Source organism: Lepidochelys kempii, chromosome 1, assembly GCF_965140265.1.
Source record: "Lepidochelys kempii isolate rLepKem1 chromosome 1, rLepKem1.hap2, whole genome shotgun sequence".
Taxonomy (NCBI): domain Eukaryota; kingdom Metazoa; phylum Chordata; order Testudines; family Cheloniidae; genus Lepidochelys; species Lepidochelys kempii.
The window spans coordinates 93,479,675-93,768,032 of record NC_133256.1 but is presented as its reverse complement, the minus strand read 5'-3'; the positions used below and the strand labels follow the sequence as shown (position 1 = coordinate 93,768,032).

At 41.2% G+C, this 288,358-nt stretch overlaps 1 protein-coding gene across 1 annotated transcript; it reads left to right on the top strand.

Moving 5' to 3' along the window:
* The first annotated feature begins 271,446 nt into the window (after positions 1–271,446).
* On the top strand, positions 271,447–271,983 carry LOC140916037 (ribonuclease H-like). The gene has a single exon (XM_073357367.1). The coding sequence runs from the start codon at positions 271,447–271,449 to the stop codon at positions 271,981–271,983; it is 537 nt and encodes a 178-aa protein (XP_073213468.1).
* The last annotated feature ends 16,375 nt before the right edge of the window (positions 271,984–288,358 follow it).

The window sequence follows — 288,358 nt, the reverse complement described above, 5'->3', positions numbered from 1 at the left end:
CCCACTGACATCTGTGTAACTGAGAATTAAATCGGGCCCAAAATGCTTCTGCAGTATCATAACCAGCAACTATTTAACTCAATGAGACTTAAACACACGTGTAAGTCTGTGGCTGAATAGGGATGGTCAAGTATTTGTTTAAAATTAAGCATGTGCATGAATCCCTTCTTGAATCAGTGTTTGCAGGATCGCCTAAGAATGGCATAAAGATTTTTCTGCATAGAACAAGATTACACAGTCTGTAACTGTACAAAGAAATTCTGCTGCTAGGTGGAGTACAGTTAGCATTCATTAACTCATGGGACAGAGTGGTACATCAGTAGGGCTGCATCTTGAATATGAACTTGAATGATTGTATAATTAAAATATTTTCTGAGTTATATAAGGTGGTACTTTGCTCCTCTTCCTCATTCCTCATCCCTCCTTTGGATCTGTGACACATCCACCAATGCATCATCCGTAAAACCTGTGACACAGATTAATTTGTGTTTGATGAAAGCTGATGCTGCATAACCTGTCGACTTTTATGCAGTCTCTCTCTAAGCAGGTCACAGTATTTCAAAGCACTAATCACTCAAAGCTAGGGCAATGACAGTCGAATCCACATTTAAACATGCAAGGAGGCAACCCATTGTAGTGACCATGTCAAATCTAAGAGTATTATTTACTACATAATATATAGTGGGGATGGGGCACTCAGGCTTATTTAGGGTATATTTTGTAGAAAATATAACTAGATAGCATAATTAGTGGGTGGAAGTGATAGGATAACATTTAAAATGTGTGAAACAAGGATTTAACTAGAAACTTGGGAGTGAAAACAACTTTTTTTGAAAAGGAACTATTCTGCCTCAGGACAGTTAATGGAAGGAGATAATAGATTTTAAAGTGTATTACAGTGTGCAGCAAGGCTCTTACTGGTTATGATACTGCAAAATGCAGCAGCATAGTTATTACACGAAATGGGCAGAGGGGATTCTCTCTACCTGCTGCTTCACTCTCTGCTGTGCCTGTCAGATGGCACATAAATCAAATGTAAGCTTTTAAATTGTAGTTTGTTAAAATCCTATGTGGATTATGCTCCATGTACTGTATCCCACAGAGATTCTGATAGACAATGTACAGCCTTCCCATCTTGCATTGGGAGAAGTAAGTGGGAGTTCAGATTTAGAAGAGATTACAGAGGGGAAAGACAAACAGGTGCTGCTCATATTTTTGCATCTGTTGCCCTCTGACTTTTCAAATTCCCCTTCTGCCACCTAGTAAAGAAATTAGCCATTTTAAAAAGGTCCCATAAAAAGCTATCCATTTTCCAAAGTTTTGAGCGTATTTTAATATTATGTTTAATTTTATGTTGTGGCACTTACAATTCTTCAAGTGATTGCACATGTCCATTCCACTGTAGGTGTGTGTGTACCTCTTGCACAGTTATTGGAGATTTTCCCCTCAGCAGTACCTCTCGAGGAGACACGAGCACCTTCTGCTACCTCATGCCACTGCAGCTGACCTCCCTCAGTTCCTTCCTATTGCTGCTGATGGCTGTTGAAGCTGCTATCCTTGCATTTGCAAGTCTGACCCTCTTTACTGTATATTGTTAGTTTTAGTAGAGGTTTGAATTTTTGTACAGATATATGAGCAAGTTTAGATTAGTATATATTAGCGTGGAGTCACCAGTTCCCTTTTGGTGCCGGTACCAGATTCATGTCTCATTCTCCTCACCTCAAATCGTGTCATTCATGTAACAAGTCTATGCTAAAAGAAAAGGAGGACTTGTGGCACCTTAGAGACTAACCAATTTATTTGAGCATGAGCTTTCGTGAGCTACAGCTCACTTCATCGATGAAGTGAGCTGTAGCTCACGAAAGCTCATGCTCAAATAAATTGGTTAGTCTCTAAGGTGCCACAAGTCCTCCTTTTCTTTTTGCGAATACAGACTAACACGGCTGTTACTCTGAAACAAGTCTATGCTAGTGAGTGACTCAACGCCTAGCTGCTTTAAGTGACTGGGGGAGGTCCATGTGAGTGACAAATGCCACATTTGTAGGGGGTTCAAACTCTAATTAAAGAAGGACAGGAAAGCCAGACTCAAGTATCTGCTCAGGAAGTCTGCACTTTCCCCACCACTGAGAGGCTACCTAGTCTTAAAGATTCAAGGGTGACTCTTAAGTCTCTGGGGATTTGTACAACGGCAACAAAAAGAAAGCCATTCCACCCACAGCGGTCCCAACAGTTTCTGCTTTTTGTGCTAGGACCAGTCCAGGAAACTGGGCAAAAGTTAGAAGATTCATCCTTCTCCCCTCACTTCTGCAGCTGCTTTCGTCATGTAGGCAAACTGGGTCCTCTAAGCAAGCACTTTAATCCATTTGTAAAGATCTGTCTACAACTTCCCAGAGCAAGCCTTTTTCTCCCTTGGTGGGTATGGCCTTTTCACATAGCTCCCAATGCAAACCAGTGCCTTAAAATAGCATTTGCCCCTCATCATTGCACTGCAATGATAGAAGGCTTAAATCTTGCAGTGCCACAAAAGAATATGAAACACACTGTGGGGCCAACAATCCTGCAAGGAAACAGTTATTTAAAATAGCACGTGAGGACATAGTATATGACATGGCATTCAGAGTAAGTACTGTGTGCACTACATTAAAAATGGAGTTTATAAACTATATTAGATTCAAACCAGTGAGCAACACATAATTGGTAAGGATCAAATTTATTTATAAACGTGTAGATTAAAAAATCAGAGTGCATAATTAAGGTTGCGTGTCTGTCATGGAGGTCATGGAAGTCGCGCTTACCTAGGGGGAGTGCCCCAGAAGTGGCTGGCATGTCCCAGCAGCTCCTACAGGGAGGGGCCAGGTGGCTCTGCGTGCTGACCCTGCCTGCAGTCACCGCCCCCACAGCTCTCATTGGCTTCGGTTCCTGGCCAATGGGAACTGTGGAGCCAGCACTCGGGGTGGAAGCAGCACTCGGAGACCCATGGCCTTCTCCCCTGCCATAGGAGCTGCAGGGACATGCTGGCTGCTTCCGGCGAGCCGTGAAGAACCGGGTAGAGAGCCTGCCAGCTCCACCAACTGCCCCTCACCACCAGGCCATGTGCTGCCGCCCGCCCGTGCAGCGCCCGCCCCTGCCCCCCTCCGTCCCCCGCCAGCACCTGTGGTGCCCTGGCCCAAGTTTTAGTTAGGGGTATATAGAACACGTCATGGACAGGTCATGGGCCATGAATTTTTGTTTACTACCCGTGACCTGTCCATGACTTTTACTAAAAATATCCATGAGTAAAACGTAGCCTTATACATAGTGCATGCAAGCTATATACTCTGTACATTTCCTTGTCAGTATGTGGTGGCGGCATCCACACCAGACTATTTATGGAAAAACTCCCACTGTTCACTACTGCTGCACTAGTGATAGTGAAAGAGTTGAAATTTTCCAATAAAGTGTAATGTTGATAAGGCCCTTCAGTCTTGCATTAAAGATAATTTAAACAGCTGTGCCTGCTGAGAACTGTGATTTACTGCATACATATACAGTGCATTATTGTGTACATGATCACTCCTTAAATAGCAGTGCTGAAATATTTACTAAGCCAAGACATGTATATAAAAGGGTGTATAGAGTCAAAGAAGAGGAGGCCCTAAACAAAAAACTCATGTCCCCTTTACGAAGACCGCCAAACCAATCTCAGCCAGCAGAATTTCTGGTTCTCTTATTGTTATATGAGGCAGGCAGGCTTTCTCCCTTTCCCTTACATATCAGGTCAGGGAAGGAGCAGCTTAACCAAGATTATAAGGCCCTTATCTCACTCAGAATCTTGAGTTAGAGCAACCAAACATAGGCCTTGTCTACACTACAAAATTAAGACGACCTAAGCTATGTAGACGTATAGCCACTGCATTAGTTAAATTGCTGTTGCATGTCCACACTACACCCCTTGTGTTGGTGAACCATGTCCATACTAGCACCGCTTGCATCAACACAGAGAGCAGTGCACTGTGGGTAGCTATCCCACTGTGCAGCTTGCCACCATTAAGCACTGGGTGTTGTGGGAAGGGTTTGCAATGGCTCATGGGGGAAAATGAGTCATGCAGGGGTGACTGGAAACATGGATTCAGCATCCTATGATGCAGTTTTTTCCATCTCATCATTCCATGGGTATCCTATTATGTTTCGCGTAATTTTTCAAAATCCCAGCTACCCTGTGTGCCCGCCATGTCTGTGAGAAACCTGGATCCTCCACTGCTCTTCAGTATTGTGCTAAGCATTACAAACACAATGCATCTGATCCTGCAATATTCCCTGAGCTGTGAGTCTGGTGATGATGCCTTCGTGGCTGCCTTGCAGTGCGCCATGGGAAAAAACAATTCAAGATTGCTGTTGGCATTCACAGAGCAGTTGCACACAGTGAACTGCTGGTTCTGGGCCTGAGAAACAAGAATTGACTGGCAAAATCACATTATTATGCAGGTATGGGATGATGAGCAGTGGCTGGAGAGCTTTCAGATGCACAGGGCCATGTTTCTGGAACTGTGTGCGGAGCTCGCTCCAGACCTCCGGTGCAGTTACACCAAAATGAGAGCTGCACTAACAGTTGAGAAATGAATGGTGACTGCAGGGTGGAAGCTGGCCATGCCAGATTGTTACTGATCAGTCGTGAATCAATTTGGAATTGGGAAATTCACTTTGGGTGTTGCTGTGGTGCAAGTGTGCAGGGCCATTGGTTAATGGCGTCTTGTTACAAAGGACTGCGACTTTGGGAAATGTATGGGAAATACTGGATGGTTTTGCAGCAGTGGGGTTCCATAACTGTGGTGGGGTGATAGGTGGCACGCATATCCTATTTTTGCAACAGACCACCTTGCCACAGAGAACATCAACAGAAAGAGTTACTTGTCTATTATATTACAAGCACCAGTAGATCATCAGGGACATTTCACCAACATCAGTGTGGAATGGTCAGCGAAGATGCATGACACACACATCTTTAGGAACACATGCCTGTACAGAAAACTGCAAGTAGGAACTTTCTTTCTAAACCAGAGGATTACCACTGGGGACATGGAAATGCTAATAGTGATCCTAGGAGTCCCAGCCTATTCCTTTCTCCCATTCACCTTGGCAGCAGGACAGACTACTTACAATAGACCCAGGAGGTGCAGAATGACTATTGAATATATCTTAGGAAGTTTGAAGGGCTGCTGGTACTGTCTACTCAGGAGATTAGACTTCAGTGAAGACAACCCCATGTTCATAGCTACCTGCTGTGCACTTCATAACATATGTTAAGCAAAGGGGCAGAAGTTTCCACAGGAGTGGAGCCTGGAGGTGCATCAGCTGTCAGCTGATTTTCAGCAACCAGACATCAGGGCAATAAGAAGAGCTCAGTGGGGGACTATTTGGCTCAGGCAGGCTTTGAAGGTGTATTTTACTAATGAGCCACAACAATGTGTGTTGCTGTGGTGTGCTGTGCTGTGCCTGGCATTTTTTTTTACATAGTGCTATGAACCTTGTAATGAGTGCTGTGTGTGTGCTAATATAAACATGCAAATGCACCTATTGCAGCAGCCACCGATGTGTTGGAGACCAATAAAGATTAATTAAGTTTCCATAAGTAGTCTTTTATTCACCACCCTGCACACATACCTATTTAAAGCTTCATATGTACAGGGGAAAGTATCTTTAAAGGGGAAGAAATAGGGAATTCACAAGCACACCCAGCTGTGAGAGCCTTGATGGTGTATGTTTGTGCAGCTCTCACTGTGTGTAATCTTCTGAGGAGTGGAGTGCCTTGGGTATTGCTGCAGCCCTTGAACATACATCGAATGTTGGGGGGTGGAAGGAGTGGAGGGAGGGCCCAGAATGCAGTTGTGTATGGACTGCAGGGGGAGGCGAGCACAGATCTGTTTAGCCTGAAGTTCAATCAGAGACTGCAGCATGTCTCTTTGCTCCCTGAGCAGTGTTATCATCTCCTGCTGCCCGTTCCTCCTCTCCTTGCTATCCTTCTGCATTTTGTCATTGATTGTCAACCTCCAAGACTTTTGCTTGCAATCTGAAGCACCAGAGGCTTGCAGGACATCCTGAAACACATCTTCCATTGTCCTCTTCTTTTTCTTCCTTGTCTGACTGAGCCTGTCCACCTGTGTGGATGGAGAGGCCATATTTGAAGCTGCTAAAGCAATAATGGACAGATGTACTATTGTCAGTGCGTTTGCTCCCTTTGAACCACAAAAGTTACAAGCACAACATTCTCACTTCCCCTTGGAGTTCATAGGCCAAGTGGCAGCCACAGCCATGGTGAGTTTGGGCCCGGAGGGGAGAAGATGGGATAATAATGGGAGGGGGAGAGCACTTGGGCATCAGTACAAGTGGATAAGGCAGTTGAACTGAATAGAGGAACTGTTTTCCACAGGTGGTACTGATTGTAGCCAATATCTCATTCCTGAGAGTAACCAAGGCTGAAAGGAACAGCTCCTACACAGGTCCGGCTGCGGAGCGGGTCCGCATGCTGCTAGCCTATGGGCTGCAATGGTGCCTGCTGAAGTAATTGCTGAATGGCATGGACAAATGTCCTACTGAAGTGGAAGAAACAAGGTGGCCAAGAAACCTTCTACAGAGGATTGCATACTACCTGCAGGAAAATTTCCTAGATATCTCTCCGAAGGGCATCCTGGTGCACATAAACAAACTATTCTGTGGGACTCCCTCTGCCCAGCTCTACAGGGGAATGAGAAGCAGATAGCCACTGTACCTCTGTTGGTTATTTCATTACCTCCTTGATTTTTACTTGGCACTGCTGTGTGTCCCTGCCATAGTCCTTCTCCACCATGTCCCAAGCGTGGCCATAGATGTCAAAGTTCCTAGGGCTGGATTGGAGCTGTGCCTGAACAGCCTCCTCTCCTCACAGATCCAGGAGATCCAGCACCTCCCATGTACTCCTGGAAGGAACATGTTTGCTGCGTGGAGCCAGTATGGTCAGCTGGTATGGTCAGCCAGTATGGTCAGTTGCTATTTAGCTGTCCAGGCTGAGCAAACAGGAAAGGCAATTTCAAAAATTCCTGGGGCTTTAAAAGGGGAAAGGTGTGAACCTCTGTACCTGCCCGTCAGGTGGCGAAGTTCAAAATAGTAAACAGAGTGGTCATGGTGGGTGTGACATTCCTCTGGTGTTGTCTGGACCAGTGATCTGATAGGCCACTCCAGTCCTTGGCTCTGGGAGCCAGCCTTACCCTGCTTTGCTGTGAGAACCCCCCTCTAGGGCTGTTCACGCACAGCCTCTGGAATGTAAGCTGCTCCCAGCTACTTGTAAGTGAATGACACTAGCCAATATCTCCAGTCCCAGACACAACCCTAGGAACCTCCATCTTGCAGTGTCCAGTTATGCCCACTGGATGCTGCAAGCTTATATGAGTTCATCAATTTAACAAAGACATTGATATGTACCAGGCTTGTTATCCCAAAGGGAGCCTCTGACACCCTGCAAACCAAATGCATTGCCTCAGGTAGAATAAACAAACACATTTATTAACTGTAAAGATAGATTTTAAGTGATTATACGTCAAAGCATAACAAGTCAGAGGTTACGAAAATAAAATAAAATATAAGCACGCAGTCTAAACTCTCAACCCTGTACTGGGCAGCAACTGGACTGGGCAGCAACTAGATTAAACAGTTTTTCTCACCCCACTGGATATTGCAGTCCTTAGTATACAGGTTTGTTCTTTAAACCTGGGCTAATCTCCTCTATTGGAGTCTTGTCTTCTTCTCAGTGTCTTGGTTGCTTGCAGCATAGGTGGGGGCAGGAGAAGGGCCCAGTATGTGTCCACTCTGTCTGTTTTATACTCTCAGTCCATGTGCTTGTAGAACACAAGTCCAGGTGTGTCTGTGTGGCATTCCTGAATCTCTCCCAGCAAGGTTGAGCAATTCCCCTGGTGGGGCCTCATGCAGGTGAGTCATTGCGTTGTAGCTCCCTTGCTGGACAATGGCTGTTGATCGGCTGTTTCACACCCTGCCGGGTGTTGGTTACTTTCTTTGCCGTTGCCTCTGGGGATCTAATGTCTGGCTGATTTCTCCAACTTACAGCATGTTTTAGTGACAACCATACTATACAAGTCTCATAACTTCATATGCACTAATGATATACATATATGGATAGAGAAATGACTTTCAGCAGATCATAACCTTTCCCCTGATACCTTAAAAGTCATGCTTTATATATAAGACCACGATTATATGAAAATGAGGAATATGGGGGTTACAGCATACTCCCCCAAGGTATAGAATGTCACAGTGGGGCATTGTGGGATACCTTCTGGAGGCCACTAAAGTTGACATAAGTAATGCACTGTCTACATTGACATTGCATTGCCCTATCTATGTCGACCTAAGAGCTATACCTCTCACAGAGGTGGATTTATTAGGTCAGCATTGCAGGCAAATTAAAGCAGAGGGAGGAACATTGTAGTGTAGACACTTACATAATTAGCTCTATGTAACCTGCCTTCGTCAACCTCACTCTGTAGTGTAGACCAAGCCATAGTTAAAAACACAGTCTGTAAGACCCAGGACAGGCTAGTGTCCTGGGGTCTGTAAACCATAGCAGCCAGTACAAATTCCAATCCAACTCAACCCCTTCCCCTTCCCCCTTCCCACTCTATTTCCTTTTCCTGTATATATAGCCCAGCCCCAGAGCAGGGCAGGATTTTCTTTGATTGCTCGCATCCTTTAAGCTCCTGTCCCTTAAAGGGGGTAGTAGACCTATGCTCACCACATACAGAGATTACCATTAGTTCACAGATGTATACCTAAATGATTTAGTCATGCAGTGGCTTGCTCTGTGGTCCAAAGCTATCAAAAGGGTAAATTCAGAGAACGTAGTAAAACTTTCCAGTATGCTTCTGTTCCCTTTTCAGCATCTCTCTGGAGATCAAGCAAGACATATCTGGAGAGCCTCCTGTTCTTGAAACCCAAAGACCAACAGCCCTGCTGTTGGAATCAAGAATTTCCTGATATTCATTGTTAAGAAACACCTACGTTTCTAATTCTAGTTCAAAACCATGTTTAATCTTGATAGTATTGGAAAGGGCTTTTCATTTACCTGCCTTTCCACAAAATGTACCTTAAAATTAATGGATTTTCTTTTTATTCAAGTTTTCTTGAAGGCTAATATACTGTAGAATACATTGTAACACACTGTCAGGCAGGCAAAAGAGAGGTTTCCTTTCACCTTTAATGATGACTACAGAAAAGGAGAGAGAAATAGGAGATTTTTGTGTGTTGACAGTGATTTAAAAGTGCTTTGTTCTTACAGAAGCTGAGAGGGCTCCTGATCTTTTAGGGAGCTTTAATAAAGGAGAACTTTACAACGTTAAAGCAATGATCAATACAGGCAGTCAAGCGCTTCTGAGATATGGCCCCAGCTCATACAGATATGACATCTATGGTTACTAGATCTTGTAGACCAGAAATTTGAGCTTGCAAATCAAGTTTCCTGTTTCTCCCTCTTTGTTTTCACTATAAATACTTAGAGCAATTGGAATGCTTATTCCAGTCAGAAATACTTACTGCCTGGATTCAGCCTCTATACTCACTGTCTGCAATTGTGAGTCAGATGAAGGGGAGACTTGAACCAGGGGGAGATTCCCCACATGCTAACAGAGTACCCTACTCAAAGTGCTGACAATTATGAGGGAGGTTGAGCTCCTCCATTCCCCTGCCCTCCAGCCATTGTGAGTAAAATCATCTATAGGGGCCAGATCTCAAAGGCGAGCTCTGAGAACACTTACCTGATTGGGCCCCACAAGAGAGTTTGCATGTCTTGTGTAGGACTGCAGTGCACATTTTCAGAGCCAGAAACATAGGTGTTTAAGGAACTTTTACTGCAAAATTTAGGTACTGAGCAAGTTTAGGCATTTACAGGTTTCAGGGGGCAGCTGAGTGTGGGCGTTGTAAAGTCCACTGAGGCCTGATTCTGTGATTTAGGTGCCTAACATGACAGGTAGGTGCCTGGGTCATTTTGTGAAGCTAGCCCTAAGTGTTTTGTGGGATCAGGGCAAGAGTGCTCAGTCCCTTGCAGGATCAAGCCCTGAAAGACTAGGGATCCAGGTATCAGTTCACTAGATTGGAATTTATCTATACCTTCTAATATCAGCTGTATGCTCCCAGCATCCAATATCCACTCCCAGTGTAGCAGGATGGCTGAAATAGACATATGCAACAGGGCGGAACTGATATATCTATATTCAGGAGGACACTCCATTAAAGGAGCAGCTATGAACTAGGCATGCACTAGAGGGCTATGATGGAGAAAGTTTTAAAATGTGGCCTGCTTTAATTTCTCAGTCTTGGGACTGAGGAACCAAGAATAATAGGAACAGTTTCTTAGCTTATAGCCCACAAGCCTCTTTAGCCAATAGACCTAAAAGCCCTCTCAAGATTTTTTCCAGGGTCACATTGTACTTACACATTCCTGCTTGGCTTACTTGCTTCTCCTTCTTCTTCTCTTGTTGTCTGTTCTCAGTGTGGTCTCTCACACACATACACACACAGTCACAATACACAGTTGAACCATCCTGTTACATGGTGCTAGTTTCTGGGCTGATTCTATAGACCTTATTTTAGGTGTGGCCCCTTAACTGTCTCTTATAGCAGTCTTAAAATGGACTCATTCATACAGGTAGTGGCACAGACAGCTGCAGCGTCACAGGAACCAGCAAACAGAGCTGTCAACAGGGGAGTTTGAGTGGGAGTTTGCAAGGGGAGTTTGCGGGGAAGACTAAGAGAGGCAGGCAGAGGAACAGACAGGTTAGTGAAGGGAGTGTGTGGTGTTCTGGCAGTGTTTTGGTGCTCGTTGGGGGTTTGCTTTGCTGTAGGTGGTGGTGTTTTGGTTTGGTTTTTGTTTCCTGGACTAACAGGACTTAGGTGAGAAGGCTATGACAGATACAGAGGCAGCAGTGGTAGTGACCCAAGTCATGGAAGACACAATGAAGATGACTGGATATGGAAGCTGCGGCATGTACGTGATCCTGGAGGGGGTACCTGAAAATAGTTTTGTCTGCATGAAGTGCCTCCTGATAGAGCTGATGAAAGAAAAGATCTGAGGACTGGAGATGCAGGTGGAAACTCTGGTTGATTTTATAAGGGGATTCGAGTAGACCATGGAGCAAAGACATGAAGAGGCTGAAGGGAAAAGCTCAGACTTGCAGACGGAAGCAGGACCAAAGAACTCCTAGGGGAGACTGCTGGGTGAGGAAAGTGGACAGTGGCAGCATGTGACTAAGAGAACCAGGCAGAGGAAAAGATGGGCTAGTGAAGGAGAAACAGCTCAGGAACAGGTTTGCAGAGTTGGAAAATGAAGAAGGGGCACAGCAGGCGGTCACTGAAGGTGAGAGGGCAAGGAAGAAGAGAAAAGCAGCTAGTCCTATAGGAAGAGGGGACGAGTCAATGGAGATAACAACACCAAATATGAGCCCCAGGAGGATAAGGGATGGGTTGCAGAGGATTGCAAGGGAGAATAGGGATCGAGATGACTTGCAGCCAGAGTAAACAGTGGATAGACTGGAGAATCGCACCATCACCAAGAAAAGGCAGGTCTACATGACTGGGGACCCCTTACTGAGAAGAATAGATAGGCCTGTAACCAGAGCCTATCCAGAGAACAGAATGGTGTGCTGCCTGCCGGGTGCTAAGATATGGGATGTGGACCTGGGGCTGAAGAGGATCCTAACGGGGGAAAGAATCCACTGATTGTCCTTCATGTGGGAACAAATGATAAAGCTAGATTCTCGTCGGAACATATCAAGGGAGACTATGGCAGGCTGGGGAAGACGCTTAAGGAAATCGAGGCTCAGGTGATCTTCAGTGGGATTCTGCCTGTTCCTAGAGAAGGGCAACAAAGGTGTGACAAGATTATGATGATCAACAGATGGCTCAGGCAGTGGTGCTGTAAGGAGGGCTTTGGGATGTATGGCCACTGGGAGACATTCATGGACAGAGGACTGTTCTCTCAGGATGGAATTCACCTGAGCAGGGAGGGAAATAGACTTCTAGGATGGAGACTGGCACAACTGATTAAGAGAGCTTTAAATTAGGAATTCGGGGTAGATGGTTGGGAGATGTCCAGGTAATCTCCATGCCGGATTTTAACATTGAGAGGGAAGAAAATGAAGTAAGAAAGGATACAGCCATGGGTAGGAGAATGGACATAAGGAGGAAGGGCAGTGTACATACCAGTCTAATAGGTAATACTGACGCTAGAATGTCTGTGCCTAATGGGGTAAAGAATGTGAGCAAAGCAAAACAGCAAACATTAAGATGTTTGTACACTAATACAAGGAGCCTAGGTAACAACATGGAGAAACTAGAGCTACTAGTGCAGGAAGTGAAACCAGATATGATAGGGATAACAGAAACATGGTGGAATAGTCGTCATGACTGGACTACAGGTATTGAAGGGTATGTGCTGTTTAGGAAAGACAGAAATAAAGGCAAAGGTGGTGGAGTAGCATTGTATATCAAGGATGAGGTAGACTATAAAGAAATAAGAAGTGATGGAATGGATAAGACAGAGTCTGTCTGGGAAAAAATCACATTAGGGAAGAAAACTATTAGAGCCTCCCCTGGGATAGTACTTGGGGTGTGCTATAGACCGCTGGGATACGATTTGGATATAGATAGAGATCTCTTTAATGTTTTAATGAAGTAAATACTAATGGGAATTGTGTGATGATGGGAGACTTTAACTTCCCAGATATAGAAAGGAGGACAAGTGCTAGTAATAATAATAGGGCTCAGATTTTTCTGGATGCGACAGCTGATGGATTCTGTCACCAAGTAGTTGCTGAACTGACAAGAGGGAATGCCATTTTAGATTTGGTTTTGGTGAGCAGTGAGGACCTCATAGAAGAGATGGTTGTAGGGGACAACCTTTGTTGGAGCAATCATGAGCTAATTTAGTTCAAACTAAATGGAGGGATAAACAAAAATAGATCTGTGACTAGGGTTTTTGATTTCAAAAGGGCTAACTTTAAAAAAATTAAGGAAATTAGTTAGGGAAGTGAATTGGACTGAAGAACTTGTGGATCTAAAGGCAGAGGAAGCCTGGAATTACTTCAAGTCAAAGTTGCAGAAACTATCAGAAGCCTGCACCCCAAGAAAGGGGGAAAAATTCATAGGCAGGAATTGTAGACCAAGCTGGATGAGCAAGCATCTCAGAGAGGTGATTAAGAAAAAGCAGAAAGCCTACAAGGAGTGGAAGATGCGGGGGATCAGCAAGGAAAGCTGCCCTTTTGAGGTCAGAACATGTAGGGATAAAGTGAGAAAGGCCAAAAGCCATGCAGAGTTGGACCTTGCAAAGGGAATTAAAACCAATAGTAAAAGGTTCTATAGCCATATAAATAAAAAGAAAACAAAGAAAGAAGAAGTGGGACCGCTAAACACTGAGGATGGAGTGGAGGTTAAGGATAATCTAGGCATGGCCCAATATCTAAACAAATACTTTGCCTCAGTCTTTAATGAGGCTAATGAGGAGCTTAGGGATAATGGCAGGATGGCAATTGGGAATGAGGATATGGAGATAGATATTACCACATCTGAGGTAGAAGCCAAACTCAAACAACTTAATGGGACTAAATTGGGGGGCCCAGATAATCTTCATCCAAGAATATTGAAGGAACTAGCACATGAAATTGCAAGCCCATTAGCAAGAATTTTTTATTAATCTGAAAACTCAGGGGTTGTACCATATGACTGGAGAATTACTAACATAGTTCCTATTTTTAAGAAAGGAAAAAAAGTGATCTGGGTAACTACAGGACTGTTAGTTTGACATCTGTAGTATGCAAGGTATTGGAAATAAATTTTGAAGGAGAAAGTAGTTAAGGACATTGAGGTCAATGGTAATTGAGCCAAATTACAACATAGTTTTACAAAAGGTAGATCGTGCCAAACCAACCTGATCTCCTTCTTTGAGAAGGTAACAGATTTTTTAGACAAAGGAAACGTAATGGATCTAATTTACCTTGATTTCAGTAAGGCATTTAATATGGTTCCACATGGGGAATTATTAGCTAACTTGGAAAAGATGGGGAACAATATGAAAATCGAAAGGTGGATAAGGAACTGGTTAAAGGGGTGACTGCAACAGGTCATATTGAAAGGTGAACTGTCAGGTTGGAGGGAGGTTACTAGTGGAGTTCATCAGGGATCAGTTTTGGGACCAATCTTATTTAATCTTTTTATTACTGACCTCAGCACAAAAAGTGGGAATGTGCTAATAAAGTTTGTGGATGACACAAAGCTGGGAGGTACTGCCAATACAGAGAAGGACCGGGATATCATACAGGAAGATCTGGATGACCTTGTAAACTGGAGTAATAGTAATAGGATGAAATTTAATAGCAAAAAGTGCAAGGTCATGCATTTAGGGATTAGTAACTAGAATTAGAATTCTATTATAGACTGGGGACTCATTACTTGGAAGTAACTGAGGAGGAGAAGGACCTCGGAGAATTGGTTGATCACAGGATGACTATGAGCCGCCAATATGATATGGCCATGAAAAAAGCGAATGTGGTCTTGGGATGCATCAGGTGAGATACTTCCAGTAGAGATAAGGAGATATTAGTACTGTTAACAAGGCACTGGTGAGACCTCATCTGGAATACTGTGTGCAGCTCCGGTCTCCCATGTTTAAGAAGGATTAATTCAAACTGGAAGAGGTACAGAGAACGGCTACTAGGATGATCCGAGGAATGGAAAACCTGTCTTATGAAAGGAGACTCAAAGAGCTTGGCTTGTTTAGCCTAACCAAAAGAAGGCTGAGGAGAGATATGATTGCTCTCTTTAAATATATCAGAGGGATAAACACCAGGGAGGGAGAGGAATTATTTAAGATCAGTACCAATGTGGACACAAGAACAAATGGATATAAACTAGCCATCAGGAAGTTTAGACTTGAAATTAGACAAAGGTTTCTAACCATCAGAGGAGTGAAGTTCTGGAACAGCCTTCCAAGGAGAGCAATGAGGACAAAAGACATATCTGGCTTCAGGACTAAGCTTGATAAGTTTATGGAGGTGATGGTATGATGGGATAGCCTAATTTTGGCAATTATTTGATCTTTGACTATTAGCGGTAAATATGCCCAATGGCCTGTAATGGGATGTTAGATGGGGTGGGATCTGAGTTACTACAGAGAATTCTTTACTGGGTGTCTGGCTGTTGAGTCTTGCTCACATGCTCAGAGTTTAGCTGATCGCCATATTTGGGGTCGGGAAGGAATTTTCCTCCAGGGCAGATTGACAGAGGCCCTGGGGGTTTTTCGCCTTCCTCTGCAGCATGGGACACAGGTCACTTGCTGGAGGATTCTCTGCTCCTTGAAGTCTTTAAACCACGATTTGAGGACTTCAGTAGCTCAAACATAGGTTAGGGGTTTGTTACAGGACTGGGTGGGTGAGATTCTCTGGCCTGCGTTGTGAAGGAGATCAGACTAGACGATCATAATGGTCCCTTCTGACCTTAAATTCTATGATTCTGTGATTCTACATCAGTTTGAACAAGGTTTTAACTCAACCCATAAGGAGGTTTCACCCAGCTCATATCAATCTTTTTTTTTCTTTTAAAATGGTAATTATTTTCTGCTGCTGCTCTGAAACAATAGAAGGAGAATGGTAAATAGTAACTTGCTTCTGTAATTAATAAAATCCTGATTTATCCTTCAAGCTCACTAAGAAAAAAATGCAGTTTTGTCTGTATTGGACTGTTGAATTGCCAACATAAATGGTACCAATGTAGCTTATATTTATTAGGAACAAACCTCTGAACAATACAATGTGGAAATATGAATAATTTTAATCCCTGTTTGTTTTCAAATTATAAAGTACAGTATGAAATGGAAATGTACTTGTGCCATAGTTTTATTTCACTAAATATACTTTGTTAATCATTTGGTATTTAATATCCTCTACAACTGCCAATGCTTCTTCTGAACAGCCATGTTATATCAGTCTTCAACTCATAATTCCACATCTTAACCATATGCTTAAAATGTCTGCAGTACCCTACCACTGTAAATGACGACATTCTCTTCATTAAAATTTCTTCAAAATACACTTCTTCTGTAAGACTTTGGAATAATAATCCACCAAGGAGATCATATACATATACACATAAAATAAAGAAATATTTTGTATTTTCTGTTGACATGAGCAACTATATGTTGTAATGTTGAAGACCATTATTTCTCTAATTCGTACAATAAATACAGACTTTATTTCCTATCTGAGGACTTGTATAATGAACACTGAGTTTATTTCCTAGCTGGGATCTAGTTAGATAGCTATAAAAGTCTTCTTTAAAAAGAGAATGACAAATTAGGGAACAATTTAAAGCATATTTTACCTATAAAACTGATTTAAGATATTGTCTTATGTTTTGCCTAATTTTTCTTGTCATTTTAGCCAATTATCAAAGTTATTTGACACATTTTGTCTCATCCCAGGCCTATGCTCTCTTCCTAGTTGATCCTGCAGTGAAGTTATCATAATGTGAAAATTTCTAACATCCCACTCAAAGCGTCTGGTTACTAATGCTACTGAATGTGTTATGGTTCTTATTGCTCTTTTTTAAAAAATAGACCAGAGACTCTGGCAGTTGTGTAATGAAACTATAACTCACTTACCGTAGCTGCAATAAAAACACTTTGTAGGAAATACTAATAGGAGCTATGGTTCTGAGTTTAGGCTGATTGTTTAAACAAATGTAACCCATAATGAAATGACCAACAATGCCAGTAACTGATGGGACTAAAATGAACACAAGAGTGTTAACCATTAAAGGCAACTCAAATAATAATACTTCACAATAATGGAACAAATCCTGAGTTGTGCTAAGCACCTGCTATGTAAAGCTTGGAAAATAAAACAGAAAATTGTTGCATAATATTCATTGACATTTTTAAAACAACTTGCTTCAATGGTGTTCCTCCTTCCTATGGCCACCCCAGCCCCCCAAACATCTTTTCATGTGTACTTTCCACAAATGTGCTGGGGAAGACATTTCCTGGCAGGAATGCTTCAGAAACATTAAGATGATACAGGAGAATATTTGTAAAAAGTGAATTTTTAAATGTGAATAAATAAGTCCTGCAAAAAACTTACACACTTAAGTTGAGACAGTGCAAGTATCAAATCTCAGTGAAATGGAGCTATTCAAAGTGTTTAAAGTTAAGCACTTGCATGACATCTTTGCAGAATCAGGACCTTACAATGGAAACTACATTCACAGAGTGATTTGCCTTCAGTCAGAAGAATCAGGGACAGAAAACATGTCATGTGACCTATGGGTCCAATTTAAAAACTAGCTAAGAGAGCTCAAATGCTGACAATGATCTGCTCAAATGCAATGTCCAGGCCAATAGTTACTTACAGAAATTAATCTGAGAAGGATGATACCAGATAATCTTTCCCTTTACTTGAACTACTATTTATAGAGGAAGGTGCTACACTATAAAATCCCTTGTCTCCAGCAACAAATTTCTCTATTGCTTCCAATAAAATGGTTCCCCCTTAAGGTAAATTCCTACTAACTGGTATATTCCGCCTCCCAATAATCAAATCTTGCCTATATTTGAGAATCGTTGAACACATCTTGGATCTCTTATATGGCAATCACTGCCCCTTAGAGTAAATTAACCACATACTCAAAGCAGGGATTAAGAAGGAGGAAACTCCTGTAATGGTGCAATGCTCGTCTGAACTCAATATTGTAGCACAGGTGATTTATAGGCGAGGCTGGGCGCATCAGTTATTATTAAGGTTGACTGACACTCCTCATTAAGAGACCCTGTTTTATTGTCCTTATAACTTTATCAAACTTTAACCATTTGAGCTGAAATTTTCCATGCCAGGTGTCTGCCTCAGACTGACTTTTTTTTTTAAAGAAAAAACACATCTCACCCATCCTGCCTGTCCTCACTCACTACACTGACTCCCTACAGAACATTGCAAGAACTTCAAAATTTCACTAACAAAAGCAGATAGCAGACGCACCATAAAAACACAAAAACACCGTTTATAAATTCCCACAGGGAGAGGAATAGAGAAGGAACTTCTCGTGGCAGTTGTTAGTCACGTCCTCTGTTATGCATTGCTGAAAGGTATTTTGGGCCATGGATGTGTAAGGCTCAGATTGTGTCAGAGATATTTTTAGTAAAAATCACAAACAGGTCACAGGCAATAAACAAAAATTCACAGAAGCCTGTGACCTGTCCCTGATTTTTACTAAAAATATCCCTGACAAAATGGGGAGGAAGGAGGGTCTAGCACCCACAGCGGCTGGGGACTCTGGGGTCCCCTTGCCGCCCATGGTGGCTGAGCCACTGTGGAGTCCCCTCACCATGGCTGGCAGCTGCAAGGAGACCCACTGCCTGCGGCAAGTGGGAGCTGCAGGGACCTCCTGCCATCCTCAGCGGCTGGGAGCTCCGGGGGACCCCCCCACTGCCTATGGGGACTGGGAGTTCCAGGGTCCCCCTGCCACCCAGTGGCTAGGAACTGCTGGGAGCCCGCCACTAGCAGCAGCTGAGAGCTTTGGGGCTGCCTGCTGACAGCTCCACCCCGGTGCAGAAAATGTCATGGAGATGATGGAAATCACAGAATCTGTGACTTCCAGAGACCTCCCTTAGATAATCATGGCTTTAGTTATAGGAACCTGACTAGAACAGAATAGTTGACATTGTGGTTTGGAGTTTTTACTATTTATTTCCAAGTGAGATAGTCTTCCCTCTAGTAGAGTACCCTCTTCTTTCCGAAGCATCTGTTCTGTTAGAAAACACTGAGCTCCCTTCAGGTATGTGGGTGCCATTCCTTTACTTGAAGTATCAAACTGTAGAAGTCCTACTATTCTTCCTTCCTATGAGCCACCAGAGTAATTCTGTCACATGTACTTGGGTTCAAAGAAGTTTCTATTCTTTATATGAAATCCATGATTATTTTTCACCTTCACCTCCCCTCAGGATGCAAGTGGGAATAAAATTTGTTTTCTCTTTATTCTTGCTAAGAAGCAATTAAATGGATTCTACCTTTATCTTGAATCCTGGTTATAGGCAAGATGCTGAATTTATATAGTGCTCTAGTATTCTTGGGGATGCCTTCACCTGCTGCTCTCAGGAAATGGATTAAGTTAAGTGCTATTCCTACTACACAATCACTCCCACTGCAGAAAACTCTCACGTTGCATTACAAACGTATGGTTGTGTCTTAATTGTATGATCAAATGAAATGAGAAGATCCAGTAGGTTGTAAAAGAAAGAAAGCTCTGAAAAGCAGAAGCATCTCTAGCAACAGAAATTGGAATAAAAGGTGGTGCTGGGGACAAACTAGATATTTTAGAGCATAAGCTTTCGTGAGCTACAGCTCACTTCTTCAGATGCTGTAGCTCACGAAAGCTTATGCTCTAATAAATTGGTTAGTCTCTAAGGTGCCACAAGTCCTCCTTTTCTTTTTGCGAATACAGACTAACACGGCTGTTACTCTGAAACCTAGATATTTTATATGACTAAGCAATTTTTACAAGTTTCCTTCACTGTGCAAGTCTCTCTTTAATTGAGCTTTTCTTGGATATTAAAGGGACTGCTCTAGTGACAGTGCACTATATTGGAGTGTTGTGACTGTGATGAGGAATGATAACTGGGCTTTTCACTCCCTTTCATGGCCAGGGAGATGAAATGCTTGATGTTCCATAAATGGGATCAGTAATGTTATCTGGCAGATTCATGGCAGAACGTGGATGGTGCTCTCAAAGGAAGCTTTATGTGTCCTGCCCACCAGCTGCAGGAAGACTGAAATCATCAACAAAGATGAAGATTTAAAAAAGTAGGATGAGGTTTTCAGAGAATAAAGTGGTGCTCAGGCATTCATTCACTCTGGCCCTGGAATTGGTTCAGGCCCTAGAGAAAATGTTTGTTTGGATAACACAAGGAAATAGACCTACATAAATTAAATTCAATGACCTTTCAACAAAATGTCAGTCACCTCTAATACATTAATGCCTTTTTTGTTTTTAGCATTCTATATCCAAAAATATATTTGACTAGCATCAAACAGAAATATTCTTGAAAGGCCTTAAAAATCTCCAGAGGAAGAGTCTAGATCAGTGGTTTTCAAACTGTGGGTCGCGACCCAGTACTGTTAAAAGTCCCGTCGGCGGTGCTGTCCAGCTAAAGCAGGCTAGTTCCTACCTGTTCCAACACTGTGCTGTACCCCAGAAACAGCCAGCAGCAGGTCTGGCTCCTAGGCAGGGGAGCCATGGGGTTCTGTGCGCTGCCCCTTCCCCGAACACTGGCTCTGCACTCCTTTTGGCTGGTTCCCAGCCAATGGGAGCTGGAGGGGGTGTTGCTTGTGGGTGAGAGCCGTACGGAGCTGCTTGCGCGCATCCACCTAGGAACCAGACCTGCTGCTGGCCACTTCCATGGTGCAGCACGGTCCGCAGGGCCAGGATAGGCAGGAAGCCTGCCTTAGTACCCCCACTGCGCCACTGACCAGGAGCCGTGCAAGGTAAGCCCATGCCCCAATCTCCTGCCCCAGGCCTAAGCCTCCCCCCAAACCCAGAGCCCCTTCTTGCACCCCAAACCCCTCATCCCTGGCCCCACCCCAGAGCCTGCACCCCACCCCAGAGCCCTGACCCCCTATCACACCCCAACCCCATACTCCAACCCTGAACCCCTCATTCCTGGCCCCACCTCGCAGTCCTCACCCCCACACCTCAACCTTCTGCCCCATCCCTGAGCCCCTCCCACACCTCAAACTCCTCATTCCCAGCTCTATTGGGTCATGGGCATCAACAATTTTCTTCAACTGGGTCACCAGAAAAAAAGTTTAAAAACCACTGGTCTAGATGATTAGACAGCACAAAGGATTTTATGTATAACACAAGCATTGATGTAGACATTTGTTGCCGAACTGTATTTCCTTGTCAGTAATTATATACAAAAAGAACTTTTTTGTACTATGATTAAACTGTTAGTTCTTTGAGACATTCTTATAGCAACACATAGTCAACAGCTTTTTTAACACATGCAATGCATTGTGGATAGTATTCATGATACTGAGACACATGGTTCTTAACCCAAGCCCCTGATATTCACAGGTGCTAATCACCCACTGTTGCCACTGACTTCAATTGACTTTAAATCTCAGATCTTGAAAATGTGGCTTAACTATGTCAAACCAATCTTAATAATGTGTGACAAAGTCCTAGAAAAAAATCAGAAGAGGAATTCCTTTTTATTTTAACCAGCGCAAATTTTCTGTGATTACAAATTTGAGAATTTACATTTCCATTGTTCTACAGGAAGACATTATGAACTAAAAGTAAGATTGTGTGGGATCCACCAAATTTGTGTTTAAATTGAGTTACATGGCTTGACTTTATTTTGACCTCTAAAGCAGCCGAGACTCCAGGGTGGCCCAAGGTGGCTCAAATGAGGCACAGCAGAGAATCTAGCTCATTATCATAGAATCATAGAATCATAGAATATCAGGGTTGGAAGGGACCTCAGGAGGTCATCTAGTCCAACCCCCTGCTCAAAGCAGGACCAATCCCCAATTAAATCATCCCAGCCAGGGCTTTGTCAAGCCTGAGATTAAAAACTTCTAAGGAAGGAGATTCTACCACCTCCCTAGGTAACGCATTCCAGTGTTTCACCACCCTCCTAGTGAAAAAGTTTTTCCTAATATCCAACCTAAACCTCCCCCACTGCAACTTGAGACCATTACTCCTTGTCCTGTCCTCTTCTACCACTGAGAATGGTCTAGAACCATCCTCTATGGAACCACCTCTCAGGTAGTTGAAAGCAGCTATCAAATCCTCCCTCATTCTTCTCTTCTGCAGACTAAACAATCCCAGTTCCCTCAGCCTCTCCTCATAAGTCATGTTTCCAGACCCCTAATCATTTTTGTTGCCCTTCGCTGGACTCTTTCCAATTTATCCACATCCTTCTTGTAGTGTGGGGCCCAAAACTGGACACAATACTCCAGATGAAGCCTCACCAATGTCGAATAGAGGGGGACGATCAAGTCCCTCGATCTGCTGGCTATGCCCCTACTTATACATCCCAAAATGCCATTGGCCTTCTTGGCAACAAGGGCACACTGCTGACTCATATCCAGCTTCTTGTCCACTGTCACCCCTAGGTCCTTTTCCGCAGAACTGCTGCCTAGCCATTCGGTCCCTAGTCTGTAGCTGTGCATTGGGTTCTTCCATCCTAAGTGCAGGACCCTGCACTTATCCTTATTGAACCTCATCAGATTTCTTTTTGGCCCAATCCTCCAATTTGTCTAGGTCCCTGTGTATCCTATCGCTGCCCTCCAGTGTATCTACCACTCCTCCCAGTTTAGTATCATCCGCAAATTTGCTCAGAGTGCAATCCACACCATCCTCCAGATCATTTATGAAGATATTGAACAAAACCGGCCCCAGGACCGACCCCTGGGGCACTCCACTTGACACCAGCTGCCAACTAGACATGGAGCCATTGATCACTACCCGTTGAGCCCGACAATCTAGCCAACTTTCTACCCACCTTATAGTGCATTCATCCAGCCCATACTTCTTTAACTTGCTGACAAGAATACTGTGGGAGACCGTGTCAAAAGCTTTGCTAAAGTCAAGAAACAATACATCCACTGCTTTCCCTTCATCCACAGAACCAGTAATCTCATCATAGAAGGCGATTAGATTAGTCAGGCATGACCTTCCCTTGGTGAATCCATGCTGACTGTTCCTGATCACTTTCCTCTCGTGTAAGTGCTTCAGGATTGATTCTTTGAGGACCTGCTCCATGATTTTTCCAGGGACTGAGGTGAGGCTGACTGGCCTGTAGTTCCCAGGATCCTCCTTCTTCCCTTTTTTAAAGATTGGCACTACATTAGCCTTTTCCCAGTCATCCGGAACTTCCCCCGTTCGCCACAAGTTTTCAAAGATAATGGCCAATGGCTCTGCAATCACAGCTGCCAATTCCTTTAGCGCTCTCGGATGCAACTCGTCCTTCCCCAAGGACTTGTGCACGTCCAGCTTTTCTAAATAGTCCCTAACCACCTCTTTCTCCACAGAGGGCTGGCCATCTATTCCCCATGTTGTGATGCCCAGCGCAGCAGTCTGGGAGCATTATGTTTTAATCAGCTGAAGAAAGGAGAGAAAAGGTTCTTTGATGGCTAGGGCGCTACATTTGGAGAAGTAGGTTCAATTCCCTGCTCCATGGGCTTCCTAGGTGACCTTGGGAAAGTCGCTTAGGTACTTATATTCCCTTGAACGAAGGAGTTGAACCTAACTCCCACTGATTTTAATGGGAGTTACGTACCTAAATACCTTTGAGGATCTGAGCCTTAGTTTCTTTGTGCCGCAATTCCTCCCCCATAAAACAGGGTTAATAGCATTCTCCTACATCACATGGGTATTGTGAGGATAAATACATGAAATACTGAGGTGCTCATATACTATGGGAAAAGGGGCCATGATCTGAAGTAGGTAGAGGATATCCTTGCAAATCTTTGTTGAGTGACCAATGATGGAGTATGGTTGTGGGAGATCTGTGTCTGCTTTCTGTTCTCTTCCTGCTATTTGATTATAGAGGAAACATTTCAGTCTCTGGGACTAGGAGTCGAACAATTTTCACTTTTATAAAAGAGTGGCAAAATGCAACTTCCCACTCTCCACTAACTCAAAATACATCACCAAATTATTCAGCAGATTGACTTCTCCATGGTATTCGGAAGAGCATTAGCATGGGAACTTTCAGTGAATTAGTTAGATAGATGTCTTGGTATTTTGACCTCCAAGTCCTTGTCAGACTACGTGTGTGTCTACACTGGGGGGCTGGGGGGGGGGATGTTAATCCAAAGCTTTTTGATGCACGTCAGGTAACTAGCAGTACATGAGTCTCACCAATATCATGGAATCTCTGTTCTGTTTTCAATTCACATCATGTGAACACTCTGTGGCAGTTTTCTGTGAACGTAGGATGTAATGTTCTCTGCGGGTATCTCCTGGTCCTTTGAGTTGCTGCTGAGCAGCATGCATCCTGGGATTGTTTTGACTGTGACATGTATGAAGCCAGGCAGGGTCAATTTTTTTAAAAAAATCCCATGTTTCTGTTGTCTCTGCCTCATATTTCCTTCCTGGTCTGGCTCACACCACTTTCAAATTGCTGTTGGCCAGTATGGACCCAACAATGTTCCACACTGCTGTGATGACAAGTGTGAATACCCACAGCCTGTTTGAACTATATTATAGCACACAGAGCCAAACAAATTCTGCATTGGAATTTGCCCATCACATCACCAAATAGGTGATGTAGAAGCAGGAGAATATTCTATAGCAGCACACCAACTCCTCCAGCAGCATGAGGATACTTTGCAGTGGTGGCAGCAGGATGAGGAAGAACAGGAGGGCACTGAGCTGTTGGAAGAGCACCAGCTCCTCAATAACTTACAGAGTTCAGTGCTGTTTTTTGGACCCAGGAAACAAAGATGGCAAATGAAGTTAAAAAATATAATTAGAAAGGTCAAAAAACATTTGAAGAACAGCTAGCCAAAGACTCAAAAAGTAATAGCAAATTTGTTTTAAGTACATCAGAAGCAGGAAGCCTGCTAAAAAACCAATGGGGCCCCTGGATGATCAAGATGCTAAAGGAGGACTCAAGGATGATAAGGCCATCTTGGAAAAACTAAATGAATTCTTTGCATCAGTCTTCATGGCTGAAGATGTGAGAAAGATTCCCAAGCCTGAGCTATTCTTTTTAAGTGACAAATCTGAGGAACTGTCCGAGATTGAGGTACTATTAGAGGAGGTTTTGGAACAAATTGATAAACTAAACCGTAATAAGTCACCAGGACCAGATGGTATTCACCCAAGAGTTCTAAAGGAACTCAAATGTGAAATTGCAGGACTAGTAACTGTAGTCTGTAACCTATTATTTAAATCAGCTTCTGTACCAAATGACTGGAGGATAGCTAACGTGACGCTAATTTTTAAAAAGGGCTCTAGAGGTGATTCCCAGTAATTACAAGCCAGTAAGCCTGACTTCAATACTGGGCAAACTGGTTGAAACTATAGTAAAGAATAAAATTGTCACACACATAATTTGTTGGGGAAGAGTCAGCATGGTTTTTGTAAAGGGAAATCATGCAGTACTGACCCCAGCGACAACATACTGACATTCAGTGCTGTGTACCTGTGGAGAAAGGGGTTGCCATTGCTTTGGAAAATGGCCATTCAGAATGTTACTAGTCTGTAGCCAACCAATTTGGTGTGGGAGATCAACTGTTGGGGCCATTCTCATGTAGGTCTGCTAAGCCATTAATAAGGTGCTCTCTAACTGAGCCACGAAGCTGGGTGATGCTCCAATTTTTGATGACTTTGCATGCATGTGATTCCCAAACTCTATTGGGCCACTTGATGGAACCATATGCCAATCATTTGCCCCACCCGCACCAGGGCCGGGATTTATAAACAGATAGGGGCGTTTCTCCACAGTTCTCAAAGACTATTGGACCACTGTGTCAGGTTTACGGACATAAATGAAGAGTGGTCTGGGAGGTCCACAACACTAGCATCTTTCAGAACTAAGTTCTGTTAATATTAATGGAGAGACCACTAATTCCCCCCGGGAGTACTGTGAACATTAATGGTGTGGAGGCTGGTCTGGTTATTTTGGAAGACCTTGCTTAACCCCGATGCTCTGGCTAATGAAGCCATACACAGGCCACTTGGACAGAAGGAAGGCATATTTTAATATTGGCAATGTGAATAGTTGCAGAAAGGTAGTTGAGTGTGCTTTGGCTGTTTGAAAGGGAGATGGTGCTGCCTATGGAATAGGGTGGAAGCAACAGAAAAAATATTCCAACCTCTATGAATTCATGTTGTGTTTTGTGCAATATTTATGAGAGCTGTAAGGGAAAGCCTTAATGATGGGTTCAGAGTCTTGCTTGGAGATTCGAACAGCTAGCAAGGTGTCCCACAGAGAACACAAAGACATGTGGGATTGCTGTCAGGGATGTCTACTGTTCATATTTTGAGTCACAGACCTGAACACATTAGCCCAAGGAAGGCTGGGGTGAGGAATGCAGACATAGAGATTACTGCGGTATTGTGTGTGGGTAATGGAAATTTAATGTTCCCTCTGTGCTTTTGCAAAACCTTATGAATTATTTCAGCTTTATTTTAAAGAATTTTCTACTTTAAATGCAATGATGACTCATCATGAATGTATTGTAAAATGGTTTTATCATAAAAGAACAATAAAAAACCAATAATAAAGTTTTAATGAAACCAGTGCAAAAATAATGTCTTTGTATCTGGAAACACATTTAACTACCAATCTCCTTAAGAAACCAACTGTGCACAAACGTTTAATTACTGTAACAGTGCAAACAAAACTCAAAGTGCAACGGTAAGAACATTTTAAATGCAACACTTTGTGAGAGGGGGAGGTAACATAAAAACATAAGAACAGCCATACTGGGTCAGATCGAAGGTCCATCTAACCCAGTTTTCTGTCTTCTGACAGTGACTAATACCAGGTGCTTCAGTGGGAATCAACAGAACAGGTAAACAACAAGTGATCCATCCCCTATCACCCATTCCCAGCTTCTGGCAAACAGAGGCTAGGGACACCATCTCTGCCCATCTTGGCTAATAAATTTAAAAGCAAGTATATGCCTTGCCTCTGAGTCTTCTTGTCCGTGAGGGAACTGAAGTCAAGTGCCTCCACTCAAAATTTTCAGGGGGATTGCAGGGCTCAAAAGAGCTGGATTCCCAGCTGCAAGTGTTCTTGTACCCGACAGTTGATTCTGAGAGACAATTGGAAGCTGTTGGGAGCACTACTGCAGGGATGAGGCAATTAGCAGTTGCTGCTGGTCCCAGTAGCCAGCATTGTCCAGAGGCTGAAGGACATTATGGGACTGTAGGGCCTGCTGGCTAGCAGGAACATGTTTTGCAGGAGGGCATTCTGGTTTAGGATTGCATCCATGAACTGTGTCTGCATCTCTTTCTCCATGCTTTCCCTCATCCATTGTGATGCTGTCCTTGACCAACACCATGATTTCCCTGGTGACTGCAAGATTGTATTTGGCTAAATAAAGTTGAGTCATTTCTCAGTCTTAAGTTCTGCTATATCTCCCCTTAAGATATGGAGAAAATGCAGAGTACAATAGATAGGATCCTGCAATGATTGTCAGTTACAATGCATGGTTCAGGACATTTTTAACTCAGTGAGAAGCAGTATTATTTGTACCTTGACCAGGGGTGCAATGTGAACTTATATCTCATGTAAGCTATGAAAACTAACCAAATTTCTTTTCTGGTAAGCATTGTCTCAATAAACTGTTGAACTTTGTACAAATGAATGCTTTTATTAATTGAATCTGCTGTGGGAGAGGGTCTGACCCCAAGCACTCCTGGATTCACACCCCACACACAACTGCATTGATGTTTGTACAAAATATGCCTTGTAAGGTATCATTTGAAAACTAATAACAACACTGGCTATTAATATCACTGTAAAATGCATGTGTTAACCTTATGTGAAGTTATGAATTCCCTCTGTATAATATTACTAGAACATATTTAAGAAGACATTTTAGCCTAGGTAAAGGTGATAAACACGTCTGTGCTAGACAAAAGAATGTGGGTTTTATGTCAGTTTACATATCAGCTGTAAACAAAGTTACTAAGCAAACTAGCTGGGGTTGTCCTGAGCATGAATTTGAGAGTCAGAGAATTAACATGGCTCCTTCACCCCTGAGAGACATAGTAGACTGAATCCCCAGGAGGCCTTCCTAACTTTGAGAACAAAGGCATTTCTCTGGGAATATTAAGGGACAGAATAAGACTCCACCTTTATCTTTCAGCTAAGAAGACGAGAGAAACCAGCACCTAGCAGCTTTCTCAGGGGAATCTCCCTGCGTGTTCAGGAGGGGAACGATGATCCCAAGGCAGTCCCTGAAGCCCAGCATGTCGGGTCCCCAAACCCTCTGCAGGAGACATCCTCAGGTGTCGCCCCAGACATTTTTCCAGACCCATTTCCCCCTTGTAAGGAAAAGAGGAGAGGAAAGGCAACTAGACTGATTCAGAGACAGTAGTGTTTGCACGTTGCTCAAAGCCAGACTCATGTTTTCATTTGTATTTCCTTTTTAAAAAGTTTCACTTTTATGTTCACTTTTAATAAATTTCATTGTTTCCTTGATTTGTTCATGGGCCATCTGTCTTAAGTATGATGAATGGAAATGTTTTTTTCAGGTTCGGGATAGGGCCTCACAGTTTAGAGCAAATGACTTTGATTTGTGTGACTCTGGTTCCATCATGCTGGAAAGAGGGAGAGGTGAGCGGGAACAGGTAGTGGCAAATGTGTGAAGGCAGCAGATAGTACAAAAACACACAGCTAGGCAGTTCCTAGAGTGTTACCTGTAATGCACTCAACCCTGGGATACCGCTCCTAGAGTGACAGTGCGAACATCACATAACAAAAAGAGGCAGTGTGAACACAGCCATACAAGTTTACACAGCGCATACCTGTGTCTAGCACAGGATATGTAGATATTAGGCACGGGTATGGTATGCATGAGTGAGAAAGTAGACAGTCAACCAGCGAGTATGCACTGTAAGCGTAGCCCATCTGTGTTTTAAGCCTGGAATGTATCAGACATTTCTCGAAGGAGCAGTGGCACAGTACAAACTCCTACAGCTCCATGTGAGGTCCTGTCCTTCATGGGCCTCATGTGAAGAGATCATAGAATCATAGAATCATAGAATATCAGGGTTGGAAGGGACCTCAGGAGGTCATCTAGTCCAACCCCCTGCTCAAAGCAGGACCAATCCCCAATTAAATCATCCCAGCCAGGGCTTTGTCAAGCCTGACCTTAAAAATTTCTAAGGAAGGAGATTCTACCACCTCCCTAGGTAATGCATTCCAGTGTTTCACCACCCTCCTAGTGAAGAAATTTTTCCTAATATCCAACCTAAACCTCCCCCACTGCAACTTGATAGGAGGCTGGGTGGTATGAGAGCCCTGTTGTTCTCAGAAGGCGCTCTATGTTCATGTTTGAGAATTAGTACCTCCAAGTGTCATGCAGATACAGTTCCTACTTCTTCTAGAATACAAGCATTTTGACTCTATATGTTACTCAAAATATTGCCAGGTAGAAAGATACAGTGTTAGTCTTTCATAGGGAACATGTTGCTAAGGCCTTCTTTTTATTATCTGTTTCTTGACAGGTATTCCACTGTGCCTGGATGATTATTTATGTTCCTGTTATCAAATAATATACAACTAGAGGAAAAATACTTGAAAAATTTTAAAATAATATCAATTAAGGATAAAAAAGCCCACACAATAAACCTTCAAGACCTATTATGGATTTTGGCTGTCTGAATCCCTGAAGCTCTTCTCTTGTATGATAGATGGTACATTTAATTTTAGCAATAGAGTCTTAAATTCATCCTCACTACTTAAATGGTTTAAATTACAGCTAGTGAGCAAGTTGGGGTACAGAGTTGGGATACGCAACTAAGGATGATGGTAAGTCACATAGGTTAATGATGCAACTTCACTGTCTCCCAACCATATATTCACAGTAAAAGGGAGCTAAAGGGATTTAAAATAAATATTTATATTAATTTTTGATGGACCTAACAAATACACATATAATACACGAGCAGAATCAATTACTAACAAGACATATATATCAATACAAGTAAATGCAGAGATGCAGATTTTAACTACCACATTAGATTCAGTAACACATTTATCAGAACAGATATTACATTAAGATAATTAAAGCAAACACTAAAATGTCAGTAAAATAGCATACCATAAATCTGAGTCTGAGTTCAATGTCTTTTCAGAGAACAGTCATAGACATCTTTTATCAAAAAGTATGAAACCAACAGGGTTTTATAGAAATTTAACAGCGATCTACATAAATTATTCTAAAATACCCTATAGTATATAATATTGTCATCCTTTATGCAGGTGTTTTTGAAGCATGTATACCCAAGACGTAATGCACTATTTAATTACATAGGATGGGTCCAAAAATCTACTGGAAGGTTGTTCAGCGGGATGTTTCATTAAAGATACATTTAAGATGCACTTCCTTAGCACTGTGGTGCATGTTAAAGTCAACATCTGCATCACTTTTAATATAATCCATAAAATTTCCCCAAACTACCTTTTAATGGGGTAATTCATTTTATAGTTTGTAAATTAACCTTTCAAAAGTTGCAGCTTCATCCTACCAAATGATATTCTTTGCATATCATCAATGTCAAATATGAGCCTTCAGGCACTAGAGTTGAAGAACCTCAGGAGGGAAATAGTGATTTTTTTCCCCAATCATGGGTATTCAGTGATAGAAGTAGCTGGAACTATTGCTGAAATGGTTCTCCAACCATGTCTAATGGATATTGAGATGGTCCCACCCTAAACAGTTGATAATAAAGATGTGATAAGAACTAGTAACATCTCACAGCACTTTCCTTAGAGTTCCCCACAAGAGTAAGTAAGGAATGCTGCCTAGAAATGGTTTGACAACCATGCTCCAGACAGAGTGTAAGCAGAGTTGCCTGTTCCCCCCACCCCAAATTGAACTTGATGCCCTCCCTTGGAAATACAATACTACTATGGTGGGTTCTTCCTCTGGAAAATCACAAAGGGCTTCTCTTGATATTGGAGCAATGCAGCAGCATTGAGTGGGAAAAGCACAGTTTTATTCTGGTTAGTAGCTTGTAGTGAATGCCTTGAAAATATGATCCATTAGCTTTTATATATAAAAATATTGTAATAATGGGTCTTTAACTTTTTGTATCCCCTTGCACTGGGGAATGAAGGCTACACTGGCCTGGCTCTGTCCTCCCTTATGGCATCAGTCTCTCTGGCAGCCACACTGCCTCCTTCCTTGCAGCCCTTTTATCCTCCCAGCTGCTGTGGAGTTGCCAGTCAGCTCTGGCTAAGCACGCAGTTTCTTTGTCAACCCTTTGGGCACTGAGCCAGGATGGGGTATGACAAGGATGTTGAGGAGAATTTCAAGAAATGAATTCACTGAGCAATGAAGAATGCTTAATCTAATGTTCGAGATTATTTCTAATATTTGTGAGGGCCCATAACCTCTGGCTGAGTTACTGAAGTCCTCAAGTCATGATTTAAAGACTTCAAGTTACAATTTTGCAATCAGTTAGACCCCGAGTTTGTCAGCAAGATCCTCCAGCCAGACACCTGGAAAAAAATTTACTGTATTAACTCAGGTCTGGTCTACGCTACGAGTTTATGTCGATTTAGCAGCGATAAATCGAATAAACCTTGCACCCATCCAAACAACAAAGCCATTTTTTTCGACATAAAGGGCTCTTAAAACCGTTTTCTGTACTCCGCCCCAACGAGGGGATTAGCGCTGAAATCGACATCGCCATTTCGAATTAGTTAGTGTGGTTAGTGTGGATGCAATTCGAAGATATTGGCCCCCGGGAACTATCCCACAGTGCAACATTGTGACCGCTCTGGACAGCACTCTGAACTCGGATGCACTGTCCAAGTGTACAGGAAAAGCCCTGGCAACTTTTGAATCTCATTTCCTGTTTGGCCAGGCGAGCTCATCAGCACAGGTGACCATGCAATCCCAGAATCGAAAAAGAGCTCCAGCATGGACCGAATGGGAGGTACTGGATCTGATCGCCGTATGGGGAGAGGAATCCGTGCTATCAAAACTCTGTTCCAAAAGACAAAATGCCAAAACATTTCAAAAAATCTCCGAGGCCATGAGGGACAGAGGCGACAGCAGGGACGCAACGCAGTGCCGCGTGAAACTTAAGGAGCTCAGAGAAGCATACCAGAAAACCAAGGAATCAAACGGACGCTCTGGGACAGAGTGCCACACATGCTGCTTCTACGCTGAGCTGCGTGGAATTCTAGGGGGGGCCGTCACCACTACCCCACCCCGTCCGTGGACTCCGAGGATGGGGCACTCTCCTCCATGCCTGAGGATTTTGTGGATGGGGAAGATGAGGAGGAGGAGGACAAGCTTGAGGAGAGCACACAGCACACCGTTCTCCCTGACAGCCAGGATCTTTTTATCACCCTGACTGAAACACCCGCTCAACCCAACGAAGCCCAAGAAGGGCCCTCTGGTGAGTGTACCTTTTTAAATATAATACATGTTATAAAAGCAAACATTTTTAATGATTAAGCAGCCCTGAGGACTTGGGATGCATTCGTGACCAGTACAGCTACAGGAAAAGTCTGTTAACTTGTCTGGGGATGGAGCGGAAATCCTCCAGGGACATCTCCATGAAGCTCTCCTGGAGGTACTCCGAAAGCCTTTGCAGAAGGTTTCTGGGGAGAGCAGTCTTATTCCATCCTCCATGGTAGGACACTTTACCATGCCATGCTAGTAGCAAGTAATCTGGTATCATTGCATGGCAAAGCCTGCCAGTGTATGGTCCCGGTGTTTTGCCGGCATTCAAGCAACATCCGTTCTTTATCTCTCTGTGTTATCCTCAGGAGAGTGATATAATTCACGGTAACCTGGTTGAAATAGGGGAATTTAATTAAGGGGACATTCAGAGGTGGCCGTTCCTACTGGGCTGTTTGCCTGTGGCTGAAAAGAAATCCTCCCCGCAGTTAGCCACACAGTGGGGGGGGGGGGGGCATTGGCACTGAGCTGTTCACATTTGGCTAGCAGGGATCTTCCTGATACCAGCCACACAGTGGGTGGAGGGGTAAAGCAATCATCCCAGAGAATTGGATGCGGGGGGACGGGGGGTTAGTTTGGTTTCTGCTTTTTTGATGCTCAGCGCTTCCTGCTGTACTCTTTTAACCACCCTGGTGTCTGGCTGCGCGTATTCAGCGGCCAGGAGATTTGAATCAACCTCCCACCCTGCCATAAACGTCGCACCCTTACTCTCACAAAAATTGTGGAGCACACAGCAAGCAGCAATAACAATGGGAATATTGGTTTCACTGAGGTCTGAGCGAGTCAGTAAACTGTGTCAGCGATCCTTTAAAAGTCCAAATGCACACTCTACCACCATTCTGCACTTGCTCAGCCTATAGTTGAACAGCTCCTTACTACTGTCCAGGGTGCCAGTGTATGGCTTCATGAGCCAGGGCATTAAGGGGTAGGCTGGGTCCCCAAGGATAACTATAGGCATTTCAACATCCCCAACAGGTATTGTCTGGTCTGGGAAGTAAATCCCTTCCAGCAGCCGTTTAAACACACCAGAGTTCCTGAAGATGCAAGCGTCATGAACCTTTTCCGGCCATCCCACGTTGATGTTGGTGAAATGTCCCTTGTGATCCACCAGTGCTTGCAGCACCATTGAAAAGTACCCCTTGCGGTTTATGTACTGGCTGCCCTGGTGGTCTGGTCCCAAGAAAGGGATATGCGTTCTATCGCCCCACCACAGTTAGGGAATCCCATTGCAGCAAAGCCATCTAGTATGACCTGCATATTTCCCAGAGTCACTACCCTTGATAGCAGCAGCTTAATGATTGCATTGGCTACTTGAATCACAGCAACGCCCTGTCAAGGTTCCTCCCCCACTCTGAACTCTAGGGTACAGATGTGGGGACCTGCATGAAAAACCTCCTAAGCTTATCTTTACCAGCTTAGGTCAAAACTTCCCCAAGGTACAAAATATTCCACCCGTTGTCCTTGGACTGGCCGCTACCACCACCAAACTAATACTGGTTACTGGGGAAGAGCTGTTTGGATGCGTCCTTCCCCCCAAAATACTTCCCAAAACCTTGCACCCCACTTCCTGGACAAGGTTTGGTAAAAAGCCTCACCAATTTGCCTAGGTGACTACAGACCCAGACCCTTGGATCTTAAGAACAATGAACAATCCTCCCAACACTCGCACCCCCCCTTTCCTGGGAAATGTTGGATAAAAAGCCTCACCAATTTGCATAGGTGACCACAGACCCAAACCCTTGGATCTGAGAACAATGAAAAAGCATTCAGTTTTTTACAAGAAGACTTTTAATAAAAAATAGAAGTAAATAGAAATAAAGAAATCCCCCCTGTAAAATCAGGATGGTAGATATCTTACAGGGTAATTAGATTCAAAAACATAGAGAACCCCTCTAGGCAAAACCTTAAGTTACAAAAAAGATACACAGACAGAAATAGTTATTCTATTCAGCACAATTCTTTTCTCAGCCATTTAAAGAAATCATAATCTAACACATATCTAGCTAGATTACTTACTAAAAGTTCTAAGACTCCATTCCTGGTCTATCCCCGGTAAAGACCAGCATATAGACAGACACAGACCCTTTGTTTCTCTCCCTCCTCCCAGCTTTTGAAAGTATCTTGTCTCCTCATTGGTCATTTTGGTCAGGTGCCAGCGAGGTTACCTTTAGCTTCTTAACCCTTTACAGGTGAGAGGAGCTTTCCCCTGGCCAGGAGGGATTTCAAAGGGGTTTACCCTTCCCTTTATATTTATGACACGCCCACAGTAGATTTGCCCACTCCAAATTGATTATCGACTGACCGGTAGCTGTCTGGCATTGCAAGCTTCCACAGGTCTATTGCCACTCGTTTGTGACCTGTGAGGGCTGTTCTCATCTTAGTATTCTTGGTATTCTTGCACTTCAGGGCAGGGGAAAGCAAGTCACAAAGTTCCATGAAAGTGCCCTTACGTATGCAAAAGTTTCGGTGCCACTGGGAATCATCCCAAACCTGCAAAACTATGCGGTCCCACCACTCTGTGCTTGTTTCCTGTGCCCAGAATTGATGTTCCACAGCATGAGCCTGCCCCAGTAACACCATGATCTCTAAATTGCTGGGGACCGCGGTTTTAGAGAAATCTGTGTTCATGTCCCTATCACCGCACTTCCATCGCCTCCTTTCCTGGTTTTTCAGGTGCTGGTTCTGCATAAACTGCACGGTAATGCGCGAGGTGTTTACAATGGTCATAACTGCTGCGGTGAGCTGAATGGGCTCCATGCTTGCTGTGCTATGGCATCTGCTAGGGCAATCCAGGGAAAAGGGCGCAAAATGATTGTCTGCTGTTGCTTTCACGGAGGGAGCGAGGGTTGACTGATGACATTTACCCATAACCACCCACAACAAATTTTTGGTCCCATCAGGCATTGGGAGCTCAGCCCTGAATTCCAGTGGGCAGCAGGGACTGTGGGAACTGTGGGATAGCTACCCACAGTGCACCGCTCAGAATGTCGATGCTTGCCACGGTACTGTGGATGCACACAGTCGAATTAATGTGCTTAGTGTGGATGCATGCACTCGACTTTATACAATCTGTTCCCAAAAATCAACTTCTGTAAAATTGGAGTACTTTCATAGTGTAGACATGGCCTCAGAGCCCTCCCCATCTAGTGTCCCATCTTTAGCTGTGGGAGGTATTTGCTATTAGCAGTTGCAGGCAATCTCATTATACCATCCTTTCCACAAACTTATCAAGCTCAGCCTTGAAACCAGTTATGGTTTTTTTTGTCCCCACTGCTCTTCTTGGGAGACTTCCAGAACTTCACTCCTCTGATTATTAGAAACCTTCATCTAATTTCAAGCCTAAACTTGTTGATGGCCAGTTTATACCCATTTGTTCTTGTGCCAACATTGGCTCTTATTTTAAAAAATCGTCTCCCTCTCTGGTGTTCATCCCTCTGATATATTTACAGAGAGCAATCATATCTCCCCTCAGCCTTCATTTGGGTAGGCTCAAACCAAGCTCCTTTAGTCTCTTGTAAGGTAGGTTCTCCATTCATTTGGCCATCCTTGAGGCCCTTCTCTGCATCTGTTCCAGTGTGAATTCATGCATCTGTTCCAGTTTTAATTAATCTTTCTTTAACATGGGAACCCTGAACTGTTCACAGTATTCCAGGTGAGGCCTCACCAGTGTCTTGTATCACAGTAATAACACTTCTGTATCTCTACTGCAAATACCTTGCCTGATGCATCCTAGGATTTAATTAACCTTTTCACAGCAGTATCACATAGTCATCCTAGAATTGGTCAATACACTCAGGTTTTTCTCCTTCTCTGTCACTTCCAACTGATATGTCCCCAATTTATAGCAAAAATTCTTGTTAGTTCCAAAGTGCATGATCTTGTATTTTGCACTATTAAATTTAATTTCATTTCTATTACTCCAGTTTTCAAGGTCATTCAAATCTTCTTTTAAGATATTTCGGTCCGCCTCCTTATTAGTAATAGCTTCCAACTTTGTGTCATCCACAAATTTTATTAGTACACTTCCACTTTTTGAGCCAAAGTCATTAATGCAAATTTAAATAAGACTGGTCTCAAGACTAATCCCTGAGGAACTCCACTAGTGACCTCCCTCCAGCCTGACAGATCACCTTTCAGTATGACCAGCTATAGTCTCCTCTTTACTCACCCAGTTCCTTACCCACCTTTCAATTCTCATATGACTGCCTATCTTCTCCAATTTAACTAATAATTTCCCATTATCAAAAGCCTTACTGAAATCCAAGTTGATTAGATCTACTGTATTTCCTTTGTCTAGAAATTCAGTTAACTTCTTAAAGAAAGAGACCAGGTTGCTCTGGCATGATTTACCTTTTGCAAAACTATGTTGTATTTTATTCCAATTACCATTTACCTTTATGTCCTTATCTACTTTCTCTTAAAAATAGATACTGTATCAGCAATTCTCCAGTCATAGGGTATCATTCCCAAGTTTATGGATTCATTAAAAATCCTTTCTATTGAGCTTGCAATTTCATGTGCCAATTCCTTTAATATTCTTGGATAGAAATTATCCAGGTCCCCGATTTGGTCCCATTAACCTGTTTCAATTTGACATCTCACCTCAGATGTGGAAATTCCTACTTCCATATCCTTGTTCCTATTAGTCACCCTGCAACTACACCAAGTTCTCCATTACCCTTTTTAAAAATGGAGGCAATGTTTTCATTTAGGTGTTTTTCTCCCTCCATCTCCAAACCTGGGATCTTCTTTTCCAACACATTTATCAGATGGCCCTTCATACAAATGAAGCACCTTTCAGGTAATAATGCACATCCTGCAACTTCCATATCCAGTCATCTTCATTTTCCCTTCCATTCTTTGGGTCACTACCACTGCTGCCTCTGTAAGTGTCATCAGGGCCAGATTAAGACATTTAGAGGCCCTAAGCACTGAAAGGATTATGGTGCCCCCTGTCATAAATATAAAGGGAAGGGTAACCACCTTTCTGTATACAGTGCTATAAAATCCCTCCTGGCCAGAAACAAGGTCTTTTTACCTATAAAAGGTTAAGAAGTTCAGGTAACATGGCTGGCCCCTGACCCAAAATGACCAATGAGGGGACAAGATACTTTCTTGCAAATATGGAGTGGGGGGGGGAGGCTTTTTTCTGTCTGTGTGATACCTTTGCCACGAACAGATCAAGGATACAAGCCCTCCAACTCCTATAAAGTTAGTATGTAATCTAGCTAGAAAATGTGCTAGGTTTTCTTTGTTTTGGCTTGTGAAATTCGCTGTGCTGGAGGAAACGTGTATTCCTGTTTTTGTGTATTTTTTAACTTAAGGTTTTGCCTAGAGGGATTCTCTATGTTTTGAATCTGACTGCCTGTAAGATTATCTTCCATTCTGATCTTACAGAGTTGTTCTCTTATCTTTTTTTGTTCTCCTAATAAAGTTCTGATTTTAAGACTCTGATTGGTTTTTTTGGGTCTTAAAAATCCAAGGCTGGTCTGTGCTCATCTTGTTTATCGTCAAGCCTCCCCAGGAAAGGGGGTGTAAGGGCTTGGGGGGATATTTGGGGGAAATAGGAACTCCAAGTGGTCCTTTCCCTGATTGTTCGTTAAATCACTTGGTGGTGGCAGTGTACCTAATCCAAGGGCAAAAGCTTTGTGCCTTGGGGAAGTTTTAACATAAGCTGGTAAAAATAAGCTTAGGGGGTCTTTCATGCAGATCCCCACATCTGTACCCTAGAGTTCAGAATGGGGAAGGAACCCTGACACACCCGCATATGTAATTAAAAATAAAAACAATACAATACCATAAAATAAAATTTTATTTTTCGAAATGACAGAAAACTTACATGTATGCTGAAATTAAAATAGCTTCTTTCTAGATTTTCTGATTGCAAAATTCTGGATAAGTTCATCAAAGCTGACTCGAGGAAGCATATCCGCTTCCATACACAATAGGGAAAGTGAATCAAGTCTGTCCTGACACATTGTTGTTCTCTGAGGGTTTTTTATTCTTTTCAGCTGAAAAAAAGAGCATTCTGCGAAGTGGTTAGTAATCATCAATGTCAGAAAAATACATAGTACGATCTCTACATTTGGAAATACACATTGTATTCTGTCTTTCAATATTGTGTCATGAAGATCAATGTGACTGAATTTCATTTTTCCTGTTTCATTAAACTTTGCGCGCATATAACAGTGGAACTGCTGTACTTCTCCACAGAGATTCATGTTCAAGTCAACAGTTTATGAGTCAACTAGCTTTTGGGAACCTTGTGAATATTGTTAATCAGATAAGTCCATATCATTTAGAAAAGAATATCTACTTGATACTTCTTTGTACACTTCACCTCTCCTCTTCAGATGAGCTTCAAGTGTATCAATTCTAGAGTAGTAAGTAGATATGCAAAATTTGTCTCTAGGATTTAACGCTGTTTCTGTTGCACTATCATTTGCTTGTTTTTTTCCTGATTCACTTGCGGGACTGGCCTTCTTTGTAGTTATTATCAGGCAACATATCTTTTGATATGCCTTCAAATCTTTCGAAATCATTCCTCAAAGTGTGTAAGTGGTCTGCTAATGATTGACAGAGGTCTGCACATGATTTCAAATCCAATTCTTTTTCTTGGAGAGCTTGACTTGTGTGGTAAAAGTGTTGTAAAATTTCATTCCACATGGTCAACATGAATACAAACTCTAGTTCTTGCATCTTGTTTGCAATGTTTTCTGCCTCTCGTATAATTTCTCCCTTTTGTGATTGGTCTTCAGCTATACATTCTAATGCATCCACAATCTTTGAGTAGGACTCCAGAATTGCACTTGTTGCCACTGCATATGCCTCCCAGTGAGTATTAGAAAGAGATTTCAACACATGATCATTGCCCAAATATGTTTTAAGAACGGCCCATCGGTGTGTTGTGACAGAGAAAAATGTACAAAGTAACTGGACTGTTGAGAAAAAACTTACTGCCACCGAACAACAATCAACAGCTCTGCGGCCAACCAGACTGAGAGAGTGTGCAGCAGCTGGTATGAATATGGCATATTTGTTCTGTTCTAAAAGCTTCTTCTGCACGGTCCTTGATAACGCCCTGACACGTTGGCAGCGTTGTCATAAGATTGACCTCTGCACTTTGAGAAATCTATTTTGCAAACTTGGCACAGATAATGCAGTACCTGATTTGCCATTTCTTCACCAGTGTGGCTTTTCAAATTGAGGAATGTTATAAATCGTTCAACTGGTTTTCCATCTGTGGGAGACACATATCTTAGTACAATACTCATTTGATCAATATGTGAAAGATCAGGTGTAGAGTCAACAGATAAACTGAAGTACCCAGCAGTACTTATTTCATCCACAATAGCTGAATGAATTAGACCAATGAGTTCATCACATATTTTCTTGGATAAGTTTGATGGGTTACCTTTGCCAGCATTCCCATATTTTGAGATATGGCCTGAGAAATGGGTCAAACTGAGCCACAAGCTCCAACAATCCCAAGAAATTTCCATTCTGCAATGATCCAAATGTGTCAGACCATGTTCAGCTAATGTTTGAATAACAGCTACAACACGCTGCAAGACATGTTGCCAGTATTCACGCTCCCCTTTAATTTGTTCTTCCAATTTTGGTGTCAATCCAAAGCCCTGACTTCGATTTAAATACGTCAACATTGAATCTCTGTAAGTAGTGCTATTTTCATGTTGTTCAATTAAAACAATATTCCGGCAGTCAAACCAGGATGTTGAAGGTTTATATGCAAAAAAGTTTGCAAACAAAACAGTACACAGACTCTGTTGATGGTGAATACAGTAGCCATTCTCGAGTGTATTTCTCACCATTTGCTTTCATGCCGAAAAATATTTTTTGTGGACAATATCTTGTTTGTTTGCCATTGGTAAAAGTCTGACGTGATTTCTCAAGTGGGCCAGTGAGGTGTTGATAGTCATTTGGTCCACGATTTATCCAGTAAGCTACATCATCGTACTGAAATCAACCGACATACCAGGATCTTTTCTCCTATTATTTACAGCAGGAGCAGGTTCAGTCTCTGACACATCCACACCTTCTAGAATAATGTCTGTTTTACCACCAGGAGTAGGATGATCAGTTACAGTCTCTAACACGTCCACATGTTCTGGAATGGTGTTTGTTTCACCAATAGAAGAAGGGTCAGTCTCTGAAACCCCTACAGGTTTTGGAACGATGTCTGTGCTACAGAGAAATGATGTTGCTTCTGATGGATTCGCTTTGAAAAATTATGTCAGCTTTGGAAGATTTTGGAAAATTTCACTAGTTTTTTGTTTCTTTTCTTCCACCAGTTTACGTGTCTGTGCTCCACTCAGTTGGTTACATTTCATCCTGCCCCTATCTCAGTTATCTGAACTAAAAAACCCCAAGAAATTACACAATATGCACAATTTTTATGTATATATATATATATAAAAGAAAGAAAAAAATGAATCAAGTACGTATAACTCAGAAGAATATATCAGAAATAAAATATAAATTTATTGCAATACATGACAGGATCTGATTTCCTTGCATTATTTTGATCTATGTTAGCGGGACGCTCCCCTGGTTTAGGTGGGGATAAATAATAAAAAGAGAACAGAAAAACAGGGGAAGACTGTGTAGTGGAGTGTAAGGAAGTCTAACAAAGTTCTGATCTTTCCCATGATGACTACTTTGATGCTTTTTTTGAAATATCAAATATCATTTTATTTTGGTGCCCCCTGCTTTGCTGGTGCCCTAAGCACGTGCTTAGTCTGCCTATTGGGTAATCCAGCCCTGCATGTCATAGCCTTCCCACCTAATCTCCTGTCAACCCGCACTCACAAAACAAAAACAGAACACGACACATTCCCTCCCCAAACTCCCCTTACAAAATCCCATTCAAACTCCCCTGTTTTCAGCTCTATTTGTTGGCTCCTGTGTTGCTGGCTGTGTTGTGGGGCTGCCTTTATAGATTGCCCGAAGCCCCACCCCCTAATCCGGGCTCTACTGTGATTAAAGGCTCTGCTTTCCTACCAGCCTCTGCAAACTGAACCACCAGAAAAAAAATCACCAAGTAAAAACAAACAAGCAAACACTCAAGAACTCACTCATTGACTCTAAGGATCAGGGGCTTGCCTTCTTCTCCAACAGATCTCCACTCTCCTGCAATGTGCATCTAGAGTTATTTAAAAGTTTGATTCATGTGTGCTCCAGCACTAAACAAAGAAACGTGTGTATTTTTGAACAGAGTATTCTTCTACCCCCCAGGTAAATATGCATTTCTCTATTTATCCTCCAACTTTACATATTAAAAGCGGAAGTAACTACAGTCTGAAAGAGAGACAAAGTAAAAGCAAGATGGAGAGACAAAAAATATCATGTTGTGTTGGTGCCAAGTCCCTTAAGTAATATGCAGTCTATTTTATCATGATCTTATGCTTTGCTTATGCTTCTTTTCACTTCTCTTTCATGAATCTCCAGCCCTTTACAGTGCTTATGGCCTCATATGAGTTATAGATTGTTACCTCCACATTCCTAGTACACCAATAGATTGTCCTGATAAGCATTTCATGATACAGTATATTCTAGGAAATGCCTGTTCCCTTGAGCTTTACACATTCTTTCCCTTATAATTAGCAATCTACCATTTAAAGCATAAAAACATTATAGTTGCACTTTCTATTTTGGTTTTTGATCCCAGTCCCACAAGTGATTTGGTGCCATCCATATTGGTGGATTTTTGTGTTCTTAGCAGTTGTTTAACTTTGTTTTCCTTATTTTTCATTATGCAATTTATTATCTTCTGTAACGGCACACATGGTTATAAAGCATCGTAATAGTTGTTGGGGACACTGGGGCATGGCCACTAGGTAACTCGAGGGGATGGAAGACCACGAGTGTCGATGAAGCCCCCTCGCACTAGGCCCAAGTGTCCTTGGCCACCCCTCCCGCCTGGAGGCACTCGCAGCAGCTCTGCGTACTAGGCCCAAGTGTCCTTGGCGCCCCTGCCTGGAGGCACTCACAGCAGTTATGCTGAGGATCTGCAACAATATGTTGCAGTGTCAGACTGCCTGAAACTAAGCAAGGCCAAACAGGGCAGATATGGAAGAACAATGCTGAATAAAGCAGCTTTATGTATGGTTTAAGAAATGATACAGAGCACAAGGGCACTAGCTGGGAACTGGATTGGCTGGCTATATGGATACTTAGGGCAGCTTGATATTGGATAAGTATGCTGGGAAAAAGGATGTAGAAAAGCCTGTGTAACTTCCTGCTCTGTGTGCAGGATTTGAGATCTTATTCTCCCTGTACCTTTTTGCAGCTGCAAATAAACTTTTCTGCTTCTCCACTCCGTTGTGATTATTGGGTGTAGCACACCGGGTAGCGAACCAACTCCAGCTGTTGTTTAGCCTCTCGGCACTGGGTGCCGGCAACATAGTCATGAAATATACCAAGTACTAACAGAGCTCTCACCAAATGGGGATAGAATCTTGGTCTAGAGAGCACAGTCATTAAAAGAAAATCTGAATTATGAAAAAGGAGCCTTTCTTTGATGTCCTTTGTTTGTGCTCGGTATAGCCCTTTGCAAATTATCATTCATTCTGGATGAACTAAGATGTGATATTTTTAAAACCATTACTAAACACAGTAAACATTCGGAAGTGATGCATAAAGTTGTGTAAGTTAGATCCCCTCGACTAATTCAGACTCCTTTAAACTCAGACTCTATTAGACCTACTTGCAGCTACTCTACCAAAGTTTAAGGGAGTCTAAACTTGTCTGGCTTATATGTATAGAAATTGGAAGAAAATGTAAATTAAAGAAAGGGGTGGAGGTTAAATGTTAAAAGATGCTTCACATGTATCTAAGGTTGCATAGAATATATAAGAAAGAAAAGATATAAAGATATACAGTAAGTCACTGAATGAACCGGGGTATCAATGGTGAGGATATGTTTACTTTTTTTCAAAGTTCCTTACCATGTGATGGTCCACAGAATCCTAAATGCCATTTGCTGAATGTAGTGAAGTGATGTGTCCTTCCTCCAAGCCAAGGGGAGATACCATGCTCTGTGCCCAGGTGGGCGGTGTCAGGCAGGGCTTATCCCTTCCAGTGGAAGTTGAGAGGTGGGAGAGTAAGTACAAACGGCAGAGCCTCCAGCTCAGTTGGAGCCTAGCCAGGGAAAGAGGCAGGCGTACCTTGCTTGCTGCAGGACTCTAACTCTGCTGCCAAGCCAGGCAGTTCCCTGGCCCCAGAGGAGACTGAGTCCACAGAGGAGCTGTTGGGATTGCTGCTGGGAATCTACCACAGTGAGACAGAGGACACCCACTGAGCTGAGGCACCAAACAATGGGGTGGTAGGAAGTGGCCCAGAGACCCTAGACTATAGTGTGGTTGTGTTGTTGCCTGAAACCAAGTCAGTGTGTTTTGGGCAGATCCCCACTGACCCAGTGGTGGAACGCTTCACCACTGTTAGGGCCCTGGGCTGGAACCTGGTGGAGTAGGATGGGTGTGGGTCCTCCTACCCCCTGCTGCCAACCCCCCGCCTGCCCCGGGGTAGCAGCCTCCCCACCACAAGCCCAAAGGCCTGCGTTGTCTGCCAGCTGCCAACGGTAAGACGACAGGCTGCTGTTTGCCTGGCCCCTGCCTGAGGGCCTGAGCCCATACACTGGTGCTCCACCCTGCCAAGATGTCAGGCCACTAGCACCTGATTTGCTAATTCCTCCCCGATATTAGGCAGTGACCCTGCTGACGACTCTGGGAGGGAGGCATGACTGCCACCTTACTACACTGATTATGACCTCATATAATACCCACGCATATATATAAATATATAAGCATATAATTAGCCACAGTAGAATTGCAGTGCATCACTCTGTGTGTGTGTGTGCGCGCATGCCCACTTGTATGTAATATTTGGACAAGACAATCAAATGCCAGCTGGGCCTTCCTGTGACATCACTTAGCAAGAAACATGAAGGGACTCTTGACCAAGGTTCTATCATTAGCATATTCCACCTTGCTTTTAATCTTAAATATTTTTTGTTCAAAATTCCTGCTAATTCGTATCTGATTGTTGTAACCAAAGTTTACTTTGTTTCCCTTTTACAAAATTTAAATCAAGAAAATGCAGAATATTTTAGCAGCTCTCAGAGAAAATGGAACCAAGCGTTAAGAAGAAGAAGGTGCTTGTTTCACAGAAAATAGTTGCTTTATGTCAGATGAGATATTGGTAAGCCTGCAGCTGAAGGTTCAGTTCTGAATTCAGGTTTGTCCTGAATTTGTTTTTAATGGCAATCCTTTACTTGAGAAGCCATGTCTCAAACTCTTCTTAACACACTGTTGTTAAAGAGAAACAACTTCAAGCTGTTTTACATCTTTATGTCCAAGGATTGATGACATAACGTTTTTTGCCACAAGTAACATGAACATCTCACCTGTTGTATGAAGTTTCTCTGCAGTCTTTAAGCTTAAATGGTGTGATGCTTCCATAGCCTTCACATTACTGCCACTGAGAGATGTTATTGTTTTAGGTTGTCTTTCAATTAACTCAGCTTTCTCTTTAAAAATCAGGAGGTTTATCTTTTAAAGAGCTGTGCTTTGTATTGAGGTGACCGTGAAAGAGGGAAGGTTTCTCTGAATGATGGGATGGCAATTCATAGCCAATGACATATTGAGACATTGGCTCGCTTTCTTCATCACTCAGACTTAATTAAATACAGATGATATGTAGACAGGATTGTATCTCCTAATGATTCTGTGCTGTTTATTACTTGCAACTGTTTTTTTCACTCAGGCCTTGATTCCTGTTACTGCTTGTTTCATCAACAGGCCTTTGTTGTGTTTCTGAATGTTTTCTTTTGAAGCTACCATTAATTAGTCACTTATCCATAATAGAGATCATAATTATATACAAAATACAAAACAACTTACACAACCACTTAGAAGCTGAAACGACAAAGCACTCAGATGAGAAGGTTGAAGGTGGATGAGGATTTCTGAACATATACAAACTCTTTTTGTTGAATCAAGGTGCAGGCCACATCCATGGAATGTATGTGTGCAGATCCAGTTAAAGATCTGGGTGCCTAGGTGAATTAGAAGAGAAGGGATCTTGGCTGGGAGGCCTAGAGGATGTGAAGTAGGAGAGCAGGGATTCTGGCTGAAGTGTAAGGGGATCTCTGATGTGTGTGTGTGTGTATAAAAAGGCAGGCAGCTCAGAGGGAAGGGCTGGTGAGGTGGGAGAGTCTTTGCTAGAAGCGGGGACCTCAGGCACCTTCAGCTCCAGGAGGCTTCATTCAAATCAGCAGCTCTGATCTTCTCCCAAGCAGGGCCCTCAGATGCCTGCAATGCTGGGCAGACTTTACAGGGAGGAGGCTAAAATTGCAGCCAGCCAGCTGCTCTGCTGCCTGACCACCCTCTGCAACTCCCCTGCAGTGAGAGTAGAGAATTCCCCATGTTCCTCTTGCCTCCTGTCTGTGTAGGCACTGTATGACAGGGAGTGCAGAGGAAAGACTTAGCTGAAAGCATCCAGGAGAGTGCATTTTGCTCCTTGGGTATATTTTGGTGCACAGCAGCACATTCAACAACTGTTTGTTTGAAACAGAAGGGGCTTTTTAGAGGTTTTGGCATACCACTTCCAACAAGTTCATAAACCACCACTGGTACATGTTTGGAAATCTCTGCTCTAGAATATCTGCAGTTTTAATAGCCTGATGAACTGTATTTTGTCTATTGTATTTATGTCTGTCACAGTTTTCCTTAGTCTTATTCTTCACCATGCATTTATCTTATTAATCCATTTCCCTCTAATGAGGTCAGTGTGTCTATAGTCTCAAATATTACATGAAATTTTTTCATTAGTCCTGCCTTGCTGTGTGCCCAATTGAGTTGAAGAGGGATTAGAGGGCAGTGGATCTTCTGGCCTTGAAAAGACATTTACAGTTCTGGTGGAAAAAACAGTTCTTTCACTTTATATTTAGTTTTAGGCACAGTTGCCTTTTCACTTCCACAGAGTTCTCATGAGTTTTCCATCATTTAGCGATGTTGAAAGACATGTCTGAAAGATAAAATGTAATTTAAAAGTGTTCCATCAGGAGCACCAAAAGCACATCATCTTGCCTGACCTTGCCCCTGCCTACTGCTAACCCCATTCTTATTCATGTGACATTTTTTAAGTGCATGAGCCATGTTAAAAGAGAGGTGAGTAATTCTCTCTCAAATTATTTGTCCTATCATCTTCAACTGGTGCCTTTTTGTCTCAGGTTCTGAATGCCCAAACTGAATTTGGTGGAGATCAGAAATTGATTTGAGTTTATTTAAGCCCAAGGAATGACAGGTATTCTAGTTCATCTAACTTTCTTTCCCATTGTATTAGCCTCCTCTACAGAAGGTCTTCAGGATTTTATTCATATCATCTTTTGCTTATTCTCCAGTAACATAAATCAGCTGTTATTCCAGAATGTCAGAACATGGAAGCCCTGGGCCTTTCACACTGTGAAACTCTCTGCATTCATTTTGTGTTATAAAGTCCAGACATCACAGATTCAATAACTTGTAATAATAACTATGTGGATGATTTCAGACCTCTGGCTTTCAGTGAAACTCAGGGCTTTTTTCTGATCTACACTAATGGAATTACGCCTTAGGAGAACAAGTATTTTCTCCTATCTGATTCATACTGAGCCCTACTCTTGAAATGAACCCTTTTGCCACAAGAATAACTAAAAGGTTAAATGGAAGCTTTTGAGAGAGCAGAGATTTCAGACTTTATTGTTGCAGGCCAATTTTTACTCTACCTGAGAAGAGGAGGTATTATTTGAGTTGGTTCACTAATAAAGGGTCCAAAAGTTGTAACATAACTGTAAGTGTGTGTTTGCATTCAGGCAAGCATTGATTTCTATAAATATTTGGAGGGACTTTCCAATTAAGTGTAGAAATCACAAAGGGAAACTGCCTAGAATCTGACTCATGAAATATTTTCCATGGCAAGAAACCTGCTAGAGACCTGTTAAAGAATGGCTACACATTTAACATCTTGTTGTATTACAGTGGTTATAAATCTGTGAGTTTGAAGCTCTGGGATTTCTGGGTCCACATACTTTCCAGACATTTGTGCTGTCATTTCATGGCTCCCTCTTGGAGTTGTCAGGTTTATTAGCTGACACTGATCATCCCACACTATATGTTCCTGAAGTCAGGGAACACAAACAGCACCAGAAAGCAATTTCCAATATTATTTCAGATACCCAACTCAGTTTATAGTCAGGTGCTTCCAGAGTTTGTCCCTTCTAAACTATTTCCCTAATCTACTCCTCCTGAGAAGAGAAATTGTCTGTCTGTGTCTTTTCAAATAACCTTCAGACTTCTGTGTGCGGAAACCCTTGAACCACTGAAGCAAAAAGACTCTGGCAGACTGTAAAGATTTGGGAAGTAATGAGACATCATTTAATTGCAGTTTCACTACGCTTGTTTTTAAACAGCAGACAATGCCAGTATGTACTGTGGATTTTTCTGTAAACTGTCTATGTGCATAGATGAAATCTCTACTGTACAAAAGACTTACTATTTGAATTGTATTGTCTGTTATTAAAACAACTGCAAACAGAAAAGACACAGCTTTTACAAAGAGTACAAACTATGGTGCTTTTACCTACAAGTTCGGAGAGCTCTTGTATTATTTTTATTAGATCTAAAACCACAGGCTGCAACTCCTCAGTTGTGTGCTTCTGTTACTTGAACATCAGACCTGTTATTTATCTAGTTTTGATTTGCTGATCATAAAACAGTACTCATAGATTTGGATGCATTCCCAGCATCGCATTATACTGCAGATAGGGGAGCTCAGCTTTCATATACTTACATGGGCTAAATAGTCCAGTGAGTTGGGGAGAGTTTGGTGGAATGCAACAACTTATGTAAAGGTCATTAAGGTTCCCCCCGCCCTTTCCATTTCACTAATAGCTGGATTGCAGAAAAACTCATTTCAATGTTAATGATACAGCTAAACCTGAGACTGTCTTGTACAGCAGCCAGAAAGATGTTGATTTATAATGAAAAATGAGAATGGGTCTCTGTGGGCCTGTTCCTCCTTCTGACCGGCATAATATTTGAATATTTGGAAGATAAATTCCTGTTTTAATATGTCTTGTATCACTTCCAGAGAGATTTTGTCATACTCTAATCTCATCAAGTTATCCATGTTAGATTTTTTTTTCCTGGTCTCTTACTTGTCTTCCTTATTTTAAAACTTTTTGTCAAATATTTGTTTCTAAAACAAGAATTAATTTTTCATGAGGCAGTTACAAGCCATGTTAATTACCACACATTGCTCCCTAGGTTTCCAACGAATAAGCCCAATTAAAAGTGATTTATAAGTACTTGCTTGCTTTTCATCTTCCTATCTCATCTTTCCAGGCAGAACCTAACAATGCTGAAACAGAAATGTGGACAGCAACAGAGCAAGACAATACTTCACTTCAACATAAACCTTTTCTCTGGACAGGTCTAAAGAAGGACCAGTGAATTTAGCACATCATAGAGAACTTCAGATATTTAGCTGGTTGGATGGCAGACTCTGCACTACTAGGCCCTTTGCATAACATGTACTGCTAAAACTACCTTAGCAGCTGCTAGATTCAGTATACACCAGAGACTACCAATGAAAAGTGAGTATTTAGCAACAGTTACTATACAATGTTATTTAAGATACCCAGGGTTATTTTCTTTCTTATATGCAGAGATTAATAGATTTTATGGCTAGAAGGAAACCTGAAACAATCTAGTCTGACTTTGGGCCCTAGATTTTCACGCAATAATTGCTGCAGAAGAGGGAAGTATTTTCTTTCTTACTACATAAGTGAACAGTAACAAGCACAATAGCTAGGAAATACAAGAAGAAAAACTGCAGTATCTCTGCTGCTGTATGGTAATAGCTGATAAATGTTATCTTTAAAACAGTGACTTCTATACTATGTCAAAACATTTGGAATTGGACATGATTATCTTTCCACCAAGTACACTGCAATAAAATTACTGAATTGTAGGTTTCTTAAAACAAGGCATGTTATCTGGGCAGAAATCTGAAACATCTATATGCTGTTTTTCAAGTGGTGAACTCTTTCAAGTAGGTTTGTGGTATGCATATCATACCCATTGCTGTCATTTAACTCCAAAATGACAGCAGTGGGTATGATATGCATGCCACAAATCTACTTGAAAGAGTTCACCATTTGAAAAACAGTATATAGATGTTTCAGATTTCTGCCCAGATAACATGCCTTGTTTTAAGAAACCTACACTTCAGTAATTCCACATTAAATTTTTTAAACAGTCTCTCCTTATTATCAAGCAGAGACTCTCTGGCCTACAGTTGCTCTTTGCTTTACAGTGTAGATTATCTTCTGCTATTAGTCTCCTTATCTCTATTTTTTATTTTCAGGATGAATTAATTATAACCAGGTGTTTTGAAGAGTTCCGTAGCTCAGACTCCCACTCAATCCTGCACTAAGACTCAAAGGGCCACTTTTCCAGATAAGGAAGCTGAGAAACTGCAAGCTTCTAGGGTTTCAAAGATGGCGATTGTTCAGATATTTCTGTAGTTACTCATTGAAGGTTTGCTTGGGAAATGAGAGAACTGAAAGCACTGGAGATGGAAGGCTTCTATTCAAAGGTTCAGCAATGGCATTTGCAGTGTAATCTTCCTCACTGTTACCTTGCCAAACTACCACAACCCTGGCTTGAGGAGACAAATTCTGTAGGTGAGAGGTGTGATGGGTTCCTCCCGCCCCAGCTCTCGGGGTACCATGTGGAACTGGGGTACCACTGAGCCCACCTGACCCACCAGCCTGGGCTCCCTTTTCAGCCTGTAATGCTGTGACAAGCTGCAGACACGCTCCCACTCTCACGCTTTCACCGTCACACAGGTAGGGACACACCCAGCTGCAGCTACACATGCAGATGCTGAGATCAGCTCTGCATGGGAAGGCTTAGCTAAGGCATGCCAGTTCCTAAAGCACTCACCCCCTCTGGAGGGTAAACCCAAAATTATACCATCTTGTGCTGCACTGGGAACTGTGCAGTATAAGATCATGAAATTCTCCCCCTCCCTCAATGTGGAGAGAGATATGCAACAGCTTTCTGCTCCAAGTTATAATTTCCACACCATAATTTCCATAATTTTGTTTAGACCTAACAAAAACAAGTTTATTAACTACAAAAGGTAGATTTTTACGTGATAATAAGTGATAGCAAACAGATCAAAGCAGTTTACCTTAGTAAATAAACAAAACGGCAAACTGAATTTAACACAGTTACTTAGAGAGGTAAGATATGAATTAGCAAATTCTCACCCTGAGTGATAAAGAGGCTGGCAGATTCTTAAGGCACAAGCTGCCTTGGCTTTCTCAGGTTTTCAGATGCAGGCTAGCAATCTCTTAGCCTGCGATCATCACTTCCCCCTGTTCAGTCTTTTTTCTCAGGTGTTTCCACGTGCGTTGTTATAGGGAGAGTGAGGTCCCCTCATGATGTCATTGTTCCCCTTTTATATCTTCTTTCTACTGGCTGGAAAGCTCTTTGCTGTGACCTGTGTCAAACAGTTCCCATTGTGTAGTGCTATGTCTGAGAGTATTCTATGGTACACAATTCCTGGGATAATTCTTGTTCTTGTGTGCATTTTCTCAATAAGCCATTAACATTGCTTGGCCATTTTACTGTTGTACCTGAAAGGCTGCTTGTGGGTGTTTTCAACCTTACAATATGTTTCAGTAACATATACATAGCCAAACTTCATAACTTTACATACATACATACATACATACAAAGATAGCACATACAATCCAGTGATGGGATAACATGATTTTGGTAATTAATTGATCTTTAAATATTCATGGTAAATAGGTCTAGTGGCCTGTGATGGGATGTTAGACGGGGTGGGATCTGAGTTACTACAGAAAATTCTTTCCTGGGTATCTGGCTGGTGAATCTTGCCCATATGCTCAGGGTTTAGTGGATGGCCATATTTTGGGTCGGGAAGGAATTTTCCTCCAAAGCAGATTGGAAGAGGCCCTGGAGGTTTTTCGCCTTCCTCTGTAGCATGGGCCACGGGTCACTTACTCGAGGATTCTCTGCTCCTTGAAGTCTTTAAACCACGATTTGAGGACTTCAATAGCTCAGACATAGGTGAGAGGTTTTTCGCAGGAGTGGGTGGGTGAGATTCTGTGGCCTGCGTTGTGCAGGAGGTCGGACTAGATGATCATAATGGTCCCTACTGGCCTTAGTATCTATGAATCTATGAATTTGTAAAGTCTAGCAGATCAATACTTTGTACAAAACATATCCTAATTACATGACAGTGGTGAATATTGGGGTGCCAGGGTGTCACAAAAGATAATTCAATTTCCATGTCTATTCAGTCCTTGGCCTTTCTGCTAAGATTGTCATCAAGAGTGCCAATTCTGTTAGGGCTATTATAGTGCAGATATTGGGCTGTGAGGGAAGGGAGGTTATTACTTGGACTGAGACTACTACTCTGGATCAGATAAACTACCAAACAGCCATTGGCATTTTCTGTATTTAATAGATCTGACTCCTACATCCCTGATAACTCACAACTTCTTGTGGTTTTTCAGTTTCCATCCTGGTCAATGCCTGCTGCAGCCCTCTGTGATACACTTTAATGGGACGGTACTCTTTTGTCTATGTCCCATCTGAATGAGATTATGAGTGAGGGATTAGGTGCCAGATCTCCTCACCCTTCAACAGCTCTCTTGTTTCTTTGGAATACTCTTCAAGAAATTACCCAATGCAACAGCACATTGCTGAAAACATGATTTATTAAAAATAGAAAGACAATGGCAGTAAAACAAAATAAATGGTTTGCCTAATATATAGCAACTGAATGTTTTGCAAAGCTGTGGAGTAACCCCTTGGCTTAGTAACAGAGAAAAGAAAATTTTAGCTCTCTAGAAATCAAGTCCCTCTGTGACCATCCCTTGGTCAGCGTGAAAGCCTCTCCTTGGTGTCCAGAGAAATCTCTCTCCCTCATACTTGGCATGCTACTCAAATCCCAGTACATAGAGTTTGTTATCATATCAGAGTGAGATTATATCAACCCTTCCAAAAAGGAGTGTTTATCAGGAGTACCATCTGCAATAAATGCCAGTTTTATCCCCTGTAGTAGGACTGTTGTCCCCTAATCTTCTTGTCCCCAAGCCCAGCATATATATCATTTTGATCTACACCAGTCAAGGTGATTGACTTTTCATTTTTATGTCCATGGCCCTTGGATATAGAACTTAGTTCACATCCTTGTGTTGGAAATATCCAGTTTCTCCCTTAGTGACCAGACAGGTAACATGGACTTATAAAGACAGGTTTCAGAGTAGCAGCCGTGTTAGTCTGTATCCACAAAAAGAAAAGGAGTACTTGTGGCACCTTAGAGACTAACAAATTTATTTGAGCATAAGCTTTTGTGAGCTACAGCTCACTTCATCAGATGCATGCTGTGGAAAATACAGTGGGGAGATTTTATATACACAGAGAACATGAAACAATGGGTGTTACCATACACACTGTAACAAGAGTGATCAGGTAAGATGAGTGAAGAAACAGATTGACAGAGCCAGAAGTTACCTACTATAGGACAGGCCCAACAAAGAAAATAACAGAACGCCACTAGCCATCACCTTCAGCCCCCAACTAAAACCTCTCCATCGCATCATCAAGGACCTACAACCTATCTTGAAGGACGACCCATCACTCTCACAGATCTTGTGAGACAGGCCAGTCCTTGCTTACAGACAGTCCCCCAACCTGAAGCAAATACTCACCAGCAACCACACACCACACAACAGAACCACTAACCCAGGAACCTATCCTTGCAACAAAATCCGTTGCCAACTGTTTCCACATATCTATACAGGGGACACCATCATAGGGCCTAATCACATCAGGCACACTATCAGAGACTCATTCACCTGCACATTTACCAATGTGATAAATGCCATCATGTGCCAGCAGTGCCCCTCTTCCATGTAAATTGGTCAAACTGGACAGTCTCTACGTAAAAGAATAAATGGACACAAATCAGACGTCAAGAATTATAGCATTCAAAAACCAGTCAGAGAATACTTCAATCTCTTTGGTCACTCGATTACAGACCTAAAAATGGCAATACTTCAACAAAAAAAACTTCAAAAACAGACTCCAACGGGAGACTGCCGATTTGGAATTAATTTGCAAACTGGATACAGTTAACTTAGGCTTGAATAAAGACTGGGAGTGGATGTGTCATTACACAAAGTAAAGCTATTTCCCCTTGTTTATTTCCCGCCCTGCTGTTCCTCACACTTTCTTGTCAACTGCTGGAAATGGCCAACCTAGATCACTACAAAAGGTCCTCCCCCCCAGCTCTCCTGCTGGTAATAGCTCACCTTACCTGATCACTCTTGTTACAGTGTGTATGGTAACACCCATTGTTTCATGTTCTCTGTGCATATAAAATCTCCCCACTGTATTTTCCACTGCATGCATCTGATGAAATGAGCTGTAGCTCACGAAAGCTTATGCTCAAATAAATTTGTTAGTCTCTAAGGTGCCACAAGTACTCCTTTTCTTTTTATGGATTTATAAAATTTGCTTTGCCTTGAAATATGAATTATTGACATACTTCAGGTCCTCTGTCACAAACATGGCATCTCTTGCAGTCAAAGCTTTAGTAAGTTTGATGAGACTATGGGTAGGAAGACTAGATCAGGCAGAAATGGGACTATGAGGATGAAGGCTATGTGTGCATGGTGACAAAGCTCAAACAAGAATCAGAATCAGAGGGAGTATATCTATATAGAGGATCACAAACTGGCTTGGAAAATATTAGAGCTCATACAAACCTTTTGTCTAAAATAGAACTGATTTGAGATTGAAAAACACTTGCCACAAATATAGTGAAGGGAAAAATAGCTGAATGTTTTTGAACCTCAAAAAGGTTCAGTTCAAGTTCTGTGTTAAGCTTCAAATCTATTCTTATTTCATCAGACCTCATTTTTTCTATATCTTCAGTTGTTATGTGCCCCTCAAATTCGGTATGATGCTCTGTGAAACTTGTTGAGTAGATGCATGATTCTGTAACTCAGTGGATCAAAGGGGAACCACACCTCAAGACGGAAGTGTGTTATTTATTGTTATAGACACAAACCTATGTGGACTCTTCAAGGAGTAAGCAGTTACAGTGAGATACCAGTTGTTTTCATTCAGTAAACAAAAGTCTGTGCAAAATACACTGTAGGAATAAGAAGTGTTAGATGATTATCAGAGTCTAATTGACATACTGTAGGTTGATTATTCACATATTGCCAGTATACTCTTAGAAAAATTGTATTTGACAGGAAACCACTAGAGTATTCTCTATACAAATTCCCCCTCTTCAGGAAGTGTAAATGCTGTGTGGGACAAATCACCTAATTGGCTATGAAACTTTTAAGGCTTATCCATTATTTTTTATGATTACATATAATAATCAGTTAATTATCATACAGTTTGGTTTGTCCAACCATTTTCCAGAATTACCTCAGATACTAAACAACTTTTATTGAATACCAGCGGTTATTCTTCTCATTATATTTCCTAATCTTCTAAGTCTTTTTAATTAATTCCTCCTCCTCCACACTGATCACAATAGGCACTAGAACTGTAAAAGTTTACTGCTCAGGTGACAGAAAACATGACAAAACACTTTCTATTTCTATAACATTATCCTTTCATAAAGGACAAGCATATGTTCTAATTTTACGTCTTATATCTGCTTCAGAGATTGTCTCTTACTCGTCGATTGCCCTGCATGGCAGATGTTTAAAATGCATATCAAAATTTTCATTTTTAATTGCCCACCAAAAGAACTAGTGTTTCTTTAATGAAACTACTCACAGAAAAGCACAAAGCTCTATTTTGCCAATGCTATGTTATCATAATTCAGATTTTTTAGACATTTCTCAGTGCAGCTCATTACGTTTATTATCACAAATGGTGTGTGAACAGTCCCTGTTTTGAACACTGTGTTGACTTGCACATAATAGACTAAGAAATCTCTGACAGTAGTGTAATCCCCCAGGAAGCATCTTTTTTCTTTTGAAGCAGTGCAGAAAATATTCTGTGTTGAATTAAATTAACTTGAAAATACTAAAGAATTAAGCCTATCTGCAGATCATGCTAAGGGTCACTCCTCTCTGATAGTACTAGCAGCTGAAGCAGCAGTTGCAGAGGGATAAAAACACGCTGCAATAGTCTTTTAAAGAACATTTACAGCTAGCAATTTTCACGTGACACAAAAAGACTGGGAAGTTAGATGTAGCCTAAAATCATCATTTATGTATTCACTTTGATGAAAGAGAATCTTAAATGCATCAGGCCTGCTATCATTAAGCAAAACCCCATTCCCGCTCTTCAGATTTTCCCTGGTTTTTTTCAGCTTTATGTATTTTGTGGTCTGGGTACTTGCCCCTGACACTTTGGGTCTGGGTACTTTGTTCTTCTCAAGAATCTTGTTATTCAATTTTTAAAAAATGTTAGTTAAGATACATTCTGACAGTTTAGAACATTTGTTCTAATAAACAGGGAGGTATGCTGAACTAACATAAGAACATAAGGACGGCCATGCTGGGCCAGACCTTAGGTCCATCTAGTGCAGTATCTAGGGTGACCAGATCGCAAGAGTGAATATCAGGACACATTGGGCGAGCGGGGTGGGCGGGGGTTGGGGTGGGGTGGGAGGAGAAGAGAGCCACAGGTGCACAGCCCCGACCGGAGCCATGAGATGGGGCGCACAGCCCTAGGAAGCTGCAAGAGGGGTGTACGGCCCCTGCTGCAGCCTGCACCACAAGCCACGGGGCAAGAACTCAAGGACTCATGGCTCCAGCTCCAGCCCCTAGCAGAAGCCCTGGGGCCAGAGGCACAGGTTTCTCCTCCCTTCCTCCCTCCCAGTGCCCTTCCCCACAGCCCCACCACCACAACTAAACAATGCTCCACACAGGCCCCCACTGCCCAGTGCCCTGACACACAAAGATCTCCCCCACTGCCCAGCACCCCCCAACAGGCTCCCACTGCCTAGCACCCCAAAACATGCAAACGTCCCCCACTGCCCAGCGCCATCCATACCCTCACAGCCCAGCACCCCACATACACTTCCCAGACACTCACTCCATCACACCCTGCCCCCTTCCCTGGCCACACTCACCAGCCCGACTGGGTAGTCTCTGATTCCTAGGGTCAGAGCAGCGAGGAGGGTCTCCAGACTCTCCACGTGCTGCGCCTGCCACAAGTGTGAGCTCTGTGGCTCCTATTGGCTGGGAAAGGCACCAATGGGAGCTGCCGGAGCTGCGGAGTGGGGCTTGTAGGCGCCAGCAGCATGCAGAGGGCCCCCTACCCCTGGCCCTGCCCCTAAGAGCCAGAGGGACCTGCTGAGGGGCGAGGTGGGGAGTCCCGGCAGTGCTTACCTGGGGCGGCTCTCAGGAAGCATACGGGAGGTCCCTCTGGCTCCTAGCGTCGGGTCGGGGGGTGGGGGGGCTCTCTGCCCGCTGCTGGCATCTGCAAGCCCCGCCCCTGCAGCTCTGATTGAGCAGGACACGTGGAGCATGTGGAGACCCCCCTCTGCCTCTGTGCCTAGGGACCGCACTGCAGGCTCCTGCCCATGGGTGGGCTCTGGGAGCTGCCCCATGAAGCGCTGCCAGCCCGTTACCTCAGGTGCGTGCAGTGAGCGGTCCCCAATAATGGAGCAAAGGGCGTCCCGACCTATATATGGTCAGGACACGGGACAAATCACTTAAAATTGGGACTGTCCTGGGACGTCTGGTCACCCTAGCAGTATCCTATCCTCCGATAGTGGCCAATGCCAGGTGCCCCAGAGAGAATGAACAGAATAGGTAATCATCAAGTGATCCATTCCTTGTCACCCATTCCCAGCTTCTGGCAAACAGAGGCTAGAGACACCATCCCTGCTCATCCTGGCTAATAGCCACTGATGGACCTATTGTCCATTAATTTATCTACTTCTTTTTTGAATCCTGTTATAGTCTTAGCCTTCACAACATCCTCGGTCAAGGAGTTCCCCAGGTTGACTGTGCGTTGTGTGAAAAAATACTTCCTTTTTTTGTTTTAAACCTGCTGCCTATTAACTTCATTTGGTGACCCCTAGTTCTTGTGTTATGAGAAGGAGTAAATAACACTTCCTTATTTACTTTCTCCACACCAGTCATGACTTTATAGACCTCTACCATATCCCCTCCTTAGTTGTCTTTTTTTCCAAGCTAAAAAGTCCCAGTTTTATTAATCTCTCCTCATATAGCAGCTGTTCCATATCCTTATAATTTTGTTGCCCTTTTCTGAATCTTTTCCAATTCCAATGTAACGTTTTTGAGATCGGGCGATCACATCAGCACACAGTATTCAAAATGTGGGCAAACCATGGATTCATATAAAGACAACATGATATTTTCTGTCCTATTATCTATCCCTTTCTTAATGATTCCCAACAATCTGTTCCCTTTTTTGACTGCCACTACACATTGAGTGGATGTTTTCTGAGAACTATCCAGAACAACTCCAAGATCTTTCTTGAGTGGTAACAGCTAATTTAGACCCCCTCATTTTATATGTATATTGGGATTATGTTTTCCAATGTGTATTACTTTGCATGCATCAACATTGAATTTCATGTACCATTTTGTTGCCCAGTCACCCAGTTTTGAGAGACCCATTTGTAGCTCTTCACAGTCTGCCTGTGACTTAACTATCTTGAGTAGTTTTGTATCATCTGCAAATTTTACCACCTCACTGTTTATCCCCTTTTCCAGATAATTTATGAATATATGTTGAATAGGACTGGTCCCAGTACCGACCCTTTTGGGACACCACTATTTACCTCTCTCCATTCTGAAAACTGACCATTTATTCCTTTGTTTCCTATCTTTTAAGCAGTTAGTGATCCATGAGAGAACCTTCCCTCTTATCCCATGACAGCTTTCTTTGCTTAAGAGCCTTGTCAAAGGATTTCTGAAAAGCTAAATACACTATATATACTGGATCCCCCTTGTTCAGATGCTAGTTGACCCGCTCAAGGAATTCTAGTAGATTGGTGGGGCATAATTTCCCTTTACAAAAACCATGCTGACTCTTCCCCAATAAATTATATTCATTTATGTGTCTGACAATTTTGTTCTTTACTATAGTTTTAACCAGTTTGCCCAGTACTGAAGTCAGGCTTACTGACCTGTAATTGCAGGGTCACCTCTGGACCCCTTTTGTAAAAATTGGTGTCACGTTAGCTATCCTCCAGTCACTGGTATAGAAGCTGATTTAAATGATAGGTTACAGACTTCAGTTACTAGTCCTACAATTTCACATTTGAGTTCTTTCAGAACTCTTGGGTGAATACCATCTGCTCCTGGTGACTTATTACTGTCCAGTTTATCAAATTATTCCAAAACTTCCTCTAATGACAACTCAGTCTGGGACAATTCCTCAGATTTGTCACCTAAAAAGAATGGCTCAGGTTTGGGAATCTCCCTCACATCCTCAGTTATGAAAACTGATGCAAAGAATTCATTTAATTTCTCTGCAATGGCCTTATCGTCCTTGAGTGCTCCTTTAGCATCTTGATCATCCACTGGTTGTTTAGCAGGCTTCCTGTTTTTGATGTACTGAAAAAAATGTTGCTATTACTTTTTGAGTCTTTGGCTAGCTGTTCTTCCAGGTTTTTTTTTTTTTGCCTTCCTAATTATGTTTTTACACTTCATTTGCCAGAGTTTATGCTCCTTTCTATTTTCCTCACTAGGATTTAATTTCCACTTTTTAAAGAATACCTTTTTTACCTGTCACTGCTTCTCTTACTTTGTTGTTTAGCTATGGTGGCTCTTTTTTGGTGGCTCTTATTATGTTTTTTAATATTGGGTATACATTTAAGTTGAGCCTCTATTATGGTCTTTAAAAAGTTTTCATGCATCTTGGAGGGATTTTACTTTTGGTGCTCTACCTTTTAATTTCTGTTTCACTAAGCTCCTCATTTGTGTGTAGCTCCCCTTTCTAAAATTAAATGCCATCGTGTTGGGCCACTGTGGTATTTTCCCTGCCACAGGGATGTTAAATTTAATTATATTACGGTCACTATTACAAAGTGGTACAGCTATATTTACCTCTTGGACCTGATCCTGTGCTCCACTTAGGACTAAATCAAGAATTGCCTCTTCTCTTGATGGTTCCAGGACTAGCTGCTCCTAGAAGCCGTCATTTAAGGTGTTAAGAAACTTTATCTCTGCATCCTATCCTGAGGTGATACGTACCCAGTCAATATGGGGACAGTTGAAATCCCCCATTATTATTGAGTTTTCAATTTTAATAGCCTCTCTAATCTCCCTGAGCATTTCACAATACTATCATCATCCTGGTCAGGTGGTTGGCAATTTATCCCTACTGCTATATTCTTATTATTAGAGCATGGAATTACTATCCTTAGCGATTCTATGGTACAGTTTGGTTCATTTAAGATTTTTACTTCATTTGATTCTATGCTTCCTTTCACATATAGTGCCACTCCCCCACCAGCATGACCTGTTCTGTCCTTCCAATATATTTTATACCCTGGTATTACTGTGTCCCATTCATTCTCCTCATTCAACCAAGTTTCTGTGATGTCTATTACAGCAATATCCTCATTTAATATGAGGCACTCTAGTTCACCCATCTTATTATTTAGATTTCTAGCATTGGTATATAAACACTTCAAAAACTTGTCACTTTTTAGCTGCCTACCTTTACATGATGTAATTGAATGAGACTTTTGTTCATTTGACTGTTTCTTATCAGATCCTACCTGTATTTTATTATCTTCCACACTCTCCTCCTTAGCAGGACATAGAGAATCTCCATTAGTAGATCCTCCAGTAATAGATGTCTTTGTCCTAACCACATGGTCCTCCACACCTGTTGGCTTTCCCCCAGCCCTTAGTTTAAGCAACTAAATTTTCCACTCTTAACAAAGGTTCCATAGCTTATCATTCTTAAAGCTTACCAAAGATTTGGTTCACTGAATGGCAGACCTTAACTTAATAACAGGCCCTTCATCCCAATGGTTCACAGTTCTAAGCCTAGCTTTAATTCTTTCTCAACATATGTAATTAATTTGACCCTCACTCAATATTTTGATAATCAACACTTCTCCCAATCTTGAGACTGTATTTATTGAGGGCCTGACAGTCAGGATCCGTAGATAGGGTTATAAAATCCAGCATATGCTTTCTTTCCTGTTTTCTTTGCAAATTCCCCATCATACATGTCATGCAACAGCATATAACCAGCTCTACTACAATAAGTATAACTTGTACCATTAATAATGCCTTAAAGTTAAGCGCAATAATAGGACGATCTTTAATAGTATTTAATTGTTCCACCAACTAATTGATGGGAACTACCTGGTTTCAAAACTTGATTAATTTGCTTAGTAAACTCATGCAATTGCTCATGCATGTATACAAGATGAATTAGGGTTCTTTGCAAGAGACACTGTAGACGCAGGTCTAATTTTGCAATGGGTACGATAAAATTAGGAAGCAACCTCATAGCCTCATTCCCAAATTTAGTTGGCTGTTGACCACTACAGGGTTAACAAATTTAGGGATAGGTATAATTTTAATATTTCCAGTTATGTTTTCAAATTCAGGGATAAAACACCAATAGAGCTGGTCAAAAGAGCATACTTTCCCTCCATAATTATATTTTGTTTGCTATATAACCCTACAATACTCTCCATTTCCCACATAGGTGGCATGAGTCTGGTGTCCATTCCAGGTGCTCCGTTGTACAGGGCAATGGAGATGAGTCTGTTTTGGGAGTCCTGTCTTGTTATTATGATCTATGCCACAGATTGATTGCATGGCCAAGACGGCGTCACATCGGCAAAACCACCTGGCCTGCACCTCCATATAGCAATTTAAAGTGTGTGCCTGCCATCATTTATGCGGGTGTTGCACTGATATCTGAGGCAGCGGGACTTGTTCCTTGAAGTCGGAATTCTCTAAAACTCCCAGTGGGTATACACATACTACTAATTAAAGGTAGGGAGAGCATGAAATAAATCCGCTGGTCCTCCTGAGGAGAACAGTCAGAGGGTAACATTGCCATTACTGCTAAATCACAGCACGCATGATGTTTCTGTTAACACCTGTATTTCATCTCTATACTATTTTAATATTTGTTCATTGATACTTTCCCTACTCTAAAGTCTCTCAAGGTTTGTTTAATTTCTATATAAATACAAATGGGTTTCTCTTGGTTTTGTTTGTACAGTCCAAGACCATAATCCAGTAAACAGACAGCTCCCAACAACAAAACCTATCTGCATAATACAAACAAAAGCATCAGGCTTCTCCTGGAGGGTGATACCCTCTTCTGCAGGGCCACCAAATCAGAATTTAAGTCTTTCCACTGTAACTTCATGGCAGTAATGTGAATTATGCTAAGTTGCATTTCCCATATAAAGGCCTCTGTGGCCATCTCTTTAACTGCCAGGTCAACTTTTTTATTCCGTTCTGCGCCTGGAGATGATTTAGAATGGGCTTTAGCCTTTACCATGGCTAACAGTAATTTCTTGTCCCATTTGCTATCAGCATATAAATATACTCCGGCAAAGCAGTATGCTAGTGTTTTTCCATTCCCCTAAATGAAAACTGTGGTATAACCAATAAGGTAGTAGTTCAGTTAGTGTGTCACATACCCACTGTGAATCAGAAAACATAATCGCAGGCTGATTTCTAGTATTTAGGCCACTGCTGCCAGTTCTGCACACGGCACTTACAGAATGCTATATGAGAGACTCCAAATCTGGGTTTACCAATGTAAACCCTACCGTAGTAGTACCCTTTCTATAGTAAGCAGAACCATTTATGAATATTTTACAGGTTTGATGCTCATTTGCTTGTTGACAGGGTAACACCTGAAGGGGAGATGTCCACTCCTTGTGTCTAGTAAAGGATGTTCTTGTGGTTCTCCAAGAGTTAATAATCCACAGGGTAATGGTGTGGGTTTGTCAGTTTTTAGCAAGGTAATATCCCTATCCTGCAACATTAGTGCCCAGTGAGTTAGTTTCGCATTTGATACACTGTCCTCTCTAATTCGTCCAGATAACAAAAATTGAATTGGGACATGTGGGGTATTAATAATCAAGGGTGTGAGTAAAGCAAAATGTTTTACTGGCCAAAAGGTAGCCAACTTGTGTTTCTCTCTCCATGAAGATTTTTGTTTCACAAGGGTTAAAACCTGAGATGCACAAGTAACTGGCCTTAATTTTGAATTGTGGTGTTGCCGTAAGGCTGCTGCCAGAGCTACCGCAGGAGCAGTCAATTCTAAAATAAATGGCTGTGTAGAAGCAGGCTGGATTAAAACTGGTGCAGAGGTTAGTGTCTGTTTCATTTTACAATCGTTTTTTTTTAAAGTCGGGCAGCATTTCTCAAATGTGGCCACTGTGGCTGCATGAGGCCACCAGGGGCTTTTTTGCAGCCACAGCCCCCTCGGTTGTGATTGCAGGGGAGGGGGAAACATAGCAGCCCTTCCCTCTCCCTGTTGCTCCTGGATGCACAGCCTTGGTGTTGATTGCTGGGGCCACCAGCAGGGTTGGGTCCTGCCCCCCTCTGAAGGGGGCACAATGCAGGAGGAGCAGGCAGCCAGTGAGTTCCCACCTTCCCAGGGTTGGTAGGGCTCAGGCTTTGGGGTTCAGCCCTGGGATTGTGGGGTGGCAGGCTCTGGGTAAGGGCTTCAGGCTCCACCCCCAGGCCCAGCTGTGCGGCGGCAGGCCCTAGGCTCCGGATACAGGGCTTCAGGCTCTGGCCGCAGGGCTGTGGGCTCCAGCCCCCAGCTGCCTCCCCTAATCCTCCATCCAGGACTTAATTTTTCCCCAGGCTTGCCAGGGCTGAGTAAGTCTGCTGTGAAAAGTGATACTTGTATGTTTGTTAATATCACTTTTCACAGCAGACTTACTAGCCAGCAATAAATAAATTACGCTTTGGATTTGTATATGTGCATAGTTATTTGTTTTTCTAAAGCTAATTAAGTATTTTAGGATAAAGTGTGAGAGTAGCCACCAGCAAGAGTTGGTGGCTGCACTCTGAGGCCACCAAAAATTTGTCTTAAGAACCCCTGATTTAGGGCTCCATTCCCAGATCTCCCTTTCTTAAGGAATGCTTTCAAATGGACTGCTATTTCTCCATATTCTGGGATAAGCTCTTGTAGAAAAATCTTGTAGAAACTGTCGTAAGCCCATTTCCAAGGCAACCAATGGCAGAGTTGAAATCATCCTTAACTTTGGATGATCTGGAGATTTGCCACCAGGCTGCAGAATCAGTCCCCCAAAATGCACCTCTTTTTTTCTCAGTTGTGCCTTGGATAGGTTTACCTTTCATCTTCCCTGCATGAAGGTTACCAGCAAGGTTTCCAATACTAGCACATCGTGATCCTTTGTCACAATCAACAAATCATCCACATATTGTATCATATTGTTGGTATTCAAAATTGGCCAACCCTCATATAAGCATAAAAATAGCAGGTGAATTATGGAACTTCTGGGGCAAACAAGTAAAGATATACTGACCTCCTTCAAATTAGAAGGCACATTTATACTGGGAATCTGGATGCAATGGAATTGAGCAAAACCCATTAGAAATGTCCAGTACAGAAAACCATTTGGCACTGCTGTCAATAGCCTTTAATACCTGTGGTTGTGAAGAAACCACTGGAGCACATGCCCTAATGATTGTATTTAAATGCCAGTAATAAGTAGTTAGGTGCCACCTGCCATCTGGGTTCTGCACAGGCCACATTAGGAGATTTATTACTGAGGCAAATTTTCTATAGACCTTTTGTTCTCGGAGTGACTGTATTACTCTTTCAGTACCCTCTAGTGCCTTTCTAGGGAAAGGATGTTGTTTCCATCCTCTGTTACAACACAGGCATTTATTTGACCACAGTTATCTTTGGAGACAGCAAATACTTTTCGCTGTGTGACATATATTTGCTTCACATCCTCCTGTTCTTCCTTCTCAAAAGGAGGGTACTGCACCAGCAAAGGGGTACATCTCTTTCCTATAAACATGATACGTGCCTCTGGTATACCCACTGCCTAAATTCTGTAGCAGGGATTATTTAGAAGCACATATTAGCTAGGTCCGCCATGAGGCCATGCTGGACTATAATGTCAGATCCCATAAGTGATTATGTAGTAGGGAGACCTGCAAGAGCCAGTGTGGCATCTTTTTCCTCGTGACCCAGTCCTTATCAGAATAGGCATAGAAATTATTGCCATCAAAGGCTTGCAGTCTCATTTTCTTGGGGTTCCACAATGGGCACTTCCCAAGTATTTCTCATAAGAGATGGAAACAATGTCTCTGTATCTATTGTGACTGTTTGTTGATTGCCTCCTATCCAATGCTCCATGAGGGGACATCCCCAGTCATTGAGACGAAGAGAAACTAACCATCTCAAGGAGGAGGCTCAGTTTCCCTGGGCTGAAATTTAAGCCAGTGTCCCAGACACTGTTGTAGCTGCTGCTACCAGACAATTCTACTGTGTTGGCAGTTGACCCCTATTTTTTTAAACTGCTGTATCATAGTGACATCCTGCCTTTAAGCTGCTTTCACTTCATCATTTTCTCACTGAGCCTTAGCCCGTGATGTCCACAGCTGCCTGGCTTCCGTACTGAGGCTTTCTGATTTCTAGTTTATACTCTCTGCTTTTATTGCTGCCAGTTGGCCATGGACCACAACCTCTCTGAACTTCCCTTCTAACACCTCTTTTTCCCCCCCTTATAACTCTTTCTTCTGTATTTTTAATTGGCTGCAGGATTTTTGAATCCCCCTTAACTTGTCCTGGAGACACAAGATTCCTTCCATACACCATCCTCTTTTATAGCAATCTTATTATTTTTTATTATTTACAGTATGATGCTCAAAGGTCTTTTGAATCCTATCCCAAGGCTTCCTCTCAGCTAAGACCTTTCTATATATACCTGCCTTCCCCCTACATCTCCATGGGAGATTATGAATTGTTTAATATACTCCTCCAATTTTAAGCAACCAGTTTCTCTGTCTGAGTATTCATATAATAACGTGGACATGTGGCTGTCTACACTCATTTGACCTTCTTAAAATTCTCCTTTCTAAGTTGCTAGCCCCAGGTGGGGATAAAGTGGTAATATACTGCCTGGTCTGTGCCCACTCAGGAATGCCAGTTTGTTGGGTGAAAAACTCAGTCCACACCAATTTAACAAGTTTAATCAATTTCAGAGTATTATTATGACAATTTTAGGACAATATACTACCACCGTAATTAAAACACAATATATAAGTGCATAAGTAAAACAGGTAAAGCAGAAAAGGGAAGTGAGCAGTTACCTTATCCTGGGGTGAAGGTAGGCTGTTTATTTCATCAGCAGGTCCATATTGATTCGACTGTGTGTGAGCGAGGGGGCGATGGGGCCTGTGTTGCTCCTACTATTCTTCGCAGTTCATACCATGCCACCCTCATTTCTGCCCCGCTGCTGGCAGTGGTGCTGCCTTCAGCGCTGGGTGCCCGGCCAGTAGCCACCGCCCTCTGGACCATCCAGGTCTGTGGACAGCACAGCAGTAAGTGTGGCAATCCCGTGTCCCCACTACAATGGCCAGATTTCACAGGAGAGACCAGATTTCACTGTCTGTGATGCATTTTAATGGCCAATGAATTTGGTAAGGCCCTACATATAAAGATATAAAAGTTGATGTACTTAGATCTGCTTACCGCGGTGTCTTGCTGCGGCAAGTCGACAGCTGACGCTCTCCCGTCAACTCCACTTGCGCTCCTCATTCTGGTGGAGTACTGGAGTTGACGGGAGAGCACTCAACTGTTGATTTATTGCATCTATACTAGATACGATAAATTGACCCCGCTGGATCAATCACTGCCCGCCGATACAGTGGGTAGTGTAGACAAGCCCTCAGAGCCCTCCCCAATCTCCATTTAGTCCCATCACTGGCCATTGGAGATATTTGCTAGCAGCAGTTGCAGATTGGCTATATCCCATTGTAGGCAATATCATCACACCTACCCCTCCATAAACTAATCAAGCTTAGTCTTGAAGCCAGTTAGGTTTTTTTTGCCCCCACTACTCCCCTGTTCAGACATTTCCTTTTTTTCTTAACATATCTACTTTGTGGTCTGGCGTACATACCCCTGACATTTTGGATCTAGGGTACTTTGTTCTTCTCAAGACTCCTGTTATTCAATTTTTAACAAACTTTTAGTTAAGACACACTGACAGTTTAGAACATTTGTTCTAATAAACAGCACATTATGTTGACCTTAGTAACTAAATTTTCCATTCTCAATAAAGGTTCCATAGCTTATTATTCTTAAAGCCTGCCAAAGATTTGGTTCACTTAATGACAGGCCTCAACTTAATAACAGATCCTTCATCCTAATGGCTAACATGTTTAGGCCTGGCCTTAGCTCTCACTCAATATATGTAATCAGTCTGACCCTAACTCAATATTTTGATTCTCCAACAGTGGCTCTAGTTTCCATCTGCTTGTTTTAAAATGTATAAACTGTATTTACTTCTTTTCATAATAACAGAAACAGATAAAACATCGGGGAGTCATTACAGAGCATCCACAAAAATCCAAACAATATTTGTGTGGATAGGGCAAAGGGGTTGAAGAGAGTGGAATTTAGCAACATCTAAGGACTCTACTAGCATTAAAACATTTTATAAAATTGTTAAAGTTACTATTTAAAATGTAAAGAAATAACTGAAAACAGGGAAAAATAATGCAACAATTTACTGCTGAAACGGCAAAACATTTTTGGGCACTGGAAAACAATAAACAATATAGTAAAAGAATGAACAGTGTGCTGAATAGTATAAAAAACTTGCTAGTGTATTAATTAAGAAGGATTTTAGTTCATTATGGGTTTTAACTCTAGAAAGAATGAAATGTGGAACTATTTGTCCAATGTATTTTGGTTTCTTTTCAGCTTTTCTTTACAGCCATTTTCTTTACTGTTATGCACAAAAATCTACTCGAAAAGAATATTATTAAAGTTGGGTTTCAGAGTAACAGCCGTGTTAGTCTGTATTCGCAAAAAGAAAAGGAGTACTTGTGGCACCTTAGCGACTAACCAATTTATTTGAGCATGAGCTTTCGTGAGCTACAGCTCACTTCATCGGATGCAGTGAGCTGTAGCTCACGAAAGCTCATGCTCAAATAAATTGGTTAGTCTCTAAGGTGCCACAAGTACTCCTTTTCATTAAAGTTGCAAAGTCAAGCACTCAAAAGTTAGGAAATGCCAGAATTAAGATTGTGTGTGCTACCTTAATTTGCCCCCTTTGTATGTATGCATTATGATAACAGTCTGTTCACATACTAATTTTTCCACAGTGCACAGCATGGACAGTGTTCACTGAATAAGCAGCTATTCACTATGTTGTTTTATCTTCGCTGTTCAATGTGTGACCCTAGCCCTTGTTTACTGCACACTGTTCAAACTGTGCCTTGAAGACAGAATTATTAATTTCTTTATGGGCTTTTGTATAGCACTCATCAGTATAGTATCTGAGCACTTAACAAAGCAGGGTTATAGTTTAATGACCCAATTTAGCCTACTGATTGTAAACTTTTTGGAGCAGGAACTATGTTTTCCTTTGCACAGTGCCAGGTATATGGTCAGTATGTAAATGATCATAGAATCATAGAATATCATGGTTGGAAGGGACCTCAGGAGGTCATCTAGTCCAACCCCCTGCTCAAAGCAGGATCAATCCCCAATTTTTGCACAAGATCCCTAAATGGCCCTCTCAAGGATTGAACTCACAACCCTGGGTTTAGCAGGCCAATGCTCAAACCACTGAGCTATCCCTCCCCCCTTCTATGATAAATAGAAGGTTTTTATATTACATCCTACCTTTGCAAATAAAAGCTGGATACTGTAGAAATCAGAGGTCAAAAAATGTGTGTGTGTATTACACATGTTAAGCTGTATCACTTACAAGTGTGATCAGAATTTAATTTGGCTTTAAGCAGAGTGAAAACTGCTTTGTGTTAAATGAAGCATGCAGCTACATATAGATTAAATGGGGACATCTCAGGCTGCAAGTATATATAAATTGCAAGTTCATCACTCTCTCCAGGCGCTTCCTTTCAGGAGCTCAGAAATTCACTCTCCCACCTGCCCAAAATAATAAAAAGTCACAACAAAGAACACATCATATGGGAGAATTACAGTCTCTAGACAGATATCTACTAAAATAATGGAATGAATTAGAGTTATTTATGAATGGCTAGAAACTATGGATAATTTCTCATCTGCACAGGTCTTATAATATAAAAGCATACCATCTGCTTCGAAAACTGAGTGAACAGCTTGGCGAAGGGTATATCTCATTTATCTCATCTCAGCATTGTTTTGAACAAAATCAATTGAAATGTGTCTTTCTTCCCACATAACTCAAAAGATTTAAAAGTCATGTCTTTTTTCAGTCTCTTCTGCTCATGTAACCTAACAACCATTGAGTTACTTATCATCCATTTATTACTTGTCTGTTTAGACTCAGTCTTCTTTTTACAACAAAATAAAATCTTTTGTTGGTTTAGATCAGATATATGCTATGCACTTGACTGTGTACAGAATAAATAAGTGGTGGCATTTGGTGGCGTCATTCCTCATACCGGAATGAACTGGATGCTTTCCTTAATCAATCAGAATGAATAATGTGGATATGCCTTGCAGTGACTAAAATCAGTACTGCCAGCATGACACCACACGATTTCATCTTCCTAACCAGACTAGCAAAATGCTTCACCTCTCTTACACCTGACAACTTTATTTTCACATGTTCAATTTAGCAAACCTCAAAAGGAATTCTAAAAGCTTGCCTGTCTCATAAAATGTTTACTAGATCTCTCTACAGGAAGAGTGCTCCACTACAGTGCTCCATAATAATGGGAAATAAAGTGGACAAGTAAACCAGAGTGACTAGGGTGAACAGTCATATTCACCAGAGATTGCTTATAGGCATACACGATACAAGGAAGAATGTATTCAGCCACTTTATTTTATATTCAATTTAAAACAAATGATTATTGTTGGAAAAGAACAATAAACTACCTTGTTATCCAGGGCTGGCATTTGTTTAAGTCTGACTTTAAAGTAAAGTATGCTCTGATCAAATATTATATTTTACCTCAGCTTTTATTCTAATTTAACTTCACATGGAACTACTTACTATACTTGGGAGGAGAGATTTTTTCCAGTGGAAAGCTGAAGGACTAATTACCAGCCATAACCATTTAAAGTGTGAGTGAAAATACAGAAAAGTGTAATGTTTTTGTATTAAAGATACATTTATAAATAGGTCATAAAAGGTAAATAAATTACAAGTATATGTTATAAGCATGTAACAGGCATGAGCAGCATATATTATAGATGTTTTAAGGTACATCAGTAAAAGGTGGTACATAAGGTTAAAAACCTGTTTGCAACCTATTAACACTATGACAATTGATTGACCGTTTTATAACACGAATGAATAATTTATTAACTCTTTATAAACAATATAAGGTGATCTAAGTTGTGAGCAATATTGGTAATACTAATACCTACCTATGCCATGCTATTCATTCATAGGGTTCAAAGAGGTCTTAAGTACAGTAGCTGGAAGTACCCAGTGATATTGAGCTGGTACACAAAGTGACTAAGCAATAATTAATAAAGACAGGGTTCTGTTGTAGAGTGGCTGCTCTTAGCTTGTTTATTCCTAAATGCTATTAACATAGTACTTACCACTTAGACAGCATTTCTTCACATTTATAGCCCCACTATTATAATTACCTAAGCACAGTCATGATTTTAAGGTGTGGCCTTTTAAGTTATATGGAGAATCAACTCCTTTGCTTCCCGGTTATTGAGATTACCTCAGTCATAGTTATGGCTACATTACTATAGACGTACACAGCATTTTACAGCACTCAGTACATGCATGAAACCAGGAAAACCAAGTCTCTTTCAGCTGAAGTTCACAAAGTAAGGGCCCAACCCAAAGCCCATTGAAGTTAATGGAAAAGAAAAAGAATTACTCAAGGAAGAATGGTTTCAGAGTCGCAGCCGTGTTAGTCTGTATCAGCAAAATCAACGAGGAGTACTTGTGGCACCTTAGAGACTAACAAATTTATTTGAGCATAAGCTTTCGAGAGCTACAGCTCACTTCATCAGATGCATTCAGTGGAAAATACAGTGGGGAGATTTATATATATATAGAGAACATGAAACAATGGGTGTTACCATACACACTGTAACAAGAGAATGATCACTTAAGGTGAGCTGTTACCAGCAGGAGAGCGGGGGGTAGGGGGGAACCTTTTGTAGTGATAATCAAGGCCATTTCCAACAGTTGACAAGAACATCTGAAGAACAGTGGAGGGTGGAGGGGGGGAATAAACATGGGGAAATAGTTTTACTTTGTGTAATGACACATCCACTCCCTGTCTCTATTCAAGCCTAAGTTAATTGTATCCAGTTTGCAAATTAATTCCAATTCAGCAGTCTCTCGTTGGAGTCTGTTTTTGAAGTTTTTTTGTTGAAGAATTGCAACTTTTAGATCTGTAATCGAGCGACCAAAGAGATTGAAGTGTTCTCCAACTGGTTTTTGAATGTTATAATTCTTGATGTCTGATTTGTGTCCATTTATTCTTTTACGTAGAGACTGTCCAGTTTGACCAATGTACATGGAAGAGGGGCATTGCTGGCACATGATGGCATTTATCACATTGGTAAATGTGCAGGTGAACAAGCCTCTGATAGTGTGGCTGATGTGATTAGGCCCTATGATGGTGTCCCCTGAATAGATATGTGGACAAAGTTGGCAACGGGCTTTGTTGCAAGGATAGGTTCCTGGGTTAGTAGTTCTGTTCTGTTGTGTGGTGTGTGGTTGCTGGTGAGTATTTGCTTCAGGTTGGGGGACTGTCTGTAAGCAAGGACTGGCCTGTCTCCCAAGATCTGTGAGCGTGATGGGTCGTCCTTCAGGATAGGTTGTAGATTCTTGATGATGCGTTGGAGCAGTTTTAGTTGGGGGCTGAAGGTGATGGCTAGTGGCATTCTGTTATTTTCTTTGTTGGGCCTGTCCTGTAGTAGGTGACTGCTGGGTACTCTTCTGGCTCTGTCAATCTGTTTCTTCACTTCAGCTGGTGGGTATTGTAGTTGTAAGAATGCTTGATAGAGGTGTTCTAGGTGTTTGTCTCTGTCTGAGGGGTTGGAGCAAATGCGGTTGTATCATAGAGCTTGGCTCTAGACAATGGATCATGTGGTGTGGTCTGGATGAAAGCTAGAGGTATGTAGGTAGGAATAGTGGTCAGTAGGTTTCCGGTATAGGGTGGTGTTTAGGTGATCATCGCTTATTAGCACCGTAGTGTCCAGGAAGTGGATCTCTTGTGTGGACTGGTCCAGGCTGAGGTTGATGGTGGGATGGAAATTGTTGAAATCATGGTGGAATTCCTCAAGGGCTTCTTTTCCATGGGTCCAGATGATGAAGATGTCATCAATGTAGCGCAAGTAGAATAGGGACATTAGAGAACAAGAGCTGAGGAAGTGTTGTTCTAAGTCAGCCATAAAAATGTTGGCATACTGTGGGGCCATGCGGGTACCCATAGCAGTGCTGCTGGTTTGAAGGTATACATTGTCCCCAACTGTGAAATAGTTATGGGTGAGGACAAAGTCACAAAGTTCAGCCACCAGGTTTGCCGTGACATTATCGGGGATACTGTTCCTGACGGCTTGTAGTCCATCTTTGTGTGGAATGTTGGTGTAGAGGGCTTCTACATCCATAGTGACCAGGATGGTGTTTTCAGGAAGATCACCGATGGATTGTAGTTTCCTCAGGAAGTCCGTGGTGTCTCGAAGATAGCTGGGATTGCTGGTAGCGTAGGGCCTGAGGAGGGAGTCTACATAGCCAGACAATCCTGCTGTCAGGGTGCCAATGCCTGAGATGATGGGGCATCCAGGATTTCCAGGTTTATGGATCTTGGGTACCAGAAAGAATACCCCTGGTTGGGGTTCCAGGGGTGTGTCTGTGCGGATTTGATCTTGTGCTTTTTCAGGGAGTTTCTTGAGCAAATGGTGTAGTTTCTTTTGGTAACCCTCAGTGGGCTCAGAGGGTAATGGCTTGTAGAAAGTGGTGTTGGAGAGCTGCCTATCAGCCTCTTGTTCATATTCCGACCTATTCATGATGACGACAGCACCTCCTTTGTCAGCGTTTTTGATTATGATGTCAGAGTTGTTTCTGAGGCTGTAGATGGCATTGTGCTATTTCCCCATGTTTATTCCCCCCTCCACTGTTCCTCAGACGTTCTTGTCAACTGCTGGAAATGGCCCACCTTGATTATCACTACAAAAGGTTTCCCCCGCTGCCCCCGCTCTCCTGCTGGTAATAGCTCACCTTAAGTGATCACTCTCTTGTTAGAGTGTGTATGGTAACATCCATTGTTTCATGTTCTCTATGTATATAAATCTCCCTACTGTATTTTCCACTGAATGCATCCGATGAAGTGAGCTGTAGCTCACGAAAGCTTATGCTCAAATAAATTTGTTAGTCTCTAAGGTGCCACAAGTCCTCCTTTTCTTCAAGGAAGAATGCTTACCCAAAACCAGATTTAATCATTCATTTTATATTGGAGAGTAAATATTTTGTTCTGCAAATGAACTCATGCGCTAGAATCTGATCTTAATTACAGAATAATATATCTGGAATAATTTATGTCAGTGGAGTTGACCTGGATTTGTCTACCCCCAAAATAAGAGACGACTGGATTGGGTTGTGCTGTCTCCAACAGAAGAATTAAACTCCATGTTGAGTTTGAGGGGTGGGAAGTGGGCTATTTGGTTAGCCGCTGAAGGTTGACTAAACACTGATTGAGGGCACCGGGTCACTGTCTCTTTTCCCAGAAAAAGACAATACATGTATAGTGAGCTGGGGAGCACGTCATCAGAGGCCTGGTAAGAGAATTTGTACAGATTTGAGACTAGAACTAATCAAAAGATGGGAAAAGAAAAAAACACATTTTCTGAAAATTTAAAAATATTTTTTTTCTGCGGGTTTCAACAAGGAATGCTTTTTCTTTCATACACATTTGCTCACATATATATGTTTGTTTTCAATTTTTTTTCAATTTGTTTTTTCTCCCCTCTCCCCACTCTTCTGTTCCTTTTTTCCATCGTTTCCCCCTTTTCCTGTTTGACCTTGAAAAAAGGGAGGGGAGGATGAATGAGAAACAGGGAACAAAAAGCAAATGATTAACCAAATGAAGAAAACTGAAAACAAAAAACAACTACATTTTTTCAATCAGATTTTTTTGACAGGCATTTTATTCAAAAGTGTTTTTTGTTCAAAATTTTCAACCAGCTCTACTTGAAAGTAAGAGCCACTTGGAAGGTGGGGGGCACATATGTGGGTCCTTATGTGTGTGTGTGTGTGTGTAGTAATCGCTGAGTCTCAAATTCTTCAGATACAGTGTAACTTTGGATAATTATCTGAAGCAAACCATTAAAGCTAGAGGTAAAGAGAATTTGAGAGAGTGGTATTAGTGGCAAACAGCTTGAAAATTCAAGTAGAAGAGACAATCACAGCAAAGGGAGTAGCCAGACTATGGAGATTTTCATGTTTGCACTTCAATAACTCTGAAATAACTGTACAGGAATTATACATATTGCTATACTACGGCTGGCTAATAAAGGCTGCGAGCCAGAAATCAGGGAGTCACACAGTGAGAAATAATTGAACAGAGATTATACAAATTAGACACCCAGAGCCAAAGTGTAAAGTATTGCATGAATGAGAAACTATACAAGTATGAATCAGTAACTATATAGGATCCCTGCACACTGACTCCTTGATTCCATTTCAGTATCACTGAAAAATAAACACACTTAGAATTATTTTATAGGTTTGCTTATTTCATGTTATGCATCATCTTTTAATACAGCAAACCATAAAACACAATACATGTTCAGATTTGCTGTTGGTTTCTAATTTGGCAATCGGAATGTAAATTTTCTTCCTACACAATACATGAAGAAGTAAAACACACCCCAAAACACATACCAAGCAAAAAACTATAATTGATTGTCAGTACCACATCTTGTCTTACATTTCGTCTCTGTGTGATCTCATATAGGCAGCTATGTATCAGCAGACAAATATACTTTCTAACATTGAAATTCAATGATGCAGATAATAGAGAACCAGAATCTCTTTGTAGAATATGCACTATCCTCATTGTTAGGCCCAGATGTTTGTAACAACCAGTAAATTGTATTATAACAACAACAACGACCAAAACCGCATGAAGGAAAGGTCTGTTTAGCTAGATTTATTAGGCAAAATCTTTAATATGCCCTATGGCAGGTTAGCTCTTCCCGGAAGCAGAACTATGTGAATTAATGTTCTGAGGTGTGCTGACCAGCACCACCAGAGAAATTGATGCCTTCCAGGGGAAAAAAGTGCTTTCAGCAGAATTTTTCACTAGTGTCACTTGTGATACATTTCCAGGTAGTCCATTATGTCCCAATATGTTTTCAATCGAACCAGCGATCTCCATTTAGCACACTGTTTAGCGGAATTTGTAGGCATTTTGGTTACAAGAAATAGAGGACATTGATAAGATTCTTCATGTTATCTAACAGTTTACTTTTATCACAATACTTCATGCAGGAAATCCAAACAAAAGGATTTACAAAGGTTTTGAGGGCCATTATTCAAGTAAATGGAAACAAGGCACAGAATACATTGTTTAGACAGCTTAGCAGATATTTTTATTCTTCCAGAAAATAACTGTATATGGAAGTCCTTTAACCATTAAAATGTTGTGGCACCGAAGAATAAATGCTTTTATTGGAATGATTTAAATCAGCCTTGTACTTCCTTTTCATTAACTGACTGCAGCATATTATAGTTGTTTTTAAAGGAGTTGGGGAATATGAGCTGTAATACACACACTAAATGCAACCTTGAAAATATAAAATATGGACCCACATTCTCTGTACAAAATGCTAGAACTGATATTGTATTATTTAAATAGCTTTTTTATTATTTCTTTTTTGCTCAGTGGCATATTGCTTGAAAAGTTGCAATAGCACCCAACTAGTGAATGTACAGAGGAAGGAGATGTTTAAAGGATGCCAACACATGGACAATAAGGGCCTGATCCTGAACCTCTGAAGGCAGTGTGAGCAAGATCAGGGTGTAGAACTCTTCCTTAGTAAGACAACAGTGGAACCTTTGATCACCTTTTCCTGTAAAATTCATTAGCTTCAAGTTCAGGGAAACATTTTGTTCACACAGTGCACATTCAGCCTTTGGAATTCATTGTCACATAATATGATTGAAGCCAAGAGTTTAGCAGGCTTCAAAAAGAGGTTTAGATCTTTATATGGATAAGAACATCCAGAGCTGAAGTAGTGAAAAGTTGTTATTAAAAACAAAAACAAAAACAAAAAAAAACCCAAACAGTTTTTGAAAGGATATAAACGCTAGGCTTCAAGGCATAAGCCAACCAATAGCCAATGCAGGGGTAAGGTTGGGAAGAAATTTCCCATTGGGTCAGGTTAACTCCATAATGGCTTCCTTCAGATTTGTTTTGCAACTTCCATTTAGTTACAGTGACATCTAGTACATTGAGGACTTCAATAACACTACACTGATTTCCTCCAGCTGAGGACCTGAGTGTTTTTTTCCTTCATATTGGGTTTGATTTCTGGCTCAGCTTTCCTAAGCTTCAGTTTACACAGAAACATCGGAATAGCCATGCTGGATTAGACTAGAGGTCCATCTAGTCCAGTATGCTGTCTCCAGTGTTTCAGAGGAAGGGGCAAGAAATCCTGCGGTAGGCAAATGTGGGATGACTTCTGCACTAGGATATAACAAATGTGCCATGTTTCTATGGGAATTCTGAACTAAATATTCAAACCAGGGTGCCTAATGTTAGACACCTACATACACGTTTAGACAACATTAACTTTTTTGGCATTTAAGGTGTGAATTTGGGTGCTCAGCTTTTAGGCACCCAAGTCTCAGCATTTTGTTCCTAATTCCAATAAGAAAAAATATTTTTTTCACTTACACTACAAAGCTTGCAAAATGTTTTAAAAGCAAACATTTTTGGAGACTATTCAATTTATTGCAATGGACAACATGGAAAGTCTTCAGTCAGTTTTAAATTATTTTAGCAAGAAAATAAATAAAAATTATTCAATTCAGCCATTATAAAACTTGTCCCATTATAAAAGTTAATTTGTATTTTAGTTATATTCTTGTCTTTTTAATAAGGCCACTTCATCAGTAAAGGCAACAGTGCTTGTTAGAAAACATGGCCCACAAAAACAAATATACCATTTACCCTTTGAGCATTATTAGCAGATATTTGAGTAGCAATATTTGCGGAAAGGCTGTGGTGTTTGCCAGTTGACAGGCCATTAGCTCTTCTTTCCCTTCAGCAACTAAACAACAATTGACTTGGAAATCTTAAAGTTAGATTGCTTATTACCACTGAGCTCCTTTACTGTTTATTGGTTCATTGCCCCAGAAAAAAACAAATCTTTAAAACTCTATATTTTACAAAGGATTAACTTTCATATATTTCAATTATATATAATTAATTGCAAATTATAATAACCATGACACAGAAACACTTCAAATTATGACACATCTTAGCATTTCTTTTTCATAGCAATTGATATTTCCCTAGAAGTAACTCTATTTGGGTTTATGAGTTAATGAATGAAGAAAAATAACTACTAAATTAGAGGTGATATAGACTCACTGTTAGTTTTGCCATTGGCAAACAGTACTTCCAATACTGACAACAGGCTCATGAGCCTATGCATAGCACATCTGTGATAATGAATCATATTCCCAAGGCAAAATGTACATTGTAATCTCGCATTCAAGTAGAAAATTTAGCAACAAAAATATTTTCTTTTTTCCCATTTGTTTTCTGCATTTTGTTAAACAGGGTGAAAATGCAGGTTGTTTAACATGTTTTTCAGATAATTTGCTAATCTTACATATCTGTTCAAACAGTTGAAACGAACAAAGAATTCATTATTCGTTTAAATGGATGGCTAATTTAATATCTACTGTCTTGGAAATCAGGGTTGTGTTTACTAATTTAATCAGTATAAATTTGAAAGATCTGAATTCCCATTGTCCTTCTCCTTCAGATCTGGACTATGTCCATCAACATTATTTGGAAATCACATAAAGGTCTGTCTATATGTTTTACAGCTACTATTATAAATATGAATTAATGTCTGCTCCAATCAAATCCAGCTTGTAAAGATGCTAATTGTTTGAGGCAGGACTGAATTATGAAACTTACTTCTCTCCAAGAGATCTTTACACTTCGCTCCTGATGATCATCAGCTCTCAGAGCATGAGAAAATCTGAAAACCTTTTACCAAATTAATCTCTGCCACCATAACATCTTCTCAATATGCTGTTCTAGCTGTAGGAATGATTTGCAGATGCACATTTCCAAATACATAGTCAGAATTTAAACAATCTAAACCTCAAATATGGGCCAGCCAGTCATGCAGAACTCTTGTGGTTATAGAGGGTTGGTTCTGGTTGGCCCTGGGGAATGTTTTCCTCTCCCAGTCTGTTTCTTCTTGGAATGCATGTCTCTGTAGATGACCTAAAACTCCCCCCTTTGATATTTGCTGGAATGCATGGACAGCCTCTCTCTTTTGGTTTGAGAAGCTTGTTTAATGTTTTGGTGAATAGTTTTCTCCTCCCTACCCATGGAAGTCTTTATTCTGCTTTTGCCTGGGGGTCAGCCTCATAAGCTCATAGTCATATCTGTCTCCTTTCAGACTTTCTTCCTTGAAGGAATGGCTGCCATGAGTTTGTCCCTCCAGATCAGAGCTTCCTGAGAAAGAAAAAACCTGAGATTGTAACATCCAGAGTCAATGCCAAAATATGTAGTTGCCCATTATGAAGGCTATCACTGTGCTTTCTGTAGACATTTTGGGAGAAAGTCCCATCAGCGGGAGTCACTGTTTCCTTGGAACATTACTGCAATAGCTACCTTAAGAAGTGCTACAGGTAGTTTTTGCACATAGGGATACATTAAAAGCTCTATATCTGTCTGTTTAGCAACTTAGATTTACCAGATCTTTCCCACCGTACTTTAATTACCTCTTCCAGTGCAAAGTGTATCAGATGGAAGAATTCCTTCTTACCTCACCATGGGAATTATAATCTGGGAATATTCTTGTCTCATGTTTCCTTTTGTTTAGGAGAGAATACCAGGTGTACTGGTTGCCTCTTTCAACATAGTGTTGGAGAAATTGATAAGGAAAGACATTCTTGTGCTGAGATTCTTCCTGTGACCTGATTCTGAGAGATCTCCTTCCTCAGGAGAGAATGTCCTGACCTGCATGATTTGTTCTGCACTTGCTTTCATTCCCACTTGACCAATTACGCATCTTTGGGTATGGAGATGAGCTGGAAGATTACCTAGGGGAGTTATATCTTTTCCTAATCATCATCATCTTTGTCTTCTTCCTCTTTGGATTTATATCTTAGAATGTGAGGCTTTCCATTACTAGACAATGGGGAGATTGAACTTAATACATTCTTATTAATTTTACTTTTGGTTTGAACTTTGAATATCCATTGTTTCTGATCTTGGAGTTTTCTTTTCTCTCTTCTTAGGTGGAAGAAGTCAGAGACAGCCTTATTTTATCACTTATCTTGACATTTCTTAAGTCTGGCTGTGGATCTCTCCTTTCAATCATAGGCTTCTCTGAGAAAGGCTAAGAGAAAGGGGTTTATTTGAGAGGGCTTTGCTGTTAAGATAGGTAGGGGGATTGAATGAGGTATTGATGTGGGAGGAAGACTGGATACGATATTATCCCTGGGAACATTAAACTAAAACTCACACTACACAGAGATGTGTAGTCCAATGGTATGAGCATAGGTCTGGAAACCAGAAACTCTTGAGGCTGATATTGATCCCCTCTATTACTTTGAGTAAGTTACTTCTAGACTCATTTTCAAATGTGCTGAACAACAGTGAGTTTTATTGATATAAATTGTAGCTAAGGGTGTTCTGAATTTGAAATCAGACACTCATCCAACATGGACTTTTACCAATCTAACCTGCACTCATATAAATGTAAATTTCCATATACTAGTAGAATGAACACTTAGGAAAAAAGAATTTCAGAAGCTTTCAATTCAAAACCAAATATAAAAGTATTTCAGATGAAACAGTATAAATTCTGGGCACTGACATGAGGCCTATTTTCAGTAAAAAACACGCAGTGAAGTCAGGGTCTATGGGCCACAGAGTCAAACACAGTGTCAGCATAGAAACATGGATTGAGTATTTTCAATCTATGAACATCTCTTTGTAGAGAGTGACAACCAAGATTACTTCTTTAGACCAAATCTTATCTAATCACTAAACTCAGTTAGGAAAAATCCTGGTCCCGCATAGAAAGCCTGGCCAAATGGATTTTGCACAGGGATTAATGTTACTGATGTTTCCTGCCTATTATAGGGGCAGGATGCAGGTAATTTGAACAGTTGATTTGCAGCTGCTGCTACAATTGAAAGGCTATAGTCTCCTATGTGGACTTCTGGGATTTTTGCCAGTGGCTCTTTGCAATGTCTAAACTCACTGGTAATTCCTCTCCTATTCCCTCAGGTCACCTACAATGTTATTTCTCTCTCTCTTTCTCTTTCACACACACACACGCACAGTATCACAGAGCCAACTGCTGAGGGCTTCTCCTCTTCACTAAAAATGGTGGTTTTGGAATCCTCTCATATAGCTCAGTTACTGATCCTCCCGACAGCAGACCTGCAGTGGTTGCACTGCAATATGGGAGTTCTGCTAGCCCCAGGTTTTTCACTATTAGTTATTTGAATCTGACTGGAAGAGAAAGAAGAGAGGAATCTTTTCATGTATTTGCTAGGCCTCAAAGACAATGATTGGCCTGGCTAATGGAATTCGTAGTCTACAGTTTCATTTAGAGATACTTAATATTGTGCAGATCTACTCTGAGAATGAAACAAATGAGATATAGCCTGCAGGGAACAAAAATAAAGGGCAGAGATAGATCAGCAAGTAAGAGTTTTGTTTTTAACCTCACAATTTGAGAGAGTACCCAGCACACATACATCTTGTATGTAAGGATCAGAGTTTGATGTAAAGCCATTTCAATACAATGCACTATAGATCAGAAATCTCCAAGAGTATTTTATTGAAATCAGCTAGCTGTGTTTGAGAAATGATAATTACTAGCTTTCATGAAAGTTAGATTTAATTTTGCTTTAGAATTTGATAGCTTTATGGGATTTTTATATAAATCAATTTAGTGCTTGTAAAACTTGTCAGACTGTCACCTCAGGAGTCTGAAATCTTCTATCTAGCCATGGAACAGACAACATAAGCAGTAGGACTGCAGGTTCCCTGACATCACCTTGTCAATGTATTGTACTGCAACCCTGTTCTGGGAGGAATCATGGCTAGGGGTGAGAGTAGTTTAGCCTCTGTTTATTCAATTTTTGTCCTCTCTGCTGAAACTCCCAACTAAAGGTATAAATTGTTATGGCAGGCACTTGACTAAGACCACAGTCTCATTTCATACAGTCTAACAAGAAAAGCCATCATATGGTAATGACTTTCATTCACTACTAATCTGGCTGAAGTTGCACAGGCAGCTTAAAGATGAAACATTTTGTATCCCATTTATTAGTCCCCTGCATGAGCCAGTTCCCTTTGTACCATTAGGCCAATTCACTTGTGGTGTAAAGTGTGGTGTAACATGCATGTAAATCAATCCCTCAAGAGGCTATAGTTTGTAGGCTGTAGGCATTCAGTGCAGTATGTGTCTCCTTGGCCTAGCCGTTGGAGCTGGGGAATAGGGGAGCTCAAAGGAGAAAAGGAAGTATGGTGAAATTCAAATAGGAGCATTCCCTTGGTTACAAACACACCCATATGTGGGGCAGGGGATACCAGGGAGAGTTTAGTCATACCTCGAAATATCTAAATGTATTGCCTCTAAGTCTTTAAATGGCTTAGTGCTCAGGGCAAAACAAAATGGAGCTCCTCAGACTCACCTGCATGAAGCTGCAGGGTCAATATCTACTTTATTGGGGCTTTTGGCATGTGCTAAGGGCAACAGAACAGGCATTTGAGGAGAACCAAAATTTATAAAAGACACACTTCGTTGTGCATATAAATGCTGCCAAGTATGACACAGATGACATCTGTGAACACCATTAGTGATGCAAACTTTTGTCCTAGCAAAGGTTAGGAAGTTACCAACACATATCAAAAGAAATCACTGCCTAACTAATTTTGGGAAACAAAATTTCAATGTTTCTAAGATACCTCAACCAACTTCTGTGGTCTTCCCTCAAACGAATCATTGTTAATTTTATTGAGGTAGGGTTCAAGACCCCAGGCCAGGTCAGGTTCCCATTTTGCTAGCCCCTATACGGACACATAGGAAGAAACAGACATGTTCTAAAGAGAGTATAATCGATTTTGAAACACAGGCCTTGTCTTCACTACCAGGGTAAGTTGACCTAAGTTATGCTACTCCAGCTACATGACTAACATAGCTGGAGTCGATGTAGGTTAGATCGACTTACCCCAGTGTCTTCACTGCACTAAGTCAATGGGAATCTCTAGTCGACTTCCCTTATTCTTCTCGGAGAGCTGGAGTACCAGGGTCGACTGGAGAGTGCTCTGCCATCAATTTAGCGGGTCTTCACTAGACCTGATAAATCGATCCCTGCTGCATTGATTGCAGCAGTGTCGATCTCCCCATAGTGGAGACCAGCCCACAATGCAATAAGCGAGTGTAAGAAACAACAGGAGGAACTGGGAATGCAGTTACATAGGATAGCTACGTACATAACTTTTTGGTACTTAGTCACCTATCTTTCTACCCATCAGTAGACCAATGACTAGTCCCAGGAGGCAGCTATACTGGGGACTAGTTGAGACAAGCTGTAATGTGGGTTTAGGTGCTAACACTGAATGTGGACCAGTATGTTCAGGTGTGGCTAGCACACTTGGTGCTATAAGGGTCATGGATGTAAATAACAGCTGAAATGTTTCTGTTTGCTTCAGAGACATAATTACATTTATGCTTTTAAACTAGGTCTTAATGTTCCAGATAGCGTACAAGATAGCAAGCAGCATGATGGCATGTGTTCTTTCTCACTTAATGTTCCTTGTAGCTCTGCACGTATCTCTATAGTATTTGACAGAATAGTATGGTATGTGTGAAACAGTCACTGAATGTACGTATTTCTTAATCAACGGAGTGCTCATTGGGCATCAACATTCAATGAGAAAATTGTGAGATACTTATGTAACTTTTTTGATTTATTGTGTTTTGTTTTGCTTTGTTTACTGTCATTTGACACTATGCCACAAAACCTTACTTTTTTACACTGATCAGCTCTGATCCAAAATTCTGTTATCTGAAGGGGAAGAAATAATGCTAAATCCAAAATGCAAAAAGAATCACACAGTTTATTGGTGACATTTGCTGGCATATTAACACATGCCTATTCATGCCTGTTTGAACAAGTTCTTGAACATGATTTCTTTTTGTTAGATGGTGTAAATGACATTCATAAACACTATAATTCCAATTGTAACAGAACTAAGCAAAGATGTTAGTCTATAACTATTGCTATGTGAGATAATGGAAAAGTAACAAATTCACCCACCAAATGCTATGTTAAAATAAATGTTTAAATTCCAGAGAAGGTCTATAAAAAGGATGAGCTACATGCTGGGTTATGGGGAATGAGATTAAACACTAGTATGGAAAGGATTAGGGAAGGTGAATATATGTTAAAAAAAGTATATACCTATGACTAGCCAGTTTCTCTAGTTTACCTTTTCTCATACTACAAGAACAAAGGAGACAACTGGTGAAATTAAAAGACCACCAAATTTAAATGGAGACAAGAAAATACCTTTTTATTCAATGTGTAATTTATCTGTGGAACTTACTGCTACAGGATAAAATTAAGTAGACTTGTTTGAAATTCAGCAGTTTCATTTTTGTAGCGGTTCATGCAAGTATTTTTCTCTGATCCCTTGGGGGTGTGAATGAGAGAGTTTGGCTTTGTGCTTTGGGATTAAATGAACCACAAACTTCAAAGAAAACTTCTGATGAAGCTAGTGCATGTCATATGGATTCACCTGCTAAACCACAGCATTTCACATGGTTTGCTTTTTACACCATAATACAGCCAATTAAATTTGAAACAGGACCCAGCATTGCTCAAAAAAGGCAGTAGGCTCCCCAGGAACAGCACCCAACTTTGTGAACCTTAGTAAACCTTTTAAATAACATGGTTTGAGTTTCAAGTCTAATGAAACATGAAGGCAGATGAATTTTGCATGAATTCCAGTTTTGTTGAAAGTATCTCACACAGCTTTGTTACAGGGTGGCTCTGTTTCTTAGCCCAGATCGGTACAGAGCTGTAATTAAAAGGGCTTTTGAGAGCCAAGCCACTATTTGTTATGTGCAGTGTATTTCTATAGATTCATCTTACCCACTTTCCCCATATACACAGATTAAACATCTGGGGTAAACTGTGAATGTTATGGGCTTTTCCTCTCCCTAGGATCTTCTCCTCCTTTCTTCTTTCCATAGATTGGTGTTATTCTCTACCTTCCCTTCATGGTGTCTGTGACAGCTGAGAACCCATAGGTTGATTCTTAGTGCCATAAACTTCTAGGATTAGCTGTATGCAAGCATGTGTGGGGTCCATTACTGTTAGCATGAGTTGCCCTGTAGGGAAAACAACTCAGAAGGCATTCACAGGGATTAATGAATTGTGATATGTACACACCATGAACTGTCCCATATAATAGCTACCATTCGCAGTGGGGGTCAAAGTGGTCATCAGAGTAGAGAACCATGAGAGGAAAGAAGATAGGTGAAGGAATTTGGGTAGGTGAAATTTGGTGGGGATGCATGAAGTTATTTAATCATTTGTGTTGCCTGTAATCACAGAAGAGCTGATCTTTATAACCTGCCCATATGTAATCATCATAAAGTCTTAAGAGATGCAGTTCTTCTTTAAAATAATATTTATAATCTAAAACCAAGACAAACTGAAGAGAAAGCAGCACACTAAGAAAATAACTGGTTTTTGTCTCAATTTCCCAACTGTCAGTCAGACTTTTGTAATGCAGGCAATCATGCCTGGAATATGCATTTTTACATGTAAGAAACAACAAAAGAAAAGCTGAGCATAACAGGTGTCCAGGAAAGGGTATCCTATGGAATAACTGATTCCTCCCAAGACAGAATCTGTTTGTTTTTTTAATCAGCTTGTGCATTTGCTTCAATTTCCTATGGACTCTATTCAGGCACATTATTATACAGCTTTTGAAAGTGCATAAAGTTCACAGGAGCATATAGAACCTATTCTATACACTATCAACCCATGCAGCAAAAAATCAGTAAGCGTATAAATGTGTGTTTTTGTGTCTGTTTCATAGGATCTGCCAGGAAAAGATGAGAAAGAGGAAAACACCATTAGAATAATAATAATTAATAATAATAATTTTCACTGCTATAGGCTCTATTTGAAGATATCAAAGCCCTTTAGAAACCTTAATCACTTAACCCTCATAAAACCACATGTTCCAATCTCACCAACTCCCATGCCACATGCACCTTTTACTCTGTTCTCTGGGCTGTAAAAGCATCCACAAATCTGCTTAAGTACTTCACTGCCACTGCAGCTGAATTAGTGGTATAGTGGTTTAGCCACTGTCTGAATGAGACATACTGACGCGTTACTTTAACCCATGTAAAGTCAGAATAGATAGCAATTTATGTTCAACCAATACACCTAATCACATTCTGTAGCATGGTCCCTTGTAGGGCAGATTCTTAAAGGAATTCAGGCATCTAAAGATGCAGATAGGTGACTAGTTGGATTTTCAAAAGCGTCTAGTGAAAATCCCACTAGGTGCCTATATAACTTAAAAAGTTATCTGGTCCACCTTTAATGAATGAGCTTGTATAAGTGAAGGTACACAAGGGCCAGATTTTTAAACTGCTCAAGTCCAGAATTCCCCATAACTGCTCCAAACCCTGCACTGTTTTAGGTGTTACTGGTTTTATAAGGTGTTCTAAGGAAAACATAGAATTTTTGAGGCAAGCCTTGGCAAGCAAATAAATGAGGAACTTATTCCCAAATATTTGGTTGAACTAAGTATTAATTTGTAACTCTACATACATATTTGGTTAATGATTTAGCTTCTTTTCCACCTCTCCAAATCTTTCCATTCATTTTTTAAAAAATGCCGTGAATTTGCTGACATGCTGAAAGTCTCAAAGCCAGTCAGATAAATGGACACTTCGAAATGGAAAAATGAATAAATTTTTTGTTTTTTCTTTAAGAGTAATAAATCTAAGGTTGACAATATAAATGTCATAACTTTATTTTTTTGTATGGTACACATAGAATGTTCTGAAGTAGATAAATACAATATGTGATTGTCTGTACTGTCACAAGAAATAATCTTGATATGTTAAATGTATTAAAAGATGTATGGGGAGGGCATAGGGCCAAATTAAGCTCGCAGCCTCACCCTTACCATCCCCCGACTTCAGTAGGGTTTCATGAATGTAAATGAAAGCAGAATTTCACCTATGCACATATTACTAGTACTTTCAGTGTTTTGAAAATACAGTTTAAACATTAAAAATAATGTTTTTACCAATGCATAGCTGTCTATAGCAATCTACTCTTTAAGGTGTGATTGTTCTCTGAAACATGATTTTGTAAAAATGGCTTCATCGGGTGCTACATGTTCTCTCTTTCCAATTTCCTCATCAAGTATGTTCCGTTTCTAAATTAAAAAAAAAATTTTTTTGTTTCAGTGCCAGGCATGCAAACTCAGAATCAGATCTGAAAGTCAAGCTGGGCTCTTTTTGGCTCACGCATCACCAGTATGAAGAGTCTGTAATTGGAATTATGTTAATAAAGTGTAAAAGATTTGCAAGCAAGAATAGAACTCAGCTCCTTGTTCCAGAGCTACATTGCCTCTCTAGCAGTAGTATAATATAAGTAGTAAAACACTTTTTTTTACCATTTTCAGCAGATATGATTCTGAACACACAGTGCAGGATCTGCCAAGTAAGAAGATACTTTTACATAGTGATTTGCAAAGTAAAACAGCACTTTAAAAATAAAACAAAGCAACCATCTAACTCTCAAGAGTTGTTTCTTCTACTTTTTAATCTATACTTCTAAAGAGGTGCTATGGAATTGTTAACATTAAATTTGGCATATTCAGAAAAAAAGAGTATTATATATTTATCGCTACCTGTTATGTGGCTGCAGTTATGATTCATCTTTTATTACGTGGCATTTGAAAACACCAACACTACCTGCTTCCTAAAGAAGTAAATGCACCCGAACCAACTTCAGTGACGACACTCAGGAAAGATGACACCTTAAATATTTATTCAAGTGCTAGGAAAACACTTCTTATGTTGCATGAGAAATAGTGCATTTTAATTCTTTCTTTCAAATGGCAACTCCATTTAAAGGTGATTTTTAAAAAAAAGTTCAAGAAAAATAGCTGAACTTTTACTAAGTAAGGCCGTCAGACATTTTGTAAAATGTGTCCATCTATTTAAATTTTGTTGTTGTAGTATATTGTGATACAAATAAATAATGCAATTTCCCATACCATCCTCTTCTTGTCTAAAAATAGCTGCTCCATAAACCTGTCTCACACCTACTGCTCACCAACTTCTCACTTGTAGTGAGACACTCCAGTATGCACTGTCTAATGGTCTTGATACCCAGTGCTATAATAATATATGGATTATCTACGTACAGGGATGGTATTTTTAGCATCCTCAGTTTAAGTTTCACAAGTTACAAAATACAAAAACAGGTTTCAGAGTGGTGGCCGTGAAGTGGGTTCTAGCCCACGAAAGCTTATGCGCAAATAAATTTGTTAGTCTCTAAGGTGTCACAAAGACTCCTCGTTTGTTTTTTTAAATACAAAAAGATTATTTTAAAAAATGCACTCTGCAAAACCAGATATAACTGGGCCTTAGTTTAGCAGGATTCAGAAAAGGGCTGGATGTTTACATGGACAATGGGTAAAATGTTCAAAACTTCCTAAGGGCGCAAACTACTTGAAAATGGATTTCTGAGGTGTTTTTGAAAATTATACCTGCTCCAGTCACAGTAGTAAGGATTAAAAGAGCAGCAACAACCACAGTTTGGAATAGAAAAAGTGCTTCCAGGTGTAAGTCAGCTTTAAACTAATGGATATTAGTAGAAATCTTTCCCTATGGAGAGGTTATTTCTGAACTGCTTACTCTGGGATTTCTTTCAATTTCCTCTGAAGCATCTGGTACTGGCCACTCTTAGAGACAGTATGCTGGACTAGATGGAACAGTAGGCAGACTAAATGTACACATAGGCTGGTATGTCTACTAATGACGCCTGGGCATTCAGCTGCTTTTAGCAATGTTGGGCTGGGTTTTTTTAAACACAGTTTCTGTTTACCTGTATGATATTCATTTAGGAACCACAATATTTCTATATCCGTCTTTATATTCTCTATATAGTCTAATATAAAATGTATTTTTACAGACGAGGAAGACTTCTAAGTACAGTATGTGCATACAGTTCTAAATATATATATTTGCAAAGGAAGGAAACAAGATAATATTTTTGAAGACATTCTGGATACAATGGGATATGAATCAGTCACAATTAAGGTAATCAAATATGAACATGTAATTAGTGACTGGTAACAGAACTACACAATACACATTCAGTACTATACAACATTCCAGATTCCATCATCTCCATATGGCATGAGAATTTGCTGTTATCTCTGGCCAAGATGGAATCATGTGTACCTACACACCCACAAGTATTGCATAATATCTAATTTTCCTGATGTATTAAAAGAAACCCCTCACAAATTAGTTTTATCTGTTTATAATATGTATTTCTTTTTGTCAGTAGAACTGTGCAAATGATTTTGGGGTCAAACGTTTTGTTGTACCCAAAACAAAATATTTCATTTTGATTTTGAATTTTGATTTTTTTTTAAATAAATTTGAAGGAAATTTCAAAACAGGTAGTCAGTCTGAATGAAAAAAATCTAAATGTTTTGTTTTGCAAAGGGCAAAATGAAACATTTTGACTTTTTTGGCATTTGTTTGTTTTAAGGCATGAACAATTGACCAAAACTAACATAAATTCTTAAAGTGTTTTAGTGGTGTGTAACCTTTATTTTTCACAGAAAATAGTTTAGGCTTAAAATTTCACCCATTTACTCATGCAATGTACAAATTCTAGTTTTTAAGACTTGTAAGGGACATTTTTCTGTAAACAGAAAGGAGACAGAATTTTCAAGTACAAAAATGCTGAGAAGTTAAATTGGGTTTCTCTTTTTTAAAAGTAGTTCAGAGTTCAGCAAGTTCAACATACTGGTATTATATCTGTAACATAATATTCTAAAAAGAAATATGATTTTGGTTAATTATACAGGTGTTAAAAAACCCTACAAAATATATTACACAAGCAAACAATTTTGTTAATATCTCGACCTAGGATCAGGCTACCATAAATATGGCTACATTCAATCTCTTATTCCAGGCTTGTGCGGGAGAACAAACAGACTGCAATGAGATGCTTATATCAAGATAGAGCTGCACATTTACCAAAGATTGAGAAGTAATGTTACCACACTAATCAGCGTAAATGTCATATAAGCAACCGTTCCTGTACATCCTGCTCCAGTTGTGTCTAAAGTGCTGTCACCTTCTGTTTGATGGATTTGCTTTACGTCACTGAGGTTTGTCTTGTCTGGCATCCCTGCTGAGACAAATAAGAAAATACAGGATGATGCACGCTTTCCCATGACTGGCAACATGATACAGCTAGAACAAATTTAAATATACAGAGCACACAGACTGTCACAGTTTGGTTTCTAATTCTTTATGTTACTGCCAAATTCAAAACTCTGCGTAATTGCATCTAGAAACACATGCCACTCTATATGGCAATTTATCCTTGAAAGTAATTCACAGCCCTACCAGTACTGGACAGAGCAGTTATTATAGAATTATAGCTAAGCAAATATTCTCAGACTGAAGTGAATAGTTTGTGAGTCCCAGGAGTACCCAGAAGTCAACTACTCACATCTTAAATTTGAAAGAAGATGGAAATAATTGTATTAGAACTTTCAGGTGTGTGAATCCAGAATTTAGATGAAAAGAAGGTGTAAATGATGGAGAATTTTAGGGCCTCCATTTTCGCATGGAGAAAAATGGACATCACAACAAAAAGTCACGTTCTAAGACAAACTGTAAACAAAACAGACCCTTATTCAGCTTCTGGTTGAATGTTTCTGAACTTTAGGAACATATATAAGAAGTTTTTTTCCTCCCTGCCAGAATATGAAACAAGGATATTACAGTCATCCATTACACCTCCAGTACCTGGTTCAATAATCATAAGTAGAAGGGTCTGGAGACACATTCAGCGATAACAGCATTGTCATTTGCTTTCCATTTTGTGTGCATACTTCTGGACTAACTGTCTTATCCTATATAATAACCTGTGGCATGCCACTATCAGTCAAAATTAACAAGTCTAAATTCAATGTTATTACATGCAATACATATTGACATTGTAATTACACTGAGACTGAAAAAGGCCTTATAGAAAGCAAAGTCAATATTTATGTAATTATGTCAATACATATATAATTCAGAAGGTAAGCTCTATTGCACTGGAACAGAGGCATTATAAGGAAGCTTAGCTCTACTGATCTGACATATTGATTCTACAATCTGAGTTCCTGCATTATTATTCATTGTTTAGGACTTCTTTCACCCTTCTGCATCATTAGCAAAGATGAATAAACTCACAATTCCATTACATTTTAGGGCTATGATGGAGTATGAATATTTTAGTCATGGTTTTATACTCCTTGTTAAGCTAGACTTTAACCAGAAGCTAGAGTAGCTCTCCGTGACTTCCTTATTTTTCAGGCTAACTACTTTTTATTTTAGTGCTAAAAATATTCCTTTTCTCCTACATGTAGCTTGAAAAGTGCTCTTTGTGAACTTACTGTACATACTAAAATCTCTTTCTTGTAGCTTTGGAAAAATGTGTTAAAGGAAGAGTAGGTGAAAGCCAATCATGTTGTCTATAAAACCTGCTAGAATGTGTTTGTCTTCTTTGCTGTTGTACTCAGACAGGAGAATGGACTGCTATTTTGTGTGGATTTATCGATCTATTGTGATTGCCTGGAATTTGTGAAAATTAGCTCCACGAGGACAATGCAAACCAGCAAACAAGGAAAGACAGTAACAACAGGGAGTGAGGGGAAGTAAGGCCTCCTGATCATGCTCACTGTGTAGTCTCCCTGGGAAAAGACCAATAAATCAGTACTTCACTGAATCAGGGTTTAATGGCTCACCAAACAGGGTGGATCAAGGCATTTTCCCTTAGGAGTGTGGGAGATGGAAGCAGAAAGCAGATTGTCTGGGTCATTTGTCCAGCTCTAGTGAATTCAATGGGTCAAATTTTGCTTTCAGCTACACCTGTGCAACTCCATTGAATTCAACCAGGTTGCATGGCTATAACATAGATAAATTTGGCCCAGTGGATTTATAAGCAAATCTACAGCAGGGGTGTCAAATTTCCAGTCTCTAAGAAAAATCAGCCCACGTGATGCATTTTTCTAGCCCACATGACATATTTATATTGTACACAATCTCAGTTTAACACTAAGATAACAACATAGCACTCTCAGGGGACAAGTGCACCCCCATTCTCCCTTTAGGTGCAGGGAAATGGTTTTATAGCCCTATGGCTAAGTCCACTTGACCAGCATTAGCCTCAGGGTGGTATAGCCTAGTGGCCAGAGTTAATCAGGCCCGTCTCAGGGTGGTATAGCCTAATGGCTAGAGTCAATCAGGCTGCCCTCTCTGATGGCCTTCAAAAAGGAGTAAGTTTGGTCTTTGTTCCAGGTTGCTTTTTACAGTTACATAGCCATACCTTCTCTCCTTCCTGGATGGGCATTTTATTTTCCTTTTTCCTGGTATTTTGTGCTTGGCATGCTCACTTCTGGCTCATCTGTCCCTCCACCTTCTGGAATGCTGTCCTCAGGTCCCTGATATATGACTCAGTCACATTACCTACCTGGATAGGTGCAGAGGACCGTGGCAGTTATTGCCGCCTGCACATCAAGTCACAGAGAAGCGTGGTTTTGTGGAGTCCAAAAATAATCTCATCAGGAGAATAATGTCTAGCTGAGTACTGATTGATGTTATCTGCAATGGTGACAACAGGTGACTTTGAATCCCAGTCTTGCTGGTCTTTCCACTGACTGAGACTCCAAGCATAAAACAAAGTGAAGTTTATTCTTTCTACTTCCTTATTACTTGGCAGGTGGGCAACACTGGACCGCACCTTGGTTATCTGGAGTTGTTGGCAAAACTTGTGCTACAACCAATGATTCAAATTCCTTCACCTGATCACTGTGAATGCAGCCTCTGGGGGCCAAACTGCAACCCTCCAGGTTTTGTCAATGCATCTCTAACTGTCTCAGTCCTTTTCTCCTTCCGTGGTTGTGCTACCACATACTTTGAAAAGATGTCGTGTGCTACCAGCAAATACTGATTTACAGCTGGTGTTTCAGGTAGAGGGCGTTTCAAGTCAATCTGTGTGAACTCCCAGAGCTTACTAGGTTGGGGCACTTCCTCAAAAAGGAGTTCTACCTCTTCTTGTCGGCACTTTCCTTCCTTGACAGGTAAGACAGGAAAGTTCCCAGTCCTTCACATCAGCAGCCAAGCCCAACCAAAAAAATCTGTCTGATACCAGCTCAATGTCTTTTCATAACCCAGGCAGCCTGATGCTTTGTTAGCATGAAGACACTCCAGCACCATTCTCTGTAAGCTTGCTGACAAGAGAATCCTGTTACCATAATATTTCAGCAAGTTGGTAGCTGGATCAATGGATAATCATTCCTGAACTGAGTTGACCCTCCACAGGCTAGGTTTCCTTCAGTAGATCTGTTGGTGCACAGAACGGAACTCAGGGTCCTTCGATTGTTCTTGATAGATATCCTCACAAGACCTGGCTGAGTTTATTCTCGCTGCCCAAACCTGGCTGAGAGCAACTGCACCCACATTTGCTTTCCAGATATATGGTGAACTGTGAAAGTATATTCAGACAGTTTGTGAATCCATCTCCACAGACATCCTTTGGGTTGTGCTTTGTAAGGAGCCACTTCAGGGCATTGTGGCGTGTTTACACTGAATTCTGTGCCTCCACAATAACTAGACTCTCCAGTTCTGTAGCTGAATACTTGGCTTCCCTCTCATTTAACTTGTGATCCCCAAAAGACACCACTCTGTGCCAATCAAGCTCAATTTGTTCAAATGCAAATCTGACAGCAACCTTTGATGCAGCACAGGTTGCCGTGAATGGGAAGGATTGATCTGTGAATTTAAGCACAGAATGGTTAAATTCAGTGACTCAAACACTTTTTGGTGTTAATCCATCCAGACAATCTTGCTCTTCATTAATTTGTATAACAGCACTGCCTGCTCTGCAAATTTTTTTTTACAAATCTCCTGTAGAATCCACAGAGGCCGAGAAACCACTGTACCTCTTCCAGGTTTGTGGGAGCCTTCTAGTCCTTTATAATGTTCAATTTCTAGGATTAGGGTTCCAACTCATCTTTATAAACTATATGTCCTGAAGAAGGTGACGAGATTCCTTGCAAACTAACATTTGTTTCCTGAAACTTTAAACCCTGACTCCTTAAAAAGCTTTAGAATACTTCACATTCCTACCAGATGTCCCTCCCATGTTTTATGGAAACAAATGAAGTCATCTAAATATGTGAGGATGTCTTCAGTTCTCAAAACTTGGATTAGGCCATTTACTACCCTCTGAAACATACTTGGTGCATCCATGAGTCTGAAAGGCATTCTGTGAATTGAAACAGTCCACAGGGTGTCACAAAGGCAGTTTTTTTCTCGATCCTCAAGTGCCACTTTAATTAGATAGTATCCAGATACCAATACAAAATTACTAAAATATTCTGCTCCAGACATTTTATCCAATGTGGGGAAGTAGGTATGTATCGTGAACTGCCTGTGAATTAAGACTCCTATAGTCAATTGCATATCCTCCAGTTTCCGTTAGGTTTTTTTTACAACTACAGTTGGGGATGCCTATGGTGAAATACATTGTTCAATCAGGCCATACTCCAGAATGTGATTTTAGCTTCTCTTTCACTGTAACCCGATACAGAAGGGGAATATGACATGGGACCTACCCCATAGGAAAACCATCCGATGTTGCAACCAATCACACATGCCAAGTTCTTCATTATTCCTAGAGAACACACTAGCACATTGTAAGAGCAGCTGTTCAAAACACTTCTTTTCATTGCCTCCTACAGCTGCTTCTGCCAAGTCAACCCCTAGCTCTTTTTATGACAGGGCTGCTTCACGGTCTTGACCTCTGCCCCTGTGAGAGGCCTTGAGACACTAGCTACATTGGACACTGTCCCCATCATCTGATTTTTCACTAGCTACATTTCCTGGTCAGTCCATTAATTGCTCTTACCCAGAACTCCTCCTTTGGTCCAGATGGAAACAGAGTTCTGCTAAACAACAAACCTGACTCAATATTGGTAGCTTCAAACATTCTTACAGGTTCACCGAAGCAGTCTTTTATCCTTAGGGGTACTATTGCATGATGACCTGACTTCACCACAACTTAATTCTGAGCCACCACAGGGAGCCGTTCCTTCTCTCCCCCTGTAGGTATGGTGGAAGCACCTCTAAGGTCCTAAGAGTTGCTCCCCAGTGTGGAGCACAGCTATTGAAAAAGGATATAATATACCAAAGCTATATAATCAATTTATTCAAGACTTATCAGTAGTTGAAGAAATTCTGTTTAAAGGTAATAGAGTAGTAATTCTTTTAGGGTTAACAGCAGAGATATTGAAATGCATACATGAGGGATATTTAGTCATAGAAATATGTAAAAACATAGAGCAAAATAGGTTCTGATTTTGCAACAAATGAATCCAAACATAGAGGACTATATAAAAGAATGTGGCATATGTCAAAAATATAGAAATGTCAAGATCTATGACATCTATTCAAAGTAGTCCACAGTAGTTTTAAGAACATAAGAACAGCCATACTGGGTCATACCAATGGTCCATCTAGCCAGTATCCTGTCTTTTGCCAGGTGCTTAAAAGGGAGTGAATAGAACAGGCAATCATTGAGTGATCCATCTACTGTCATCCATTCCCAGCTTCTAGGATTTATTTGAATATAAAGGACATGCATATGTTAGAGTTGTTGGTTATTTTTCGCATTTTCCTGAAATATCTATACTAGAAAACACATGTCATTAGTAAAATTAAATCAGTTTTTTCAAGGCATGACATTCCCAATATGGTAATGGCTGATGATTGACCTCAATTTCACAGTCAAGAGTTTAAAGATTTTGCCGTAGCATATGAGTTCAAACATATTACATCAAATCCAGGCTATCCACAATCTAATGGGTAAGTAGAAAGTGTTAAAATAGTAAAAAGATGACTAACAAAAGCTGAAGAAATGAGCACTAATTTATATTTGGTGTCATTAAAGTATAGAACATCGCCATTATAACAAGGTTTATCACCTGTACAGTTGTTATTTAACAGAAAACATTAGAAACATGATGTTTTTTCCCAGGCAGCTATAAGGAAAGGAATAAATACAAATATGAGTCAAGTTTGTATCAAAAGAATTAGTTTGCTAGAAGATCACAAACTATCATTTGAAAGTAAATGATAGTGCATGTCTCTATTATGACACTATAAGATTGAGGTACTACCTCTTTTGTTACAGGGGCTTTCTGAGCACAGTTCCTATCATTATAAATTAATAAGAACAACTTCAATAACACAGACATTAGATGGTTATTGTGTCAAAGGAGATCTGTTACAGTTGTTAAGGTGGATGTATATCGATGAATAAATTTGTGCTAAAAACAAAGAAAAGAAAGGAGATGTGGTGTCAACTTTGGCTTAAAAAATTAGTAGAATCTTCAGGGTGTGTGAACTGATAGTGGGAGGAGGCTGTTTGTTTTGTTTTGTTAGATTTATCATGTGAGTTAAGATGGTCTGTATGTATGTTAACTATGTATCTAATAAAGTCTGTTGTCAAGTAATTAGCAATGAATTATTATTAAGACAAGTGGATTTACTTGAATATAAAACAACACACCTGGAGTCCACACTTCCTCCTACTCACAGTAGGGGTATCTGAATATTGGCCAGGGACAAGCGAGTTCTATGAATATCCAACAAGTTTTTATGATGCTGGGTGTAATCCACTCCCAAGAGTGCTAGAAATATTAGTGACCACAGCCAAAGTCAATTTACTATGAAGACACCCCAAGTTCAGAAGGAGCTGGATTTTTCCTGTTGTCTGCAGTAGGTGATGATTCTACTCCAATTCAACTCCTGCAGTACAAATTTTATTCCCTCTCAGTACAGGGTGTTTAACATGAATCAGATTTACTTCAGATCCTTAGTCCAACAACATTGTGGTTTTCTAGCCACCAATGTCTGCAGACACATAGTAACAGGTATCTGAGCTGCTCTTCACATGGGCCATTCCATCTCCATTGGCCTGTGCATTCGCATCACCAGCCAAATGTCTTCTGGCCTGGGGCCCACTCAGGAAAGTCTCTTTGGTCCCATGGGACACCTGTGAAAAACTGCACTTGGGTCTCCTCCAGTTTTTTAGCCACTTCACGAGCCATCATTTCTTCAAGTGTTGTGTATATGGTATAAAGGAGTCACCATGAGGCTGGGAACTAATAGCTGACACCTTTAAGGAAACACCAACTTCGTCTTCCACATTTTGAACTCTGCATATAATCTGCTCCATAGATTTATCCAGGAAGTTATACTTATGGCCCTACCAAATTCACAGTCCATTTGGTAAATTTCACAGTCATGGGATTTTAAAAATAATAAATTTCATGATTTCAGCTATTTATGTCTGAACTTTCACAGTGTTGTAGTTGTAGGGGTCCTGACCCAAAAAGCAGCTGTATGTGTGTGTGTGTGTGGGGGGGGCGTCACAAGGTTATTGTAGGGCAGGGGAGTTGTGGTCCTGCTACCCCTACTTCTGAACTGCTGCTGGTGGTGGCACTGCCTTCATAGCTGGGCGGCTGGAGGGCGGCGGCTGCTGGCTGGGATACTGGCTCTGAAGGCAGTGCCGCCACCAGCAGCAGCACGGAAGTTAGGCTGGCATGGTATGGTGTGGCCACCCTTACTTCTGCACTGCTGCCTGCAGAGCTGGGCCCTCAGTCAGCAGCCACCGCTCTCCGGCCGCCCAGCTCTGACGGCACCAGTGCAGAAGTAAGTAAGGGTGGCATGGTGTGGTATTGCCACCCTTATTTCTGCACTGCTGCTGGCAGGGTGCTGCCTTCAGAGCTGGGGATCCGGCCAGCAGCCGCTGCTCTTTGGCTGTATAGCTCTGAAAGCAGTGCAGAAGTAAGGGTGGCAGTACTGTGACACCCCCCCTCCCCCCACAACTCCCTTTTGGGTCAGGACCCCCAATTTGAGACACACTGGTCTCCCCTGTGAAATCTGTATAGTATAGGGTAAAAGCACACAAAAGACCAGATTTCACGGTCCGTGAGGTGTTTTTCATGGCCATGAATTTGTTTGCACAAACCCCGACAAAGCAAACCTGCCAAGCTTCATACATTTCTGCACTCACCACCATCTGTGAAAGCCAGCTAGCGGCTGAAGTGGAAAAATATTTTTCTAATTTGTTTTAGTAATAATTAACTAACCAAAGCATGTCACAAAGCACTGTGGTACATATTACAGTCAAGTGTATGTGTGTCAATATGGTACAGTAGCTTTAAAGGTTTCTATCATCTCCAGCCTCTTTTCAAAGGTTTTGTCTGTGTGTGTATTTAAGGCTTGTGAAAGGTGACAGGACTGACAGCTCTGAAGGCTGAACTGTTCTATTAATCCACAGAACAGGTGCAGCAGCAGGGTAACAACAATCAGTAACATGCCTTAACCCTGACCTGGAAGAGCCAACCCTAGTGACACTTTACGTGTTCATTCAATCCTGAGCCCCTCTGCTGAGACTGCCAACAGCACTGCAGTCAGCACCAATGGCTTTCTGCTATTACTTGCCTACAGGGAACTGGACCGAGACCACCAAATTCATTTTAAATAGACCTCTCAGCAATAACAACTTTGTTCGCCATTGGCCTTGGCAAATTTGGAGCTGAGCAAGCCTCATTCCCACATTCATAGCAACATCTGCACTCCTACCTCATACCACTTCACACACTTCACTGTCTGCTGTATGCTGAATCACACACACTGGAGGTCAGGAGATTCTTCAAGTTAAAATGAGGTTGTCTGGTGTTTTTCCATGTGTTATTTTGGGAGACTCCAATTAGCTTTGAGAAGGAGGAAAAGGAACTTTCCTGGTGTGCAGTGCCCTCCCTGCCACATGCTAGAACAACGGTTCTCAAACTGTGCGTCGGGACTCCAAAGTGGGTCATGACCCCATTTTAATGGGGTCACGAGGGCTGGTGTTACACTTGCTGGGGTCCAGAGCCAAATAAATAAAATAAAAGGAAAAGAGGGATGGGAGTGAGAAGGGAATGCCACCTGGACTCAGTGGAAGCCCACTGCTTCAAGAAAGTCAAGGGAGTCAATTGATACTGCCTAGTGGAACTCTGCCTGGATGCATGGATATGTAAGGCATAAGAAAATGGTCCCATAGTCAGTAAGAACCAATCCCATGGCTAAGCTCGGTTTCCAGACTGACAAGAGTCAATAATATCAGAGTCAACTCAATAGAGGCAGAATTGCCTCACCAAAAAACTAATTCAAATAAAGGAGTGTTGCATTTTGTTGTGAGATCTGTGGCCATTCAGAGGTGGTCATCAGCAGGTTTCACAGCTGTGCAAAAACTATTCACGAGTCTCATGACGTTTGACTGTAACAATTGAACTGTGGCTGACAGATCAACTCTTCTAGTGGAACATAGCTACTGTGGGCTGCCACAGAGAAGAGGTACCTCAGGTAACCTGGGCCAATCCTGTGGAGGTCACTGAATACAGGAACTAAAACAGAGAATTTGATTCTGTATTCCCACATAGAGGCAAAGCAGAGAATGGAGCACTGATGTAGTGTTGGTGGCCTACATCACTGCATATGTGGGCTGCTCCATTCAGGCCAAACAGAGATTGTCCAGGGCTGGCAGCTTCATTCCTAGATATAATGAATTTCAGGAATCAAGCTTAAAGGTCACAAATCAATGGATCATGGCAGCTGGATCAGAGTCCAATAGGAGGGGACACACTCTTCTGGCCAGTAGTAGAAAAAAGGCATTTTTAGTAGTTGTAGGTATTTACATATCTCTAAATAGTGAGGAGTCCAGAAAGAACACAAGCCTATGGAGTGTCTTCATGACTAGAGGGCAGATTTCCTCAAAGGACTTGCACTATAGGGAAAACATTAAAGTACAGATGCAGTGGTAATTTTTTTCAAAGAGGTTCCCTCTCCCCTCCAACATAACCTCCTTACCTTTTCTGGGATTTCTGATGCTCCTGAGTTGTTAAATTCTATTGGTCAAATTGAGTCATAGAACTTAGAAATAGAATTTTTCCTCACAGAGCATTTTCCAGTGCCTTATCCAGTCCTGTCTTAAGAAACAGAGCTTTCACCAATTTCCCTTGGGGAAACTATTCCACAGCCAATATAATGTAGCACTCCTTATTGTGAAGATCCTTAGTGTGATAAGGGTAAGGTCCATTTAGGGACTATTTTGTTTGCTGAACTGTTGTCAGTTTTTGTTCTCTGCCTCTGCAGTAAAATATATGGTTGGCCATGGAAAATACCATTCTGCAATAAAATTGTTGCTGAATAAACTTTCTGAGAATACAGTTTGTACTTTTCAGAAGGAAATAACTTGGTCTTATTTAAAATCCTCTTTTTTTAGTTTCTCCACTTTAATGACGATTCTAATAATTCACAAACAGGAACAGATACAAGCACGTAAGGAATCAGAAGTTGCAACTAAACACACCTACAGACAAAGTAATAACATTACTGTTAATGTTAGAATCCAATTAAACAGACTTTCTAATAACATTAGCTAGGAGAATTCTCCATGGTCAACCATATATTAGGAAATGAAGCCAAACTATCATACTTAATTGCATATATTTTCTCAAAGCTGTAGAAATAGAAATGAGAACCAGAGTGTGACCAATGGTCTTAAGATAAGTCTGGCAAGTTTTATAAACAGTGAGAACAACAGACATTAAAATTCAACTCCGATATTTAAAGTTTTATTTCCAAAATCAGAGTAGCTTTTGTTTCACATTATAGATTAATAAACAAATGTATTTCCATTTAGAAAACAAAGCTTTTATGAGTTAATGTAGCACAATGTCACAAATCATATCTTCACTCTTCTAGGAATTAAAAACAGGTAGCCTTGGCTATGTGTATACTGCAGGCAAAGGGTGTGATTCCCCCTCTGGTGTACACATACTCACACTGATTGAGCTAATGCGAGTATGAAAAGACACGTTAATATAGATAGTGGCAGTGGAGGCATGGCTGAGCCATGTCAAGTACATCCCCACTAGTTTCAGGCAGGTTTGTACTTAGCATAAAAATTTGTACACAATCAGGGAAATCACACCCTTGGCTAGCAATGTAGACATAGCTCTTGTTTGCTTAAAATGGCTAAAATATACTTTGTGTATGTAACGTAGAAAGCAAAGATTCAGCACAAAGTAAAATATTGTACATCTGAATCCTTGGGTTTTATTTTGCATACATAGATACAAATCCAACTATCATGCCATTGCTGATAGCTACTATTCAGTTTTGAGCTAAAGCACTTGGAGATCTACTGGTGAAAAGCTCTCTATAAGAGCTAGGTAGTAGAAGTAGAACTACACCTCTGTCTTCTAACCCAGTATCACTGCAATCCATGTCCATGACAAAAATAATTTCAAAGCTTTGGTGCCCCAGAATTAATGCTGTCGGTGGTACTTATTTTAAGTGGTGAAATGCATCTTTACAATCCTATTCACTGCTGATTAACTTTTGCCCTTTCCCCATTAACCTGTGCAAAGTCCTTGCAATCAATGCAAAACCCAGCATAAAACTATGGTAATAGGAATAACGTCCTATAAATCAGCAACTTTTCTGATGATTGTGGAAATAGGCAAATTCTTCACTGTTAGAATTTCCTGTCCTACTGATGAAAAGCCCTGTTTAAATTACTGGGCTCTTAAACAATTCACATTTGTTTAGATTCGGTTTTAAACTGGATGCTTTCAGTTTATCAAAAGTCTATTGTAAGAGGTTTACATCTTAATCAACAATTTTGGTATATACCAGAATATCATCTAGGACTGAGAGATGAGCTTGAACAAAACCCCAAGAATAGAAAACACAAACTTTGGGAAAGTTTGGATCTGGGTAGAACCTCGTGGCTTGATGAGTTCATTAATGAAGTTAAAATGTTTTGTAAAGTTTTTTCAAAATTTTCTAAGGTAGCTTCAACATTACACCATTCAAATGGAATTATGTTGAACTTTCACAAACCTTGACCTGCTGTCAATATTTTGATGTGTTCATTTTGATTTGTCTACATGTACTCTTTACATCAAAGGTAGCAAACCATAGTTTCCCAGAAAAGACCTCTCATGAGTCATTTTTGTGGGCCAGAGGCTAAAGCTCCTGCAAAGTGACGTTTGAAATTTGTTATACAATAATCCACCTAAAATCTAGCATGCCTATCTTTTATCATGCAATTTATTTTGTATCCGTTTCTTTCATATAAATGTCTAGTAGTCAATTTTCATTTGAGAGATTGGTGACTTTGATGGAATGTTTCAGAGTTCAATTTCGTTTGTGCCAGACCCAAACACTCTTTCCACCTGTGACAAATGTGGAGGTGCTCAGTAATGAATAGTCATCTGTGTGCCAAAATGTGCTTTATGAATCGGATTCCTGAGGTGGTGTGTTGGGATGTCGAGGGAAGCATCCAGTTCCAGCACATACCCCTGCAGACACAAGAACTCTAATTGCAAGTCATTAAGGCTGAACGGGTCTAACTGCCAAAAAATGAAACAGTCATCACAGGGGCATTCTCTTTGATGGGCTGGCTGGCTGAGACCTTGTCTACACTACAGAGTTTTGTTGACAGAGAGCCACTGCTTAAATGAAACTGCTGTTGCATGTCCACACTATGCTCCTTGTGTTGGCAGAGTGCAACCATACTAGCAGCTCTTGCATTGACACAGAGCAGTTCACTGTGGGTAGCTATCCCACTGTGCAACTGGCCACAGGGTGCTTTGGGAAGGGTTTGCAATAAATAAATAAATAAATAAATACATAAATAAATAGGGAGAGGGATAGCTCAGTGGTTTGAGCATTGGCCGCTAAGCCCAGGGTTGTGAGTTCAATCCTTGAGGGGGCCATTTGGGATTTGGGGCAAAAATTGGGGATTGGTCCTGCTTTGAGCAGGGGGTTGGACTAGATGACCTCCTGAGGTCCCTTCCAACCCTGGTATTCTATGATTCTATGCAATGCCTCATGGGGGAGGTACAGTGTCATATGATGCAGGCTTCTCAATACCATAATACAAATGGGTATCCTATTAGATTGCCAGCTGCTTTTCAACTGAAGTGTGGGGGGGGGAAGGGTATGACAGGGAGTATGTGTGTGTTCGTGTCGGGGGGGAGACAGAGACAGAGTGTGTGTTGGGGGAGAGTGAGTGTATTGGCATGCTGTCTCTTTAATTCAGACAGCAGCCGTAAGCAACCAGTCTTGAGGCAGGAGGAGGGGGACACCCCCTCCCACATCAGCCCCTGCCTCCCTCCCTGGCTCTCCACAGCACAGCAGTCCCCCATCTCCCCACCCGCCACTACAACCCCTCCGCAGCAGCAGCCTGTCCTGATGCTGTGTTACTAGCGCGGGGGAGAGCAGGATTCCACATTAATGATTTGCAGTTTGCTGCCTAAGTGAAGCAGCCGGCTCATCTGTCAGAACTTCCTGGAGCTTTGAAAGGGGAGGGATGTGTGCCTTTGTGCTGAATGCAGGGCAGCCGAGTTCAAATCAGCGTACAGATGGGTCACAGTAGTCATTGTGGGATACTGGGGGAGGCCAGTTATGGTGACATAACAAATAGCAGCATCTACACTGACGCTTTGTCACTTTAACTTTTGCCAAAAAAAGTTCTATACCTTTTATTGAGGTGGTTTTGTTTTGTCAGTAAAACAGGAGCTGTGTTGCCAAAAGTAGCATTGTAGTGGGTACACCTCCACTGTTTTGTTGACAAAAGCTGCCTTTTTATGACAAAACTGTGTAGGGCTGACTGGCAAAAAACAGTCTGAGGTAAAAGGAAGACTTCACACCTAGGTTCTGTAACAAAAGCCACTGAGCAATATGGTAATTGAGTCCAAGGATACAAAGGGGGCAGAGGGGAGTTGAGAGAAGAGAGTTTTCCTTGAGACAGAACAGACTGTGGCGCACACTTACTGGAAAGAAAACAGAGACCACGCTGGGTTCAAAAAGCTCCTTGGTCTTCATCAAACAATGTAGGTTGTCCCTGTTCTGTTCCTGTAACTAGCTTGTGGTAAAGTGTATTTAAACTGTAGAACACGCATGTTTTGAAATAATTTTCTCTAATGCTTTGTTCCATTTGCCAATAAACCTACTTTGTTTTAAGAAGCCAGTTGGATACTGTATAGCAGTGATCCCAGGCTCCCAGAAGGAAGGAGTATAGGTGTCCTGGCACACCTGCACAGTAATAGCTGGTTAGCATAGACAGGTGTACATTGTACCCAGCTCTTGGTCTAAGGGTGGGTGAATTGTGAAATTCCACCCAAGACAGGTAAGCGAACAAGGCCTAACCCTTGAGGGGGTACACTTGGAGACACCAGAAAGAGAGCAGAGATGAAGGCAGCTCTAACCATGACACCACCATATATTTAATGTTGTAAACTCTGCCATAGTCTAGAGGATTCCAGAGCGAACATTAATGCTGTAGCAATATTCTTGACTACACAGCTGAGCTCTTTGTCTCCTATGTTTTATATAAAATTTTGAATGAATTCATTATCATTAAACTCATTCTGTACCAGTTCACACTGGAATGGATCAAGGACGATTATGTGCCATAACGGGAGACTTTAACTTCCCAGAAATAGAGCTAGTCTTCACCACGGGAGATCAACACTGCTGCAATCAATGCAGCAGGGGACAATTTAGTGGGTATAGTGAAGACCTGCTAAATCAATGGCAAAGTGCTCTCTGGTCGACCCCAGTGCTCCACCTCTCCAAGAAGAGTAAGGGAAGTCGATCAGAGAAGATCTCCCATCAACACAACGCAGTGAAGACACCGGGATAAGTCGACCTAAGCTATGTCGAATCCAGTTACGTTATTCACATAGCTGGAGTAGTGTAAATTAGGTCGACTTACCTGGTAGCGAAGACAAGCCCATAGATTGCAAAATAAATGCCACTAATACTGATAGGACCCACTTATTCCTGGATATGACAGATAAGAACTTTCTTCATGAAATCGGCACCAAACCAACGAGAGGTGATGCAATTTTAGGTTTGGTTTTGGTAAGTAGTTGGGACGTTATAGAAGTGCTGGTTGTAGGAAATAACCCTGGATTGATTGATGAGTTGATTCAGTTTAAATTAAATGGAAGGATAATCAAAACCAGATCATCAATTATTTTTGATTTTACAAAGGCAGACTGGGAAATTAAGGGAATTAGTTAAAGAAGTTAGCTGGAAGCACTCAAGGACTTAAATGCAGAGGAGGCTTGGAATTTCTTCAAATCAGCTACACAAAAGTTATCTGAAATTTGCAATCCAAACAAGGGGAAAACTCTTGTATGGAAAGGCTCCATATCCATATCTGGATGAATAATAACTTTAAAAAGGTTATTAGGAGTCAGCAGTGAACCTACAGAAAATGGAAAAACAGGTTGATCAGGAATGAAAGCTACCGAAGTGGCTATAAAATATAGGAATAAAGTGAGAACTACTAAAAATAAAGCTGAATTAGTTCTTGACAAGGAAATTAAAATAAATAATATGAGGTTTTTTAGTTATATAAATAAAAAGAGACTAGGGACGGGTGAGATTGGATCACTATGCAGTGTGGATCGGAAGGAGATTAAAGATAATCTTGGTATGTGCCAAAAACTAAATGAATACTTTGCCTAGGTTTTCAATAAGGATGATAATATGCAACATGTGCATGAAGTCAGTACGATGATAGAAATGAGTGTCTAGAAATGGAAATTACCACACTGAAGGTAGAAGAAAAACTTTAATAGCTTAACTTGCACAAATCCAGTGGGGTCTAGATAATTTCCATCCCTAAATACTGAAAGAACTGGCCCAGGAGATTGCTAATCCAGTAACAAGGATTTTTAATAAATCTATCTATTAGTATGTAGGACCCTATGACTGGAGAATAGCTAACATCCTAATTTTAGAAAGAGAAAATAAAAGTGATGCAGGCAATTACAGACCGGGTAGTCTGACCTCAGTAGTATGCAAGGTTTTAGAACAAATTGTGAGCAAAAGAATATTTAAATTCAAAGAGGTAAATGATAAAGGAGATGTAATGCAATATGAGTTTAACAAAGGTAAATCATTCTAGAATAACACAATTTCCTTCATTGAGAAAATAATTGTTTTTTTGGATAATGGAAATATAGTAGATATAATATTCTTGGACTTCAGGAAACCATTTGATATGGTACCACATGGGAAATTATTTATTAAATTAGGAAAGATGAGGATCTGTACAAGCATTGTAAGGTGGATAAGGAATTGGCTAAAGAGAAGAAAGCAACAGGTTGTGCTGAAAGTGACTTATCGGACTGGAGAGAGGTGACTAGTGGAGTTCCACAAGGATTGATCTTGGGACCAATCTTAGTCAATACTTTTATTAATGACATTAGTGCAAAAATTGGGAGAGTCCTAATGATATTTGATGATACAAAGCTGAGAGGCAGCATCACTACAAAGCAGGATCAGAATATCTGGATGACTTTGAAGATGGAAATGGAATGAAATTCAATAGTACACAGTGCAAGGTAATCGACTTAGGGTCAAATAATATGAGTTTCTTCTTCAAGATGGGGGCTTCAGCAGTTGGAAGCAACAGAGGATGAGACACACCTGGGTGGGTGGGTCAGTCACAGGATGATTATGAGCCACCAATGTGATGTGGCTGTGGAAAATGCAAATGTGTCCTAGCATGTATTAGGCGAGGAATTTCCAGTAGAGAGAAAAGTATTAATGCCACAGTATAAGGCAATGGTAAGACCTCATCTGGAACACCGTGTATAATTGTGGTCACCCATGTTCAAGAAAAAGTAATTGAAACTGGAACAGGTGCAGAGATGAGCTTCTAGGATGACATGGGGAATGGAGAACCTCTCTTCTACGAGGAGACTAGAAGAGCTCAGCTTTATTAGACTAGCAAAAAGAAGGCTGAGAAGTGATATGTCTGAACTCTGTACATACATTAGGGAATGTGATGGGGTGTCCACCCTACAGAAGCTCTGGGTGGGTTAATGTGGGCCAGAGGGGCAAATTAACTTTATATGCTGCAACTGAAAGGAAGCCAGGGATTGATAAGCACTAATTGCAGATGAAGCCCAGGTGAGGGAGGAGCTGGGATAGGAGTATAAAACCAGTCAGAGAAGGCAGGAAGGGGCTGCTGGGATGAGATCTGCAGTTGTTCCCTAGACAGAAAATTGGCCAGGAACAAGGAGGAAATCCAGGGGAAGAGAAAGCCTTGTGGTCCTGAACTGGACTAGGGAGTTTGGCAAGAGGCCAAGAGAGGTGAAGTAGCCATCAGGAGCAGTGGGATCCCTAGTGATAAACCCAGAGATTGGCAAGGAGATAAACAGGTGAGATAGGAAGGAGCCAAGGGAAACAGCAACAGAATCAGAGACAGAGCAGACTCAGGTTGGTAGTCATAGGGTCTCTGGGCTGGAATTTGGAGTAGTGTGTGGGCTTCCAGTCACTAGGAAATTGACACTGGACTTAGATTTGAAAAAGAAGAACGTCTGAGACTGCATCTGGACAGGTTGTCTGGTGGGATTTGGTTACCCCAGAAGGGGAGAACTATATAGTGACTTGGTAGATGGCTGACTCATGAAGAGGGAGCACCCTGAGTCATGGAGATGGGAGTGTGAGTAACTGATGGACAGGGGTGCCAGATAGGATGAGAGCTTACTTCTAGCTTAGCCACAAGGAGGCACACCTGTGGTAAGCAGAACGCCTTCACAGGGGGTAAATACCAGGGTGAAGAACTATTTAAGCTGAAGGACAATGTCGGTACAAGAACAAATGAGTATAAACTGGCCATGAACAAATTCAGCCTGAAAATTAAAAAAAAAATTTTCAGGTCAGCTTGGCAGTGACCTTGGAGAGTAGGGGGTCGTGTTCCCTGGAGTGTGTGAGTGATGGTCACTTTTAAGGATTATCTGGGTATATCTAATTTAATAATTTCCCTGTCACTGTTGGAACCTTGGACACTGGTGCATCTTGATCCCTCCTATTCTCTGCCTGTGGCACATAATAGGCAGGTCTCCTCTAGGCTGTAATACTTTGGTCTCATTTCAGTGGTTGGGTTTAGTGTGTGGAAGCTGGGTAGCGTTGGTGGCCTGTGATATTCTGGAGGTCAGACTGGATGATCTGGCCTTAAATTCTATGATTCTGTGACAATTCTCCCTTGATTTGTATAGAATTTTTAGTTCAGAATGAACATTTTTTTATCTTTTTACTTTCAGAATGTTCATCTTTCCACACTCACTCTTCTAGTTTGAAGAAAAGGAGTACTTGCTCAAATAAATTTGTTAGTCTCTAAGGTGCCACAAGTACTCCTTTTCTTTTTGTGGATACAGACTAACACGGCTGCTACTCTGAAACCTATCTTCTAGTTTGAGTATCTTTAATTACAGTCTGAGTCTTTTTGCACAGTTTATATGTTTTTATTCTAGTCTAACTTTCTTTAATTTGCTTAATGGTTCAATTATTGGTTCTGGGCCTCCTGCGCTAATATGTTCAATCTCACTTGTCAGTATTGCTATAAACACAGTGTTTTTTTTAAACGGTCAAACATGGATTAAAAACAAATCAGTGACAGCTACCATAATCAAACCCTTCCAATTTTACAAGATGTTAATTTTACACAAAATATGTAATGCAAAGTCTAAACAAGGATCCTGCATCCTTTCTAAAATGTAGGGTTTTCCCTTTGTATACCACAATAAGTTCTGCAGTGGGATAACGTCTGTTCTCCATAACTTTCATTTTTCAGTAATGTGTATATTGACACAAAGAGAAAAGTGCCTCATAGTTTCTTCATTTGGGAGGTGGCTGAGCAACCTTCTGGTGGTATTCCCCGCAGAGCAACATTTGGGTGCAGTGCAATTTTGAATGTCTTTGTTTAACACTAAAGCTACTGCCTATATAACCTCTGACCAATAATGCCAATTCTCTACCTCTCCATGTTATATTGTATAGTGTTGCTATCCTCACTATGACATCTCTAAGAGTTGCAGATATGTGTAACATGCGTTTGCTTTGCAATGTTATAGAAAGTTAAATCACTAAGTAAGTGTAAAACTCAATATTTTGCTGTGAGTTTTATATTTTGTTACTGCTGGTACTAAGGCTTCCACTCCCCAGCCACTCCCAACCATATTTGTCAAGTTCAGCTTTGTGAGTAACACCACATGCCCTTTTGTTCTGAGCTTGTTTATTCTAAGGACTGATAGAAAATCATCCTGATAAATTCATTCAAGATTAATCTTACCATGGGCATATATACATATATATGATGACTGAGAAGCACACCACATCCTTGGGAAAAAAATCCATCACAGGTAAACCTCATTAGCATTGCTAGGAAGTGTGAAGTTCAATCTCATGGAAGTGTCCAGTCACTATTGGAGTTTGTCCCCTTGATTGTAGGTTATGCTCCTGAAGCTCCTCAATAGATTCAAGATCTGAATAATTTAAGACCACATCAGAACCTTATCTCCTTAGCCACTTTGGTGGTGTTTCTGAAGAGCCCTCACAACACTTGTGCCAGTGGTCCCATTCAGAAATCTCAGCATACCTTATTTCATTTTTTGAACCATGTAAATCAGATTAAATTTATAGAATCACAGGACAGGTAGGGACCTTGAGAGGTCATCTAGTCCAGTCCCCTGCACTCATGGCAGGACTAAGTATTTTCTAGACCATTCCTGACAGGTATTTGTCCAACCTGCTCTTAAAAATCTCCAAAGATGGAGATTCCACAACCTCCCTAGGCAACTTATTCCGATGCTTTACCACCCTGACAGGTAGGAAGTTTTTCCTATTGTACAACCTACACCCCCCTTGCTGCAGTTTAAGCCCATTGCTTCTTGTCCTATCCTCAGGTTAAGAAACAAAATCTCCCTCCTCCTTATAACAACCTTTTACATACTTGAAAACTGGTACTTATGTCCCCCCTCAATCTTTTCTTTTCCAGATTAAACAAACCCTATTTTTTTCAATCTTCCCTCATAGATCATGTTTTCTAGACCTTTAATCATTTTTGTTACTCTTCTCTGGACTCTCTCCAATTTGTCCACATCCTTCCTGAAATGTGGCGCCCAGAATTGGACACAATACTCCAGTTGAGGCCTAATCAGCACAGAGTAGAGTGGAAGAATTACTTCTTGTGTCTTGCTTCCATCACTCTTGCTAATACATCCCAGAATAATGTTCACTTTTTCTGCAACAGTGTTACACTGTTGACTCATATTTAGCTTGTGGTCCACTATGATCCCCAGATCCCTTTCTGCAGTACTCCTTCCGAGGCAGTCACTTCCCATTTTGTATGTGTGCAACTTTTAATTTTAATTTTAATTTTCCTTTTAATTTCTCTTTAGCCAGGATTAAAGAGAGAAAAAAGTTACAAAGGAATGTCAGATCCAGATATCTCCTCTCTTCCAAGTCACTGATGTTTCTCCAGGCAGACTTGTGTGGTGAATATTTAAGTTTTCAAAAAGGCATTAATCTCTTTTTTACAAAGTTTGGAGTCTAGTCAGTTGGATTTAAAATCTAAGGGTTGGTGGATTAGTTAGGACTATCATTTTATTGACATAAACATTGTGCTAGTAATACTACTGTCCATTAGACCAGCAAGAGTCCTATTTAAGTAAAAAGGTCAAAGACATTATCTACAACCCAATTATTAGAGAATGGCCTCACTATTAAAACATTTCTTATTATGAATATAGAATACTTCTTAACAGTGATAGAAAAGACTGTTATTGTACAGAATGTCTGTTTAAAAAACCGCCACCAGCATCGTGACTATCCTTCAAAGAAGCTATGTCAAAAAAGATTGACTATTTTAAGCAACTTTTCTAAATTGTCTCTGTTCCCAATTCTGTTTTTCACTTGTCATTTAATACCGTGTGACAGATTCAGTAATAATATAGCTGCTTTTCAAGGACAAAAAAGAAAGGTGTCACATTTGTAATGCTTGAAAGCAGGGAGTGATGTACAGGTAATGAACCAAACAGATCCTCTCCATGGTTAGACATTAGCGAAAACAGGGATATCTTGCTGTTTAATCATTTTATTGTCATACTGATTCCACCCCCAGGTGTAAATTATTTTTAAATGCACTCTCCAATTATGAACTTCCAAACTGTAAATAAATGTAGTGAATTTTAGAAAGTCAGTTTTATTTTCTGTGAATAGTGGATTTATCCTACAAAATATGTAATATGTCCTGTATATTTCATACCTGCAAGTCCATGGGAATCTATGGTTGGAAGTCAGCACAAAAGAAGGATTTTAGGGCTTGATCCAGCAGGCTTCCCAGTGAAGTCAATTAAAAGATTCCCCTTGATTTCACTAAGAGTTAAATCTGGACCTTTGTGCATTTTAATTTGATAGGTAAAATGGGCAATATTTTTAAACCTGTAATATAAAGCATTCTGGATAAATGCAAATGCTATTATGTACTCATCCCATTGTGTTTTGTTCTAGTGTGTATATGTAAGATTTATTCATATACTGTACCCAGACACAATGACATTGTTTAATAGCAGTTTTTCAACCTAAATCAAGCCTTTGCCTAATACAAGACCATAAACATGAACAGAAATTGAAAATATTAGAAATATGAAGACCTGCTATAATTAACTTGTCTTTCATGAACTGGAGTTTTTGGATGTCTTTCACCAGTCATGAATGTGGATATGTTAGCATCATTTGTATTTGGGGAAAGTCTATGGGCTGCATTATGCAGGAGGTCTAACTAAATGATCATAATGGTCCCTTCTGGCCTTAATCTAGACACGTAAGAGAATCCTCTTGAAATGTAACTAATACATATTGGCCAGACTTTCAGATATGCTCACAAACTGAAAGGTGCATACATAAAACCTCAATTTATATAGTCACACACATCTACAAATTGAATTGGCCAGCCTCATCAGTGTTTGTCTTTAGCAAACTGGATGTACTGATTGTTAATTCTTAATGTGTGTTTAGGCATTTTGAAATGAAAAGCACTTCAGAATAGAAATTTTTAATAAGAACATCAGCTACTGATGTTTATGTATATAAGTTTATATACACAATTATGAATTTCTTATATTTTTGGTGAACAACCATAACTTATGATTCTTGCATCATCTTTGTCTTTTGAAACAATGCAAAAAATAAAATAAAATAAAATTTCCCTTGTGCTGAGATATTGTGTTTTCTATCTCTGGTGTATGCAGTTTCACATCAGAGGAAACTTGAAAGGCCAAGAAATAAATTCCTGAAAAAAGAAGCTTACCATATAATGGTGCCAGACCCTTAACTATAACTCTGCAATTGGAATTGTGATAACCAAGTCCGCAAATAAAATCTAAGCTCTGTGTATTTTGTATCTCAATCTCTTTCCAATGCTTTATATTCAGGTGACATTTGTCAAAGTATTCTTTTGTGAAAACACATGCTTGAGAAGGATACTGCCCTCCTGGGAGTGAAGGTGATTTTCTATGCGTCCTTTATGGACCAGTGACCCAACAGGCAAATGACTATGTAAGAGTAGCCTTCCTTCATGCTTGTAAAGTAATTGCCCTATATCCTTGTCTCCACTTCTATTTAAAATTACTAAATATCTATAATGTTCAATAACAGTATTATAACTACAGCTGAGCAAGCCTGATGCCATTGCCTGCAGGAGTGAAACACAGAGGAAAGAGGTAGGGCATATGGACTCCAAGAGACTTAGGTGCCTACCAATGGGATAAAGGGAGGTGCCTATCACTGCTCTGGATTCTTAGCCATGAACCCTCTACTGGTGTTAGGAGCCTAAGCCAGGACTCCTCTTCCTCATAAAAGAAGAGAGAGAGATTCCTCCGGGCTCATTAGAGCCAATAGCCCGCTGGTCAGAGCATTGCCCTAGGATTTAGAAGACATGTTTCCAAATCCCAACTCTGCATGATTTGGAGCAGGGACTTAAATCCAGATCTCCCTGCTTCCATGAGAGTGCCGTAATCTGGTGACTATTGAGTACTCTGGGGTAGGCCTCTGTTAATCTTTCCTGTTGAGGCTGCCCCACTTTGTATAAGTGATTAAATGTTCATTGGGCTGCGGTGAGAAAAATTGAGAGATTGATGCTACAGCCAGGTCAGGGGAGTACCTTAAGTGGCTATTGGATATTCTGGTAGACGCACACACCTGGTTGCCCTCAACTGTCTTTTGTGTGGGCTATACATGTTCTGAGCACAGCTACCAAACTGGGTTTCACAGGTAAGGTAGGCAGGGTTTCAGAATCTAGTTTAGGGTGCCAAACAACCTGGCCGCATCAGTACTTAGGTAGCTTTGTACACACTCACCCACAAAAACTTTGGTGCCTGGGAAATCTAGGTACCTACATGATTAGGCGGCCACAGGGTGGTGGTTTTGTGAATGTTAGTGGTGCCTAAATTTTGGACTTAGGCAAGAGGCAGTAAAGTGCATAAATTTCTTTGTCAATCTGGCCCTTATCTCACAGACTGTCGTCGGTGTGTCTGTCCATACATATGCAATTAATCTTTTTTTTTTTGCATTTATTGCAAACAAATATTTCATTGAAACTAAATTTTAGAAGATTCTTTTGCAGAATAAAATTGGTATAAGATATCAATTATATAAACATTGTTTTATGAATATTTATATAAAACGTTTTACTACACAGAATATTTCTGTAGACTAAGATTTTTTTACAGGGATACATATTTCACTCTCCTTACAAATCCCCAGTAATACTATATCTGCCTGTCTGCATATTTATGTTCTGCTAATAGACAATACCTTATTTGTAGTGTTTCTTGTGGAAAGAATAGCTTGTGATAACATAGACCATTGTGAGGCATCTGTAGACTATGTATGACCATGTTTTAAAAGCCCCAAAGTCAATTTATGACATTATATATCAGTCCCTAACAGACAGGCATGGGAAGCTACAGAGACAAATATCCAAAGTCAGAAACAAATGTATAGTTCCATAGAATGATCACATAATGCAATAGCCACTTTTCCTCGGGTAATTTCACTTTGTAGAAGAGTTTTTGGTAAACTAAATCAGAGTTAAAACAAAGCCTGCTACTGCCAGGTTCTATTTAATTAAGAAATGCCCTAAATGTTAGCATTAATGTAACCTTGCTCTCATACTTGGTTAAATCTACTAAGAATGACACACTTCTCTCCTCACCTACTGAAACTCAAATCCAGTTCTGTTTTTGCATGCCAAACAAAAAAATTAAAATAAATGTTGCTGATGGAATCCACACAGCAAAAACACAGACCAGTTTTATTTGCTAAGACAAGATTTTTGCTAAAATGAGCCTTCATCTACAGAATAAGGCTTACATCATGCCCTAAACTTGAGCAAACACCATGCTCTAAGAATTCTCTTTGGATTTGTAGTCAAACAGGCCCGCTCTGGAGCAGCCAAGATCCAGTGCAAAGAAACAGAACACGTTTTTTTTTAAAGGCAGTGTTTTTACTTTTCCAAATTAAACAGGCTGCATACTTTCGTGCCAGGATTTACTTTTGGTTTATATAGCAATGACTAGCCAATGTACAGGAATTATCTATAGCTGTTTTTTTATTTATTAATTAATTTTGAGACCAAATGAATGCACTTTTTCTTGTATAGAAATTTAAACAGGAGAATTTGCAGACCACAACACTTCCAAGCTGGATGTAACAGAAGCTGAAAAGCTATTTTAAAACCATGTTTTGTTTATATTTGGAACATTTATGTAACTCGTTTATAAATCTTCAGAGTGTTAAAATGTACCACAGTGTCTTAGAATGCCCTGTTGCTGTAAAGAATCAGTTGTGCTCTGAGCAGTCACATTTTAAGTATGGAAGTGACTTCTCTCAGCGTGTCATTTTTCCCATTACCATTCCAGAAAATATAAGTGCTGTGGTGTAATATTAGGGATGCTTTGAGATATTCACAATCCAAACAAATGTCTGGAAACCTGTTTCAAAACCCCTCGATACAGTAAAGTCCATAGCAAAGCATCTGACTCAAGACAGTACTTTGTATCTCTATTACTAATGCTATCCAAATCACTAAACTATCCCAAAGGGAGAGAAGCTAGGAGGACTGAAAGCTGTCATGAAGCAATTGTTGCTGGGCAGGTGTTCAACATATCTATTTCAATTTGTTTCTGGCACAGAGTGAGACAAGATCAGAGCCTCACACTACGGGAGAAACGAGGACTAATATTTAATCATTTCAAAGTATAAAATAAACTAATTCAGTGAATGGCATTTCTGTGAGTACATTCAACTGATCACAACTATCCAAGTGTGTCTGGGGAGCAATTTAAAGGGCAAGGAATGTTTCTAAGATTTAGTGGGGGGAAATGGGGCATTATGTTTCTGAAGTGTATTGGGAAGACTACTAATTCTTTAAAAGCCAGGTCTCTGACCATCCTTGATCTGTAAATTTCAAGCAACACTGACAACATTTACAGGTAATTTCATTCTGCCTGCAAAGAAGATGCAGTTCTTAATATTTTCCTTAAAAAACAAACAAACAACATCACTTCTCCACAGAGAGTGAGTGAGCAGTAAATTCTCTCTCAAAATATAATGATAATCTTTTAAATAAATAACAAGGAGTCCGATGGCACCTTAAAGACTAACAGATTTATTTGGGCATAAGCTTTTGTGGGTAAAAAACCCACTTCACAAAACTTTACCCACGAAAGCTTATGCCCAACTAAATCTGTTAATCTTTAAGGTGCCACCAGACTCCTTGTTCTTTTTGTGGAAACAGACTAACATGGCTACCCCCTGATATTTTTAAATAAATGAATCCCCAAATTCTAGAAGACTAGGTTGCCAAATAAAAACCAAAGCAACCAAACCAAAAATAACCAAGAATTCAATGGAGAAAATATCATTTCGGGATGGGAAACAAATTTCAGACATTATGGCCTAGATAGGGAGAGGCACCAGTGCAGCCTTGTAGGAGATGTGATGGAGCACCATGCCAATAAGAAGGGGGGAAAGGAGGTGAGGCATTAGTTCTGCTTCCCCTCCACGCTGGCCCATTAAGAAAAGCTGGCACTCTCTTCACTGAGGTAACAAGGCCCTATAATGCCCAAGCTGAAGAATAGGTTTGGGGTCCCCTTCCTGATTCCACCCCTATCCCATTGCCCCACAGCCCACAAACACTCCCCACCCACCTAATGCCCCATCAGCAACTGTCCCCCAGCTCCTCATGCATCCATTTTGGGACATCCCTAGCCACTCACCTGTGTTCCCCCTCCCCCACCTCAGAGCTCTGCTCCTCTTCTGAGGTGTCTTTCCCCAATCCTGCAGAACCCCTCAATCGTAGCAGTGGCTTAAAAGCCACAATACAGCCCTATGAAAAATACTTTGGCAGTTCCTTTTTAAGTTTTGTAAATTAAAAAATCATCAAAAGTAAATGACCTGTTTTAGTGTCTCTGTATATTTGTCTCTTCTGCACCACCTATGTCTTAAATTATTGCTGTAAGAAAAAGTGTGCAGATGAAAGTTTAACTGAGAAGCTAAGTTTTCCCAGACACTTGGATGTAAATGTTGCTATTAATATGAAACTTGGGGCTAATAGAGCTGGTTAGGAATTTTTCGACAACTTTTTATGGTGTGTGGGGGTGTGGGGGTGGGGAGGGGAGGAATCAGAAAATGCTGATTTGTTGAGAGCAACACTTTTCATTGAAGTTTGTCACTTTCAATTAAATGTTTGTCAGGAAGATTTCTCAGATCCAGGATGGAATTTCTAGTCGATATGAGAAAGCACTACCCTCAAATTGCCCTAACTACTGAGCTCCTGGCTGTCACCTGGAATGTAGGAATCAGGGAATGCAGGAGTTTGAACCTGGGTCTCCTACCTCTGAGGTGAGCCCTGACTACCAGGTTACTGGCTATTCTGGCATGGGTCTCTCTCATGATCTTCTGTGGAATATCTTGAAAAGTATTGGCTTATTCCATATCATAATGAAAACAAATTATGAAACCTAAACATTTTTCACAAAAAAATCTTGTATTCTGGCCAGCTGTAGTGACTAATCCTCCACCTACAAACAATAACCCCCCCCCCCGTTTAAATTAGCACACCTACTAACTAAGTCTTCAGTCTTTCCATACAATTATACCACTTAAATATAAAGTATAACATCAGCTTTTTCAGGAAATACTATTTTTCTAACATTGCTGGAGGCAAAAGCAAAAGCTGTTTCCCACACTTTCAAATTTACTGAATATTTTGCAATTCAAATACTGTGGTTATTTTCTGCAAATATTGTAAAATGAAACTCTGCAGTCTCACCTATCTGCCAACAACAGTTGATGGAGGAGATCCAACAACACTGATTTGTGTGCTAGCTATGGGTGACTTATTTAGGAACTTCTGGAAACTTTATTACAAAACAAAGGAACGCTGATCCTGATGTCACAGAATGTTGCAGGAAGGGGACACATTAATCATCCCTATAGCAGCTACTTCCATTATTTTACACTAATATAACTGCCAGAGACATCCAGTTGGCTTGCCCACTCCAAGACCCAAAACAAACAGTAAAATATGGTCATGAGCTATGAGCAACCCCTGCCAATAAACCAACATTCTCACTAGAGTGATACCACTCCTGCAAACCAATCTCCATCACTCACTTGAGACAGTTAGACTGATGCATGTTCTGAAAGAAAGAACAGTCCCACCTATCTCAGTAGCTCTAGGGTGGCAAAGTCACTTCAGCCTCTTGTATAGCAAACAGCTGTTGCCCTTTTTGTCAGACAAAATGCCATAGATGCATTAGCCCTAGGCCTTGCTGGCATTCCCTTTCCTTTTACATCTCAGCAACCTCAGTAGTCAGGATGGGAGACTCAGGTTAAATATATCAGAGCTGATGTCTGAGAGGGGGATGCAATGATGAAGAATAGGCCAGGACAGCCACATGACAGGCCCTGATACTTAAAGGTGTTGCTCTTAAAGGTTTTGAACCCTCTAAACATTTGGTCAACACATGCGCTGGCCTGGTGTACGATGACAGTTCACAGACACAGATCCAAATGTGCTGTGGCTATGGCTATAACAGTAAGAATTCACCTCTGTGGTAACCTAATGTGCCTGATTCTCTGGGCATAGCATTACTTACATGCACACACCCATTGCTTCAATAGTGCTACTCACAGAAGTAAGGAGTATCCCTGGCAGCAAAGGCTGGGAGGCCCAGGACAAAAAAATAAGGAATCTTTTGGGTCAGATGCTCCCAGCCCATGCCCCGGCAGCCTCCGAAGGTGTGAAGCCACTGGCAGCCAACACTATTTTGTTGTGCAGGGCAAAAGTCATTGCTGTAGCCCCCATAATAATGGCTGCAGCTGAAAGGGTAACAGCTTAATGCTTAAATTCAAACTAAGACACCACATGTATTATTTAAATAAACTGTTAAAAACCAATACTTTTTTTAAATGACAGGTGAGAGATTACAGCTATTGTTAAAGCCTCTGTAATATGAGCATCCATTACTGTAGGATAGTTATGATGTAACAGCACTTCTGAATGGGTCTTTTGGGTCTATATATTAACATTTCTTCAGCTGGTCATTGGTTTTAGCAACATTTTATCTTTGTATGTGTTAGTTTCTCACAAATGCATTCATGCTTGAAACAGCATCTGTGTTATTTTTAATTTTCCCTTCAGCAGCAGGGGCTATATGAGGAAGGTTCTCATCAGGACAAAATTGAAACAGCTCTATAAACATTAACATGTCTGTGACTTTGTTGGATCATATTAAAGAAGTTCTGTATTAAAATCACAAATGAGTTTGAGTCCCCATAGTTTAAATTCCAGGGTATTACTAATTAAGAGGTTTCTTGGTTTTTGGTACTGTTTCTCTCCCTCTATGTGTGAAACTTGCAAGCTGCTAATTGTGTTAGTACATTTCTCAAAGCAATTCTTTGTAACAACAACTACTGACACAGAGAGAGACTCAAAGCAATACTCTGTAACAACAGAAACAGCACCAAGAGACTCCCCACAATTTGTTGTATTCATCTCGCTTTGTTAACAATTTTGATTAAAATAGAGATAGAGGATGTATGTAGATGGATGCTTGGTGTGGATAATAACTGAATGATCAGGGAGGTGCCAGCCTAAGAATCCAGTGTCCATCGGCTGAAGAAGGTGTCAAGTGGAAATAACCAGAGGACTCCCGGAGGGCAGACTGGAATCCACCCAACAGCCTCAAGGATGAGAGAACCAAAGAACAAGATAACATCTGGCAGCACGGAGCCATCAGGAATGTGCTATCTGCTGATTGATCCAGCAACAGCATGATGAAGCAATTCCCATAGACTGGCATAGGAAAAAATTCTTATAAAGATGGACTCTAGAAAGTGAGAACTTTGGGGTCTGATTCTGTAAACCAACTTCCAGGAGCATCTGATGAGCATCTGACAAGGCCCTGCTCCCTCCTCATGTCCAGGCCACCTGGCCAGTGGCTTGGCATGAGCAACTCTAAGGCTGGTAACTATGATAACAACATTGCAGAACCTGTGTGTGTGTGTGTGTATGAATGAATGAATGTGTGAATAAATATGAGATTGAATGGAATGTTATAGCTATAACTAACTGCTTAGTATGATTCTTTCTGTATTCACAATAAATGTGGCATTTTGCCTTTTCCCCTTTAATAAGATCCTGCTGGTTTTTATTTTATTGGTATAACATTTTGGTGGAGAATTGCAAAAGGGAGAATATTGGTAAATAACCTCAGTTATTGTAAATATTGGTGTGCACACCACCAGCTCTATTGAGCTAGGCATTTCTATTAGTTTAACCAGACCTGCTGGCCTCCGGGAAGGTAGCAGGGGAAAGTGTATAAATTAAGCTAAGATTACTAAAAACAATCAAGTTAACCAGATCTGCTGGCCTCCAAAAAGTAGCAGGGAAAAACAGGTTAACCAGACCTGCTGGCCTCTGAGAAGGTAGCAGGGAAAAACAGGTTAACCAGACCTGCTGGCCTCCAGGAAGGTAGCAGGAAACCTGCCGGCATCTGCGAAGGTAGCAGGGGAAAAACGCATAGATTAAGCTACGATTACTAAACCTAAGTCCTATTGCTCACTGAAGTATCAGGGGCAGCAAGAAGGCCTAAGGGCCAGGCTAAGCTACTCGCTGGAATAAAGAGTAGCAGGTTCAGAGAATCTAGGCTGTGTCACTCACTGACCTGTGCCAGGTGTGACGAGGAAATTTGATAAGCTATGATTTCAGAATCTAGGCTGTGTCACTTGTTAAGTAATACCAGGAGTGACAAAGAGATTGAAATATCCGTTAAGATGTTTAAAAGAAAACAGGGTAAGCCAGTACCAGAGGAAAGAATGAAGTCAAAAGGAACTCCAACCTCACCTTTTGTTAAAAAAAAATTACACCTTTTAAACAAATCCTTCAAAAATTTGGGCACAGTCCTTGGACTAAACAAGCCCTAGCTGATGTCTGCACTATTTCGGACCTAGAGAATAGATTGGCTCAGTATATCCTCATATACAAACCTTCTAGTGATGCCAAAAGAGATGCAGCAGCAATTTGGTTGTTGTGGGAGGCATGTATGGATTCTTACCTCCGCTTGTCTTCATGTAAAGAGGAAAAGGTGAGCAGACAATTGGAAGCTGCTGGCTACAAATACTCAAAGTTAGTTGAAAATAGTGAAAGAGGTGTAAGCAGAGTCAGGATGAGCTCCATCCTGACATCTGGTGGTGAGGTGTGGCAAGTTGTGGAAAAGAACTTTAGGGGCTGATCTTATTTGCATAGGCACACCCACCCTGCCTAGAATGAGGCCATAGCTGCCCAAATGGTCACTTTGGCTGCTGTGAGATCCCCAGTGTCTCTGTTATTGGGGCAGGAAGAATAAATTGTTATTACCCTGATTATGGGAATCAAGGACAGTGGAACTGTACTTGGCCTTTTGTGATGATGGAGGGACTCGCCATCAACTAAGTAGCACTTGCTAGGCAAGGGACATGGGTTCCAAAACTCTGTGAATTGAGAGAGGGTGGGGATAGGTATTAATACTCTGGGGCTGCCCTGACCAGGGACAGAGACTTTTGGGTCATTGGACTTTTGGGACTTTGGGTGATTTTGGGTTGCTGGACTCAAGAACAAAAGGGAAAGGACATGCCCCAATTTGCTTGGGGTGGGTTTTTTGCTCATGTGTTGTGTTATGAATCCTGTTGGTGGTGTTTCCCCAACATAACGCCACATTGTTTCTCTCTGTTATTAAAAGGCTTTTTGCTTTTAATCAGACTATATGCTTGTGAGAGGGGAAGTATTGCCTCTTGGAGGTGCCCAGCGGGGGTGGTATATATTTGTCCCAGGTCACTGGCTGGGGGCTCTAGCTGGTTTTGCATTGTGTTATTGGAATGGAATCCCTAGATACTGAACCCGGCCCTTGTTGCTGCCAACTCTGACAGGCAGAAGGGTTACAGAGGCACTCCAGGAATGCAAAAAGAGAGAAAGATTCCTGGCAGACCAAGCTAAAGCCTCTGAGAAAATTGAAAGAGAGAGTCATGTGCTCCAAGGTATGGTAAAGAAATTAACCTTGAAGCAGGGCAGAGCACCTGCAAATCATAGTAGTTGTGAATCACTAATTAAGAGTCTGAGACAAAAATTGGGCTTTGCCTCTAAACAGGTAGCAGCCATTACAGCAGGTGAAGGGGGAGAAGGTCCTATGGGCACCCCCAGGCATAATTACAAAGAGAAAAGAGAGTGTAAAAGTTAACTCTGCAGAGGCTGGAGGAAATTAAGTAGCTAAACTTTGTGAAAATGTGAAAAAGGAAAAGTGTTAGAGAAAGAGCATTCTTGGTTTCTTTGCAGCCTTCCTTCTTTGAAGGAAAAATGGGCCCTTTTCCAAAGGAATGTCTGTAAATTAGCCAGGCAAAAATAAACTATCTGATTAAAATAATTTGACTGGACAATTTAGTCAAATTTGTTAAAAGAACATAAGGAGGTTCTATTGGAACTTAACTGCCTCAAATGTATAAAGATAATGTAAGATGTAAAAAACAGAGCAGTGTGGAAGGGATGTTAAGGAAAAGAAAATGTGTATGTATCTGTCTGTGTGTGTGTAAATATGTAAAGTTCTAAGGACCAATTGTTTTTGTTTTTGTTTTAAATAATGCCACTAAAAATTTGACTCCTTAATTCGAAGTTTCAAAACTGACAGACCTTTTTGCTAGACACAGGTGATTAGTGTTGTTTAGCTTTAGGGTTTGGCATTTTACCCTTAAAGGTAACTCAATGCTTTACAAAATTTAAAATGTTTTTAAGTTGTGGCTGCAGCAGGACAGTCAAAATCAGGAGAATAGAAAAAAAAATTCTGGATTCTTTTTGTTTGTTTGGTTTTTGTTTGTTTGTTTTTGTAACAAAACAGCAGATGAGAGCTGTAATAAATAAATAAGAAATTAAAAAAAGACAGTGCCCCTCTGAAGCAACAGCAGGGGTGAGGTGCACAAAACAAAAAGAAGCAATGTCAGAAACACTGAGTCTTAAAATGGCTCTGAGTAATCAGACAGTCACTTTAATGAAGGTACATGAAAACTCTGTAAGCAAAAAAAAAAAAAAAAGAAATAGTTACACCTTATGTAAAAATTGATATGGATAATGTTATAGAAGTTAAACTATGGAAGGAATGTGCATTTGCCCCAGAACATGTGCAGGGTATATTGTAGAAGGGGCAAAAGAAATGCAAACATACCATGCTACTTAATTAAAATGCTATTAGGGCTCAAAGGGAGCCATAATAGGTTGGGTTTTCTTTTTCAGATTGCTCTGTGTTTTGGAAGCAGAAGTTTAAAAAGTAATCAAAACTCTGGTGAAAGTTGATTGTGTCCCTTTTACGATAGAGTCTCTGAGCTGCTGATGGCTTTAAATCCAAAAGCAGGAAGCGTCTGTGAAAATGCAGGTTTCAGAGTAGCAGCCGTGTTATGAGCTGTAGCTCACGAAAGCTTATGCTCAAATAAATTAGTTAGTCTCTAAGGTGCCACAAGTACTCCTTTTCTGTTTGTGAAAATGCAAATGACCTAAATGATAAAGGAAGGAAAGAACTAGCAGCACAAAGGCGCTGCAGATAAAGGACATACCTGGTCAGCAAACAAATTGTCGAAATAAAAGGCAAGGTATAACAAGAGAATGTTAATAAATTTAATGATGATAAGTACCCCTGTAACAATGTGTAGTGTGTATGATTTTTGGAAAAATCCTTTAAGGTCATATGGTAATGATGCTTCTCAGCTATTACCTGTAAATAAACTTAAAGCTTAACATAGCAGGAAAAACATTATAAACTTGGTCTGCTGTATAAGAAGGAAACTCGGGGATTTAATGACTAAACAGTGGGATAATTTCCCCATAACCCTTAAAAGATAAAAGCCATTGAAACCTGGCCTGCCTATAGAACAAACACAGGAAAATATGGGGATAATTCCTCTGTTTTGCCTGCAATCAGCAAGGGTATTTGTAAAAGAAATATTTTAAGCAATAATCTGCCACCCCAAAAGGGGTAGAAACATGTTCTTTTTGTCTTTCAGAAAATCAGGAAAAGCTGATGCCAGCTGAAGAGCAACCCAATACCATGAATCTACTGTCACAATAGAAATTGTGTTTTGTGTTCTATGTTTTGTCTTGTTGCTAGCACTGTTGTGTGTTTTAAAAAAAAAATACTGCAGACCTGCAGGTACTTAAAAATAAATTAAGCGCTCTGTCCCAGCTACAGGACAGCCTGATACTAAAACAAGTACATGCCAATGTAGACTTGGTCCAAATTGGTCTGGGTAACCTAAAAGCCTGATGGAATCTTTGGCAATGGCTTAATACTACCACATGGCTTATGCATAAGAAAAAAAAATAGAAATAGGAAACTACACACAGCCATAGCTATGGGATGCACTGAAATGCAGATACTTGCACTAGCTACTTTGGAACACGAAATGTTCTGCGTCATATTGGGAAATATTAAGGGTTTGATGCATTTGTTAAAACAAAGAAAGAGATCATTGTTTGACACTTATCAATATGAATGGATGCAATACGTTTCCAGTATTGTAAAACCAGACTTATTAATGGGAGAAATTGTTGTCAACAGTCCCTGGAGGCAAAGGTATTGAAGGTTAGCCCACTCCCCATATTACACATGGGATCCTTCTGGCTACCCTGGACCTCGAGCCAGTGGGCTGGGGAGAAAGGGAAGCTATTGGACACTAGAGGTTGTACCGAATGGACTCCTCAAAAGTGGGTGTGCCTCACCTTGCCTGTTGCCCTAAAATCTTGTAGTAAAGATACATCACTAGGATCATGTATGTGGGATGAATTGGAATCACAAACTCAAATTGCCTCACAGTACCTTCTCTTGAATAAGCTACATAGAAAGTAACACTGATGATTATAAATCTTAGTTCAAACGGGGGATAATGTTGGATCATATTAAAGAAATTCTGTATTAAAATCACAAATAAGTTTGATTCCCCATAGTTTAAATTCGAGGGTATTACTAATTAAGAGGTCTCTTGGTTTTTGGTACTGTTTCTTTCCCTCTGTGTGTGAAAATTGCAAGCTGCTAATTGTGTTAGTACATTCTAAGACAGAGTCTGTTCTCAAAGCAATTATTTGTAACAACAACTACTGACACAGAGAGAGACTCAAAGCAATACTCTGTAACAACAGAAATGGCACCAAGAGACTCCCCGCCCTTTTGTTGTATTCATCTCGCTTTGTTAACAATTGTGATTAAAATAGAGATAGAGGATGTATGTGGATGGATGCTTGGTGTGGATAATAAATGAATGATCAGGGAGGTGCCAGCCTAAGAATCCAGTGTCCATCGGCTGAAGAAGGCGTCAAGTGGAAATAACCAGAGAACCCCCGGAGAGCAGACTGGAATCCTCCCAACAGCCTCAAGAATGTGAGAGCCAAAGAACAAGATAACATCTGGCAGCACGGAGCCGTCAGGAATGTGCTATCTGCTGATTGATCCAGCAACAGCATGATGAAGCAATTCCCATAGACTGGCATAGGAAGAAATTCTTATAAAGATGGACTCTAGAAAGTGAGAACTTTGGGGTCTGATTCTGCAAACAAACGTCCAGGAGCATCAGATGAGCATCTGACAAGGCCCTGCTCCCTCCTCATGTCCAGGCCACCTGGCCAGTGGCTTGGCATGAGCAACTCTAAGGCTGGTAACTATGATAATAACATTGCAGAACCTGTGTGTGTGTGTGAATGAATGAATGTGTGAATAAATATGAGATTGAATGGAATGTTATAGCTATAACTAACTGCTTAGTATGATTCTTTCTGTATTCACAATAAATGTGGTATTTTGCCTTTTCTCCTTTAATAAGATCCTGCTGGTTTTTATTTTATTGGTATAACAACTTATCCTGTAGATGTTACCATCATCTACCATAAATATATAAGAGTACAGCACTATTTGATGTAACACATTGTGGTATCTCCTCACTAGCTTTCACAGTTAATGTTGTCTAGTATATTATTGATTTATAAATCCAGATTTTCATCCCAGCAAAATTCTCTTTGGGATACTCTGGCAACTGGGAATGTCCCTGGCTATTCACCAGTCTCTCACATGCCCTCCAGTTTAGACAGTATTTCAAGCCCTTTCAGTATGGGAGGCAGAAAGGCTCAAGTTAGTTCCCTGTTAGTGGTCTCCACCAGCACAACAGAGGTTGTTAAAAAGCTGTCACAATTCACCTGCTCTAACTTACATTGGAGATCAAAGCAGGTGGCACTTGCCTCTTCCTTTTTCAAGTACACTGAGAACTGGTCGAGTACCCCAGAGGATCTGACTAACAGCATATAGTATATTGAGAGCGGAAATAGTTTGGCTATTTTTCACATTGTAAATTTTGACTATCTTGTTTTAGCTCTGGATTTCTTCACTGTTGTAACCCTTAGGGCCAGCTTAGCCTTATTTTACTTAGCAGTAACACAAGAAATCTACAGGCCTGCATCCTGTAAGACATTGTCTTAAATAAGTTAGCATAAGAGCAGCATAGGTCTATGACCTCTAGCACAGATTAAGTTGCCCAACAGCCACCCTAAATTTTGGGGAGCTAAGAATAGCTTGCTTAGGAGAAAAGTTGGCATAAAATGAGACTAGACAATCATAGGAATGCTGAACTGATACTGAGCTTGGATATTTTAGGATAGGATCACTGGCAGATGTCTAACCACAAACTTGCTTTTGCAATATGGGAATGAGTCAATAAGGATTGATATGCTACCTAATCAGGGAAAGGCACCCCAATATTATGAGAGTGAGGAAGTTGGATATGGACCGAGGACGCTGGGTGTTGTATGAATATCCATGCTATATAAGAAAGAACCCACATGAAAAAGCTAGCTAGTCCTCCACCCTTCAATATTTTAGTTCTATTATCTATCAGCTATCTTCAAGCACTGGGGATCAGGACTACTGGGCCAAGTTGGCTTGCCAGAGACAGGGCTGGTCCTTTGTCTCTTACCACCAGATTGCCAAGAAAGGGGTGTGAGTATATAAGTCTGAGAGCATATGCTATGTAGGGAATAACCTTTAAAATTTCTCTAATACTCTATTAATTACTATTTGCTTATGTGATTTGGAGATTTCATGTCTCTATTAACTGTGTTTTGCTCTCCATGTGAGTGTCCTTGCCATAAACCCTGGTGTTCCCTACAAGATATTGAACTTGTCAATTTTGACTCTCTTGTGTTTGATTCTGGGACGAGAACCTTATTATACTCCTCTCACTAGATGAATACCAATTGGCATTCATTATAGGATCAGGCTAAACTGTACTATAACTCTCATGGGAATCTGCTAGAGCTTAGAATCTGTAAGAGCTGTAGCTGCAGGCAGACAGGTTATAGTTATCTACTGTATAACCATGCTTATTACCACAGCTCAGTGGAGTGCCACTGTAAATGAGCAAAGCAGGATAAAAATCATCATCCTCTTTTCATTTTTTTTTAAACTCTGCTTGATGATCCTGATGTATTATTTCTAAGGCATAATAAATATACATGGCATTTTCAAACAAATAAAATGCCCCAGAAGGGCTTACAGTCTAACTTTGGACAAAACAGATGAAGAATTTGGACAAGCACCAGGAGGAACAAGGAGGCCAGTAGGATAAAGTGCTATAACTTGTGGTTGCCGAAGATGCTGATGCCCACATCTTGAGGGTCAAGTGGGTTTTGTTACATTTTGCTCTTTCTGGAAGAAGTCTTTCTGTCTTTAAGTTAACAGCCATTGTCATCTCATGCATGCACATGAACACATAGACAAGGAAAGGATTAGGTTTTGGATTCCTGCTGGATAAGGTCTAAGGAGAGCCTTGGAGGAGGAAGTAGAAGCCTGGTGGGTTCCAGACATAAGGATTGAATTTAGGAATACCCAGAGACAAAAGTGAGAGGAGATAAAGTAACTTAATGGCTTGCTGAGGGAAGGGGGCAGAGTACAAGGTGGTGAGTGGAGAAGTAGAAGGGGTGAGGGCAGAGAGGTAATAGAGAAATAATTTGTGCAGGTGGGAACAAGTAGATTGAACTTGATATAGAAAGTGAGATGAAACTAGCTAAGAGATTTAAATTGTGACTGGGTATACTGTTGCACCTTTCCTTATCCTGGGCTGGCTTTTGGTTGGTTTGACCACTCATATAGCTTAGAGTTGCCTCAGGACAGTTCTAATTTATGCCCCCAGATGTGCCAACTCTCACAGGACTATTATGGCAACCACTACTTGATAGAAAGCAACTGTAATCTGACCATACCTCTGGCAGGACCCTACACCAAGACCGTGAGGGTCTAATGAGATATTGACATCGCTATACCACCTTGAACCCATACTGATCTGTACTCTACTTTTTCTCCTAAGAGTGCATGTCATTTCTGGAACCTTTCAGCAAAGCAGTGTGGAGTGCAAGATTACAGTGGGCAACAATAGATAGAATTTTCCTCCCACAAAGCAGCCCAGGGAAAGCATGTGAATAAGGAGGAAAGGGATGCTAGCTTAGGGAGTTGTGAGGGGGGAGGTTTGTATTAGAAGAGTCAAGAGTTTATGAGGACAGGGTAGCTGGATGGGGGCAAAGGAAAAGGATTAGTCAGGGCTACTTATTGTGCACACTGCATGTTAATGGGATTTTCAGGAATTATTTTACGTCATTGTTTCTGTGCTTAAAGTACAGAGCCCCATTAAGAATATCCTATTCCTCTCTAACAGAACATCCTAGAGATATTCCTTGTTTTTGACATTCTTGCCATCCCCTGGCCAAGACAATATGGCATACTTCAGGTTTTTAAGTAGAATATTTGTAGTTTATCCCCTTGAAAATGGTCATGATCTTTTGTTTAGATGTATATGTACGTTTACATCTGTTTCAGATGGACTTGAATCCACTGTTAGATGGCTTTCTTATAGTACGTCTTATAGTGCCACTATAAAATGTTTCCTTGGTATGTATTCTAATTTTATTTCACACTTCTGAAGGTTTAGGGGAAGCCTTTGACTGTGAAGTGGAATGGTACATTTACTGTTAAGAAGAAAACAGTGGTTCATTTCTACTTTTAGCCACACTTACAATTGTGTGTGCATTTAAATTTTAATTAACACAATGACAATATCTGTATTCATTTCAGGGATTCAACAGGACCTATCACTAGGTATCAGTGATTGTAAATATCACTTAGTTGCATTAGCCTTCCTGCAGCTTTATCTTGTTGTTGGGCTCTTCCTAGGAAGAGCTGATAATGTAAGAATTCAAAATTTCTGTATGCAAATCAGCTTCATCAGATGAGTCCTATGTTGGGGTGGAGAGGAAGGCTGTGAGCTTCACCTGGACAGGGCAGTGTTCAAAGCAGAATATTTGTCATGCTTATTCCTAGGCTTAAATATCAGATACAGCATATTTAAGCCTAGGAATATCAGATACAGCATCTGGGCAACCGTATTGGTCTGATGATGGTCTGACTAAATTGTTGGGCTTCCACATAAGCTAGGAGATCAGATACCAGCATGCCTATAGGGATGATGAAGTCCTGAAGGACGATGAATGTGCAGGTGTTCAGCATCATCCTGAGCAGAAAGTACATTAGTTGCTCTAGAGAAGACCATGGGCTCTTTGTATTACAAGTTAGGTTCCTATTGTCCTTAGCTTTGCAGGCCATGTAGATACATTTGAAGGATTCCGTTTGTGGGGTGGAAGACTTTCTACATCTAGGGTTGGTGGGAGAACAGGACCATTACTCCACTTCCCCTTTCTTCTTTCTGGCTCAATCTTTGGCCTCTTTTGGGTTGTGTTTTACCTGTTTTTGTTTGGTTTGACAGCTATAGTTTATAATCTATGGCTATACATTGTACAAACTCAAAATCTTCTGTATAAGTGCAAAAAAATGCATTAATGAAAAGTTTAAATTTACCTAGTAGCTCCTAATGGTCTAGGAGGGAGCAATGCTTTTCTCACTCATGGAAATTGACATTCCATTAAGTAAAATTGCCAGGGTTTTCCAGATAATAATAAAATGATAAAGCTGATATAGCATTGTGCATTCTTAAAGCATCATGCAGACATTAACCAGGCCCCCCCAACAACCAGTAAGTGTTAAGTGGGTATTAAAGTAGACATTAGGGATCAGATTTTTTTTCCTAACCTTGCACAGGCATGCATGAGGAAATCGGCTCAGGTTCTTGATACACAAGGGCAGGGAGAGGTTAGCAACCATAAGTGACATTCCTTAAAGAAGATGAAAAGGGGTGGGACAAGGGTGGAGCCATGGCCCTACTTTTCTGAACTGGTCTATTGTGATAATATGATATGTGAATAAATATATGCTGCTTCCTGTAAAGGAGGTAGCAGGTACTGCTCAGATCCTTGATTCATGAGGTATGGTGCTTCCTTCAGTCATAATGTCCTTGGAAGTAGCTGCTAACCTGAGGCCATCCTCAGATCCCCAGCCTTCAATACTCCAGCAGCAGCGTAAAGCTACAATCTTGTCCTGTGTCTATGCTACACCTTTTCAAAAGGACAAAGATCACTTCAGTACCCAGTGTTTTCAATCTTGTCCGTTTCATGAATACAATGTATAGTATTACCGTTTGCTCTCTCATGATACTATTTGCTCTCTTGTGGGGGAGGGATAGCTCAATGGTTTGAGTATTGGCCTGCTAAACCCAGGGTTGTGAGTTCAATCCTTGAGGGGGCTGTTTAGGGATCTGGGGCAGAAATTGGGGATTGGTCCTGCTTTGAGCAGGGGGTTAGACTAGATGACCTCCTGAGGTCCCTTCCAACCCTGATATTCTATGATAGTCAGAAACATACACTGAAATGAAAAGACTGTACTCTTTAATCTACATTTCATTACTCATCTTTGATATTTTTATATTTTTTTTGAATTTTATTCCTGCACAAGAAACATGTTTCTTTTCTAGAAGTGCAATGTAACACATATATTATAATAACTGATTTATTGCTTTCTCCCCCTGTAGTGCATGCGAAAATATTATACACATCAAGAGGAGTTGATAGTGCTACTGTGTACTTCTGCTCCAATTGATTCCATAGACAGGTCAAACCTCTGTTTAAAATCTCTCCAGTGTTCTTCAATATTTCCTGTAAATTTAAGCTCTGTAGGGGGTCTAAGTTACTCCATTTTCCACTTTGTTGCACACTGTTCATTCCTGGAACCTGATGCTGATTGTAAATGTGCCAGACATTTCAAGTTTAATATAACTTCTTTGAGATATCAAGCATTACAAAAAACATGCTGAATATAACTACTTCATCAGACCTGAATAGACCTATGGCATATAACCTCATTGTTTCTTGCCATCAATAGTTTTATGCACTATATGTAAATGATGACTAGGGGCAACTAGTATTGAGTTACATGCATTTTGAATTGGCTAATTCTACTGAATATAAAGTATCACCAGATACAAAATGGAAAAAAATACCCGTTTTATATTGCTCATAAAATATATGCACTCCATGTCAACTGAAGAAAAGATCTACTATGGAATTTTAAGTAACTAAAATGCAACTGAGGTGAACTAAAAAGGTAACATAAAATAACCCATTATTGTGATGGGCATTGTGATGTTGTAAATTTACAGCATAGAAAGGAACAGAAAATGTATGTGGTATTTTCTATTGGATGTGCAATCAGAAATAATGCATGAAAGAATCAGGAGAAAAAATTGTAATCTCAAGATCTCTACTATACTGAGACAAAGAGGGATGGATTTTTATATGTATATTAAAAAGGGACTGTCATAAATATAAAGGGAAGGGTAACCACATTTCTGTATACAGTGCGATAAAATCCCTCCTGGGCAGAGGCAAAACCCTTTTACCTGTAAAGGGTTAAGAAGCTAAGGTAACCTAGCTGGCACCTGACCCAAAATGACCAATGAGAGAACAAGATACTTTCAAATATGGAGGGCGGGAGCAAAGGGTTGGTCTGTCTGTGTGGTGCTTTTGCCAGGAACAGATCAGGAATGTAGCCCTACAACTCCGGTTAAGTTAGTAAGTAATCTAGCAAGAAATGCGTCAGATTTCCTTTTGTTTAACGGCTGGTAAAATAAGCTGTGCTGGTTGGAATGTATATTCCTGTTTTTGTGTCTTTTTGTAACTTAAGGTTTTGCCTAGAGGGATCCTCTATGTTTTGAATCTGATTACCCTGTAAGGTATTTACCATCCTGATTTTACAGAGGTGATTCTTTTACCTTTTCTTTAGTTAAAATTCTTCTTTTAAGAACCTGATTGCTTTTTCATTGTCCTTAAGATCCAAGGGTTTGGGTCTGTGTTCACCTATGCAAATTGGTGAGGATTCTTATCAAGCCTTCCCCAGGAAAGGGGGTGGAGGGCTTGGGGGGATATTTTTGGGGAAGACATCTCCAAGTGGGCTCTTTCCCTGTTCTTTGTTTAAAACGCTTGGTGGTGGCAGCATATGGTTCAAGGACAAGGCAAAGTTTGTACCTTGGGGACGTTTTTAACCTAAGCTGGTAAGATTAAGTTTAGGGGGTTTTTCATGCAGGTCCCCACATCTATACCCTAGAGTTCAGAGTGGGGAAGGAACCTTGACAGGGACTATCAAGCAATAGCAGTATAATGCCAAAAGGGACAGATTTATAGGCTGCCAAAAGAGCAGAAACCACATTTAGATATTTTGGAATTTGTGAATACCTTTGCACAAATTCTGGAATAAAACTGGCACTTAGTTCTTAGGCTGGTCACCTCTTCAATATGCAAATAAGCTACCATATTCACGTTGTGCAAACAATTATATGTACAGTTTATCATAGAAACACACATGGAGATAACAGTTTGTTACAAGTATGATGCTAACTTAAGTTGGTTGTGACTGATAAACCACAAACTTACAAAAGTAAAAGAAAAAATGGTATGTGAAAATAATTGTACAGACCAGCCTAGCTACTTTGTTAAAGCCAATACCCCTATCTACTTTGATGTGAAATCAACATTTGAGCTCAAAAGTTCCTTCATGGCATTGTACAGTGAATCTACCCCATGCTCATTTGTCTTTTTAAAATAGTCTCATGTAAACCATCACAAGGTGACAAACAATGACACATTTGCTTGAATAACTGTACTCAGTTTGAACACCAAGAAACCTATGCCAGTTTGATTACTGTCTTCCAAACATCTTAGCTTCCTGAAATGTCTACCTACTCATCCTTGGCCAGATCCTGCTCTGCTAACATTTGTGGCTATAATGTCTGTCAAATTCCAACTCTCTGGATCGCTTTATACTTTGAGACAGTCTTCTGACTCTGTCACTCACTGTCTACGGTTGATCTTACATTCCTCTTAAGGAGGTGCTTAAGTGCTTTGTTGAATCAGTGCTCTACTAGTGAACACCTATGGTTATCAACTATATCCCATCATGCCTTCCTTACATAATTTTAATCTATTGGTCTTTTCACTTTAACATAATTGTTAATCATCTTTAATCAAGAAGATTAAAGTTAGGTAAACCATTTACACTGAAACTTGAAATAATTCCAAACTCAGTTGGTTTCAGGTTAATATTTGGAAACAATATCAGTCAAGGCTTGTACAAAACTGCTTGAGACCTGTGAATTGTTTGTAAAAAATTGAAGCAAAAATTACTGCTTACTCTTTAGAGGCACAAATAGTTTGAAACTGAGGGGCTTTTTCATAAAAAAAACCCCAAAAAACAATGGTCACATGGCAGGTCTTCCAGGCAGAAGCTAAGAGGTTTAAAATCAACTAATCTAAAACTGACACAAAAACAGTTGTTGAAACATATGGGAATCACATCTGGCAAGTTAGCACAGCACTAATGAGGATTCATACAGAAAGTCCTTCAGAAGCCTACGCCTCAACATTATATATTGTCTTTATTTTTTGTATTTTTGTCACTCTCATTCATTATCAGAAATATTTGAATGAAAATAGGGTTCTTGAGTTCAAGATTCTTGTACAATAGAGGAATATAAACAATAGTATAGAAGCCATTTAAAAATTCTATAAAACAACAAAATATTGCCCAAATCAAAAAATAGTTCCTCAGATTATAAAACTGTATATTGTCTGAAGCGAAAGGATAAGGGAAATATGCACAGTCAATGAAATAATGTTTACTTTGTGTCAATTATTTTTACTCGTATTCCCAAAGGAAGCAGAGAATTTTTGGTTTCTTATGTTTTTGATTTTTTTTTAACAGCTTCTAAATTCCTCTTGAGTTTACAAAAGGGAATTCTACGGGTACATCTGCCCTGTTAAGAGGCCATCTTTGGTTGGGGAAGGGGGGAAGACACCAAAATTGTCTCTGCATTCACCGTGATGTGGGTCCCTTGGCATTTTGTACCAATATTGTTTAAAGAGAAAAATAGTTCCAAAGTGTAAATAAATATGTATATTTTGCAAAGAGTTTCTAGATTAAAGGTGGCATGTACATTGACTTCCCAACATTTAAGCTATTGCAGTATTGAATAGAATGGAAAGAGTTTTCTTTCAGTTAAATCTCTCAAATTATGCAGGGTGATGTACTAGTTTGTCCCTTATGTCTTACTTTAGAATTTCCTACGTATAAGCTGGATTCTGTGTGAAATGGTAAGCAAAATAAAATAGGATTTAGGGTGACCAGATGTCCCAATTTTATAGGGACAGTCCCGATTTTTGGGTCTTTTTCTTATATAGACTCCTATTATCTCCCACCCCTTGTCCCAATTTTTCACACTTGCTGTCTGGTCACCCTAATAGGATTAATTGTACTCAGAGTCTAAAGGAAGATACAAAGTAAACAAACCATAGATCCTATGAAAAAAAAAAGAGTATGTGATATTCTCCAGGAGTGAGCATAAAATGCTTGTCTCCAATGCTCATTATTTATATTGGTTTTTATGTAACAAAGAATTCTTATGGCCATATTTTTTAGAATATCTTCAGGAAATGAGTAGTCAAACTTGACAGTAACAGCTTGAAGTATTTGAGGAATAACAGAGAGCTTCCACCATTCAAATGTATGACGAATACAGAATGAGAAGTATTATATTATGGTGTCTGAAAAGAGAAAATATTGATTCAGACAGCATGTACTTCTCCAAGCCACTAGCAAGTAGAGTACTTCAAAAGCATTGTGGCTATATCACAAACAGAAGCTTAAAATTAGGTGGCTCACAGTTGCTTGCAGTCTACTGCCTCATCCTGTGAATCATTAAAAAAAAAAGAAGAGAGAGACTGAAAGATGCTGTTGTATAGGTAAAGAAGTTTCCGTTTATGAAACTTAAATGCTGTGTTGTTCGTTATCTCTGCAAATAAAGTTACTTTGTTGGGAAAATTGCTTCACACAGAACTAAATCAACGAACATTTATTATTAGTACTCTGTGTTGAGCGCCTCTGGTATATAGAAACAAGTTTTGTGTAGCATTTTCTTGTTCTTCTGTACCTGTGAAAAGCTTTTTTCCTATAGCTTTTCCTTGCCGAGTATAAGCCTCCCTCTATCACTCTAAAAGCAAAAGACCACTTCATTAATTATCTTACATCAACTGGTTCATGATGAAAGAAGATAGTTTGTGATTCTTCCTTTAGTGATGAGGGAGTAGGCTAATTGGATATTGCTTTCACACCTACTTCCATTGTGAATGTTATTTAAACTCACTTTCTATATCAAATTATTGGCCAGATTCCAATATGGGAAATACTAGCTTACTTTACAAATAGTGCCATCAATTTCAATACAACTACTTGCAAAACAAAATATCACTCAACCTGAGAAAGAATAGTATAATCAGTCCCTATATAATTTATCATGTTTGAGGATATCCCTGATCACATAAGACTCATCATGTAGAAAAATGCTTCTACTGCTCATGAGAAAAAAGACAAAGATAGTTGATATGGTCACAGTTAATCTGCCAATCTATATAATTCCACACTTTGGGTGTGGGAACAAATGGCATGTGGATCATACAACATTTTAGTATTCACGTTGTTTTATTAGCTTGCCACTCTGATCCTGAAGGAACTGCACAAGTAATCTAGTCTCACTTCCAGACCTGACAATGCAACATCCTGTGGTATCACTCACAGGAACAGCCAAGTAGTTATGAAAATGTGGTATTAGAATCACAATGGAGCAATATCATACAGGCATAGGCGAGTGGGTCATGAGGAATGGTAGAATTGTAGTCATTTAGTTCACTCTATCATTTAATTATGTTATTGTCATGGTTAACTCTTATGTTATTTCATATGAAATGAATAAAATTAAATTGTAAGATTATAGGAATATAAGAATGACAACTATTTAGGAGTGATAAGTGTGTATTATGCATATAAGTAATGTAAACTGTAAAGCAGGGCCTATAGGTTAAGGCCTGTAAAATTTCAGCTTAGGCATACTAGGCCTCAGGCTTAAGGAGCCTTGACATAAGTAGGTGACCTAAGAATAATCCTTTGCCAACAAATGTAAAGATTAATGTGAAGAATGCACCAATAGGTGATGTTTTGAAAAATATACCATGTTTAGACTGCCAGGCACCTCATTGTAACATCATAGAAAGTTTTCTTTTTACCGCATGTTACCACAGGAACATGTTTACATAAAATGTTAACAAGGATAAGGGGAACTAACAGAACAACCTATGGGAAGCAGGACACGGCAGAATTTATGGGGTGTGGAAATACAGATAAGGAAAAGGCAGATTGGAACCCGCATACATATGGACATAACAATAGGATTAAAAGACATTCCCTGGTATGGATAGGGTGGGAAGATGCCCTGCAGGAACCATGCTTCTATCAATGACCACCCATTGGGAGATCCACCAGACTCTGTACCATCTTTGGGTATGTGAGTATGAATACTGTATTGCCTAGTGCTTGGCTCTCTCAGGTTGCGTATTTGTGTATGTGAGTATAACTTATAACAGCAAGATTTATTGATTTGTAACTGTGTGTGAGGTCACTGTATTCATTCTTGGTGTGCTCCGAAGAGTTTCAAAATTTAAAAGACTTGTGAAGCATATCTTCCATCTTATCGATCTGAAAACTCTAGCACCACAGGAGCTGAATTCACTTGCCAGGGGCACTTTAACACAGTAGTTTAACACAGAACAATCGATTCAATTTTAAATAGAGGCTACAGATTGCCTAGGAGAGAGGCTGATTTTTTTGGGAAACTATGTCAGTCCCATCACGTTGCTGGAAGGGATGTATAAAAGCAAAACAACAAAAACAGTCCTGGAAAGCACTCCTTCTCCTACCAATCAAAAATGGTTCAAGGGAACACCAAGCCAAACACACACAGCTGGAAATGTTTTCACTTGAGAAGGGAAGCATTTTCATACACAATACTGACTTTGGGAATCTAGTTTATTTACAGGTCCCTGTTGCCAATGACCACCTTCTGAGTCAGTCAGCAACATTGGATTTAGTCTTTTCCTAGAAGAAAAAAATAGAAATCAAGTGAAATGCAAACACTAGAAGTTGGTGAACATTTGGTATATGATGTAGAGAGAGCCTTCTGGGAAGGTTTGCAAGGATATAAGAATGGCCATACTTGGTCTTACCTCACAGGAATCTCCATGCCTTCTTTTATGCTACTCCCCCGCCCTCGAGATGTTTTCAATGCCCTCCAGAAACTGATTTGTCAGCCTCCAAGCCAGCTTCTACAGAACATGTATTCATCACCTGAGAAACTACATAATCATACATCCACATCTCTCATTCCTTTCTTAGATAGAGAAGGTAAGACAATCTTGCCTATAATTTATGCAGAACCACCAGCATATGTGCAGAATATCACCTTGCTTTCAGTGAAGCACCCAGCACACTTGCAGGTTCTATGTATTTTTTATTAGAACACAATTCATAGATGAAACTATTATTACAATAAGAAACTGATATAGTACAAAGAAAAAGTAGCTTCTTTGAAAAATGTACATTACTGGTACTATACATTTTGAGAAAAGGATGCATTGACAGCTAATGTATTCTGAGTATAAAATATGAAGTATAAGGAATTAAATAATTGGAAGATGAGCCAGATAGGTTTGGTTACTGCCACCGTGCTAGGCTGCAATATTAACAAGTGCATTAGAGAAAGACACTGGTTCAAAATATCATCATTTACATTCTCTGCTATTAGTTATCAATGTGTATTTCCGTAGTTGCATTTATAGTTAGTACATTTCAAAGGGGACAAAGTAGGCTTTGCTGGTACAACAAACTATATACTGCAAACTGTGAGGTAAATATTCCCAGAAATCTTATTACACACACATCCCAGAGTCAGTTCTGGAGGTCTCATATTGCTACCAAGGACTCTGTCAACAAATTACAGGCTAAGAGCCATCTACAGTTGTGCACTTTAGAAACTGGGGAATTTGTGACTGAGAAGAATGCATTTAAATATAGGCTAAATGACACCTGTATCATATTATATAGTCTTTTATTTATAAATCACTTTTAAAATACTTAAGTTCTTGCTGTAGGTGATTGTTTCTTTGACCTTTCGTAACCTGAAGGAAAAATGTTAACAGTCTGTGACTAATGTTGCATGATAGGTGATGTGATGTACAAGCAACATGTTTGAGTGTAGTAAGCATTTTAGAAAGTACTGTACACAAATAACGTTAGAAGCATTTTTCTTCTAATTTACCTACTGAGGCTGCATCCCCTTTCTAATCCAGCAAACTCTAAAAGCACATAAAAGAGAATTAGGTAGTCTCTTTCAGAAGATAGACTATGAATTACTGTGCTCATAGAACAACTTTGTGGAATAAAATATGACTTTCAATTATGCTATACAAATAATGATTTTCTTTGAGGAATTGTACAGTCTGACAGATTAAATGCACTTTTAGCTCCTCCAGGAGCTCGAGTTATTTGTGCTGTAAGGGATCAAAAGTTCTTTTTTTTTTTTATAGTGGCCTAACACTTCTTCCTTCATGCAAGTCATGATATAGAAAAAGATAAAAAGGAATGGGAAAATATTGCAGAAAATTAAATGCATAACATTATTTTGAAACAATTTTAAGTTTGTAACACAAAACTCACCGGAAATTCAAAGTTAAGGCTGACACACTCCTCCCAAGCTCTAGTATATTGAAATACATACTCCCTACTTTCAAACTCTGTCTGAAGTAAATGAGTTTAATCTGAGTAAAGCATGCAGAATCTAATGTGTCTAATGCCTTAATTCTATTGTGTGCTGATGCATGATTATGGATTTCCTATATGTCACCTGATATTTTACTTGAAATGAACTAGACAAGAACTGTATAAGAAAATAAAGAAACTTATTTTACTGCAAACCTTAGAGGGGTATACTCAAACTTAGCTTGTATCATTAACTGGATGGTAAAAACATAAACAGAGAACAGTGCAAGTTATGGAATGAAGGTAATTGATTAAACTGGCTTCTGTCATTTTGCCTCAAAACCTGAATGTTATTTAAACAGGCAAAAGTTTTAAAAGATTAAAAAATTCAAAGGTAGTTTAAAGGCTTTTAAAATAATGTGTTAAGATTCATGTTAAAGGATTTCCTTCTCCTTTCTCTGTGATAGGATGTCTCTCTATATGGCTTAAGGATCAAAATTTTCAAAATTATAGGCAGCCTTTTAAAATAATATTTACCTTATTGACTAATGAGTCTACTAAATGTAAATACATCTTTGTATTACTCAATGCATATTATTTTTTCCAGATGCTACAATGAGTTGCATAGCTAAGAGAGATATTAAGACCTTAAGATATTAAGATCCTCCATCATAAAAAATTACACATTTCAGAGAATAAGTGACTCAGTGTGTGTGTGCGCGCGGAGAGTAGACAGGGTACTTTGAAACAAAATGTTTTTTTAAACTGATTTCTCCCAAAAGATTACATACACAAATGGATAGACTGGAAGATCTTCAATTTAAACAAAAACAGCCCAGAAATCTGTGAGGGTTATATGAAAAAGGGAGTATTACCAGGATGATTTCTGGTTACCAATGTTATTTTAGTTTACTTTGAAATTTTCCCAATGTAGCCATTTCAGTTTGTAATATTTTTGGAGAAACCAGTTTAAAAGATATCTTGTGCTTCCGTGCCAAGTGGAAAGGAAATTTACATCAGAGTGAAAGGAGAAGCTGCTTTAAGAAAGTGAGTGAAATCCTGATTTGAACCTCCTACATTTCTTAAATAAGGGATGTTAGCATTTTTGTTTGTGCTCATCTCTATACTTTTACTAATGATAGAGTGATGGGATTCAGTATTTCTAGAATGTCATGCTTAGTAGAGGTATATAATGGGATACCAATTCTAATTTTGCCCATTATATGATATGGGAGAGATTAGTTGAAAGTATTGCCTGCCTTTATGAATCAAATACAGTTTAGCTCTAGTAAGTATAGACACTACTTTAACAATTACATAATCAGTTTTCAATGCTGTAATAATTTTTTGTTTTCCAGTATATAATCACTGTCCTTAACAGCATTACATGCTGTGAAGCAGAGCTGAAATGTAACTCTCAATGAGTATGTATTTCCCATAATGCATGGCTTTGTCAGCATGTTAACAAAGCATGGTCAGGCAGAATGCTGGGAGTAAGGAATATCAGTACTTTAGACTAATCCCAACATGATTCCTGTCATTCAAGGATACGCTACCGTTTACAGCCCAGATATTCCAAATACAGAAAAATGTAAAAGAAAGACTCGTACATAGGCTTGTCACACTTCAAGAGAGTCTTTGGATAAAGGCTTGAAATAATTCCCTTTCTCTTACAGAAAGGTGTAAATTATTTTAGCCGACTTTATAAAGCAATTATGCTATAGAGGACCTATTTTCATATATCATTTTACCCATTCACATTACCAACAGTATCAAAGGTATTGCATGTCATGCCATTCTACATGAGTGCACATCGTTAATAAAAATGCCTGTTCTTACTCAAATGCAGCTAAAGTTAAGAGCTGACGTATGCCCTCAGTCTTTCGCTTGAATTCATTCACACAACCGTGAAGGTAACATCAATAAGAATAGAAAACAAAGAGCAAGCTGCAAGCAAAAACATTTTGTTAGGACAAATCCATAATCTTTAAATAACAAATGCACAGATACAGTAAGGCTAAATTGTGCCTTGAGATTTAGCACTTAGTGAGAGACAGTGTGTAATTTGCACCACCACAGCAGTAGCCATGAGAGGCACTGTGTTTTCAAGATACGCTTCCAAGGCATGTATTTCCTCCTATGCTTTGGTATGGGAGAAGTAAGGGAAATAACTCGCTGCTTGCCTGACATGGTTGGTGTAATGGTGAAGCAAAAACCAAACCTTTGTCTACTCCCTGTCCCTCCCTATGTCACTTGCTTCACTTGGGGGAGAGGGGAGAAGGGAAGCTTATTCTAGCATGCCCAAACCCAACATACACATTGTGCGTATGATCAAATAGCCAATATTCACAGCTCGCAAGAGTCCACTGCTGGTGTGTTTTTCCAGGAGTTTTCAACTCTGCTGCAGCCACATCTTGCTCACCAGAGCTGTGTCCTTCTGACCTTTCAGGAAAGTTCCAAACTCGAAAGAGACAGGGCACTGGAAACTACAGCCCTGACATTTCATCCAGTTCTGTGTAAAACAAACGCTTAGCAACAACAAATGGCATTTGCACTAGAAAACACATGACAACTTCTGAGTGCTAGCTATACAGAAACATAAGAGGGAGTAAGAATCTACCCTATACTCCTGCGTAAGCATTTAATTCAAGTCACAATCTAGCCCATACAATGTGAAAGTGTTAAAAGGAAACCTGCCAGCATGGAATTAGAAGGATGAAAAAAGATGACAGAAAACCATCCTGTGACAGGTAGGAAGCACCTTATCTGATAATGCAAAGTTTTCCAAAATTTGACACCACAGCCTGCTCCTTAAATTCAGATTCCAATGCTAGAAGGGCAAACTGTGATAATCTAGTCTGACTTGTATAACAGCCATAAAATGTCCCCACAATAGTTCCTAACACAGATCTTTTAGAAAAACATCTAAATTTGATTTTAAAATGATCAGTGATGGAGAATCCACCATGACCCTTGGTCAGTTGTTCCAATGGTTAATTACTCTCACTATTAAAAATGTATACCTTATTTCCTGCATGTGTCTAGCTTCAACTTCCAGCCATTGGATCATGTTACACCTTTCTCTGTTAGACTGAAGACCATTATTAAATAATTGTTTCCCATGTAAGTACTTAAAGAATGAAGTCACCCTTCAGCCTTCTTTGTTAAGATAGACTCAAAGACTCCAGTCACTATAAAGCATGTTTTCTAATCCTTTAATCATTCTCGTAACTCTTCTCTGCATCCTCTCCAATTTATCAACATCTTTCTTGCGGACATAAGAACTGGTCACAGTATTACAGTAGTGGTCACAACACTGCCAAATACATAGGTAAAATAACCTCTTCACTTGTACTCAGTATTCCCCTATTTATGTAATGAAGTACTGAAAGAATGTGTGAGCCTCTTACCATAATGTAAACATATCTAAAAGAGAGGCACCATTGGGAAGTTTCCCACATAAAAATATTGAAATAAATGGTTCATTTTGAAAGATTAGTTTAAACATGTGGAAAGAGCAGTTTAATTTTTTTTCTTACCAATCTATCAGTTTCCACTTACCACTCGGCAACAGCAGATCTATGAGGTGTCTGTTTTGGTTTTTTTATTTTATTTCAAAGAAATCCAGTAGATGCCTCTGTTTTTGCTGTGTCCTAAGTGAAAACACTCGCACGTGAAAGAAAAAGACATTCTTTTCATTTCATTTTAAATAAACGACTTGCTTCTGCCTTCCTAGGAAGAGGTCAGCTTCTGCCCCAGGGAGACCAGTCTCACAGTATGAGAACACGCATCTAAACAAGATGGATAGCAAGGGCAGAGGCACCAGAAAGAATGTACTTTTCTGCTACCCATGGGATGCCTTTTGCATCTCAGCCTTCACACATGGTATAGTGCAAGATGCTGACATCTATAAAAATCATGTTAATGATAGGTGTTTCTGAAATGTCCCCACAAGATGAAACAATGATTTGCCCTAGGAACAAAGACAATTAGTGTAGGCAACAATTAAAAACCTGTCCTCAGTATAATGTGAAAAGAAAGATACCGATCTCCTGCTTTGCACTACTCAACAACATGCCTATTAATAAGAAAATGGAGAGTGTTGTCACTGCCTCTGTTTAATTATTGTACTAACGGCATGTAACTGCTTTTAGCATCGCTTAATGTTACTTAGAAATAATTAGTAAGGCCCAGATCATCCACTCCTGTTAGACTAGCAGCTGAAGGGGAGGACAAGAGAAGAACAACAATTTCACTAGTTTCCCCCAAAATTATTTGAAGGGAAAGGTAAATCCCCCCTATCCTTATCCACAGTCAGAACTCACCGGTCCACTGAGATTTCTATGGATACCAGGAAGTCATGGCCACCTACTCAGAGGCTCTGTGCTTCCATACCAGCTCCAGGACTTCCTGAGCCCTGGGGCTCACAGGTTGCGCCAGGTCCCCTCTGCTAGCAGCTGTCTACAGAAGACCCATAAAGAGCTGCTTCTGCACACAAAGGGAGTGGTAGATAAGTTAATGCATCCTTAAACTGCAGGAACTTCTTAGCGTTCCCATAGGATTTGGAGGAGGGGGGCAGAGATCCACAACCTATTCCTCTGCCCTGCTCCTGCTCATCCACTTCTGTTCCCTCCGCAGCTGTGAATCCCTGTCTACATGGAAGATACTCCACATGGTCTAGGAAAACGAATGGAATAGTGCCGTTGGAGCCTACATATCTCCTGGACCATTGTACCAGGGGCAGAATTCATTGCAAACAGATCTAGGAGGCATAATCTGATCCTAAGTAATTAGTCAAAAGGTAATTGTGGGCCTGAAATTCAGGGGGTGTTAATCAGTGTAGCTCCACTGAATACATGGATTTGCTGGAATCCACATCTTCCCTTATAAATAACCAACCTCACAGCCCAATAAGCTACCTTATAAGAAGGGGAAACTGATAATAATGTTCCCCAAATGTCCTGAATTTGCAGGTGATTTTGTTCACTCTATTTTCATTTAGTATATGAATCCAACCTAGCACCTATCCTCTCTTTCACCATTAGCCAGCCGTCACCCAGTCAGTTTAAGTGAGATCACAGCGATCACACTGTTATCAGGTGTTATAGGTGTTACTGCACTGGGTAGGACCTTTAACACCACTTTCCTTCAAGAGGGATAGTAGAACAATCCAGCAACAATTGAACTGAACATACAGACATTCCATCTAAAAATAGTCTTAGAATTCCTACATGCTCTTTTATACTGGAGAATTATTTCTGTTAAGCACCCTTATTTACATGTTCCATGAGTCACAGATTACTGGACAGTATAAAACTAAAAAAAAAAAAAAAATCTTTGGAGCACTTCTGTCCCCTTCCATTCTAATTTCCACAAGAACAAAGTAATCAATTATGTTTACATGAATTCACACTGTAAAGGGACTACTTGAGGAGTAAAGAAGGGGTAACAGAACATGTCTGTAAGAGTTTAGTGCATTCATCAGTTTATTAAATGAACAGTGAAAGGGTTTAACTGATAAGGATTTTCTCATCAGACATCCATGGTAAAATTTGACCTGTAATAATTGTTTACATTTATTTATTTATATTTATGGAAGTGTTTAAAAGTCATCCATTCTTATGGTCTAGGAGGCCTTGACATATCTTAAATTGTTGCATTTGCACTTTTAAGTTAACCTAGCCCAAATCATGCAATCTTCCAAATAGTTCCCTACCCCTAGAATTACAATTAAATATACACATTGTTTTCAAATAACTAGGAAAAAAAGTTGTTTTGCAATAATCACTGAAGGTCATAAGATTTGGGCTTTTTAGAACCAAGGGGGAAAGTGATTTCCAAATCCTCCCTCTTGTTTATATTAATGTGTGCATATGTATTTATTATTCATTCCTCTGTAGCCAAACAGTTGTATAGGCTGTATGCAAATAATCATAGATTCATAGATTCATAGATATTTAGGCCAGAAGGGACCATTATTATCATCTAGTCTGACCTCCTGCACAATGCAGGCCACAGAATTTCACCCACCACTCCTAAAAAAGACCTCACACCTATATCTATGCTATTGAAGTCCTCAAATTGTAGTTTGAAGACCTCAAGGAGCAGAGAATCCTCCAGCAAGTGACCCGTGCCCCATGCTACAGAGGAAGGCGAAAAACCTCCAGGGCCTTCCAATCTGCCCTGGAGGAAAATTCCTTCCCGACCCCAAATATGGCGATCAGCTAAACCCTGAGCATATGGGCAAGATTCATCAGCCAGATACTACAGAAAATTCTTTCCCGGGTAACTTGGATCTTACCCCATCTAAAAACCCATCACAGGCCATTGGGCCTATTTACCATGAATATTTAATTACCAAAACCATGTTATCCCATCATACCATCTCCTCCATAAACTTATCGAGTTTAATCTTAAAGCAAGATAGATCTTTTGCCCCCACCACTTCCCTCGGAAGGCTATTCCAAAACTTCACTCCTCTGATGGTTAGAAACCTTCGTCTAATTTCTAATCTAAATTTCCTAGTGGCCAGTTTATATCCATTTGTTCTTGTGTCCACATTGGTACTGAGTTTAAATAATTCCTCTCCCTCTCTGGTATTTATCCCTCTGATATATTTATAGAGAGCAATCATATCTCCCCTCAACCTTCTTTTAGTTAGGCTAAACAAGCCAAGCTCCCTGAGTCTCCTTTCATAAGACAAGTTTTCCATTCCTCGGATCATCCTAGTAGCCCTTCTCTGTACCTGTTCCAGTTTGAATTCATCCTTCTTAAACATGGGAGACCAGAACTGCACACAGTATTCCAGGTGAGGTCTCACCAGTGCCTTATATAACGGTACTAAAACCTCCTTATCCCTACTGGAAATACCTCTCCTGATGCATCCCAAGACGACATTAGCTTTTTTCACAGCCATATCACATTGGCAGCTCATAGTCATCCTATGATCAACCAATACTCCAAGGTCCTTTTCCTCCTCCGTTACTTCTAGTTGATGCGTCCCTAGCTTATAACTAAAATTCTTGTTTTAGAATCAGACAGAGGATGCCAAAATGTACCTGCCTTCTGTAACACCATCCAGCTGGGTACATCAGTGCAGGCAGAGGAATTAGAGTTGCCTCATGTATCATTACACTAGTGAGGACAGAGAAATAATAAAGAGGGATTTAGAGATGCTAGAAATATGGACAGAAATCAACATTAGATTCATTTTGATAAAGTGCAAGATAATAATTACGGGAGAAATAATCCAAATGAGGATTTCCAATGTGATGGCAAAATTTGGAGAGCAGTGATGCAGACAGAGTTTTGGAAAAATAGGAAAGGCAAGTAAGATGGAGTTTGCAATGAGATATAGGTACCACAAAAGCCAATGCAGAAACCTCATAAAACTGAGCACGGAAGTAATAGTTCCTGTCTATATAAACCAGTGTGACAATACTTAGAATCTGTCTTCAGTTGCCAAGCATTTAGTTACCAGAAATGTTTAGACAAACCAGACAGAAATCAAAGAACAAACATTAAAATGATGAGGAGCCTGGAGGGATTGATTTATGAGGAAAGATTAAGAGAACCGTATATGTGTGGTTTGGCTAAAAGATACCTTGAGGAACAAATGTTAACCATTCACAAGTATGTCAACACTATGGGGGGAGAATTATTTAGAGTGGTACCAGGTATAAAATTAGAAGTGATGGTCTGATAGGAAAATTTGGGCTTGATGTCACGTAAAGCTTCCTGACACTATGATACTTTACACTGGGAATAGTCTCTGGAGGGACATGGTGAAAGTCCCATCCCTAGAGACATTGAAAACTAGTCTGGTAAAGTCCCATACTGTTCTTCACATCAGCAGGCACAAGGACTGGATAGTTTTTCTCATCTCTAAAGAGACAAGCTTCAGGTGATCTGAAGAAGATCTCAGTGTAAGCTCAAAAGCATCTCTCTCTCCCAAACAGAAATTGGTCCAATAAAAGATATCACCTCGCTCACTTGTTTCTCTAATATCTTGGGGCTGACAATAGCAACAACTACACTCCTTTCCTCAAGAGTCATATTTCAATATAAACACTCTTGCTGTTTAAATAGTGGTGTGACATTGTAACAGAGTTGGCACCCACCTCTCACAAGTGCCCCCTTCTGGTTGGGCATGTCTGCATTTTTTAATTCTGGTGACTCCTTTCGGTGGTTCGCAGGTGGGTTTGTCAGTGACACAGTGCTCCAGCTGAGTCATACTGTCAACATGTTAACCAGCACAAACCCCTTCCAGAGTATACAGTCCACTGGGGCCTATCTTAGTACCTCTCTAGTGGTGTCTTTCTCTAGCCCTCCCTGAGCTTTGGTCTTTAAGTAGTCCAGCGGCTGGTATGTCCCTCAGCACGCGCCGCTTCCCGCAGCCCCCATTGGCCTGGAGCAGCGAACCACGGCCAGTGGCAGCCGCGATCGGCCGAACCTGCGGACGCGGCAGGTAAACAAACCAGCCTGGCCCACCAGGGGCTTTCCCTGAACAAGCGGTATCCCAAGTTTGAGAAACACTGTATTGGAGGATAGAAGCTTTAGTATATCATGTGTGGTTTTCAAAGGATACTGTCCTAAAGATGAAAGATTTGTCCTTTAAAACCATACCATCCATAAACATTAACCTTTCTGACCAGTCGCTACTCCCTTTGCTTTGCCAGTGGGAAAGGAGAGCTTGGGCAATGCAGTAGCAACACAGAGAGCTTCTCCAACAACTGCAGTCAGATAGGCACTGACAAGAATATTCAGAGGATGGTGCTTACAGCCAGCAAGGGTTGGTAAGTGATTACAGCCCAGAGACCTGATTCACACACTGGCCTGCTACTACTAGCCTCAGAGGTCCATAAATATAAAGAGCAAAGGATGGTTTGCGAATCTCATTCTAAAGAGCTCATATCTAGCAGTGAGACTCCTATACAGGTGATATATTTAGAGAAATACTGTCTTTTATCAGTAGAGAGTTTCCAGAGTATATTGTACAAATCACTTATGCAACTGGTGAATCTTGTAATATAATACCTTTATTTCAGCATCACATTTTCAAGTGGCATTTTAAATTAAGAGACGTCAAATTAAAAAGACTATGACTGGATTCTCTTTCAGATTGTGAAGACTTAACTACCTTCTGTCAGTGTTGGCAGGATTTTTGCTTCATTCTCCTGGTATTGATTGGCCCACCATTTGTGTTTTGTGCTTTCTCAAACTTTCTACTGTTTGCATTAAGCCAGTCAACATTTCTTTTCCCACTGGCAAAGCAAAGGGAGTAGCGACTGGTCAGAAAGGTTAATGTTTATGGATGGTATACCGCTTGTTCAGGGAAAGCCTAACTCATCCCCTTTCCAAAGATTTGGACTCTACAAATATATGGCTCAGCTCATGAACATTTGTGGGAGATGTTGCTTGCTTCAGTCAAATATAGACAAATGGGCAACAAAAGTGCCCTTATACCACATACAATAAAGGTGTCTGACATTGTAACAAACTAGCTGCCACAAAATTTTAGATTCAGATAAACATAATGAGCTTGATTGTTCCTTCACACAAATTTTATACCAGTGTAATCTCATGCACTTCCATAGAATTATTTATGTTTTATGCCAGTGTTAAAGGAAGAAGAATCGACTCCAACCCGTCTACCCCAACAAGAGCATCTAAAACCAGTAGCATGAACTGCTCCTTTGATCCCAGATCTGGAACATCATAATGCATCTGACAAATTGTACAGTAAAACAGCATGAATTTTTAAACCTTTTTATTAATAGATATTGTCTTCCCCATTCCATGGTTAGGGAATACCCGCTCAAACCAGACGGGAAAAGGAGACTCAGAGAACACTAATTTGGTCCCTATTCACACTATTTACTTATGGCTAAATCCCAGAGAAAGGAAAAAGACAGCAGGGCTGTCTCCTTTTCACCCCAAAGCCCAGCACTGTGAAGTCAGTGCAGTACAGTATCTGGGTGGTGGCTGATAAAGCCTAGCCTGCACTTCCAGAAGGGATTCAGCAGTTCAGCAGAGCAGCTGAATGCAGAGCCTTATTGGCCATACTCAGACACACGGGAAAGTCAGGAGGAGAGATAAAGAGAGAAAAATGAAAAACTTATGAAAAAGAGATTTAATAGGCATCATGGAAGAAAAAGAAGAGGAGACCAGAGTAGTCTTTGGGAACAGATAAGTACTTTGTGTGAAGAACAAGTGTGCGTATGTGTGTATGTGCACACACATGTGAGCCTGTGGAGGGGTAGGAGAGAGCCAAGGTGCAAAAGGAAAGGACAATTTCAGGGAAATCCCTAAATCAGTGGAGCTATGAAGATTTGTACCATTTCCAAGAACTTGAGAGATGCTGCTGTGAACTTCATGCATTCTGGGATATTTTTCATTGTGGTGGGAGGCCAGAAAAACAATATAAGGGATTACAAAGAAATTACACACATGTTCTAGTGGCTCTGGTTCAGAGGGAAAAGTGGGGCTTTGAAGGTCTTGGGGAGTTTGACTTGGAGGGATTGCATCGTACTGAGGAGCTTTGGGTGTGTCTAAGGGGTTGGAGGGGGGATAGGAACAGAGTGGATAACGGATTCATAGGTCCCTTACAGTTTGGTTCAGAGGGAGTTGCTTAAGTCTCTGTTGGGAACGGACCACATCTGCTAATATTCTTCTAAGCTGCTACATCTCACAGCAAGACTGGACAATGTTTCTCTTCTGCATGAAACAGCAATTAGATTACAGGAGTTTACAGCCAGAGGAGAGCTATCCTCTCCCTGCTCAAAGTTGTCAGACGACCTGGGGAGAATGCAGTGGGTGGACCCCGGGAAAGTCCAAGCCCATGGGAGACATCTGGCAGAACCGTTTTATTGAACTTCCAACAGGGAGAATGAAATCAGTTTCAATTGAAAACAACACCATTGATATTAGTATTGGAATCAGTAACTATAAACCATTGAATTTAGTCACACAGCATGTTCTCTCAGCAGATATATGGCAAATACAACTACTGGGCAAGGGTTATGTTCAGTGGAATAAAAAAAAAAACATTTACTTTCCCCAAGAGGGTAACAGGTGGAGGATTCTCACCGGGACTAGGTGCTGTGTTCAGCCTAGACAGCAGGGTTCTCCCTTTAGTGACTGTCCAATCTGTACCAATGGTTGACAGTAATGGGGGAGGAATAGGGCATACCCCCTTATGGAGGATAGACAGAACAGTTGCCAACTCTCACGCGGTAAATAAGCATCCTGACTTTCACAATAAGCCAAAAATCAAGCTAATCCTATTTCAAAACAAAGCCAAAACAGGCCAATCCCTAAGAACCCCAACACTCTATGTGACTAGATCCCCCATGGGATGCAGTCTGGGACTGTGGTGGGCCTGCTGTGCACCGCTGACTCTCTCCCCCCATGCCCCTGTTTGCCCCACCCTTGTCCCTGCTTGCCGGGAGCCGGTCAAAAAAAAAAAAAAAAAAAGAAGCAACAAGATACAGCAAGTAACAAGCTACAAGCCAAACAAGCAACAAGTCAACAACTAGCCAACAAGCAACTCACAAACCAATTAAGCCAAAAACAAGCCCAATTTCTGCAGTTTTTTTGTGGTTTTGGCATGTCTGATAGACAGCTGTGCCTGGCCACTTAGAGCAAGCATTTGGGGAGTGGCCACACTATGTACTATAAATGACTTAGTCCTTTGATGTCCAAGTCACAGTAACAGGGGAAAGAGCTAGCTCTTTGTCTCTATGGCAGTGTTTCCCAAACTTGGGACACCGCTTGTTCAGGGAAAGCCCCTGGCAAGCCAGGCCGGTTTGTTTACCTGCCGCGTCTGCAGGTTTGGCTGATAACGGCTCCCACTGGCTGCGGTTCGCTATGCCCGGCCAATGGGGGCTGCGGGAAACTGTAGCCAGTACGTCCCTTGGCCCACGCCAGTTCCAGCAGCCCCCATTGGCCGGGCACAGTGAACCGCGGCCAGTGGGAGCCGCAATCGGCCGAACCTGCAGATGCGGCAGGTAAACAAACTGGCGCGGCCCGCCAGGGGGCTTACCCTGAACAAGCGGCGTCCCAAGTTTGGGAAACACTGCTCTGTGGGCATCTTGGTTTAATGCTCTGAGTTGAAGATAGTGCAGGGGGAGTGAGTTGGAGAGAACACCAGGGAAATTCCACCTTTGAGAGGGAAACCAATGAGCTATTTCATAAACAGCTTTGTGGGGAAAGAATATAGATTTTCTTGATCTCACAGACCACATTGATTAAATCCCCCTCTTCTTGGTGGGAATTGGGGTGGAGGGGCAAGGTGAGACATGCAGAACAGAGTCTTACATGCAGAGGCTATGGAGATTTGTTTTATTATTCAGTTATGGGCATAGAATAGAAAATGCACTCTATGCAATATTGCCAAATCTGCGCAGCCAAACACCACAAACCAGATCTCCAAAAGTAATAGGATTGGTTTAGGAATCAACAGGTTAAAACACAAAAAATCACACTGTTGTTGTTCTACCTTCTAGTGTTTCAGGAGATCATTCAGGAGACCACAGTTTTCTGCTTTTGGCTTTGTTGGCTGGGCAAGTGGCATTCCCAACCAAGTTCTGTACAGGTTCTGTGCTGGCTGAGCTCCCAGGTGGCTGGGCATGAAAAGGGTAAAATTCCAATCAGGCCAATTTGAAATCCATGATGACCTCCTGGTCCTCTGGCTTAGTCTGTCCAGGAGGATCATTAAGAGAGAAGGAAGCAAGGAGTCCTCAAGCAGCAGAACAGTTCAAAGATATTACATGGCAAGTGAAGGCCAAGACCGGTATCTATTGGCCGTGGGCAGTTGGGGCATGAAAAGCAAACCCTATCTTGGCTCTTTAGTGATTTCAAAGTCTCAGTGGGGGCAATTTGAAATTTCATGGTAACCTCATGGTGCTCTTGCTTAGCCTGGCCAGGTGATGGAAACTGTTAACATTTCAAAGCAGGCAACAATTTGCTCTTCCCCATTTACCATCATTCTGGCCATAGGAGTCTGCAGATGGCTGAGGACATTCCTTAAGGCACCTGGAATGGAGTGAAAGGCATATCAATGTTTCTACAGAAGACCCTCAAGGATCATTAATTAGGATTGTGTGCTGGCTTAGGTTCCCCTGGCAGTGGGGGATAAACAGCTGCACACTCTGGCTGAGTTTGTACACAGATGCAGGATGAGACCTTTTTTTGTGCCAGAGTGCAGAGCAGGCCAGACATCCCTCTTCCAGATCACTCAATCCTCCCCTTCTCCCATGTGGCAGAGGCCAGCAGAGAGGGTTTCCTTCAGTGCTGCCAGACAGTTTTGCCCTGCACCTCTGTGGGCAACTCTCTGGCTCATGGTCAACTAGCAGGTCTGAGGGGAGAGTGGTTAGCCCCCTAAAAGAAGTCCAAGGGAGTAAGTGTTGAAGCTGATTGGCGAGGGAGGTTGAAGTGAAAGCCACGTGGAACATATATGGACCTCAGACCTGACTACTCCAACACCCTCCCAGAGGGCCTAGCCCAGAGCTGGTGGGAGCCCCTAATTGAGGAAAGCCACTTCCTCACGGTGAGAGCTGATAACTGCTACAAACTGCCAGGCTAAAAGTGGAGGGCGACCGGAACTTCCCTTCTTGTGACAGGGAGGTTTAAGAGGATGGCCCCACTTTTCACCTACCTGGAGAGGGGGTTATACGTCTCATGGCAAGCCTAGACTACTATATATTTTGCAACCTCTATGGTAAAGGTTAGTCTCCCTGCTGAGATGGGGAAATCTCTTAATTCAATGTTTTAATTATGAAGGGCATCCCGAGTAGACCCTGGGTGTGAAATATGTAAATTATCCATTGTTTCACACTGATCAGGTAGAAGAGACAGAGGCAAGGACATTTCCATTGAAGATCCTGCAGTAACAGAGACACTGTAGGTGAGGTGTGGGTGGAGAACCTTTACTCCTGAGTTTTATTGATGACCATATTGAGAGTGGAGAGGGGGTATTTGGGGGGGGGGGCTCCCAGTTTCTTTCATGGACACCCGGATCCCCTTGAAGACACTTGCCATAACATGCTTAGAAATAGATAATACTGCCCCACCTTTTGGTTATAAACAGGCTGTCATCTCATTTAAGCATTACACCTTCCATCACCAGTCCCTTTGCAATGTCTATCAGTTGTCTTCATGCTTCACAGTTTGGCCAATGGGTAAGAGAAACCCCTGCCAAATTTTAAATCCCTGCTCCAAAGCCCGAAGGTGCTATAGCATCTCAACATGCTTGTAAAAATTGTTTTTAAACGTGGGCAAAATGGCATATTTTCCCCTAGTCTCATTCTCAGAAATGGCTGAACAATTGTAGCTGAAACTTTTAAAAAAGATTCAGCCTGAGGCAGAAATCTGGCATGGGAAATATCGCCCTAAATACTTAAAGATGGGCACAGTTACAAAGAGCTCAAAACAGGTTCTTAACTATAGGTGGTACTTTCTGCAGTACCTATAATACTATACATTGAGAATGGCAGTAAAAATATAGAATGGGCTCAACCCAGCAATATATTGAATATGTTCAATTTCTTTAGGTTTCAGTGGGAACTGAGAGTATACAGCACACTACAGGATGAGATCCAAACAGAGGAATTCATACTGGTGTTGCTGACCCATTTTGCTTGTGCTATCATTATTCTGTTTATTACTGGTTACCCCTCAACTGAGCATCCAACAAGCAGAGCAGAATCCCAATTTAATTAGTAAGTTAGCCCCACAATGGAGTAAGTATTTATAGCAAATGTATAAAATGGGCACTTCTGATCAGTTTGCCAAGCTGTTAATGCTTTCAATTAATAAAAGGCCAGGGTGATATTTCATTAGGGCTTAAAAGAGGCAGAAAAATACCTGCAAAGAAGAAATCTCCTTGCAAATCAAAGACAAAACATGAAAGTAGTTTTGTAAAATAACATCAATGGTCAAGAAATATGCTTAAAGTGGAAATTGCTTTGGGAAGTTGGGAAATGATCACACAGCACTGGATGTCATGTACTAGAAGCAGATCACAGAATAGAGGACAAAAAGATACTACAGGTCAAGAACACAGTTAACGTGAAGACTAATATATACAAATTTTTGCCAGAGAAAAAGGAGGAAGAACATTAAAGTTACTTGGTAACTGCCAGACCTGTTTCCATTCTGAGTAATATTTTCAACTTCCAGCCCCATCACCTTTCTCAAAACAAAACAATCATTTTAGCCTAGAATTTCTCATGTTTATTCTCAGGTGAGATTTTATGTATTTATTTGTTTTAATTGGTGGTTGAGTGGGGAGTTTCAAACAGAAATTTCACTTTTAAAACATTTTTGGAGAAGAGATCTATTAAAAATTATTGCTAAAAGGAAACTGAGAAAGTGCATGATTATGTAGATGGTCCAATTTGAGACGAAATGGGTGGTGGTAGTGGGGGAATTACTATACTAGTCAATCCTATAAACTACAGGTTCTGTTTATATCCAAAACAGCTGCATGAAATAACTTAGCAGCAGGCACTGGAGGTTTCTCATATTTCATCACTATGGACATTATTTCATCGTTAGCACATTAAATACGTGCTTAACTTTAAACACGAGTATTTCCATTGACTTCGCTGGTGTAGAGTCAGTCCCTTAGTGCTAGTCCACTGAATGTCCATATGAAACAAGCTGGAACACTAAATAAGTTAAAGCTAACTACTGGATTTTCTCTCAGGCTGCATAAACGTTATTTATCTCACTATATTTTATTTCTCCATTGTTAAAGGAAGGGCACAATAAGTTAAACATACAGTATTAGAATGTATATATTATGGAGGTATTGTATTGATAGTAACTATAGTTACAGTTGCCATGAAATTTTCTGTTACAAAAGGATGTATATCTTTTTGGTTTACACTTCAGTAATACACTTTAGTCTTGCGATTTGGTACAATGGTGCTTCATAAGTTAGCCTAAACATTACAAAAAAAAAATACTGAACAGTCACCATTTGCAGCTGTACTCCAGACCTTACTTGCTACACATACACACACCAATACAAAACCTTGCTCAGAACTATATACTGAGTGATTTCAACAAGCCACATGAATCAGAGCAAGGACATGATTTTGGTCTCACCTGATTTTTAAACTGCTCCTCATAAGTGGAATTCTCGCCTGTTCTTCAAGTCACCACTCTCTTTTAGTGAAATCTATCCTAAACAACTCACTTCTATATATTTCCCTATTGCATTAACTATCACACACACATGCAAACATACACACTTAACATATACACATGATATGTAAATTTAAATGAACCATGCAGATATGCATATGCTGTAAGTCACTACCATGTGATACTATTGTCTGTTATCCTTCCTCATATTTTCTCCTTACCTTTCTCTCTCTGTTATACCCACTCACTTCCATGTTGAGATTACAATATTTCCTGGCAGGGATTTGGTTTATTTATTCTGTAAAATGCCTAGCAAACTTTAAGGTGCTGAATATAACAGGCCAGATTCTCTTTCCCTGTTCCAGCCAGTAGTACTGCTGAGATAGCTTAAAGCGATAGACTATGACTGTAGTTGGCCAACAGGGGGTACATGGTACAAACTACCCTTAAACCGCTCTAACTTTTGAACGGGCTGCGGCCAGAGGAGATTGAGAACTCGTGACTGTAACCTGCTCCCTGAATAGTAAATTCCCCTCCCCCCACAAATCCCCCACTTCCCCTCCTGAACTGTGTGGTTCTTAGCACAGGAAGGGCTCCAGGCTAATAACTTACACCAGAATAACTGCATGGTTTAGGTGGAGAGGCTCTTGATTTCCGTTAGTGCCCATGAGAAGAGAATCAGGCTCCAAGCACCCAGGTGACAGCTCTCATGAGTATGTTGTTTACTACATGTGCATAATGATGCACGTAAAATCCTGTACGGCAGGTATTCATTTTAACAGTTTAAAAATTAAGCTGGGTCCAGAAAGGGGTGACAACAATGTTTTCATAACAATGGTAACAACTGGTGTGCTTACCACCAGAAAACTCATGACTGGATTAACACCTTTTACAAAGTTATAACTGGTTTCTCTCATGCACAGTGCACATTACTCAATGTAGCACCCTGATTAAATGTATTTGAAGATGGCTACACTGTGCCACCTGGAGTTCTAATAAACCAAAACCACAAAACACATTACTCTCTCTCTCTTTATAATGCTATTTTATTTATGAATAAAGTATTCAAATTTGGAGAATGAGCTTAGTTCCATGACTCCTTGATACTGAATTCATGAATAGATTGGCTAGTGTTTTGGGGAAAGCTCATCAGCTATCCAGAAAGCATGGTTAACTGTGTAATTTGTCAATATATTTTACACGCTAGATACACCTGAGAAAAAATGAAGCAGGGATAGGTGCTAGAAACTGTAGGGAAATGTGAGTTCCTAAATATTTCAGAATGCTAAAATAGCCTTGTTGGGATATGTAGTGGTTAAGTTGAGACCTGGGAAGCTGCTAATGTGTTGACATGGCATTAGGGGACAAAGGAATAAGAAGGCTGTAGTTCTTTGCTTAATAAATAAGTTGCCATATTTTGCCCTTCCCTGTTGCTTGTAAGAATTAATAAGAATGCAGCTGCATAAAAAAAGGAACTGCTGAATAATGCCCTTTGTGTGAAAGAAGGTAAAAGAAATGTTATCTTCTCCCCCCCTTCCTTTACCAGCTACATAAACAAGCCCTGGTTTATGGCCCCTTCCTACCTCTCCTGAGAATTGCTCATGGCCCCTTCCTTCCTCCCTCCCCTGAGAATTGCTGACCAGGGAGATTTGTGGCAACAAACTGTTGCAAAGAAATATATTTTCAAGGTAAAATGCCTGTGTGATATGTGTAATGCTGCACACAACAACTAGGGTGGGTTTACTAACAAAATGGGTGTTTTTATTACTTAATAAGGGTTTTTGGGGTGTTGTAATAAACATAGGCATGTACATACTAACAAACAAAAAGAACGTGCTGTAACTAATTCAGTTCTTACTGGACAATTGGGCCCAGGGAAACAAGTATTGCAATAAAGAAGCCTGTACCCATATCCGCCTCTGGGTAACCTGCTCCTTCTTCTTCTAACAAGCATTGGATAAGTAACAGTTTGCAATAACAAAACATAGCATGAGTTGCACTAAAAGCGTCCCCCTCCCCACCTTCCCTTGGGCACATATTTTTGCCTGCACAGTTTATTTGATCTCTACAAGTCTGACTGGCTGAAGACAATTGAAGTGGGTAGATCTATGGTTGAGGTACTGCTTCAATGTCTTGGTTAGATAGCCCTGCTTTAGGGAACACAATCTTGTTCATCATATCTTTTCATCTGGGAAAGCCACTATCTGAGCTGACAAGCTTTCTGAGGTGAAAATGTGTATATGGATTTTTATATTATACACAAACAGCGGTAACTATTTTTCAGTCAAAATGGGTGTATTTTTATTAAGCAGAAATGGAGAAAGCTTATTAAGTAACAAATTGAATAACACTGCTTTAGTCATCTGAAGAAAGAAGAAGCTATAGAAACATCTAATTGAATATTTAAAGGCTTCCCAAGATAAGGTTATAAGTTTTCCACTGAATTGGGAGATAATGCATCTGATCCAAAAATGAAAATGGCTTTCAGGTTTGCCTACCTGGCGAACAAAATTATATGTTCTCCCATACAAGACAGTGGATCTCTCACTTCTTATTCCGAGTGTGCATATGAACAGCAAAGAATATTACTCTCGCTAGAGCTAGGAGAATTACAAACTTCCATTTGGACTGGCTAATTCTGTGTTCTGCTCTTGCTCTTTTGAGAAAGGCATGTTGGTAGCACTTCTAGTTTCAATAAGGGATGTTAGATGCCCAGGCTGGAATAATTTTGTTTCTTCCTAGAGCAAATTAAATTATTGTGAGTTACTCACAGTTAATTAAAGAGATCTCATAGAATGGAGACAGGGACATCATCTCTTAAGAAAGAATTTTTGAAATGTGACTATTAGTAAGATACACGTCCAAACCAGGTAACAATCTATTGCTGGATATTTACAAAGATGTCATAGGCACCAGCTACTGCACAATAACTGCTCACATGCAGTATGGGAAATAAAGCTCACAGGTAGTGCTGAATAATCCCAGTGAGGTTTGTCACATGTTTTGGCATTGGCTCAATCCCTGAAGATTTACAGGGAGTTTCAGGTTGACATGAATTTGAATTCAGGTTTCCCACTGAGGTAAGTGGGAAAGCGGGATACAGGGAGGAAGCACAGGCAGGAACGTTTGTGAGGGGAGGGCTTCTGCCTCATACTGAGAAAGAGGGGCGATCAGCAGGTTATTTCAAGTGCTTATATGCACAAAGCCTTGGAAACAAGCAGGGAGAACTGGAGGTCCTGGTGATGTCAAGGAATTATGACGTGATTGGAATAACAGAGACATGGTGGGATAACTCACATGACTGGAGTACTGTCATGGATGGATATAAGCTGTTCAGGAAGGACAGGCAGGGCAGAAAAGGTGGGGGAGTAGCACTGTATGTAAGGGAGCAGTATGACTGCTCAGAGCTCCGGTATGAAACTGCAGAAAAACCTGAGTGTCTCTGGATTAAATTTAGAAGTGTGAGCAACAAGAGTGATGTAGTGGTGGGAGTCTGCTATAGACCACCAGACCAGAGGGATAAGGTGGATGAGGCTTTCTTCCAGCAACTTGCAGAAGCTACTAGATCGCACGCCCTGGTTCTCATGGGTGACTTTAATCTTCCTGATATCTGCTGGGAGAGCAATACAGCGGTGCATAGACAATCCAGGAAGTTTTTGGAAAGCGTAGGGGACAATTTCCTCGTGCAAATGCTAGAGGAGCCAACTAGGGGGGGAGCTTTTCTTGACCTGCTGCTCACAAACCGGGAAGAATTAGTGAGGGAAGCAAAAATGGATGGGAATCTGGGAGGCAGTGACCATGAGTTGGTTGAGTTCAGGATCCTGACACAGGGAAGAAAGGTAAGCAGCAGGATACGGACCCTGGACTTCAGGAAAGCAGACTTCGACTCCCTCAGGGAACGGATGTGTAGGATCCCCTGGGGGACTAACATGAAGGGGAAAGGAGTCCAGGAGAGCTGGCTGTATTTCAAAGAATCCCTGTTGAGGTTACAGGGACAAACCATCCCGATGTGTCGAAAGAATAGTAAATGTGGCAGGCGACCAGCTTGGCTTAATGGTGAAATCCTAGCGGATCTTAAACATAAAAAAGAAGCTTACAAGAAGTGGAAGGTTGGACATATGACCAGGGAAGAGTATAAAAATATTGCTCGGGCATGTAGGAATGAAATCAGGAGGGCCAAATCACACCTGGAGCTGCAGCTATCAAGAGATGTCAAGAGTAACAAGAAGGGTTTCTTCAGGTATGTTGGCAACAAGAAGAAAGCCAAGGAAAGTGTAGGGGCCCCTTACTGAATGAGGGAGGCAACCTAGTGACAGAGGATGTGGAAAAAGCTAATGTACTCAGTGCTTTTTTTGCCTCTGTCTTCACTAACAAGGTCAGCTCCCACACTGCTGCGCTGGGCATCACAACATGGGGAGTAGATGGCCAGCCCTCTGTGGAGAAAGAGGTGGTTAGAGACTATTTAGAAAAGCTGGACGTGCACAAGTCCATGGGGCCGGATGAGTTGCATCCGAGAGTGCTAAAGGAATTGGCGGCTGTGATTGCAGAGCCATTGGCCATTATCTTTGAAAACTCGTGGCGAACGGGGGAAGTCCCAGATGACTGGAAAAAGGCTAATGTAGTGCCAATCTTTAAAAAGGGAAGAAGGAGGAGCCTGGGAACTACAGGCCAGTCAGCCTCACCTCAGTCCCCGGAAAAATCATGGAGCAGATCCTCAAAGAATCAATCCTGAAGCACTTACATGAGAGGAAAGTGATCAGGAACAGTCAGCATAGATTCACCAAGGGAAGGTCATGCCTGACTAATCTAATCGCCTTCTATGATGAGATTACTGGTTCTGTGGATGAAGGGAAAGCAGTGGATGTATTGTTTCTTGACTTTAGCAAAGCTTTTGACACGGTCTCCCACAGTATTCATGTCAGCAAGTTAAAGAAGTATGGGCTGGATGAATGCACTATAAGGTCGGTAGAAAGTTGGCTAGATTGTTGGGCTCAACAGGTAGTGATCAATAGCTCCATGTCTAGTTGGCAGCCGGTGTCAAGTGGAGTGACCCAGGGGTCGGTCCTGGGGCCGGTTTTGTTCAATATCTTCATAAATGATCTGGAGGATGGTGTGGATTGCACTCTCAGCAAATTTGCAGATGATACTAAACTAGGAGGAGTGGTAGATATGCTGGAGGGCAGGGATAGGATACAAAGGGACCTAGACAAATTGGAGGATTGGGCCAAAAGAAATTTGATGAGGTTCAATAAGGATAAGTGCAGGGTCCTGCACTTAGGACGGAAGAACCCAATGCACAGCGACAGACTAGGGACCGAATGGCTAGGCAGCAGTTCTGCGGAAAAGGACCTAGGGGTGACAGTGGACGAGAAGCTGGATATGAGTCAGCAGTGTGCCCTTGTTGCCAAGAAGGCCAATGGCATTTTGGGATGTATAAGTAGGGACATAGCAAGCAGCTTGAGGGACGTGATCGTTCCCCTCTATTCGACATTGGTGAGGCCTCATCTGGAGTACTTTTTTCAGAGTAACAGTCGTGTTAGTCTGTCTTTGCAAAAAGAAAAGGAGTACTTGTGGCACCTTAGAGACTAACCAATTTATTTGAGCATGAGCTTTCGTGAGCTACAGCTCACTTCATCGGATGCATACCGTGGAAACTGCAGTAGACATTATATACACACAGAGACCATGAAACAATACCCCCTCCCGTCCCACTGTCCTGCTGGTAATAGCTTATCTAAAGTGATCATCAAGTTGGGCCATTTCCAGCACAAATCCAGGTTTTCTCACCCTCCGCCCCCCCCCCGCCAAACTCACTCTCCTGCTGCTAATAGCCCATCCAAAGTGACCACTCTCTTCACAATGTGTATGATAATCAAGGTGGGTCATTTCCAGCACAAATCCAGGTTTTCTCACCCTCCTACCCCCATACACACACAAACTCACTCTCCTGCTGGTAATAGCTTATCTAAAGTGATCATTAAGTTGGGCCAGGGGGGTGAGAGAACCTGGACTTGTGCTGGAAATGACCCATCTTGATTATCATACACATTGTGAAGAGAGTGGTCATTTTGGATGGGCTATTAGCAGCAGGAGAGTGAGTTTGTGTGGGGGGGGGCGGAGGGTGAGAAAACCTGGATTTGTCCTGGAAATGGCCCAACTTGATGATCACTTTAGATAAGCTATTACCAGCAGGACAGTGGGGTGGGAGGGGGTATTGTTTCATGGTCTCTGTGTGTATATAATGTCTACTGCAGTTTCCACGGTATGCATCCGATGAAGTGAGCTGTAGCTCACGAAAGCTCATGCTCAAATAAATTGGTTAGTCTCTAAGGTGCCACAAGTACTCCTTTTCTATCTGGAGTACTGTGTCCAGTTTTGGGCCCCACACTACAAGAAGGATGTGGATAAATTGGAGAGAGTCCAGCAACGGGCAACAGAAATGATTAGGGGTCTGGAACACATGACTTATGAGGAGAGGCTGAGGGAACTGGGATTGTTTAGTCTGCAGAAGAGAAGAATGAGAGGGGATTTGATAGCTGCTTTCAACTACCTGAGAGGTGGTTCCAGAGAGGATGGTTCTAGACTCTAGAAGAGGACAGGACAAGGAGTAATGGTCTCAAGTTGCAGTGGGGGAGGTTTAGGTTGGATATTAGAAAAAACTTTTTTACTAGGAGGGTGGTGAAACACTGGAATGCGTTACCTAGGGAGGTGGTAGAATCTCTTTCCTTAGAAGTTTTTAAGATCAGGCTTGACAAAGCCCTGGCTGGGATGATTTAATTGGGGATCGGTCCTGCTTTGAGCAGGGGGTTGGACTAGATGACCTCCTGAGGTCCCTTCCAAACCTGATATTCTATGATTCTATGATTCTATGAATTTAAAAAAAATTACCCCACCCAACTTCCTAAAGAAATTCCCACTTCCATATCCAAGAGACACCCTTTATGTGCCTTTGTCCTCTTCAGGTGTGTGTAGCATAATGCCTCTCAGGAGAGAGGTTTCAAAGTGGTAGCTATGTTAGGTCTGTATCAGCAAAAACAAAGCGGAGTCCTTGTGGCACCTTAGAGACTAACAAATTTATTTGGGCATAAGCTTTCATGGGCTAGAACCCACTTCATCAGATGCATAGAGTGGAAAATACAGGAGCAGGTATAAATACATGAAAAGATGGGAGTTGCCTTACCAAGTGTGAGGTCAGTCTAATGACATAATTCAATTAGCAGTAGGATACCAAAGGAGGAAAAATATCTTTTGTCGTGGTAATGAGAGTGTCCCATTTCAAATAGTTGACGAGAAGGTTGACAAGAAGGTGTGAGTAACAGTAGGGGGAAATTAGGTTGAGGTTTTGTAATGACCTAACCACTCCCAGTCTTTATTCAAGCCTAATGTGATGGTGTCCACTTTGCAAATTAATTCCAGTTCTTCAGTTTCACGTTGGAGTCTGGTTTTTAAGTTTTTTTGTTGAAGAATTGCTACTTTTATGTCTGTTATTGAGTGACTAGGGAGATTGAAGTGTTCTCCTACTGGTTTTTGAATGTTATAATCCCTGATGTCAGATTTGTGTCCATTTATTCTTTTGCATAGAGACTGTCCGGTTTGGCCAATGTACATGGCAGAGGGGCATTGCTGGCACATGATGGCATATGTCACATTGGTAGATGTTTAGGTGAATGAGCCCTGATGGTGCGGCTGATGTGGTTAGGTCCTATGATGGTGTCCCTTGAATAGATATGTGGACAAAGTTGGCACTGGTGTTTGTTGCAGGGTTTGGTTCCTGGGTTGGTGTTTTTGTTGTGTGGTGTGTATTTGCTGGTGAGTATTTGCTTTAGGTAGCTGTCTGTAAGAGAGGACTGGCCTGTCTCCCAAGGTCTGTGAGAGTGAGGGATCGTCTTTCAGGATAGGTTGTAGATCCTCGATGGTGCGCTGGAGAGGTTTTAGTTGTAGGTGACGGCTAGTGGCATTCTGTTACTTTCTTTGTTGGGCCTGTCTTGCAGTAGGTGACTTTTGGGTACCCTTCTGGCTCTGTCAATCTGTTTCTTCCCTTCAGCAGGTGGGTATTGTAGTTTTAAGAATGCTTGTTAGAGATCCTGTAGGTGTTTGTCTGTGTCTGAGGGATCGGAACAAATGCAGTTGTATTGTAGAGCTTGGCTGTAGACAATAGATCATGTGATGTGGTCTGGATGAAAGCTGGAGGCATGTAGGTAAATATAGCTGTCAGTAGGTTTCTGGTATAGGGTGGTGTTTATGTGACCATCGCTTATTAGCACTGTAGTGTCCAGGAAGTGGATCTCTTGTGTGGAGTGGTCCATTTGGCAGCCCTGTGTCTTTGGTGGCTTCCCTGAGATCTGGAAAGTCTGAGCTCAGCCCATCTGGTCTTCCCTGGGGACAACTGTGGCCCACTTCAACTAATGGGAACATTTGAAGGAAACCTTGTGGTGACCTCTTAAAACTAGCTAGCCCCAGTTGGTCTATGTTCCCTAGGTGACTATAGCCAGTTGGTGCAAATTAGAGAAGCCCTTAGGTCAGACCTGAGGCAGATAATCTGGTGATGACACTGGCATTGTGCCTCAGAAGTTGGCTCTGCAGAAAATCTGCCCCTCGGTCTTTTCTGGTCTTCCAAGCGTCTATCCTCTCCTCATCTAATCCCTTCATAAGACTAATTTCTTTCACAATGCCCACAATGAGTTAATAATATTTAATAATTACAATGAATCTGCAACCAATGTGGTACCCATGAGTAAGGCTGTGAGTCTGTCATGGAGGTCATGGATTCTGTGACTTTCTGGGACCTCTGTGACTTCTGCAGCCAGCAGGTGCAGCTGACCTGCCCAATCTGCTCGGGAAGCCCTGGTGCGAGCTGCACCTTCCCCCCACCCACAACAGTGGCAGTCCTGGGCCGCCCCCTGGCAGCAGCAGCTGCTGCTGTCCCAGGCTGGAGGGAATGTCCCGGACCATTAGCAGCGGCGATGGTCTCAGGCTGACCCCTGCCATGGTCCCATGCCACCCCTCTCCCCCAAGCGCCAGTAGGCACCCTGGAGCCCCCACCCTGAGCACCAGTGGGTGACCCAGAGACCACCCTACAGAGCAGCAGGTGCACCCCCAGAGTTCCCCAGAACACCAAAGATTTAGTGATGGGTATATAGTACAAGTCATGGACAGGTCATGGGACCATGAATTTTTGTTTATTGCCCATGACCTGTCCATGACTTTTACTAAAAATGCCTATGACTAAATCTTAGCCTTATCCAGGAGCAACTAAGTACTTGTATGATCTTATACTTCTTATCACATCACCTTTCTACCATTTATTTTCTTTGCATAACATACAGCCTTAGACTGTAAGGTTTTCAGGGAAGGAGTAGTGTCTTGCTATCTGTGCTGAACTACAGTTAGTCCACTTTTGTACAGTGTGAAAAAAAGTCATCCTCACTGGACAACATTTTCATATGTGACTAGTGATTTGGGGTGCCTAACTTGAGAATTCTTAAAGGGGTCTGGTATTCAGAGAGTGGGTGCTCAGCAGGGTGAGTTGATTTAAATCAGCAGTCAGAGAACCTTGATTTAAATCATCTAATTTAAATGTGTTTTGCATGTGTACTTTTTAGTTGATTCTCATTGCTTAGTCACCACTAAAAATGGCTCCATGTTAGTGATCAATGGCTCCATGTCTAGTTGGCAGCCGGTATCTAGCAGAGTCCCCAAAGGGTCAGTCCTGGGGCCGGTTTTGTTCAATATCTTCATAAATGATCTAGAGGAAGTTGTGGATTGCACCCTCAGCAAGTTTGCAGATGACACTAAACTGGGAGGAGTGGTAGATATGCTGGAGGGTAGGGATAGGATACAGAGGGACCTAGACAAATTGGAGGATTGGGCCAAAAGAAATCTGATGGGGTTCAACAAGGACAAGTGCAGAGTCCTGCACTTTGGACGGAAGAATCCAATGCACCGCTACAGACTAGGGACTGAATGGCTCGGCAGCAGTTCTGCAGAGAAGGACCTAGGGGTGACAGTGGACGAGAAGCTGGGTATGAGTCAACAGTGTGCCCTTGTTGCCAAGAAGGCCAATGGCATTTTGGGATGTATAAGTAGGGGCATTGCCAGCTGATCAAGGGAGGTGATCATTCCCCTCTATTCGACATTGGTGAGGCCTCATCTGGAGTACTGTGTCCAGTTTTGGGCCCCACACTATAAGAAGGATGTGGAAAAATTGGAGAGAGTCCAGCGAAGGGCAACAAAAATGATTAGGGGTCTGGAACACATGACTTATGAGGAGAGGCTGAGGGAACTGGGATTGTTTAGTCTGCGGAAGAGAAGAATGAGGGGGGATTTGATAGCTGCTTTTAACTTCCTGAAAGGTGGATCCAAAGAGGATGGATCTAGACTGTTCTCAGTGATAGCAGATGACAGGACAAGTAGTAATGGTCTCAAGTTGCAGTGGGGGAGATTTAGCCTGGATATTAGGAAAAACTTTTTCACTAGGAGGGTGATGAAACATTGGAATGTGTTACCTAGAGAGGTGGTGGAATCCCCTTCCTTAGAAGTTTTTAAGGTCAGGCTTGACAAAGCCCTGGCTGGGATGATTTAGTTGGGCATTGGTCCTGCTCTGGGCAGGGGATTGGACTAGATGACCTCTAGAGGTCCCTTCCAACTCTGATATTCTATGATTCTATTGATTTGCAACTAAAATAGCTTTAACACTAAAGCTGGTGCTACTTTTTGCTAACCTGGAGATACATTATATTTACATATTTATTTAAGCAATTATATAGCTTAACTTACATTCATTCTGATTTTTAATTTTAAAAATTTTATGTTAGAAAATGGTGAGTGATGCATTTATTTACTAGATTATTAATTGTTTACCTGTGATTTGTGTCAAGCTCTATTTGGATGGAAATTCGAATAAATTAAAAATGTGCAAAACAGCATTTAATTTTATTATTATTATTATTGAATAAAATTACCTTAAATGTTTTGGATACATAACAAAAAGTTTATAAAAGATAGTTTTAAATGCAAAACAGATGATTTATTAAACAAAGGGTTGTAACTATAGTTAGCAAATTGCAATGATTGTTTCTGGTCACCAAGTCCTTCAAGATTTTAGAACTAGTAGATCTCATCCTTTTACACCCAATTTTTTTCTTACAATGAAAGAAGAAAACAAGCTTTCCTGCTTTTCCAACTCCCAATTGGTTTCTGAACTTTAAACTAGTCATTGAACTGAATTAGTTGAATAAACTGAAATGAAGAAAATATTCTCACTAACTTGCAGAACAAGCTATTGCTATCAAAATCTGGTTTAACTTCTGTTGATGGGAGAGACAAGATTCTGAGCCACACAGAGCTCTTCTTTGGGTCTGGAAAAGGTACTCCCAATGTCACAGGAAAATGCAAGGTGTAACAAATTGTTTTGCATAAGTAGTTAGCACATATAGTAAGGGACCATTCAAGGTAGAGTGTCCCATTAATAGCCCTGTAGTTATAGAAGAAAAGGGGGGTTATTGGGTTACAGAATGTTGAAATACTCCATAAATCCAAAGTCTCTGTTCAGTCCACGATTTTTAATGTCTAGCAGAATAAAGAATTTAAACTCTCCAATATGACAACCTCTTCATGGGCAACCTTGAAAAAGAATTTCTGGACACATGCCTATCACAATATGTGGTATGCCTCATCCAGTGCACTAAATGCCTCATCCAATGCAGTAAGTGGAGATAACAACGGGCAATCACTGCACTCTCAAATGAACTAACACAGGAAAATGATAAAAGACAAAAGCACCCTATCACTTGTGGGTGAACACTTTTCACAAAAAAGATTGCTCTGTATCTCACCTATCAGTCCTCATCCTCAAAGGAAACCTGCACAACACTTTCAAAAGATGAGCCTGGTGTCTTAAATTCATTACTCTACTAGACACCAAAAATCATGGACTGAACAGAGACATTGGATTTATGAATTATTTATAACCCACTAACACCCTCTTTTTGTCCTATGACTGCATTAGTGTTAATGGGACATTCTATCTTGAATGGCAAGGGGGGTGCATAGCCCTGGCTTCAGCCCTAGACTAGAACAGTTATTCTAGTATAACAGTTGTTAGTGATGGGAATCTCCAATTAACCTTCCAAAGCCTATATCACTATGGAAACATGGAATTCATGTCTACCAGTAGATATTTTAAATTTCTACGTGATATTTCTGAGACTCTGCTTTAGGGTTTGACTTGTCTAGAATTGAAATGTCAGTTAAAAAGTGTTATTAAACTCATTCTCAGTAACATATTCTAAAAGTTTAGTGTTAGGGTGACTATACATCCCGTTTTGGCTGGGACAGTCCCTTTTTTAAGCCCTGTCCTAGCTGTCCCGACTTTTTTGGCAAAAGTGGGAATTTGTCCTATTTGCTTTCACCAATTGATGATCAGTTAGCAAGAGAAAATGGGACAAATGCCCACTTTTCTCAAAAAACTATGGTGTGCACCCCTAGCGGGGCTCAGAGGAATGTGCAGGAGGGGTGGAGGGGGTGGCAATGCCAACCCTGAAGGGGGAGGGGGACAGGGCTCCTGCAACCAGTGACACCAGCTGCATTGGCCGGGAGGGGAGCAGGCAGGATTCTGGTGAGCAGTGATGCCAGCCTCACGCTGGGAGCAGTTTGGACTTGGACGAGAGCCTTGTGTGTGGGGGAGGCAGGACTTGGGTCAATGACTTGGATTAGCTCCATGTGGGCTGGGGAACAGGGCAGAGGCCAGCTCCATGTATGGGGCAAAGGAGGAGCAGGGCTCAGCAAAGCAGCTCAGGCCAGCTCCTCAGGGTGTCCCGTTTTCCCTTTGGGAAATATGGTCACCTTATTTAGTGCAGACATGGCAATGCATATTTTTAACACATCTTAGTTTGTTGAGTTGAAGACTAAACTCTACCATAGGCTTCAACTAGATCGGCTTAGCATTTGTTAAAGTCTATAGTGTCTTGCCTACACTAGACTTGTATAATATATTTATTTAGAAGGTGTTAGCTTACACTTTCTAATAACACACCTCTAACTCCTAATCAAGACAATTCTTAAAGAAGATTGCCATTCTTTCAAAAGTATCATATAGGAGTTTAAAATCTGCATTTGTAGATTTGAATGCATATAGGGAGCAGCTTTCTTAGTGGCTGATCATCACACAAGCAAAGTTAGCCTTTAATCATCGTGTCAGTTGATATCTTTCCCTGTCACAAAAATTGCCTACACTAGACTTGTATAATATATTTATTTAGAAGGTGTTAGCTTACACTTTCTAATAACACACCTCTAACTCCTAATCAAGACAAATCTTAAAGAAGATTGCCATTCTTTCAAAAGTATCGTATAGGAGTTTAAAATCTGCATTTGTAGATTTGAATGCATATAGGGAGCAGCTTTCTTAGTGGCTGATCATCACACAAGCAAAGTTAGCCTTTAATCATCGTGTCAGTTGATATCTTTCCCTGTCACAAAAGGAACAGTAAAATTCATTTATCACGAAGTACTGCAATTTACTTTTTCAACAGAAAAAACTAGAATTATTTCTTTTATTAACTACATTTAACAGGAAACAATTTTGGGGGTGCAGGAAGTCAAACAAGAATATTTTTCACCTTATTTTAAACATCAACCACAACATGGTAGATTAGTGTTTTTAAACATAAAAGCAGAAAAATTGTGTTATTTTTTTATTTATTTTTTCTCTACTGCAAAATGGATCAAAGACACAATTACACTCAGAGTGTTAGGGTGTGTCTGAAAGCAATCTGTACTTTCCAAGGGTTTAGAAATAAAAACGGTTCATCACCCCATGAATTTTGTTAAAAGAAGTTATGAATGTGTTAAAATATTTTAGTAGGAGAATATACCAGAGTGCAAATACTTATATTTAACTATTTTTACAATAAGATACAGAAGCTCTTTTAAGCTAACAAAAATATAGAATTGCAGAAAATCATATGCAACTCACTGGGGCATTTATTGACCTATTCCTTTGTTCCTTCTTAAATGAGTCTGAGCACTGCTTATGGATGATATTGATCATGTTTTTAAAATGACAGATGACCTCCACATTAGGTTGCACACCAGTATCTTTTAACAAAATGCATTGTTACTTGTCAATGTCAGCATAATAATTGAACTAGACATTGATGGACAAGACCTTCAATTTACTGTTGAAACATGTAGATTCCCCTGATTAAACTGATGCTTTTGTGTTTAATGAGCTCATATTGATTAGGTGTTTACTGCTACAGTAAATTATAGCATTACTGTTCTCAATGCCATAGGTAAGAAGGTTTAAGCATTTCCATTATAACACCTAGCTATGTACACAGGTTTATAATTCATTCATTTAAAAGAAAATCTGCATTCATTACAATAGAAACTATACAAGGGCTAATCTGGGGAGCAAATTCCTTTCCTATATTAAAATATATTTGAAATTTAAATTATATGAGTAAGCAAAATAGGATGAGCTGTATCAAAATACAAGTTATTTCTGCTGTGTCTGACACTTTCAAGAAAAGTCTGTACACTGTAATTGGAATACCTCGAAAGATTGCAAAGGACTATTCTTCCACTGGGGAGTGGAAACTAAAACTATGGTTCTTCTTTCAAGCAACATTTGAGATTATGAAAATTTAAATTCATCTCCTAATACAGGCCCTGATTCAGGAAAGGACTGGGATTTAGCACATACTTAGTTATGCATGTGTTTAAGTGCCTTCCTCAAACCATGAGACAAGGTGGGTGAGATAATGTCTTTTATTGGACCAGCTTCTGGTTGGAAGAGAGATAACAGAAGTCGGTCCAATAAAAGATTTTATCTCACCCACCTTGTCTCTCTATTATCCTGAGACTGACCTGGCTACAACTAAACTACGTTCCTCAAACAGGGTCATCATTTGATATAAACACTCTTGCTTTAGAAATTTTGGTGTGATGCATTATAAATTATTGTCTTAAAGCCCAATTCTCCCACTCTTACATGAATTGAGGATACTGCATGGTAAAGTACTGCTCAGTGGGTGACATCTTGCCCCCACTGAAGTCATTTGCAAAACTCTCATTGAGTCAGTGAGTTCAGAACCTCCCTTAATCGCTTTGCAGCATATTTTCATTTTCTTAAAATAGAGCTAATATTACAGAGTTTCATAGGACAATGCACATAGATTTGTCTTACTGAATCAAGTTTAATCTGTGTCTCCAATTTCTCAAAATTACCCTGTGTTTTGGTTCTAGCTTCTAAAGTATTTGTAGTTCCGCTCAACTTCATATCATCCATAATTTAATTAACATACTCTGCACTCCATCCCTAAAGCCATTAATAAAATTATTGAATGATATTGGACCCAGATAGATACCCATAGGATCTCAGAGAACACCACTTTCCAACTTGACAGTGGATCAAAAATAATGATATTTTGTTCGATTTTTGGTTTAAGTCAATTGCATATATTTATGTGACTTCCCTGATACAATGACTAAATTTCAGCTGGCTTTGGATGCAGGTAATTTTTTTCTATCTGAGTAGTTACTCATATGATTCTTATGACTACAGTATCTGACCATCTGACCAGCATTTATTAATTAAATAATTTTAAAAAAGAAAATAAGACGTTAACTTAGAAATAGTAAGTGATTGTGTACTTAAAACTGCATTGAAATGCATGTGCATAAGAGGCAGAGGTAAGGTTGCTCAAATAACTTCATTTTTGGCCTTTTCTTTTTACTTTTGAGTGTGTAACTATGTAACCTTAATGTTCCTTTAGTTTCATTTTTTGTTTATTTTCAATGGAATTGGTAGGACAATGAAATGCAGAGTTTGCAGTAGTCAGAAAATTATGTAGAATGAATCACTGTGGCAAGTAATTAGTAACTCTTGGTAAAGAGTCAAAGACAGCTGTCACAGATCTCTCCCAGCACCTCCTTCCAGCAACCCAACTGGATTGCTTGGGAATCCAAAACTTTGTGTCCCTGGTTCCCTTTGTTATTTTAAGCTCACAGAGCCTGAACAGAGCCCAGTCACTTCCCCAATCTTGTGGTCATTAGGCACACTCTCAGGGCTTGTCTACATTTACAGCGCTGTAGCACTTAGTGAAGACGCTATCTATGCCAACTGGAGAGCTTCTCCTGTCAGCGTAGGTACTCCACATCCCCCAGAGTCAGTATATCGACAGGCAAAGCTCTCCTGTTGATAACATAGCGCTATCTACACCAGAAGTTTGGTCCGTATCCAGTGGTGAGCTGCCAAAATCTTAACAACTGGTTCCCTCCTCACCCCACGAGGGAGTCATGGCCTGTGCCCGCGTCCGCCCCCCGGGACCGCTGCTCCATCCACCCCCCTCCTCTGTCCCCTGACTGCCCCCAGAACTGGGCAGGAGGGTCTTGTGGGCCACCGTAGTGGCTGCCCACCATGCCCCGCCCCTAAGAGCCAGAGGGACCTGCCGGGTGGCGAGGTGGGGAGTCCCAGTGGTGCTTACCTGGGGCAGCTCTGGGAAGCATCCGGAAGGTCCCTCTGGCTCCTAGGGGTGGGGTAGCAAAGCTGGGGGGAAGCAGGGGGAGAGGCCGCTTCCCCCACTGATCACATCAAAAATGGCACCTTAGGCGCCAACTCCATGGGTGCTCTGAGGCTGGAGCACCCATGGGGAAAATTTGGTGCGTGCAGAGCACTCACTGGCAGCTCCCTGCCCCGTGCTACACTTGGCCCCAGCTTACCTCCGCTCCGCTTCCGCCCCGCGTTACGCTCCGCCCTGCTCTGCTTCTCTCCCCCGCCCCACTTCCCGTAGATCAGCTGTTTGCGCGGGAATCCTGGGAGGGCTGAGAAGCAAGCAGCGGCTTTGTGCTCAGGCCCAGGGAGGCGGAGGCGAGCTGGGGCGGGGAGTGGTTCCGCTGCGCCCCTCCTGGGTTACCTGCTGCAGCATGGGCGGCCCTCCTCATGCCCCAGCTCACCTCCGCTCTGCCTCCGCCTCCTTGGGCCTGAGTGTGAAGCCGCTGCTTGCTTCCCAGCCCTCCCAGGATTCCCGTGCAAACAGCTGATCCATGAGAAGCAGGGCAGGGGGGAGAAGCAGAGCGGGAAGGAGCATAACTCAGGGGCAGAAGCGGACAGGAGGTGAGCTGGGGCCAGGCGTGGCGCGGGGCGGGGAGCTGCTGGTGGGTGCTCTGCACCCACCAAATTTTCCCCATGGGTGCTCCAGCCCCAGAGCACCCATGGAGTCGGTGCCTAAGGTGCCACTTTTGGCCGGTTGTTAAATTTAGAAGCCCTTTTAGAACCGGTTGTCCCTCGGAGGACAACCGGTTCTAAAAGGGCTTCTAAATTTAACAACCAGTTCCAGTGAACCGGTGCGAACTCCAGCTCACCACTGTCTGTATCACCGCATCGTTCAGGGGTATGGATGTAGTTATACCAACATACATTTGTAGTGTAGACCAGGGCTCAGTGCACATACTTTATATCTTGCACCCCTTCTGAGAGCTGGTACCCCATGTCCAGCTGCTTAGTCCCTGGGCACAATGGTGACTCTTCAGGCTCCCTTGTATGTAAATACACCATCTCCCAGGGCAGAACTCCACCAAAAAGATGTGAAGCTTCTGGTTTACAGTTTAACTGTCTATGGAGGCATGCAATAGTTATGAATCATTTAACACAGAGAGAGACATTTTCCCCAAAGTCTAACACCTTAGCTCTTTTATACTTAATTATCCAAAATAGATCATATGAAACAATAAACATCTTACACCATAATGTCCCTCACTAGCTCACTCTTTCCTTGTTAGTCCTTGGGGACCATCTGTGTCTCGAGGCGTTACATGCTTGGTTGCTTCTCCCTCGTGGACTTGAGCATCTGCCCTTTGAAAACCTTTAATTCCCTTCCATCCGGTGATACATTTTCCAGCTTCCCCATCTCAGCACTCAGCAAACTCTTGTCAGGTAACTTCATTGCAATGGTGACCCCTCCCTTGATATACCAGTTCCTCTGGGTGGAAGCTAATCTATTGTCTAGAGGAATTACATTTCAATGGAAGAGCACTTATCTTCAACAAGTCTCTTTTGTCATCTGTTTGGCATCAGATTTTGGAATCTCTGCCCAACATGGAGGCAACAGTCCACAGAAAAGGCAAAAAGCTGCATATTCAAAATGGACATTATGCAGCTTTACATAAATGCACAGAGTTTGTAATCTCACATGAAATTCATAAATTTGTACAGACAGAGCATCACTTCATCACAATAACGAATGAAAAATTGGAAACTCCCAGAATATTAGAAGATGAAGCAGGGACTTACTACAAGATTGGTGTAAACTGAGATGTAGAAAATAACAATTCAAATAACAAACTAGACCACAGTGGCCCAGTATACAGTTCACATTAAAAAGGCAGTATTGTATTCAAGAGTGAAAACCCTAATGAGCAAGATAACAGCAGCAAAAACTAGAGCACTAGAATATAAATACGCTTAAAAACTCAGCAACATAGGTCTGTGAAAGATCCAGAACTGTATTCTCATCTGCGGTGTATTTTTGCATTTCCATGGATATAAAAACACATCACTAATTCAGTAACAGAAACACAGATGTAAATGCGAGATACTCAGTGTTGCATCTGAGGCTAGAGGCTGTCCATGAAACCCAAACTGTTCATAAACTCAGCAACCATTCATAAAACCCTCAGACTTTATCTACCACCTTGAAGAGTAATCCTGTGAAAAATATCATGCCTAACTATTAGTCCTGTGCATAGATCAGACAAAATTCCTTTGAGAGGAAGTAAAATAAAATGTACACATTTTCAAACTGATAAAATACTTAGCACTTTAAAGATTCAAAGAACTATATAAACATTAATTAGCAAACCTCTCCCCATAATTTCCCATGGCTTAATAAGTTTTGTAAAATTCATTTAAACCAGTAAACCAAACTGTAGTGTTCATACTGGGGGGATTCTGCACCAAAAATTAAAAATTCTGTGCCAAAAAATAATAAAAAAAAAAATCTGTACACAATATTTTAAAATTCTGCAAAACTCTGCAAATTTTATTTGTCAAAATAAGACTACATAATTATGCCAGTTTCAATTATTTTGGTAATTATTTCAAAATACCTGTCAGCAAGTATGTCTGTAACAATACAGACACACAAAAATTCTCCCAGGAGTAGACAGTTAAAGAAACCCTTATGACAACCCAGTTCCTGTTTCTCTGACCCCTTCCCCCCAGAGCTCAATTGAGGGGCCCTTCTCCCTAGAACCGAGCCATGCCCCCCTGTATCCAATACACCCAAATCCCCTTCCCCCCGCAGAGCCCAGCCATGGGGCCTCTCCGGCCAAGATAACCTCACCCCCTTGCTCCCAGAGCCCAGGCGTGCCCCCGCTCTGCACAGATACCCACACCCCCTCTCCCTCAGAGCCCAGCAACGGCTCTCCCCCTTGCCCAGACACCCATCTCCCTCCTCCCTCCAGACCCCAGGGATCCTGAGGAAAAAACAGCCTGATGCTCGGTCCCAGGCTTGCACGGAATTTCCTGCACACTGCCCTCTTCTTCCCTCAGCATGCTGGGAACTGCAGCTGCCAGGAACTCTCTTGCTCCCTCCCCTCTCTCCCCGGCACTGTCTTCTATGTGTGAGCTGGACTCTGATGCGTCCATCAGCCCTAAATGGCGGCTAGCAGTACTGCAGCCCATTTCTGTGGGGGGAAGGAAATTCTGCGTGCACAATGTTAATTTCTACAAAATTCTACATTGCCCAGTGGCCCAGAATTCCCCCAGGAGTAACACTGTGTACATATGCTACTTAATTTCTTAATACATGAACACAATAAAACTGAATAACCATGTAATTCTACCTTAGTGTCCATTTCAGCCACTCCTCTTACCCTCTCAGCTCCAATGTATGTCTCTCTCATTTGTTATGCCATATGTCTCAGTTTTCTATTTAATATCGAAATTTCAAATATTCACAACTTTAAACTCAGCTAGTACTGTCAACCTCAAATGCTCAAAATCATGAGAGGGCACTAAAAATGATAAAATTGGCTTAAAATCATGAGATTTTTTAAAAAATGTAATAATGGGGGGCACCTTTTTAGTTGCCTTCTGGTTTCTGAGCCTTTCTGGTGGGTACACTTCCTTCACATTTTGATGCTTTTCTCTGCAACCATGAGACCTAGAAACTTCGAAGTGGAGATTCTCATGTAATATGTTGATCCCAGCAGCTGGTGCTTTAAGAAAAACACCTGATCTAATAAGACTCATGCTAAAATTGTGTGAGTTGGTAATATTACTTAGCCATTCTTGCTTGGCTTGTTTTTCTGACATTAATAGGATTTAAAAAAATGAAGATAATCCAAAGACCTTGAGTGTAAACTGGCCTACTTCGATTGACTTCAAAGGAGCTAGGCCAATTTACAACAGCTAAGGTTCTGGTCCTCTAGGTACTGTAAGCGACTGTACAAGAAATTCCAGTTTATGTTGTATTATTTGACAAAACAACAATATAAAAAGACTTTGTTTTAGGAAGAAAAAACAAAAGTTGTTATGATGCAGCTTATAATTCCTCACAGCACTCAATATAATAGAATGATCTGGGCACAATTATTTCCCCAAGGTCCTAGTGCACTCTTTTTTTACAGTTAGACATTACAATAATCAAGGCAAACAGCTTCATTTTTTTTCTGCAAAAGGCACAAAAAGTATTGAGCTTTTAGAGAAGACTAGAACTCATCCTATAATCCAAGTTATAGAATTTCTTTATCCATTTACTTTTATAGAGTTTAATAAAACAGGCTGCAGGCTGTAAAGTCCACATCCTGAATCCTGGTGGGAAGAAAGCTGCACAGACATGCAAAGCACAACACCGATCTTTCCAGCATATTAAACATTTTTTCTATTCATTTAAATGCTTATAAGAAGCCATAGTAAATGTATCCTTTCAGGCAGATTGTTTCACATTCCAATTTGAGGCTACATGATGTTACACAGAAATCTATCCAGAGGCTTAAACCAGTACAAAATGCAGCAGCCTGCATATTAAGTGTTTCCTCTCAGTGGCAGGATATTAGAGCTCCATGAGCTACACTGGCTGTCAGTTAGTTTCTCAGTGGATTTCCAGCTGTTGGTTTTGAACTATACATCCCTAAATTGGGACCTGCCTACTTGAGAGACTGCTGCTTTCCCCTTGTGATACTGCCACTGTCATGTTAAACAGAGGACCTTGAGCTTGAACCTACCTATTACAAAAGGTGTGGTTTGGGGGCTGCTGGCAGAGCATTCACCCTTCCTTTGGAATACTGCACTAATCAGGGCCTGAAATAGCCTGCATCTGTTGACCTACTAAACATGTTGCAAAACCCATTAGTTTGAGTGAGCATTAGTGAAGCATAGAGGCAATTGAGGATGGGATTTCTGTCTAGTGGGGAAACTCAATGGGAGATTATAAACTGTACAGTAAACCCCACAAACCATACAACAAAAATAAAAATTATTCACAGAGCTTATAATTTAAGAAACAAAGCTGAGACTGGCCAAATGGAAATGCAGTCTTAGAGGGGTTCAGCTGTGTTTAAAATTTGCTATAAAAGAAAAAAGTGAGTTTAACTCTCAGTGACTGTTTTCCTAGGCCTGTACAGCCATCCCTGAAAGGCAATGTGTCTGGTGAAGCTGAGCAATTTCTCAAGTTAAGATATATGTATGCACAGTTCCTAGCTTTGGAAATAAATCATCTACAGGAGTGTGTTTGCAGGCAAATGATTAAAATGTAATTGCTCGCTGGGAACTTGTTGCATAATTCAGTATCTGCCTTAATAATAGGAACAAACTATATGGTTTAGGTATGCTTTTAGATGCAGATTGAGCTGTTCCCTAAATTCTAGATGAAAAGCAGTTTTGGATTTGCCTGATAACTGCATTTGATTTTTTGAATGAAAATAGGCAGGCAAATTGGGAGAGTTAAGTATCAGGATCAAAGCTCCATCACACTATCTTTACAAGGCTGAGAAACTGAGTACAATGGTTTTCGTGCTTTTATTCAAAGTTCTATCAGAAACTGATGCTTGATTTTGGATCAGACGGTCTTTATCCTTGGGCTATTGTAGAATAAATGCATCCTAGAAGTGATGCACTTAGATTAGAGGGAAAAAAAAATAAACAGCTCAGAAAATCCTTTGTTTGCCTGTACCTGAGGTAACTGGTGTCAACTTCAAAGGAAGCCATTTGCCTCCTGAATACTTTGATATATTAGCACAGGTGCTGACTTTCCAAAGTGCTGGGAGGTGCTCGACCCCCAGCTCTGACCCAGGCCCTGCCCCCACTGCACCCCTTTCCCAAAGGCCTCACCCCTGCCCCACCTCTTCCTGCTCAGTTCCACTCCTCCCCTGAGTGCTCCTCCCCATCCCTCAAAGCCTCCTGCATACCACAAAACAGCTGTTCATGGTGAGTGGGAGGCTCAGGAAGGGAGGAGGAAGCTCTGATTGGTGGGGCCTGCTGGTGGGCAGGAAGTGCTGGGGGGAGGGCAAGGTGCTGAAGGGGGCTGCCAGTTGATGCTCAGCACCCACCATTTTTTCACCATTTTTTCCCACAGAGTCAGCGCCTATGTGTACTAGCGCTGTAGAAGTAGTAAGGGCCAGGTTTTAATGATGTCTAGTGGGTCCAGTTAAAATAAACAAAGTGATTTGTTCAAGCCCCAGCTAAAACCTTATCCACGCCCAGGTATTAGGAACCCCCCTTGTCACCTTTATAGCTTTCTTACCCTCCGACAAGCATTGAGGAGTCGTTGGAAATGTGTATTGCAAATACCTTCTAGTAGGGAGACCAAGATAAGCATTCAATTACATAAAAAATAAAATTAGTAAAAACCAAAACAGCATATCACAGGTATGGGCAGTCCCACAGTCCCAATTGTTATTTGTCCAAAACCAGTCCCAGCCACCTAAACCTCATTTACAAGCCCAATTATGGTCAGTGATGAAGGCTGCACTCCTCAGACAGTCTGCAGCACTCCACCAAGTACCACCTTGATATGTAGCTAGTAGATTCACTTCCACAAAGCCACCTCCACCACCTTGGCTGCAGCCAGGTCTGGTTCCATCAGTCAATTTTACCAGCTCAGCTCACCTCCACTGAGGTTCACATATATCCTTATCATCAGAGTGCCTGTACACCTTCCAATTATTCCAGAGATCTGATTAGTATCTGTTACATGTAGGGCTGTCAAGAGATTAAAAAATTAATTGTGATTAATCGCACTCTTAAACAATAATAAATGGTATTCTATTTAAATACTTTTGGACGTTTTCTACATTTTCAAATATATTGATTTTAATTACAACACAGAATAGAAAGTGTACAGTTCTAAAATTATATTTATTTTTGATTACAAATATCTGCACTGTAAAAAACAAAAGAAATAGTATTTTTCAATTCACCTCACACAAGTACTGTTGTGCAATCTCTTTCTTGTGAAAGTTGAACTTACAAATGTAGAATTACGTACCAAAAAACTGTATTCAAAAATAAAACAAGGTAAAACTTTAGAACCTACAAGTCCACTCAGTCCTACTTCAGCCAAACACTCAGACAAACAAGTTTGATTACAATTTGCAGGAGATAATGATGCCTGCTTCTTGTCGTAGAATCATAGAAGATTAGGGTTGAAAGAGACCTCCGGAGGTCATCTAGTTCAACCCCCTGTTCAAGACAGGACCAACCACAACTAAATCATCCCAGCCAGGGCTTTGTCAAGTCAGGCCTTAAAAACCTCTTAGGATGGAGATTCCACCACTTCCCTAGGTAACCCATTCCAGTGCTTCACCATCCTCCTAGTGAAATAGTTTTTCCTAATATCCAACCTAGACCTCCCCCACTGTGACTCAAGACCACTGCTCCTTGTTCTGTCATCTGCCCCCACTGAGAAAAGCCTAGCTCCATCCTCTTTGGAACAACCCTTCAAGTAGCGGAAGGCTGTTATTAATCACCCCTCATGCTTCTCCTCTGCAGACTAAATAACTCCAGTTCCCTCAGCCTCTCCTCATAAGTTATGTGACACAGCCCCCTAAGCATTTTTGTTTCCCTCTGCTGGACTCTCTTCAATTTGTACACATCCTTTTTGTAATGGGGGCCCCAAAACTGGATGCAATATTCCAAATGTGGCCTCACCAGGGCTGAATAGAGGGGAATTAATCACTTCCCTCCATCTGCTGGCAGTGCTCCTACTAATGTGGCCCAATATGCCGTTAACCTTCTTGTCAACAAGGGCACACTGTTGATTCATATCCAGCTTCTCATCCACTGTAATCCCCAGGTTCTTTTCTGCAGAACTGCCGTTTAGCCAGTTGATCCCCAACCTGTAGCAGTGCATGGGATTCTTCTGGCTTAAGTGCAGGACTTTGCACTTGACCTTATTGAACCTCATAAGATTTCTTTTAGCCCAATCTTCCAGTTTGTCTAGGTCACTTTGGACCTTATCCCCACCCTCCAGCATATCTACCTCTCCTCCCGGATTAGTGTAATCCAGGAGTTTGCTGAGGATGCAATCCATCAGATCATCCAGATCATTAATGAAGATGTTGAACAAAACCAGCCCTAGGACTGACCCCTGAGACACTCCACTTGATACTGGCTGCCAACTAGACATTGAACAGTTGATCACTACCTGTTGAGCCCAACAATGTAGGCAGCTTTCTATCCTCCTTGTAGTCCATTCATCCAATCCATACTTTTTAAATTTACTGGCAAGCATACTGTGGGTATCAAAAGCTTTGCTAAAGTCAAGCTATATAATGTCTACAGCTTTCCCATATACACAGAGCCAGTTGTCTCATCATAGAAGGCAATCAGGTTGGTCAGGCATGACTTGTCCTTGGTGAATCCATGTTGACTGTTCCTGATCACCTTCCTCTCCTCCAACTGCTTCAAAATGGATTCCTTGAGGACCTGCTCTGTGATTTTTCCAGGGACTGAGGTGAGTCTGTAGTTCCCTGCATTCTCCTTCTTCCCTTTTTAAAAGATGGGCACTATATTTGCCTTTTCACAATCATCCGGGACCTCCCCCAATCACCGCAAGTTTTCGAAGATAATGGCCAATGGCTCTGCAATCACATCAGCCAACTCCCTCAGCACCCTCGGATGCATTGCATCCGGCCCCATGGACTTGTGCATGTCCAGCTTTTCTAAATAGTCCTTAACCTGTTCTTTCACCACAGACGGCTGCTAACCTCCTCCCCATACTGTGCTGTCCAGTGCAGCAGTCTGGAAGCTGACCTTGTCTGTGAAGACCGAGGCAAAAAAAGCATTGAGTACTTCAGCTTTTTCCACATTGTCTGTCACTAGGTTGCCTCTCCTTTCAGTAAGGGTCCCACACTTTCCCTGACATTCTTCTTGTTGCTAACATACCTGTTGAATCCCTTCTTGTTACCCTTCACATCTATTGCTAGCTGCAACTCCAGTTGTGTTTTGGCCTTCCTGATAATACTCCTGCATGCTCGAGTAATATGTTTATACTACTTCTTAGTCATCTGTCCAAGTGTCCACTTCTTATAAGCTTTATTTTTGTATTTAAAGTCACTGAAGATTTTTCTGTTAAACCAAGCTGGTGGCCTGCCATATTTGCTATTCTTTCTGCACATTGGGATGGTTTGTTCCAGTGCCCTCAATGAGGCTTCTTTAAAATACAGCCAGCTCTCCTGGACTCCTTTCCCCCTCATATTAGTCCCCCAGGGGATCCTGTCCATCAGTTCCCTGAAGGAGTCAAAGTCTGCTTTTCTGATGTCCTGGGTACATAGTCTGCTGCTCTCCCTTTTTCCTTTTGTCTGGATCCTGAACTTGACCATTTCATGGTCGCTGTTGCCCAGGTTGCCACCCACCTCTACTTCCCCTACCAATTCTTTCCTGTTTGTAAGCAGCAGTTCAAGAGAAGAATGGCCCCTAGTTGTTTCCTCCAGCACTTGCACCAGGAAGTTGTCCCCAACAATCTACAAAAACTTCCTGGATTGTCTGTGCACTGCTGTATTGCTCTCCCAGCAGATGTCAGGGTGATTGAAGTCCCCCATGAGAATCAGGGCCTGTGATATGGAAACTTCTGTTAATTGTCTGAAGAAAGCCTCATCTACATCATCCTCCTGATCTGGTGGTCTATAGCAGACACCCACCAGGACATCACCCTGGTTGCTCTCGCCTCTAAACTTAATCCAAAGACTCTCAACAGGCTTTTCTCCAGTTTCATATTGGAGCTCTGAGCAATCATACCGATCACTTACATACAGTGCAACTCCTCCACCTTTTTTCCCCCTCCTGTCCTTCCTGAACAGTTTATACCCATCCATGACAGTGCTCCAGTCATGTGAGTTACCCCACCAAGTCTCTGTTATTCCAATCACATCATAGTTCCTTGACTGTGCCAGGAATTCCAATTCTTGTGTTCTTCTACAGGAACTTGAGATAACTAGTCGATTGCCCTACTTTGTCAGTATGAATCAGGAGGCGTCCCCTGCTGCACCCTCCTCCTTGTGTTTCCTCAAGGTATCCCACTTCTCCACTTACCTCCGGCCTTAGGTCACCATCCCCCGGTGAACCTAGTTTAAAGCCCTCCTCACTAGGTTAGCAAGCCTGCCTGCGAAGATCATAGAATCATAGAATCATAGAATATCAGGGTTGGAAGGGACCCCAGAAGGTCATCTAGTCCAACCCCCTGCTCAAAGCAGGACCAATTCCCAGTTAAATCATCCCAGCCAGGGCTTTGTCAAGCCTGACCTTAAAAACCTCTAAGGAAGGAGATTCTACCACCTCCCTAGGTAACGCATTCCAGTGTTTCACCACCCTCTTAGTGAAAAAGTTTTTCCTAATATCCAATCTAAACCTCCCCCACTGCAACTTGAGACCATTACTCCTCGTTCTGTCATCTGCTACCATTGAGAACAGTCTAGAGCCATCCTCTTTGGAACCCCCTTTCAGGTAGTTGAAAGCAGCTATCAAATCCCCCCTCATTCTTCTCTTCTGCAGGCTAAACAATCCCAGCTCCCTCAGCCTCTCCTCATAACTCATGTGTTCCAGTCCCCTAATCATTTTTGTTGCCCTTCGCTGGACTCTCTCCAATTTATCCACATCCTTCTTGAAGTGTGGGGCCCAAAACTGGACACAGTACTCCAGATGAGGCCTCACCAATGTCGAATAGAGGGGAACGATCACGTCCCTCGATCTGCTCGCTATGCCCCTACTTATACATCCCAAAATGCCATTGGCCTTCTTGGCAACAAGGGCACACTGCTGACTCATATCCAGCTTCTCGTCCACTGTCACCCCTAGGTCCTTTTCCGCAGAACTGCTGCCTAGCCATTCGGTCCCTAGTCTGTAGCTGTGCATTGGGTTCTTCCATCCTAAGTGCAGGACCCTGCACTTATCCTTATTGAACCTCATCAGATTCCTTTTGGCCCAATCTTCCAATTGGTCTAGGTCCTTCTGTATCCTATCCCTCCCCTCCAGCGTATCTACCACTCCTCCCAGTTTAGTATCATCCGCAAATTTGCTGAGAGTGCAATCCACACCATCCTCCAGATCATTTATGAAGATATTGAATAAAACCCTTGGGGCACTCCACTTGATACCGGCTGCCAACTAGACATGGAGCCATTGATCACTACCCGTTGAGCCCGACAATCTAGCCAGCTTTCTACCCACCTTATAGTGCATTCATCCAGCCCATACTTCCTTAACTTGCTGACAAGAATACTATGGGAGACCGTGTCAAAAGCTTTGCTAAAGTCAAGAAACAATACATCCACTGCTTTCCCTTCATCCACAGAACCAGTAATCTCATCATAAAAGGCGATTAGATTAGTCAGGCATGACCTTCCCTTGGTGAATCCATGCTGGCTGTTCCTGATCACTTTCCTCTCATGCAAGTGCTTCAGGATTGATTCTTTGAGGACCTGCTCCATGATTTTTCCAGGGACTGAGGTGAGGCTGACTGGCCTGTAGTTCCCAGGATCTTCCTTCTTCCCTTTTTTAAAGATTGGCACTACATTAGCCTTTTTCCAGTCATCCGGGACTTCCCCGGTTCGCCACGAGTTTTCAGAGATAATGGCCAGTGGCTCTGCAATCACAGCCGCCAATTCCTTCAGCACTCTCGGATGCAACTCGTCCGGCCCCATGGACTTGTGCATGTCCAGCTTTTCTAAATAGTCCCTAACCGCCTCTATCTCCACAGAGGGCTGGCCATCTCTTCCGCATTTTGTGATGCCCAGCGCAGCAGTCTGGGAGCTGACCTTGTTAGTGAAAACAGAGGCAAAAAAAGCATTGAGTACATTAGCTTTTTCCACATCCTCTGTCACTAGGTTGCCTCCCTCATTCAGTAAGGGGCCCACACATTCCTTGGCTTTCTTCTTGTTGCCAACATACCTGAAGAAACCCTTCTTGTTACTCTTGACATCTCTGGCTAGCTGCAGCTCCAGGTGCGATTTGGCTCTCCTGATAACATTCCTACATGCCCGAGCAATATTTTTATACTCTTCCCTGGTCATATGTCCAACCTTCCACTTCTTGTAAGCTTCTTTTTTATGTTTAAGATCCGCTAGGATTTCACCATTAAGCCAAGCTGGTCGCCTGCCATATTTACTATTCTTTCGACTCATCGGGATGGTTTGTCCCTGTAACCTCAACAGGGATTCCTTGAAATACAGCCAGCTCTCCTGGACTCCTTTCCCCTTCAAGTTAGTCCCCCAGAGGATCCTGGCCATCCGTTCCCTGAGGGAGTCGAAGTCTGCTTTCCTGAAGTCCAGGGTCCATATCCTGCTGCTTACCTTTCTTCCCTGCGTCAGGATCCTGAACTCAACCAACTCATGGTCACTGCCTCCCAGATTCCCATCCACTTTTGCTTCCCCCACTAATTCTACCCGGTTTGTGAGCAGCAGGTCAAGAAAAGCGCCCCCCCCTAGTTGGCTCCTCTAGCACTTGCGCCAGGAAATTGTCCCCTACGCTTTCCAAAAACTTCCTGGATTGTCTATGCACCGCTGTATTGCTCTCCCAGCAGATATCAGGAAAATTAAAGTCACCCATGAGAATCAGGGCATGCGATCTAGTAGCTTCCGTGAGCTGCCGGAAGAAAGCCTCATCCACCTCATCCCCCTGGTCCGGTGGTCTATAGCAGACTCCCACCACTACATCACTCTTGTTGCACACACTTCTAAACTTAATCCAGAGACAATCAGGTTTTTCTGCAGTTTTGTACCGGAGCTCTGAGCAGTCATACTGCTCCCTTACATACAGTGCTACTCCCCCACCTTTTCTGCCCTGCCTGTCCTTCCTGAACAGTTTATAACCATCCATGACAGTACTCCAGTCATGTGAGTTATCCTACCAAGTCTCTGTTATTCCGATCACGTCATAGTTCCTTGACATCACCAGGACCTCCAGTTCTCCTTGCTTGTTTCCAAGGCTTTGTGCATTTGTATATAAGCACTTGAGATAACCTGTTGATCGCCCCTCATTGCCAGTATGAGGCAGGAGCCCTCCCCTCACAGACATTCCTGCCTGTGCTTCCTCCCGGTATCCCGCTTTCCCACTTACCTCAGGGCTTTGGTCTCCTTCCCCCGGTGAACCTAGTTTAAAGCCCTCCTCACTAGGTTAGCCAGCCTGCTGGCAAAGATGCTCTTCCCTCTCTTCGTAAGATGGAGCCCGTCTCTGCCCAGCACTCCTCCTTCATGGAACACCATCCCATGGTCAAAGAAACCAAAGCCTTCTCTCCGACACCACCTGCGTAGCCATTCGTTGACTTCCACGATTCGACGCTCCCTACCTAGGCCTTTTCCTTCCACGGGGAGGATGGACGAGAACACCACTTGCGCCTCCAACTCCTTTATCCTTCTTCCTAGAGCCACATAGATGATCTTCCCTCTCTTTGTTAGATGGATTCCATCTCTTCCTAGCAATCCTTCTTCCAGGAACAACATCCCATGGTTGAAGAATCCAAAACCCTCTCTCCAACACCACCTGTGTAACCATGCATTTACCTCCACTATTCAATGGTCCCTACCTGGGCCTTTTCCTTCAACAGGGAGAATGGATAAGAACACAACTTGCACCTCAAACTCCTTTATCCTTCTTCCCAGAGCCACGTAGTCTGCAGTGACCCGCTCAAGGTCATTCTTGGCAATGTCATTGGTGCCCATGTGGTCCAAGGGCTTGATCAGTCTTGGGAGAGACTCCATCACATCCTGAATTCTAGGTGCAGGCAAGCAGCACTCTTCTCGAGTTTCCTGGTCTGGACAGCAGATGGATGACTCCATCCCCCATAGGAGGGAGTCCCTGACTACCACCACCCATCTCCTCCCCTTGGGAGTGGTGGTTATGGAATCCCGATCCCTAGGACAATGCATCCCATGCCTTCTGGTCCATGAGGTCTCCTTCTGATCCCTTCACTCAGATGACTCTTCCAAACCATTCTCTGCTGTAGTATCTGTGCAGAGAGCCTGAAAACGGTTTCTTACCTCTATCTGCACTGGGGGTACATGGGCTCTCATCTTTCTTCTTCTAGAGGTCAAATACTGTTAATTTTCTTCCCCATTCTGCACTGCCCTCTCAGGTTCTTCAGCATGCTGTGCCTGCAGTACCAAATGCTGATTTCTAATGCAGCACTCACTGCAGCTCCTCTCAGACGGTTCCCAGGCAAACCCCCTCTGTTTTCCTGTCCTCTGGGTTTTTTTTTGTTTACAATGTCACCTGAAAGTGAGAACAGGCATTTCCATGGCACTGTTATAGCTGGTGTCACAAGATATTTACGTGCCAGATGCGCTAAAGATTCCTGTGTCCCTTCATGCTGCAGCCACCATCCTAGAGGATATGCACCCATGCTGATGACGGATTCTGCTTGATAATGATCCAGAGTGGACTGACACATGTTCATTTTCATCATTGAGTCAGATGCCACCAGCAGATGGTTGATTTTCTTTTTTGGTGGTTTGGGTTCTGTAGTTTCCACATCTGAGTGTTGCTCTTTTAAGACTTCTGAAAGCATCTCGTCCCCCTCAGATTTTGGACGGCACTTCAAATTCTTAAAGCTTGCTTCCAGTACTGTAGCTATCTTTAGAAATCTGACATTGGTACCTTCTTTGTGTTTATTCAAATCTGCTGTGAAAGTGTTCTTAAAATGAACATGTGCTGGGTCATCATCTGAGACTGCTACAACAGTAAATATATGGCAGAATGTAGGTAAAAAAGAACAGGAGTCATACAATTTTCCCCGAAGGAGTTCAGTCACAAATTTAATTAATGCATTATTTTTAGTGAACATCATCAGCATGGAAGCATGTCCCCTGGAATGGTGGCTGAAGCATGAAGGGACATACAAATGTTTAACATATCTGGAACGTAAATACCTTGCAACGCCATCTAAAAAAGTGTCATGAGAACGCGTGCTCTCACTTTCAGGTGATAATGTAAATAAGAAGCAGACAGCAGAATCTCCCATAAATGTAAACAAACATATTCATCTTGGCAATTGGCTGAACAAGAAGTAGGACTGAATGGACTTGTAGGCGCTAAAGTTTTACACTGTTTTGTTTTTGAGTGCAGTTATGTAACAAAAAAAATCTACATTTGTAAGGAACACTTTCACGATAAAGAGATTTCACTACAGTACTTGTATGAGATGAATTGAATTAAAAATACTATTTATTTTGTTTATCATTTTTACAGTGCAAATATTTGTAATCAGAAATAACAATCTAAAGTGATCACTGTATGCTTTGTATTCTGTGTTATAATAGAAATCAATATATTTGAAAATATGAAAAATGTCCAAAATATTTAAATAATTTCAGTTGGTATTCTATTGTTTAACAGTGTGATTATTTTTTTTGAGTTATCATGAGTTAACTGCGATTAATTGACAGCCCAAGTTACATGTGATTCATTCTTTGTCAGCCTTCCCCCAGGGTTAGAAGTAATATTGCGGTGTAATATTGTGTTTTGGTAGGGGTGTTTTAGCGGATGTTTGATGTTTTTTAAAAAATGTTCATACTACTATGTATTTATGTTAGAGAAGGCAAGTCAGAGAAACACCTTGCACTTAGAGTTGTAGTGGGAAGATGAGGGAGCTTGGAAAGCAGGCCGAGGGAAAGACTGCACATGTGGCTGAGCATATACAAGGAAGTGTAGTTGTAGCTGTGTTAGTCCCAGGATAGTAGAGAAACAAGGTGGGCAAGCTCTGTGTGGCTCGAAAGCTTGTCTTTCTCACTAAGAGAAATTGGTCCAATAAAAGATATTATGTCACCCCCCCGTCTCTCATACCCATGGAAAACAGGCTTAAATACCATGGAACACTGGCCTCATTACCTGTTGAGTCAGCTACTTCACACAGGAGATCGAAGCTAGCCTGCGGGAGGTAGGAAATGAGGGAGAATACAGAATACCTAAAAGCTTCTTATCTGAGGGTTTAGTTGTTCCCCTACATGTTTTTATGCCAATATTGGTTCTTAGTTACTTGACTAACTAATTCTACTGACTAATCAAGCTGGCACAAGGAGGCTAAAGATTTGTACAGTTTTGCAAAAATCTCCGGTATAATTATTCTGTGACTTTGCAAATGCATTCCTGTTAAAGAAGAGTTGTTGTTAGGATAGTCTGAAAAAATAACCTCAGTTGATTTCAGCTGAATTGAATGAAATAGACATTTAACAGAACAGAAAGCTCTATTTACATAATATAGAGATGGTGACAAATTGGTAAAACTTGTGAAATTCAAAATTAACTTTTACACTCTCTCCTTAAAGTGACACAGTAAGGTATTTTTCTTTGGGCAAATTGTGCCTTCAGATGCATACTTGTGTGGCTCCCACTGATATTAGTGGGAATAATTTGTGAGTGCATCTGACGAGAGAAGGCTTTTCGTTTATTTATAGTGCTCACTAATATTTTTATTTCCCCTCCTCCATGTGACAGCAGCCACTTGAGTCACTGGACACGGTCCTCTGCCATGTTGGAGATATATTTACCTTTGTAACCTTGACCCACAATACGACTCTAGAGCTTAGTCAATAAAAACTGACTCTTCTGTGTGTCACACCCATATTATAGAGTGTCAGAAGAAAACTGATTTTTTGTCAAAAACAAAGCAAATTACTCCCTCACTTTGGAAGAGAACCTGGCAAAGAACTATTGGAGGTGGTTGCAGAGCCTCCAAATTGTCCTGAAATTCTATTGCAGAGAGAAGTAGGAGTGTGAAATCCTCCACAATAACAAAGGGGGCAGACTCAGAAGCCTTGGAGATCTAAAATATAATCCAGCAGAACAAGAGGGAGACAGCAAACTGCTAGATAAAGTAATCCAAAAATATCACAAATATTGTCATGCATGCAGGAACATCACTTGGGAAAGAAACATTTTCTTTACAAGAAAGTAGCTGCCAGATGAGACTGTTGACCATTATATTGCAGATTTATAAATTACAGATAAATTGTGTGAATTTGAACCATTAGCAGATGGACCGATCAGAAAAAAACCTATTTGTAGTATAGTTGAATATGAGGTCAACACAAAGTTGTTACAAAATGGATTAGATTTTGCAAAGAACAATGGATATTTGCAGGGCTAGAGAAAACTGATTCTCAAATTAATGTGATATGAGAAAATGAAAGAACTAACATGTATATAAAGGCATCAAAACAGGATACAAGGGTACACAAATTGCAGAGACCAGATTTGTTTGTAAGGAATGTGGAGGCAGTCACAATGTGAAAGTGACTAGCACAAGCCTTCTTTTGAAATCCTCCAGTTAAGAAGCTTCCACAACCATCCTAGGCAGGCTGTTTCCCTGTGCTACTGTTCTTGCAGTTAAGAAGTTTTTCTTGATATTTAATCTAAACCTGATATGATGTAGTTTGAACCATTTGCCTCTGTGGCAAAAGAGAACAACTTTTCTCCATCTTTTTTGTGGCAGCCCTTCATGTATCTGAAGAGAGTTATCATACCCGCCCCTCCCCATCTCCTCTTTCCAAACTAAACATACCCAGTTTCATCAGCCTTTGCTCATGTGGCTTGCAGTCCATCCCTTTGATCGTCTTTGTCACTCACCTCTGGAGTCTTTCCAGTTTTTCCACATCCTTTCTATACAGTGGTGACCAAAACTGAACACAGTACTCCAGCTGAGGCCTAACCAGTGCCAAGTGGAGTGGTATATCATCTCCCATGCCTCTATTAATGCAACCTAAAATTGCATTTTCTTTTTTTTTTTTTTTTGCAACAGCACCACATTGCTGACATGTTAAGGCTATGATCCATCCCAGCGCCTAGATCCTTCTCAGCAGTGCTCCTGCCAAGCCAGTTTTTCTCCATTCTGTATTTGTGCATCTGATTTTTCTATCCTAAGTTATAGTACTTTGTCTTCATTTAATTTCATTTTGTTGTTTATAGCCTGGCTCTCCAATTTATCAAGATACCTCTGAATTTTAGTTTTACCTGCTGAAGTCCAAATATATTATGACCACTGCATTCCCCCTATCCACCAAATCAGTTACCCTGTCAAAGATGGAAATCAAACTGGTTTGGTATGATTTGTTCTTGGTAAATACATGTAGTCTACTGGTGATCACCCTTTCATCCTCCAGGTAATTGCAAATTGAATGTTTTATACATTGCTCTAGAACAGTGGTGAGCAACCTGCGGCCCACCGCACACACAGGGTAATCCACTAGTGGGTCACAAGACAGCATTTTTACATTGACTGTCTGAAGGCATGGCCGCCTGCAGTTCCCAGTGGCTGTGGTTCACTATTCCCGGACAATGGGAGCTGTGGGAAGCGGCGGCCAGCATGTACCTGCAGCCCGTGCCGCTTCGCGGAGCTCCCATTGTCTGGGAATGGCGAACCACCACCATTGGGAGCTACCGTCAGTCGTGCCTGTGGACAGTTAATGTAAACAAACTGTCTCATGGCCCACCAGTGGATTACCCTGACAGGCTGCAAGTTGCCTACCACTGCTCTAGAAGCTTCTCAGGTAATGAAGTCAGGCTGACTGGTCTATGGTTTCCCAGCTCCTCCTTTTTCCCCTTTTTCAAGATGGGCATTACATTAGTAACTATTCTGCAAAAGTGGGTCATTCTAAGCAAATATTACAAAGAAATACAAAAGCAAAATCTGTGCATGAACATACAACTCAACACTTGTTCCACAGGACTGTTTGTTCCCAGTAAACATAGAGCTAATTCTACGTGGTAGAGAAGCACATCTTGGGCATTTTGAAATTTTTAAAAAAATCATTTTTATCAAAGAAATGAAAAACCAGAACATTCCAGAGACACAAAGACATCATATGAAAAAGTGATATTATCCCAGAAAAAACAAGATATGGGACATTACTTTAAGCTTTATGTCAGTTTCAAAGGTATCAGAATTATACCTAAGGCCAGAATCGGGGCATGTCAGAGCGGCACTCAATCTATTTCAGAAGGGAAGGACTGCAATGGTAACATTAAGCCACCTTTATGCCCATAACCTGATTCGGACCTGACATAGACACCGGCACAACTGAAGGCAGTTAGGGATTGCCAGAACATAGAATCTTTATGCTGGGGCCAAAAGCATGATGAAGATCCACTACATTGGCTGTATACCATCCAGCCAGTAAGGTAAGGGGTAAGGTAAGGGGACTCCAGAATGGTGTGGTTAATCTGGCTTCCTTGCTGTTTATGGCACTGGAGCAGGGCAAAACAATAAAGCATTGGGGCGATAGTATTTTCTTCCTTTTATACAGATGCCTGACCCCTTTCTTTGAGCTCAGATGAAGTTATCTTTTTGTCCCACTTTGCAGGAAGAGATCCTTAGGAAGTTTAGATCAGAGGCTAGAAACCAAGAGACATCAGAGGTCCTTCCTGTTTTAAAGACCTAGACTGATGGCTGCTCCTTTCAGTTCGAATCTGATGCTTTACTTTCCTTAATCACTTGAATATAGTTTTACCTGGATTTGGTTCTTGAAAAACAGAAGGCTTTAATCACTAGTCCTGCTGATAGTATTAAGAATTCTGTTTTTATATCCACTTAAAATGAATCCCTTCCATTCTATTACATTATTTTTATCTAAAGGTTTTTCATTTTTCCTATGATCCTATAGGATTAAACTCATTATACTGAAGCAACCATTTGGGGCTTTGTTTCCTCCATAGGTTTGATGAAAATAAAAAATAAACACATAAAAATCAGTGTTTAAGCCAGTAACGCTCCTTATTGGTGATAGAGACATTTGTGGCTCTAGGGCTCTTTTCCACGGTGACAGTTCCTTCACTCGATGCAAATTTAAAGGGTAGGGACAACCCAAATGTCCAAGATCCTGAGCTGCAGATGAGTCCTCATGTAGCTCATCTGTGGGAGGGCCTTAGCCACCCTGTTCTTGGGCTGATCTGTATCAGGCTGGTCCCCTGCGCAACCTGAAGCAGTTTGATGGCTTAGTTGCACTAATTGTCTATAGCCCAAAAAGTTTTTCCAGTAGATGAGAATTCCTGCCTTCCCCTGGTCATACCTGTAAAGGTTTGGATAACAGAAACCCCCTTGGGGCTACCCACTGATGTGCCAAGACTACTTCTGCCCCTGCCTTCCCTGCCAGCTTGGGGCTCCAGAACCCTGCCTGGTTGTGCCAGACATGCAGGCGGCTACAAACAAAGACCCAGTCTGAACCACGTCTCACAAACTGCAGGCTTAACTGAAAGCAACTTAAGAAATCTCCCTGTCTCTAACACTCAGATGCCCAACTCCCAATGGGGTCCAAACCTCAAATAAATCTGTTTTACCCTGTATAAATCTTATATAGGGTAAACTCATAAATTGTTCACCCTCTATAACACTGATAGAGAGATATGCACAGCTGTTTGCCCCATCAGGTATTAATACATACTCTGGGTTAAATAGGGTGACCAGATGTCCCGATTTTATAGGAACAGTCCCGATTTTGGGGCCTTTTTCTTATATAGGCACCTATTACCGCCCACACCGTCCCGATTTTTCACACTTGCCCTCTGGTCAGCCTAGGGTTAAATAATAAATAAAAAGTGATTTTATTAAATACAGAAAGTAGGATTTAAGTGGTTCCAAGTAGTAATAGAGAGAACAAAGTAAATTACCAAACAAAATAAAATAAAACATGCAAGTCTATGCCTAATACAGTAAGAAAACTGAATACAGATAAAACCTCACCCTCAGAGGTGTTCCAGTAAGCTTCCTTTTATAGACTAGTCTCCTGCTAGTCTGGGTCCAGCAAGGAATTTAGAATGCTGTACTGAAAGACAGTATAGAGAAAAGTTTGCACAATGGCCAAAGAGAGGTGGATTTGTTAGTTAACTATTATGAACGAAAGCTATAGAACATTAATATTAAAATATTGAAATTGCAGAAAATTAATATTCATAGTCTATATATTGACTTTCCCAGTTTTTTAAATATTTAACATGCTTGAACCATATGCTGGATTAATGATCAATAATGAAGAATTAAGAAGAACGTCAACCTCTATCTTTTATATTCTCTGCCAAATAACTCGTAGTTTTACAGTCTAAAATTAACACTTTGCAGCACTTGAAAAGCAGGAGGAAGAAAATGATGGCATGCACCGTCTTCTCCAAAAGGTGATTTTAGGGTTGCCAACTGTCACAATTTTACTGGGAGTCTAGTGATCTTTGCTGTTTTTCTTAAAGCCCCAGTTCCTGAAATTATTTGAGTATATGAAAATTCCAGTTTAATTAAAGAAAGGATCTAGCCATCATGGTTGCAGAAAAAAAGCTTGAAAACATGAACCCTAATGGCTCAAAAATGAGAAGGGAAATAAAATAGATCCCATATCTACTATTTTTTTTAAAAATCACATTGTTTTGTGGGCCTGACTCAGGATTTTTATGATGCTTAGGGTTGGGAATATTCTGGTATATTTCAGTTAGCAGCAGTGAGAAGAGAGGAATGGTACAAAAACCTATAACCCCTCTCCATTTTAACACTGGCTGCTTGGCTGACCCATTGTATGTATGCCGAAGTTTTGCCTTGAGAGAAATTTTACAGCTGAGTGACTGAAATCTCTGAAATTATAGTTTCTAGTTTCTCTGAAATTATAGTTTCTCTGGAACAGTGCAACTTTAACTAAAATGGGAAGAGATAGAAAAGAATATGCTGCTCTTGTGTATAATTAAATTATGGTGGGAGATTTGCAGTCAATATGCTAATGTTTCTACAAAACTGCAAATAATGTAATACTTCATAAAACCAGTACATATATTTATAAATTTTTAATTCAGACCTAAGTAGCAAGGGGCCAGGCCATTTGGTCTCATGAAAAAAATCTATGGAAGGACTCTGGGAGAGCAAATTTCTTTCAGGGATCTTATTGGAGACCTTTGTGGTTCTGATTGGCAGGGAAGGGTGGAGGCATGAGGTTTGTAAAAAAACCCACAGTTACTAACCTTCTGTAACTGCTGAGATGTGTTGCACATATCCATTCCACCCTGGATGTGTGCATGCCCTGCACACAGTCATTCCCTCAGTGGTACCCATCAGTGTGGCTTGAGCACCCTCTGCTGCCACATGCCACTGTGTGCCAGTATAAAGGGCACAGCCAACCCAGACCCCCTTAGACAACTCAGATACAGAGCAGGAAGGCATGTTGTGGAATGGACATATGCAATACATCTTGAAGAATAACAGTCACAGAAGGCTAATAAATGTTTTTTTCTTCTTCAAATGATTGTACAAGTGATTTTCACTCTTGATAACCCACAAGCAATAAAGTAGGAGGACGGATTGCAGTTCATGTGCACACAGAATGGAGTACAATTTGTCCAAATGTAGCTTTGTCTCTAGAGCACTGAGTGATGGCATAATGGAATGTGAAGGGGTGAAATGAAGACCAAGTTGCTGCTTGACAAATTTCCTTGATAGGAACTTGTGCAAGGAATGCCACTGAGGTCACTTGCAATCTTGCAATGTATTGTGAAGGGTTAATGTCTAGCTATTCCACCTGGAAGCAGGCGGGGCACACCCTGACTGTTTCCTAGGAGCAATGCACACATTGCTCTATCCAAGGACAAGGGCTAGATATGAACCCTGAGAACTTGATTGTTTGGACAGCAACTGTGGGAGGTTTCTTTAGCCTGGGCTCAAGGCCTGAGAACCAGGATTGTAGTAGATAGAGGATGGTAACTAAGCATATGAATTAACGTCATACATTCCTTTGTGTAGCAGTGTGTAATGCTTAGGGGGAGAAATATAATAAAAGGAGAAGGTGGAAGGCAGGGGGGGCAGAACAGCCCATCTCCGCTGACCAGCCTGTTTGCTTGCATAAAGCTGTGTTCTGTCTCATCACTGAACCGCAACAGTATTGTCATTTTGCCTGGTGGGAAAATGCCTGCCAGATGATAACATGCACCAGTGGAGGAGGTTAGATTAAATTCTTTGCAAAGAGACTGGGAGACCCATCATTCTGCCTGTGAGGGCCCAAAAAGTTGGGTTGACAAACTGAACTGTTTAGTTTTGTCTGTGCAGAATGACACAACTCTTCTAACATCTAAGGTGTGCAAGCATGGCTCCTCTCTATTGGCATGTGGTTTGGGGGTTAAACATAGGTAAGTGAATTGACTGGTTGACATGAACATTAGAAACCACTTTGGAGAGAAATCTCGGATGATGGGTGCAAGCATACTTTAAAGAATCTAAAGAAAATTGCATAAGGCAGTTCAGAGATCAGATGATGAAGCTCGATCACCCTCCTGACTGAAGTGATGTCACCTTCAGTGACAGGTGCAGCAAGAAGCACTTTCCTAGAGGCTCAAACAGAGGCCCCTGAGCCTTGAAAAACTAGGTTCAAGTCCCTGGAGGAGGGAAGGTTCCCTTATTTAAGGGTACAACCATTCCAGACCCTTCAAAAATCTGACTGTCACATGGTTAGGAAATATAAAGTGGTTGTCCACGTGAGGACAGAAAGCTGATATTGCTGCCAAGTGGATCTTGATAGAAGCAACTGCTAACTCTTGCTGTTTTAAGTGCAATAGGTAGTCCAGGATATGCTGGATTGAGGACTGCTTTTGCAAACCTCCAGATTGATGAGTCCATTCGGAAAAACACTTCCACTTTGGCATGTAAGTGGACCTGATAGAGGACTTTGTATTATTTAACAAGATGTTATTAACTTAATCTGAGCAAGACCCATCTCTAGGATATAGCCATGGAACATTCCAGACAGTTAAATGAAGCACCCAAAGGTTTGGGTGGTGTAGTTGATCATGAGCTGAGGAGATTAGTCTGAGTCCGGCTCTGGGTCCAATGGAAGTGAGACTGGAGCTTTCTCTGATAGATCCAGTAGAGTGGAGAACCAGAGCTGTCAGGGTCATGCTGGGGCTATTAGAATAACTCAGGTATTAGCAATACTTTGTGTGGGAGTGGGATTGGGGGAAAAGCCGAACAGACCTCATTCAACCAGAGTAGCAGAAAAGCATCTGTGATGGAATCAAATTGGGATCTCGTAGGGAGCAAAATGGATGGCATTTCCTGTTGATTTTGCCTGCAGACAGGTCTGCTTGGGGATTCCCTCACTGCTAGAAAATGTATCTGGCTACATCTGAATGGAGCGACCACTTATCGTGACTTGTAAATTATCTGTTTAGGCGGTCTGCTAAATTGTTCTGTGAATGAAGCCATGCACCCCAGGAGTCTCATACAGTTTCAAGCTGTTGTGACTTGGTGAGCCTTAAGATCTGCAAGAGATCAAACTGTTTGGACTCTCGTGTCCAGAAAGAACAGCTCTGTCCTGAGTAGCGTCCAATACTGCTCCTATAAACTCTATCCTCTGAATTAGACAAATGGTAGACTTGTCCAAGTTGATTAGTAGACCTATAGCTTCAAAAGTTGACTGGATGAGACACACTGTACAGCACCTGACACCTGAACTGGCAGCTACCACTGTCATACATTTTGTAAAAACCTGAGGCCAAAAGGCAGCATGATGAACGGGTAATGAAAGTGCCTCACGAGGAATCTGAGATACTTTCTGTCACTTTGATAAATTGCCACATGAAAATAGTCATCTTTTAAATTGAGGGCAGCATACCAGTATCCAGGATCCAGGAAGGGAATAATGGAAACCAAGGTGACCATGCAGACTTTATCCTTCTGAGGTATCTGCTGATGTGGTATAGTCTAAAATTGGTCTGAGACCTCCCTTTGCTTTCAGAATTAGGAAATAATGGAAACAGAACCCCTTCCCTCTGAGATAGTGTGGAAGTTCCTTTATGGCTCCTACCTAAAGGAGAGATTGAACCTCTTGGAGGAGGAACTCGTCATGAAAGTGGTCCCAGATTGGGGACAGGGAGGGAGGTTCGCAGAGAGATGTATAAACAAATTGGAAGTTATATCCCACTTTCACAGTACTTGAGATCCATTGGTCTGAGATAATCCAGGACCAAGCACTGAGGAAGTGGGAACGGTGGCTTACAAATATGGGGAAGATGGCATCTGGTATCCTGGAAACTGGTATGGCATCCTCAAACAACCCACCAAAATACCTGTTTAGCAGGCTTGGGTGTCTAGATGGAGCAGTCATTGATGTAGAGGCAGAAGAAGGAGGTGGTCTGTGTCTATGGCCATGTCTACACTTACTGCGACTGATGCAGCAGGGTGGGGGGGGAGCGGGGTCAATTTAGCAGGTCAAGCGAAGACCCGGTAAATTGACTGCAGAGCACTCTCCGGTTGACTCCGGTACTCCACCGGAGTGAAAGGAGTAAGGTAAGTCGACAGGAGAGTGTCTCCCATCAAGACAGCGTGGAATAGACATCACAGTACATCAACCTAAACTAAGTTGACTCCAGCTATGGAATAGCATAACTTAGGTCGACTTACCGCGGTAGTGTAGACAAGGCCTATAAGCCTAATCTTCTTTTTCTGTAGTTCCTAATGAGGAGCAGGGGCAGCATAACAGTGGTCTGCACTGAATGGAAAATGTTTTCTGGACAGAGACAGAGTATATAACCTGAAAGTCTTTAAAGTTTCCCTAGAGTCCTTCAAACTATGGAGCTTAGAGTCTGTTTTCTCTGAAAACAGTGAAGACCCTTGAAAGGGTAGGTCTTGTTATGTCTGTTGAATTTCTTGTAGAAGGCCCAAGGACTGTAGCTCAGAACTCCTGTGCATGGCCACAACAGAAGTCATGGTCCTAGCCACTGAGTTCAGCGCATCCAGTGCAGCCTGCAGCAAAGTTCTTGGTACAGATTTCCCCTTAACAGCTAAAGCAGGGTTGGTGAACCTGAGCCTGAGAAGGAACCAGAATTTACCAATGTACATTGTCAAAAGCCAGAGTAATAGGTCAGCAGCCCTGCATCAGCTCCCCAACCCTGCTCCCAGCACCTCCCGCCCACCGGCAGCCTCTCCCCCTCCCTCCCGATGAGCTGTTTTGTGGCATGCAGGAGGGGGGAGGAGCGAGGGCATGGCAGGCTCATGGGATGGGGTGGAGTGGAAGCAGGGCCTGTGGCAGAGCCAGGGGTTGAGCAGTCAGCACCCCCCGGCACATTGGAAAGTTGGCACCTATAGCTCCAGCCCCATAGTCAGTGCCTATATAAGGATCCACATATTAATTTCTGAAGAGCCACAGGTTGGCCACCCCTGAACTAAAGAGAACTCCTGCCTATTGTTCTCCAACAACACTTCCCTAAACTTTAATATGGAGTCTCAAACGTTAAGATCAAAATAGCTCATAAGAGGCTGTTGGTTGGCAATCCTGACAGTGGCAACCCCCACCCAGTAGAATAAACTTTTATTCCAAATAGATCTAGGTTTTTTGCATCCTTTGATTTGCCCATCCGCTCCCCGTTGGCCCTGTTGTTTGCATTCATTGGCCACTGGGAACATAACATTTACATTCATCCCTTTTAGAAGTGGTAGGAAGGGACAAAGGGACTGCCAGAGAGACTTAATGGTGTCCATAATTGCCTCATTTATAGTTGTGGCCACTCATGATGGCCCGGTGGTGGCCAAAATAATAAAAAGGCAGTGGGAGGACTCCTTAACCTTCTCCACCTGGACCTCCAAGCTTGAGTACACCTTCAATAGCTCTCAAAAAGCCTTATAATCATTGGGGTGGGGGTGAGGGGTGAGCTGCCCCTTGCAGAGACTGTCTTATCAGGAGAGAAGGATGAAGAGGCCAGTGTAGGCTGAGGCTCCTCCTCCTCCACTAGCTGTCTAGTAAGGTTCCCCTGAACTGTCTGTTGCCACAGGAATGCCTCCTGTATGATGTACAAACCAGGGGGAATCCCCACAGGTTCTAAAATGGCCACTGGGCTGGTGGTGGGCTCTTCCTGTGCTGTGAGGGCTGGTCCCCCTACCTGTTCTATATGGATAACATAAGAACGACCATACTGGATGAGACCAATGGTCCATGTAGCCGAATACTGTGCATTGTGACAGGGGTCAGAGTCAGATGGCTCAGAGATAATGACTGGAACAGAGCAATTTTGAGAGATTCATGCATGGTTCTCCCATCCCAGCTTCTGGAAGTTGGAGGTTTAGGGATACCCAGAGCATGGGGTTGCAACCATGAAAATTTTCGCTAATAGCCCTTGATGAACCTATCCTCCATATCTAATGAACATATCTAATTCTTTTTTGAACCCAGCTGTACTTTTCACCTTCACAACATCCTCAGGCAATGAGTTCCACATGCTGATGGTGTATTGTGTGAAGAAGTACCATATATACTCCTTCATAAGCCGAATATTTTTGGTAAAAACATGACACATCAATAAACGGATCTACACTAAAATTTCATGGTTTTAAACTCTGTGAAATCATTGAATACATTGTCGTTTTGTTTACCTGGAGCATCTGTAGGCATGGAGCCCCTCAATTCCCTGTGGCCACGGTTCGCCATTCCCAGCCAATGGGAGCTGCGGGAAAAGGTGCGTCACTTCCCACAGCTCCCATCGGCTGGGAACAGTGAACCATGGCCACAGGGAGCTGAGGGGCTCCATGCCTGCAGACACTTCAGGTAAACAAAACGTCCCAATCTGCCAGCGGCTTACCCTGATGGGCCGGGAGCCAAAGTTTGCCAACCCCTGAAATATAGGGTCAGCTTATGAAAGGGTCATACAGTTTTTACTATTTTTACCTATCCATCTTGGGGGGGGGGGTCGGCTTATAAACGAATGGGCTAATGAACAAGTATATATGGTACTTCCTTTGGTTTGTTTTAAATCTTCTACCTATTCAGTTCAATGTGTGACCCACTGGCTCTTTGTTATCTGAAGAGGTAAATAACACTGCCCTATTCTCTTTCTCCACAACATCCATGACTGTATAGACCTCAATCATAGCACTCCTTAGTCATCTCTTTTCAAAGCTAAACAGTCCCAGTCTCTTTAATCTCTCCTCGTATGGAAGCTTTTTCATATCCCTAATAATTCTGGTTGCCCTTCTCTGCACTTTTACAAATCTTAATACATGTTTTTGGAGATAGTGCAACCAGACCTGCACAAGGTATTCAAGATGTGGGTGTACAATGGCATAGTTTCTGTCTAATTATCTGTCCCTTTCCTAATGGGGCCTTACATGCTGTTCGCTTTTTGACAGCCGCTGCACATTGTGCCGTTGTTCTCTGAGACCTATCCACAATGACTCCTTCTTGATCTCTTTCTTGAGCTGGAACAGCTAAGTTAGACCCCATCATTTGGTGTGTGTAGTTGGTATTATTTTTTTCCAATGGGCATTATGTTGCACTTATCAAAATTGGATTTCATCTGCCATTTGTTACACAGTCACTCAGTTTAGTGAGATCCCTTTGTAAATCTTTACAGTCAGCTTTGGTCTTTCCTATCTTAAGTAATTTTGTATTGCCTGCAAATTTTGCCACTTCACTGTTCACCCCCTTTTCCAAATCATTTATGAATGATCAGCACAGATCCGTATGAGTGATCAGCAAAGGTTCCAACACATCCCTCGGCCTGCGCCGCTTCCCGCAGCCCCCATTGGCCCGGCACAGTGAACCATGGTCAGTTGGAGCTGAGATTGGCCAAACCTGCGGACGCTGCAGGTAAACAAAAATTCCCGTCCCACCAGCGCACTTTCCTGATGGGCCGCGTGCCAATCCCTGCTCTAAAGAATCTAAGTGAAACAAACTACATGTTATAGCCACTTGATAAAGACTGGAAAATCATCGCTGACAGAAGATTAGAGGGAAATGTTTGTGTGTGTACAGAAGTCTAAATAGTATGTTGCAGTCTCACTTTTACATATATGTAACAGCAAAAAAAGGGGAGAAGCCTGTACAAGGAAAACTAGTAGATTTACTGCCTAATAATTTATGTGCTTAAAAGTTATTCATAGTATACTTTTTATAATGGTTTATACCAGGGGTTCCCAAACTTGGTTTGTGGCTTGTTCAGGGTAAGCCCCTGGTGAGCAGCTAGACGCTTTGTTTACCTGAGTGTCCACAGGTATGGCCATTTGCAGCTCCCATTTGCCGGGAACGGTGAACCTCGACCACTGGGAGCTGTTAGTGGCCGTACCTGCGGATGCTCAGGTAAACAAAGCGTCTTGAGGCATGCCAGGGGCTTACCCTGAACAAGCCATGAACCAAGTTTGGGAACCCCTGGTTTATACTATTTATTATGTTTTCTCTGTGCATTAAAAGTTTACTGAGAAACTGTGGAACTATTAACACCCATTTACCTGGGTTTTACATAGAATAGCCCTGAGGTTTAATTTTGTATTCTTTTCTGAAAAGTCCAGAAAAGACAGAACTCTGGCATATGCTTCAGCAAAGAGCTAAGAAGAGGTGTGGGGAAAAGAGGAATGTAATACATAATGTTACCTCAGCATCTTCCCAACCCATTACTTGAGCAGGCCCGGTAGAATAACGAGTAATAAGCGCAACTGCCTCCCACGCTGCATGGCTCCGCAGGGACTGCTCATAATAGCAGTTACTGAATTCAATAGACTCCTGCTTTCTCCTTCCCATTCCCTCATAGAAGAAGCAGTATTCCAAACAAGGAGGTGGAGAGGAAGGACAGAAGTCACAACCCTGGTTCGTTTTCTTACCAGTCCACAGAGCATGGTCACAAAGAAGTGTGTGTGTGTGTGTATGCACTTCATCTTTTGAGTCCCCGCTCCTAGCACATAAGGAGTAGCTGCAGCAGAGTTTGTGATACAGAGAAATAGCACAGAAACCTCTTCATTCTGCTCTTCCTTTCAGTCATGTCTTTTATCCACTGGCTGCCGTACTTGCTTAACTGCAACTCAGTCCTTTCCCCTTGTTTCTCAAAAGATTGAAGGGGTTTTCACAATATGCTGCATGGTTTTAGTATGTTCAACTAATACTAAGTTCTATGTTTTGCATCCTGAAATGGATTCTGTCAAGTGAAAAAGAAATCCCTTTATCCTCTGATCTTTTGATTTGAATAGGAGAAGAACTCTGCAGTCTATTGAAGTAAAGCTGAAAATAATATGTTGGCTGAAAAACAGAAAATCTGTAGCAAAGCTCATACGTAATTTCAAGTTGGGCCTATGTACCATTAAAACCAGTAAGGTAGTAAAGAAAATGCTGGGGAAATTTAAAAGGGAAGTGAAAAATAACAAAACAATGCAGAACCTCTGCAAATCAAAATCATAAAGGAGATCGATTTCCCTTGAGGAGAAGATAGGCAGCTAAAAAAAATGCTGAAACACAAGATGGGAGTTCGAGTAGGCACACTCAGTGCAGAAGGTTTACACTGTACAGGAATATGTGAGACTGTTAGAAGTGTCTAATACACTATCTGGCATAGACATATTTTTTTAAAAATGTAATGTCAGAACTGTAGGAGTTTAGCAGATATAGCAATGGTACAACCAGAAACAAAGGAAAAGATACTAATTCCATGAACAACAAGATCTATCTCTAAAGCAAACGCACAATCCAGACAAAGCTGGTCTGTTTTAGGACCATCTACTAAAAGGCATGCAGATGATTTTCAGTGGGACTAATTCCAAAGTAATCTGTAATTGCAATGTGCGTAAGGGTATCAGAAACTGGTTCTTTGATAATTCTGCCATTGAAATATATTGTACTGCTAAACTTCTTCTTAGTGGAAGTATGGCAGACTAAGACCCACTTTTTCAAATGCATAGGGCAAGGCTCAGATCTAGTACATAGTACACCCGATTGGGTGGTCTAGTGTATCTTTAAAACTGTTTAATTATGTATTTGTCTTCCCTGGTCTTAATCTGTTTTACCCATCAACAATGAACTTTAGTTTACTTTTCTTAGACTGGCAGTAACTGGTGTGCTCCTGTGTAGCCTTGATGCTATATTATCATTTAAATAATAAAAAGGACTAAGACATGAAAATATAACAAACAGAATTACTGAGCAGCATCACTCACCATACCTAGACACAGCAAGTCATTTGATTGCCTAGTAGAAGTTTGTTTAAAGATAAATTGACAGTGACAGCTGCCTTCTTTCTCTAAGTATTGTTATGATAAACTTTCTTGACTAATGAGAAAAGAGACTCACAAAAAAGGATATGATTTCAACACCATTTCTGTCCCACCCACTTCCCCAAAGAAAACACTAATAACTCATTATTTTGGCAACTTTAAACTCATACGGCAACAAGAGCATGGGTGTTCAGTTGTCTTCTATAACTTATCACACCATCAGGTCACATCACTCAATAATATCTCAACCCAATTCTTAAACTAAATTAGAGCCATTGCTTGTGATTATACAGTATATGTTTCTATTAGGAAGATACATTTTGGCAAAATTATGACTTGGGGTGCATGTGCTATAAACCAGGGAAGAATTTAGCCCTACTGCTTTAGTTTGGATTCATCACTTTGGCAGTTCATGCCTCAAATCTGCCCCCCCATCTTATTATCCCCCCCAAAATGCAGCAGCCCAAAATTTAATCCTGATTAAAACTTAGTATCCCTAATTGAACAGAAAGGGGAAAAAAGGAGTGGGATGTGTGATGTGCTCCTCCTTAATTATCATCCAGCACATTGTTTTAGCCATATGGTGTATAGTTTGATCCCAGGCAATGTATACAGAAGTTTGACCTCACGTTGACCTAAAATCTAACAGTTATGGAAATGGACATGCAACAAGGGACAGCTTAAAACTAGACTGAAAAACACAAGGGAGGGAGGCAAAGAAACAGAGACAATTAACATGTACAGTAGAACCAAGCTGGCTGAATAAACTGCACAGTGTGAGCAAACTAATGACACCTTTCCCTTCCTCTTTACACTTCATACAAACTTTCATCATTCTTTCACATGCTGGGCACAAAGGCAGGCTTCTCTGTTTACTTAAAAGCTATAGAAATTGCATCAGGGTTTTTGTCCCATTAGTGCACTGTGCAATATTTACACAGGATTTGACCACTGTCCCTTGCATGGTACTGAGTAGCTGCAAGTCATTGTTTTCAATGTTAAGAGACATGTGTGGTATGACAACTCTCTGAAAGGTCTCTCAAGAGAACAACGATTATCCATTATGCATCACTATACCTGAAGTATATGTCATATGAAGAGAACAGTGAATGGAGTACTGTCCCTGGAACAGTTGGATTCTAGTATACAATTTTTATAGGAAAACTGGGCAAAATACAGTGCAGTGTCCAAAAGAACTGGTGTTGCTTATGGCTACAGCTAGTTCAAAAACTGTAAAGGTTTCTTGTGAAAATTTTTGAAAAGGAACAAATTTTGTTTGTTGGATTTTGGTAGGGCTCGGTTTTTATAACTTTCCATCTGTCTCTCCCTTTTCCTTGTTTCTTTACCTATTTTTTTTTCTTTTTGCTCCTGAAAAAGGGGGAGGAAGGAAAAAATTAAAACTTTTCAGATTTTGAAAGTTAGACCAGTTCTATTTACAAATTCTTCTCTCTCATCTAACCTGTGTCAGGATCGTGACAAGGACAGTTAGGACTAGGGTGACCAGATAGCAACTGTGAAAAAATGGGACTGGGGTGGGGGGTAATAGGCACCTATATAAGAAAAAGTCCCCAAAAACGGTACTGTCCCTATAAAAATGGGAGATCTGGTCACCCTAACCAGGATCAATGGTCAAAGCAGAGTCAAACCTGAGGCCGAGATTAGCAGGGGAGCTTGTAGTCAAGTTCCAGGCTAGGGTCAATAACAAGGATCAGGGTCCAGGTCAGGAGGCGAGTTCCAAATCAAATCAAGGTCAAAGCCAGAAGTTCATGAGCAGCAAAGCAGGAGTGAGCTGGACAGCAAAGGAAGATCTGCACTGTAGCCTGAACACTTCCCAGAATGCCCCTTGGGTTTCAATGGCGGGGGGGAGTCAATCAAAAGCTTTATGAGACTGCAATTGCTAAAGGATGAGAAGACACAAATACTCATGCTTCCCCTGTCCCCTAACAGTATCACCTTCATGGTGCTTTCAGCTCCATTTGCCTAAGGAGTTATGCCTCTGAAATGCCTTTTAAACTCTCACTCAGTCTCTCCTGTAATTCAGAAATGCCCAGAACTTCTCTATCCAATGAGCCATCAGACCATTCTTCCCAATCCTTTTTTAAAGTGATAGTATTAGCAATAGATCTGGAAAGTTACATGGCAAGCTTTAAAGTGGGTGAGATAACTGAATGGGACTCCGGCCTTATATTAATGACCCAAAACATCTGACAAATGAGGCGGGGGGGGGAGGGGGAAATCTGTTGTACTACATTTTCAAATGTGTTTATTTTTGTGTAAATCAACAGAAAGAAAGAGAGAATTGAGTAACAGGGAATTTGCAGAGCACAACAGGATCATCTTGCAGTATATTGCCATCAGCAATAGAAAGGGAATAAAACTCCCCTAGTATGATAAAAAGAAATAAAATCAGTGTGTGTGTGTGTGTGCGTGTTTTATCTGTCTATCTATCTTTTTATTTATACTGTGAATATGGAAAATATCATCAGATTTTTCGCTTTTAGGGAACCACTGATGCCTCAAGAAAGTGCAAGGTACTTGCCCTTCACGTCAAAACTTATCCTCCTCCCAATATATATATTAGATATTCTTACAAATCCTGATAGATGTTTTATTGGCTACAGCATGTAGCATATTATGCTCTGTTCAGTTTACTAAACAAAGAAGTTTCTGCTTCATTGAAATTATATTTCTATGTAATATAGACAGAGAGAGAGAGATCTTCCAATGGCATTTTATAGGGAAGACTGTTTTTTTTTTTACCCTTGACGCATGTTAAGTATTCCACTCAGGTTAGAGAAGATGGTTGTCTGATTGCCTGCCCTATTTTTCTTTGCCAGAACAGATAGAGTACACTTATCTATTAAAAGCACTCCAGAGCAACATTAAGCCTGGACACCTGTGGAGCTTGTCAGCACAGGTTCTCAAACAGGTCACTGGTTGCTGGGTCAGCGTCAAGAACAGAATAACAAGCATTATTTGGTCTGAGAAACAGACATTTCTGTGCTTTTTTGCAGTCGGCATGTTAAAAAAAAGCTTCTGGGTAAGGAAATAAGAAAGCACTCTAAAATATTAATTAGGGTTCAGCGCTCATCCTCCCCCCTCCCATTTTTATTGATTATTGATATCTTTCTATGTATTCTTGAATTATAAGAAATTGTTGAAAATATGGAAGTGATAAGGGCACTGAAACAGCAGATTTTCATATTCTGTGCTTCTACAAGAATGTCTGGCTTTTGCCTTACACTTTGGATTTTGACAGAAGTGGGTTTTTTTAGAGTTCAAAGCAGGCATCAAAATTTTAGCAACTGCTCCTATAATTTTAATCCCTAGCCTCAATTTTCAAAAGAACTAACAGACATCTCATGAGCTAAGTCTTCTGGTATTATTCCATTGTTAAAGGTCCTGATCCAGCATTGACCTCATTGGGACTACTCATACGCTTAAATTTATGCATGTGCTTAAATGCTTTGCTGGACTGGAGGCTTAATGCATTGGAATCTTTTAACCACCCTAGGTATGTATATTGATAGATTGTTCTTTAAACTTTAGCAAGAGGACTAAAATAAACAATTGATTGTGTGATAAAGTACTAAAGCAATAATACTTTATATTTAAATGCATTATTAGGTAGATAATAACCATCCGCAGAAAAGGACCTAGGGGTGACAGTGGACGAGAAGCTGGATATGAGTCAGCAGTGTGCCCTTGTTGCCAAGAAGGCCAATGGCATTTTGGGATGTATAAGTAGGGGCATAGCGAGCAGATCGAGGGACGTGATTGTTCCCCTCTATTCGACATTGGTGAGGCCTCATCTGGAGTACTGTGTCCAGTTTTGGGCCCCACACTTCAAGAAGGATGTGGATAAATTGGAGAGAGTCCAGCGAACGGCAACAAAAATGATTAGGGGACTGGAACACATGAGTTATGAGGAGAGGCTGAGGGAGCTGGGATTGTTTAGCCTGCAGAAGAGAAGAATGAGGGGGGATTTGATAGCTGCTTTCAACTACCTGAAATGGGGTTCCAAAGAGGATGGCTCTAGACTGTTCTCAACGGTAGCAGATGACAGAACGAGGAGTAATGGTCTCAAGTTGCAGTGGGGGAGGCTTAGATTGGATATTAGGAAAAACTTTTTCACTAAGAGGGTGGTGAAACACTGGAATGCGTTACCTAGGGAGGTGGTAGAATCTCCTTCCTTAGAGGTTTTTAAGGTCAGGCTTGACAAAGCCCTGGCTGGGATGATTTAACTGGGAATTGGTCCTGCCTCGAGCAGGGGGTTGGACTAGATGACCTTCTGGGGTCCCTTCCAACCCTGATATTCTATGATTCTATGATTCTATGATTCATCCAGAAGAAATAAATGGTGAATGAGCTTAATAGGAACATCCAACATAGACTTAAACAGTGAATATCACTGTCAGTGTTATTAAGCATTTTCATGTTACTCGTGGAATGAAAATCCCAAGAGGTAGTGAGCACCTGCTGGTAGAATGAAAATCCCAAGAGGTACCGAGCAACCGGAGTTGCAGGTGCGGAGCAAAATTCAAGATTTTCCCTAATCAAACAAATTTAGTTTAGAACAGTGTCATTTCATGACTCTTTAAAGTATGTTTTTTGGTTCTTTCAATGAGCACTCTAAAGAGTGTTTAGAGTGTTTCTTTTCATGTTTGACTTTCCACCAAAAAGCTAAGGAGCTGACAACTGACCAATAAAATTATCTGAGAGGACTTATTGGTTCCACTGTAGGAGACCACCATTTTGTTGGTTCAGGTAATTCCTGTTTATAGTGTATGTGTGATGTCCTTTAACAATCTGAAATAATAGCTGCCAACAAATATATCTGATTAGATCCATTTCCCAGTATCTGTGATCATATGGATTCCTTCTTTAACTAAACTCATTTTAGAGTCTTCTGTAAAATCAGAAGGTCAACTCCCAGACAACTGCACTGGGCAGGACAGCATGGGGAGGAGGTGACCAGCCCTCTGTGGAGAAAAAAGTGGTTCTGGACTATTTAGAAAAGCTGGACGTGCACAAGTCCATGGGGCTGGATGCATTGCATCCGAGAGGGCTAAAGGAGTTGGCGGATGTGATTGCAGAGCCATTGGCCATTATCTTTGAAAACTCATGGCAATCGGGGGAGGTCCCAGACGACTGGAAAAAGGCTAATGTAGTGCCCATCTTTAAAAAGGGAAGAAGGAGGATCCTGGGAACTACAGGCCAGTCAGCCTCACCTCAGTCCCTGGAAAAATCATGGAGCAGGTCCTCAAGGAATCAATTCTGAAGCACTTAGAGGAGAGGAAAGTGATCAGGAACAGTCAGCATGGATTCACCAAGGGGAAGTCATGCCTGACTAACCTAATTGCCTTCTATGATGAGATAACTGGTTCTGTGGATGAAGGGAAAGCAGTGGACATGTTGTTCCTTGACTTTAGCAAAGCTTTTGACACTGTCTCCCACAGTATTCTTGCCAGCAAGTTAAAGAAGTATGGGCTGGATGAATGGACGATAAGGTGGATAGAAAGTTGGCTAGATTGTCAGGCTCAACGGGTAGCGATCAATGGCTCCATGTCTAGTTGGCAGCCGGTATCAAGTGGAGTGCCCCAAGGGTCGGAGGTTTTGTTCAATATCTTCATAAATGATCTGGAGGATGGTGTGGATTGGACCCTCAGCAAATTTGCAGATGACACTAAACTGGGAGGAGAGGTAGATACGCTGGAGGGTAGGGATAGGATACAGAGGGACCTAGACAAATTGGAGGATTGGGCCAAAAGAAATCTGATGAGGTTCAACAAGGACAAGTGCAGAGTCCTGCACTTAGGACGGAAGAATCCAATGCACCGCTACAGACTGGGGACAGAATGGCTTGTCAGCAGTTCTGCAGAAAAGGACCTAGGGGTTACAGTGGACGAGAAGCTGGATATGAGTCAACAGTGTGCCCTTGTTGCCAAGAAGGCCAATTGCATTTTGGGATGTATAAGTACGGGCATTGCCAGCAGATCGAGGGACGTGATCGTTCCCCTCTATTCAACACTGGTGAGGCCTCATCTGGAGTACTGTGTCCAGTTTTGGGCCCCACACTACAAGAAGGATGTGGAAAAATTGGAAAGAGTCCAGTGGAGGGCAACAAAAATGATTAGGGGACTGGAACACATGACTTATGAGGAGAGGCTATGGGAACTGGGGATGTTTAGTCTATGGAAGAGAAGAATGAGGGGGGATTTGATAGCTGCTATCAACTACGTGAAAGGGGGCTTCAAAGGGGATGGCTCTAGACTGTTCTCAGTGGTAGCAGATGACAGAACAAGGAATAATGGTCTCAAGTTGCAGTGGGGGAGATTAAGTTTGGATATTAGGAAAAACTTTTTCACTAGGAGGGTGGTGAAACACTGGAATGCGTTACCTAGGAAGGTGGTGGAACCTCCTTCCTTAGAAATTTTTAAGGTCAGGCTTGACAAAGCCCTGGCTGGGATGATTTAATTGGAGATCAGTCCTGCTTTGAGCAGGGGGTTGGACTAGATGACCTCCCGAGATCCCTTCCAACCCTGATATTCTATGATTCTATGATTCATTCCCATTGGATAACCAAAACTGTTGTACTATGATTTTAATATCAGCATATAAGTATTATTATTATTATTGATAGATACATAATATCCCTGTTCATTTTTGTTTGATAGCTATACACTGTTTTAAATTTAATAGCTTTTAAACTAGAAAAAGTATTAAATACTTTTATTTCTAACTTCTTTAAAAATAAACTGTGATTACATGTTATTACTGATAATTCCAGGTTATTAATGATCTGACACAAAGTATAACAAAATATCCTTATATATAATATTTAGCCATATACCAGTAAGCCACAAGAATGTGTATACTAGTAGGCTATTGGTGAATGACTCAGGTCCAGTCTTTTGGCTTCATATGATCAACAGTCAGGGAGGGTTTGGGTATATTTGTTCCTGCCTCAGGATGAGGGGCTGGTCCAGATGATCTCTCAAGGTTCCTTCCATCCCTATATTTCTATGATTAACCACCCCAGAAGTGCATCATAGCCTACTAATGTATACCATGCAGTGGTTTTAGGTTAGTATCTGAATGTGGCTCCTTCATTTTACATGGGATTTTTAATGCTTCCCTTAAAAATATTCTGAATTTCTTTTCACAAAGTATCCTTCCACAATGAAAAGTAGAGCCTAGTAAACCGATGAGAAAATAGAAACACATCAATCATCCTTCAAGTATTAGAGGGGTAGCCATGTTAGTCTGTATCCACAAAAACGACCAGTCCCAATTCTTCACATGCATGGAGTAAAAATTACAGATGCAGGCATAAATATACTAATACATGAAGAGAAGGGAGTTACCTTACAAGTCAATCAAACCTCCTCATTATTTTGAGCCTACATAATGTTTTTATTTTTAAATTTTAACTCCTTTTCCTATTTTAATGATCTGGTGTACTTGGACTCTATCATCCCTCTTCTATGCCATAGAAACCTAGCTGCCTTTTCAGCACTTTATATAACATTTCACCACTGAGCAGTTACCAGTTTCATTTTTACATCAGAGAGAGAAAGTATAAAAAGCAGTTAAAGGAATCACAAACTTTTATGAAATGGAATCTTGTCACTGTTTCAAACTGTTCATTTTTCTCTTTTATCCCCTCTATCTCAAACCTCTTCCACAACTGCCTCTCCTCAAACCTTACTACCACCATTCCTTCATTATTTGTATTCCTCCTTCGTAACTAAGGAGTTTTTGAGCATGTTCATCAGAGAGATCACAGCTATGGTCCACTGCCATTGGTGCAAAGGTGTGACACCAAAAAAGTTAAACTGGCCAGTCATAATGTGCACAACCAGTGTCCTGAGCCAGACTTTATTTTGGCATTAGATATGGCCTCAGATTGTTGCCATCAGTGATATCCTAATTTTTAATTGTAAACTATAGAATGAAACAGGTTATTTCATAAACTGCTATGCTAGAAATGTTCAGAGATAGGTGTCTGACAATAAAACTTCCAGTGTATGATTTACTGATTTTCTGATGGAAAATGTAGTTTCTACAAAATCAAAATTTTCCATAGGAAAATCTAAATTTTGCTGAAAAATTTAGATTTTCCATTGGGAAAACCTAAAAGAAACATTTCAATTTTGGTCATTTTACCCAAATCAGAATATTTTGTTTTGTTGAACTGACACAAAACATTTATTTTTGAATTGGATCAACAATAAATAGCATTTCTCATTGTCCCATGAGTGTTGTAGTTTGGTCTCCCTTTTTCTTATAAGGGCTGGGCTTCCTTGCGGCACTACATCTCCCATAACGGAATGTGGACCCCCTTCTGACCAAGCTGCATGTTCTATGGCTCATGGTACATAAGGGGAGATGTGGTGTGGCCTGGGAGCCTGGCCCACATGGCAGAATGGAGGCATAACGCTCTCAAGCTACAACTCCCATGAGGTACAATAGAAAATTGCAGTTTAATATTGACCTGACTGGAAACAAAGAATTTTGGGTCACTTCTACAAACTGGAAGGAAAAATGCTTTGTTTCAATTCAAAATTTTTGAAACATTTCATTTCAACATTTCTGAATCAAAATTTTTCAGAGTGTTTTGTTTGGCAAAAAATTGGGTATATTAACTTTCATCCTGATTTTGGACAAATATAAATGGGAAAATATTGGAATTTCCTGTGTGACAGAAATTCCAAATATCACTCAGTTCTATTACAGAGATTCCCTTAAATAACAGGAAGAAGATTAGCTTGTAAATAAAACTTTAGGGAGGGTGCAACACACACTTACTGTAACAGAGTAGAGGCTATATCTGAGAATTTCTTTCTCAAGTCCTAAAGATGACACTCTTATCTGCAAATATGAAGTGGGATGACAGGAAAACCCAACACACTTCTGAAAATTCTTTCTAGGTGGAGAAATCTTTCACAACGTTTAATAGCATTGGCACCTGGCCAATATCGGCCTCAAGAAGGAGGAGATATATTTGGAGTATTTAAATATAGAGAACACAATTCTCAGATGCACCGAACTCATACGCAGTAAGCTGAAGGGCAAAGGAGGCAAAAGCGGTCCAAAGCCACTTTTCTCTCACCTGGACCTTGAGTTGCCAATTGGCTGGTTAGAGCAACCAAAGAACTGTGCTTGGCACTCTGGTCATACCACCTCTTGCCCCAGCCCACTACCCGGTGTAGACAGAAAAGTGGAAAAGGATGTTGTAAAGCTGGATATTCCATCTTTGTGCCATTGAGGGACTCCCTATGACAAGAGAATGTCCAGCTGACCCTTTTGGGTTGCTTTAAGTCCATGTTGTGCCTCTGGAGCAGCACAAGGAGGACTTAGTGTGGGCTAGATCTTTGGCCCGGGCAATTTGATCCAGTCAAAGCAGATCTTCAGAGGGTGGAACTGGACACTTTCTTCATAATGACAACCACAGGATGAACCAGCGTACACCCTAAACATTCAGATTTAATTCCTGATTGTTAGCAATTTGTGAATGAAACTCAAAATTGAGAGTTCCTAAAGAAAGACACTTCCTTTCAATGTGATATAGGTGTCTTCTCAATAGTGAATATCTATAGTATATCCTATTAACACACACAGCAAGGGTTTAATATTTATACAAGAGGCAGCTAAGTGAATGCCTTATTTTAGCTTTGTTCACTATATGAATGAGAGCTGAGCCAAGGCAGAGCTGAGCCAAGGAAGGATATTCTGTCATTTCTTCCTGCCATAATAGTAATCACATTAAGTACAGTATTATTTTGCATATATTTTTCACCTGTTTATAATCTGTTTAATTTTGCTTTTTGGACCCCCATAAGACCTTCTGCTTTGACTGCCTAGACTTGGTTATAATTTATAAACAAGGAAGTCTTTAAATGTCAGTTTAATACGAAATGTCATTAATTATGAAATGTTAAATAGTGACCATGTCCTTCACATTGTAAATGAAGATCTCTGCCCCAGTTACATTTATTCTCAGGTTTCTGCTAAAATATATTCACAATTTGTAAAGAAAAACTATATGTATTTCATATCTTTAAGAATATGCAGTATAAAACATTGTGAACACAGATGTTAATACGCCCCTGCTACTCCTTTCTGGACGTAATTCTACTATGACTACACTTGTTTTAGTTATGTAACCTTCTCTTGATAACTTTTCCTCTTTGTCTACAGACTTCAAGGTCAGCTGCAGGCCAGTCACTCTCTGCACAATATATAAAGCTATTTCTGCAGGCCAATTTTCAGTATGGTGAATTAAGGATGTCTCATGGTTGTATTGTAGTTTAGACTCATAGACTAAATACATTAAAATATCTTTAAGAAAGTTCCACAGTCTCATTTCAGACAATAAACCTACACTCTCCCAACTGGCCATGATGTTACTATGGACTTTTAAAATACAATTTTTGCTTTGATGACCAGAAGTCACAAGAATCTGACCATAGTGCCTTACCCATTTCTTTTTCTTGACCTGGCTTTTTCCTGCTTTTTTCCCTCAGAGACACACTAGCTGGATGCATGAACTGATTTATGCCTCTGGCTAGAAAGACAGGGCATGAGCCAGTTTGAGCCATCAATGATGCTTGGTGAATTGTTTGTTAAGGAATGTAAAATTAGTATGACAGACATCTGACAACACAATTTGCATCCAAATAGCGCCCCCACAAAAAGCTTGGATGCTAAAGGTCTGAAGCACTGCAAAGCCCCCATCTGCTACATGGAAATGAAGAAGACAAAGCCCTGGCTGGGATGATTTAACTGGGAATTGGTCCTGCTTTGAGCAGGGGGTTGGACTAGATGACCTTCTGGGGTCCCTTCCAACCCTGATATTCTATGATTCTATGATTCTATGAAGTTCTCCCAGTGTATGCTGCTGGACCAATGTGTGAAAAAAATATGAAGATCATGGGCCTGATTCTCCATTGCTCTTTCTCTTGTCTAATTATTTATATACCACTGCAAAGTGTATGCAAAATGCTGCCAAATAAGAACAGAAGTATGTACAACAAGTCTCTATGAATACTGAGAAAGGTAGCTTTGACAAAGTCTTGCTTAAAGCATTAATATGAAATTTATGGTGGGTAAATTTGGCGAGCTCATAATATGTATAGAGGGTTGTAACACTATTTTAAAAGTCTTAAATTCTAGTGAACGGATTTGGACTGCAAAAAGTTATGCAAACATTTGTATGACCTTATTAGTGGAGTCTATTTTCACATGTACTCCTATTGCTTCCCTCAAGTATGTCCTTTTGATTCTTTAGGGCCTGAATTTTGCAAATGCCAGGTCATGATTTCTGATGCTCTCTTGTCAGTAAGTGTTCACCTTCTATGATACTGTTCAAAAGCACTTAATGCTCAAATAGAGCAGTGTTCATATTAAATGGGATTTCATGAATAATTCATATAGTCCAATTTAGGCTTTTTCTGGGCCTCAGATGATAGTTCAGAATGGAGCACAATTAATGCTTTTTAAAATATAGTTTTTCAAGGTTGTACCTGGACAGCCACTTGAAAAAAAAGAAAATCAAGTATTCACAACTTACTTGCATGCTGTGAATAGCCTTTAGTGTGTTTTTGGTATCTAAAATCCTATTATGTGTGTTTATGGCTTCCCCAGGCACTCTGGAATATCTCAACTATACTAGCATGGAAATAAAAGATGCAATGCCTCTTAGTTTACCATTAACAAATGTAATCACATTTTTGCCTCTCTATGCTGGTTGTAGGGAGAATTCCAGACTGGCACACTCCTTTTATGTCTCGGAACACTGACATTTTCTTTTTGTTTCATTCCTTTGCTTGAGAAAAGGATGGTCTTATAGTTAAGGTGCAGATAAAAGGATACCTGGAGTGAAAATGTTGGCCGCATTGAAGTCAGTGGTAAAACTCACATTGACTTCAGAAGGGCCAGGATTTCACCCCGGGGCTCTACCCCTGGTTCTGCCTTTTTTCTGCAGGGCATTAGGCAAGCCACTTTGGACCCAACTCTCCACTGCCTTGCACTGTGACAGTTATTTATGCCTGTGAAAAGTGGTTGTAAAATACACTTTACTTATATGGTATTATTTTCCACTCACTTTGAACTCATTTTGCAGATTTAAACAACCACCCACGGTGTAAATGCCCACACAAGTCACAATGAGGTCGAATATCAGGCCTTTTGTGCCTATTTCCTCTTCTGGAAAATGGTGGTAACAATTCCTTATCTTTTTGATGGTATGAGGCTAAATGCTCAAGATGGATGCTCAGTATTCAGAATGCTTAAAAGATTCATTCTCCTCCCTCTTGCAATTGGTGTTAGTGGGGTTACTCCTGATTCCCATTGGTGAGAGTGTAGAATCAAACCCAGAAATGCAAAGCTTTATAATTTCCTACTTTTCCTATTTTAGGAGATGGGCAACAAGCAGAAAAATTCCTCAAAGATCCATCCCAGTTGTACTCCACAGATCAGCCAACAAAGTTTGTTTGGGGAGTGACATATAGCTGCTGGCCTTCCTTCTAGAGACCCAGTTCATGGGAGTCAGAATCTTTTTCTGAACTAAGGTCAACACATTAGTGATTGCCAGCAATGCAGTGCTGAGCTGGCCAAGTTCTGTTATGCAGTTGTTTCGCAAACTACGATGAATGTAACATGCTCAACTACCCTAAATCTAATGATTTAGCACTGGAACTGTCACAGAGGTTTCAAAAGGAATTAGTCTGTACATTGATCTAAGCTATTATAAATTTAAAAATTTCATAATTCATCTGGTGCCAAATCCATCAGTCATTGTTTCTTTCTCAGAAAAAAATAAAACTTACTATTTACACAGCATTTTTCATCGTTCTTGCATGGCATTATAGGGATGTATAACTAAGAATAACATGATCACTTTATTTTTGTTGACAGGAAAACTGAGGAGAGTGGTTCAAAGACATGCCCAACTTTATACAGCAAGTCAAAAACAGAGCTGGTACTCAGAACTCTTAACTTTCAGTAATATGCTTAACTTATTCAGTGGACTACACTGCTTTCAAAGAGAGTTTTAGGGCCTGGTCAACAAACAATATAGTTGACCAAGAGATATTTAGTTATTTTTATGGCATTTAAATATGGTGCTGTTTGCTGCATTCTGAGAGCTTCCTCATGGTGGCTTGATGCTCAAAACAGCTTGATGAAATTAAATGTTTGCTTCATTCTCTGAGACAAGTGCTACAGAGGGATCAAAAAAACATGAGCAAAACTCAGTGGAGAACAGCCATAGCCACCTTAATAGATTCACTCTTGCACATGTGTACATTTGCTGGCATTTATTCTGCAGGACTACAGTAAATATGTAACAAATATAAACTAGGGATATTGTGACAATGTGCTGAAAACAGAAACAGATCCTGCCTCCAAGGGTATGTCTACATCACATCTGGAAGCGTGCTGCCCAATGCAGGTAGATAGACACATGCTAACTCTGCTCAAGCTAGTGCACTAAAAATAGCAGCCTAGTCAGGGGTAGCATGGACAGTGGATTGGGATAGCCACTCTAGTATGTAGGCAGGGGATGCAGGTGGGTTTGTACCCTCCCAGCTGCAGTGCTGACATATCCAAGGAGATTAATATACAAGAAATGAGCCTGAAGAGAAGATGATGTGTTGATGACTGGGGGGAGTTGGGGGGAGGTGCCCTCGTTAAGGTGAAAGAGAATTTTGCCACTGATGTCAATTTTTCATCTGTGGATTTGGAAGAGCATTCTATATGTTATCAAAAGGGTGGAAGAAAGCAAAGGAGTAGCAGAAGTTGATGCACAAGATGTTAAAACATCTAAACACTAATCTATTTTTCACTGGAAAAGTGCAGGCTGATATCAGGATGAATTGTATTTAGAGCGGTATACAAATTAATGTTGCCTTTGAAACCTTAATTTTAGCATTACCTGATTTTGTCATTTTAACTATGCAGCCAAAATATTTTACTGGAACACAGGACTTTTTGGTTTGCTAGCATTTTTATAATGAAAGCTGGTTTTGCCATTGACAACTTAATTTAGAATTCTAACTAAGTAGCAAGTAGGCTTCCAATATTTTTTTTTGCCAAAAATATCAATCTACAATCTTCTAAAATACAGGAAAAAGCAGGGATTTTTTGTTTTTTGTTTTTTTTTTCAAAATTTGTTGGGGAAATATCCTCAGTCCCTTCTGCATTATTTTATTTTCTTTCCTTCCTATAGTCTCATTGATTTAATTGTTCTTAACTATGGATCTGTGTCACAGATATACTGCGGAACATGCCTTCGCCACATTGCCCTATGGCAAATCTATATATTTTTCCCAGTCTCTGCTGTTCTTCTTGCTCTATTGCCTGCCAAGCTGTTCCAGAGCAGCTGGAAAAACAGCAGGGGAAACAGATTATTGGAAAAGAAAGAATACTGGCACGGGAAGGAGATTGAGTTTCATGCACAAAGTTTCAAGCAGTCCCTGTTCACCTTGAAACATTTCACTCTCTTCTCGAACCTGAAGGAATTTACTATTTTTACTGAGATACCAGAGGCAAGAGAGTAGTTTTATTATGAGATGACCAATATATAACCATTAGGTATATCATAGAAGGAAGATCATAGAAAAGAGCAAAGTGAACCCAGAAAAAAAAGGTGATTTGGTCACTAGCTGTATCTGTCCAGGCATTTACTGATATTCTACAGCTCTGGTAACTGGATCAATCAGTAGCCAGACTTGTAAAACTCTCAATTTTGGCACAGCCCAAGTGTGCTCCTGCTTAACTATTAAGATGTTATTATGACTAAGGGACGAGCCATACAAGTACATTTAATTTTGTTTATCAATACAAATCAGGCCTCAAACAGAGAACCGCTAATTATAGTACCTGGAACTGAGTAGTTTCACAAGTGACAAAAGGGGTAATTGCTATTTATGTTTAACAAGTTATTCACAAAACATAAAACCATGCCATGAACTGCAGGTCAGAAAAACACGTAGGGGTAAACTTGCAAAGCAGTCTGTGGGGTTTTGATCACACCACTCCAATTTACTTTAATGGGAGATGCACAACTAAAACCCTGCAGGCACTGAGAATTTAGTGGTAAGAGACTGAGACTGCACAGGGATTTTGCAGAGACCTTTGCAAAGTGTCTGCTGCTTCTTGTTTTTTTTTTTTTTTTTAAGCTTAAACAGGATAGTGGAACTAAAATAGCTCAGCAGGTATCATGAAGGACATTTCACACTCTGATAAACATTATATGCTTCTACGTCAAGCAATAGGTGAGAGAAAAAGGAGGAAGTATTCTATTAGATAAGGAAATGTCATAGTACGAAATATACTTCCAGGCATTTGTTTTTTATCATATTACGTATCAATTAGAGGAAATACTTTAACTTATTTAGTACATCAATAAAGACAAAATACTTTTTATATTGATTGGTATTCAGCAACACTCTCAAAAAATGTGGCTCAGAGTCACTCGGGAGGCCCAATTCTGTCCTCCCTCGCACACTCAAAACTTGGATTTGTTTATTTCTCTGTTTTATAACGTGCCCCTAGCACCTTTTTCTAGGTACACAAGCAAAAAGATTTAAAAACATTCATCATAATAATTTAGATGAACAAAATAAGAAAAAATACACTAAATGAATCCCTAATCTACCAAAAATCTTCCTACTCAACTCACTCCACCTGAAAAAAGTGTGAGTGAATATATAGACATCGCAGCCAACCCAGAAGTTCAGCACACTTGAGCTCTGTTCTATCAACAAGGAAAATGAATTGCTTATGCCCTGCCCTAAGAATAACCTGACACCAGACCCCTGATATTTAAATTAAATATAGGGACTGTCACTTTGAATGTCCCAGATGATCACAGCTCTTGACATACAGTAGGAAGACAGAAGAGTCTCTTGTCTACACAGGGTTTTAAATCAAAATGAGTTAATCTGGTTTGAAAACGCTTGCGTACACATGACACAACCCATCACTGTGCACTAATTCTGCATTTACTGGGAACTCTGGAGTGCTCTTGTAAAGTGATCTAGGTTTTCACTGAATTGAGGGAGTTCAGTGTTTTGCTCATATGACCACAATTGTTGCGCAACACTTTGTGCATTCTCCTAGCAGCTATCCCACAGCATTTTGCAAGTTGACCATTACAGATCAGTCTGTTTGTGTGCCCTCACTGCCCGGGTGTCAAGTTTCCAGGATGACCCTTCCCTGCCCCATTTCAGAGATGGCACAGAGCCAGGTTTTGCCATATGTGCCTGGATCCCAGTATATCATTATTCTGGTGATACAACCTCAATAGCACTCCGAAAGCCCCACAACATTGAAGGGTTTTATATAATTTATAATTCTTCCTGTACAAAACACCACTAATAAGCAAACAACTGCATCCTTCTCTAGTTGAAATTTCTGATGCTTTTCAGATATAGACTTAATGGAGCATCTGCTTTTTTTCTGTAAAAAAGAACCACCATACTTGGCACCAGTACCATACGCATTTTGGCTAAAGCCCATCCATACCTTAAGGGACTACATCAGCCAATAAAGGGAATCAGAAATAGTTACACTAAAATCCTCTTACACGTTATTTGAGTTTGTGATGCAATTAGCGTTATGATTAAGGCTGTTTCTAGGGCAATGTGCTGTCATATTCAAGGCTTGTGACAAAACCACAATTTAGCCCATAATAAATTCGCCACATGATACTCCCTATAGTCTCACATGTAATCCAAAGGCTGTTATTCAATTATTGTAAATGTAAATACCTTCTCATGATTTAATTTGAATGACTGGACATGCATAAAAACTGCATGTGCAATTAGAGAAATGCACTTCTATACATCTTTCTGAAATTCAAAAAAAATTATGTCCCATGCAGTCATAATGAGCTATTTTAAAGCCTCCAAAACTTAATTTCTAAAACAAAATCTCTTGAGATAAGGCAAAGACATTAGTCCTCATTCAGGACTTTGTATAGAGCATCCTAATGAACATCTTTAAAAAAAGAGAGGAGTTCCTATGAAGACTTTCCGGACATTCAGGAGGGATGGACTACGCAACCAGGAGCACAGATTCAGGGCAGTCACATTAAGACTAAGGCTTGGGAGCTGCAAGTGGCTCTTTAAGGTGGGTCCGGCGGCTCTTTGCAACATATAATATTAAAACACTGTTTGATTTAATTATTAATCAGTTTAAGTTATTAACCAATCAGTATGCTTTTACTCTGTTATTAACCAATTAAGTTATCAATAAATAAGTTAACTTATTTTACTGTGAGAATTTAGATAGATAGATAGATAGATAGATAAACACACTAAATATTTTCCTGTCATGCTGTTTACATATGAATATATAATACTATAGCCAGCTACTGCTGTGATTCTTTTGGGTGATACTGATTGTTAATTTGGCTCCTGATTCACTGAGGTCTGAAAATCACTGTTCTAGGTGCAAATGTTAGGGGAAAGGGAACTACAAATAGGGATCTTTTATATAAAAGTGAACTAGATTCACTGTAGGCAGTAAAAGAGAAGGGAGTTTTTAAGAGGCACTTATCTATGAACAGGTAGGTGCCTTCCCAATGAGCTCAGGCAGGTTGTAGCAGGACTAAGCGACCACAACTGAAGAAGCTATGGAGGCAATTGTGAGAGAGAGTTCTAAGGTCTTCACTGAGTCACCCAAATTACAAACAATTTAAAAAAATTAACAGCGCAACCTTGTATTTTATGCACATTCAGATAAATGTAAAAGATTATACATGAAATTTCCCCTGTCCTCTTCCCCTCTCCTTCCCCCAAATTAATTAATTAAATAAATATATATCACTGCTGGAATAAGACCAACCATGAGAAATTTCAATCCGAAGGATATTTTCTGAGAAAACAGTAGGCAAGTGAAAATAGAAGTTTTGAGGTTTAGGATGAAATCACCTTTCAGATTTAAAACCAGCACAGCCACAATGCTAGAAAGAAATTCATATGAATTGATCTGTTACATAAACTTGCCTATTTATTTTTCTGATATCAAATCTTCAGATCACATCTCTAATTTGTAAGTTTTAAACAAAATTGGTTGGGGGAAGCCACTAAATTATATTTTCATTAAAATGGCTCATATTCATCTGATTTATTACACACAGATCACCACATGCCATAAGGAAACTTCGTTATTTTATATGCAACTATGAAATGGCAGCAGGATTCCAAATGTCATTGTTGTTATATGTAGTCAAAAAAGCAATGAACTGACCCAAACACAGAAAGGTTAAAAAAGCGTGATTCCCTCCCCACAAATTTCACTGTGGAGAATTAGGTATTTCCAGTTATCTACTCAACAGGTAAATGGAGGGCTTCATTCTCCATTCTCTAGTGAACAGGTAAAGTCACAGAGAATGAAACGCTCCTTTTTTCTCTTGAAGAGGTAAAGCAAGGCTTGGAGCAGCAAGAGCTTTCCTACAGTGACCCAGCTCTCTTATGGAGACACTTGTGAGAAGCTAGTTAACTCTCTAAGGCCTTATAATTTTAGGCAACATTCTTTCTGTCAGCTTTGCAAGGACTCAGGGCAGACTGTGGTAGTACCGCTCAAGCTGCTCCGGGCACAGTTAAATGTCACAGAGGTAAGAACACCTGTGGTCACTCTAAACCAGCACTCCCATAATTTCTACCAGAGCTGGAGCTGCACCAATGTTAGTGTAATCACAGCCTCAGAGACCCTCTCGCCTTTAGAGGACCACCCAGAACCAAAACTATCCAGAAGGGGACTGAGGAAATGGAATTAACCTCAGCAGACGATTTGGCCCATTAGCTGAAGAATGAAGTCAATGGGAGTTAGGCACCTACGTGCTTTTGAAAATCCCCCTGGTGCTTTCTTGCACCTTTAGGCACCTTTAAAACTCTGTCCTTGCCTGTAGTGCCTTAGCATGTGGTTAACAAGGAATGACAGTTAATTTTCATGTATATAGCATCTTTCACTACAATGTGCTTGACAAAGTTTTTAAGAATCATCATCCCCATTTTATAGATGAGGAAACTGAAGCATACATAAATATTTCCCCAAGGATTGTGTTGGCTGAAATGCAATTAGGTACATCAGCAAATCTCCATCTCCTGAAATCTCCATTAAAAAGCAGTACAGACTTCTAGCCATTGTTCAATGGCATGTTTAAGTCATAGATGCAGTAAATTATTTTGTTTGGTCTGTTAGTTACCACAGCTTATTCCATTCAGGTAACTGGAGGTCATTGACAAGTTTCTTCCTCCCCAGAATTAATGTAGTCTCTCTTCACAGAGTAATTCATGTTAATTCATGGTGCGATGGCCTTACGATCTATTAATTAAATTAATGAGACTTCGCTGCATACACTCATGCAGCCTGAATTAAAAAAAAGGGGTGGGGGGGACACAGCATATGGCATTATCAGTGTCATGCCCCAGAGAATAATTTAATGGAAGCTCAAGATAATTCATTGTTAATAAAATCTAGCCACTCTCCCAAAATGCATATGGTAATGGGGACAATTTGTGAAAATTAAATTTTACAAAAAATGTTGCTCTATTCTGTATAGCAACCTGATGACTAATGAGCCAAACCTATAAATGACATAAAGGTGTTACATTCAACTGAATAAACTAAATCTGGTGACTTCAGGAGTATCTTCTGAACAGAATTCATGATGTTTAGCTGCCCCTCATTACTGCTAATGGGGGTTGTAGATCTATAGCTCTGCACATTGAGCTAAGCATATGCTCCCAAAAGTTTGCCTTAAGTCTATTAAAGCAAGCATTTATAATTAAATCTGTAATTTATCCATTGCTTATCTGGTCAAGTCCTCCTGGTGCTGACGTAACCCGAACACAGTGAGTTTATATACCAAAGGAAGGAGTTAAGGACAAAGAGTGCATGCTTCCCTGAGTTACACAGCTTAGAGGGAAGTAAAGCTGTGGATACAAGAGCAAAAGGAGCCCTAAGTCCAAGGAATGAAGGGAGCAGATTTCAAAAGGGAAAGCTTCCTTGGAAGTCTATTCCACCTCCCAGGGTTCACTGAATCTTCAGGAGCTTCTGTACAGGAGCAACTGCATTCTGTCACATGTTCCTCTCAGGATCCTAAATATTTTCCTCTTGGAAAGCCACATGGGAGTTAATACTGCCAAAAGCACCATTACAGCTACAGCAGACACCCTTCGGTAACACCTACTGTACAGCCATGGGGAGCATCCAATAGCAGCATTGCTCCACAGGAACCTCTGTAGCTCTGGGTACAGTGGACCATGAAGAGCAGACTGGGAGGGCAAGCCTTTTATTTAGATGTAAGTCCAATGCCTGATCTAGAAAGTGGCTCTGCATATGCAATTCTTCCTAAAGTAACCGCTAAATTCCATGCAGAGGGCAAAAGTCTGATCTTTGCCATCTCACAACTCTGTTTGGGAGTTGTGAACCCCTCTTTTTATGGGCAGCCTGGCTTATATTCTCTCTCTAGTTATCACTCACTAAGAAAGACTTCGATCCCTGTGCTGGGGCAGCAGCAGAGGCTCCAGCTCCTCCCCAGCAATTCAAATGCCATATATGACAGTGGAGAGAAGGGTGGCAGGATGTGTCTTTGGTTTAGAGGAATGGGTGGGATTAAATGTCCACAATGTAGGTCTACACCGGTTGAGGATATGTGTTTTCCCCTTTTAGGATCTAATTAGTGCTGTGCAGGTGCATCAATCTTGCCGAGTCCCATGCTCACAGCACTCAGTTCATCAGAGTAAGGCTGTTCCTCTGAAATCGTTCACCTCAGTGACTCCCATGTACTGAATTCCTGTAGAATCTCCATCCTGCGTTTCATTGGTACAAAACTCACAAGGCTCTAAACAACCCATATAAATAAAAATAAATACATTACACCGTGGAAACGATGGTAGACATTTCTTATTAAATGTACAGCACCTAGCATGCTGGAGCACTAGTCCATGACTGGGATGTCTATGTGCTACAGCAATACAAATAGTAAGGAAATAATAACAATAACACAAGGCCTTTCCCCCCTCACAAATATTGCACTGCCACTTTGCTGAAGACTGATCTTGCATCTGATAAACTACAGGTTGTTTCATCACTATTTTTCTTTCACTTTTCTACTTTTTTCCCCTCTAGTCCCACTCAAAAGTAACTGAAATAAAAACAAGATCTTGAAATGTAAGAGAAAAATGAAAAAAATCTCAATTCCAAAAAATTTTCATAATTTGCCAGTGGAAAAAAATCAAAAAGTTTCCCTACTTGCTTTATTAGCAAAGTGGGGTTTTTAATCACAATTTGAGATGAATTTTTTAAAAAAATATATGATTTTTGTCCCCCCAGCCCAAAAATGAAAAATTGCTAAAAATTAATTATTTTCCTACAAAACATTTAATGCTTGATGAAATCCCAATTTGCAAAGGAAGAATTTATTCATCTATTTAATTAATTTTGACCAACTCTTATATTGGGTCATCTTGTCCATTCCACTCAGCTAGTGCAGGATTTTTTCCCTACAGTGTATTTGCTCTTGCTTTGCTCAGTCCAATTTAAAGTTATCCAGTTGATGGGACTTCCACCACTTTCCTTAAGAAACTTCATTGTGCTAGTAGATCTTACCATTAGGAAAACATTCCTAAAATTAAGCATAACATTTCCTTTGTTTCATTTCATCTGATTACTCACACTTTTAACAGTTCTGTACCATCCTTAACAATATTTACCCCTTTTTGGTTTCCAAACCATTTCCAAGACTTGCACATATTCATCATATCCGCTTTTAAATTATCATCTGGCCTAGCTAAGCACATTTAGTTATTTTAATCCTTTATTTAAAGCTATTCCTCCAGCCACTTTTAATCATTTCTATTGTTTTTTTCTTAACAGAAATCTACTGCTTCCGGGTAACCATTGCTTCTACAGCAGAGAGAAATGTTTGGAATTTACAAGTGGGCAACCTTTCATTATGAAAACCTTCAGAGCAGGAATCAGTTTCTTTTCTACTCTGCAAAACACTCAAAATGGAACATTGCATCACATGTGGTTTTAGACTGACCCTCTTTGTATTAAATTAGGAAAGCGAAAGGGAGAAAGAGTAACTCAGCCAAACATACTCTCTGTTGCGCTGAACCTTTAGATGTAGCTCATACTGTGCACACAGTACCCTTGACTTATTTATTTGTCCATTTTCTTGGCACAGAGAATTTCACACTCACCATTAGCTAGAAACTTTGTAACATTTTGGGGTGGATGCCTTCTTCTTCTTCCCTACCCCTCTTCCCCAAACATGTGTTTTGAAGTAATACTTGTTATTTAATGCAAAAGAAGTCTGGTGATAGTCCAGAAACACAGAACTTTGAATAAAATGGCACCATCTGCTTTGGAGACCTAGGGGCAGTAGTCTTATGAAAGAACTCATGCTGTACTGCGAAAGCTCAAAATATTCATCCTGACAAATACATATGGTAAATGTTCAGTGAAGCAATATACGGGGAAGACAGAAGCCATTTCTAGCAAACACCTTGAGCAAATCATCCAGACAGTCCCAGAAACACCTCCTGCTTTTACCATGGAATGAGGCCAGAATCCTGCTGCTTGGCTATCTCTGTTTTCTTCCCCATAAAACACAGACACACACACCCAGCAGTTTCCTGTCACAGGGACTTTCACTAACATAATATATTTGCCAAGTAAACTAGAAGATTCTGTTAGAGCTCTAGTTTCTTGGAACATTGTCTATTTGGCTGGAAATACCTTTTGGTCTCATGTGTTTATACTAATAAAAAAAAAACCCACAGAAAACTTACAAAAGCAAGCTGGTCTTAAGCATTAAACAAGATGTCTTGGGATCTCTGTTTGATTCCCAGCTTTAAGCATTTTTATTAGTGTAAACACTACATACATTTATCTATTTGTGAATGTATTGTATTTAATAACAAATACAACAAAACTGGAAAGAGTCTTAAATCCAGCCCAACAAAAACAATACTTGAAAAGTTTGGAGCTACTTTCTAAAGTGTGACACACTTGGATGATTAAACTCAGTGTAGACAAAAGTAAAATAGATTTTGCTTACAAAGGGACAAATCCTTCAACCCTTAACACACACAAAAATACCCCTTATCCTTGAACGTACTCCAAATGTAGTCAATGGAATTGACAGCTCACACAAATAAGAGTGGCAGGATCAGGCTCCAACGCATCACACACAAATAGAAAAACTGAATGTAAACTATACAGTATATAAAGCAAAGAAATTGCAATGACAAAGGAGTTGTTACCTCTGTTGGGAACAGCCTGGGAGTTGAGAGACCATGATTAGATTATCTACTCTGCCACAGACTTCCTTGGACAAGTCGCTCAGTATCTCTGTGCCTCGGTTCTCCTTATGTAAAATGGGGGCAATACCACTGACCTACCTCATAGTGGTGCTGTGAGGATTACAGGTTAAAGACTGGAGGCACTCAGACAGTTTGGGAATGGGGGATATATAAATACCTAACAGAGAATAAAAGTTTTTGACAAAAGGTCTTGATCCAAAGCTCACTGGGAATATTTCTATTCACTTCACTGGGTTTTTGATCAAGCCCAAACAGAGGAAAGAATGTGTCTTGACCAATGGTTTGACCACGGAAAACAAAATAGTAAGAAAGAAAAATGCAGAATCTATCTGTTCGCTGTGCATTTTTCTAGTTTAAAATTGTTTTTCTTTTAAATGAATACATATTTTTCACAGTAAATGACAACTGGCTTATTACTTTTCCTATGTGCTGTTAAGTGTTAAGGTATCAATGGACATCAATTTGCTCTCTCACTTTATTATTAATTGACAGCAACACAAAATGAATCAATAACATTACATTACAATACCCCCAAGCAAAAGTTTGCAAGAGTGCTTGACTACAAATTTGGATTCATAAGCAGAATACATATGAAAATAAAAAGGTAAGCTATGTTAAAATGCAACAAAATAAAAAAGACATTTAACTCTGATTTTTGAAAAGCTGGGGGCTCTGTGGATTAGATTTTGCCTTTAGTTATATTTGTGTAACAGAGCAGAATGTGGATTTCAGAAACATGGCGGCTACGAACATTGCTATAAGAAGTATAATAGGCAAACAGACCAAACATGTAATGCAAATATGTTGCCCTTACAGGAAGTCCTCTGCTCACCGCAACTCAGCTGAAAAGTGGTATTTTTGCTCACTCTCCGCTTCTGTATAACTCTCCTATTTCTTCCTATTTTTCAGGTTGGGAGCTGCAAGCAGTTAACCAGTGGGAGCTTGATTATAAGGGAGGCACAATCTCTTCCTTTCTGAATGACATTTCCAAATTTCCTTTGCTTAAAAAACCAAAACAAAAAAACCAACCGACCAAACAAACAAAACAGGTAAAAATGCCGAAAACTAAAATGAAACATTTCTCATTGAATGAAACATTTCATGTGACCCAAAACTTTTTGTTTTTTGGTATTTTGTTTTGCTAAGAAAACTGAAAAATTGTTATTTTGGGTCAATCCAATTTTTTGTTCTATTTTTCAGTTCAGCCAGCAAACTGAAAAATGAATTATTTGCAAAGATCTACTCAACTGTATTAGTATCTTACAGGATCAATTCTTTTTTTTTTTAAATGACAATGAAGCACAAACCCAAAACAGCACAAGGAGTGGATTTAAAAACTCTAGAGCTGCATGGCTTAGTGCTGCTTTCCCCACGTCTCACTCTGTGTTCACAGAGTTTGTGCTGTCTTTCAGTTTGGAAGAAGACAGGGACTGTTCTGCAGTTCAGGCTCTTCACATATCAGAGAGAGATTATGATTTTGTATTTAAAAGGTAATTATGTATTTCTCAACCCCAGACATATTTCTTTTCTCCTTGCTTGAGATGATAAAGCAGGTGATTTTATTTCATTTTTTAAAAATTAAAACATTAATCGGTCACCTTTTAATTGATATTTCCATGTCCCAGGGATTTCAAACACCTAACTGGGCAATCAAATATGCAATAAAGACCAAAAAAAAATGTCAAGATAGAAATTAAGAGCAACTTTTATGGGACATTATCATGCAATGCAAGAGAAAAGGCTGAAGGTCCCACTTTTGAGAAAAGCAGAGTGCTTTCTATGAGATGTTGAACACACTTAACTCCAACCAATGTAAATGGGTGTTTCCAGAACCAAGCAGTTCCCAGGAAGAGTTCTGCACTATGCAGGTCTGGCCCCTTGATGGGCTGAATAACTTTTTCATGTCTGAAATGTCACTTAATTCTTTAAAACACTTCTAAAAATTTAGCATTGTACATGGAAAACTGCACAAAAGGGAACTGGCTCAAAAAAGGAATTTTATTTCCACTTCCTGCTCCTGGTTAAAAGGCAAAATTGCTGGCACTGTCATCGGAGGTTGGTCCTGGCACATGGACAAGCATATTGCACCCAGGAAAAAGCATGGTATGGTGGAAATGGAGAAGAGATTGGTAGCGGAGCTGATCATGTGCCCCACAATCAGATGCCTCACATGGTCAGTGGCCCAAAGTTGGATCAGGGTCCCAACTAGTCTAAGATGGAATGACCCAGCACTAAAAGAGGACCAAAGCTCACAGGAGAATGGACTTGACTAGATCGATAGATTATTGCAGTGGTTCCCAAACTTGTTCCGCCATTTGTGCATGGAAAGCCCCTGGCGGGCCGGGCCGGTTTGTTTACCTGCTGTGTCTGCAGGTTCGGACGATCGTGGCTCCCAGTGGCCACGGCTCGCTGCTCCAGGCCAATGGAAGCTGCTGGAAGCAGTGGCCAGTATGTCCCTTGGCCCACGCCACTTGCAGCAGCTTCCATTGGCCTGGAGCAGCGAGCCGTGGCCACTGGGAGCCGCGATCGGCCGAACCTGCAGACACAGCAGGTAAACAAACCGGCCCGGTCCGCCAAGGACTTTCCATGCACAAGTGGCGGAACAAGTTTGGGAACCACTGGATTACTGTAATCAGAAACTTAAAACAAACTAGACTTGTACAAGTCATTCTAGTCAGCAAAATTCTATTTTTCTCATACTCATAGATCTTTCAATCTAGTTCTTACAAATCACCTTTTGTAAACATACTGTACAATATATCAGGCAGTGCAAGTGACAAGAGGATAGTTGACTCTTATAGCAACTCTGATTTGAAGACTGGAAAGTGATTTATCATCCAGCAAAGAGCTACTGTATCACAAGTGAATGGTTCTTCCAATCTGAGAAATAATTTAGCCTTTATGGGCCCACTCCTCCACCCATTTAGTTACACAAGTAATTCACTTCAATTGGACCTTTCAGATAAATAAGGGTTTAATGTCAAAACTCAGTTACACCTTTTATCATTACCATAAAAACCAACAGTACTATACACATGTGTTAGAGATGCAGGACGAGTCCTCCCACAAGAGGAACATTTTACTTTAAATTCAGGTTACCATAAAAACCAACAAGCCTAAGTAATGAAATAATTTTCTCATACCAGCTGTTTTCTTTATTTCCTTATTGAAGGCCTCAGCCTGATTCGCTGTTTGGAAAAATCCTTGTTTTGAACTGTTTATGTCTCTACACAAATGTTTTTGGCATGCTGTGATTGCTTCAATACCCTTCTCAAAAGTTCATTACGCAAACCAATTTGCCCTTTGACAACCAACTGTTTTCGTATTCCAGCTAAGATTTTTGGATTTGGCAACATTTCTGAAATACTTTTGAACAAGAAATGAACAAGAGTAAGTTAAAGAATTGGTGAGGGCAATAGTACATATTTAATGAGAGATTTCATCACTGTGACTGAAAGGTACATCCAGGCATTACTTTCTGGACTTACTAAGAGGAGTTCAGTTCAATTACAGCATTAGATACAATTGATCATCATGATTCTCCATTCGTACTGGGATAAATCAGGAGTTACTTCAATTAAGTCAGAGTTACAACAAAAATGGTGTGATAGTAGAATCAGGCTAAGTTTTTTGAAGACTCAATTGCTCCCAGGTATTGCAGATGCAGGAGTATAAGAATTATCATAATGATCATACCATTTGTGGATCTAGTCTAGTAACCTATGTCCAACATTGGCCCATATCAGAAACTTCAGAGGAACATGTAAGAAACTCCAGAATGCTTCCCTGTGGAATAACCTGCCCATCAGGAAAATTTCTGGCTTGCCACAGGCAATAAGAAATTGACTCATGCTCAGAAGAATGTGGATTTGTATCCCTTGTTCATTTTTAATTCCTTCTAACACAATAGTGGATGTTTTCATTATTCACGAAAACACCTAGTCCTTTTTTCGAATCCTGGTAAGACCTTCACCTGACAACCTGTGGTGCTCACTGCCTCAGGTTAAGTATTTGTTGTGTAAAACAGTATTACTTTACATGCACTGCCTTTTAATTTAATTGGCTACTTGTACTAGTATGATGATGTAACCCTTCTGCCAGGTGGAGTCAGCAGCAGCAAGGGCTGATTTCAGTATCCAAGGGTTCTTCATCAGTACAAAACAGAACTGGCTCAACCACCAACCTGATAATCTGGGAAAATTTAGCATCCACCCTGTGCACCTCTAAGAGGCAAATACTTGCCCCACTCCCAAGCACTGAGTCTGCGTATAACCACAGAGAACGTTCATTAAATGGAAAACAGAACCACACATTAGTTTGGGAACACACCACAAAAATATTCAAAAGCATGCAACCATAGGCAAACCTGACTCCACAGTGCCCTGGGCAGGTTTCAGAGTAACAGCCGTGTTAGTCTGTATTCACAAAAAAGAAAAGGAGGACTTGTGGCACCTTAGAGACTAACCAATTTATTTGAGCATAAGCTTTCGTGAGCTACAGCTCACTTCATCGGATGCATACTGTGGAAAGTGTAGAAGATCTTTTTATACACACAAAGCATGGAAAAATACCTCCACCACCCCACTCTCCTGCTGGTAATAGCTTATCTAAAGTGATAATCAAGTTGGGCCATTTCCAGCACAAATCCAGGTTTTCTCACCCCCCCACCACCCCCCTCCAAAAACCACACACACAAACTCACTCTCCTGCTGGTAATAGCTTATCCATCCAAAGTGACCACTCTCCTCACAATATGTATGAAAATCAAGGTGGACCATTTCCAGCACAAATACAGGTTTTCTCACCCCCCCCCTTTTTTTTTTTTCCAAAATAACACACACACAAAAACTCACTCTCCTGCTGGTAATAGCTTATCCAAAGCGACCACTCTCCCTACAATGTGCATGATAATCAAGGTGGGCCATTTCCAGCACAAATCCAGGTTTTCTCACTGCCCCCCCCCCCACAAACTCACTCTCCTACTGGCAATAGCTCATCCAAACTGACCACTCTCCTTACAATGTGTATGATAATCAAGGTGGGCCATCTCCAGCATAAATCCAAGTTTAAACAGAACGTCGGGGGGGGGGGTTAGAAAAAAACAAGGGGAAATAGGCTACCTTGCATAATGACTTAGCCACCCCCAGTCTCTATTTAAGCCTAAATTAATAGTATCCAATTTGCAAATGAATTCCAATTCAGCAGTTTCTCGCTGGAGTCTGGATTTGAAGTCTTTTTGTTGCAAGATAGCGACCTTCCAGTGTCCTTTTTAACACATCACTGTTCTGTCCCTCTACTGCATCCCACTCACAGTTGACTGTCCTTGGTTAGCAAAGTTGCAGAGTTCAGAGGAGTGTTCAGAGGGGTTCACCTCCCACCTTAGGGGATTCAGAGGGGTTCACTGGGCAGGAGGCAACCTTGCCGCCAGCACAGCCTTTGCAGCATCTTTCACTTCACCCTGTCCCTACACCAGGTCCAAGGTGTAGACCCTAGACCAGGGGTGGGCAAACTTTTTGGCCTGAGGGCCACATCGGGATTCCAAAATTGTATGGAGGGCCGGTTAGGGGAGGCTGTGCCTCCCCAAACAGCCAGGCGTGGCCTGGACCCCGTCCCTTTATGAACCCCCTTGCTTCTCCCTTTATGAACCCCCCTGACAGCCCCCCTGGGACTCCTGCCCCATCCAACCCCCCCTGTTCCCTGTCCCCTGATGCCCCCCACCCCCCGGACTCCTGCCGCATCCATGCTCCCTGTCCCCTGACTGCCCCCGGGCCCCCTGCTCCTGACTGCCCCCTGCTGCCCCATCCAATCCTCCTCTCCTTCCTGGCTGCCCCCCCAGGACCTCTGCCCCCATTCAACCCCCCATTGTTCCCTGCCCTCTGACCGCCCCGACCCCTATCCACACCCCCGCCCCCTGACCACCACCCCAAACTCCCCTGCGCTCTATCCAACCCATCCTGCCCCCTTACCGTGCTGCCTGGAGCACCGGCGGCTGGCGACGCTACAGCCGTGCCGCCCAGAGCACCAGGACAGGCAGCCGTGCCACCCGGCTGGAGCCAGCCACGCCACCGCACAGCGCAGAGCACCAGGTCAGGCCGCGGCTCTGCAGCTGCGCTGCCCAGCAAGAGCTCGCAGCCTTGCCGCCCAGAGCATTGCACAAGTGCCACAGTGAGCTGAGGCTGTGGGGGAGGGGAAACAGTGGGGGGCGGACGGGGCCTACCCTCCTGGACCAGAAGCTCAGGGGCCAGGTAGGAGGGACCCGTGGGCTGGATGTGGCCCGCAAGCCATCGTTTGCCCACCTCTGCCCTAGACTGACTTATCAGTGATTCAGTTCTGATAATCACTGAGCAGAAACAGTGACTCTCTCAATCCAGCCTAAGAAGATCTATCTTTAAATATTGCAGAGGGGACAGTTCTGTTGCCCTTTATTCATATCACAAGGATAACAACATTTCATCACCCCTGCACTCTCATATGTTTTCTAATAGGCATGTCCAATATGCATTACTTTGCATTTATCAACATTGAATTTCATCTGCCATTTTGTTGTCTAGTCATCCAGTTTAGTGAGATCCCTTCATAACTCTTCATAGTCTGCTTTGGACTTAATTATATTGAGTATATTCTATATTCTAATGTATGGAGTAGTACCTTTGAGAAGGAAGGAGTGGGCAAGACCAATTCCAATTGCATCCTTCTACTCAGCAAATGTGCAGAGCATGACCTTGTGATCACAGACACAATCTTCAGACAAAGCAACAAGCACAAAACAACTTGGTAACACCCCTGCTCAAAACAGTGACACCTCCTAAACCAGGGGAGGGCAAACTTTTCTGCCCAGGGGCCGGGGTGTGAAATGGTATGGAGGGCCAGGTAGGGAAGCCTGTGCCTCCCCACACAGCCTGGCCCCTGCCCCTTATCTGCCCCCTCCCACTTCCCCCCGCCTGTCCCCCTCAAAACCCCTGACCCATTCAACCCCCCCGACCACTCCCTCCTGGGACCCCTGCCCCTAACCACCCCCGGGACCCCACCCCATCTAACTCCCCCACTCCCCATCCCCTAACTGACCCCCCAAACCTCCACCCATCCAAACCCCCCATCCCCTGACTGCCCCCCAGAACACCCTGCCCCTTATCCAAACCCCTGGCCCCAGCCCCCTTACCATGACGCTCAGAGCAGCATATCTGGCTGCCGCACTGCCTAGCTGGAGCTAGACATGCTGCCGCTCTGCCCTGCATGAGCAGGAAGCCCCACCACCCAGAGCGCTGCCCGTGTGGTGGCGTAACTATGGGGGAAGGGGTCAGTGGGGGAGGGGCTGGGGACTAACCTCCCAGGCCAGGAGCTCAGGGGCTGGACAGGACGGTCCCGTGGGCCGGATGTGGTCCCACGGGCCTAGACTATGTCATTGTAAGAAAACAGGATCTATGAGACGTCCAAATCACCAGTGTCATGAGAGGAGCTGATGATTGCTGGACTGACCTCACCACACTGGTGAGGTCAGTCATGTCCATCAGGATTGCACCGAAACATAGAAAGCAATCAAAATCAGACAACAATACAACATCCAAAGACTTCAATCCCCAGTGCACCAAGCAAACTTCCAAACACTCCTCAGTGAAAAAATGGCCATATGCACTCCTGGAAATGACAATGCAAGTGTCGAAGAAGATTGGGAAGCCCTAAAACAGACCTTCCATGAGGTTTGCGAGGAATCCATTGGCTTTGTTACCCACCGCCATCAGGACCGGTCTGACAATAACAACATTGAAATTACAGCCCTTTTGGACCAGAAGAGAAAAGCTTTCTACAACTGGGAAAACCAACCACTATCCAGTCAGAAGCAGAGTTCTTTCCACCAGCTCAAAGCTGAAGTTCAAAGGAGGAGCCGAGAAATCAAAAACAAATGGTGGGAGGACAAAGCAAAATAAATCCAAACATTCACTGACAGACATGATATGCAGAGCTTTTTTTGTGAGACAAAGACCCTTTATGGACTAAGCTTATGTGGCCTCACATTTCTGAGATCCAAAGATGGTAGCACCCTTCTTAAATATAGCAAATCCATCAAAGAGCCCTGGAAGGAACACCACCAAAAGATTCTAAATAGAGAATCGACTGAGACTGATGACACTCTCTCTCTCTCAGCACCCAATCTGGGAAACTCTTGGCAACCCATCAACACCTGAGGAGGTCTGCAAAGAAATTAAACAAATGAAGAACAATAAAGCACAAGGCCCTGATGGCATACCAGCTGAAGTACTGGAAGTGGGGGGGAGAAACACTGACTATCAAGCTTCACTTGCTGCTCCTCAAAATCTGGCACACTGAAGAGATCCCTGTTGACTTACGTAATGCTAACATCATCACCATTTTAAAAAAGGGAGAAAAGGTCGACTGTGGCAACTGTCAAGGCATTGCCCTCCTCTCCATTACTAGGAAGATTCTTGCTGGAATCTTACTGAATCGCCTGCTCCCTTTTGCAGAGGACGTACTTCCAGAGTCCCAATGTGGCTTCAGACCATCACGAGGCACAACTGACATGGTTTTCACAGACAGGCAGATCCAGGAAAAATGTCAAGAACAACACCAGCAGTTGTATATGCCATTTATCCATCTGGCCAAAGCCTTTGACTCTGTCAGCTGTGAGGCTCTGTGGAAAATCATGTCAAAGTTTGGCTGCTCAAGCAAAGTTAGCACCATTGTAAGACTCCTCTATGACCAGATGACTGCCTCCATCCTGTGCAGTGGCTCTACCTCTGAGCCTTTTGTCATCCGAACTGGGGTAAAACAAGGGTGTGTACTGGCACCTACCCTTTTCTCCATTTTCTTAGCAGCTTTGAAAACATTAACCCAAGACCATTGGAAGCATTGGCATCCAATATCAGATTGACAGCAACCTCTTCAACCTTTCTCGTGTCCATGCCAGAACTAAAGTAATATCAGAAACAATAACTGAACTCCAGTACACAGATGACTGTGCTGTAGTTGCACCCTGAAAGGAGGATCTACAAATAGCCCTTAATTGCTTCTCTGAAGCTTACAAAAGCCTATGGCTAACTCTGAACATCGGCAAAACCAAAGTTCTTCACGAGCCAGTCCCCGGTCAATCATCAGACCCAGCAAGGAAGGTCTACATTGACAAAGAAGAACTAGAAAATGTAGAAATCTTTGCAAATCTCGGCAGCCATCTCTCACAGAGGGCAGACATAGACGCTGAGATTCAGCGCAGAATTTGCTATGCCAGACTGTCTCACTGAGTGTTCAACAATCACAACCTCAGAACACATACTAGGCTTTTAGTTTATAAAGCAGTAGCAATCTCAACTCTCCTCTGTGGCTGTGGGACTTGGGTGACCTACAGAAGACACCTGAAAAACCTGCAACACCAGCACCAGCACTTTCTTCAGAAGATCCTCAACATAAAGTGGGAGGATCATCACACTAATGTCAGTGACCTCACAGAGGCCAACATCTTCAGTGTTGAGGCCCTGATTATCCAGCACCAGCTGAGGTGGAGCAGGCACTGTGTGCACGATGCCTGATGTACGTTTACCAAAAACCTGCTGTATGCCCAACTCACCAAAGGAGAAGGGAAATGGGGAGGCCAAAAGAAACACTGTAAAGACACCCTCAAGATAAACATCAAGACATGTGGTATCGACATCACAAACTGGGAGACAGCAGCTCAGGATTGGGATAAGTGGCGAAGATTTGTCAGAGGGAGAACGTCCACTTTGAGGAAAATCACCTTGTCCTGGTCGAAGAAAAAAGCCAGAAAAGAAAGGACAGACAACTGTCATGCAGTAATCATGGCCTAACCCTGACTTCCAACACCACCTGCAATGTCTGCCAATGAGCTGTGACTCAAGGTTCAGACTCCTCAGCCACTTAAGGACCCAGGAAAAATAAAACCTGTGAAAGAGATCATCCTCAACCTCGAAGGATCGCAAAGGATGATGATTGAGTAGTTTTGTATCGTCTGCAAATTTTTCCACCTCATTGTTTACCCCCTTTTCCAGATCATTTATGAATATGTTGAACAGCCCAGGTCTTAGTATAGACCCGTATATAATGAGAATAGGTAAAATGGAATCGAGACACCACCTTCTCTATATTATACAAACCTGTATCATATACTTTCTTCTTCTCCTCTTCTCTAAACTAAATACTTCTAATATGTCCAATCTTTCCTGCCATAGAACTTTTTCCATGTCTCTAATAATTTTCATTCCCCTTATCGAGATCCTTTCTTCCTTATAGTAAGATCTGGAGAAAAGGCAGAGCTATATGCCCGGAGTCCCTGTGCTATTGAGCTATATGCCCGGAGTCCCTGTGCTATCTAGCTCCTGGGCAGCATGGCTCTATTGCAGAGGTAGGCAAACTGTGGCCCGTAGGACCCTCCTGCCCAGCCCTTGAGCCCCTGGCCAGAGAGGCTAGCCCCGGCCCCTCCCCGCTGTCCCCCGACTCCTGCAGCCTCAGCTCGCCGTGCCACCAGCAATCTGGGTGGAGGGGCTGCGAGCTCCTGCCAGGCAGTGCAGCTGCGAGAGCCACTGGCCTGCCCCGGTGCGCTACACTGCGCAGTGGCATGGCTGGCTCCTGCTGCACGCTGTAGCTATCAGGCATGGTGCTCTGAGCAGCATGGTAAGGGGGCGGGGAGCAGGGGGGTTGGATAAGAGACAGGGGATCCCAGGGGGCAGTCAGGGGACAGGGAGCAGGGGGTGGTTGGATAGGCGTGGGAGTCCCTGGAGGCCTGTTAGGGGACAAGGAGCAGGGGAGGTTGGATGGGTCGGGGGTTCTGAGGAGGCCAGTCAGGGGGAGAAAGTGGGAGGGGTGGAGACCAGGCTGTTTGGGGAGGCAAAACCTTCCCTACCCGGGCCTTCATGCAGTTTCGGGACCCCAATGTGGTCCTTAGGCCAAAAAGTTTGCCCACCCTGCTCTGTTGGAACCATACCACCCAAATTTTCTCCACTGGGGCTGCTCCAGTCTCCCTTCCTCAGGCGGTGGTACCATAATATGTCAAGGAAGAGGCCTGAAAGCATTTAATGCAGGTTGACTTTTTGGTGGCTTCAGAGTGGGACTTATGACAGTATTAGGAAAAGACTGATGTCACGACCTACCCCTTCTCCATACACAGATCCCTAGATTACCTTAGGTCCCGGGCAGTACACAAATTCAGCACAACCTTCCTACACACTGATACAATGATGCTGATACTGAGCTCCTTTTAAAAACTCTTCGAAATCTACTGATGAAAAGTGCTATATGAGAGCAATTATTGCAGCAAAGCAACAGACAGACAGATATGTTCATGAAGAGTTCCCTTTTGGATGTGGCTGAAAGGTGCACAATCTGAGAACCAATTCTGCACCTATTGAAATAAGCAGCAAAAAATTAAGAACAAATATTTTCCATTGGTTAAAGCTCATTTATTTCACATATATTTATTGCTTCTGTTTCTGACAATCACCTAGGCCCTCATAAATAAAAGAAATGAAACAGAATGAAAAAATCCAAAGCCAAGCTGGGAATTTTGATTTTGTGACGCTGTACGGAATATGGGATACACTTGCTGATATTGTTGATTTTATAAAATTGCAAGGAATCTGACCAGGTATGCCATGTAAGGCATCAGTAAAAATGTTAAGTATGATAATCTTGTTTATATGTTTGTATGAGTCAGCAAGATATGTAGGGGCATGCCTATGGACAGAAATCTAAGGCTTTTCCATCCTATGTGCTGTGAAGCTTGTGTTTGGGACAAAGGAAGTACAAGCCACGTGGCAAAAGGTATAAAAGACAACTGCACTGTCTCATTTTTGTCTTCGTTCCTGCTTCTTACCTCTGAAGTTACTTTTCTACAAAATGAAGCTCTGAACAAAGGCCTTAATGACCCATCCAAGCTGTGGATGTGTTCTAGAGGGACTTTCATCCAGCAAACTCACCAACACTGCTAGAACCTGCTATATGGACTTTACAGTCTTATTTATGTATCGATTGCTTGACCATTTAACAATGCTCTTGTTGTTCTTTCTTTCTTTCTTTCTTTCTTTCTTTCTTTCTTTCTTTCTTTCTTTCTTTCTTTCTTTCTTTCTTTCTTTCTTAATAAACTTTTAGTTTTAGGTGCTAAAGGATTGGCTGGCAGCATGGTATTTTGGGTAAGATCCAAACTAATATTGGCCTGATAATGTGGCTGGCCCTTTGGGGTCAGAAAAACATTTTGTACAATGACCAGAGGTTTAAAATGACTTTACACTGTATTGGACCTATGTACTGACTGGGAGCCAGAGAACTGGAATGCAATAAAGGGAAATATGTGATTTCTTTTTTAGCTTCTTGATAACCAATGTGGGGGATCGGGAACACAGGTTGTGAGTGGTTGGTGAATCTAACTTCTGTGTTAACTACCAGTTCTGGGTGAATCTGCTCTACCTTTTGCAGCCTGCCCTGACTTTGGCATTTTCAATGAGGGCCACCTCAGATACACTGTGTCACAGATGGTGTTTGTTTTTCCCCGGTATTTGGGATGGGTGAATCCCTTTTTATAAACTAAGAACTCCTTATTCAGTAATTTTGTGCAAAAAAACCCCAGTGGAATCAAGTATACTTAGCAAAGTGACTCTTCATAAACCCATGCTGCCTACTGATCAGGACTATTACCCTTAAGATGTCTTTGATTCTTCTCTTACAATATCTGCTTCATTTTTACTAGGGATAGAAGTCAAACTTATGGGACTCTAATTGCCAGGGTCACTTTTCCCCCTTCTTTTTCAATCCGTACTGCATCTGTTTTCTTCCAGTGTTTTAGTACTGTCCCCTTATGGACTCTTCAGAAATAACTGTCCATAGTTCAGTGTGTATGGCGAGGGGGGGTGGGAATTGCCAAAGACATGAAAAGAGGTTAGGCTCCCAACTCCCACCGACTTTCAATAGGAGCATGGTATCCACCTGCCCTTTGTGTCTTTGAAAATCTTCCCTTGTCCATTTACTAGTTTCATTAATATCCTGGAAAGCATGTAATCTGAACGGGTTGATTTGCATAGGTTCAAATTTCCCCTATCCCTTACTGTCCTTCGTCAAGTTATTTTTACAGGGTTTTCTTACCTTACTAATTAGCCATTACTACTGGTCTACACTTTCCTTTTTGAAGAAGATTTTAAAATGGAAATAGCATGTCAGCTATTTTGAATCACCATTCAGTCATTGCCTTGTCCCCATTTACTAGATCTGCTTTCTCCTTAGTGATTCATTTTCCATTGATATATTTACAAATGACCCTTTTCACCTTGACCACTATGGCTAGCATTAAGTCATTTCGTGCTTTTGCTACCTTTATCTTTTCCTCAACAATTATAATATGCATATTAGTTATTGGAAATCCAGATAGTATTGTTGTAAATGTTTATTATTTCCATCACAAGTCAATGCATGCTTTCACCTTAGATAACATTTTTTTCTGAGGAAAATCAAAGATAAGTGTGTTATGAATAAATAAATGGTTTTCCTTGAAGCCTCACTAGTTACTGAGTCACAACCCATTAATCTTTTCATATACTCCTCTGCAAAAACAATTAATATCTCACTATAAGGAATCTATAAAAAGAACTCAAGTGATGTAAGATGGTAAATTAAAAAAAAATCAACCACCACAACTTTGGAACATTTTCAATTAATCTTTCAAATTACCAATGATTTTAGGACAACCATATTTAAGTATTGGTATCTAGACCTAAAATGGACACCACACAGAGGCTAAACATCACTTTCATTAACAAAACATAATTTGCTTTCAACTATGTGTAGTGTCACTAACGAGCTAATCATAACTGTGAACCTAATTGATTCCACTGTTACTCCAGGTTTACAGTGGTATAACTCAACTGAGATCAATGGATTTATGCTGACATAAATCTGGAGTAATGTAATGGTGAATCAGGTCCCCTGTATTGATAACATTCTAGGTAAGGAAATATATAGCCAATGGTTCTAGCTCATGGGACTATGCTAGGAGCCTTAACAAAGAAAGAGGATTTAATCTTACAACACATCTCAATAGCTCTGAAAAATCTCACCACAATTTCTTGTTTAATAAGCTTTTTCATAAAATCCAAATGACATGGTAAGTCAGTGCTAGATGGACAGCGAACTCTGTCCTCCAAATATTCTTGGATAACTTGAGTTAACTACTGAGGAAAAAAAAATAAAGTTACACAGTGTGAAATGGCCATCGTTATTACAAACCGTGCTGAAAATTTGCAATTATGTGTACAAATACGTTCAGTCTGAGCCACAAATTAAATTGAATTTCATATCTACTTGTTGCAAATACGACAGCAACAGAACTATTATAAAGTGTCTGTTGGAATCAAACATTGCATTTACTGTTGTGGTTTTGTTATAATTAAACTTTTGGAAAAAGAGAAAATTGGGTCCTTGTTGTGTCTAATTTTGTCTCTTAATTGAATTTGTAATACATACACATGTATCAGCATAAAGATGGAGATGAGTTCCAATGGCTCACAGGCTGATTTGATTCAATTCAAAGTTTCGTTTATATCAGTGATAGTAAGTAGTTAAGAAGGGACAGTAATCAGTGTTCAAAGGGCAAAGAGTGGAGCTCTCGGGGGGGAGGTCCAGCATTTTTTCCCAGCAGCACAGGAATAAATCTCTTGAACTTTTTACAAAAATATTTGTTACTGTTTCTACTGAAGTAGAAAAAAAGATGCAAAGAACAAAGCCGAAGGCTAAAGGGAAATGATTTCAAAGGCAGATATTCGTAAAAGGAAATCCTGACTTGTGGCCCATTCTCTGCTGTACAAGTTATTGCTGTGCAGAAAAGTGGAAATTCTAAGTTTCAACTCAAAGAATTTTCTTGCATTTCTTCTAGGGCTTCATGCAAAGGAACTGAAATCTATGGAAAGACTCTAACTGACATCAGAGTGTTTTAGATCAGACCCATATTGAGGGATGGGGAGAATAGTTTTTCCCCTATTAAGGTGGCCAGAAGGTCCAGACCTAAAACCTGTGAAGATTTTGGATCCTTTGCATTGCTGCCTGCCACACTCCTGGGCCCCTAGATAGTACAGCTTCTGCCAACTCCTATAGGAGCCACATTGTCAGGGACTCTTTATACCGCAGCTGTGCTCACAGCCAAGCTCAGGGGGGAGTGGAAATGAACTAGCACAGCATAGGTTTCAGAGTAACAGCCGTGTTAGTCTGTATTCGCAAAAAGAAAAGGAGGACTTGTGGCACCTTAGAGACTAACCAATTTATTTGAGCATAAGCTTTCGTGAGCTACAGCTCACTTCATCGGATGCATACTGTGGAAAGTGTAGAAGATCTTTTTATACACACAAAGCATGAAAAAATACCTCCGCCACCCCACTCTCCTGCTGGTAATAGCTTATCTAAAGTGATCACTCTCCTTACAATGTGTATGATAATCAAGTTGGGCCATTTCCAGCACAAATCCAGGTTTTCTCCCCCCTCCTCCTCCCCCCGCCCCACAAACCCACTCTCATGCTGGTAATAGCTTATCTAAAGTGACCACTCTCCTTACAATGTGTATGATAATCAAGGTGGGCCATTTCCAGCACAAATCCAGGGTTTAACAAGAACCTCTGGGGGGGGGGTAGGAAAAAACAAGGGGAAATAGGTTACCTTGCATAATGACTTAGCCACTCCCAGTCTCTATTCAAGCCTAAGTTAATTGTATCCAATTTGCAAATGAATTCCAATTCAACAGTTTCTCACTGGAGTCTGGATTTGAAGTTTTTTTGTTGTAATATCGCAACTTCCATGTCTGTAATTGCGTGACTAGCCTAGCATAGTGGGGGAAGTCACAAAAAGAAAGTTGATCTAGTTTGCTATGTGAGTTGGGGACTGGATGGGGAATCGAACAGAGCATGGCTCCCACCCTTTCCAGCACTGTCCATTCATGGAATTGGGACCACATAAAAATAGGGGTTCTTTTTCACTAGCCTTAATCTATGTAGCATGGCTAAAAGCAGCAGTAAAGCTGTGGAGACAGAGGCTTCAGTGTATGCTAACAATACGAGTATGTACCCAGGGTTCTGGCTACATTGTACAGGTCATGCTGAAGCCACTGTGGGTTCACTGCTAATTTTAGCAGTGCTAGATAGATTAAAGCTAGTGAAAAAGAACCCCTATTTTTACATGGTCCCAATTCCATGAGTGGGCAGTGCTGGAAAGGGTGGGAGCCATGCTCTGTTAGATTCCCCATCCAACGTCTACCCAAGCTGAAATCACACCTCGATGGCAGTGTAGACATACCCTAACAATGTTACTTTCCGTGCCCCAGAGCTGAGCACTGTATGGGTAGGGGCAGGAGGAAGAGGCACAGTTCCAGGATGATTTGGTCAGGGATGGCAGGGTGAGGGGATGGTGGGAACAAGAGGTAAAGAGACAGAGAGAAAATTGTTCCTTTAGGTCCTGCTACAGCAAGTGACCATGGGATTCTGCAGATTTTTATTTTAGTTCATCTACTGAGTGACCCACCTGGGAGTCACATCCAGAGAAACACTGATGACTGAAATGTGGAGACAAAGAGGGTGTGAATACAAGCCAGGCAAATTTATTAACAAAAAATTGAATGAGAATTTCCATACCTCTCCCATCCCCACACAAGTATTTTCCTACCTCTAACTGAGACATACAGAGCCAAAATCTGCCCTCTCTTACACCTGACTAATGCTATGAAATGAAATTTCAGTGAATTTCCTGGGTGTAGGAAAGTGGGGAGAAACTCAGTGGCCTTCCTTAATTTTTCTGCATTCTTTGGTTCCGCAATTGTGTTTTTAAAATGTTCAGTGAAGCACTGCATCATAATTTATTTTCTGCAGAGTTGACACATGGATTTCATTCTTCTGTTGCTGACAGACCTTTTGTTAATCCAGGTTAAACTCAAGTTACATCATGAGTTAAAACAAAAGGAATAAATTTATGCCAATACAGAATGCAGCTGCAGTTTTCTGTTACTAATCAGTTTTGTAAATCTGTTTCACTTTTCTAAGAAAAGTTTATTGAATAGTCTACAAAGAGGAACTGGAAACAGTTATTCTATTTAAAAACTGATTTATTTTCATGTAGTTTTAACCTATTTACCTTTGTTTGAATCATATTTTCCATAATATTTTCTATTTGTCTGGAGGCACAATTTTTTTTTAAATCAATAGCTGGGGTTTATTAATGACTGTGTATACTGCGTAAACCTCATGAACTAACATAAGGCATTCATATGAGTAGCATGCAAAACATTACTAGAAAAGCTGCTTTCCCATTTAGTTATGGAGAACTCACAGTGTTTTTAATGCCTAATTGAATAGATGTCTGCATTTTAACTGTTATCTTTAAAATTAATAAAATTGTTATTTGCTGGTTATTTCTCAACTCTTCTGTGAGTAGTTTTGAGACACAAGAATATTAAACAGAAGGTCATAGAATCCCAACAATGGTAATTGTGGAATTTTTTTTAAAAAATGGCATCAAATTTATTTTTCACTTGCATGTTGCTTCTCTTTCAGATTTTCAGAGGCCATCGGGATATGCATAAAGAGACTCTTGGACTCTTTTTTTTTAAAATTGATCTTCTCTTTTTGTAAAGTGAGAATCAAGATGAATAGATTAATCTTGGGATAAATCTTGGTCCTTAAAATACAAATGCACATAGAAGGCAAAATATACACACAGGTAGAAGCCTGCTTCCTGTTCAGAAAAGTTAGTGCACAAATAAGACAGAAACACACCTACTTTCTATCCCCTTCTCTGCCACTAGCTTAGTCTGTAATCTTGAGCAAACCACATAACTTTGTGCTGCTGTAAAATGGAGCTAATGATATTCACACAATTCTGTAAAGCATTTTGAGATCTACAGACAAGACGTGCTATATAAGCACTAATTATTATTAATATAAGTGGTATACTCCTCATCAGGGCTGGGGCCAATAGCACCTCATGCTGAGGCTGTTTGTTGCTAGTCTTTGAGAACAGCAGACTGAAGAGACTAGAAGATCAGCTGGTAACAGGGAAAATATACTCCTACAAAGCATCTGGGTCACCCTGGATGATGATAACTACCCCAGAAGTATACAGCTGGGAGGGCAAGGTAGGAGGTAGAAGCATTGCAGAGGAGCTGAGTGGACCTTTTACAATGAGCATGGAACTGCCTTTAATCCTTGTCCCCCATCCCACAGGCTACCTCAGATTTCTGCAATGCTACAAGTGCTCCTGCCCACCCCTAGATGACTTGCTTGGATGTGGGCACAGGATTCTGGCTAGTTACTCCACTCCAGCTGACCTGGATATTTCAGGGAGTAGCAACGAAGGTGCTCCCTTCCCCAGTGCCAGTTCTCCTGGATATGGGTTACTCTCCTCAGCCTCCACACCAAGATGTCCCAAATGCTCTGAGTGGGAGCAAGGCACTAGTGTTCCCTCCCTCCAACTCCCATACATTGGAGCAGCAAATTATAATCTCTTCAGGCAGCTGCTACTGACTTAGGCACTGCCCCAATAAAACAAATCTAAGTATGAGCAGGGCTTCTACATGCGAAAATGCAGAGGGTCAGTAAGGGCTCCTAAACGTCCCAGATTAACACAGATTAAATTATTTTTACAAAAATAGTTGATAAAAAGGCATTGGCCACTTAATAAACAATAATATCCAGCACATATATAGTGATCTCAAAACATATTACAAATGTATCATTATCTCCATTTTACAAATGAGGAAAGTGAGGTACAGACAGGTGAAGTGATTTACCCCAGGCAGAGTTAGGAATAGAACCCAGGCCTCCTGAATTCCCATGGGCTAGTACACACTGATCTTGGCAGTGAGAAAAACTGCACATTAATCAGGAAACCCATTTAACTGGAATATTTCTCCAGTAACCAATTTTACTAACCTTAACTGAAGGGCAATAACTGCTACTCAGTTCTGATATAAATAACAAAATTACACTTACTGGACATGCATTTGGATGGCACCAATGTGTTAAATAGTGAGTAGACATTTGTAAATAAACGTAAACTCTAACCTCCAATTTCTATTTTTATTTACTAGGAAAAATAAATAAAAAATGCAGTGAATATCATTTTTACTCTTATGCTTTCATTCTGCCTTGTATTTAATTGCATGTTAAATATTTTTAGACTTAATCAGGACAGGCACTTAATTGGAAAATATATGCAAACTAATGGAATTCCCCAAATATGAAAATTCTACTGTAGTGTGCTGCAAAATTTAATATTATCCAGCTTTTCCAACAGGATTGCAATAGTCTAGGGACATTTCACCCAATGTTTTCATAAGCCCTGTGACTAAAGAGGTGGGGAATTGAAGACGTGTTAGCTGGCATGTGAACAATAGCTAAAGTAAGACGAAAGAAAATTAAACACTTGTGGACATTTTCAAGGGGAGCAGGGGTAACCATATATTTCATTGAGATTTGCATATATTGCCAAGCATACTGCGTTGACAAGTTAACCTAGAGAGAGACTGTCTTCCTGTCACAGTCCTGTTTTTTTTTACTTATTCTAAGCTTTTATACGCTTTAATACTGTGAAAATAGAGTTTCTTTTGATATGTTTGTTTTGCAGTTACCTGTTAGTAAGATCCATTTTGGACTTAACCTAAATAAATTCTATGTGGGCTGTAAAAGAAAGCAATCCCTTGGTGATTCCCATTTGTAGAAGTGTTTTTTGAGCTACTGTCTGTCTGTCCCAGTTCTATGGAACTCTATGGATCAAACAGGGACAGGATCATGCAAGTCTAAAGGGAAAAACAGTTGAAGACAGTTGGCAGTTTTTCAAAGAGACATTATTAAGGGCACAAGAGCAAACTATCCCACTGCTTAGGAAAGAAAGGAAGAGACCACCCTGGCTTAATTAGGAGAACTTCAATGATCTGAAACTGAAAAAAAAATCCTACAAAAAGCAGAAACTAAGTCAAATTACAAAGGATGAATATGAACAAATAATACAAATATGTAGGGATAAAATTAGAAAGGCCCAGACACAAAATAATATCAAACTAGCTAGAGACATAAAGGGTAACAAGAAAACATTCTATAAATGCACTAGAAGCAAGAGAAAGACCAAGGACAGGAAAGGCTCGTTACTCAATGAGGGAGTAAAAACAATAATAACATGTGGAAATGCCAGAAGTGCTTAATGACTTCTTTGTTTTGGTTTTCTCCAAGAAGGTTGGTGGTGATTGGATGTCTAACATAGTGAATGCCAGTGAAAATTAGTTAGGATCAGAGGCTAAAATAAGGAAAAAACAAGGTAAAACTTACTTTGACAAGTTAGATGTCTTCAAGGCACCAGGGCCTGATGAGGGGACATCTGAGCCATTAGCAATAATCTTTGCAACATCATGGAAGATGGGAGAGATTCCAGAAGACTGGAAAAGGGCAAATATAGTGCCTATCTATAAAAAGGGAAATGAGGACAACCTTGGGAAATACAGACCAGTCAGCTTAACTTCTGTACCTGGAAAGATTATGGAGCAAATAAGTAATCAATTTGCAAACATCTAGAAGACAATAAGGTGATAAGTAACAGTCAGCATGGATTTGTGAAGAACAAATTGAGTCAAACCAACCTAATATAGTTTTATTTGACAGGGTAACAAGCCTTGTGGATGGGGGGAAGTGGTAGATGTGGTATATCTTGACTTTAGTAAATCTTTTAATACTGTCTCACATGACCTCCTCATAAACAAACTAGGGAAATATAACCTAGATGGAGCTATTATAAGGCAGGGGCATAAATGGTTGGAAAACCATTCCCAGAGAGTAGTTATCAGTGGTTCACCATCATGCTGGAAGGGCATAATGAGTAGGGTCCCCCAAGGATCAGTTCTGTGTCCGGTTCTGTTCAATATCTTTGTCAATGATTTAGATAATGGCATAGAAAGGACACATAAAGTTTGTGGATGATACTGAGCTGGGAGGGGTTGCAAATGCTTTGGAGGATAGGATAATAATTCAAAATGATCTGGACAAATTAGCAAAATGGTCTGATGTAAATAGGATGAAATTAAATAAGGACAAATGCAAAGTACTCCACTTAGGAAGGAACAATCAGTTGCACACGTACAAAATGGGAAATGACTCCCTAGGAAGGAGTACTGCGGAAAGGGATCTGTGGGTCATAGTGGATCACAAGCTAAATTAGAGTCAACAGTGTAACGCTGCTGCCAAAAAACCAAACATCATTCTGGGATGTAATAGCAGGAATGTTGTAAGCAAGACACAAGAAGTAATTCTTCCACTCTATTCCGCACTGATTAGGCCTCAACTGGAGTTTTTAAGGTCAGGCTTGACAAAGCCCTGGCTGGGATAACTTAGTTAGGGATTAGGTCCTGCTTTGAGCAGGGGGTTGGACTAGATGGCCTCCTGAGGTCCCTTCCAATCCTGACATTCTGTGATTCTATGATTGTGTCCAGTTTTGGGTGCCACATTTCAGGAAAGATGTGGACAAAGTCCAAGGAAGAGCAACAACGTTTAAAGGTCTAGAAAACATTACCTATGAGGGAAGATTGAAAAAAAAAAGGGTTTATTTAGTCTGGAAAAGAGAAGTCTGAGGGCATGGCTATACTTGCAGATGTCAGAGCGCTAGGAGTTAAACCAGCCCTCGGTGACAGCAACAGGGAAAGCGCTTCTGTGTGTTTACACTGTCAGCTGCAAGCACTGTGGTGTGACCACATTAGCAGCTCTTACAATGGCACAGAGAGCAGTGCATTGCGGTAGCTATCACAGCGTGCAAGTGGTTGCAGCATACTTTTCAAATGGGGGTATGTGTGTGCACTGTGACAGGGAGTGTGTTGTGTGTATGTGGGGGGAGAGACAGTGTGTTTTGGGGGGCAGAGCATGTGTCAGCATGCTGTCTTGTAAGTTGAGACAGCATCAGAGGGAAACCCCGACATCAGCCTCCCCCACCCTCCATCCCTAGCATACATGCCTGCCTTGGCAGTAGCAGCATTTCACAGTAATTGTTTACTTTGTCCTGGAGCAGATGAGCATGTTGGCTGTCAGAAATGGAGCTTTGAAAGGGGATATCCCCATGCCTGCAGCTGAGCTCAAAACAAAACAAGAGTGGCTACTTGACTTCAAGGGATTATGGGACATAACCGGAGGCCAATCACAGCACAGTAATGCAACACATCGTCCACACTGACACCCAGGCATTTCAGCAAGCTCTATGCTTTTCGTGGAGGTGGATTACCAGGAGCGCTCCAGCTGCAGAGTCCAGGTGCTCTAAGTGCTTTGTCAGTGTGGACACCTGAGGAGTTAGGGTGCCCAGGGCTGATTTAATGCACTCCAACCTTCAAGTGTAGCCAAGGCCTTAGAGGAGACATAACAGTTTTCAAGTACATAAAGGTTTGTTACAAGGAGGGAGGAAAATTGTTCTTCTTAACCTCTGAGGATAGGACAAGAAGCAATGGACTTAAATTGCAGCAAGGGAGGTTTAGGTTGGACATTAGGAAAAACTTTCTAACTGTCAGAATGGTAAAGCACTGGAATAAATTGACTAAGGATGTCATGCAATCTCCATCACTGGAGATTTTTAAGAGCAGGTTAGACAGACACCTGTCCATCTAGACCTGAGGAATGGTCTACATCAGTGTTTCCCAAACTGTGTTCCGCGGAACACTGGTGTTCTGCACGATGTGAATAGGTGTTCCATGAAAGAATCGTAATAAAAAAAAGGGTCTTGCCCTTGATTTTTGTACTGCTTTATGCACGCTTTCCGGTTAGAAATTGTTAGTTCAAGTTATATTAAATTTGTATTTTTGCTTTGTTTTATAAAATATATTTGAGCATAAATAACACAATTTTTATTTGAAAACCAAACAACTACAAACTAATATTATAAGTGTTCCGTAAATATATACCGGGTGTTCCATGGCCAAAAAAGTTTGGGAAACGCTGGTCTAGATAACATTTAGTCCTGCCATGAGTGCAGGGGACTGAACTAGATGACCTCGCGAGGTCCCTTCCAGTCCTATGGTTCTATGCCAGTGAGGTGCTGAGCTCCTCCTAAGAAATGCTGAGACTCCTCAACTTGCATTTCATTTCAGTCGGAGTTGCAGGTACTCAACATTTTTCTGGAAACAGGTAAGAAATAATTTGGCCCAAGAGTATGGCATAGCTGGCCACTACAGTTACGATCTTAAGCTCCATTGTTGAAGTGGCCTTCAAGGACTTCCTTTTTACTGCTGAAGCATCATGAAAAGAGTCTCCTCTAAATACAACCACAAGAGGTAGGGAGGACCCAGGGCATAATCCAGACTTCCTTACACAGATCTGATGGCTCCAATGTACCCACAATCTGGAATAGTGGCCTGGGAGTGGGGAAGGGGAACACAGCAGCCTCACACCCAAGCCCTTAGTTGTGGTTTTGGATTTCACTTCCCTAACCACTTGGTCCTCCATCTGTATAGAGCCCTAATAATCATGCTACATGAGGGTGGAGAGAATTACACCCTAAATGCATAATTCTTTGACTTCAGGTAGATGGTTGCAGAGGTAAGCACACTTGAACTGGCATCAAACTTATCCAATACCTTTAATATTTTGTGACTGATCAAATTTATCAATTATACTCTTATTATACACCCACAGTGAGTTATTGGGAGGTTCTGACATTGCACAAACCAAAATATTTATTGCAAAAGACACTATATGAATGTACAAGTACTGAGGATGAAACTCTTCAGTAAAAGTCTGTGTTACACCTTTTTTTAACCACCAACCAGCTATTAAGGGGATTCTGCAGGTTAAAATACTCTCCTTGTTTGATTGAGGAGTGTCCAGGATATGCTCCACAAAAGGAAGATCAGCACCCAAACTACCTTTTGAGATATTGTGGTCCAATGTAAGCAGTTCTGCACTAGAGGGTTTGTCCAGGAAAAAAAGTCCAGGTGCTAAGGAAGAGAAAAGGGAAGAAACAGGAGAGTCCAAAAGAGACAGAGGCACAAAACAGCTGCTTCTTGGTGACTGGGCAATGGTGCCTTAGCTGAGATTTCTGCAAGAAGGAAATTACCAGTGTGCAGTTGGCAAACACATCAGTTCAAGGAAACAGGACTCTGATGCATCCTGTAAACAAATACATGCTAGACAAAACCTGGCTCTGAAGCCACCCTCCTGAGTGACATAAGTTACACCGACCTAAGTGCCAGTATGGACAGCTTCTCCTGCTGACATAGCTGCTGCCACTCTTTGGGGGTGGATTAATTAAGTCGACAGCAGAGCTTTCTCCCATCGGCTTAGAGTGGCTACATCAAAGAGCTTGCAGCCGTGCAGCTGCATACGTGCAGCTATGTTGCTGTAAGTGCTACAGTGTAGGCATAAACCTAAGTCACCACTATCTCCTACAACAGATTCTACTGCTCAGCAAAAGGACAATTACAACAAACATCTGGATTTCAGGTGTTTGAATTTAAATTGCCAACACTAGCTATTTGGTCATATAGCAAATTATGTTAATGATTGTGGTCTATGTGGCTGTCTTGCAAAACTACAAATATGTTTCAGCACATATACTGACATCCAAAATTATGCAATTACACTTTGATCAACAAAATACAGAAACACACAACTTTGATTATGAATATATTAGTATCTTCTGTTAAATATTAGGGATTTGAAGTCCTATTATCAAGAAACTTTCCAATTGGTTGAGTAGAAATATTTTCAGATTATGCTACATGTCAAGCTAGAAGAGTGAAACAAAAAGAAGAAATAAAAACAAAGTAATCAGTCCATATTTAGGCTCTGGTTATTGTAATGTATTTTAAAAAAAGTAAATACAAATTATACTGTATTTTATGAAGAAAAAACAAGCATATGTATAACTTTTAAAAGGCAGGGGCTCTTTTTTTGGCCCTTGAAACTTCCAATGCCATTCAAGAACATTGTATGCTTGTATGCAGTGAGAATACAGTTGTCAGAATACAGTTCACTTTTTCCTCTAAGTTGATGCACTGAAGTGGCATTATCTATTGTAGAGAGTACTGTACTGTACTAACTGCTTCAGTTAGTGAAAAATAAACCCTATTGTTTGTTAATTATAGTGCAATAACACTCTAAAGATGCTATGTGCCATCCAGCTACACATGCAGATAGAGTCCATCCCCGAAAGACCTCAAAATTAAAAATTGATGTTGTAATCTCCCAGAACAAACTCTGGGACAAATACACTCTGTGCTGGCTTACACTTCATACAGCTTCAGTAAGCTCAATGGAGTTGCACCGGGTGTAATAAACATAATTTAAATGTTCTAACTCTTCAGAAAACTGTGTGTAGCTACTAATTACCCCCAATATAAATTGACTTGGTAGTCAATAGCCACATCTGGTTCTCCACATTTAAAAAAAAAAAAAGAGTAATGGGCCTGTTACTGAAATGACCTTTCTTCAGTGACTTATGACATTATTTTTAGAAAACAAGGTTGGCTACAGAGTTTGCTTCAAAAATGTCCACATATCCAGATGCTCTTAAGGGACCAAAGTCCTGCTGACTGGCACAAGAAGCATCTGGCTAGCTGTCAGTATTGATTTGGCTCAACAGAAACTGACACTATTAACAGAATAGAGAGAGGCTGCAATTACAATACCTAGTAACCCCTCACATACCAAATTTGGGAGGGTAACCTAATACGTTTGATCCCTGAAAAAGTTCTAATATGGTTTTTGATTCCTGCATTAGTCAAAAATAACTGTCTATAATTGGAGAGTGGCCTGAATTATCAGCATCTCACACCAGTGCTATGGACAAAGGTGTTATAAAAGTAAATCTGAGGAAGAGAAGAGAATAAAGTGAGAAATAACAAATACTCAGCTGTGCTTTGGATTTAGGCCCAAATCCACAAAGGATTAAGACATTGCAATGTCTAATTCTAAGGTCCTTAGCCACCCAGTGGAATCCATAAAGCCTGAGTTAAGTGCCTAGACTCTGGATATCATGCACAGGAAGAGATAGAAAAGGAGTACTTGTGGCACCTTAGAGACTAACCAATTTATTTGAGCATAAGCTTTTGTGAGCTACAGCTCACTTCATCGGATGCATGCAGTGGAAAATACAGTGGGGAGATTTTATATACACAGAGAACATGAAACAATGGGTGTTACCATACACACTGTAGCGAGAGTGATCAGGTAAGGTGAGCTATTACCAGCAGGAGAGAAAAAAAAAACTTTTTTAGTGATAATCAAGGTGGGCCAATTCCAGCAGTTGACAAGAGCGTGTGAGGAACAGTTGGGGGGGTGGGGGGAAGGGGGTGAATAAACATGGGGAAATAGTTTTAATTTGTGTAATGACACATCCACTCCCAGTCTTTATTCAAGCCTAATTTAATGGTGTCCAGTTTGCAAATTAATTAACTAACTGCTGGAAATGTTTTCATGTTCTGTGTATATATAAAATCGCCCCACTGCATTTTCCACTGAATGCATCCGATGAAGTGAGCTGTAGCTCACGAAAGCTTATGCTCAAATAAATTTGTTAGTCTATAAGGTGCCACAAGTACTCCTTTTCTTTTTGTGAATACAGACTAACACGGCTGTTACTCTGAAAGAAATAGATAGGTGCCTGAGAATGTGATTCACAAAAGCCAGCATGCTAGGCAGGGAGCCACCTAAGCTAGACAATTGCAGCTGCTAAGGAGAGGGGTAGGTCCTAAACCCTGACTCTCAGGGAGCTAGGCCCCAAGTCTAGACTGGAGGGAGGTGCCTACCTCTGCTTGGGAGTCTCAGCTGGGAGTCCCTCTCCCAGAGTCAGACACCCTAACCCTCTTGCATATGTCTAACTCTGCACAAACTGGTAGAGGAAAGGAAAAAAGCAGCCTCCCTTATCATTTTGAGTCCAATGGTTAGGACACTCTTCCAAGGTGCAGGAGACCCTGGTTCAATTTCCAATCTGTGCCTGATCATAGAATCATAGACTTTAAGGTCAGAAGGGACCATTATGATCATCTAGTCTGATCTCCTGCGCAATGCAGGCCATGGAATCTCACCCACCCACTCCTGTGACAAACCTCTAACTTATGTCTGAGCTACTGAAGTCCTCAAATTGTGGTTTAAAGACTTCAAGGTGCAGAGAATCCTCCAGCAAGTGACCCGTGCCCCACACTGCAGAGGAAGGCGAAAAACCCCAGGGCCTCTGCCCATCTGCCCTGGAGGAAAATTCCTTCCTGACCCCAAATTTGGCGATCAGCTAAACCCTGAGCATGTGGGCAAGACTCACCGGCCAGACACTCAGGAAAGAATTCTCTGTAGTAACTCAGATCCCACCCCATCTAACATCCCATCACAGGCCATTGGGCATATCTACCGCCAGTAGTCGAAGATCAATTCATTGCCAAAATTAGGCTATCCCATCATATCATCTCCTCCATAAACTTATCAAGCTTTGTCTTGAAGCCAGATATGTCATTTTCCCCCACTGCTTCCCTTGGAAGGCTGTTCCAGAATTTCACTCCTCTGATGGTTAGAAACCTTCGTCTAATTTCAAGTCTAACCTTCCTGATGGCCAGTTTATATCCATTTGTTCTTGTGTCCACATTGGTACTGAGCTTAAATAATTCTTCTCCCTCCTTGGTATTTATCCCTCTGATATATTTATAGAGAGCAATCATATCTCCCCTCAGGCTTCTTTTAGTTAGGCTAAGACTGATAAATAGAATACATTTGAATATGGATATTCCAGCTCAGTTGAGTTTCCTAACCACTGGATTATGGGCTATGCTGTTGTGGGGCACTGAGTCTCTCCTGTTGAAACTATTCCACTGTGTCAAAATAATTGAATATGCACAGGGCCACAGAAAGAGTGAAAATGACTTTACAGTCTAGTGGTTAGGGCACTCACCTGAGGTGGAAAACCTATTTTCAAAACCTTTCTCTTCATCAGACAGAAGGAGGATTTGAACTAAGGTCTTCTTCCTCTCATGGGTGTGCCCTAACCACTGGGCTAAAGGTTATAAGAGAGAGCACCTTCTGCTCCCCTCCAAAACCAGTTTGGGTGGAGTCAGGTATGCTTGGACATCTGATTGGGGGAAATGCCTCATTTCTCCTGGTTTGAGGATTCCACTGGGGTTTAGGCATGGGACAGGCACCCAGGAATCTAGACTGAGGCACAAGCATGTGTGCCCAGAAGTAAAAATTTGGACACAGTTTACAGTGGAAATTTAGGCACTGAGGAATTTTAGGCACCTCCAGAATTAGGCAACAGTTTAGCAGTTTTGAGGCTCTCAGTGGCACTTCAATTTTGGACTTAGGCATCTACGTCTTTTTGTGAATCTAGTCCTTAGTCTCATTTACTAGATTCTTCATGTATGTATGTTACCTATAAAGGATTTTAGGTTGTTGGGTTTTTTTTTTAATTGCAATAGATCTGTTCTCAATAGTGGGAAAGATAAATGCCATTAAAGAAGCCTTCAGAAATTTCTGTATCTCCATGCCCCAATACAATGTGAACTGTATAATGGTTACAACATATATCCAGATCCTTCAGTGTGTCACACAGCCAGTGCCAGCATTGTAGATATGTGGAGAGTACAGATACTACAGTGAAGGAGACTGCTAATAACTCCAGTCCTGCAGGAAGGGAGTGTTAGTCTTTCATTACAGGAACTAAAATTAATTCAGTGAAATTCACTCTACAGGGCAGGAAATCCCTTGTAGAATAGGTTAATTTTAAAACTTCAGAAGACTAGGTAATTGACATCTTAGCTAAAGAACAGGATTTTTTCCTCAGATAGCTTTGCCACAGTTTACAGCTGTTTTAAATACATTTAACAGCTTTCATATCTATACGTTTTTCATCATAGAGATTGTATCTCCTGCTACAGATGCAGACTGATTTCCCTTTAACAGTTTCATTGCTGATATATTAACAGCAAAACACATCTATATACTCCATTGAATGTGGAAACAGTGAACTAACATTTTTCACTGTTGCTCTGGGTATTGATATTCCCTTGTACTCCCTTAGCCTGGGCTGTTCCACAACTTCTCCACGCAGTAAATGCATGTATCATTTCAGAAGATTTCTTTGGCACTCACACAGGAGCTGGTGTAAACAACAAGAAGGTGCAGACAGGCAAAACAGCTTGCAGCACTGTGGTCATGTAAAAATGGCTCCATTGATCTTTGTCAGCTTCATGGAGAGTTAAGGTGCTGCCCTTGCATATTCAAGTTAGGTGGAAAGTCAGCAATTAGCAACTCCAGCAGTGTGCAAAGTATGTGCTTTGTTGGTGCCAATACCAGTGTCATAAACTGTCAGTCTTCCATCACCCTCACCTTCATTCCAGACACTGCACACAAACCTCATTACGTTTATTTACAGATATTAAAAAATGCAAAGAAAACCAAGTATATATAATATTAAACTCACCCTGTCTCATGATTTTTTCGCCCCTCTTACCCTACTCCCTGTTTGTTGTTTGCTGTCATCCCTTCCTGTTCATGTCTATTACAGCTTCTAAAATACTCAAGACTGGAAACTATCCTTTTATTTGTCCATAAAGTGCTTTGCACTTTAGCTGGGATTGATTCTTCTGTGTCTTGCACCACCTGTAGTCAGTCATGCCTGCAGAAAGTAGGTGTAAAAGGCTACAACCATTCCAATCCTCATGGTCTATGTGGATTAAATTGCAAGACTGGGTGTCTGTCTCAATTTACCCAACTGCAAAAAGGGATCATTAATACATATTTGGATTTTGTAAGACCGAACATCTGTAAATTACTTGTGATCCTCAGACAAAAGGTTTCCCCGCCTGTAAAATGGGGATAATGATACTGATCTCCTTTGTAAAGTGCTTTGAAATCTCCTGATGAAAAGCATTGTATAAGAGCTGGATATTATTAATTATTATTATTATTATTATACATGTGTCAAGCATTATTATATCATATCACAGCTGTTTTCAGATACATTGTACTATACAGAAGGGCCCAATGCTACAGAATTCCCATTAGTCCAATGGGTGTTTTGACTATGCAACGAACGTAGAGTGAGCCTTAAAACACTGTACATTTTTAGGAAAAATGTGGTATAGAATATTAGGAAAAAAACTGAAATAAAATCATATTTGTATTTAAAAGTTTAGTGAAAATATAAAGAGAAAACATTGAGGACTATTGAACTTTCTTTACTGGCCCAAGATATCACTGACAAATAACAGGGGTGTAGACAAAGACTGAATATTATGGCCTTACCTTTTCTAAAGTGGATTTTACTAAGCAAAGAACAAAGTGTCTGTTCACACCCTCCTAATGGATTTAAACCATAGGATCAATAGTAAAGGGTAAAACTAAACCACTTAAAAGGTATTGCATGAAAAAAATCCTTCCACTTGCTTCTGCAAAGCAGGATAAACAGAAGAATGTTTTGGGGGTGATCAAGAGAGCATCAGGTCGCAGTGAAAGGCTCAGTTGGGGGGACAAGTAAGCCTTTGCTGTACAGGGAGATAAGGCAAAGGATTGGGAGGCTGAGTCGTGTGTTATAAGTTTTATGGGAAGATGCAAACGTTCTTTTTGGTTTTTTTGACAAAGCATCTTGAGGCTGTATATATAGTTAATAAAAAGATGGTACAGTGGTGTGCGGAAGCTATTTTTAGGGCTGTTTGTTTAGCTCATTTATTGTAGCCACAATTATATTTGATTCCTAGCTGTTTTTATTCATCCTGCAAGATGCCCATGGGGACATGTGGGTAAAACTGTGAAGATTCAGTATGATTTTATTGCATTTTAATAATAAAATGTACAAGTTGTAATACTTTTATGAGCTTGTTTGTTTGCAAGCATGAGCCACCCCTACACAAGTTTCAAAGACTGATGCACTTACTCTCATATCCCTCATACTCTAATTCACTGTCAAATTCACTATACTTTTCTGCAGCTGGCTTGCACATTGTTACATGCAGCCCTGGCAAGACACTCACCAGACTGCTGCATTTGGCTCTCACACACTGGGCCCATATGTTCTGAAGCGTCTCTTGGTCTGAGTAGGTTGCAGCACTGGCTCTCCCGTCTGGGATGCCACCTGATATACTGGGGTTTCACTGAGCCTGACTGCTCCACTAGCCAGAGCTCCTTCTCCCTGTTTTGACACTACTGAATTAGGCTCTCTAGCCTCCGGCAGCATACACACACAGGTAGATGTACCAGTTGTAGAGTCACACAGAGTTTACAAACAGGTCTCTATGGGAAGACTCAGCTAGGAAATTGCCAAGCACTCAAGTGCAGCTCCCCTCTGGAAAGTACACCCAAAATAATATTGTCTTGTGCTGTAGAGAAAACTATACAACGTAAGCTCATAAATTCACTCCCTCTCTCAGTGTGGAGGAAGATATGCACAACTTCTCCCCCCCACTTATAAATTGCACAAACCGGGTTTTATAATACACAAAAACAAGTTTATTAACTACAAAAGGCAGATTTTAAGTTATTATAAGGGATAGCAAACAGAACAAAGCAGATTACTAAGCAAATAAAAAAAACACGCATACTAAGTTTAAGATCTTAAAGAGACTGGTTTCAAGAAGTAATTTCTCACCCTAAATATTGCTTTTGGGCTGGTTGCAGAAATTCTTCAAGGTTAGTTACATAGCTTGCAGCTTAAATCTTCAGACACCATATTCACAGACAAGATCCCCTTTTCAGTCTGGGCTTAACTCCCCCCCCCCCCCCCCCGGGCATGTCTTTGTTTTTTAGATCTTTCCAGCTGTCATCCTAGGTGGGGATTCAATGAAGAGTGAACCAAGATCAACTTACTCCCCAGCCTTAAATAGAATGTACATAAAGTGGGAACCTTTTGTTTTCTACTCTTGACCTCCCTCTCCTTTTAGTGGAAAATCATTAGAAGTTCAAGATGGTGTTTAGTACCAGGTGGCATGACCACCTGACCTTGTAGTGTCAAAGCAATGTCCCAGGATGCTTCTCAGGAAGGAGAGATATTAGTAGCTTCAAAGTCTTATTGTTTCTTCCTAATGGCCCATCAAGGCTGATGGCCTGCCGTCTGGTGGGTGTTTCCTAAGTACGCACACAGTTGTAATTGTTACATAGTCAATATTCCTAACTTTAGATACAGAAATGATACATGTATACAAATTGGATAATCACATTCAGTAAATCGTAACCTTTCCAATGATATTTCACATGACCCATCTTGCATAAAACATCTTCATTATGTCATATTCATATCATAATATTGCTATGAAGAATATGGGGTGTAACGTCACAGTGGACACTCTGGGTTTCTAGTTAACCTCTTCAGAGACATGTGACAGTAAAAGCAAACTAGCATGTAGACTTTGCAAAGGTTTCTAAACACAACTACTCTTTACCTTACATAGCACAAAAGATATACAGATCCAGATAAAAAATAATACAACTCTACACACATTTCCCTACCTCTGTTTCCTCACTACCCTGTAGAATTCTATGGGGGTAGGCCAGAATCTTCTGGAATATCTAGGATCGTTCTCCTGCAGCTCATGCCTTCTCCAAGCCATCTTCCTTTGACCTGGGTTGGTCCACAGTCAGAAACAGTCCCCTATCCTACAAAAACATGTGTAACTCACATTCCCAATAGGAAGATATCTCTTTAAGAGATCGAGAGGGGTAATAGTGAGTTGTGCTAGGCAGATGCACAATTAGCACTACACTCTCAGAAATTTCTGAACTTGGGTGTGGTAGTTAGGGCAGCTGCTTTGCACAAGACCATGTGCCCTGTGTGGGTTCATAGAATCATAGAATCATAAAATATTAGGGTTGGAAGGGACCTCAGGAGGTCATCTAGTCCAACCCCATGCTCAAGACAAGACCAATCTCCAACTAAATCATCCCAGCCAGGGCTTTGTCAAGCCTGGCCTTAAAAATATCTAAGGAAGGAGATTCTACCACCTCCCTAGGTAACGCATTCCAGTGTTTCACCACCCTCCTAGTGAAAAAGTTTTTCCTAATATCCAACCTAAACCTCCCCCACTGCAACTTGAGACCATTACTCCTTCTTCTGTCATCAGCTACCACTGAGAACAGTCTAGAGCCATCCTCTTTGGAACCCCCTTTCAGATAGTTGAAAGCAGCTATCAAATCCCCCCTCATTCTTCTCTTCCGCAGACTAAACAATCCCAGTTCCCTCAGCCTCTCCTCATAAGTCATGTGTTCCAGTCCCCTAATCATTTTTGTTGCCCTCCGCTGGACTCTTTCCAATTTTTCCACATCCTTCTTGTAGTGTGGGGCCCAAAACTGGACACAGTACTCCAGATGAGGCCTCACCAATGTTGAATACAGGGGAACGATCACGTCCCTTGATCTGCTGGCAATGCCCCTACGTATACATCCCAAAATGCCATTGGCCTTCTTGGCAACAAGGGCACACTGTTGACAAATATCCAGCTTCTCGTCCACTGTAACCCCTTGGTCCTTTTCTGCAGAACTGCTGCCGAGCCATTCGGTCCCTAGTCTGTAGCGGTGCATGGGATTCTTCCGTCCTAAGTGCATGACTCTGCACTTGTCCTTGTTGAACCTCATCAGATTTCTTTTGGCCCAATCATCCAATTTGTCTAGGTCCCTCTGTATCCTATCCCTACCCTCCAGCGTATCTACCTCTCCTCCCAGTTTAGTGTCATCTGCAAACTTGCTGAGGGTGCAATCCACACCATCCTCCAGATCATTTATGAAGATATTGAACAAAACCGGCCCCAGGACTGATCCTTGGGGCACTCCACTTGATACCGGCTACCAGCTAGACATGGAGCCATTGATCACTACCCATTGAGCCCGACAATCTAGTCAGCTTTCTATCCACCTTATAGTCCATTCATCCAGCCCATACTTCTTTAACTTGCTAGCAAGAATACTATAGGAGACTGTATCAAAAGCTTTGTTAAAGTCAAGGAATAACACGTCCACTGCTTTAATCGATTCATAGATATTTAGGTCAGAAGGGACCATTATGATCATCTAGTCTGACCTCCTGTACAACGCAGGCCACAGAATTTCACCCACCACTCCTGCAAAAAACCTCTCACCTATGTCTGTGCTATTGAAGTCCTCAAATCATGGTTTAAAGACTTCAAGGAGCAGAGAATCCTCCAGCAAGTGACCCGTGCCCCATGCTACAGAGGAAGGCGAAAAACCTCCAGAGTTTCCCCTCATCCACAGAGACAGTAATCTCATCATAGAAGGCAATTAGGTTAGTCAGGCATTACTTGCTCTTGGTGAATCAATGCTGACTGTTCCTGATCACCTTCCTCTCCTCTAAGTGCTTCAGAATTGATTCTTTGAGGACCTGCTCCATGATTTTTCCAGGGACTGAGGTAAGGCTGACTGGCTTGGTTCCCTGGATCCTTCTCTTTCCCCTTTTTAAAGATGGGCACTACATTAGTCTTTTTCCAGTCTTCCGGGACCTCCCCCCAATCACCATGAGTTTTCAAAGTTAATGGCCAGTGGTTCTGCACTCACATCCGCCAACTCCTTTAGCACCCTTGGATGCATTGCATCCGGACCAATGGACTTGTGCGCATCCAGCTTTTCTGAATAGTCCTGAACCACTTCTTTCTCCACAGAGGGCTGGTAACCTCCTCCCCATGCTGTGCTGCCCAGTGCAGTAGTCTGGGAGCTGACCTTGTTCGTGAAGACAGAGGCAAAACAAGCATTGAGTACATTAACTTTTTCCACATCCTTTGTCATGAGGTTGCCTCCCTCATTCAGTAAGGGGCCCACACTTTCCTTGACTTTCTTCTCGTTGCTAACATACCTGAAGAAACCCTTCTTGTTACTCTTAACATCTCTTGCTAGCTGCAACTCCAGGTGTGATTTGGCCTTTCTGATTTCATTCCTGCATGCCCGAGCAATATTTTTATATTCTTCCCTGGTCATTTGTTCAATCTTCCACTTCTTGTAAGCTTCTTTTTTGTGTTCAAGATCAGCAAGGATTTCACTGTTAAGCCAAGCTGGTCGCCTGCCATATTTACTATTCTTTCTACACATTGGGATGGTTTGTCCCTGTAACCTCAATAAAGATTCTTTAAAATACAGCCAGGTCTTCTGGACTCCTTTCCCCCTCATGTTATTCTCCCAGGGGATCCTGCCTATCAGTTCCCTGAGGGAGTCAAAGTCTGCTTTTCTGAAGTCCAGGGTCCATATTCTGCTGCTCTCCTTTCTTCCCTGTGTCAGGATCCTGAACTCGACCATCTCATGGTCACTGCCTCCCAGGTTCCCATCCACTTATCCACTTTAGGTTCCCCTACTAATTCTTCCCGGTTTGTGAGCAGCAGGTGAAGAAGAGCTCTGCCCCTAGTTGGTTCCTCCAGCTAGGGTTGGGAGAAGCTGAGCCACAGAAGCAGAAAGCAGGCTCTTTTTCCCTAACTCTGAAGCATTTTGCAGCAGGTTAGTTATATTGTTAACCCTCCAACAGGGAAGCTCTGGCTGTGTTAACTATAAAAAGGGGAAATTGGGAGGGAAAACTAATTACCCTTATTTTAATTGTATAGTTTGAATGTTGTTTGATTTTAGCCAAACTGTTTTAGTTAAATTGTCTCAGATTAATATGATTCACCGACTCTTCTCTTATTTAAATGTCATGATAGGGAAAAAGATTTATATTATTCTATTCTCAGTTTTGTATTTTTCTTGTAACTAGCTTTTTTTATATATAATCTATATACTTAACTGAGTAGCTGGTTAATTGGTTAGCCCATACCTTGATTAGGAATTATTTTAGAATTATGGTAGCTGTCCATAATTTCACTAAAAGGAATCCCATTAGCACTTCCCATTCTTTGGCTGTGGCCACCCTATAGGGAATGAAAGATACATAGTGGCTCCAGCTGTATGTGACTCCCCCCCACCCTCATGCCACTTAGCTTGTTGCACAGAAAGTTAAAATCAAACAAAAAACCCACACGACAAAAGTCCTTGAGCTCAACAACTGCTCTGTCCCTTGCCCCAGTCTTTGACAGGATCTCAAGAAGAAAAGATAGGGGATGTTACTGCCTCTCACCCATTTTTTTTTTGGAGGTTTCACCTGATGGCCATTTGATATCTAGTAAATAAGCTAAGCAGTGACCTCTGGAAATCTATATACCCTCTATTCCACTCGGAACTAAAATTATCTTCATTGTTGCGCTATTTGTCTCCATCTAAAGGTCAAAAGGAGTCTGGCCCTGAATTCTTGTCTCCTAGCAAACAGTGCTAATGGATGTTGCTTTGTGATTAGATCATTTCATAGTGGGAGAACAAAACATAGCCAACATTTTTCAGGGTTCAACTAAGCCAGGACATTTAGTGGTATGACATACCAGCATTTTTGATTTCCAGCAGCACATTCATAGGCTATCCCTCCTCATGAGTTAGGCCTAACAGCACAAGAAGCTACAGCCAGAATATATACCACTTCTCACTCCCCTTCTGGCTCCTGAGTCTCCTGCAGTGAAGCAGCAGTTCTACCACTGAATTAGCTGCTGCTATCCCCTAGCCAGACATGAGGGAAACCTTTAAGATCAGGCTCCATGAGTCACTTTCACAGTTAAGTTCATTCTCACGTATATTTTTTTGAAACATCTAACCACTATTGGAGACCTAGCCCCACTGTCTGCAGTATCCACTCTCCAAAATCCACCACGAGGAACAGCTATGCAGACACCAGAAAGGGAGGAAGAAGAAAGTGAATGCATTTAAAGAAAAGACCAGAAAAACTTTAGTCCCCTAATCCGCTCCTCTCCTTCCACATTACACAACATCTTGCAAAACAGGCCTCATTCCAGTCCCTTCTAATATTACCTACAAATTCACTCATTGCTATAGTTTTCACACTTACTCTAAGGAATAAATGTGTGTCTGTTTATAAAACAAAAATATCCTTAGCCCCACATTCAGTCAATCAGCTGTTCTCATTTGTGGATAACCCTGCTAGTCTCAACCTAGAGTGTTCATCAACAATGTTATACACTAGGAAACTGGGAGAGTGAAGATGCAATAACATTGCGGGAGGAGGGAGTGGTAAAGAAGCCAAGTACATTCTATCTAATCTCAGTTGCAAGAACCAAGGTGTGACACCATTCCAGCAAACCAACAACAAGGAAAAGATCTAGTGACAGTCCAGAGCTGTCAGTCTCACTGATCTAAGCTCTAACCATTGGCCCAATGTTAAGAGTAACAGGGATCCGCATCAATAAGGTTAGCTGTCAATATAACTATTCTCATTCATGCTCCACTTCCAGATGGGGCACCCAAATTCATATACACTGCAGAGTCTCAACAAATCAGTTACAAGGTCATTTACCCTGTCACTGATTTGTGTAATCAGCAACATCTCCATGGCAATTTGCAAGTTTTTTTGGAGAGTATCAGGAAATACAACCCATATTGGTTACTGTGATTGTTCTGGAATATGTCTGTCCCCTCAGCCTGATATTGCGGAAACCATGACATGTTGTCGACCTCCATTTTGAATGTAACTTGATTATGTTCTTCACTGTATACTGTAGCTGTCATGTTGGACTGCTTCATCCCTCACCTGTGTTGGGGTGGGAGGGATCTGGTTCCTAGGCCTCTGACCCTGGATATGAGAGAGATGCAAGGATCATCAACAACTGAATAGCCTTTCTCTATTGGGACAATGGGGGCTACTGGCAGATCCATGTACTGTTAACTACCTTCTATATCCATGGGAGGTTGGAGAATGGAAACACACAAACACCCCACCCCCCAGTAGAAGGAAAGAAAGAAAAAAAGGTGTGTCACACTGTTTTAAAGAAGAAACAGGCTGTCTAGCAAGAGGACCCATCCTACAGCCAGCTGCAGAAGCAAGGGCAGGAGAGACTGGGCCCTCATGAAGGACACTGACCAAACCTCAAAGGACTCCAAGGAGTAGTGAGAACTCTGGAGGGTGGGGGTTGCGTTCAGGTTTTTGTTGTTTTTTCATAGACAAGTACATCTCTTTCAAAGCCTGTGTGTTCCTTACTTTATCTACCACATAGAGCAGGGATCGACAACTTTCAGTACGCAGCCCACCAGGGTAAGCCCCCTGTTGGGCCGGGCTGGTTTGTTTACCTGCTGCATTCGCAGGTTCGGCTGATTGCAGCTCCCACTGGCCGTAGTTCACCGCTCCAAGCCAACGGGGGTTGCGGGAAGCGGCGCAGGCCGAGGGATGTGCTGGCCACCGCTTCCCGCAGTCCCCATTGGCCTGGAACAGTGAACCGCAGCCAGTGAGAGCTGTGATCGGCCAAACCTGAGGATGCGGCAGGTAAACAAACTGACCCGCCCACCAGGGGGCTTACCCTGGTGGGCTGCATGCCAAAGGTTGCCGATCCCTGACATAGATTTATACTATACACTGGAGTGTCCATGAAGATGAGAGGATGCATAGGCTCCTGAGGAGACTTGGGGCATTCAGCACTGGTCTTGGGCCTTCTGGAGCATTCCACATCCCAAGAACAGAGTGCTAGACATGGGGTCTGGACCCCAAGAGTGTGCCTGATTGGCCAGAGCTGGAGACGGTATCTGGGCTTGGAAACACATGGGATTCAAAGGCTGGGTCCAGTTATAACAGCCTGGTGACCATTCACAAGGGCGTGGGGACTCTCATAAGAACATAAGAATACCCACACTGGGTCAAACCAAAGGTCCATCTAGCCCAGTATCCTGTGTTCCGATTGTGGCCAATGACAGGTGCTTCAGAGGCAATGAACAGAACAGATAATCACCAAGTGACCCATTCCCAGATTCTGGCAAATAGAGGCTAGGGTCTCCATCCCTGCCCATCATAGCTAATACCCATTGATGGACTTTTCCTCCGTGAATTTATCTAGTTCTCTTTTGAACCCCGTTATAGTCTTGGCCTTCACAACATCCTCTAGCAAAGCGTTCCACAGGTTGACTGTGCGTTGTGTGAAGAAATAGTTCGTTTTGCTTGTTTTAAACACGCTGCCTATTTTCATTTGCAAAAAGAAAAGGAGTACTTGTGGCACCTTAGAGACTAACCAATTTATTTGAGCATGAGCTTTCGTGAGCTACAGCTCACTTCATCAGATGTTTACCGTGGAAACTGCAGCAGACTTTATATACACACAGAAATCATGAAACAATACCTCCTCCCACCCCACTGTCCTGCTGGTAATAGCTTATCTAAAGTGATCAACAGGTGGGCCATTTCCAGCACAAATCCAGGTTTTCTCACCCTCCACCCCCCCACACAAATTCACTCTCCTGCTGGTGCTAGCCCATCCAAAGTGACAACTCTTTACAACATTTTTATGGCTGATTTAGAACAACGCTTCCTCAGCTCTCGTCCCCTAAAGCCCCTACTCTACTTGCGCTATATTGATGACATCTTCATCATCTGGACCCATGGAAAAGAAGCCCTTGAGGAATTCCACCATGATTTCAACAATTTCCATCCCACCACCAACCTTAGCCTGGTCCAGTCCACACAAGAGATCCACTTCCTGGACACTACAGTGCTAATAAACAATGGCCACATAAACACCACCCTATACCGTAAACCTACTGACCGCTATTCCTACCTGCATGCCTCCAGCTTTCACCCTGACCACACCACACGATCCATCGTCTACAGCCAAGCTCTGCGATACAACCGCATTTGCTCCAACCCCTCAGACAGAGACAAACACCTACAAGATCTCTGTCAAGCTTTCTTACAACTACAATACCCACCTGCAGAAGTAAAGAAACAGATTGATAGAGCCAGAAGAGTTCCCAGAAGTTACCTACTACAGGACAGGCCTAACAAAGAAAATAACAGAACGCCACTAGCCGTCACCTTCAGCCCCCAACTAAAACCCCTCCAACGCATTATTAAGGATCTACAACCTATCCTAAAGGATGACCCAACACTCTCACAAGTCTTGGGAGACAGGCCAGTCCTTGCCTACAGACAGCCCCGCAACCTGAAGCAAATACTCACCAACAACCACATACCACACAACAGAACCACTAACCCAGGAACTTATCCTTGCAACAAAGCCCGTTGCCAATTGTGCCCACATATCTATTCAGGGGACACCATCACAGGGCCTAATAACATCAGCCACACTATCAGAGGCTCGTTCACCTGCACATCCACCAATGTGATCTATGCCATCATGTGCCAGCAATGCCCCTCTGCCATGTACATTGGTCAAACTGGACAGTCTCTACGTAAAAGAATAAATGGACACAAATCAGATGTCAAGAATTATAACATTCATAAACCAGTCGGAGAACACTTCAATCTCTCTGGTCACGCAATCACAGACATGAAGGTCGCTATCTTAAAACAAAAAAACTTCAAATCCAGACTCCAGCGAGAAACTGCTGAATTGGAATTCATTTGCAAATTGGATACTATTAATTTAGGCTTAAATAGAGACTGGGAGTGGCTAAGTCATTATGCAAGGTAGCCTGTTTCCTCTTGTTTTTTCCTACCCCCCCCCCCAGATGTTCTGGTTTAACTTGGATTTAAACCTGGAGAATGGTCAGTTTAGATGAGCTATTACCAGCAGGAGAGTGAGTTTGTGTGTGTATGGGGGTGGGGGGGATGTGAGAAAACCTTGATCTATGCAGGAAATAGCCCGACTTGATTATGTAAAGAGTTGTCACTTTGGATGGGCTAGCACCAGCAGGAGAGTGAATTTGTATGGGGGGGTGGAGGGTGAGAAAACCTGGATTTGTGCTGGAAATGGCCCACCTGTTGATCACTTTAGATAAGCTATTACCAGCAGGACAGTGGGGTGGGAGGAGGTATTGTTTCATGATTTCTGTGTGTATATAAAGTCTGCTGCAGTTTCCACGGTAAACATCTGATGAAGTGAGCTGTAGCTCACGAAAGCTCATGCTCAAATAAATTGGTTAGTCTCTAAGGTGCCACAAGTACTCCTTTTCTTTTTGCGAATACAGACTAACACGGCTGTTCCTCTGAAACCTATTTTCATTTGGTGACCCCTAGTCCTGGTGTTCTGAGAAGGAGTAAACAACACTTCCTTATTTACTTTCTCAACATCAGTTATGATTTTATCAACCTCTTTCTTATCCCCCCTTAGTCATCTCTTTTCCAAGCTGAAAAGTCCCTGCCTTATTAATCTCTTCTCATATGGAAGCTGTTCCATACTCATCATCTTTTTTGTTGCCCTTTCTGAAGCTTTCTCAATTCCAATATATCTTTTTTTGAGATGGGGCAACTACATCTGTATGCAGTATTCAAGATGTGGGCGTACCATGGATTTATCTTGAGGCAATATGATATTTTTTGCTTTCTTATCTATCCCTTTCTTAATGATTCCCAATATTCTGTTAACTTTTATATTCCTGGCTGAGTCAAAAAAGGCTATCTGTTGAAATTGCAGCTCAAAATATCAATTGGGCCTGCTTAGAATCTATAATAAATTAAGATTACTGGTTGCTTTGCTCTGCAAATCATTCAAATCTATTAATGTAGCCCTGGTCCCATTTTCAGCACATTAAAATGTATACAAGAGAAAATGTACTAACATTTTGTCTGAGCCACCGCTGTGATAATTAAAAAATAACCAAATTTGAAACACTCATAAAGGAATAGAGAAAGCTGTTGAGCAATACCAGAGTCTCATAATAATAAACACCACATTGCCTTTAGATAAGTGGATCTCAACAATGATTGACCATTATTAGCTCCATTGAACACATGAGGGAACTGAGGCACAAGCTAAGTGAGTCAAAGCCAGGCAGTGAATCAAAATCTTATCTCCCAACTCTGTCCCTATCCATTGCATCATGCTAACTCTGAGGCTAAAGAGAAAATGGCTATCATAAGGCTGTATAAATATTCACAAAATTAGAAAATTTAAAAATTACACTTATAAACATCTATGAAGCACTTACGATTGATGAGCATGTCTTCATCCATGGTGAATACATGTAAATTTCAATATTTTCAGACTGCACAGTTCATTACAAATGGCTTCAATACATTTTAGAAGCTACTTGTAGTGAATCAGGCATGGCTGAAAACAAAGTAAGGAAAGGTGTAGTGATTGTTGACTACTTAAAACTAATCTACAACCCAGTCACAATGAAATAAAGGCAGACATAAATGCCATCTCCCTATTTAATAAGTCATTTATAATGAAATATGCATCTCTTAAATAAAGGGAATGCATTAGCAGTGGTTAATATGTTAAAATTATTCTCTGCTGTAAAACTGTTGTAAGTTATGCATGTTTATAAATCAATTACCTTTTCATAACACTGTGACAGGCAACCCTTGAAAATACTGGAACAAACTCATTCCTGGTTTAGCTTAATTGTCTTCCAGACTAAAGCAAGAATGATTTTGGCCCATTGCCTTTAAAAAGAGAGGAATTATTTGGAACTAGTTTCATTTATTAGAGAATATGATGCACCATGGAAATTTTAATAGTATTTTCAATTATTTGTAATACAGGATCTTACTGTACTTGTGAATTTTAAATATATATATTTATTGTGGGAAGCATGCTATGACTCTAATTCTGCCTGCTAGGAACACTCAAAAGAAGGTAATATGTTGGAATCTAGATCTTGAGATATTTGATGATTTCTTCATACAATGCACATTCCCTTGAGTCATGATAGTTTCTATTGCTGGACAAATCACCCAGCCTCACCAAAACAATAAAAATACTTAAATTTCAGTGCTTGTAAAGCACTTTGATATCCTCAGATAAAGGGTGATAGAGAATTTCAACATGTAATGAACATGAATTATAAAATATTATATGTTTGTGACTCACAATGTACTTCGCTGAACTTCTAATAGCCAGGATGCAGCACCATGCTGCCCTTCAGCAGAAAAGATTGTGGCTAGAAGTCCATCACTAGTAGAGACTACCTTACTGGTGTCAAGACTGAGGAGGTTATATAACAAGGTGGTCTGAGACAAGCATTGTCCCTTTCCTAGGTAGGGGCCTACTGCAGATGGGATGTAAGCTTACCATGCTTCTCCGTGGTTTCCAAAGTGAGAAAGGAAAGAAGATTGGAGGAGTAGAACTGATTGTGAGGAAAACACTGCTTTTCTTAGTCTCCTTGTTTCAACTAAGTAGAAGTTTGGAGAGGGCAAACAAGGGGATGTCTGACAAATTCCAATTTCCACTCTTTTCATACATTGCCGATTCTTTCAGTCTTGCACTGCATTAAACTGCCACGGCTTGGTTAATTGTCGCATATGTTCAAAATAATTTTAAAGAAGTGAGTTACATGTCTTTGTAATTTGCAATAGTGATGAGACTCTTTAACGTTATACACTTATGATTGCCATTAATAATTCGTACTCCTACTCTTGATTTTACATATCACTTCAATCCTGTCAATTTATCTTTTGCTTAATCAGGATTTCCCTCACTTGCAGCTTAGTTAAAGAAAGGCCACTGAATAGGGTAAGGGGGTTTGTTACTTTGCCCATAGCCTGTTGGAAAACTTTAGAGGAACTGACACCAGTGGTCATTTTCTGTATTGTACAGTGTGTAACTAGGGCATCTGGGGAAATGTGCTTTTGTTTCCAGCCTTCCTTCAACAGAAGAATAAGAAACAAAAGGCAGTGAATGGGGACCCAAGATTCTTATTTCTAGTTCTTCTTTGCATGAGAAGTTCTCATATATTAATAGCACTGTGGGAAAAACACTCCATACTTTTGTATCTCTTAGGACAGGTTGGACCAACTGTGTAACTTAGCAGTTATGGGTTTTTTGCCTTTGTTGCTCTGTTTAATTGGAAGACATAATAAATACTGCAAGTGCACATTTGTCTTGCTTGGTCTGAAGCTCCTCAGGTTCTGGAGATGGGTGAATCAATGTTACTTTGTCAGACCCTAATCACTACACATTTTGTTTTGTGGCAGTATTTTAGTATCAGACACACTGCTGTGACCACATTACATTCCTTTTATTATATGTGCAGTTTGCAGCTAGAAACAGAAAATCAAGATCCCTTTGTATGTTTCTATTGCATGTGATGTTTTTCTTGTTAAAGAAAAAAAGTATTTGAAAGGTGTCTTAACTGAATTTTCTTTTCTAATTGTAGATTGTTATTATTAGTTATTAGTTATTATTTGGTGGTGCACCAACAGTGTGCTCACCATTGCAGAGAACCTAGCGCATTGAAATAACTGCAGGTGGGTATACCCCCGGGCGTAGCCAGGCCAGGCAATAGGAGGAGGACTTAGAGGTCCTCACTCCAAACCGAAAAATCCTAGCTGCATATACCTCAGCCGTAGCAAGACTGAGCTTAAGAGGAGAACTTAGTGTTTCTTGCTCTGATCCTGGGAAGGATTTTTATATTTGGTGTATGAACCCTTGGTGGTAGAAGGCTGAGCAATACAGAGGGGGACTTAGAGTTTCTCCCTCTGGCCCAGAGTGGGTTAAAATGATAAGTCCTGGCACTAGCATGGGCAACAGGGTGAAGGAAGGAATTTGTAAGCCCCGGCACTGGCACGGGCAAACATAAGATCTTAATGAAAGTTATTAGAAAGAACAACCAAACATCTTAAAACACAATGTTCAGGCGAAAAGAGTCCCCTAAGGACAATACTCAGGCAGAACTAAAAAAGCTGCCATGTGTGCAAGAAGTCACTCCTTTTAAAGAAATCCTGCAGAAATTTGGCAACAGCCCATGGACAGAACAAGCAATAGCTGACGTCCACACCATAGCCGATTTAGAGGACAAATTGGTAAAATATTTATTGATTTATAAACCTTCAAACCGAGTAAAAAGGGATTAGGCTGCACTCTGGCTATTGTGGGAGGCCTGTACTGAGGTGTTCCTCTGGCTGGCCAATTGCCAAGCAGATAACACTGTACTGCGTGAAAAGCTCAGCACCAGTGAGCAAGAGGCAGAGAACCTGCAAATAATGGCTACGGTGGTTCATGACCATTTAGACGTACTGAAAGATACTATAAGGGAACTGAAAACAAAAGAAAAGGGATTATTAGAACAGGTAGAAGAAAAGGACACAGTTGTAAGAGAAAACCAGGTCCTACAGGGCATGGTAAAGAAACTAATGTTAGAGCAGGGCAGAGTTCCTGCAAGCCATAATTGCTGTGAATCAATTATCAAGCAACTTAAGCAGAAGCTAGGCTTCACAACCCATCAGGTTGCAGCAGTTACAGCAGGAGAATGGGCTCAAACACAGTCCAGGGAAAGCCTGGACTGGGAGGAAGGAATATGGGACCCCAGGAAAACCTGGGAGGGAGATATTTGGGGTAATCTGCATGAATGTTTACACAGCGAGTGCACCCCCACTCCCAAAGCCCAGGTAGCAGCTATCGAGCGACGCACAGTAACCACCCCCGTAGATGGTGCGGGGAGCAGAACCGTTACCACAGTCCCAGAGTCAGCTACCGATTTAAAAGCAATGGCTGATTATTTGGGGACCCTGAACCAGGAAACCTTTTCTAGATGGTGCACCAACGCAGTCTTCCTGGCAGGAAGGGAAGAGCTAACTACCACAGAAGTCTACCGACTCATGGGGATATGTACGGCCCAGGAGATTAGGGCCACCCTGGATAGGATAACAGTCGCCAGTAATGACGGCCTCCTGGCTCTGATGGCAACATTTGGGGAAAAAAATAGGCAAGCGTAACTTTATAGCACAAACTGTAGCCTCCACCCAGGAGCTTAATGAGGACCCTGAGAATTATTTAACTCGAAGGGCCCTGATGCAAATAATGGCTGGTCTGGTGGCAATCAATGGTGCCACCCCAATAGAGGAGTTAGCATTTAGTGTCCAATCCTTAAGGGACTGCGCTGCCTCCTTGGCCCTATATTACTCTGGTAAACTTGCAGTGTGGCAGGATAAATCACCCTGCTAACCTAAGGGAAGTAAGGGGATTGGGCCAGCAAATAACCACTCACTCTGGACCATGACCCACTATAAAGAAAGAAAGGGTCTCTTATATGGCAGCAATAGAACCAGCAGTTACATATACAAATGAGAGCAGTACAAAAGGGATTGTTGTGAACCGGGGGGAATATCCAAGGGGTCGTTCCTGAGGGCGAGGGAATAGGGGTCGGCAGCGGGACGGAGTATACCCAGACTTCTGGCAATATCAGGCCGATGCTGCTAAACAGAACGGGGCAGGGAGGGGAGGGAGAGAGAGAGATAACTGATAATGAGATCTGCCGACTGGCCTGGTGAACTTTGATGCAGTTCAGAGCCAGCAGAATGCAGTGGGATGGGGCATCCACATCTGTCTTGGTTAGAGAAGCTACAAAGTTACAAAATACCCATAAGGGAGTAGCCTGTGAACCCCCAGTGCACCCACATCATCAACACCACTCCAGCTTCTCCCCGATGCTGAAATAACTGACCCCTTGTGGTGATTATTAAAGAAAAAAGCCAAATGGGAGTGGGGAGAGGAGGAGGAGGATGCTTTAAGGCTCTTAAAGCAAAAGGCTCTCACAGCTCCAGCATTGTGCTTCCCTGATGAATCACAGCCTTTTGTTATATGTCTGGCTGCCAATAATACAGCCTTGGCTGCTACACTACTACAAAATAAGGAGGAGGGAAAACTGGTTCCAGTAGCATATGAATCCAGGAAGTTAAAAAAGAGCTGAGATCAATGTTGATCCCTGTGAACGCGAATGCCTAGCAGCAGTCTGGGCAGTGCAATCTTTTGAGCCACTCACAGGAATAGCTCCAATCAGTATTCAGAGCGCTCACACTCCACTGAAGACATATTGTCAGGAAAACTGATGGGAGGGAAAGTCTCTAATATCCGAATGGCACAATGGCCTCTGATATTAATTAATAGAGGGGTGACCACAGAAACAGTATCTAAACCAGACATGCTAACACATGCTTTAATTGAGAAAGGAAACTGACATGACTGTCCAGAGATCACTCTGGAGCAAAGAGTTGCTTTAGTAGAAGCAGCCCCACTGGAGGAAATGGATACGGTAGGGCAAGAGAAGCACATTTGGTTCACTGATGGAAGTGTAATGGTGATAAATGGGAAAAAGTGGGTAAGGTACGCAGCTATCAGTTTAGATAAAGAAGTTATGCAGGGTCAGCTGGACCATCGGTCAGCCCAACAGGCTGAATTACATGCAATTTATCAGGTTCTAAAACAATATGAGCATTCCCCACAACCAGTGTATATTTACGCTGATAGCGACTTTTGTGTAAAGGGAATTCAGTTCTGGATGCAGGACTGGAAAAGAAATAAGTGGAGGGCAGCGGATGGCAAAGATATTGCATACCTAGATGAATGGAAATGGATTTATCAGTGGGTAACAGAGAATCCTAACCAACTGAAAATCAGGCATGTAAAAGCCCATAGCAAGGGAACAAGCAAGGAAGCCATTTGGAGCAGTCGGGTAGATACAATAGCCCAACAACAGAGTATAGCAGTTGTAACTAGAAGTCAAGCTAAAAGCACCTCCACTGAGGCCCCTGAGCCAACAGATGTCACTGTAAATCACTGAATTCCAGGAAAAGTGGAAAGACAAGAACTGATTAATGTAGCCCATCAGTTTATGCATGAAGGGATAAAGGGACCTTTAAATAGGTTAAGACAAGTGGCAGAATGGAGAAATATGGAAGATGATGTTAGAATATGGGTAAGGAATTGCATTCGGTGTGCACAGGATAAAGCACGACTGCCCCACTGGCAACCCATGATGCACCAACAAAGGCTCGGGCTCTGGCATAGGGTCCATATTGATTTTATTGATAAATTACCAAGAAGTAAAGAAGGATTTCAGTATTTGTTAGTAATAATTTATTCTTTTTCAGGATGGGTAGAGGCATTTTTCACTAAAACTAACAGCACCAACGTGGTAGCTAAGAAGTTTTTTAATGAAGTGGTGTGTAGATATGGTACCCCTGAAATAATAGATTTTGATAATGGGGGAGGGGAGTTTGTGGGAGAAATTTTTACATCAATGTTACAAGCTTTAGGAATTAAACAAAAGTTTCATATATCATACCAACCCCAATCTTCGGGTCAGGCAGAACATATGAACCACAGCATTAAGGAAGCACTGCGGAAGATAGTAAATCACACTGGAAAAGACTGGCCAGACAAGTTGCCTCTGATCTTAGCAGCTACCCGCAGCAGCAACAGATTAAAAACCAAATCCAGCCATTCCAAATTAAGTTTGTACACTCCATGCATCTTATGATTGACCCTAGCCACCTAACACAAGATGTCGGATAGACCCCTAATATAACACAGGATGAACATTTGCAATGGTTTTAGCAGCTGCAAGAAGGCAAGACCATTCTCCAATATAGGGTTAATCAAGCTATTGAACAAATGACTAAAAATATTAATGCACAAAAGCATACTGACGCAGCTCTATGGAAAACAGGGAATCAAGTTATGTACCTTAAATTGGGAAAAGGGGGCCACTCTCTGGAATCAAAATGGACAGGATGCCATTCCATAGTGGACCGCCTTAGTCCACTGGTATCCATTATTGAGAAGGATGGAAAATTGAAATGGGTACATGTCTCACAAATTAAACCTTTTGCATGATTAATGATGTTTTGATCTTTTTACAGAAAAGGACTCCAGGGATTCGGAACATAAGTCACTGCTCGAACACTAATACCTCCAAATCCATGAAACCTCAGGATGAGGTTTGGCAGTCCCTGTTCTTGGGGGCCTGTATGTCTCAGATATTTAAAAATATCTTGGGGAAGCCCACTGCCATCTCTCCCCTAAATAACCAATCATGGGCCCTCACCCAGAAACCAGGAATCCTCTTGGAATGGTATGATACAAATACAAATCGAATCCTAAGGCCGTTGGGGAATACCAATATCTATGCCTAGGAAGGGGAAGTGGGACTCAAGGTTAACCTGACAAATATCATAGGAAAACCAAACCACTGGGAAATAGGGGTTAAAATAGAGGGTTCCTATGGGAACACCACCTGGAGTGCCAGCTACCCATGATTACCATATCAGTGGAATGAGCCTGTTAAAACTGGAACAATACTAACTGTCATAGTGGGATATTATCCAATACCTAGTGGAGCCTCAAATCTTTGGTTCCCAGATACGTGCACTAAGACCTGGACCAAGGATGTTGCTTTTAAAAGGATCACCCTGATCAAGACGAAGAAACCCAAGTTATTTATAACTCACAGTGACCCCCATAAGAGTCCTTCTGAATCCTTTGTTAGTAGAGATTAGATTTGATATGGATTGGACCCAACTGAATGTGTCACGAGTAGAACAAAGATGCTTGCCCTATGCCCTTCCTATTTTAAAAGCATGGATAAAGACACACTGAAGCCCCTATGGTTGAACCAAGCGGGATGTAGCAGACACCATATTGGGAGGGGTTGGTTTTGGAGCGGGTATTATGAATACGGTAGATTTAGAAGTAATTAGGAATAAATTAAGTGCCTTATCACAATTGCAGGAGAATCTTGTACACAAACAGGCAGATGCAAACATAGACTTGGTGCAAATAGGCCAAGGCAATCTGAAAGTGACATGGAATCTGTGGAAATGGTTGAATACCACCACCTGGATATTATACAAAGAATTGGGAAATAAAACTGTCCTAGCCATGGGATGCACTGAAATGCAAATTCTTAGCTTAGCATCACTCGAACATGAAATGTTTTGGGTAATATCAGGCAATGTTAAAGTACTGGAGCACCTTGTAAAACAACGAAAAAGATTGTTGTTTGATACTTATAAGCATGAATGGATACAGTATATCTCCAGCAGGGTTATGCCTGAATTGCTATTAGGAGAAATTATAGTTAAAATTGCCCATCAACAGTCTGTGGAGGCAGAGCTATGGAAAGTCAGTCCACTACCAAAATTGGTCATGGGATCTTTCTGGTTACCTCGTATTATGGGTCAGTGGGCTGGGAAAGAGAAAAGATTATTAGACATACGACAGTGCACAGAGTGGGACCCTTGCAAATGGGTATGCCTCTCCCTGCCTGCCACCACAGAACCATGCAGTTGGGATACATTGCTAGGCACATGTGTCTAGGATGAACTAGAAAATATAACCCGTGTGGTATATAATGGACAATGTGTATGTGTTGTGTCCTGGGAAATATTTTGGGAAGATTATAGCATTAGCCAGCCACCAGTGGATAAGTGTAAATGCAGTGCAAACATTTTATACACTAAGAACCACACTTATTACCTTCCTAAGTTGGAGGAAGCCTGAGGTATTATGATTGCCCCCTTCGTACATTTTTCTATATCTCTTGGTTTGGACTGGCAAGAGTTAGCCAATCATCTGCTTTTAGGAGCCAAAGTAACGCAGTTTTTGCAAAAAAAAAAACAAAAAATATGTAGGAAAGCAAGTTCTCCAAATAACACATACAAATGGAGTATTTAATTTTATTTCCATTGACCATACTTGGCAATTTACCTCACTTCTTTGGCCAGAATCATTAAAAAGATACCAGGTAGATGGTTGGGGGGTTTTTAATGACTAAATGGCATCTCCATTTGTTCAAATATTAAAGCAGGTAAGAAAGAAATAGTGCTAGAGATAATTACCAAATTTCAATATTTATAGAAACCTGGCACTTGTGTAGATAATAAGACCATTCTCAATGTACTTTGATGATGATGAAGTGCCAGTTTTCTGTAAATATTGAAATGAGGTAATTATCTCTTAAACTATTATTAATTATCTGCTTTCAAATCACAATGAATACAGTGGAAATGCCATTTATTCATTATAATTTGAAAAGTTAAAATAAGCACACTGTTAACCTTTTACACATCTTGTTGGAAATGGTTTGAAAAGCATACTGCAGAACACAGAGTGATAGATTCTGTGGACATATAAGCCAGGATGAACCTGTCAATTTGTTCTCAAAGCTTAGTGACAAGCCCTGTTATAAAATAGCTATCCAATATCTATTTCGACCCTGATCCTTCAACACTTACACTGGTGAATAGCTCCATTTGCTTCAACAGGGCTACTTGTGTACAGAAAGTTATGTATGTGTGCAAATGTTTGTAATATGCACTTATAGAAAACAAAGGATTTATTGAACAATCCAAATAACAATTCCAGCACACACAAGCAGGACTTAACTTCCTCCAAACCAACACAGCGTCAGAAAAAGACAACTTAATGCTAAGATAAAGATACAGCACCACCTGTTGGTGGAGGTGCTATCTGCTCTGCTCATTACAATTTGCAGGATCAGGGCCTTAGATTGTAAGGGGCAGGCCCACTTTAACCCATGTACACTCTGCACTTTCGCAGGGCCCCCAATCTTAAGGGGACCGTCCAACCAGGTTTGGGCCTAGGGTGTTATCTGGCCATTTTTTCTTCCACACTGCTGATTGCAATGTGCGAGGCTGTTCTCTCCCCCACCCCGTCCATTTGTAACTTACAAGTAACTTGTAAGTTAAAGTGAGAAAACAGCTCAGCAAATTGCAACCACTGTGAGGCTCAGGTGACATCTGGGGGTGCTACTGGTGCAGCACTCAGGTATAATCCTTGCAGTGGGCCCTCAACGTGCCAATGCAGCGGCTAAGGCTCCTGCTCCTCTCAGCACAAAAGAGCAGGACTTCCCGCAAGTCATCTTCAGGGAAGGACAAGAAAAGACTCTCTGGACTGAGACTCCTTGATTGAGGGGAGGTGGGTGTAGGGGCTTATGAGCCGGTGGGAGACAGGCTTTTGGTGAATATGCCTGGGATGGGGAAAAAAGAAGAGAGTCAAGCTGGGGGGGGTGGGGAGGGCCAGGGTGGCAAGGGAAGAGGAGGGTCATGCTAGTGGGGAGGGGCAGTGGATATTTTTTTCTGCCTCTAAGAGCTAACAAACATATTTGGGACTTGAACAGGTTTGGCCCAGGTGCCTCCCAGTCGTGACTCATGAGGGGAGAGGAGGAATGAAATTTCACTGAGTGGCACCGTAACTTGGCACAAGGGGGTCAGAGCCATGCTCAGGTTTCACACTGTGGGCAGCTGCACAGGTAGGTTTTGCTCCCTAGGCAGCTGGGACTCACCAGATGGTTAGTGTAAGGGGGCTTCTGGGACGGGTCTGGTTCCTCAGGTCCCTTAAGGAAGATGGGGAGACCCCAATTTTCACAGTTCGTAGGGCCAAAAAATTCTTTAAATTGGCCCTCGTATGGGCCAACGATTAAATATTCTTCTGCTTCTTGAGCACAGTTAGTACTTAATAAATACAGCGTGGCTTACAGAGGTGCTGAGCAATCATTGAAGAACTGTACTTATTTATTTTCAGCACTTCTGAAAAGGAATCCAATAATAAATTGGATATAAAGGAGCATCCTGGGTACTGACATGCAAATTAGCGCACCAAACTGCATATTGGAACTGCTGTCAAGCCTTTCAATATTTCCGCTGCATCAGAGCACAGCCCTCTGTAGGGCATTTTTATTAATTTTAAATGTTTCTGAGGCCAGACCATGTTTGCTTAGCCCTGCATCCAGATTTCTATACATGCAACTAGCAAACTGTTGCTACCCGATCATCCAAGCTTAGCGTGTAGTCAGACAGAACCCCGAAGCTTTGTCCCACTTTGTTGAATGGAAGCTGTGCACCTTCAGTGAAAGGTGAGACAACATCTTGACCAGCTCTTTGAAGCACTTTCTCCTTTCAAACAACTCCCCACAACTTAGTGCTCCTGAGTATATCAGGAAATATCTGAGCAAATAAACTGCCACCTGCTAAACAGGCTGGGTTTATTACTAAACAGGACTGGGAGATTCTACTCTGGATACAATGGTATTTTGACAAAAGAAGAAGGATCTTGACCCTTTCCCCAAAATAATTTATTGTTTTTTATGCTCACAAAATACTAGACAGCAAAAGATGGCTGTATCTTTAGCTTAAATACTGAATGGTGAATTCCTATAAATTTAATATATTAATAGAAGCTTCCAGATTAATAGTAAACTTTGTTTAACACGAAAGTATCAAAACACTAAAATAAATTGTTTTGGAAATGAAAGAAGACTCAAAATAATACAGCCTTAAAAGCCACAAAAAGATCCCATTGCAGAACTCCTAAAGACAAATTAATCAGGGCAAGTTCATGTCAACAAGACTGGCAACTAATCCTGCAACAGGTAACTTTATCATTGTGAGTACTCCCATTGGTTTCTATAAAATACTACATGTGAATAAAGGCTTCTATTGGATTGTGTCTGGGGCTGCTGTAATTGTATAAGGATGAGAGGTCTGACTACAGAGAGCAAAAGTCAGCCTCCATCTTGAAAGGTGTAGTCCTAGACTAGAGAGAGAGACAGAGGTCACTGCAGGCTGCAGGGTCTTAATGTACTCTGTTTATAAAACCTATATAATATCACTGTTCATTGTAGAATTTGTCCCGTAACGCACACAGAAAGTATACAATGCATCCATTACATCCTAAATTAACATCACTTTATGAACCTTAACCTTCACATTTCCTGACTTTCTGTAATTTTTAGTATGAATTCTTATTTTAACCCACAATTAAACAGGTTTTTGAATTTAATTATAATGTTAAATTAACAACATTTGGTTATGTATCCTGAATAATGTTGCACATTAAACAAGCTGGGCAAAACTGTGGCTTAGCCACCTGCACTTGTTTATTATTCTTTCAGAGTTAGTATAACAAAGCCTGGCTTCATAATTACCATGCAATTAGACAGAACTTTGCCTAACTGGTACACTAATGCAGTAAATGCAAGGCTCAGAGTCAGCAGAATAACGTTGTACTGAGATCTGGGAGTTCACATAATACTGTGAGGAGAGGGGATGCTGCTGCAAACAATATCCCAAGGTGACATAGGTGAAGCTAAGCTATTAAATTTACATCATTGCCATGTTCTGGATGTATACCTGACCTTTTGGGTTTGTACATGTACGTGAGCCACACGCAAAGATACGAATTTGCCAAGTGTGTAGCAGAGACGAGAGCAATAAGCACCATCACTCTTGGCCCAATCCTGGACACTACAAAAATCTTCTGTATCATTTTTATCCTGTGTACAACAGGAAGTCCTAATACCACACTGCATATTGGAGCTAAGATTTGCCAGGACCCAGTTCTCTCCATCTTGTGGGGAGGAGGATATAGTATTTTATGGTTTCATTATGCAAATTTGAGCCATCTGATTCATTGCACAGTGTTACTGATAGCGCTTTTCAGAAGAGGTGTGAAAATACTTGGTAAATGAATGAACTGACTTTGGAAAGGTACTTTCTTTATAACAACGGATTGCCCTTTGAAAGCTACAAAGCATACAATAAGTGGACAAGCACATCTTAATGTTAATTCTAATTTAAAGCTACAGAATGTTATATAGGTTTGTATGGTTATGTTTCCAATGAAAAACTGAATTGCAGCAAGTGGTCCAGTAAGGTTACTTTATACTGAACTTTAATATTTCTTGAGCATTAGTGCATTGCAAGGAATCAGAATTTGTTTTCTCTTATCAGTGACTTCAATAAACATCTGAAGTTCAACAGCCTATGTCTCAGTTTGGTATTTTCATGCATGAAAGCTGGTTGAATTAGCAGGAGTGCATAATTCTTTACTGAGACTGCTACAGTTCAGGTCCATTACACTAGCTGGCCTAATCTCCATGCTCTTTTTAGTTCATGGTCATTTTGGTAGATTGAGGCCAAACTAAGTTTATCTAGCTAAGCCATATGATGTGAACATTGCTGGCTCTGCATCGCTTCCACCATCTTTCATGCATTTTCGGTTTGGGGTAGCAGAATTGAATGCTGACTTCTGAAGTTGGTTAGCGATCTTACAAAGCTATTTCCACAGATTCATGGATGCAGAGAGCTATGGCTGCTGAATAAAGCAGATGTTAAGGAAGCTAGAGTAGGATAGCCATGTGAGTAAATTAATTGAGTCAGGACAATGTTCACATGTGGGACTTCTCTGTAACACTCTCAAGCAAGGTACTACAGCCACTCTCTGCGTCAATACACCAGCTGTGCCCATAAGCTTGAAATCAATCTATATGAAGCAAAGTAACCATAACAAAGCATATATTCTAAGGGGACCTTTCAAGGTAGAGTGGTCTATAGAATGGTCTTTTAACACCTCTTCAGTCATAGGACAAAACAGGGGATTAGTGGGTTACAAATTTGTTGTAATAAACCATAAATCCAGTGTCTCTAGTCAGTCCATAATTTTTAGTGTCGACCAGAATTATAAATTTAAGCTCCCAGGCTGATCCCTTAGAATATGTGCCAACTTCTTATGCTAAACAATCTGTTCCATCTTGCATTTAGCTATGACACTCAGGCTATGTCTACAATACAGAGGTAAGTCAACCTAAGTTACACTACTCCAGCTACATGGAGTTGATGTAGCTTAGATCAACTTACTGTGGTGTCTACACCATGCTGGGTCAATGGAAGACACTCTCCTGTTTACTTACCTTACTCCTCTCGTTCCCAGTGGAATACTGGATTCGATCAGAGAGCACTCTGCCATCTATTTAACAGGTCTTCACTAGACCCGCTAAATTGATCCCCGTTGCATTGATTGCAGCAGCAGCGTTGATCCCATGGTAGTGTAGATGTAGCATCAGAATATCTTTCCCAGTCCTGAAGAGCCTTTTGTGACTGAAAAACTTGTCTCTCTCACCAACAGAATTTGGTCCAATAAAAGATATTAACTCATCCACCTTGTCTCTAATATCCTGGGACAGATGTGGCTACAACTACATTGCATACAAACTCAAACTCTGGCAGTCTGCACCTTTCAATAAACAAACACCACAAAATTCCAAGGCAAACATCTATCAGCCATGCCTGAAGGCAAGCCCTTACCCTGGCCTTGGGATGCTGGGTTATCACTGAGAAGCTCCGCTTTTTTCCCAGTCTCACCCTACACTGCCCTGAAAAGAAGCAGGCAAGCTTAACTGGCATGCTGGCTCTTGATTGGTCCATATTTCCTCCAGGCCCTTCTAGACATTAGGAAGACTGTTTAGTTGGTAATCCGGTCTGAGTGGATTTATCTTGAGCAGGGGGTCTCAGTGCGTCAATACCTCCATCAAGGGCAGAGAAGGCCTGAGAGACCCTGTCATGAAAATAAAGGGAGGGCTAACCACCTTTAAATCCCTCCTGGCCAGAGGAAAAAAACGCTTTCACCTGTAAAGTGTTAAGAAGCTAAAAATAACCTCGCTGGCGCCTGACCAAAATGACCAATGAGGAGACAAGATACTTTCAAAGCTGGAGTGGGGGAGAACAAAGGGTCTCTCTGTCTGTGAGTTGCTTTTGCCGGGACCAGAGCAGGAATGCAGGTCAGAAATCCTGTAAAGGGTTAATAAGCAATCTAGTTAGATATGCGTTAGATTCCATCTTGTTTAAATAGCTGATAAAATAAGTTGTGCTGAATGCAATGCATATTCCTGTTTTTGTGTCTTTTTGTAACCTAAGGTTTTGCCTAGAGGGATTCTCTATGTTTTGAATCTGATTACACTGTAAGGTATTTACCATCCTGATTTTACAGAGGTGATTCTTTTACTTTTTCTTCAATTAAAATTCTTCTTTTAAGAACCTGATTGCTTTTTCATTGTTCTTAAGATCCAAGGGTTTGGGTCTATGTTCACTTATGCAAATTGGTGAGGATTTTTATCACGCCTTCCCCAGGAAAGGGGGTGTAAGGCTTGGGGGGATTTTGGGGGAAAGACGTTTCCAAGTGGGCTCTTTCCTGGTTATATTTTGTGAGACGCTTGATGGTGGCAGCAATAAAGTCCAGGGACAAAAGGAAAATAGTTTGTACCTTGGGGAAGTTTTAACCTAAGCTGGTAAAAATAATCTTAGGGGGTTTTTCATGCAGGTCCCCACATCTGTACCCTAGAGTTCAGAGTGGGGAAGGAACCTTGACAGACCCCCATCAACCATTTGGTATGTAATTTAAGGAGACAGAAGACTCAATCTTGTAATATTTCAAAATGCTAAATGATACAGTGAATACTTTTTGTGGACTGATGTAGCTTATTTAGCTGGGTGATATTTTCTGCCATAGTTAGGTTGGTATCTAACTACCTAGAATCTAATTTAGAATAAAATGGATCACACTTTCTCTTTTTACATGAATGTTATAAATTTTACATTCCTTCCCTATTTTTCAGGGAAGCAGTTTCTTCAGCTTCCTTTCTAAAGATTTCTTGGCCATATTTGATCCACTGTTTGATATGCGTTCACAACAATGAGCTGTTCAAAGTTTCGACTCTTTTTACCAATGTACAATGATTTAGTTAGGGTTGGTCCTGATTTGAGCAGGGGGTTGGACTAGGTGACCTCCTGAGGTCTTTTCCAACCCCAATCTTCTATGATTCTATGATTTATTGTATCCTGACGTCACCAAATCATGGACAGGTCAGCTTATACTTTATGGGGGAGGAGACTTGGCCAATTACTCTGTGAACTTTCCTCTCCTCAGCCTCCCCACAGCACTCACACTGAGCATACATCTACTCAGCCTGAGGCAGTAAGTCCCAGAGTGTGGGTCTATGGGCTTGCCCTGTGTTGCTAAAAACAGCTGTAGATGGTGCAGCTCGGACTGGAAGTTGGAATCTCAAGACCACTCTTCCCACCTCCAAGCTAGGCTTCAGAGCCTGAGCTCCAGCCCAAACCTGTAGCCCAAGTCTACACAGCTATTTTTAGTGCTGTAGCATGAGCCTGATTCTGTAGACACACACTCTGAGATTCACTGCTGCAGGCTTCCACTCGCTGTGTAGAGGTATCCTAAGGGAGCTCCTCTGGAGTATGTTCAGTCTCTCACAGTAGTTCTGATTTGTTTACGATCTTTCTGCCTTGTGGTGAGGACAAGATTTGGCTCAAATGGTATCGAATGGTATCCATATGATGGAACAGTCACTGGGTAAAGTTTCACATCACCCAGAAACACATACTAAAAGGTAAATCACCTTTTTTTCCTAGCAACCCTAGTTAAAGAGCATTGCATAGTGTCTAAAATAGATGACTGAAAGCCAGAAGCTGGGTTCTGGTCCCAGCCATCCCATATTTCCTGAGTTACTTATCTCTTTGTGCCACCATTTCTCCATTGGCAGAATGATGGATATAATAACACTTACCTGCCTCACAGAATTGTTATTGTGACGTTTGATTAATTGAAGTTTGCAAAATGCTTTAAGATGGAAAGCACTATCTTATTATTACTACAATTAGTATTACTTGTGGATGTCCTGAAGCTGATTTGGTTTCGAGTTCATTCCATGGTGGGTAAAACATCACATGGAATGATTTTCAGGATCATGGCCTAAAATATCACCACCATTTCCTCAGAAACTATGCAATTAGGGTTTCCATACTCTGCAGTTCTAACTTATTCTCCAAACTGTTTGAAATCTCAGTAATAAAGACTTTAAGAAGACTCACACAGTATTGTGATCATTTATGCTTATAATGTTCCCTGAGTCTATGCATTAAGAACATATTTGTAAGTATATAAATAAATAAAATTGTGCCAAGAACAGCACAGCTTATAAAGATAAATATGTCATAGCAAACATCTGTTTTCAGGGGTTTTTTTTCATGCAGTATTCCTCTTCCTGACAGCATCGTTAACTGTCAACACAGAAGTTTCCTTGAGATGTGATATATTTATTGTCACTGTGCATCCCTCAGAAGACATCACGGCCACCGCCTCCTTACTAGGTTTTTATGAAAGAAGAAATAAATGTATTATCCTGGAAAGAGACATGACCCAAACTGCACCCTGTATCCTTCCAATACACACAGGGTTTCTTTAATATTCTTTCAAACTATCTCTTCACAGCTTGAGCACATCAGAGGATTATCTCATTATAGATAATCCTGTTTACTGAATATCCTCCTTGCATGACAATCTCTTCAACGGTGTCCCCCTCCCTTAAGGGATTTGTCAATTTAGATTTCTCTCTAACTCTTTTTGAGCTTGCAGCTCATGAGAATGTTTCATCTGTAGCATCCTTCTCCTTGTACCAAACATGTTTTTTCTCCTTGGAAATTAAAATGTCTTTCAAAAGGTTACCAGGTTGGAGAAGCAAATGTTTAAAAAGTATTCTGCCTACTATAGTTCTTATATGTGTCTTATATATATATTATATGCATTTTACACACACACACACACACACACACACACCAAAGCCTCATTTTTTTAACAAGCTTCTCATACAGTGAAATTATGTTTATCCCTATGGAAGATAAAAACTACAGAGGGGATAAAGTGACGTGGTAGCCATATTTCTTCGCTGATAAAAATCCAATAAAATATTTCATTTCCATCTTTGTTTTTGTGCATTTTGAAATGCCAGAGTTGCTGCTCTGTTCCCTTATTGTCTCGATGGCACAGTTTTGCAAAACTTTACAGTTAGTGGAGATACAACTACTCAGTTGTTTTGCAAGCCTCTCTGATAAAGAAATGGTTTAGAAGGATAAGTTACAGCAAAAATTGTAATTTTACTATTTGTGAAGTACCACTGCCTTGCCAGAATAGACTGAACTTCAAAGCCTGACTAAAAACACTACACACCGTTTATTTATCTGGAGGATACAAAAATAAAAGCCAGAGCTGTGGCTCTAACAATAGTATTTTCAATAAATCATCCTGACATTCAAATATTTGTCAAGACCTCAATCCGCTTTTCATCAGACTATTTCTCGTTTGCTAAATTTAGTAATTGATAGCTAACGTGCAGGTTTATTGCTCCCCAAACTGTCATCCTGTATTTAGTATATGGAGAAAGAATGAATGTTTAGGCACCCCATCAACATACCTTTTTCTTTAATAAACTATGCATTTAATAGCTTCCAAATTATATATTCCAGTCACACTGTTTTAATTGGTTTTTGACCTCCATACTATTATGGGGTTGATTAACAATTCTCTAATCAAGGTTGCAAATCATTCGTCTGCACGTTCAATAATTTAGAGATTCATTTGGGAAATGTATTGTTGCTCATGGTCTTAATCTGCATTTACTGAATTCCATACTTGCAGTTCTGAGATGCAGTGTGCCAAAAATAATTCCAAATTCAACAGCAAAAAGCCAGCATGTGTCCAAGCGTCCATTTAATTTTATACTGTGTTTTCCTTTCACGGCTAAGCAGATCCGCTCATAAAATTGGTGAGTACATTACTAATTAATATAATGCCACATTTGCTTTGCCCTTTCTGGGCATATTAAATATAGATCTAAAACCCCCAGGCCCAAATCCTCCTTTGTCATGTGGCTACTTGGTGCCACAAGGCAGGTGGGAATTTGCCATAGAGCCATAGTGTACAGCACCAGAAGGAACATTCCTGTGGAAGAAGGCATAAAGACTCCTTTGGCACCCTTCCTCTGCCAGTGTACGGGGGATTAATGAGAGGAACTGGTTTGAGGCCTGACACCTAGACACAGTTCTGATTCACAGCTGTATTTCAGGCCCCCTGAATAAGGGCCATGAATAATCCTAAATTAGAGTAGTCCTCAGTCCTCTCTGATATATGCTGAGGGTTCAGCACTGCATACGCTGGCCCTAGTGAGCTTTGTGCAACGTTTCCACCTATAAACCTGTGCTATTCATCCCTAGGAGAGTACCTTGCCCCTACACCAAAACAAAATCAGAATCATTCTCTCAATACACGGAAAATCCATTGTAAGTATTCGGTTTCTGAAAGGTATGCAGCTAAATTAACAAAAGCCAGTCAGTATTTCTTACTTGTCAGTCTCAGATGATCTATTTTTATCACTGAGAAGGTTTAGAAATTTTTTCTAGAAGGTGGATCTTTCATACTTCTCCGTCAAATGATGTGTGTATGCTAACATAATATGACTAAAGTTCAGTATCTTTAAGACTGTACTCAGCACAGTGTGTGACAATAGGAAAAAAAGACTATTGTGGCCTCAATTGTTTCTCATTCTTAATTTTGTCCAGATGTTTATATGTGTTTGTATCCTATTGTGGAATTTTGTAGAATCTGTTAATACTGCAAGGGATCTGGTTTCTAACGTCATTTCCTCATATTCTAGCAGATAGGAGTTTGCCAAGTTTTTAACTAAACTGAAACTCCTATCTGTGATACACCAGGGTTCTGATATTATTCATAGCCTTACTAGATACACAAAATAGCTGAGATATGAAAAGCAATATCAGTTTTAAACTTTGCAGAAAAGCTCACAGACTTCCAATCACACAAATCAGGTGAAAACGATAAACAAAAGAGATACTGGGATATTGTTTTGAATGATCATAGTCAAACATAAAAATTGCATTACAATTATTAAGAGTATTAGAGAAAACGTGAAAGAAACCCAGCATGACAAGTGTTTGTGCATTTAGCTGATAGCAATTATATTGATTATCCTATATAAATTGATTAAAAAGATGGAGGGGGTATTATATGCTATAATTTCTAAAATTAAATACCTCAAAGGGTCAGTATAAAACTGCTTAAAGGGCACTAGGAGTTTTAAAAGGGCAGGAGCAAATTAAAATTGTGTTTAATTATTTTAAATCATTATCTAGGTCTCTATCTCAAGAAAAGATTGTAAATCTGCAAAAAATAGTAATATTGGATTTTTGTCAATGTGAGTTACTAAGAAGGTAGTTGCAGTAGATTACCAGGAGGTTGAAATGATGTAGTGGTCAGCATTGCATAGGCATCACCTTTATCTGTGCATTTCCTTACTTTTATTATTTTCTGTAATGATTTTAAGCTGTGGTATTAGAGTGTGTGGGGGAAAGAATTGCTATTCTTGGCAAAAACAACACAAAGCACTGACTTCCACTAGATTCTCAAAAACCACAAAATGCGAAGGTATCTCATGGCAAAGGCAGATTTTGTAGGTAAAGATCAGCATCTGTCTGTCAGTACCATCGAAAAACTGCATAAGGTACCGATACTGCACCATTAAAAGCTTTGGGAGCAGTTTCAAGGTCTAAATACTCAGAACCCTTAGGAATAACCTAACTGGATCTCACTATATCTCCCAACTTGGAGAAAAAAATAATTGAAAAACTTCCTCTAAATAAGTTTGTCTTCACTTTTGTCCACAGACCCAGTTCTACCATTTCCTATTATTTGAATCTTGGCTCCCTAAGAAGCTAATAGGTGGCCATGCTGGAGCCCCTTCAAGACTATGGTGGAATTGTAGTCCCTTGCAGTAGACACAGAAGCCATAGTGAAATTTGTTTCAACAAGTGTTTAAAGACTTGTTTAAATAAAAGTTTCCAAAAACTTCAAGCAACACTCATAGCTGCTGGGACGTGAAGTAAAAGTTGAGTGTATAAAGACCATTTTTGTGCTGAGGTTTAAAGACTATTTTTTTCCATTGGGGGCAGGGGCAAAATAGTCTTTCCCTTAAAAATGTGGTGGTGTTTTTTTTGTAAAAAGCAGTATATAAAGGACCATCAAGGATTTGTCTCTACATATGGGAGCCAGAAGCTGCAGGGAATGCAGCCATTTATATAAAAAGTGATACTGAAATGTTCTAGGCTCCACAAAGGGGTAGTGGGTAACATTGACCCCAGTGATGAATGCATTTGAATTCAGGTTGGAACAATCTTCGCTGGTTAAAAGATTTACTGTTTTCTTTTTAAAGCCAATGAATGGTCTCTTACCTCAAAATTGTTTGGGAAGTGAAAAGTTTTCCACCCAGTCTATCCATGCTACTGTTTCAGTGATGGTGTAATTCCTATTGATTTAGCAAGTAATGCTGTCAAATTTCACACACATATAGAAATGATGAATAGAAAAATCTCCTTAGCTTTCAGGAAGATTAAATCATAACTCTGCTTGGACTGTTCTTTAGTTCCAGCTATTTCACACTAATGGCCACATTTTATTAACTCCCAGCAGTCCTGATAGGATATCTTGTATCTGCAACTGGGATGAAATTACCCATGGAGTATAATATGACTGTCTGTTATATTCAGAGAAATGTTTGCTGTTTATGATTAGTAGACATTTGTCATAAGCCATGAGTCTGCATGGGAAATGTATCAGTATTTAAATTTTGTTTTCCACACACTCTAACAGATCTTGTATTATAAAAAGAAAGAATCACCTCTTAGATGGTAAAGTGACAAAACTAGGATAATATCAAAAGTTCAGTCGATCAAGGATCAGCAGCTGAATCTAATTAACAGAAATGGTGTAAAACTGATTTTTGGTATAGTAAGAGAATTTGTCACAGACCTTTAAGTGGTACCATAAAATGTGAACATTTGAAAAATAAATGCATATAAGGTTTGTTCACTGAGCATAACTAGTGATTATCTATTTATTACAGAGCTATTACAGCAAATAGACCCAAATATGATTAAACCAATTATATTAAATCATGAGCCTTTTTGTTATTAAGGATTCAACAACCTGTCTGAAGAAATGTGTGTGTTCTCCTCAATTTAATGAGCTTTCCTCAATGCCCAATCCTCCAGTGCATCCAACCTTCCCTCGCATTGAGACAGAGGTGGAGCTAGGGTCAACTACATGAGCAATATTGGGATTCCAGCAGCACAGAGGACAGGGAGATGGTCAATGTCCTGCCTGATAAGAGTTGAAGGCTGCAAGAAATGTTAAAGATTATAGCCTGAATAAACAAACAGCCGTTTCAAAGTTTAAACATTAAAAGGAAAAGCTGCTCAATTTTGTGGTTTAGTGCATTAGATCACAGAGTGCATATGCAGCTGGACTATAAAAGAACTGGAGACACAGAGAACTGTGACACGCATGGTTGTCTTCAGTGATAGATTCTATGACAAAAGGAGCTCTGAATGTCAGAGAGCTTTGTATTCACTGTGACTGTTTTATTCCATGGGCAGATTTGTTTATAGAGAATCTTTCAGTTTATTAAGAGAACTTTCAGTCTTGTGCACAGAAGATAG

Bases quoted from the DNA above. Each gene is read 5' to 3' on its own strand.
- LOC140916037 (XM_073357367.1), top strand. From the start codon at position 271,447: ATGGATACGGTAGGGCAAGAGAAGCACATTTGGTTCACTGATGGAAGT.